This window comes from Oncorhynchus tshawytscha, linkage group LG25 (assembly GCF_018296145.1).
Source record: "Oncorhynchus tshawytscha isolate Ot180627B linkage group LG25, Otsh_v2.0, whole genome shotgun sequence".
NCBI classification, from domain to species: Eukaryota; Metazoa; Chordata; class Actinopteri; order Salmoniformes; family Salmonidae; genus Oncorhynchus; species Oncorhynchus tshawytscha.
In genome coordinates this window covers 4,238,071-4,526,428 of record NC_056453.1, presented here as the reverse complement: position 1 = coordinate 4,526,428, position 288,358 = coordinate 4,238,071, and the positions used below count along the sequence as shown (strand labels likewise).

Genomic DNA, 288,358 nt, shown 5'->3' with positions numbered 1-288,358 from the left:
GTTTTAATGTACGATTGCTACAAATCTACACATTTTGCCATGGGGCAGAAAGAAAATGTTGCAGTTTTAATGTACGATTGCTACATATATACACATTTAGCCACGGGGCAGAGAGAAAATCTTGCAGTTTTAATGTACGATTGCTGCAATTCTTCACATTTTGCCATGGGGCAGAGAGAAAATGTTGCGGTTTTAATGTACGATTGCTGCAATTCTTCACATTTTGCCATGGGGCAGAGAGAAAATGTTGCAGGGTTAATGTACAATTGCTGCAATTCATCACATTTTGCCATGGGGCAGAGAGAAAATGTTGCAGTTTTAATGTACGATTGCTACAAATCTACATATTTTGCCATGGGGCAGAGAGAAAAAGTTGCAGTTTTAATGTACGATTGCTACATATATACACATTTAGCCACGGGGCAGAGAGAAAATGTTGCAGTTTTAATGTACGATTGCTACAAATCTACACATTTAGTCACGGGGCAGAGAGAAAATGCTGCAGTTTTAATGTACGATTGCTGCAAATCTACACATTTAGCCACAGAGCAGAGAGAAAAAGTTGCAGTTTTAATGTACGATTGCTACAAATCTACACATTTTGCCATGGGGCAGAAAGAAAATGTTGCAGTTTTAATGTACGATTGCTACATATATACACATTTAGCCACGGGGCAGAGAGAAAATCTTGCAGTTTTAATGTACGATTGCTGCAATTCTTCACATTTTGCCATGGGGCAGAGAGAAAATGTTGCAGTTTTAATGTACGATTGCTACAAATCTACACATTTTGCCATGGGGCAGAGAGAAAATGTTGCAGTTTTAATGTACGATTGCTACAAATCTACACATTTAGCCACGGGGCAGAGAGAAAATGTTGCAGTTTTAATGTACGATTGCTACAAATCTACACATTTTGCCATGGGGCAGAGAGAAAATGTTGCAGTTTTAATGTACGATTGCTGCAATTCTTCACATTGAGCCATGGGCAGAGAGAAAATGCTGCAGTTTTAATGTACGATTGCTGCAAATCTACACATTTAGCCACAGAGCAGAGAGAAAAAGTTGCAGTTTTAATGTACGATTGCTACAAATCTACACATTTTGCCATGGGGCAGAAAGAAAATGTTGCAGTTTTAATGTACGATTGCTACATATATACACATTTAGCCACGGGGCAGAGAGAAAATCTTGCAGTTTTAATGTACGATTGCTGCAATTCTTCACATTTTGCCATGGGGCAGAGAGAAAATGTTGCAGTTTTAATGTACGATTGCTACAAATCTACACATTTAGTCACGGGGCAGAGAGAAAATGTTGCAGTTTTAATGTACGATTGCTACAAATCTACACATTTAGTCACGGGGCAGAGAGAAAATGTTGCAGTTTTAATGTACGATTGCTACAAATCTACACATTTAGCCACGGGGCAGAGAGAAAATGTTGCAGTTTTAATGTACGATTGCTACAAATCTACACATTTTGCCATGGGGAAGAGAGAAAATGTTGCAGTTTTAATGTACGATTGCTGCAATTCTTCACATTGAGCCATGGGCAGAGAGAAAATGTTGCAGTTTTAATGTACGATTGCTGCAATTCTTCACATTTTGCCATGGGGCAAAGAGAAAATGTTGCAGTTTTAATGTACGATTGCTACAAATATACACATTTAGCCACGGGGCAGAGAGAAAATGTTGCAGTTTTAATGTACGATTGCTACAAATCTACACATTTTGCCATGGGGAAGAGAGGAAATGTTGCAGTTTTAATGTACGATTGCTGCAATTCTTCACATTTTGAGCCATGGGCAGAGAGAAAATGCTGCAGTTTTAATGTACGATTGCTGCAAATCTACACATTTAGCCACAGAGCAGAGAGAAAAGTTGCAGTTTTAATGTACGATTGCTGCAAATTCTTCACATTTTGCCATGGGGCAGAGAGAAAATGTTGCAGTTTTAATGTACGATTGCTACAAATCTACACATTTTGCCATGGGGCAGAGAGAAAATGTTGCAGTTTTAATGTACGATTGCTGCAATTCTTCACATTTAGCCATGGGGCAGAGAGAAAATGTTGCAGTTTTAATGTACGATTGCTACAAATCTACACATTTTGCCATGGGGAAGAGAGAAAATGTTGCGGTTTTAATGTACGATTGCTGCAATTCTTCACATTTTGCTATGGGGCAGAGAGAAAATGTTGCAGTTTTAATCTACGATTGCTACAAATCTACACATTTTGCCATGGGGCAGAGAGAAAATGTTGCAGTTTTAATGTACGATTGCTGCAATTCTACACATTTAGCCTCAGGGCAGAGAGAAAATGTTGCAGTTTTAAATGTACGATTGCTGCAATTCTTCACATTTTGCCATGGGGCAGAGAGAAAATGTTGCAGGGTTAATGTACAATTGCTGCAATTCATCACATTTTGCCATGGGGCAGAGAGAAAACAGTTTTAATGTACGATTGCTACAAATCTACACATTTAGCCACGGGCAGAGAGAAAATGTTGCAGTTTTAATGTACGATTGCTACAAATCTACACATTTAGCCACGGGGCAGAGAGAAAACTTTGCAGTTTTAATGTACGATTGCTGCAATTCTTCTCATTTTGCCATGGGGCAGAGAGAAAATGCTGCAGTTTTAATGTACGATTGCTGCAAATCTACACATTTAGCCACAGAGCAGAGAGAAAAAGTTGCAGTTTTAATGTACGATTGCTACAAATCTACACATTTTGCCATGGGGCAGAAAGAAAATGTTCCAGTTTTAATGTACGATTGCTACAAATCTACACATTTTGCCATGGGGCAGAGAGAAAATGTTGCGGTTTTAATGTACGATTGCTGCAATGCTTCACATTTTGCCATGGGGCAGAGAGAAAATGTTGCAGTTTTAATGTACGATTGCTACAAATCTACACATTTAGCCACGGGGCAGAGAGAAAATGTTGTAGTTTTAATTTAAGTTTGTTTCAAATCTACAAATTTTCCATGGGGCAGAGAGAAAATGTTGCAGTTTTAATGTACGTTTGCTACAAATCTACACATTTTGCCATGGGGAAGAGAGGAAATGTTGCAGTTTTAATGTACGATTGCTGCAATTCTTCACATTGAGCCATGGGCAGAGAGAAAATGTTGCAGTTTTAATGTACGATTGCTGCAATTCTTCACATTTTGCCATGGGGCAAAGAGAAAATGTTGCAGTTTTAATGTACGATTGCTACAAATATACACATTTAGCCACGGGGCAGAGAGAAAATGTTGCAGTTTTAATGTACGATTGCTACAAATCTACACATTTTGCCATGGGGAAGAGAGGAAATGTTGCAGTTTTAATGTACGATTGCTGCAATTCTTCACATTGAGCCATGGGCAGAGAGAAAATGCTGCAGTTTTAATGTACGATTGCTGCAAATCTACACATTTAGCCACAGAGCAGAGAGAAAAAGTTGCAGTTTTAATGTACGATTGCTACAAATCTACACATTTTGCCATGGGGCAGAAAGAAAATGTTGCAGTTTTAATGTACGATTGCTACATATATACACATTTTGCCATGGGGCAGAGAGAAAATGTTGCGGTTTTAATGTACGATTGCTGCAATGCTTCACATTTTGCCATGGGGCAGAGAGAAAAATGTTGCAGTTTTAATGTACGATTGCTACAAATCTACACATTTTGCCATGGGGCAGAGAGAAAATGTTGCAGTTTTAATGTACGATTGCTGCAATTCTTCACATTTTGCTATGGGGCAGAGAGAAAATGTTGCAGTTTTAATCTACGATTGCTACAAATCTACACATTTTGCCATGGGGCAGAGAGAAAACGTTGCAGTTTTAATGTACGATTGCTGCAATTCTACACATTTAGCCTCAGGGCAGAGAGAAAATGTTGCAGTTTTAAATGTACGATTGCTGCAATTCTTCACATTTTGCCATGGGGCAAAGAGAAAATGTTGCAGGGTTAATGTACAATTGCTGCAATTCATCACATTTTGCCATGGGGCAGAGAGAAAATGTTGAAGTTTTAATGTACGATTGCTACAAATCTACACATTTAGCCACGGGCAGAGAGAAAATGTTGCAGTTTTAATGTACGATTGCTACAAATCTACACATTTAGTCACGGGGAAGAGAGAAAATGTTGCAGTTTTAATGTACGATTGCTGCAATTCTTCTCATTTTGCCATGGGGCAGAGAGAAAATGTTGCAGTTTTAATGTACGATTGCTACAAATCTACACATTTTGCCACAGGGCAGAGAGAAAATGTTGCAGTTTTAATGTACAATTGCTACAAATCTTCACATTTTGCCATGGGGCAGAGAGAAAAAGTTGCAGTTTTAATGTACGATTGCTACAAATCTACACATTTTGCCATGGGGCAGAGAGAAAATGTTGCGGTTTTAATGTACGATTGCTGCAATTCTTCACATTTTGCTATGGGGCAGAGAGAAAATGTTGCAGTTTTAATGTACGATTGACACGAATCTACACATTTTGCCATGGGGCAGAGAGAAAATGTTGAAGTTTTAATGTACGATTGCTACAAATCTACACATTTAGCCACGGGCAGAGAGAAAATGTTGCAGTTTTAATGTACGATTGCTGCAAATCTACACATTTTGCCATGGGGCAGAGAGAAAATGTTGCAGGTTTTAATGTACAATTGCTGCAATTCTTCACATTTTGCCATGGGGCAGAGAGAAAATGTTGCAGTTTTAATGTACGATTGCTACAAATCTACACATTTTGCCATGGGGCAGAGAGAAAATGTTGCAGTTTTAATGTACGATTGCTGCAATTCTACACATTTAGCCTCAGGGCAGAGAAAATGTTGCAGTTTTAATGAACGATTGCTGCAATTCTTCACATTTTGCCATGGGGCAGAGAGAAAATGTTGCAGTTTTAATGTACAGATTGCTGCAAATCTCACATTTTGCCCACAGGCAGAGAGAAAATGTTGCAGTTTTAATGTACGATTGCTACAAATCTACACATTTTGCCATGGGGCAGAGAGAAAATGTTGCAGTTTTAATGTACGATTGCTACAAATCTACACATTTTGCCATGGGGCAGAGAGAAAATTTGCAGTTTTAATGTACGATTGCTGCAATTCTTCTCATTTTGCCATGGGGCAGAGAGAAAATATTGCAGTTTTAATGTACGATTGCTGCAAATCTACACATTTAGCCAGAGCAGAGAGAAAATGTTGCAGTTTTAATTAAGTTTGTTTCAAATCTACACATTTTCCATGGGGCAGAGAGAAAATGTTGCAGTTTTAATGTACGATTGCTACAAATCTACATATTTTGCCATGGGGCAGAGAGAAAATGTTGCGGTTTTAATGTACGATTGCTGCAATTCTTCACATTTTGCTATGGGGCAGAGAGAAAATGTTGCAGTTTTAATGTACGTTTGCTACAAATCTACACATTTAGCCATGGGGCAGAGAGAAGATTTAGTCATTTTATAACACATTTAATGCAATTCTACACAATTCTACACAGCTTATCTTAATATGATATCTGATTGATAGTGACTAACAAAACCAATGGGGTAAATCAACCATTAATACTACAAGCTGGCTGCTAGACTAACTTACCAATATCTTTTTTTTCCTGACATGGCTAATTGAGTGACAGCCAGTGACTGACATAACAAGAGAAAAACTGCTGATGCACAACCAAATTGTGAAATTGCTAAATGATACTATACTATTCTAACTCGCAACAGTAAATGGAGACATCGACTAACATTTTTTTTAAATTGATCAGTGGGCCTACATAAGGGACCTCCAGTTGCCCATCCTTGCATTAGGCCGCACACTAGTAGTCCAAATGGCATAAAGCAGGGATCATTCAGCCATGGGACAATTTTTTCTTGAGCGGATGGGGCCGGAACATAATTATAAATTATTGTTAAACTGCAAATTGATTGCAAGAAGCCCAAACAGATATAACATTTGACTAAAACATACTCATTTCAAACCTTGCGTGGAAATACTTTGTAACAGATTTCCTAAATTAAAATCACTTGGAGCTGATTTGCTGGTGTTTTTACAGTCATGTCCAACAAACATTTTTTAATGAATTGACTCAACTTCCATTGATGTGACTCTGACCTAACATGGGCACCGTGCTAGTGGTCAATGAAGTACTAACTCCCTTCTCTTCATAAGAGGTCGGACAACTAAAAATGACAAAACACACAGAAGAAGTGATATTGTTCAGAATTCATTTCATTTTTGTGTTATAAAATCCACGCCGTAACTTAATGTATTATCATGTCATCAGAATATTACCTGGCTTAACTGATAAACTCAAGTGTTTTGGAGTATGTGGTGCTCAAGATGGGAAAACAAAAAACTAAATTGGAACTGTGTGTGTTGAACAGTTCTTAATGAGAAATATTCTTCACAGCTGGCAGAAAGTTAAGCCAAACTGGCATAGACAGCAACGTATAGTACCTCTCAGTCATTGTAAGACAATCATAGAAGTGTAAATACCATATGTATTGATGTGGCCAAAGTTGAATAGAAAAGTAGTACAATGTTTAAACCTCCTACTACACCATTTTGTATCCCTGGGTTTATGATTTCTAAGTGACATCAGATGACAGTACATTGATAATGACCATATCAATGATATTACACTTTAGATACAACCAACACTTGAATTCTTTTCAACAAATGAACACAAAAATGATGCTTTTATTATTTTGCATTGAAAGAAATCTATATGTTTGCTATAGCTTAACTTCATTTCTTTCACGTCATTAAAAAGCTTTCCAGAAAACATCATAGTTCAGTTTCCCGTTCTGTTTATCAAACGGAATCTCGTACCAAAAGGTCAGTTTGTGGTTTACAATACAGTATTCCATTACTGTGGGGGGGGGTGACAATGACAGACTCAGTATTCCATTACTGTGGGGGAGGGGGGTTGACAATGACAGACTCAGTATTCCATTACTGTGGGGTTGACAATGACAGACTCAGTATTCCATTACTGTGGGGGGTTGACAATGACAGACTCAGTATTCCATTACTGTGGGGGGGGTTGACAATGACAGACTCAGTATTCCATTACTGTGGGGGGTTGACAATGACAGACTCAGTATTCCATTACTGTGGGGGGGGTTGACAATGACAGACTCAGTATTCCATTACTGTGGGGGGTTGACAATGACAGACTCAGTATTCCATCTGTTGCAAGAGGCCATCATCATCTTCTTTTGTAATGTAGAGTAAAGATGACGTAGTTGTCAAAGTTCATGTGTTCTTTACTGGTGTTGTTACTCGGGCATGGTTTAGTAGTGACTGTATAGTAGTTCCTGTTGTGCATTTCTTCCATCATATTCCTGTTGGGTAGACATTTACTACACCATTCATTTCAGGGTGTAACAGGGTCCTTATAATAATAATGATAATAACAACAATAATACAAAATGTAGAAATAATAATATAGCTTAATAATAGACATAGTTTCTCCAATGGTATGAAAGTGACATGTCTACAATAGCGATGGTGATCATCAAACATTGGGCCAAATATTATAATTCCAAGATCTTGTTCTGTGGTTTACTCTCATGCAGCACACTCAGAGGTATTTAATATGCTCTTTGAAACCTGACAGGGCAGTTACCAAATGTAGCACATCACCAGTGCAGCCATATGTTGGAGTTTTTAGTCTTCATTTATATTCTAGTAGCGTCTCAGTAGGGAAACAGTTGAACCCTGCTCACAAAAAGTGTCTGCCGGACCACATTAGTAAAATACTATATCATTATTCTACTTCACGCTTTTTCAGAAGAAGTACCATAATTACTGAAACTGGGTGTAAAACGTAAAGGAAAAACTCCCTCATAGTTCCTTGGTTGGGCAACCTATAAACTGACCCGTTGTTGACTACAGTTTTGCATGTTGTTTTCATATACTAATCCTGATCAAACTAAATGAAAGCCCTATGTAAATGTCTAATACAACAGATATAATCATATGTTCTATCAGAATTGACCATATTATTATTCATGTTATCATTATTTCCCCAAAAACATGCGCCTTTGTTTCTCATTACGGGAGTAACCAGAAGAACCAACCATCCCCACTCACTCAAGGCACCAGCTCTGAAAATGTATGCAGCTCTGCGAGGAGAGAGGGGTGCAGCAAAAGGAAATGTTGAGTGGATAACAAATCACACAGAGCAGCATGTTGGTGCAAGATCACCTCCATATACAAAAATACTACTTGCTGTGTGTAGTATTACAGTTACACATACATCTAATCTCAACAATCGCTCTTTCACTTGAATATGGTTGGCGTGTTCAGTTTGCTCTCAATTGCAACAACCATTTTCAGATTTTCTTGAGGTTAAGAAGTGAAGCGGAAGCTTTTTCAGGAGACAAAGTGGATTCTGTGCCACTTTAAGCGTCCTTTTAATGCCAATGTAACTCTCTCATTAGAATGACTAAAAGCCTGTCACGAGATATTTAAGAACAGACATCATACTAGGATTACCAAGATGACTAATGGGTGAATCGTATACCATATAGGTTCAACCTATATTTAAAAATGTAGCCTACTGTATCACTCTTTATAGCTATTGTTTGTTTTCAATTGGTTTCCACTGACCTCCATGACCCCGATATATGATTTATTTATTTACGTGAATGATACATGGCTAGACAATTGTACACATTATATCAAACTAAACAAAAATAATTGAAGACAGTTTAAATGCACAAAGCTTTAAATGGTATCAACACATGAAAGGTACACTGTAAAAAGGTGGTTTGTCCAACTGTCACACAACCAAATACTATTATCATTCATTTCTGTTACACTAAACCAAATATGGTGGTTGAACCCACCGACTGAATGCGATGGCAAAGACAGGCATTTAATCACCCTGTTGACGGCATTATGTAGCATCAAAATGGTCACCATGAGAAAGGAGTTCATAACAAATTCCCCACTTCTAGCAAATATCTTGCCACTGATCTGTTGTTTTACACTTTGTCAACATTTCCATTGCCCATACAATTCTTTGCATGATATTAGCTCACTGTTTAGTTATTTCACCTGCATTTGCTGATGGCACATGCAGGCACCTGAAGCTCTCATTTGAATAATCAAGTAGCCTGCTGGAATATATGGAATATACTCTCAAGACAAACCAGAACAGAATTGTCCAGTTATCACAGACAAAAGCTTGTCTAACAGAACACTGGGGGACCTCTCCTACGATTTTACAATATTCATGGAAGCCAAATTCATAGCATCACAATGAGTGTTGCAATTGAGCCCTTCTGATTTGGATGAGTAGCCAAACTCAAAACATATGTAGTGTATAATTCAACCTTCACAATCACCACCCCCTGATAATTCACAAAACAAACTTTTACAGCTCATACATCCTCCAAAATATCTCTGCATTGGAATCTGCAATGTTACATACTCAAATGAAAATATACTTATAGAATTTGTGAATTTTCACAGTAATTTGTACTGTACTGTACCCTTTGTCCTTCCATTTATGCCTACCTACGGCCTCATGGGAGACTATTGAGTTCATACCAGAGTGTCTTTCACAAGTGTTTTCTGTAAAAGAGAAATGACTAGAAATGTCTAGTCCTGTTATGTCTCATAACTCAAACTTCAATGTGGTACGTGCTGTGCATGTCTTGACAGACTGGCCAACAATGACTTAGGGAATTGAGCCACAGTACTTTCTTCTATGTGAATACAACTCATAGAAACGGCAAGAAACATTTGCTTTGGCACAGATTTACATTGTAGCGATGTTCGATATTTAACTCCATTGCCGTGACCGTTACTACAAACACAAGTGGCCCATTGTGGTAATCCTTGGCTCAGTACACTGTCGCTGACCAGCCTATGCGTTTGTGTATTGCGGTGTCAGTCTATCCTCTCTCTTGGTGTAATGTCAATGCACTATAGTGTCTAATCATTCAGTGCGTAAACCAGCCATCAATCCCCTCTCTGTCGTTCCCTTGCACTCTCTCTCTTTCCTCACTCTTTGTTCTCAAATTTGAGTCTCTTGAACGTTTTCCTTTGAGTTTCCCTTGAACAGAAGAGGTTCCATTTGTGGGTTCTGGTTCTGGCCCATGAAACCCTTGATCGATCCATGCAATCCCATGGGGGGCATGGGGAGGGACATTGGCAGAGGTGGGGAAACAGAAAGAGGGTTGGTGTTGGTGCCATTTCCAGACATGGTCTGGAAAGTGGCGGAGGGGATTGGAACCTGTGTACAGGAGATTGGGATATCCTGGCCTTGCTGGTTAAGTGGAGATAGATTGCTCTTGTTGCTTAGAGTACCGACTCCTGCCCCAGTCCCAATGCTCAGACCCATCACATTGTTGTTGAAATGATTGGCCTTGTAGTAATGGTTAAGATGCTCTGATCGCCCAATGTTGGGAAGGTTGACTATTTCCGGGTGATGCATCCTCAATGTTCCGTCTCCTCCGCACCCAGATTGCATGGTCGATCCCCCTGAGATGCCGCTCCCGGCCCCGGCACCAATCTCGTCTTCCACGTTGATGATCTCAATAGCGCGGGTGGGGCCATGGTGCTTGTGCAGCTGGTGCTGCTTCCTCAGCTTGTAGAAGACCACAAGCATCACGGCTGCCATGAAGGTGATGGCCACAAAGCAGCCAATGATGATCTTGGTGGTCTTCATCACGTCGTCCAGGCCAGTCATGTTTGTGACATCCATTATTGACACTGTGACTGTATTTTCAGTGTTTCTGGTGGCACGCGGAGAGAAAGAGTGGAGAGAAGAGCGAGATGGAGATATGGTGAATCCAGCCCTGCCTTTACCCAGTACCCCTCCTGAAAAAGTGGGACCCAGGTAATCTGGTGGTACGTAGGTTTCGTTGATGTACTGCCTCCCAGCATCTTCACCATTGTTTGTTTCCACGGTTTCAACAGTGACGGTGGTGAAGAAGCTGTAGGGGTTGCTGGAGTCGGAGGAGGACACGTTGAGCACTGCAGTCGCCGTGGTGTTGCCTGCGGAGTTGGTCACCATGCAGGTGTATTGGCCCGTGTCCTGCACAGTAACGTTGGTGAAATTCAGGGTTCCGTCATGAAGGACTGAGATCCTGACGCGGTACGATCCATGGGTCATGAGGGTGCCATTTGGGGTGAGCCAGTTGACAGACGTCATGGAGGTGCCAGTGCGACACTTCAGCTCCGCGGCCATACCCTCTGTGACATTAAGGTCGGTGGGTGGCTCTACGATGACAGGAGCGTAGCATGTGAAGTGGCTCTGGTCCAGCTCACCGATGTAGCGGCCCTTCAGGACTGGGGGCGCGTGGCAACGGGCACAGCATGTGGTGTTACTGGGCACTGTCTCCTTGAGCCACCAACTGAGCCACAGGACATCGCAGTTGCACACCCAGGGGTTGTGGTTGAGGTGCACCCGCTCCAACTGGTGCAGCGGGGTGAAGAGGTCGTGGGGCAGTGAATGCAGAGAGTTGTGGGACAGGTTGAGCTCCTCCAGGTTCTTCAGGTCGTCGAAGGCATTGCGCTCAATGACCGTCACCTTGGAGTGCATGAGCCACAGCTTGCGCAGTGACACCAGGCCCTGGAAGGAGCCCGGCCTGACGATCCCCAGTTGGTTTCCTGACAGCTCCAGCTCCTCCAGTCTGACCAAGGGTGTGAGGTTGGGGATGTCCTTCAGGCCGCACATGCCCAGGTTCAGGAAGCGCAAGTTGACCAGGCCCTCAAAGGCGGCCTCAGAGATGTAGTCCAGCTTTCTGAGTTCGCCCAGGTCGAGCCGGCGCAGGGAGGGAACGCGGTGAAAGGCGTACGCTGGCAGTGTCTCGATGGGGTTGTTCCGTAGCCAGAGCTCCCGCAGCTTGCTGAGGTACTCAAAGGCCTGCGATGGTACCAGCGTGAGGCGATTGTCAAAGAGCTCAAGGGTGTTGAGGTTTGGCAGGCCATTGAACGCGCCCACCTCAATCTGTCGGATGTGATTCTTGGAGAGCTGCAGTATTTCCAAATGCCGCAGGTGCTTGAACGTGTCTGACTTTATCACCTGTTGAGAGATATAAAAACATGCTGGTACATTGTAGCCATATGAAACCTCTCTGCCGTAAAGCATACTTTGTTCATATGCGTACATGTATGAATTGTGGGTAAATGTAATGAAAGAAAGGCATATTTACCTGAATCGTGTTCTCTTGTAAGTTGAGGTATCTTGTGTTCACAGAAATACTGTCCGGTACGTCCTCTAAACTTTTCCTTGTACAGATGACGCGGCTTGCCTGATTGGAGCAGCTACAGGGGTTGGGACATGGGGGTACGGCCTCTGTCAGCTGAAGTCCATGGTGGTGAAGCCACAGCAAAAGCTGGACCAACCAGAGGAGGGAGGAGGGGGTGGAGGGGCTGGTCATCATGACAACATGCATGGAAAATTGGTCATGACCCACCCTTAGTTCTAATATGTTGATAAATCACCTCTGATACAAGACAATTAAGCGGTTCTCTTGATGTTCATTTTACCAGTACATTCTATTCTTCTCTTTCAAGTCGTTTTAAAACCATGAAGAACTGTTAGAAATTAAATGGTCTCTTGATTTATCATTTATATTTCCTCACTTGACTTTGTTCATGTCAGTTTAAAAATAGAATGCCGTCTATTTTTCAGCATATTTTTTTAGAGAATTAATAATTGTCCCATGACAATTATTCCAATAAAAAAAGGAGATGTTTGGTGAATCGGCTCTTGAAAGGGGTGTCTCTATGGATTGTAGATGCTCCTCACTGTAGGAGGGAGAGAGAGCGAAAAAGAAAGAAAGAAAGAAAGGGGATCAGACAACTGAACAAGGCATAAGTACTGACACATTAGTTCTGTAACTGTAGAAGCACTGTGAAATATTTAATCATGTGGTATGCAATTGCAAGATTGATGGTCAATAGATAAAATGCATTGAAAGCATGTAAACTTTAAGGTTTACACTAGAGCATTGGTTCTCACAAATTAGGCTCTAGAGCCTACTAGTGAGTCACCTATTATTTAATTCATAGGTCGAGGTAAAAATGTTGGTCGAGGCTTGATACTTTTTCAAAAGGTGGATCACAAAATTCTAAAGAGCTCACTTGAAAGCTAAGGTGTGTCACAACTCAAAGCACCACAGGCCTAGAGCAAAATAAATATTGGTCATGAAATAAATGTAGCGTTTGATTCATTACTCAATGATGAGAGTAAAAGAAACACCTTTGGTATTTATGAGCACAATCATACACACGGTAATGTGCGTGGAGAAAAGGTATTTGCAGAGATAAATAGACTTGATCACATACCAACATCACTTTAAAAGACAATAACAAGCAAGTACTGTACTGTCAGTTTGAAATGATATTTAATGAAGTATAACCCATTTTTAAAATCAATGTTACACAACTAATGCTACATGAGGGAACCAGCTAAAAGTTTCCCCACGTCCAATAAATGGTGACCTAGCCCTATTGTTCTGAAAGACAGATATTCATTGAATCACAATCGGTTGTACTGATTACTAAGAACTGGGGGGTCTGCTTCGTGGTACTGAGGGGCAGGGGCGGAACTTCGGTTTTAGATGTGGGGAGGGACATAATATACAGTGCCTTCGGAAGGTTTTCAGACCCCTCAACTTTTTCCACAATATGTTACATTACAGGCTAATTCTAAAATGGATTAAATCAAAACATTTCCTCAGCAATCTACACACACTACCCATAACGACAAAGCGAAAACAGGTTTTTAGACATTTTTGCAGATATATTACAAATATAAAACTGTAATACCTTATTTACATAAGTATTCAGACCCTTTGCTATGAGACTCAAAATTGAGCTCAGGTGCATCCTGTTTCCATTGATCATCCTTGAGATGTTTCTACAATTTATTTGGAGTCCACCTGAGGAAAGTTCAACTGATTGGACATGATTTGGAAAGGCACGCACCTGTCTACATAAGGTCCCACAGTTGACAGTGCATGCCAGAGCAAAAACCAAGCCATGAGGTCGAAGGAATTGTCCGTAGAGCTCAGATACAGGATTGTGTCGAGGCACAGATCTGGGGAAGGGCACCAAAACATTTCTGCAGCATTGAAGGTCCCCAAGAACACTGTGTCCTCCATGAATAAGTTTATATATGGTGCGTTCAGAAAGTATTCAGACCCCTTGAATTTTTCCACATTTTGTTACGTTACAGCCTTATCCTAAAATGGATTAAATTGTTTTTTCCCCCGATCAATACCACACAATACCCCATAATGACAAATCGCAAACATTTTTTAAACATTTTTTGCAAATTTATTAAAATAAAGTAATGAAATATCACATTTACATAAGTATTCAGACCCTTTACTCAGTACTTTGTTTAAGCACATTTGGCAGTGATTGCAGCCTCGAGTCTTAATGTGTATGACGTTACAAGCTTGGCACACCTGTCCTTGGACATTTTCTCCCATTCTTCTCTGCAGATTCTCTCAAGCTCTGTCAGGTTGGATGGGGAGCGTCGCTGAACAGCTATTTTCAGGTCTCTTCAGAGATGTTCGATCGGGTTCAAGTCCGGGCTCTGGCTGGGCAACTCAAGGACATTCAGAGACTTGTCCCGAAGCCACTCCTGCATTGTCTTGGCTATGTACTTAGGGTCATTGTCCTGTTGGAAGGTGAACCTTCACCCCAGTATGATGTTCACAGCACTCTAGAGCAAGTTTTCATCAAGGATCTCTCTGTACTTTTCTCCGTTCATCTTTCCCTCAATCCTGACCAGTCTCCCAGTCCCTGTCACTGAAAAACATCCCAACAGGATGCTAACACCATCATGCTTCACCGTAGGGATGTTGCAAGGTTTCCTCCAGATGTGACCCTTGGCATTCAGGCCAAAGAATACAATCTTGGTTTCATCAGACCAGATAATTTTGTTTCTCATGGTCTGAGAGTCTTTAGGTGCCTTTTGGAAAACTCCAAGCGGGCTTTGATGTGCCTTTTACTGAGGAGTAGCTTCCGCCTGGCCATGCTACTGTAAAGGCCTGATTGGTGGAGTGCTGCAGAGATGGTTGTCCTTCTGGAAGGTTCTCTCATCTCCACAGAGGAACTCTAGAGCTCTGTCTGAGTGACCATCGGATTCTTGGTCACCTCCCTGACCAACTTCTTCCATTTAAGAATGATGGAGGCCACTCTGTTTTTGAGATGTTTCTACAATTTGTTTGGAGTCCACCTGTGGTAAATTCAACTGATTGGACATGATTTGGAAAGGCACGCACCTGTCTGTATAAGGTCCCACAGTTGACAGTGCATGCCAGAGCAAAAACCAAGCCATGAGGTCGAAGGAATTGTCCGTAGAGCTCAGATACAGGATTGTGTCGAGGCACAGATCTGGGGAAGGGCACCAAATGCTGCAGAAATGTTTTGGTACCCTTCCCCAGATCTGTGCTATCGACACAATCCTGTCTCGGACTTCTACAGACAATTCCTTCGACCTAATGGCTTGGTTTTTACTCTGACATGCACTATTAATTGTGGGACCTTATATAGACAGGTGTGTGCCTTTACAAATCACGTCCATTGAATTGAATGTACCACAGGTGGACTCCATTGAAATCATCTCAAGGATGAATGGAAACAAGATGCATCTGAGCTCAATTTCAATTCTCACAGCAAAGGGTCTGAATATTTATGTAAATAAGGTATTTCTGTTTGAAACATTTCTAAAAACCTGTTTTCGCTTTGTCATTATGGGGTATTGTGTCTCGATTGATGGGGAATTTATTTGATTTGATCAATTTTAGAATAAGGCTGTAACGTAACAAAATTTGGAAAACGTCAAAGGGTCTGAAAACATTCCTGTACCTGTACATACATCTATATTTGTTTATCCAGTAGAATAAACACTCCTCACAGCCTACCTGACCACTCGGAGGCATCCATCCGCATGGTCCAAAACCACAACGTTGCCTCGTTTTGTATCACATTCCAACTATAAAACTGGTGGGGGGCGCATGTCCCCAGTGAAAGTTGCTGAGGTGTACTGCCACACCAAAGTGTAACTCAGTTATCTGCACCTCTCCTGACTGGTCTGCATCTACACCTCTCCTCCTGACTGGTCTGCATCTACACCTCTCCTGACTGGTCTGCATCTACACCTCTCCTGACTGGTCTGCATCTACACCTCTCCTGACTGGTCTGCATCTACACCTCTCCTGACTGGTCTGCATCTACACCTCTCCTGACTGGTCTGCATCTGCTCCTCTCCTGTCTGGTCTGCACCTCTCCTGACTGGTCTGTATCTACACCTCTCCTGACTGGTCTGCATCTGCACCTCTCCTGACTGGTCTGCATCCTCCAATAGGCCTATAGGGTTAGACTGGGGTGCAAGATCCTGAATTAAACGTGAGGGACCCCCTAGTATTGCTTCTACACTCCCCTCATATGTATTTAGGAATTTTTAATTTGGCTCTATACTCTAGCATTTTGGATTTGAGATCAAATGTTTAATATGAGACAACAATAAGGAATGCCACCCCTTATTTGAGGGTATTCTCATGCACATGATCTGTTTTACCATTTAGAAAGGAAAGCACTTCATGTAACTAGTCTAGTATTTGGTCCATATTCCTTGCACACATTGTATCTACATCAAGCTTGTGACTCTAAAAACTGGTTGGGAGCATTTGAAATTTGATTAGGTTGTGTTTTGCCCGATAGTAACTGAACGGTGAGTGATGACTGGAGTAATGTTATTTCTAAGTGAGTAGATTAGATGTTTCTGAACACTTCCAGATTAATCCTGATAATGCTATGATTAAGAAAAATCATGAATGAATCATGAATAATGATGAGCGAGATGCTGTTCAGAGGCTACAACAAAAGATGCTTATCTCTCACCGTTACCAATAACAGGGAGGTTAACATGTTTGGGGGGATATGATCTTTGTGATTATCCATAATAATATAAAATGGCACATTATTTACCATTCAGTTCCTATTAGGCAAAACCTAATTCAAAACAGAAACAAACCACAAATGCATCCAACAAGTTTGTAGAGTCACAAGCTTAATGTAGTCATTGTGTGCAAGGAATTTGGGAACAAATACTAAACAGTTGACTACTAATACACTATAAGTCAATGTCCAAATACTTATAACTTCTTCAAATGGGGGGACTAGATACATAAATCGCTTTCATTTCAAAACAGCAAAACAGATATGTATTAAAATACCCTAAGATTATTAATGTGACATTCTGTACCGTCGGCTAATATGAAACATTCTATTTCAAATCTAAAATGCTGGAGTAAAGAGCCAAATGAAACATTTACCCTCACTATCCAAATACATATGGAGGGGAGTGTAGTATCATTTCAGTAGTCCATTACACAGTGAACAGGTTTTTCTGTTAAGCAACTCAGCCCTGCACCTCTAGTGTGATACCATCAGGCTACTCAGGATGTACACATACTGCATTTTTTTAATGTAGACACAAACAAGTCATTTATAGGTTATTGATGTGTACCATTTAACTATATGATTTCTACCTGGTCATTTCTTCCACATAGAATACAGTGCTTCCACAATTTTGATTTAACCTTTATTTTTTAACGTAGGAAAGTCAGTTAATTAAGAACAAATTCTTATTTATAATGACGGCCTTCCCCGGCCAAACCCTAACCCAGACGACGCTGGGCCAATTGTGCGCAGGAATTTGGGTAGTAAAATAGCTAACATGGTCATCTTAGCATATATACAAACATGGGAATCCCATTCCATCCTCCTCCACACAAACTACCCTGTACTGTCCCTTTAAGACCGACAAAGATGGAGACCTTCAATAAAATAATGTATGTAGGTCAAGGCCCTGCTGTTCAAACAAAAGTTACTTTAGCTCAACTTATTGATATATCCATTCATCTCATACTTCTCTGGTGAATAGTCAGATTTGAACCCAGGTTTATAGTTAGCCCAAAACATCCTCTCTCCTATGCAGTGCCATGAATTCATGTGGTCCTAGAAACCTGGTTGCTATGGCACCGGACTCACACACCATCTTGTGTTTTACTGCCCAGTGCACTATCCTATTCCACTCTAGCACTGTGCAGTTAGCAGTTTGCTAGCAGATGTACTTCAGTCGTTTTCAACAAATCAGTGTCTCTCTTTTTGCTCAATTAACACGTAAGCCACAAGCTTTTAAGGTTCCGTAGGCTACTACATGGTCGAGTGACTGCATGTCAACAGCCCACACACTTGCTCAGTAGTCATAGTATATTTCCTTCTCTGACAAAGGGTTCATTAAGAAAGTCCTTTACAAGTGTTCAAAGAATTCACCCAAACCAATCTGAAGTACTGGGCTGGTGGATTACAGCTCAGTAATAGTAATAATTATTGAGTAGCCTCAGTGAGTCCAATATATTTTTAGAACAAACGTAACATATATACAGGGGAAAGAAAGAAACCGTCAATTGCACATACATCAACATGTCACAGTATCTGGTTCAGTGATGATCCCTCAAAACGTATGCATTGCACATGAAGGCCGACCCTTGCCTTTCACAATAACAGGAAACAAACTCTTCATGAATCCTAATCGGCATACAGTATAGGCAGCAGATTAGGTAAACATCAATCGCTTTTCAAATATTTCTTGTCTTAGCAGCCATTAAGAATATGCTAATTATAGGTCTACAGAAATGTTCTTTACCCACCCTCACACCAGCCAGTGGCGACCTGTCATTCAGGGCAGGTGGGGCAGAGGCCCACCTGTTTTGAGCACTACATTTCTAGAAAATAAAAAATAAAACGTTCTGGGTGCTTGCCTGTATTGCATGTTATTTAGGCATTAATACATGTCACATATCAGTTTGCAAACAATGTAAAACAAATAAAATACCAGTCAAAAGTTTGGAAACACCTACTCATTCCGGGATTTCTTTATTTAGACTATTTTGTACATTGTAGAATAATAGTGAAGACATCAAAACTATGAAATAACACATATGGAATCATGTAGTAAGCAAAAAAAGTGTTAAACAAATCAAAATATATTTTATATTTGAGATTATTCAAAGTAGCCACCCTTTGCCTTGATGACAGCTTTGCAACTTCTGGCATGCTCTCAACCAGGTTCATGAGGTAGTCACCGGGAATGCATTTCAATTAACAGGTGTGCCTTGTTAAAAGTTCATTTGTGGAATTTCTTTCCTTCTTAATGTGTATGAGCCAGGAAGGAGTGGCAAACAGAAGATAGCCCTATTTGGTAAAAGACCAAGTCCATATTATGGCATGAACAGCTCAAATAAGCAAAGAGACACAACTGTCCATATTTACTCTAAGACATGAAGGTCAGTCAACGCAGAAAATGTCAAGAACTTTGAAGGTTTCTTCAAGTGCAGTCACAAAAACCATAAAGCGCTATGATGAAACTGGCTCTGATGAGGATCGCCACAGGAAAGGAAGACCCAGAGTTACCTCTGCTGCAGATGATAAGTTCATTAGAGTTACCAGCCTCAGAAATTGCAGGCCAAATAAATCCGTTACAGAGTTCAAGTAACAGACACATCTCAACATCAACTGTCCAGAGGAGACTCCGTAAATCAGGCCTTCGTGGATGACTTGCTGCAAAGAAGCCACTTCTAAAGGACACCAATAAGAAGAAGAGACTTGCTTGGGCCAAGAAACACAAGCAATGGACATTAGACTGGGGAATTATGTCTTTCAGTCTGTTTTGAGATTTTTGTCCAAATTTGAGATTTTTGGTTCCAACTGCAGTGTCCTAGTGAGACGCAGAGTAGGTGAACGGATGATCTCTGCATGTGTGGTACACACTGTGACGCATAGAGGAGGAGATGTGATGGTGTGGGGGGTGCTTTGCTCGTGAAACTGTCTGTGATTTATTTAGAATTCAAGGCACACAGCATTCTGCAGCGATTCGCCATCGCATCTGGTTTGCACTTAGTTGGACTATCATTTGCTTTTCAACAATACAATGACCTAACACACCCTCCAGGCTGTGTAAGGGCTATTTGACCAAGAAGGAGAGTTATTGAATGATGCATCAGATGACCTGGCCTCCACAATCACTCAACCTCAACCCAATTGAGATGGTTTGGATGATTTGGACTGCAGAGTGAAGGAAAAGCAGCCAACAAGTGCTCAGCATATGTTGGAATTCCTTCAAGACTGTTGGAAAAGCATTCCAGGTGAAGCTGGTTGAGAGAATGCCAAGAGTGTGCAATGCTGTCATCAAGGCAAAGGGTGGCTGCAAAGGGTGGCTGCTATGAAGAATCTAAAATCTAAAATATATTTTGATTTGTTTAACACTTTTTTGGTTACTACATAATTCCATGTGTTATTTCATAGTTATGACGTCTTCACTATTACACTACAATGTAGGAAATAGTAAAAATAAAGAAAAACTCTTGAATGAGTAGGTGTGCCCAAACGTCTGACTGGTACTGTATATCAATGACTTAATAAAGCTGCATACAAGCATGGTCTCTTTTTTTGTTTTCTTGGGTAACGCAACTCCAAAATGCAGGTGTTTCAGCCTAGCTCAGTGCTTTCTAAGGTGATGGGGCAAGCCAGCAGAAAATACGGAGCGTTCCGCCGTGATTGGCTCAGTGTTCCGTCACTCATAGGGACACTACGTCACCGCCAAGTTTAAGGGTGGACCTTGAAAATTATAGCCCCTTGAGTGCTGCCATAGAGTTACATTAGAAGTGCAAATCACGTTATATCTACAGTAGCTTTGATTGGACTGATCATGTCAACATTATACTTTCAAAATCTTACCTAGCGGTCATCATCATGACTCAAGTCAACAATCTATTGGCAAATCCTTTTTAATCCTTGTCATATGAAGAGAAATAATGAAGATAAATTATAGATACAACGTATTGGTGCTCATTGGCCATTGGACATAAACATTACTCAACAAGTTGGAAATCGCAAATTCAACAATCAGTGGTTTGGAAGGAATCAGTGGCTAACTGCAAGCATTGCAAAGCAATCATTAGCCTGCTATTCAGTGGAGTGGCTGTGTGGTCCCAAGTCTAAGATTAAGGGTCTCTTTTCCTAGTTGAAAATAATAGACATTCAACATTGACCATGCTGTCAATGAAGCATGATATGTGCTGCACTCAAAACAACTGTTAACTCGGAAATGCAAAATCTGACTTTAGTGAGTTCAAGACAATTGGGAAGTTGGGAAAAATGAGCTACGACTGGGAAAATACGTTTTGAACTTTCATTGAACTCAGAACTTGGGACTCTTTCTAGAGCTACGACCTGAAGAGCACTGACGTCATCATGATTCAACCTTTTTTTCCCAAGTTCCCAGTTGTCTTGAAAGCACCATAAATCCAGAGAATGACAGACTTTGATGACAAAGTTTTATGACAACATTTACCCACGAAGGACCGCCGCACATCCTTCCTGTTCAAGTGAGCACAGCACAACCAAGGTGAGTCCAAAAATGTATTGTATGCTGCTTCATAAATGATGTAATATGCCAGGGAGATATGTATACTGTAGCTAATAAAGTAATACTAAGTGTATGTTGTGTAGTAAGCTGTTAGTAGCCCATGTGCCCCCCCCCCTCATAATTTGGTCTATTTTCAGCCCCTTAATTTCACCTACTGTTCTGACTTGGTGGTGCACATGTAGCCTATAACCTGTTTTTGAGAAATGTAATCATCAAATATTGCAAGAGCTTTCATTGTCTGCTTATATGCCCACTTTATTTATCCTACAGTTCTGACTTGGTGTACAGGGAGAACACTGTAAGAACAGCCCATTTTCTGAATTCTATCACCGTCGGTCTTAGCTCGCTCATTAATGTCTTAATCAAAATTATGGATTGCCTCTTATCCGCTCGTCGTCACCCTTATGCCATAGTTTGTACATCTTAATTGTCAGTAGAAACCACATTAGTTTAAGCAAGTCAGCCATATCAGCTATGTTTTTTTAAAGGCAGTAAATGAGGCTGAGTAAACTGTTTCGCTGCCAGACAAGGCTCCGCTGATAGCCAGGTGTAGCAGTGGTATAGTGTAATTAATGTATTGTTAACATTGTTAATGTTGTGTTGTGTAGTGGCTTAGGTGGCATGCATCCCACATGTTCTTTTCCCCCTACCAAGAGTTACATTCGAAAATCACCACTGAAACCAGCACACACACACACCAAAGTACAGTTTCAATCCATGATCCTCCACTATAATTGCAACAATTGAGACAAATTATTATTGTGTCAATGTGCATAACATAGCCTCCAGGTCTTTGCAACAGAGAGTAGAATTGGAGAAGGGGAATATATTCAATGTGTGTGGTGTCCGCTCACAATCTAAGTGGGGCCTACACTACAGGATGATGCCTCTGAGACAATGGGCCTGTCCATAATTGTGAAAATGTCCCATTTTATCGTGCCGATCTTGTTCAGGAAATTTCCATTTTCATTATATAAAAACTTTATGTTGGGCTTTACAAGACGACAGAGAGACAAACCAAAACAAGTTAATTAGCCAGACCCATGGCTTGATAAGGGAAAGATTGCTCTTCACTAAGGGCTCGATTCAATCCGTATTGCGGAAGAGCCGTGGTTTAGAGTGATTTAAATGTAAAGGTATTTTCCGATTGAGCCGATATATGCAGTGTTTACCGTGAATGCAGTCTCTGTGACAAAGGGGGAACATTGCCTTAAATGTTTACTGCTCTATCTTCAGCGATATGGACTGAATCGAGCCCTAAGACTCATTCCAAGGCCATCAAAAACATCTAACAGATCACATATTGTTGTCCATAGATGTATCCCTTTTTTTGAGGACACTTTCATACACTCTGTGCACTGTCGATGGTACAATGGTGCAATTCTATAGTGCATATTCTCTTATTAGGGTCAATTGGTTACATATCAGTGGAGGCTCCTCAGAGGAGGAAGGGGATGACCATCCCCCCTCAGTGAATTTCATTACAATACACATTTTAAAAGTTATGCTTTTTAGATAAAACTATACTTAATACAATCATGTCACCAAATAATTGATTAAAACACACGATTTTGCAAAGAAGGTCTACAGTAGCCTCAACAGCACTCTGTTGGGTAGCACCATGGTGTAGCTGGAGGACAGCTCAGGGTACATTGACTTCAATACACAAACTAGGAGGCTCATGGTTCTCAACCCCTTCCATAGACTTACACAGTAATTATGACAACTTCCAGAGGATGTCCTCCAAACTTTCAGAGCTCTCACAGTATGAACTGACATGTTGTCCACCCAATCAAATGATAGCTAGCACTGCAGTGCATAACATGTGGGGAGTAGTTGACTCAAAGAGAGAGAAAGACAGTAGTTGAATAGTTTTGAACAAATTAATTTCTCCCACACTTAAGGAGAAAGAGTGTCATTTTTTTCCACTTTCAGTTTCACTTACTTAGCTAGCAATTGCAGCTATCTAGTTTAGCCTACTGAAACACCCTACTCAAACAAAGGGATGCTATGTTAGCTAGCTAGCTATGACTTTCCAACACAACACATGGAACTCTTCCAAGTTAAGGTATACTTTTGGTTTGACTAATGTATTGCCACCGGGGCCCACCAGTGTAACTGCTTACTGACTGTACACTGTAACATTACTGCATGATTGTAGCGGGTTTACTAACACATTAGTTCTATTAGCTATGATGACTATGACGTCACTTTAGCTAATATGTGACAACGATGTAGGCTGTATGTAGCGGTTTGGCTTGGAAGGGTTTTTTCACCGGGTCACATACAGCTGATGTGTAGTGCATTGAACTCCACATGGGGGTGAGGAGGAGATCGCATAGATGCGAGAAGGAATACAACATGACTGCAATGAAAGTGAACTGTGTTTACTCGTGATCAGAGGTGTATTCATTCCGCCGATTCTGCTGAAAAACATTCTCTATATGGTGGCACCCATGTACTACTACACACAATCAGTCGTGGGAGAAGAAAGCATTCAATCGTGAAGAAACAAATGATCTGCAACCTGCTGACCAAATGTTTAACAAACACATGATTATTGTGTAATCACTATATTCTACCAATGCATTATTCTTTGGATCTGGTCACATGTTGAGGTGATTATTGTGGGGTGACACTTTACATAAATAGCCTTTGGTTATAATTTACTTCAAAAGCCTGCAACTATTATGTGCATTATTATGCAGTTATAATGCATTGTATAATGTATAATGTAGATGATTATAATAGTCTTATATTAATCATGACTAAATAACAGCCATTTTGGGTCAGTTGAAATGTTGATACATAACAGAGACATAGGCCTAATATAGCCTGTTATACAGCTTATTATGAGACAGTATAAAGGTTAATAGCCTATATGGGTATAACAAGTTATAAAGCATTACACAAGCAGTCTTTAAGTGTTAGCATTTGTGGCTTTGAATATTCTTAGGCTAAAGGCTACCTGAGCATTAAGAGAGATCCTGTATACCAGGCTCAATTAGGCCTAATATTTACAGCTGGTCTGAGGTTAACACAAAGCCACACAGGTGCAGCAGGCTAACATCATCTCCTGTAACTATGACAACACTAAATGGATTCGGAGTTGTTGAAGGTGGGAATCCGGTCAGGATGAGACTATTTAAACAATAGTTGAAATCAGTGTTTTATGGGGGAAATTATGTTACGGTTAAAATGGTGGCTTATACTTCATTTGCAGGGGATTTTTTAAAATCTTAATTTGGTCATTTTACAGCATAAAATGGAGAGTCTAAATCATTGGAATAAAAAGTCGAATTAGATCATTCCCATATCATTCAAATGAAAAATTGTTGTAATCTATCCTCAGTGTATGACCAAAGCACAATAAACCCTGGTGACTATAAATTATCATATAATTCCAATAATGCAGCTAGCCTCGCGCTACGGCGCACCTTTGGAACGCAATTGAAATTAGAATAGGCCTAATTCTGCATTACAAAATGGCTTGCATCGACTCTCCTTGACTAAACTAAACAAATGCAACAAAAATAATGTTTTTTAACATTAGGCAGGTATGTTACAAAATAATCTGATGTATGATTCCAGCACCTTTTCTATTTGAAATTATCTTAAGAATGGCTTACAACACATTAGCTTTGATTTCCAACATTTAAAATTGTAACCCGATGGTTTCCCCCGATATTCATTTATACTAAGCAATTTGAGCAAATAAAACGGTAATGTCTCCACCTGATATACGCAGAATCATACCAAAATAACAAATAGGTTGACTACGACGGCCATTTCACCTACGTCCAATAGACTCATACCTTTCTGTTTCAATTTCTGGGGTCGACGTTCTCTCTCCTTTCGTTCCCTCTCTTCTCGTCAGTTCCCCAACCCCTTAACTATCCCTCTTTTTCTCTTCTCTAAATTGATTAGCTCTCTTCCACGGATGTTAGCTCGGCTCTCTTGTATTCCGCAGCACCAACGCAACGAAGGGACTTCATACACCGATAGCACGTTCAACATAAGCAGAACCCACAAACTACACGAACAGGGTGCAGAAACGTATACATTAACATAGTTAAATCGTTAGTCAGTTCAAATAAGAACGAAATCCGTAATGGATGCATCCAAGCATCTTCTCATCCTTGGAGACGCGCGCAGGCAGCAAACGAGACGGCGCCCGTTTGGCATAGTATTTTCGCACTCCAGCATAAGCGACAGTTTACGCACATTCCGTTGGTCTGCAGCTGAATGCCACGAAGTCAGCGTAGACCACAACATGGACCACAGAAGACCAACCAACCATTGATTATGAACGGCCATGATCAAGAAACCCATTGTAAATAACAATTTGTTCTTAACTGACTTGCATAGTTAAATGAAGGTTAATATATATATATATATATATATATATATATATATATATATATATATATATATATATATATATATATATATATATATTCCAAGACATTTGTTCTTAACTGACTTGCTTAGTTAAATGAAGGTTAATATATATATATATTGGCTGTGATGCACTAATGTCATTATGGTCTGTAATGCCGGGTGAGTGGGCTATACTCAGGTCCAGTGGATTTGAGGGAACCTAGATACATCTATGGCCGGCCACGAACTGTAGTCACAGAGTGTAAAGTGTTTGATGTGACTAAGCACTCTATTGATCGATTCATTGATTGATTCTGCACATTTCAGGAAAAGTTGCACCGGATTTCTCTGCAGTGTGGTGGTCTTCAGATCAGGATATTGCTGGTTCACAATTGCATCTCACAGTTAGTGAGCATATTGCCACTGGGCCTTTTGGCAAAGAATGCTATTTCACTGCCCCCTGGACATTTTCAGTTGTACTATTGTGGCATAAACCTTACATATCAGACCAATCAAAATTGGTTTAATGCAGTATGAAAGTTTCCTAGACATACAACACATTGTCTTTTCAATTAGGGTTTTAAAGTTTGGTACTTTGTCTAAGGTTGTGGCATCATGGCATACGGCTTATTATGACAGATGGACAACAAATCGATTAAAAAAAACATGGACCATCTGAAAAGACATAACAGCAAATGGTTTTATGGGGACATAGCAGCCTTGGACAGCAATTATGTATATCGGGATGCCATGTGTGGCATGTGGTCCCATTAGTCTGTTCTTTGTCCTGTCTTTCTCATACTTTGGCTCCTAATCTAAAAGTAATGGAGTTACTTAGTGACACTACTCCACCTTGTGTATACTCTGCTCCTTGACTGTTGTTATGCCCCTTCACATCACTCAACTTCAGCAACCGGTTGTAAAATGCACTGGATCCTGTCACTCTGTTTCCATGCATACCATTAAGACGTGTGTTGAATTATAAAACACAATACTATAGCTATTCTCAGCAATAAACTGCATGTGGAATTTACTCTCAATCAATGTTCAAGCTGCACCCACATTAACCCATGTTAAGTTCAAATGTCGTAGCTTATACAACCACACCCCCAGCACCACTTCCCCTCACCTCCATCCCCCATCTATCTCCACAGTACAGGCTGTGGAGGTGAATATTCAAATGAAGAACCCCTCAGATATGTACCTCTCTCTCTTTCATTCGTTCACCCTCTCCCTCACTTTTCGACTCCTCCCCTTCCTCTCCCTGAATGCCGTAGTGAGCATAGTTCACAATTGATAGCTTTCGCTAAGAGCCGCACAGCAATGCGGTCTCTGTGCCTTTTGCCTCTCTCGTCCTCTCTCCCTCCCCCTCTCTCCATCTCTCTCTCCCCCTTTACCTCTCTCTCTCTATTAAATTTCCAGTCACACAGTGGTGCAGAGGATATTCCTCCTTTTCATTCTTTCTCCCTCTTCCTGTGCTTCCTTGCATTCCCCCAAGCTCCCTTGCATTCCCCCATGCTTCTTTGGAAATCTTAGTCCTCTCCCTCTCTGGCTCTCTTTCAATCCCTTCTCGCTCTCCTCTTCCTCCGTACATATTTTTCCCCTTACAATCCTAGCGCCATTTAAAATGATTCAACACACACCACCAAAGCCCAGCCCACCCCACTCCCTGCCTACCCTCTTGCCCCCCTCTCGCTACATTCTATCCTCACTGTGTCATTGCATGTGTGGCAGTGTGTGTGTGTGTGTGAGTTTGTTTGTTTGCGCATTTGCACGTGTGTGAGTGTGTGTGCATGTTGAATGAACAAACACTCATCGCTGTATTGCTTGTGTCATCAGTGCAGAGAGGCTCTCTGACAGAAATACAGTTGAGGAGACTAATTCTGCTATTGAGAGAGAGATGTGTATGAGCGCCATCTCCAATACAGCCAAACACATGAACTCTTAATGGTGTGTTAGGATCCACATGGTAGAGAGATAGAAAGATAGAGGGGGATGGATATTTGGCAGTGACATGCCATTGCAAGACACATGTAGCATGCTGATAGCTCTGGAAAGGTGAAGCTAGGACTGTGGAGACACACAGGAAGGTGCTGGTACATAATCATAATTTCCATGACACTTTGGATCAAGGATGTTGGATAGCTGTCTATGCCTTGTCTTTTCAGATATAGCCACACTAGTTGCATGCAATCAATCCTATTGTAGTGAACATTAGTTTACATGCATTGTTTGACAATGTGAGTAATTTAATATACTTTGAGATTCTACTAAACAAAATAACAGTCTGCTTGATAAGCATCTGATGTGAGCTTGCTAATGAAATGACATTTTGGTACTTTAGACTTCTGGATCTGTTCTATTTATAGAACTGTGACTGAAAAGACAGAACACTGTTCAACGTCATCTGTAATAGAGAAAGAAAGATACTGAGATAATTTAGTGCTATTCATGGTGACAACACTGTGTGCTGTGTAAGGGAGGGAGAGAGAGAGAGCAAGAGGAGAGATCCTAGTGTCACAGTATCTTAGCAACTGCCTCCATCTCCTTGGAGACAAGACCTGACATTATTTCCCGTTTGTGAAAAATCAGTTTGGTTTGTACACTATGTGTGTGTGTGTGTGTGTGTGTGTGTGTGTGTGTGTGTGTGTGTGTGTGTGTGTGTGTGTGTGTGTGTGTGTGTGTGTGTGTGTGTGTGTGTGTGTGTGTGTGTGTGTGTGTGTGTACGCAAACACTCGTGTTTTTGTGCAGATATGGGCATGTTGTGATTGCGAGCAGTATGTGCAGTGATGGGGTGGTGATGCATTCCAATGCAATATGGGTATATTAAAGAATTACTTTCAGAAAAGAGTTTAAAAAGAGTCTGTTAAAACAATATATTATGACAAATGTTACCAAAAATGCCTAACCTGAAAGTAATATTATGAATTATTTCTATCAAGTTAATTAACATAAACATATTTATTACAGGGAAAAATAAACAGAAAATGTTTCTGTACAGTTTATTAATTTTCCCAATCAACAAAAATACTAAGAGATAAAAGATTATTTTCTAATTTGGGTTAAACTTTATAAAAGCTGTCAATAATAAACATTATTAAAACTTGTATAAAATATCAATAAATATGTATTTCATAACTTTATAAAAATGTATTAGCGTTTATAAGCAATTACAAGTTTTTAAGTTTTTTTGTCACATGCACTAGTACAATGAAATGCCTTTCTTGCTCGTTCCCAACAGTGCAGTAATCAATATAAGTAGAACAAAAACATGAGAAATAGAAGCAACAGCCCCTTCAGAAAATATTCACACCCCTGAATTGAAAATGGATTAAATTGAGATTTTGTGTCACTGGCCTACACACAATACCCCATAATGTCAAAGTGTAATTGTGTTTTTCAACATTTTTACAAATGAATCAAATGTTATTTAAAAAAAATGTAACCTTTATTTAACTAGGCAAGTCCGTTAAGAACAAATTCTTATTTACAATGATGACCTACACCAGCCTAACATGAACGACGCTGGTCCAATTGTGCACCACCCTATGGGACTCCCAATCACGGCCAGTTGTGATACAGCCTGGATTCGAACTAGGGTGTCTGTAGTGACAGAATGCTGAAATGTCTTGAGTCAATCATTCTTAAGCCTAGGCGTCCCGCTAGTGGGACAACTTCCTGTGAAACTGGAGGGCGTGCAATTCAAATAAATAATCATAAAAATGATTAATTTGAAACATTTAGGTACATACAAGTGTCTTATATAGGTTGAAAGCTTAAATTCTTGTTCATCTAACTGCACTGTCCAATGTACAGTAGCTATTACAGCGAAAGTATGCCATGCGATTGTTTGAGGACGGCGCCCCACATCAAAATATTTTTCCACCGGCACAGGTTTCATAAATTCACAAATAGCAATTAAATATTCACTTACATTTTGAAAATCTTCCTCTGATATGTCATCCAAAGGGTCCCAGCTATAACATGTAGTGTCGTTTTGTTAGATAAAATCCTTCTTTATATCCCAAAAAGTCAGTTTAGTTGGCGCCATCGATTTGAATAATCCACTCTTTCAACATGCAGAGAAAGTCAAAATACGTTTCTATTTCCTCCTCAGATACCCTAAAATGTAGTCAAACTATAATATTTATTACGGAAAGAAGTATGTTCAATAGGAAACATGGACTAGTAGGTGCGTTCTGTCTTCATTGCGCGAGCAAACACCAATTTCCAAGACTGTGTCCCTGTACTAAAACGGATATTTCTTCTTCGTTTTGAAGTTATGAGCCTGAAACCTTCAACATAGACTACTGACACCCGTGTAAGCCATAGGAATGGCATTCAGCGAGTTAAGTTTCAGTATGCCCTAATACATTCTATTGTAAGAGCATAGGAATGGCATTCAGCGAGCTAAGTTTCAGTATGCCCTAATACATTCTATTGTAAGAGCATGGTCTCTCTCCAAAAAAACTCTGGTTGGTTTTTCTTTGCATTTTCTCCTACCATATCTATTGTGTTATATTCTCCTACATGATTTTAACATTTCTACAAACTTCAAAGTGTTTTCTTTCTTGTCATTCAGGTAGAAATTTAGAAAAAAGGGACCTAGCCCTAAGAAGTCAATAAGTATTCAACCTCTTTGTTATTGCAAGCCTAAATACGTTTAACGTAAAGTACTACTACCAAAATGTGGCAAAGCAATTCACTTTTTGTCCTGAATACAACGTGTTGTATTGGATTTGCAATAAAAACACAACACATTACCGTGTACCACTCTCCATATTTCCAAGCACAGGGTTTATGGATATGCTTGTAACTGTTAATTAAGGACTGGGGAGTTTTTCAGGAAAAAAAAAGAAACAGAATGGAGCTAAAGTCACAGACGAAAACCTGGTTCAGTCTGCTTTCCACCAGACACTGGGAGATTAATTCACCTTTCATCAGGACAATAACATAAAACACAAGGCCAAATCGACACTGGATATGCTTACCAAGAAGACAATGAATGTTTCTGAGTGGCCAAGCTACAGGTTTGACTTAAATCTGCTTGATATATATAGCACCAGCTGCAAATGATTAACTAGCAGTGATCAACAACCAATTTGACAGAACTTGAAGAATTTTGAAGACAATAATGGTGCACAATCCATGTGTGGAAAGCTCTTAGAGACTTACCCAGAAAGACTCACAGCTGTAATCGTTGCTAAAGGAGCTTCTACAAAGTATTGACTTAGGGGTGTGAATACTTACATAAATGAGATATTTCTGTACTTAGTTTTCAATACATTTGCAAACATTTCTAAAAACATGTTTTCACTTTGTCATTATGTACACCAGGTATTGTGTGTATTTGGATGAGAACATAAATATATACAATCCATTTTGAATTCAGGCTGTAACACAAACAAATGTGTAATAAGTCTATGGATATGAACACATTCTGAAGGCACTGTATATACAGAGTCAGTTTCAGGGTCAGTTCCATTACCATATTTACAATGTGCAGGGATACTGGAGTGGTAGGGTTAGATACCGTACAGGGGTAAGGTGACTAAAAATCAGGATATATGATAAAAAGAGTATATGATGATTGTATGTGTGTGTGTGTGTAGAGTCAGTATGGATGTGTGTGAGTGTTATGGGTGTATGAGAAAATTAAGTGTGTGTGTTGTGTGTAGAATGGGCATAGTGTGTGTGGGTGTATGTGCATAAAGACAGTGCAAAAAAAATAGAAGGGTCAATGCAGATAGTCCATGTAGCCATTTTGTTTTTAGCTATTCAGCAGTCTTATGGCTTGGGGGTAGAAGCTGTTCAGGAGCCTGTTGGTGACAGACTTGATGCTCTGGTACCTCTTTTTTCATGACTGTTTGTGTGTTGACCATCTGAAGTCCTTAGTGATTTGGACGCCGAGGAACTTAAAGCTCTGGACCCACTCCAATGCAGCCCCGTCGACGTGTAGTCCAGGATCAGCTCCTTGGTTTTACTGATATTGAGGGAAAGGTTGGTCACTGACCGCCAGGTCACTGACCGTCATCGTCACCGGCGATCAGGCCTACCACCATCATGTTGTCAGCAAAATTGATGATGGTGTTGGTGTCATGCGTGGCCACGCGGTCATGGGTGAACAGGTAGTACAGGAAGGGACTAAGCACAAATCCCTGTGGGGCGCCCGTGGTGAAGGTCAGCCTGGCAGAAGTAATGTTTCCTACGCTCACCGGCGGTCAGCCCGTCAGGAAATCCAGGATCCAGTTGCAGAGGGAGGTGTTCAGTCCCAGGATCCCAAGCTTGGTGATGAGATTGGACGGGACTATGCTGTTGAACGCTGAACTGTAGTCAATGAACAGCATTCTCACATGCTGTAGGTATTCCTCTAGGTGGGGTGAGGTCAGTCTGAAGTGCAATTGAGATTGCATCGTCTATGGATCTGTTGGGGTGATATGCAAATTAGAATGGGTCTAGGGTGTCTGGGATGATGGAGTTAATGCGTGCCATAATCTGCCATAACCTGCCTCACTTCATGATTACAGAAGTGAGTGCTACAGGGCGATAGTCATTGTGGCATGAAGCCTTAGAGTTATTGGGAACAGGAATGATGGTGGTCAGCTTGAAACATGTGGGGATTACGTGACCTGGAATACCGTCCGGCCCGTGGCCTTAAGAGTGTTGACCTGATTAAAAACCCTACTCACGATGGCCTTGGAGAGCGAAATCACCCAGTCCCCTGGTTTGGCGGGGGCCTCGTGCACGCTCGGTGTTATTTTTGTCGAAGCGTGCATAAAATGCATTGAGTTCGTATGGTAGAGAGGCATCGTAGGGTAGATCACGGCTGGGTCTTCCTTTGTAGCCCCTGCCACATATATCGGGCATCGGAGCCTGTGTTATAGGATTCCACCTTGTTCCTATATTGTCGTAGTTGTCACGACTTCCGCCGAAGTTGGTCACTCTCTTTGTTCGGGCGACATTCGGCGGTCGACGTCACAGGCTTTCTAGTCGTTACCGATCCATGTTTCATTTTCGTTTGGTTTTGTCTTCATTATACACACCTGATTTCTATTATATTCATTATGTTCCTTATTTAACCCCCTGGCCTCCCTCTCTGTTTTGTGCGTTATTGTTTGCCATGTGGGTTCATGTTCTTGTGCTTTGGATTTTTGTGTTTTCCGTGTTGGAATATTACTCTTCATTTCAGAGTAAACTGTCGGACTATACTCATCTCTGTGTCCTGCGCCTGATTCTACTTTTCTCCATTCACCAACACCCTCACAGTAGCGGGATTTCTTGTACTTGTTTGCGTACTTCTGATAATTTAAAATGCACATTAAAAGTATTCAGACCCCTTGATTTTTCCACATTTTGTTAGGTTACAGTCTTAATCTAAAATTCAAATATTATTTCTTCTCACAAATCTACACACAATAGCCCATAATGACAAAGCGAAAACAGTATAAAAAAATAATATTACAAATAAAAAACATAAATAACTTATTTACATAAGTATTCAGATCCTTTGCTATGAGACTCGAAATTGAGCTGACGTGCATCCTGTTTCCATTGATCATCCTTGAGATGTTTCTACTACTTGATTGGAGTCCACCTGTGGTAAATCCAATTTATTGGACATGATTTGGAAAGGCACACACCTGTCTATACAAACTGAGCAATCAGGGGAGAAGTGCCTTGGTCAGGGAGGTGACCCAGGACACGATGGTGACAGAGCTCCATAGTTCCTCTGGGGAGATGGGAGAACTTTCCAGAAGGACAACCATCTCTGCAGCACTCCACCAATCAGGCCTTTATGGTAGAGTGGCCAGACGGAAGCCACTCTTCAGTAAAAGGCACGTGACAGCCCAGTTTGGCAAAAGGCACCTAAAGACTCTCAGATCATGAGAAACAAGATTCTCTGGTCTGATGAATCAGACTGGGGCAAAGGTTCACCTTCCAGCAAGACAACGACCCTAAGCACACAGCCAAGACAACGCAGGAGTGTCTTAGGGACAAGTCTCTGAATGTCCTTCAGTAGCCCAGACAGAGATGTGTAGCGACACTCCCCATCCAACCTGACAGAGCTTGAGTGGATTTGCAGAGAATAATGGGAGAAACTTCCCAAATACAGGTGTGCCAAGCTTGTAGCATCATACCCAAGAAGACGCGAGGCTGTAATCGCTGCCAAAGGTGCTTCAACAAAGTACTGAGTAAAGGGTCTGAATACTTATGTAAATGTGATATTCCAGTTTTTTATTTTTAATACATTTGCAAAAACAATTCTAAAATTAGCTCTGTCATTATGGGGTATTGTTCGTAGATTGATAAGAGGGGAAAAAACAATTTCATCCATCTTAGAATAAGGCTGTAACGTAACAAAATGTGGAAACAGTCAAGGGGTCTGAGAACTTTCAGAATGCACCGTACGTATTTTTGACATGGAATTAAGCATAATGATTCTGGCTCTAGATTGCAGGAAAAGCCATTTCAGGTGTTTGAAAAATACAAATTCTATCCTAGCCCCCGTCTGGACCATCCCCCCGGCCATGTTCACGTACTTTGTGCCCCCTCAGATTTTGGGGGTGCATGACGCCCCTGCAGTCTTGTATTTTTGTGCCTTATTCCAAATAGGATGCATATTTCTATTCTGCTCATGCTTCCTTCTTTTCACTCTCGTGTATGTTAGTTTTGTGGAGTAAGTACAATGTTGTGTATCTATGTTCAGTTCTCTATTATCACAGCAATTCAACTCTGTAACTGTTTTAATTGGCCTCGTGGCCTCATGGTGAAATGCCTGAACGGTTTCCATTCTGAGGGGTTTCTTGTATCTTTGTAGTGACTAATAACTTTAACATGCTGAAAAGATATTCAGTGTCTGCTTTTTCGAGGCATTGGAAAACCTTGAAATGTACTACTCAACTGAGGGACCTTACAGATAATTGTATGTGTAGGGTACAGAGATGTGGTAGTCATTAAAAAAAACGTGCAACTTATTATGTGACTTGTTAAAACCTCTTAGGGAGGCAATATTGTACTCCTAAAGGTGTTTAGCGTTTACCAAAACAAACCGTTGAATACTTATTGATTCAAGACATTTCAGCTTTTCATTTGTTATTCATTTCTGTGAAGATCAGTGACATCTCAATATAATCCATTTCAATTCAGGCGGTAACACAACAACATGTGGAAAAAGTAACAGGGGTTGAATATATTCTGAAAGCACTGTATGTAAGAATTACATGTATTAGTTCAGAGTCACTCTATTGTAGAGATTCAATGTACAGGGGTAGTTAAAATGGCACTTCCTGTATGTGAATAGTTGGGTGGGACAATCATAAGAGTTATGATTATTATGATGTATTATTTCATTCAACTAGTGTTAACAATCATATTTTATCCCATCTGTAACTGTCACCTGGTTGAAGACTGTTATATCCGCAAGACGTTGTGTGTTTTTTATTCTTGCTTTGCATAAACAACAAAGTACAGTACTTCTTTAATTTTGGTTGCACAAAGGCTTTTTTGGCATTGTTCACTATGCCGCATCAACTTAGTTTTGTTCTATAGTACTTCATCCCATTGATCAAAGAGCACATCATGGATTAAAACGATAACCAAAGAATCTCTCCTCTCCTGTCTCTCGATCTTTAACGGCTTTTAGTAACAGACAGGTGAATAATATACAGTAAATATATATTTTTTTTTGTATATCTCTGTCATCCATAAAATGCATAGTGTATATTTTTATTTGATTTTAAACAAGCACACGGTGATTGTCATCTTCTTGTTGACTGGAAGCTGCAGAGTAGTCTAACCATATTTCTCCTGACCAGGAGGATTGCAGTACCTAAGTGCTGTGGGACACTCCTATACTGGCGATTTACTGCACTTTTAGAAGGTCACTCATTCAAAACATCTCAATGTTCCCAGACAGATATTCTTTTTCTAAGATTCATTTAAGTGAAACTCAGTATTGTTGTACTTTTCTCCTTTGTTCACTAGATGACAGCAAAGAACACTGGTTGTTCAGGGGAGTAAAGTAGCAGACACTCTTACTGTGTAAACCATCAAATGTATATAGTACATTAACTGTTAATAGTGAAATAAAAATACTAACTTAGCACAAGATCATTATAAATAATATGAACAAAGTCAAAAGTGTCATGCTTTTTTTTCAAATAAATGGTATTTATGGTCCCAGATTTTTGGTATCTGAGAAACATAGATATCTGTGGTAGCAAATTTGGTAAACTTCATTATAAATGTAATGAATAAGCCTTGTCAAGTCCTTAGTAAAATACAGTGCAGCCAGAAAGCATTCATACCCCTTGACCTTTTCCACATTTTGTTACTTTACAGCCTAATTCTAAAATAGATCAATTGTTTTTCACTGATCAATCTACACACAATTTTTTAATCTTTTAATTTAACCTTTATTTAACTAGACAAGTCAGTTAAGTGCAAATTCTTATTTAAAATGACGGCCTACAATACCTCATAATGACAAAGCGAAAACACTATACATGCTTGGCGCACCTGTAGTTGGGGAGTTTCTCCCATTCTTCTCTGCAGATCCTCGCAAGCTCTGTCAGGTTGGATGGGGAGTGTTACTGAACAGCTATTTTCAGGTCTCTCCAGAGATGTTTTATCGGATTCAAGTCCTGGCTCTAGCTGTGCCACTCAAGGACATTCAGAGACTTTTCCTGAAGCCACTCCTGCGTTGTCCTGGCTGTGTGCATAGGATTGTCGCGCCAGTCTGAGGTCCTGAGCGCTCTGGAACAGGTTTTCATCAAGGATCGCCCTGTACTTTTCTCCGTTCATCTTTCCCTTGATCCTGACTAGTCTCCCAGTCCTTGCTGCTGAAAAACATTCCCACAGCATTATGCTGCCACCACCATGCTTCAGCGTAGGGTTGGTGCCAGGTTTCCTCCAGATGTGACGCTTGGCATTCAGGCCAAAGCGTTCAATCTTGGTTTCATCAGACCAGAGAATCTTGTTTCTCATGGTCAGAGTCCTTTAGGTGCCTTTTGGCAAACTCCAAGTGGGCTGTCATGTGCCTTTTACTAAGGAGTGGCTTCTGTCTGGCCATAAAGGAGTGGCTTCTGTCTGGCCATACTCTACCATAAAGGCCTGATTGGTGGTGTGCTGCAGAGATGGTTGTCCTTCTGGAAGGTTCTCCCATCTCCACAGAGGAACTATGGAGCTCTGTCAGAGCGACCTTCGGGTTCTTGGTCACTTCCCTGACCAAGGCCCTTCTCCCCTGATTGCTCAGTTTGGCCGGGTTCCAAACTTCTTCCATTTAAGAATGATGTAGGTCACTGTGTTCTTGGGGACCTTCAATGCTGCAGAAAGGTTTTTGTGCCCGTCCCCAAATCTGTGCCTCGACACAATCCTGTCTCTGTGCTCTATGGACAATTCCTTCGACCTCATGGCTTGGTTTTTGTTCTGACATACACTGTCAACTGTGGGAACTTATATAGACAGGTATGTGCCTTTCAAAATCATGTACAATCAATTGAATTTACCACAGATGGACTCCAAGTTGTAGATACATCAAAGATGATCAACGGAAACAGGATGCACGTCAGCTCAATTTCAAGTCTCATAGCAAAGGGTCTGAATACTTGTGTGAATAAGCTATTTATTTGACATATTTTTTCAAACATTTCTAAAAACCTGTTTTCGCTTTATTATGGTGTATTGTGTGTAGACTGATGAGGTGCAAAAATAATTTAATCCATTTTATAAACAGGCTTTAATGTAACAAAATTGAAAAAAGTCCTAGGAGGTCTGAATACTTTCCGAATGCAGTGTATGTCGCTTTGGATAAAAGTGTCTACTAAATGTCATATTATTGTTATTTGTATTACATTATTAATAAAGTCATTCTGCAAAAAAAGTGGCAAAAAACTAACTTTTTGTCCTGAATACAAAGTCTTTATGTTTGGGGCAAATCCAACACAACACACCACTGAGTACCCCTCCTCCTATTTCCAAGCATGGTGGCGGCTGCATCATGTTATACAGTACAGTGTTTCCTCAATTAAAGGTTTTGAGATTATGCCGCGGGACTTAGAGGTAATTTGTGGTTTGGTACGTTATCCTGCGTCACTGCTTCATTGCTCCAGACCACCACAAGGGGGAGTTAGAGAACTGATTATGCTTTTGGAAGCTGTAAAAAAGAATAATTTATATTCCATGATATTCTTAAGATATCTGTGTTGACTGAATATAAGCAGCAAGTGATGTTTGCTCAATAATCAAGTTGATGGCGCAGTCAAATAGCCTCGGCACCTACATAAAGCTGAGTGACTCAGTCATATAGCCTCAGCACCTACATAAAGCCGAGTGACTCAGTCAAATAGCCTCGGCACCTACATAAAGCTGAGTGACTCAGTCATATAGCCTCAGCACCTACATAAAGCCGAGTGACTCAGTCATATAGCCTCGGCACCTACATAAAGCTGAGTGACTCAGTCATATAGCCGGCACCTAAACATAAAGCTGAGTGACTCAGTCATATAGCCCGGCACCTACATAAAGCTGAGTGACTCAGTCATATAGCTGAGTGACTCAGTCATATAGCCTCGGCACCTACATAAAGCTGAGTGACTCAGTCATATAGCCTCGGCACCTACATAAAGCTGAGTGACTCAGTCATATAGCCTCGGCACCCATAAACATAAAGCTGAGTGACTCAGTCATATAGCCTCGGCACCTACATAAAGCTGAGTGACTCAGTCATATAGCCTCGGCACCTACATAAAGCTGAGTGACTCAGTCATATAGCCTCGGCACCTGAGTGACTCACATCAAAGCTGAGTGACTCAGTCATATAGCCTCATAAAGCTGAGTGGCACCTACATAAAGCTGAGTGACTCAGTCATATAGCCTCGGCACCTACATAAAGCTGAGTGACTCAGTCATATAGCACCCATAAAGCTGAGTGCACCTCGGCACATAAAGCTGAGTGACTCAGTCATATAGCCTCGGCACCTACATAAAGCTGAGTGACTCAGTCATATAGCCTCGGCACCTACATAAAGCTGAGTGACTCAGTCATATAGCCTCGGCACCTACATAAAGCTGAGTGACTCAGTCATATAGCCCCTGAGTGGCACCTACATAAAGCTGAGTGACTCAGTCATATAGCCTCGGCACCTACATAAAGCTGAGTGACTCAGTCATATAGACTCAGTCCGGCACCTACATAAAGCTGAGTGACTCAGTCATATAGCCTCACCTACATAAAGCTGAGTGACTCAGTCGGCACCTACATAAAGCTGAGTGACCAGTCATATAGGCACCTACATAAAGCTGAGTGACTCAGTCATATAGCCTCGGCACCTGACATAAAGCTGAGTGACTCAGTCATGACTCAGCCCCGGCACCTACATAAAGCTGAGTGACTCAGTCATATAGCCTCGGCACCTACATAAAGCTGAGTGACTCAGTCATATAGCCGGCACCTACATAAAGCTGAGTGACTCAGTCATATAGCCTCGGCACCTACATAAAGCTGAGTGACTCAGTCGGCACCAACATATAGACTCCCGGCACCTACATAAAGCTGAGTGACTCACTCATTCATGGCTTTGGATCTAAATAAATAAGTACCAACATTCTTTCTGATAGTCTAGAAGTGAAAAATAGAAAACAGAAGTGATTATAAAAAGCTAGTTTTGGTCTCAAATAAGCACAGTCTGTGAAGAGCGTTTAACTAAAACAAGCAATGTTTGTTAAAAAACACCAGGAATATATAGACCTAGACCTATGAATACTTAAAAACGAGAGTCAGGGTTAGTGCTTTGTGTATATTATTGGTTATCCTGACCTGGGTGCCATGTATTATAGTCTCGAAAAGGAAAACTATTACCGTCTCTTGCCCATGTCATTTTCCTTTCATAATGCATCCCTTTAGAGAGATAATTTAATTAAACAGCGACCTGTTTTATTAATTATATGAACAAAAAATATTCAATTTTATTTGGAACAGCAAGCCAGACAACATCAAAATGACCTATTGTCTCACCCCATGTTCAAGAATTGCCTTTCACCCCTTTATTCAGATGACAACCACTCACTTTCAGTTATTTGAAAAATATATAATCTCCAAAACATCGTTTTGAACATGAGATTGTGAACTCTGCAAACAATGTTTCCAATCCAAGAATGAGAATGGTAAATGACTATAATTCATACATTCATTCAATACACTGGAATACCAAAATAATCCATCCATCCACCCATTAAGGTCTATTAGCAGGACAATAGACTCTTGCCACGGAGGGTAGGGGGAGAATTGTATCCTCAGTTTCTCAAGACAAAAGGTATCGATGGCCTTCACCAGTTCATATTTGCTTGTACTGTAGACTTGGCAGAGTTACAGATGAATGTTTTCAGTTGATGCCAAACAAGTTTGATCAGGTTTAAATCAGGAGACCTACATGTAGATATCCTGTAGGCCGACCGTAGGTGTTGTAGGTCTTATTTATTTATTTGTTTTGAACCTTTATTTTAATTCATAAAGGTCTACTTACTCTGCTGGCGTTCTGACCCAGTTTATGCCCTCTTTTGCAATGCAAACCCAGGCGGCAGTGTGTTTTGGTCCGAGCAGACCCTTCTCCGGCTTACAGGTTTTCATCAAGCCAGCTTCTTTCTGTGGTGCTACATGTACCCATTCCAGGGTTAGGACTGTAACCAACAGAGGACGCAAAGTTCTTTGTTTGTCAGACGAATCATTGGGTCGAAACTACAGAACACTACAAAACAAGTGAACACACGGTTAATGTTCTGAAAAATAATATATATATTGGTCATATTGGTCATGGCTCCCAAGTAGCGCAGCGGTCTAAGGCACTGCATCTCAGTGCAAGAGGCAACCCTATACAGTCCCTGGTTCAAATCCAGGCTGTATCACATCTGACTGTGATTGGGAGTCCCATAGGGTGGTGCACAATTGGCACAGCATCTTCTAGGCTTTTCCAGGGTTGGCCATCATTGTAAATAGGAATTTCTTCTTAACTGACTTGCCTAGTTAAATAAAATGAAATTCAAATATATATATAAATAATGTCTTACTGAGCCTTTCCATAAGCCCACTCATGTTTCTTCAACTGTCTTCTGACTGTGATTAGAGCGATGTTGATGTTTTGCTGTGATGCCAGGCTGCATTTGCCGATTGCCCATCATCTTCAACAATCAGTGAGTTTATGGCCTGAAACGTCCAGCTGGAAATTGAATACAATGTAGAAATGATGACCAGCATGGTCAAATAATAAACTCTGCAAAAAAATAAACGTCCTCTGACTGCCAACTGCGTTTATTTTCAGCAAACTTAACGTGTAAATATTTATATGAACATAACAAGATTCAACAGATATAAACTGAACAAGTTCCACAGACATGTGACTAACAGAAATGGAAAAATGTGTCCCTGAACAAAGGGGGGGTCAAAATCAAAAGTAACCACCAGCTGCATGAAGTACTGCAGTGCATCTCCTCCTCGTGGACTGCACCAGATTTGACAGTTCTTGCTGTGAGATGTTACCCCACTCTTCCACCAAGGCACCTGCAAGTTCCTGGACATTTCTGGGGGGAATGGCCCAAGCCCTTACCTTCCGATCTAGAGCACTTTTTGCCAGTCCTGTCTGGTGGTCCAGCGACGGTGGGTTTGTGCCCATAGGCAAAGTTGTTGCCGGTGATGTCTGGTGAGGACCTGCCTTACAACAGGCCTACAAGCCCTCAGTCCAGCCTCTCTAGCCTATTGCGGAGAGTCTGAGCACTGATGGAGGGATTGTGCGTTCCTGGTGTAACTCGGGCAGTGGTTGTTGCCATCCTGTACCTGTCCCGCTGGTGTGATGTCCGTCCTGTCTCCCTGTAGCGCTGTCTTATGCATCTCACAGTACGAACATTGCAATTTATTGCCCTGGCCACATCTGCATTCCTCATGTCTCCTTGCACCATGCCTAAGGCACGTTCACGCAGATGAGCAGGGACTCTGGGCATCTTTCTTTTGGTGTTTTTCAGTCAGTAGAAACACCTCTTTAGTGTCCTAAGTTTTCATAACTGTGACCTTAATTGCCTACCGTCTGTAAGCTGTTAGTGTCTAAACGACTGTTCCACAGGTGTATGTTTATACATTTTTAATTGTTCATCGAACAAGCATGGGAAATAGTGTTTAAACCCTTTACAATGAATACCTGTGAAGTTATTTGGATTTTTACTAATTATCTTTGAAAGACAGGGTCCTGAAAAAGGGACGTTTCTTTTTTTGCTGAGTTTATAAACAGTGGTTATAGAGGGTGCAACGGGCCAGCACCTTAGGAGTAAATGTCAGTTTGCTTTTCATAGCCGAGCATTCAGAGGTCAAGACAGAAAGTGTGTGTGTGAGTGAGTGAGTGAGTGAGTGAGTGAGTGAGTGAGTGAGGAAATATCGAAACACACACAGTAACGTGTGTTAATGAGTTCCGAGAGCCGATCTGTTGTCCAACGATTCGTTTAATAGCCCAGCTACTGTAGGTGTGAAAATACCCCCAACAACCAATAGCTGCGTGTGGCTTTTTTTTAATGAACCCTGCACTCTAATTCTACAAAAGCCCCTTAGATATTAATTTAGAATCCTCTAAATTTATTTCCATTTTCCATTTTGATTTGGGTAAAGAAATGTGTATGTAGAGGGGTAACTTCCTTCACCAGGTCTCTTACCATTTTGTACAGTTGTGTGATTAGTCTACCAGTTGGTGTAACTGTAACGTTAAATCTCTTGAGAGGAATTTTGTTCTTCACAATCTTAAAAACGTTCAAATGCATTCATGAATTAAATCTCTTTAGCCGACATGTTGCGGTTCATCTGATGAAGGATTGACTCAATCTATTAGCCCAGGACGATACTAAAATGGGCAATAAGATACACTACAAAAAAGGGAACACATACTGTATACAAATGGAGAAAATGGTTTCCGGCTGGAAGGCCATCTAACAAGTGCAGATCAGAAGGCCATCAAGCGAAACAGACCAATGAAGCACCGGTAAAGTATCTATGACTCTCTGAGGACTGGGGAGGGTACGGGGCCCACGCCCGCATCTCCCTTCCCTCGGCACGGGGTTCTGGGCCGGGAGGGTCAGGAGGGTGGCGTCGGCTCTCTTTCCTAAGCTCGGTTTCCTGCATCTCCATGTCGCCCCCGATCGGCTCCATCCCTGATTTCCCTGTTAGGCACGGCCGCATGGCGCACCCCCTTTCCCCGTTAGGCACGGCCGCATGGTGCACCCCCTTTCCCCGTTAGGCACGGCCGCATGGCGCACCCCTTTCCCGCATCAGGCACGGCCGCATGGTGCACCCCTTTCCCCTTAGGCACGGCCCATGGCGTTAGGCACGGCCGCATGGTGCACCCCCTTTCCCCGTTAGGCACGGCCGCATGGCGCACCCCCTTTCCCCGTTAGGCACGGCCGCATGGTGCACCCCCATTCCCCGTTAGGCACGGCCGCATGGCGCACCCCCTTTCCCCGTTAGGCACGGCCGCATGGCGCACCCCCTTTCCCCGTTAGGCACGGCCGCATGGCGCACCCCCTTTCCCCGTTAGGCACGGCCGCATGGCGCACCCCCTTCCCCGTTAGGCACGGCCGCATGGCGCACCCCCTTTCCCCGTTAGGCACGGCCGCATGGCGCACCCCCTTTCCCCGTTAGGCACGGCCGCATGGCGCACCCCATTTCCCCGTTAGGCACGGCCGCATGGTGCACCCCCTTTCCCCGTTAGGCACGGCCGCATGGTGCACCCCCTTTCCCCGTCAGGGGATCGGGGGTTGCTGGTGAACAGGGTCTTCCCACTTCCGTCTCCAATATCAAGGTGCACAAGCTAGACTAAATTAAACGGGCCAATTCATATAATGAAAATGAAATATGAGGGCAGAAATAATTAAATATTAAAGCATTAGACCTCTCACTAAAGGCGTCAGTCATACAAAAGTTATACTTGAATCTGAACTGGTTGGAGATTACATGGCCATAAAGGCTAGATCATTTTTCAAGCTGTTCAAAAATTCGTAAATGACCGACAGGGTCAAATAATATAAACAGTGGTTATAGAGGGTGCAACAGGTCAGCACCTTAGGAGTAAATGCCAGTTGGCTTTTCATAGCCAAGCATTCAGAGGTCAAGACAGCAAGTGTGTGTGCGTGCGTGTGCAAGAGAGAGAGAGAGAAAGGATCAAAGCACACACAGCAAGAGGATCGAAACACACACAGTAAGAATGTCAGTTTAATATGCAGTGCATATCACCTACTACAGTGCCTTGCGAAAGTATTCCGCCCCCTTGAACTTTACGACCTTTTGCCACATTTCAGGCTTCAAACATAAAGATATAAAACTGTATTTTTGTGAAGAATCAACAACAAGTGGGACACAATCATGAAGTGGAACGACATTTATTGGATATTTCAAACTTTTTTAACAAATCAAAAACTGAAAATTGGGCGTGCAAAATTATTCAGCCCCCTTAAATTAATACTTTGTAGCGCCACCTTTTGCTGCGATTACAGCTGTAAGTCGCTTGGGGTATGTCTCTATCAGTTTTGCACATCGAGAGACTGAAATTGTTTCCCATTCCTCCTTGCAAAACAGCTCGAGCTCAGTGAGGTTGGATGGAGAGCATTTGTGAACAGCAGTTTTCAGTTCTTTCCACAGATTCTCGATTGGATTCAGGTCTGGACCTTGACTTGGCCATTCTAACACCTGGATAACCCTGAGGGTTTCATTTTCCGTTTTTCTAAGAATAGAAACACCATAATATTAATCAAATTAATTAAGCTACATTTCTTAAAATCAATCCCATATACGTTCTCGCTTAAATTCTCTTGTACAGCCAATATTTTAAAAAGTCAAATGCTTCTCAAAGATGCCCTCTGGTGGTCAAACTAGCACTAACTAGCATTAATAGCAACAATGGCTGACACTTAAATAACGTGTCATAGAATTCTGCGGCAGCCCGCAAGGTGTGCTGCAGTATGATGCAGCTTTTACAGGAAGAACCACTGTAGGTATACTTCTCATCGATAAGGACTGGCAAGTATTTCAAGGTCAAATAAATGGAATAGAGCTAAGCACATGCAAAATCCTAGAGGACAACCTGGTTCAGTCTGCTTTCCAACAGACAGTTGGTGACAAATTCACCTTTCAACAGGACAATAAGCTAAAGCACAAGGACAAATATACACTGGAGTTGCTTATCAAGACGACATTAAATGTTCCTGGACAGTTACAGTTTAGAGATAAATTGGCTTGAAACTCTTTGGCAAGACTTGAAAATGGCTGTCTAGCAATGATCAACAACCAACTTGACAGAGTTTTAAAAAGAATAATGGGACAACATTGTACAATCCAGTTGTGCAAAGCTCTTAGAGACTTACCCAAAAAGACTCACAGCTGTAATCGCTGCCAAAGGTGATTCTAAGATTCTTCTAAGTATTGACCCAGGGTGTTGAATACAGATCTAACTCAAGGTAATTAGTGAAACATTTTTCATATACCTCTGTAAAATGTTAGAATTTTTCTTCCTCTTTTTGTACACAAAATTCTGACAATTAATACATTTTAATCCCACTTTGCAGTAGTACTATGAAATTCTCTAGTTGACGGTTCAGGTAATTTCCAAAATGTCTCCAGTTGAGTGTCTTTTTTCTTCAGTTGCTTCTCTCACTCTTGTCGGTGTTGGTCCCTCTCTTCTAGTTTTTGGTCTTTCTCTTCAAACAGGTTCTTTGCGTAGGGATAGAGTTCTACCAATAACCTTTTTTATCTGAAGAACCCTTTTTGGAAGACAAGGGTTCTTTGTAGAGCAAAGGGTTCGTCTAGAACCTTTAAAATCCTAAGAATGATTTTTGCAAGAAAGGGTACTTTGATGATTATTTGGGAGTCAAGAATGATTCTTTGGAAGGCAAGAAGGTTCCTACCTGGAATCCTTTTGATTCTGAAAAAGATTTTATTTATTTTTTAAAGCTGCAATATATCATTTTTTGGGCGACCTGACCAAATTCACATAAAAATGTCTGTTAATTAAAGATCTGTTATTCTCATTCAAAACATGTCTAAGAAGAGGTAGATTTGTTCTATGTGCACTATTTCTATGCTTTCCGTTGTTAAGTTTCGTTTTTGCGTCTTCAAAACAGCTTAAAATACAATATTTTTGGTTATGAAAAATATATTTCACAGAGGTTTAGAAGGTACAATGATTCTCTACAATGTATTTGCTTGTTTTGTCACATAAACTGAAATTAAGCAAACTATTAGATTTTAAGCAACCAGGAAATGGCAGAGCGATTTCTGCATAGTGCATCTTTAAATAGCACCTGAGCATTAGTGTTTACCTCAGTGTTCAAACTTTAATATCAGAGGGAATCCCGGGTGGCGCAGTGGTTAAGGGCGCTGTACTGCAGCGCCAGCTGCGCCACCAGAGACTCTGGGTTTGCGCCCAGGCTCTGTCGTAACCGGCCACGACCGGGAGGTCCGTGGGGCGACGCACAATTGGCCTAGCGTCGTCTGGGTTAGGGAGGGTTTGGCCGGTAGGGATATCTTTGTCTCATCGCACACCAGCGACTCCTGTGGCGGGCCGGGCACAGTGCGTGCTAACCAAGGTTGCCAGGTGCACAGTGTTTCCTCCGACACATTGGTGCGGCTGGCTTCCGGGTTGGATGCGCACTCTGTTAAGAAGCAGTGCAGCTTGGTTGGGTTGTGTATCGGAGGATGCATGACTTTCAACCTTCATCTCTCCCGAGCCCGTACGGGAGTTGTAGCGATGAGCCAAGATAGTAGCTACTAAAAAAAACTATTGGATACCACGAAATTGGGGTCAAAGGGGTTAAAAATAAAAATAAAACTTTAATATCAGGAGTATGAATAATTTGATACATTTAAAAAGATAGATGTGAGAATGTTATAAACGGTACCTATTTAGGAATATTTGTGCATGTGTATATTGTATTCCCTTCATCATACGTGACCCGTTTCAGGAAACTAAGCATATGTCACGGGTCACTACTTCACAAGAGAGCCATTTGAACGTAAACTTTTTATTTTTTATCGAAATGCATTTTGGGGCAGAAATACCTTCTTAATATGTAGACTTTCATGGGCCTTAATAACAAAGTTGTATGCCATCTTTAAATACAAAGAAAATTGTTAAAATTACGAGCAACCTTCCCGCTTGCCATCATTGGCTGAGATAATGAGTGGGCTGGACATGCCGAGAGATGAGTTTGGATTGGTCTGCCATATAGCACGCTCCTGTCTATTTGATCAGGACATTATGTGTAGGTAATCCTGTCTAACGCAGCTTTTTTATTTAAGAGTTGCTCTCCACTTTCTGGAGGACCGAGTTTTGAAATCAGTGGAATTTGAGTATGTTAGCTGAGGAGATGGAGAAAACACCTGTCTCCAGATTACATCTTCAAACAAAAGGCAACCGTGGCATCCGGGACAGGAGATGTATCCATTGATGATGTACACAGGTAAGGTAGCCTAGCTAGCTACATTTTCATATATTATACATTTCTGGTGCTTTCTAGCTAACATTACATGTATGATCTTATTATTAGTATCTCAAAAGCATTTGCTTGGCTAGTTATAGCCTAATGTTAGCTAGCTAACATTGAACCTGGTTGGTTAGCTACCTGCAGATTCATGCAGGTTAGTAACGTCATGAGTTGGGATTATGGTTCATTGTTTAGCTAGCTAGCTACATGTCTTAACAAAATACTCCACTATGGAAGTATCCATTTCAATAGATTGTCACTGCAACAACTGTTGATGGACATAACGTTAGCTGGTAAATTCGCTCTGGCTATCTACTCCGATTTCAGATAGTTTAGCCCGCTACATTTTGATATATTACATGTTTGTAATTTAATTTCAAGTTAAAGTGTACTGTTAGATAGCTAACATTAGCTGGCTGGCTCGCTAGCTAACGTTACGTGTATGATCTTCATGTCTTAACAAAAGACTCCACTCTGCAAATAACCATTTTGGGTGCATCTGAGTGTGCCAGAGCACAGAATAACTGATCAATTTACGATCGCGTCGGCAAAAAAGTGTAATTAAATTGTTGCCAGCAGCACAGTTATAGTCACCAACATTCTGGATAACATGACAGCAGCCTAACCAGCTCTGTTATTAAGGTACTCTGCAAGTAATCGAGACAAGAATGGGCAAAGCAGACCAGAAAACGTCTTGTAGAATTCAGTTGGAAAACCGTCCGGACCCGGTGATTTATCACTTTTCATTGCGGACAATGCTGTTGCAATCTCCTCAGGTGTAAATCCTTCTTCTCAACGGTCATGGGAGTCTGATTCAATTGAAGGCATATTCAAACCATTAAAGAATGAATCAATCAGCAAAAGGTCTTGAGGAGATTCAGAGGTAGAGTAAAATTGTATGAATTGATCATTGATCTCTTTACGTATAACTGTAGTGGCACCAGACAGGGTCCTTATTTGTGGGATTAAACGTGAGGCCTCAGATTTACAGATCTGATGTGCAAGGAGTTTACTGGTCTTGTCGCCTTGTTCATACACTCTGTATCGGACTCATAAGAGTAACTGTTCAGCTTGCCTTGTAGAAAGCTCATGAAATTCAGATTGGAGTAGTTGGCCCTCTTTATGTAGATCAGAGGAAGGATCTGTAGCATACTTCTCATCCAATGTGGCTATGGCTTCGCTGAGGTCCCAAAGTCGCTGAGAGCGAGCTTTGTTTTGGTTGGCTGTATAAGGAATCATTTGGCCACGTAGGTATGCTTTGAAAGACTCCCATATGGTAGAGCAGGACATACCTGGCGTTGAATTCATTTCTAGGAATAAGGTGATTTCAGAAGAAATGAAATTGACAAACTCCTTATCTGAGAGTAAAATGGGGTTAAGACGCCATTCATAACACCTTGGAGGTTGCTGGGGAAACTCTAGTTCAAGCACTAATGGTGTATGGTCAGAAATAACAATACTCTCATAAGTACACCGCCGAAGGTTAGGCAGAAGTTTTTTGTCCAAAAAGAAGTAATCAATGCGGGAGTATGTTTGATGAACATGAGAATAAAAGGAATACTGTCTATCTGTAGGGTGTAGGAAACACCAGCCCTCAAACATAGCATATTTCAGAAGAAAAGATTAAATAAGTAGGGCAGATGTAGATGTGCCTGTAGTTCTTCGTGAGGACTTGTCAAGAACTGGTGACATTGTACAGTTGAAATCCCCCCTAAAATCAACAAATGGGAATTTAAATTGGGTATAGCAGATAAAAAGGAAGAAATTAAACTTGTGTCATCCCAATTGGGAGCATAAACACAAAGAGGTAGAAAACAGTTTACTGGCTACTATGACGTGTCGTCCCTTAGGATCAGCAATAACCTCAGAAGCTACAAAGGGAGTAGATGTATCAACCAAAATGGCAGCACCTCTTGATTTACTATGAAAGTTAGAGTGGAACACTTGACCAACCCAGTCCTTACGCATCCTAAAATGCTCACCAGTCCTCAAGTGAGTGTCCTGTAGAAATGCAACATTAACATTCAAACCCTTTAAGTGTGTCAGCACCCTCTTACCCTTCACAGGGTTGTTAACCCCCTTGATGTTCCATGAAATGTACTTGATCGGAATTATTTCAGCCACCCTGAGCACTCCTGTTATACAACCCTGTCATTAGAGCATAGAGTGGAAAAGCAATTAATTCCCAAAAACCCGAGAATAACTTGTCTCAGAGTAATAATGTACGGTGTAAGATACTTGGAAAAAGTACAGGAAGAAAACAGAAGACAGAATAACATTAGAACTGAACAATTTAACCTCCTTCCTCCCCCCAACCACCTCTCCCCACCCCAGACAGTACCTCCCCAAACAAGGTACAAGCATAAATAGAACATGTTCTCTTCGCACAGTATCTGTGAGAGTGCTGTGTTAAACCCAAATCCACAGTCCCTTTCTTTAAAGTCGCGTTTTATGTTAGTGGATCAAGCAGCAAAAAGAGAGAGAAAAAATAAAAGTGAATCCTTGTGCAATTGAAATTACAAGAGCACCACATGTAGATGTATATAATTATATTCCCAGTCTTATAACAGGCATTGAGAGAGAAAATAAATCAAATGTATCAAGGCTCTCAACCAAAAACCTAATTTGAAGTAAGCAAATCGTAGTAAGACAATCAAAAAATACAAAGATTTTATTTTATAATTGTCTAGTTTGACGATAAGACAACTTACAGCCAAGACCAAAAAACTGTGTGTGTGCAACGTTGAAAGTTTGCTGGGCAGAAATTATGTTCTAAACCTTTCAAATTGAAGTGAAGACCCCCCAAAACATGTTGCCTCAGAAACATTTACTGTTTGCTGGGTCAATGCAAACGGATGCAGTAAACAAATAACCAAAAATATTTTGAGTCACTGAGACACAATGTAAACAAACTGAATAGGTGAACGAGACAGCCTGGAAACAAAGGAGTAAAACCTTAATACAATGAAATTAAAATGACTGAATGCTTGTAAGGCAAGCACACTAGATGATCAAAACAGTAGATCACATCATCAAATAAGCCTGAATGGGTTCGCCAACTCCCCAACTATACAAGAATAGTATGTTATAACTTAACATAATTGTACGACAGTTGGGCTATTTACTTACAATCCACAGTTCTCAAGCAACAGTTGCTGATCTATGGGCAAGTTCAAGACGTCTTGATGTGACGTTGAATGTGAGCCGTAGCCTCATCTGAAGAATCAAATATGTAGTCTTTACCATCGTGAGAAAGCCATAAATGGGCCGGGGCATCGCAGTCGGTACTTCACACCTGGATGGTCCCTTAGTAGTCTTTTGGCCTGCCCGAAAGAAGTGCGCTGCCTGGAAACAGTGGGGGAGTAGTCCTGTTAGACAGAGAAGTTCTGTCCTTGAAAGCTCAGAGTGGTATATTGCGGGCTCTTCTCATGGAAAAAGTGCACTCGAAGAATTATGTCACGTGGCCTCTCACCATCCCAGGGCTCTCCTGCACCTTTTTCAGATCCGCAGCCAGGCGTTTCAAGTCAGCCTCCAGGGAGGTAGTTAAGTCGGAGGCATTGGTAGCAGAGATCTCCAGTTCTGCAATCGTTGTAGTGTGCAACTCTGTTGTTTTTTTGAGTGATGTGATTGCTGGCACTGCAGGATGGTTAGATCTGCTTTTAAGGTATCAGAAACATCCTGTATTTGGGCCTCAATCATAGCAACTACCTCCATGAGCATAATAGTTTGATGGCTTCGAGAATGTTAATTTCAGCGCCGCCAGGCCAAGCTGTACCCCCGGGTAAAGTGTGAGTCCCCGGGTCCTCAGACTCAGGAGAGGACGGTGATAAGACTGGGTCTTGTAGGCCGGGTTTTCTCAAAGTCATGTTTTTGGCCTTATGTTTCGTCGACATGCTGACATTCGAAAGCAAAGTAGTCTTGGTTTTAACGGGAAGGGATCACCAAACTAATTTTTGAAAATAAATATGGTTCTGCTGCAAAACTCATATAAACTTTAAGAATACTGCTGGAGCAAACGGAAAACACGTCAGTCGCACATAGCGCGCCTCCAACCCCCCCTTGGGATTTGCCAACTTTTATCACAGTTTTATCCAGTGTTACAGCACTGTGGCTTCCCCCCTGTCTGCACTCACCTCTCCCAAGGTTCTGTTCATATGGTCCCCATCTGCTGTCCAGGCATTTCGAGACCTCAAGCACCGCTTCACCTAAGCTCCCATATTGGTTCATCCTGACCCGTCCCGTCAGTTCATGGTGGAGGTCGATGCTTCGGATGTCAGAGTGGGGGCTGTCCTGTCCCAGAATTCTGCCCTGGACCTCAAGCTACATCCCTGTGCCTTCTCTCAACGCCACAGAGAGGAATTACCATGTGGGAAATCGTGAGCTTCTCGCTGTGAAGTTGGCATTGGAGGAGTGGAGACACTGGTTGGAGGGGGTGGAAAATCAGTTAATTGTGTGGACAGATCACAAGATCCTGGAATATCTCCACACCGGCAAGCGTCTCAATTCCAGGCAAGCTACGTGGGCCCTGCTTTTCAGCCGGTTTAACTTCTCCCTCTCCTACCAGCCGGGATCCAAAAATATGAAGCCAGATGCACTGTCACACCGAAGCCAGCACCCAGGTCAACCAGCAGTTTTTCCCATGCACCTGTCGGTCTCTAGTTCCTGTTTTCTAGCTTTCCCAGTTTTTTACTGACCTATGCCTGCCTGCTGTTCTGTACCTTTCTGACTCTGCTCTGGACTACTGACCTCTGCCAGCCCTTGACCTGTCGTTTGCCTGCCAACCCTGTTTTTGTAAAACAAAATTGTTACTTCAAAACTGTCTGGGCCTTCTCCTGAGCCTTGACACTGTCACCCGAGTCTGATGTCTTGAGCACTCTGGAGCAGGTTTTCATCAAGGATCTCTCTGTACTTTACTCTGTTCATCTTTCCCGACAATCCTGACTGGTCCCCCAGTTCCTGCCAGTGAAACATGCCCACAGCATGATGCCGCCACCACCTTGCTTCACTGTAGGGATGGTGTCATGTTTCCTATGGACAGGCTAAAGAGTTTCAGCAGACCAGAGAATAGCGCAGTGTGTTAGGAGGCCGTAAAACGGCAGTCACTCATTCCCGTATCTATGTTGGTTGGTTGGAGATTGACACATCCTTGCACTTTGAAAAGCGACAATGTCAAGGTGAATGAAATAAGTCAACAGCAAATATGTTTGGTGTTGTCAATGTTTGATGCTGTGAAAATTTGGGGAATTGTTCAGATTAGCAAGTCCTTTAATGATCACTTAGTTGGTACAGGCAGCAAATCAGAGGTGGTGCTTTAAAGATTGCTCTCTGTCTCTCTCTGTTGCAGTGTTTAGCTGTATAGACAGCTATCAAGTTGTTTGTCTTCTTTCTACCAATGTAATTAATATTCTAACAGCCCAAGCTTATTTCTATAGCTAGCTAGCTAGCGTGACAAACCTCTTCAAGGTTAGGAAAGTTTGTCACAAATTAAGCGGGAGACCGTCACCAAAATCACCCCAGAATGAGAGTTATTTCCAACAGGACAGTACCTGTATGTTGGTTTAGCAGGGATTCGGTACACAAATTGGGTTCTCGGTAGGTCCAGGTCCAAATGCCAACAAGTCCAAACAGTCCAGGTCATATACGGTAAATCCAGCTGATATATATTGTATCATTCTCTATGGTTCACAGATCCCCCAGCCCCTTCCTCTCTCTTCCTGGTTTGAATTGACCTTTAAGTGTTCCCCGTGCTTCTGGGGATTGTAGTTTTTGGCCATTTTGTGATCTGTAGATCTAGTTGGGTGGCCATTTCAGTGAGAGGGCAGAGCCTGTTTATTACTTCTGCCCTCACATATCTGACATTTATCACTCGGCTTCCTTTGCCACACTAGTTAGTCTGTCAGGCAAGAAAAGTTCTGTGTAGCGGTAAATTCGTCATTGGAACCACTCAACATGATTGGCCATATAAAAACCTTGGTACCCAAATGCATAATAAGTGTTCTAACTCCCCCTTGCGGTGGTCTGGAGCAATGAAGCCGTGACGCTGGGTACACTCGTTACTTTTAAAGGAGGAACCCCGGTAGCTGGCAATTAACTTATCATCATGACAGCCTTCAAAAAAAGTATTTTACACACATCATATGTGTTCATTACAATCTATGCAAGAATCGGAATGCATGATTTTCTGTCATCAGTCCTAAAACGTGAATAAAACAGTAAATACATTATGCTCCATACATACATACGGTATGCTACAGTAGTTACATCCATACAGACGGTATGCTACAGTAGTTACATCCATACATACGGTATGCTACAGTAGAAACAACAACATGATATACAGAAACTATAATGATGACGTAATAAGACATTTACTTTGCTAGGAATGCACACGTCCAAAGTTATTAATAGTAAGGAAAACAACAATGAAGGCAATGTGGGCGCCAGCCGTAAAATGTGCCAGGGGGGAAAAAGTTGGTGCAAGTTCTGAAGTTCTGTTCTGACTGGAGATGCACAAATGTCTACATACTTGATCTGGGGAAACACTGGGGAAGAGTTTGGGCTGTCAATTGAAGAGAGAAGTTGGTCCGGTTCAGTAATGCCTCAGAAGAGAAACGGGCTACTTCTATGGGAATTAATGAGGAGGTGGAGCACACCTCAATTCAAATTGTTGTTCAAAATAACATTTGTTAGAAAATAAACCTTGTTAGACAATAATTTGAAATTGACAAGTTGAAACATAGTCTATAGATAATTAGCAGGCAGTGTGCCTTGATTTGAGGACAGCATAGATGAACTGTCCTGTTTCTTTAACAATCACATCTGGGAACAGTGAATGCATTTTGATATCACGTGCATAAAAAACTCATGCTGGGGTGACCTTTAGAGATATTTGGAACTCACACGTGAAAAGGTTAAAATTGTCTCTGAACAGTTGTTGTGTTTTGTATCTTCTCTGTTTATCTGTCTCTATCTAATACTTGTCATTCACTGAATTGTCAAAGCAGGTTGCTATTTCTACATTTTGTGTCAGGCCGGTTCTGTACTAAATCTTATTGAGAAAGGTTATCTACATTTTGAAATAGACTCTGATAGTTGTTTGCATTTTTACATTGTTACAAATGTAAAAATCGTTGTCAATCAAATAGCCTACTATGTGTGGGTTTTGAAATAATTTCAGAATACAGTCCTCTGGTCACATTTTGGAAATGTTTTAAACTTGGTACATTTTGAGCGAGTAATTTAGTCAAATGTACTACAATTTAAATACTCCAGGGTCTTTTGTTATGTTGAGTGTTAATCGTTTTTTTTTAAGTGAGTGTCTTGGATGACAAGATGAGTGTTATTCCTATTGACATGAATGTGGTGTCATTAAAGAAGAGGTTGTGCTCTTCGAAACAAAGTTTTAAAAATCCCAGTAATCTACAGCAGCATTCTAGAATTATTTTGGAGTCTAAAAGGGTTAACACGCCATGACTTATGACCATCATGACTCGATTACCCAAATTGCCATTCCAAACCAGACAGTCTTTGTTAGTGTGCCAGAAGGAACAATTGTTCACATAGATGATCTAGCTTTGTACCACCTCCCCGAGGACAGACTAGACACAGATCAAAATTCCTGATTCCTTTGCAAAATGCACTCATGTATTTTAACAACAAACTTGTAGGCCATCTGTAAATACGAATACAATTGTTAAATAATGAGCCTAGTTGGTTTAGCCACAGAAAAATACAGGTACCTTCCCGCTAGCAATGATTGGCTGAGATTATGAATGGGCTGGACATGCCCATTCGGATTGGTCTGCCATGTAGCATGTGACTGTCTATAACATGAGCTGCTAAGTATGTGTGGATAATCCTGTCTACCACAACTTTTTTTGAAAGATATTATGAAGACCTGAAAAAGTTTTGCAATTGCTCGCAACATTGCTGCCCTGGGGTGAATAGCACTATCAACAAAGCTCAGTGGGAAAACATTGTGATGGTCTACTTTCTGGAGGGTGATTGTGCCATGCTGACTCTGAAAATGAATCAGACAATGAGGAAATCCCTGCTTTAAATAAAACATTTTAATTGAACCAGACATTGTGGAGTCTTCTGATAGCAATGATGTGAAAGAAACGGTGTTGTTGTCACGGAAGAAGTTTACCAAGTTTTGAAATCAGTGTAATGCCCGGTGGAAGCAGAGAGATGACTGCCAAATGTGGAGAGAGTCCAAAAAGAGAACACATAAATAAGGCTGTTGTATGAAACAGCTGTCTCCGTATTACATCTTCCAACTAAGGGCATCCATGACAGAGGAAGAAGCCTTCATACATGTACACAGGTAACATTTCCAGATATTACACGTTCCACATGTTTTTCATTGCAAAACGTACTGTTAGCTAGCTAACGTTAGCTGGCTGGCTTGCTAGCTAACGTTAAGTGTATGATCTGTGTAGGAGTTCTAGAAAGAGGCCCGAGATCCTGAGTTGGAATTCCTCCATTTTTTTTCTTCGAGTTCCCAGTTGTTTTGAACGCGGCATTAGAGTTGGGATTAGGGTTCATTGTTTAGCTAGCTACATGTCAAAACAAAAGACTCCACTATGTAAGTTACCATTTCACTGTACCGTTTACACCTTCTGTATCCTGTGCATTTGACCAATAAGCATAGATGTTATTTGATATATTGTGTGTTTACCAGCAACAGTAAAGTGAAGCATGACCTGCACCAAAGTCAGATTAGGATATAAGCCAAGGACTAGATAAAGTTTATTTTTACTATAATTATTTGCTACTACTTTCCCCACTTTTACTCTTGAAATCTTTGGTTGTTCACACTGTGAATCCTTGAAGAGATGGGTGGGGCTAAGGCTTAAGAGGTTGTGAACGATGCTGAATGGGTGTAGACTAAGAAGAGCTCTCCAGTAGGTGTACCAAAACATTCACAAGCCATTTTCTCAAATGTGGGGTTGCAAGTTTATCAACTTTCAAAGCAGAATTACTTTCTCAATGTTCCAAAACTGCAGTGTATGTTGTACCATTTTCTAACTCAGATACTCTACTTTTATCCAATGTAAAATCCCAATTTCAAATTTTGCTTCATAAAACCGAATCCAGATGATGTGTCACAAATAAATAAATTCATTAAAGAATATTACTAGTGCAGAGAAATGTTTTGAACAATACACAATAAAGCAGTGTCCTGGGGACATGACTTCAAGTATCAGTAGTGCAGAGAAATGTTTTGAACAATACACAATAAAACAGTGTCCTGGGGACATGACTTCAAGTATCAGTAGTGCAGAGAAATGTTTTGAACAATACACAATAAAACAGTGTCCTGGGGACATGACTTCAAGTATCAGTAGTGCAGAGAATCTCTTTTTGCACCATGTTTTACATATGATAATATTTTTTACATTTATTACAAGAACATGGAAGAACATCTCAGACACACACAGTTAGCACCGTGTTCAGGGACATTCAGCCTGTGCCACTCCACAAAACAGTTCCTCTCTGCATTCCCGCAGAAAGGGAGCTGGCAGGACAGTAGAGCGACGTCTTCATACAGTCGAAGTCGGTAGTTTACATACACTTAGGTTGGAGTCATTAAAACTTGTTTTTCAACCACTCCACAAATTTCTTGTTAACAAACTATAGTTTTGGCAAGTCGATTAGGACAATTACTATGTGCATGACACAAGTAAGTTTTCCAATAATTGTTTACAGGCAGATTATTTCACTTAAAATTCACTGTATCGCAATTCCAGTTTGTCAGAAGTTTACATACACTAAGTTGACTGTGCCTTTAAACAGCTTGGAAAATTCCAGAAAATTATGTCATGGCTTTAGAAGCTTCTGATAGGCTAATTTACATAATTTGAGTCAATTGGAGGTGTACCTGTGGATGTATTTCAAGGCATACCTTCACACTCAGTGCCTATTTGCTTGACATCATGGGAAAATCAAAAGAAATCAGCCAAGACCTAAGAAACAAAAAATGGTAGACCTCCACAAGTCTGGTTCATCCTTGGGAGCAATTTGCAAATGCCTGAAGGTACCACGTTCATCTGTACAAACAATAGTGCACAAGTATAAACACCATGGGACCACGCAGCCGGCATACCGCTCAGGAAGCAGATGCATTCTGTCTCCTAGAGATGAACGTACTTTAGTGCGAAAAGTGCAAATCAATCCCAGAACAACAGCAAAGGACCCTGTGAAGATACCACAGTAAAACAAGTCCTATGTCAACATAACCAGAATGGCCGCTCAGCAAGGAAGAAGTCACTGCTCCAAAACCACCATAAAAAAAGCCAGACTAAGGTTTCCAATTGCACATGGGGACAAAGATCGTACTTTTTGGAGAAATATCCTCTTGTCTGATGAAACACAAATAGGACTGTTTGGCCATAATGACCATCGTTATGTTTGGAGGAAAAAGGGGGAGGCTTGCAAGCCAAAGAACACCATCCCAACCATGAAGCACGGGGGTGGCAGCATCAGGTGGTGGGGGTGCTTTGCTGCAGGAGGGACTGGTGCACTTCACAAAATAGATTGCATCACGAGGGAAGAAAATTATGTGGATATATTGAAGAAAAATCTCAAGACATCAGTCAGGAAGTTAAAGCTTGGTCGCAAAAGGGTCTTCCAAATGGACAATGACCGCAAGCATACTTCCAAAATTGTTGCAAAATGACTTAAGTACAACAAGGTCAAGGGATCGGAGTGGCCATCACAAGCCCTGACCTCAATTCAATAGAAAATATTTGGGCAGAACTGAAAAAGTGTGTGCGAGCAAGGAGGCCTACAAACCTGAATCAGTTACACCAGCTCTGTCAGGAGGAATGGGCCAAAATTCACTCAACTTACTGTAGGAAGCTTGTGGAATGCTACCTGAAACGTTTGACCCAAGTTAAACAATTTAAAGGCAATGCTACCAAATACTAATTGAGTGTATATAAACTTCTGACCCACGGGGAATGTGATGAAAGAAATAAAAGCTGAAATAAATCATTCTTTCTACTATTATTCTGACATTTCACATTCTTAAAATAAAGTGGTGATCTTAACTGACCTAAGACAGGGAACTTTTACTAGGATTAAATGTCAGGAATTGTGAAAACTGAGTTTAAATGTAATTTGCCTAAGGCGTATGTAAACTTCTAACTTCAGCTGTACGTGGTGACTCAACTTTCAGCCGTCGGATGCCTTCTTCCCCTTTGAGACATCCATACTGGCAAAGTAGTATTAGAAAGTATGGCAACCGTACACCAAAGCAGGGGTGGATGAAGTGGGCCTGGTGGTTGAGGGCCGAAGGAGGGGACTGGGGTTGACGATGAGGACTTAGAGGTCAAGAGCCGAGGGATGAAGGAGAAGGAAGTGGACCTGGAGGTTGAGAGTTGAGGGGTGGAGTCATCAAGCCCAGAGGGACGGGGACTGGAGGGTCCTGATGTGGCTTCTGCCCCCAAGTCAGCCTCAACGAGCCTCTCCCTGAATTTGAACTGGGTGAGGGTTATCAGCCCTTTTGCTCTATCTTTTGATTATTATTATATTTATTTTCCCCCCAATTTCATGGTATCCAATTGGTAGGTACAGTCTTGTCTCACCGCTGCAACTCCTATACGGACTCGGGAGAGGCGAAGGTCGAGGGCCATGCATCCTCCGAAACACTACCCAACCAAGCCGCACTTCTTCTTGACACAATGCCCGCTTAACCCAGAAGCCAGCCACACCAATGTGTCAGATGAAACACAGTACACCTGGCCCCCGTGTCAGCATGCATGCTCCTGCCACAGGAGTCGCTAGAGTGCGATGGGACAAGGACATCCCTGCCAACCAAACCCTCCCCTAACCCGGACGATGCTGGGCCAATTGTGCACCGCCCCATGGGTCTCCCGGTCGCATCTGGCTGCGACAGAGCCTGGACCTCTAGTGGCACAGCTAGCACTGCGTTGTAGTGCTTTAGATCACTGCACCACTCGGGAGCTTTTGCTCGATCTTGATGCTAGTTCAGGATGAAGGTATTGATGACCGCGATGTTCACTAAGTGGTAATAGTGGGTTTCATACCACTTAATTGTTTTCTTGAGCATGTTGTAGTACCCAATGAGCAGCTCTTCTTCTGTACCCATGTCCTTGACCCTCCGTTGGATGTGGTCCTCAGTGAAGGCCTCCCTGGTGATCATCCAATTGATGAAGAGACGGTCCCCCGGCCGGATCTAGCGAATAGTGCCCCTTGCCGTCCTCCTAGGCAGGTTGTTGGCTGTGACCTTAGGGAGCCTCACTATGATCTGCCTTACAGTGCTGCAGCCCCAGATCGTATTCACCAGCAAGGCCCTGAACAGAGTGACTAGTGTGGAAGCTGTACACATGCAACTTAAACCCAGTGCATCACCAAAAACAAAGCTGAGGCCATTGCCCGATAGCATGGAGGCCTTCCCCTCATACACAAAGAATTCCAGGTGTATGCACTGCAGGAATCAGCCAGGAGAAACAGCTTGTAGCCCCACCTGGTCAGGTTGTCTTTGATATACTGTTTCAAGCTGGTCCTGGCCTTGAATGACACCATATGCTCATCAATGCACATCTTCTGGGATGGCTGATAGTAAGCCTGGCACGCAGTGATTTATTTTATTTTTTTACCTTAAGAACAAATTCTTACTTTCAATGACAGCCTAGGAACAGTGGGTTAACTGCCTTGTTCAGGAGCAGAACGACAGATTTGTACCTTGTCAGCTCGGGGATTCAAACGTGTAACCTTTCGGTTACTAGCCCAACGCTCAAACCACTAGGCTACCCTGCCACCCAAAATGAGCTGGTGAAGGAGGGTTTTGATCTTGAAGATCCAGTCGTAGGCAGGGGTACCTTTCTTCTGATCCTTCTCTACGTCTTGCTGTGGGTTACTCATGCTCCACAGGATGTTTAGGAACCTGTACGAGGGCAAGATGGAGGGAGGGAACTGGAGGCAGTTAAACCGAGAGTCGAGAGGTGTTCTAAAACAGTCAGTATCTGGATAATATGTGTGAAATGATTCATAATGTATATGATAGAAAAGTATATTTTATGGGTGATTTAAATATTGACTGGCTATCATTAAGCTGCCCACTCAAGAAAAAACTTCAAACTATAACCAGTGCCTGCAACATGGTTCAGGTTGTCAGTCAACCTACCAGGGTAGTTACAAACAGCACAGGAATTAAATCATCAACATGTATTGATCACATCTTTACTAACGCTGCAGAAATGTGCTTTAAAGCAGTATCCACATCCATGTAGTGATCACAAAATAACAGCCATTTCTATTGGTCGGCAGGTAGCCTAGTGGTTAGAGCGTTGGCCTAGTAACTGAAAGGTTTTAAGATTGAATCCCCAAGCCAACAAGGTTAAAATCTGTCATTCTGCCCCTGGCAGTTAACCCACTGTTCCTAGGCCATCATTGAATATAAGAATTTGTTCTTAACTGACTTGCCTAGTTAAATAAAGGTACAAAAATCTAGGAAAATCAAAGTTCCAACGGCTGGGCCTAATATAGTGTACAAGAGGCCATAAAATAAGTTTTGTGGTGATTCCCATGTTAAATATGCAAAGAATATGGGCTGATCTGTCGTGTGTAATGAGGAGCAACCAAATGCTGCACTTCACACATTTAGGAAATAGCTTTTTCCCGTTACTAATAAGCACGCACCCATTAAGAAAATGACTGTAAAAACTGTTGAATCTCCTTGGATTGATGAGGAATTGAACAATTGTATGGTTGAGAGGGATGAGGCAAACGGTATGGCAAATCCGTCTGGCAGCCCAATTGATTGGTAAACGTACTGCAAATTAGAAATTATGTGACTAAACTAAATAAAAATAACCTATACTATTGTTGGGGTAGGTTCCATGTCATTCATTGGCTTATTGGTGAAATCAGAAATCAGACAATAACTTCTTTAACTTCTTGGTGACAGTATTGAGTAGCTTGGATGAATAAGGTGCCCAGAGTAAACTGCCTGCTACTCAGCCATAAAAGCTAGAATATGCATACAAATAGTAGATTTGGATAGAAAACACTGAAGTTTCAAAAAAACTGTTTGAATGATGTCTGTGAGTATAACATAACTCATATGCCTGGCGAAAACCTGAGAAAAAAAATCCAACCAGGAAGTGGGAAATCGGAGGTTGGTATTTTTTAAAACTCATTCCCTATTGAAGATACAGTGGGATATTGGTCATGTGGCACTTCTTAAGGCTTCCACTAGATATCAACAGTCTTTAAAAACATGTTTGAGGCTTCTACTGTAAAGGAGAGGCTCATACAGGCTCTTTGAGTCAGTGGTCTGGCAGAGTGCCACAGGCTCTTGACGCACGGTCATGAGAAAGTTAGCTCGCGTTCCATTGCTTTTCTACAGACAAAGGAATTCTCCGGTTGGGACATTATTGAAGATTTATGTTAAAAACATCCTAACGATTGATGCTATACATCGTTTGACAAGTTTCTACGGACTGTAACGGAACTTTTTGACATTTCGTCTGCTCCTAGTGAACGCGCTTCGTGGCTTTGGATTTGTTTACAAAAAGCGCTAACAAAAGTAGCTATTTGGACATATATGATGGACATTATTGAACAAATCAAACATTTATTGTGGAACTGGGATTCCTGGGAGTGTATTCTGATGATCATCATCAAAGGTAAGTGAATATTTATAATGCTATTTCTGACAAATGTTGACTGCACAACATGGCAGATATTTCTTTGGCTGGTTTGGGCTCTGAGCGCCGTACTCAGATTATTGCATGGTGTGCTTTTTCCGTAAAGTTTTTTAAAAATCTGACACAGCGATTGCATTAAGGAGACGTTTATCTAAAGTTCCATGTATAATAGTTGTATATTTTATCAATGTTTATTATGAGTATTTCTGTGAATTGATGTGGCTCTCTGCAAAATCACTGCATGTTTTGGAACTACTGAACATAACCCGCCAATGTAAAATGAGATTTTTGGATATAAATATGCACTTTATCGAACAAAACATACATGTATTGTGTAACATGAAGTCCAATGAGTGTCATCTGTTGAAGATCATCAAAGGTTAGTGATTAATTTTATCTATATTTATACTTTTTGTGACTCCTCTTTTGCTGGAAAAATGGCTGTGTTTTTCTGTGACTTGGTGGTGACCTAACAATCGTTTGTGGTGTTTTCGCTGTAAAGCCTTTTTGAAATCAGACACTGTGGCTGGATTAACGAGACTTTTATCTTTAGAATAGTGTAAAATACTCGTATGCTTGAGGAATTTTAATTATGAGATTTATGTTGTTTTGAATTTGGCGCCCTGCATTTTTATTGGCTGTTGACAGGGTGGGACGCTACCGTCCCGAATATCCCAGAGGGGTTTTAAGTAAATCAATCAAACCTTTACTAATGCGATTGCAGGCAGAAGTTGACAACGGAAACATCACGTATGTTTCAGAGTAAGTTCTGCAAAATAAACAGGTCAAAGTTGCTTTAATATACTTGCAGTCAACCCCTAGTGCTGTAACTGCCTACGTCAAAACCTTCTACTCATGAGACCAATCCCATGCATATACAGTTATACAAACTTGCAGGAGGAAACAGTAGTCCAGTGTTTTCTAAGGGCTCAGCAGTAATTTTCCATTCACGTGTGCCTTACAGTGGTGTGTCTGACTTGTCTCTCATCTATTTACTCCCCTGCAGGGGTCTGTATCTATTTTAGTCTTGAGGTGCTTTCTCACAGACACCCTGTTTTGACTGCAATGGCTCACACGTCGGCTCAGACCGTTTCTTATAAGAGGCAGAGACTAGAAAAGAACTGTGGAACAGTATTAAAACTGATAATGCATATTTTGCTATTCTGTGGTCCAGGACCCAAAATGTAGTGGGAGAGGGTCTTATAGCCCTTCCCCTTCTATTAATGCAACATAAACATAATCAATTATTATAATACATCAATCTTTTGGTGCCCTATCATGACCCCAAAGTGACCCCCATCATTCCCCCCTTTGAGACTATTTAGTCTCACAGTTTTAATCATAATATTCTCCTCTGAAATCAAACAGATTTGGCAAATACCCAGAATCCATTTGATCTACGGGATGGCCTGCTAAAGGGAGAAACAACTTCTGAGGTTCCTGGAATGCTGGTGGGGTGAGTCTGTCCATATTCCCATTCCTCCGGAGTCCTGGGAAGAACCTTACGAGTTGGATAGACAATGGGATTAAGAGAAACCAGAAATGTACCTGTCTCACCTTCAGCATGATTTGTATCAGCTTCCACCAACACCATCACTCCAGCATGTTCAAGAGCAGTTCATAAGTTTCTTACAAATAAACAGTAGCCAAAATCACCAAACCTCCTACAAGTATAGGAGTAAACAACAAAAACAAAATTAACATAACTTTCCCCATCATATTTCCAAATGTAGCATTAAACCAGTTATCAACTGTGTCAAATACAGATTTTTCAGATTTTGAGAGAGTTTTACTAAGATCAGCAATCTTGTCAATTATCACAGTCATATTCTCAGAGGAGTCAGGGAGGAGCATAATACAATTGTCAGGATCAACAATACCTAGTACGTTACAGTGTTCTCCTTCCTTCGCCAAAAGATAATCTAAAACCAGATTTTGGACATCTAATGAGAGTTGGCTAAATCCTTGGATCGTTAAATTCATATGGGCTTGTAAAGAGTAGGTTAAATTCTTTACCCACTTTCCCAGGATAGCCACACCCCAGGAGGGTATGACTGACATACCAAAAATCTCACCCGGGTGTAGGACATGACCATAGGCTTCCTGATTGTCTGGGATGAGTCGTTTGGCGAGCTTCAGTTCCCCAAATTTGGTTTGACCTGTCTCATGGAAAAGATCGGTGACCGGAATGACCAGAATTCTTAACATGTACATTCCCCCCCCCATTCATGAGGTAAAGTGAGGTACCCCTTGTCACTGCATGGAGAGGTTTACACCAGTCACCTGGTGCTGTAAGTCTAATACACTAAATTCCCCTTTAGCATAGTTTCTCCTATCACTATACTCTTCTCAGTTGACCCATATATACACACGACAAGCTCTAGTATCTCCCATATCTTCCTTCCCATCATTACAAAGACAAAGGGCAGGGGTTGACTTCGGGCTTAGGGAGATCAGTATGGGATTGATGCTCAAGCTCCATTTCCTAACAATTCTATCCATGGGTGCCTGCTGGGATAATTACACCGTACAGAATGGGTAGTTCTTACCGTGAAGAATGACTCACGGATAGCCTCAGTCAGTAATGGTTTTGTTTACATTCAGTATGCTTCTCCTGTTTTGTTTATCTGCTTATTCTCATGATTAAACTCACCTTCTGATTGTGCCCACATTTTTAGACAGGCGTAGACAATCAAAAGACACATTGTGATCAGATCATCCTGCCCACCTCCGGAGGAAGTCAGACATTGTGTCTGGATATCTTACAAGTGTAGACAGATCTGGACGTAGAAACCATTTGAACCATCATTATTCCGCCCTCTAAAATCATTGACTGATTACATCAATTTGTGTCGTACAATCTTTTCACAATGCAGACAGTGGATGAATAACAGACATTTAAATACCATGTGTAGACACATTTCTGTAAATATGGGCAAAATCAGTGGACAAAAATATGGACAAGCTCAGGACAAAGGACCCATGTTAGAAAGGGGCTGAAATGGAGCAAAAACTTGACCAGAAAAATATTATCTTTGGAAGGTAGTGGAGGATTAATAATAAGCACTTCACTTTGATTGACATCTCCAGATCTTTATTATTCCTATGATGTTCGCCCAGACACGCCCATGCCAGAAACTAATAGCCTCGCACTTTGCACACTTTGGCTGATGCAGCAATCTGGTGCGTTGCGCTGGTTTGCTGCCAGCCACCTGGGTCGAAGACGCATAATCAACCTCTTTGTCAATCACTTCTCAAACAACCTATAGACTAGAAGTGTCAGTGGGAGTAGGATAGACAAGTGTTGGCTGTATCTTGGACAGAAACACTTCACTGCCTTCTCACATCACACGGAGTTGCTTATTGACAAGGAAATGTAATTCAGTGAGTGGGTTGGGATTCATTGGACACTGCACAACAAAACAGAGGTCTTGTGCATTATGTAGGTTAAGCGTGGCTACTCATCTTGTGTAGGTATAAGTTAGCAATGGTTTTTAACATGCTCCACCATTTGTGGTTGGGGGTTGCAGCAGAGCTATGAGTAATCCATATGATAGGGTTCAAACAGGTAGTGACACAGTAGACAACATTGATGTACTCAATATGTAGAAAGATGACAACTTGGTGTACAGTAAGTGGGAAAACCAGACTGTCCTGGCTGGTACTCTAAATACCTAAATTATTTGTCACATGGTAACAATCCCAGACGGCTCCAGATACAGTATGTATCAGCAAACCTAATAATATGCATTTAACAAACTTCCGCAAGTCACTGGTTAGTCAGAAATGGGAATAGATGGGCCATGCCAGGCCAGTTGACTTGTCACTAAGGCCTATATGGGATGAAAGAAAAAAGAGACGTTGCATGTGCTGAACCTAACTGGGAATGCACTGAACATTGTTAGGAGCTATCCTTGGTCCTAATGCTGATATACTACTGCAGCTTCTTCAGGTGCTGAAGTTGTTTTCCGTCATTCATATTGCGTCAGCTAAAAAGCCACTCGAGCAGGTCTGCACTCGGGAAGAGGGATAAAGAAAAGAACAATGAAGAAGGACAAAGAAAAAGGAAGCATTTACAGAAAATGATTTGTAGTCCAAAGCTTCCATTTCCATCTTATAAAAAGGTCCTATTGTACCTGATGCAAGGCTGCTTCAGCATGTTGACGTGAGCTTCCGTGGCCCACGTCCCTGTGGTATAAGGATTGATACTAGCACAGAACTGCAGATGTACGGAAACAAAACTCTGATAAGACTTTCATTTTCTCAAAAGTACATTTGATCTTAGTTTCCCTCTGTCACTTCATTAAGAGTAACATTTGAAATATAGTATGTGTGTGCTGTATCATATACTGCTACACTGTTATGAACAATATCCTGTTGGCAGCAATGTACATTTTAAGCTTGATCAATGACCTAGACTTGAGGAAGAGGCCTGAGGAGAAATAGGAAGATAGAAGGCTTCCGGGATACATAGGACCAAATAAACCTTCACCCAAACTACAAATTCACCAGCATCCAAGCAGCCTCCTTCCAATCTCATGCCTTTCTCACCAGTGTGTGAAACGCATCTTGGTACAAGTGCGTAGGCGCTAATCAAGAGCCTCTCCCAGCACTAGCATTCTTTATTCCCCACCATATTAACGTTTCAGGAGTTATGTTCATCGAGTGTCTTAAAATGGCCTAACTCAGCAGTAGCATCAAGGACTAAAGTCAGCCCTAGGAGACACCTGCAGAAGATTGATCAATACAATTAGATTGCCTGCCTAGAATCGACGGGCCAATAACCCAGGAAAAGCAAAGCCCTACAGTAGACCTTAGACACACTAAACAGATGTTCCGAAGAGAGCATGTGGTTGTTCAGGTGTTACATCAAGAAAAGAGTTGACAACTCTTCCTCTTAAGTACCGTTATTAGGGTTCACTCAGATCTGACAACTGGCAACAAATTATGGATTCAGCAGTAGAAGAACTTGGCTACTGTTGGGCACTGATCATTGATTTGGCAACAGTACCGTGGCTACTTTGAAGAATCTCAAATGTAAAGTGTTTTTTCATTTGTGTAACACTTTCTTTGTCACTTCATGATTACATGCGTGTTATTTCATAGCTTTGACGTCTTCACTATTCTAAAATGTAGAAAATAGTCAAAATAAAGAAAAACCCTTGAATGAGTAGGTGTGTCCAATCTTTTGACTGGTACTTTATATCAGGTCACACAACTGACAGCGCATGTGAGAGCAAAAAACAAGCCCTGAGGTTGAAGGAATTTTCCGTAGAGCTCCGAGACAGGATTGTGTCAAGGCACAGATCTGGAGAAGGGTACCAATCAATGTTTGCAGCATTGAAGGTCCCCAAGAAAACATTCTTAAATGGAAGAAGTTTGGAACCACCAAGACACTTCCTAGAGCTGGCCGCCCGGCCAAACTGAGCAATCGGGGGAAAAGGTGAAGCATGGGTGGAGGCAGCATCATGCTGTGGGATGTTTTTCAGCGATGAAGATGAACAGAGCAAAGTACAGAGAGATCCTTGATGAAGTCCTGAGCACTCTGAAGCAGGTTCTCAGACTAGGATGAAGGTTCCCCTTCCAACAGCACGCAGCCAAGACAACGCAGGAGTGTCTTCGGGACAAGTCTCTGAATGTCCTTGAGTGGCCCAGCCAAAGCCCGGACTTGAACCCGATTGAACATTTCTGGAGAGACATAAAAATAGCTGTGCAGCAACGCTCCCAATCCAACTTGACAAGTGTTTGAGATGATCTGCAGAAAATGGGATAAACCCCCCAAAAACAGGTGTGCCAAGCTTGTAGCATCATACCCAAGAAGACTTGAGGCTGTAATCGCTGCCAAATGTGCTTTAACAAAGTACTGAGTAAAGGGTCTGAATACTTATGTACATTTTATGTTTCTGTTTTGTTTCTGTTTCTGCTTTGTCATTATGGGGTATTGTGTATAGATTGATGAGGGGGAAAAACAAATCAATTTTATAATAAGGCTGTAACGTAACAAAATGTGGAAAGAATTCAAAGGGTCTGAATACTTTCCAAATGCACTGTATTATTATTAGTGTATTGACATATACAATTCATCAACGTGTACCGATGAATATTCAATATTATAGAGCCATATTAACAAACTAGCCATGTGATCAATATATATTTTACATTGGGACCAATATCTTGGACTATATCAATAATGCCTTTGCGTCTCAGGTCTCTTTGAAATCTCAATACAACTATGAACCCCCTCCATAATGTTAAAATGTGTGCTTTGACTCATTGGGTTTTCATTCACTAATGTGCTTTCACGTTGAAGTGGGTATTCTATTTGTAACATACTGTAATGTGAAAAAGATACATCTTCCAATAGTTGAAATCAGAGATTCAATTTAATATAATCTATCACATATGACATATATCATATATTTTAACGGTTATTCCTTGGAAAGGGAGATTTTGAACAAGGCAACAGAAGGCAGTGTGGTTGCAGAGGTGCTGATTGAAAGGTACGGATCGATAAAGGGCATCCCTGTATCATCCCTAAAAAGATCACCATTTACTGTATCATGTCACAAAAACATCTGGGAGATTATAGCTAGACCCCGTATTTAGATAACAGGCTAATAAAGTATTCCACTGACAAACAGATTGTATATCGTCTTTGGACCAGTAAGAAATAGTATTTTTCAATGAATTAATCAAATAAACGAATTGGGGATACAGTCACTAAAACCATCTGTACCTACTCTCAAACGATGACAAAGTAATATTTCACAATAATACCAATTGATTTCTTAGATGTAGTTATTAGACGTTTGGCTGCAGAGGTCTATGGGGTAGATTGTCCCTTAAAAATAGTTTTGAATCAAACATGAGACAAATTAATACAACACAGAAATCATTCATGTGCAAGTGAGTTGATTTACTTTAAGAAGGTGAATGAGCAATAACTAACATTCATTTAAAAAAAACTATTCTTATACTCTGAAGAAAATGTGCAAACAAAGCATTAAAGGAAGCTTAATCATGCTCTCTGATGCTGGGAAAATATACAGTTCGAAATATATACACATCTAAAAGTAGCAGTATGACTTACTCAGTGTGGACATTAGCAAGTTGCTTGCATAATTTAGAGCACGCATAAGCAATTGCATGCAAAGACTACTGCTATACACTGCCTTGCGAAAGTATTCGGCCCCCTTGAACTTTGCGACCTTTTGCCACATTTCAGGCTTCAAACATAAAGATATAAAACTGTATTTTTTTGTGAAGAATCAACAACAAGTGGGACACAATCATGAAGTGGAACGACATTTATTGGATATTTCAAACTTTTTTTACAAATCAAAAACTGAAAAATTGGGCGTGCAAAATTACAGTTTTATATCTTTATGTTTGAAGCCTGAAATGTGGCAAAAGGTCGCAAAGTTCAAGGGGGCCGAATACTTTCGCAAGGCACTGTACATGTCATCATGGTGATCAATTTTCTGAATCTACGTCAGTGGGTTCAACGAAGAAACCTGCTTGGTAGAGCATAAGTCAAAATATGCACAGGCACAAGCTGTGATGTCACAGAGAAAAACAGAAGAGGATAGGATAGATCCAAACACACCATTTATGGTGCTCATATAAAGACGTCCCCATGTATTGTCTTTATTCATGTCTTTGATGTGTAGCTTTTCACATGGACCCTGTGTTTGTCTATAGGAATGTTTAGAGATGTTTGGCAGTCTGAATGTGGTCCCCCGTAAGGCCTTGACCATCCACAGTGACAGTGGTCACCAGCCGGAGATGAGGTGAGAGGGGTTGTTAGGACAATTTGGAGGCTATGTCATCACGCTATGCTGTCACTACTCTTCCAAAATCAGTACAACCAGAGGGAGAGCGGAGAATCACAGTCCCTACCTTCCAAAATCACTGGCCGATGTCACTTAATTTCTTGTATATTTCTAATGGGTCCCTTTAATGCTATTGGCAGGTATACACACACCTCTAATCCTGGATGCATATAAGGCTCTATTTTCGGCTGGCGCTAGACAAGTGTCAAACGCACGCTAGTTTGCAATTTCATCATGTAAAAACTGGCAAACTGGCATTTTCCAACCCTAACGCAAGGTTTACCTGTCTAACATCAGCTCGTTTGCGATGAGGTGGAAAAGTGTCAATTTCATGCAGCGCTAAGGGGAAGTTAAGACCCACAAAAAGCAGGTCTTAACGGTAACGCAGTTGATAATGGGATGCATTTTAAGAGAGGAAGCACAGCCTATCCAGCCATGCCACACAGTGAACATGGAAGGAGAGATCTGCCTTTTGTGCCAGTGAATCTCGCATTTAGTTTAATTTGTTATTTTAATGTTTTTATTAAAAACCAAGCATAGCCTACCCAAGGCTGGTTTAGCAGCATTGTATAGGTGTGTCTTTTTAGGCTGACCATTACCCAAAAGTAGCCTATATATAAAGGGGTTTTAAAAGTCTAGTAAGAGTGCTTGAAATATTTGAGGTTTTCGCACTATGGATTAACACATACGGAATCATGTAAAAAAAAAAGTGTTAATCAAATCTATATTTATTATTAAAATTCTTCAAATAGCCACCCTTTGCCTTGACAGCTTTGCACACTCTTGGCATTCTGTCAACCAGCTTCACGAGGTGTCACCTGGAATGCATTTAATTTAACAGGTGTGCCTTATTAAAAGTACATTTCTGGAATTTATTTCCTTCTTAATGCATTTGAGCAAATCAGTTATGTTGTGACAAGGTGGGTGGGGGGTGGTGTACAGAAGATAGCCCTATTTGGTAAAAGACCAAGTCCATATTGTGGCAAGAACAGCTCAAATAAGCAATGAGAAACGACAGTCCATCATTACTTTAAGACATTAAGTCTCTCATGAGGACTGCCACAGGAATGGAAGGCCCAGAGTTACCTCTGCTTAGAGTTGAACTCCTCTGAACTGCACCTCAGATTGCAGCTCAAATATATTCTTCACAGAGTTCAAGTAACAGACACATCTCAACATCAACTGTTCAGAGGAGACTGCGTGAATCAGTTCTTCGTGGTCAAATTGCTGCAAACAAATCACTACTAAAGGACACCAATCAGAAGAAGAGACTTGCTTGGGCCAAGAAACACGAGCAATGGACATTAGAGCAGTGGAAATCTGTCCTTTGGTGAATTTTTGGTTCCAACCACTGTGTCTTTGTGAGACGCGGTGTGGGTGAACAGATGATCTCTGCATGTGTATCTCGCATTGTAAAGCATAGAGGAAGAGATGTGATGGTGTGGGGAGTGCTTTGCTAATGACACTATCTGGGATGTATTTTGAATTCAAGGTACACAGCATTCTCCAGCGATACACCATTCCATCTGGTTTGGGCTTAGTGGGACTATCATTTGTTTTTCAACAGGACAATGACCCAACACACCTCCAGGCTGTGTAAGGGCTAGTTTACAAATGAGAGTGATGGAGTGATGCATCAGATGACCTGGAGTTCACTATCACCCGACCTCAACCCAATTGAGATGGTTTGGTATGAGTGCTCAACATATGTGGGAACCCCTTCAAGACTGTTGGAAAAGCATTCCAGGTGAAGCGGGTTGAGATAATTCCAAGAGTATGCAAAGCTGTCATCAAGGCAAAGGGTGGCTACTTTGAAGAATCTCAAATAAAATATATTTTGATTTGTTTAACACTTTTCTTGGTTACTACATGATTCCATATGTGTTATTTCATAGTTTTGATGTCTTAACTATTATTCTACAATGTAGAAAATAGTAAAAACAAAGAAAAACCTTTGAATGAGTAGGTCTACTAAAATATTTGACTGGTAGTGTATACTTGAAAAATGCTGTTACAAAATCACTATTGTTAAATTGGGATTGTTTTATCATAGTAAAAGTTTAAATACCATGACAACCAAGAGTTGTGAAATGGAATGGAATGGAATGATTAATGATGTAAATCTGTAAATGGAGCTGCTCTATTGAGATGATCAGTCCTGGACAACTAATACCAGTTCGGGATTATAACTCTCCCTGCACTGATAGCTCTCCTATATCTAATTAGGGATTATGATATGTACTGGTGTTTGTTTCATGTATTAAAATACTCTGTCTGGTGTGGAATGTTTTGAACTATTTGAAAGTGGACCCCTATACGGTAGTTCTGAAAGTAAGAAAATACTCTGCCTGGTGTGGAATGTTTTGAACTATTTGAAAGTGGACCCCTATACGGTAGTTCTGAAAGTAAGAAAATACTCTGCCTGGTGTGGAATGTTTTGAACTATTTGAAAGTGGACCCCTATACGGTAGTTCTGAAAGTAAGAAAATACTCTGCCTGGTGTGGAATGTTTTGAACTATTTGAAAGTGGACCCCTATACAGTAGTTCTGAAAGTAAGAAAATACTCTGTCTGGTGTGGAATGTTTTGAACTATTTGAAAGTGGACCCCTATACAGTAGTTCTGAAAGTAAGAAAATACTCTGCCTGGTGTGGAATGTTTTGAACTATTTGAAAGTGGACCCCTATACAGTAGTTCTGAAAGTAAGAAAATACTCTGCCTGGTGTGGAATGTTTTGAACTATTTGAAAGTGGACCCCTATACAGTAGTTCTGAAAGTAAGAAAATACTCTGCCTGGTGTGGAATGTTTTGAACTATTTGAAAGTGGACCCCTATACAGTAGTTCTGAAAGTAAGAAAATACTCTGCCTGGTGTGGAATGTTTTGAACTATTTGAAAGTGGACCCCTATACGGTAGTTCTGAAAGTAAGAAAATACTCTGCCTGGTGTGGAATGTTTTGAACTATTTGAAAGTGGACCCCTATACGGTAGTTCTGAAAGTAAGAAAATACTCTGCCTGGTGTGGAATGTTTTGAACTATTTGAAAGTGGACCCCTATACGGTAGTTCTGAAAGTAAGAAAATACTCTGCCTGGTGTGGAATGTTTTGAACTATTTGAAAGTGGACCCCTATACGGTAGTTCTGAAAGTAAGAAAATACTCTACCTGGTGTGGAATGTTTTGAACTATTTGAAAGTGGACCCCTATACAGTAGTTCTGAAAGTAAGAAAATACTCTGCCTGGTGTGGAATGTTTTGAACTATTTGAAAGTGGACCCCTATACAGTAGTTCTGAAAGTAAGAAAATACTCTGCCTGGTGTGGAATGTTTTGAACTATTTGAAAGTGGACCCCTATACGGTAGTTCTGAAAAGCACGTTAACTAGCTCTGGTTACTGAGTAATAATCCATGTTTGATCTAGTGTGTGATTCACAGGGTTTGTCATCATTACACTGCTTAACAAACGTACGTGCATCTAGCTACACAAGTTCATTTCAATGTCTGCCCAAGGCAAACTTCCTTAAAAGTATGCTACAGAACCAGGTAAAAATGCAATTACATGTGAAGTTCATAAATTTATATAATACTATATAATAATAATAATAATAATTTGATTAATATAATTTTTCAAAAAAATAATTGACAATGCAATATCCATACAAAGTGCTTTTCAATCCATTAAATAACTATGTAACAAAGTGGACAGTGACAGACTGTCAGATATGGCAGCTTGGGGCCAATGAAAAGCTAGAGGTGCTTTTCAAAAGTCTCTCCTGAAGAGGAGATCTAGTTCGATGTTTGAGACACCTTAGAGCTGCACTACAGAGAACATTTTTGGTTCCCCGAGGATATTTCACTTGGGTTTCTGGGGGGTTCGTGTCGAATTGATGGGGATCTTTCGGGATGGCAGCAACTTCTTTTCCGTAGGTTTTTTCCCATTGGCAGAGGCTCTCTCTTCTACGCCCATCTCCGATCCGGATGACTTGGACTTGGCGGAGGACAGTATTGAGTGCTTGGCTGGGGTCGACGTCTTGGAGGATTCCTTGTCTTTGGCTGTGGGCGTGTTCGTCTGGGCCTCTGGGTTCCCCTGCTGGGCCCTCTTGGCTGCTCCGTCCCCCGCCCCCTCTCCAGTCCCCCTCCCAGCCCCCTCCTCCAGGCTGCCTTTAGCCTCCCCTGTCCCTGCTTGGGCTGTTGTGGTGGGCTTCCCCCTGTCCGTGGACTTGCGTGTCTCTTTCTGCCTCAGGGCACTCTTGCAGAAGTTGACCCCCTTTTCCTCAGTCTTGCTGTTCCTTTGAGATCCCCTGGGGTGCCACGGCCAAACTGGACGATCGCAGGCTGGCCATGGAGGAGCTACTACTAGTGCTCCTCCTTCCAGCCCTGCACTCCAGCCCTCGCCCCGCCCTGCTTTCGCCCCGGCCAGCGACACCCCACTCCACGGGACACACTACTTGCTGTGGAGGAGGAACCGCCGTTGTTCAACCCTCTCTCTGACACTGAGGTGCTCCGTGAAGTCTCCCGGCTTGCGCTCCTCTCGGCTGCTCTGGTTCTCACTGATGCAGAGCTCCTCTCCGCCGTCCCTCTGGGCGACGTCTTCCTCGGGGTGTGTGCCGAGCAACTGTGGGACCCAGGGGAGCCGCCCTTCATTTGTTTTGCGGTTTCAGGGTGCAACGTCTCTGGGGTCTGCAAGGGCTCCTTTTTCGAGGGGGTGACTGTTTTGGCGGAGGAGGTCTTGCTGGTTTTGGTGACTGCATCCTCGCTTTTTTCTTTGAGGGCGGACGCTATGGCCGCCATGCTTTTGGCTTGGGTTCGAGAAGGCGAAGATACGTGGGTCGCAGAGGAGGTGTGGGATGGGGTAGGCGAGGGGGTGGAGGGGCGCTTCTTGGGGCTCTTCTCGGTTTCAACAGTTTTGGCCAAGCTTCTCCTGGCCCCAGCGCCCTCCCCTCCCCCCACTCCTCGTTGTTTGGGCTCCTTAGTGACCGTTCGTCGACCCGGGTTGCCTGGCTCCACGATCGTGGCCACGTTATTGTTACCTCCTGCCAGGCTGGAATTCCTCAGCTCATCCTGGGGAACAGGCTTGGAGAGCACCTGCTCCAGGAACCTTTTAGCCCCTGCATTACCCTCCACCACCAGCAGGGGTGTCTTACCTCCGACCTTTACCTCGGGTTTCGTAGAGCGGCTGAAGCAGGAGGTGGAGACCTTATCATCAGCTGCCTCGCCTATCCTCTCCAGGGTGGGCGAGGAGGAGTGAGACTCCAGGGAGAAGTGCGAGGGCGAGTTGGAATGCAGATGGAGCTTGGCTGAGAGGGACCAGGAAGGCTTGGAGCTGTTCTCACTGACGGCCAGAGGGTTGGCCATGTTGGAGCGCAAAGAGAAGGTCTGTCTCTGGATGCTCCGCATTGCCGGGCGGGTGGAGAAGCCTCCTCGACAGAAGAGGAAAGAGAGATAAAACTAAAGTGCTGGTACTAGACTGAGTGGACTCAGAACCTGCATGTTCATCACCTCTATCAGCAGGTTTTAAGCTAGTAAAGGCTGATATTAAAGAATTATAATAAAGATTTTTTTTATTTTTTATTCTGCTATACAAAATGACAAAGTAAGTTACTGTATAAACAGTGCATTCGGAAAGTATTCAGACCCCTTGACCTTTTCCACATTTTGATTTGTTACATCCTTATTCTAAAATTTATTAAATGAATTGTTTTAATCATCAATCAACACACGGTACTCCATAATTACCAAGCAAAAACAGGTTTGGGATTTTTTTTGCAAATGTATAAATAAATAAAATAATGAATACCTTATTTACGTTAGTATTCAGACCCTTTGCAATGATAATCTAAATTGAGCTCAGGTGCATCCTGTTTCATTGATCATCCAACTTGATTGGAGTCCACGTGGTAAATTCAATTTATTGAACATGATTGGAAAGGAACGCACCTGTCTATATAAGGTCCCACAGTTGACAGTGCATGTAAGAGCAAAAACCAAGCCATGAGGTCGAAGGAATTGCCCGTAGAGCTCCGATATAGGATTGTGTCGAGGCACAGATCTGGGGAAGGGTACCAAAAAATGTCTGCAGCATTGAAGGTCCCCAAGAACACAGTTGCCTGCATCATTCTTAAATGGAAGAAGTTTGGAACCACCCAGATTCTTCCTAGAGATGGCCGTCTGGCCAAACTGATTAATCGGGGAAGAGCCTTGGTCAGGGAGGTGACCAAGAACCAAGTGGTCACTCTGATAGAGCTCCAGAGTTCCTCTGTGGAGATGAGAGAATCTTCCAGAAGGACAACCATCTCTGCAGCACTCCACCAATCAGGCCTTTATGGTAGAGTGGCCAGACAGAAGCTACTCGTCAGTAAAAAGGCCCGCTTGAAGTTTGCCAAAAGGCAGCCAAAGACTCTCAGACCATGAGAAACAAGATTCTCTGGTCTGATGAAACCAAGATTGAACGCTTTGGCCTGAATGCCAACCATCCCTTCTGGAGGAAACCTGGCACCATCCCTACGCTGAAGCATGGTGGTGGCAGCATAAAGCTGTGGGAATGTTTTTCAGCAGCAAGGACTGGGAGACTAGTCAGGATCAAGGGAAAGATGAACAGGGCAAAGTACAGAGAGATCCTTGATGAAAACCTGCTCCAGAGCGCTCAGGACCTCAGACACGGGCGAAGGTTCACCTTCCAGCAGGACAACAACCCTAAGCACACAGCCAAGACAACGCAGGAGTGGCTTTGGGGCAAGTCTCAATGTCCTTGAGTGGCCCAGCCAGATCCTGGACTTCAACCTCTTCGAACATCTCTGGAGATACCTGACAATAGCTGTTCAGTGACACTCCATCCAAACTGACAGAGCTTGAGAGGATATGTAGAGAAGAATGGGAGAAACCCTCCAAATACAGGTGTGCCAAGCTTATAGTGCCAAACCCAAGAAGACTCGAGGCTGTAATCGCTGCCTAAAGCTTTGTCTGAATACTTATGTAAATGTGATATGTATATGTATGTATATATAAATTATATATACATATAAAAACCTGTTTTTGCTCTGTCATTATGGGGTATAAGACTGTAATGTAACAAAATGAGAAAAAAGTCAACGCGTCTGAATACTTTCTTAATGCACTGTGTTTTGTATCAATTTTACTGTGTTCGTGCAAACATATTTGGCATCACAGAAATGTAACATCTTGACAAATATGGATGAGTGGCTCTCTCTCACCTTCGTCTTCGCTGCGCTCTCCAGCGAGCTCAGTCGACTCGGAGAGGGAGGCCAGCGAGGTGTGTCTGGATGAGCCGGAAGAGGCCTGGCTGGGAGGACGACTCCCCATCAGCCTGCTGATCCAGTGTTCACACAGAGACGAGCTGGTTGAACCTGGAGGAGCCAACAAAGGGCATATATTTTTATCTGCATATATACACACTAGGGCTGCACAGTTAATCAAATTCACATCGAAATCGCAATATTGACATGCACAATATCCATATTGCAAGAGATCCGTATCGTATCCAATATTTTGAAATGCCAATCAGCCGCATGTCACGTCAGTTTTTATAATTTATTCCGTTTGTCATGTCTTACTCTTTCCTCTCGCTGCTACTTCCCATGCACAAAGCCCTACCCCCTGCCACTCAAGCATGGCAGTTCCTCCTCGTCGGTGTTAGATTCGCTATAAAGCTTGCATGCTTTTCTGTTAGATCAAATGCAGCTAACAGATTGTTCCAAACAAGGACAATGCTGATTTCCACTTTGCTTTCTTATTATAAGTCATTCTGTTTCTATGCTTTCAATCTTTTCACCTTCATCGCAAGTCAGATCACAATCGCAGTATTTGTTTCAAAAAAATACTATTCTATGTTTTGCCCATATCATGCAGTCCTAATATACACTATACAAATCATATGTGCACATACAGGTAACTACCAAAATAAAGGAAACACTATGCCAAGTTTCTTAATAGGCGTTGGGCCACCATGAGCTTCCAGAACAGCTCCAATGCACCTTGGCATAGATTCTACAAGTGTCTGGAACTCTATTGGAGGGATGCGATACCATTCTTCCACAAGGATTTCAATCATTTGGGGTTTTATTGACAGTGGTGGAGAACGCTGTCTCATGGCACCGCTCCAGAATCTCCCATGAGTGTTCAATTGGGTTGTGATCTGGTGACATACACACATTTTAAACCTCTTATGCTCCTTTGAGTCCCCTCTTACAAAGTCACTGAGCTCTCTTCTTCTAGCCATGGTAGCCAAAATAATGGGCAACTGGACATTTTATACATGACCCTAAGCATGTTGGGATGTATTAATTGTTTAACCCTCCTGTTGTGTTTGTTTCATGTTAATTAATTCTGTGTTCCCCGTCCAAAGTGACCACCCAATTATAGCTGATTATAAATACATATATTATCACCTAATGTTGTGTTAGATCTTTTTATTAACTTAAGTTCTTGAGAACATTACAAGTTTTGAACTTCTATTAGCTATTTATGGCCTGTAGGCCTCATTGACCTGAGCTCATACAACTCGTTTTTGAGATTTAAAAAAAGCATAATGTGGATTATTTTGACTATTTTGACTATTATTTTAACTATAACAAATACTCAGATAAAACATATTGTGCTATTTATCACAGACTACTTTGTGTCAAAGTTTATCAAGGACTCTCCTCCTCACCAGTGTCATGATCAAAGATATGATCAAGAGCTTCACATACAGTGTATCGTTTGGTCATTGTGCTGCCACAGAATGAATTGTGAGCAAGGCCTCAAAACAGCTTTAATATACCAGAGCTTTGAAAAAAGTTCTACATACTATTGAAACAACGTTGCGATTGTTTGTGAGGATGCCAACAGGTGTGGTTCCCGTGGGGGAAAGATTCACCTTAAGAGGGTGATTCTATTAGGGAAAGGTTCCTGTGGGGGTTGCCATGGAAGCCAAGAAGGGGAGTGAGGTGTGTGTATGTGCTCAAACACACATGCATGTGTGTTTCATCTGGGAGAGGAAGTGTGCCCATCTGATGATTGGGCATGTGCCTGAACTTATACACTAATTGTAGTCTCACCCATTCATTTCCAATGATCGGTCATTTTTGACCGGGAACACCACAGGTGCACAAAAGTTAAATAAAACACCCAAAATGTAATGAAAATCATCTAAATGTATTTTGTGTGTTCAGATGCCATGTGGACAAAGTCATGGAACCTTATGACAATCAGATGAAATGAACTACAGTTTTCAGCGATAACTTGTAAATCTGTCCAATTCGGCCGGAACACAGCAGGATTATTTTATATAGGTCTCGGCTACAAAGAAAGAGACTCCAATTAAGCCCTCTTGTTGTTTGTAAAGTCAAATTAAAATGAAAATGATTGTTGAAATGAATTGCTCGACTGGTGCACATCAATCTGTTGGTGTGCAACACTTGCAGAACAAGTTATCTATATTTTCAGCACCAGGCACTGTTCACCTCCTATTGATTACGCTGCGGTTTCCGCCAGTTGTTTTTTAAATTTAACCTTTACTAAGCAAGACAGGAAAGAACAGATTCTTATTTACAATCACGGCCTACCCCGGCCAAACCTGGATGATGCTGGGCCAATTGTGCACCGCCTTATGGCACTCCTAATCACGGCCGGATGTGATACAGCCTGTATTCGAACCAGGGACTATAGTAAAGTCTCTTGCACCGAGATGCAGTGTCTATATATATATATATATATATATATATATACTGCTCAAAAAAATAAAGGGAACACTTATTAAACAACACAATGTAACTCCAAGTCAATCACACTTCTGTGAAATCAAACTGTCCACTTAGGAAGCAACACTGATTGACAATAAATGTCACATGCTGTTGTGCAAATGGAATAGACAACAGGTGGAAATTATAGGCAAATAGCAAGACACCCCCAATAAAGGAGTGGTTCTGCAGGTGGTGACCACAGACCACTTCTCAGTTCCTATGTTTCCTGGCTGATGTTTTGGTCACTTTTGAATGCTGGCGGTGCTTTCACTCTAGTGGTAGCAGGAGACAGAGTCTACAACCCACACAAGTGGCTCAGGTAGCGCAGCTCATCCAGGATGGCACATCAATGCGAGCTGTGGCAAGAAGGTTTGCTGTGTCTGTCAGCGTAGTGTCCAGAGCATGGAGGCGCTACCAGGAGACAGGCCAGTACATCAGGAGATGTGGAGGAGGCCGTAGGAGGGCAACAACCCAGCAGCAGGACCGCTACCTCCGCCTTTGTGCAAGGAAGAGCAGGAGGAGCACTGCCAGAGCCCTGCAAAATGACCTCCAGCAGACCACAAATGTGCACGTGTCTGCTCAAACGGTCAGAAACAGACGCCGTGGAGAACGTTCTGCTGCCTGCAACATCCTCCAGCATGACCGGTTTGGCGGTGGGTCAGTCATGGTGTGGGGTGGCATTTCTTTGGGGGTCCGCACAGCCCTCCACGTGCTCGCCAGAGGTAGCCTGACTGCCATTAGGTACCGAGATGAGATCCTCAGACCCCTTGTGAGACCATATGCTGGTGCGGTTGGCCCTGGGTTCATCCTAATGCAAGACAATGCTAGACCTCATGTGGCTGGAGTGTGTCAGCAGTTCCTGCAAGAGGAAGGCATTGATGCTATGGACTGGCCCGCCCGTTCCCCAGACCTGAATCCAATTGAGCACATCTGGGACATCATGTCTCGCTCCATCCACCAACGCCACGTTGCACCACAGACTGTCCAGGAGTTGGCGGATGCTTTAGTCCAGGTCTGGGAGGAGATCCCTCAGGAGACCATCCGTCACCTCATCAGGGGCATGCCTAGGCATTGTAGGGAGGTCATACAGGCACGTGGAGGCCACACACACTACTGAGCCTCATTTTGACTTGTTTTAAGGACATTACATCAAAGTTGGATCAACCTGTAGTGTGGTTTTCCACTTTAATTTTGAGTGTGACTCCAAATCCAGACCTCCATGGGTTGATAAATTTGATTTCCATTGATCATTTTTGTGTGATTTTGTTGTCAGCACATTCAACTATGTAAAGAAAAAAGTATTTAATAAGAATATTTCATTCATTCAGATCTAGGATGTGTTATTTTAGTGTTCCCTTTATTTTTTTTGAGCAGTGTGTATATACAAACATTTTTTCAGAACATTAACCATGTGTAGGTAGATGTGGAAAGGTAGATACAAATGATTTGTTGCAAGTTGAGAGGTTCACACCTAGCTCGGCTATTAGACAATTCTTTAGTAAAGGTTGAACATTCTGTTGTTCAGCTAATAGCCCATCCCGCTACGCTTGTGAAAAACAAATGATAACTTTTTTCCCCCTTTCCACATGTTAAAGATTCCAATTGATAAAGTGTTTTTAGCTACAAATGGCCCCAGGCCCAATCAATACATTTCGGCACAGGCGATAGATTAGATTAAATTAACTACATTTTTCAGCGATAACTTGTAAATCTGTCCAATTCAACCGGAACACAGCAGGACGGGTAATCATTGAAAATAAGAATTTGTTCTTAACTGACTTGCCTAGTTAAATAAAGGTAAAATAAATTTTTACAAATAAAAAAATTAGGCAGTTACCTCTATGTACTGTATATGTCTATGGTTTTAACTCATGTGTCTCAGTCAGGGAGGACATGAATTCTACAGCGAGATTGGATGTGGGACGAAAACCAAATGAGAGATATTCTACTACAGGGCTCCAGACTGCAACCATTTAGTCTCATTTTACGACACTGACTTGGCTGTGCTCGTTTTTCAGTAGTGTATTACACTTCTTAATAAAGCACTGTGAATTACCATATGTGAATCGTTTCAGGAAACTAGGTGCATGTCACACATCACTACTTCACAGGAGAGGCATTGGAACGTAAACATGTATTTTTTATCAAAAAGTGTTTATGGCAGAAACGCTTCCTGGAATGGAACATGTGAATTTCATGTGCCTTAATAACAAACGTGTATTCCATCCATAAATGTAAAAAAAATAAAAAATAATGAGCCTAGTTGGTCTAGCCACGGAAAAAGTCAGCAACCTTCCCACTAGCCATAATTGGCTGAGATAATGGATGGGCTGGACATGCCGGGAGATGAGTTCGGATTGGTCTGCCATGTAGTATGCTTCTGTCCATAATGTGAGCTGTTCAGTATGTGTGGATAGTCCTTTCTACAGTGTCGTTTTTGAAAGATATAACGTTAGCCAGAACTACAAACGTTTTGCAACTTTTCTCGGCTACTTTCTGCATACGCCACGGTCAGGGTGAACCGGAGTGACTTGACACAACGCTGTCCAAACAAGATGCAGCTACAAACAAAGCTGAGTTAAATGGTTCCAGTCTGCCGTAAAGTGTTCATCCAAGTATACGGGTAAGAGTCTAGCTACATTTTCAGATATAAGTCTCTAATTTGGTCAGAAAGTCATTTTTATTGCAAGTTAAAGCATACTGTTAGTTAGCTAGCAAATGTTAGCTTGCTGGCTCGCTAGCTAACGTCATGTGTACGATCTGTGTAGTAATATTATTCGAATCAGAAATCCATTTGCACTGCTAGCTAACATTGAACCTAGTTTGTTAGCTTTAGCTTCCTGCAGATTCATACTACAGCTGACAATGTTTGTATTGGTAGTAGTATGAGTTGTGATTATGCCGGTTCATTGTTTAACTAGCTAGCTAAATGTCTAAACAATAGACTCCACTTTGACAGATGATTACATGAACATGTGTACATGTCTCAACAATAGAGACGCATCCACTTTGCTAGATGTGGCTGGTGGGTGGTTATAGCATTTCCTTCACATGACCCATGAATTTAGACAAGTGTGTCTGCTAAGCATCTAATAATTATAAAATATTTAAACAATGTTTTTATTTGGACACTTTCTGTTTTTGATATTGCTACTATACAATTAACCATTTCAGTGTACCGTTAACACCTTCTGTATCTTGTGCATGTGACAAATAAACGTAGATATAATTTGATATAGCGTGTGTTTAGCACATGGCCTCACATGTGAATTCTTAAAGAGATGGGAGGGGCTAAGCCTTAAGAGGGTGTGAACGATCCTGGATGGTTGTAGAGAAAGAAAAGCTCTCCGGTAGGTGTACCAAAACATTCATGGGCCATTTTCTCAGAAGTGAGGTTACAAGTTTATCAATTTTCAAAGCAGAATTTACTCTCCCATTGTTCCTCAACTGCAGTGTCTGATTTACCATTTTCTAGCTCGAAGTCTTTACTTTTATCCAATGTAAAAAATAAAAAATAAAAATTTCAAAGTTTGCTACATGAGACTGAATCGAGGATGCTTACAAATGTTTTCTATTGCGTGATGCCATATTTTTGGGAGGGTTCGACCATATCATGGGCTGTTGCCACCAGGGAAAAAGTTAGTCTGGGGCCATGTACAATCTATGACAATGTTGCATCTTGTTGTTTGTAAAACTTTGCAATCAATAGAATTGTGAATTCAATTGTTTTTTAACAAATGCATATTCTTACCTGCAACAGAGCTGTTAGCAGAGCATGAAGGGATGGTGGCCCGTTTTTGATAAAACAGATATGGCTTGGACATCGCTGTCGTCAAAGCAGTACCATATTCCATCGATGGAGTTTTTACAGTGAGCTGCAGAATAAGGATAGGATAAAGAGGTCATTGATCATGTCACCTAGATAATTCAGTGGATTTGAATGATTTAAGTTTCTAAAAGGAGCAGGGGATATGGATTCCAATCACCTCCCTAATGCGTTTTTTTTAAATGAAAAAGCACACGCATTGCTTCCATTTTTTTATGTATGGTGGACTGTATATTTAGCAATATGTGGAGAAAGTGACTTCCTCAAGGGCACAACAGCATTGTAACTAGGGGATTGACATGGACCACACGATATGATATTATCAGGATACTTAGGTGCCGATACGATATGTACTGTGATTCTCACAATTCTAAATGTATTGCGAATCAATATCAATCAATGAATCGATACATTTAGAATTGCAATTTGATGTTCCAAGCGCTCACTATAGGCTGCAGAGAGAGATGAGAGAGCAGGAGAAAATGACTTGATCAGTCAGGGAAAGAAAAGTGCTGAAAACATGTCGGCTCACTATTTAAAAAGAAAATGGAGAACAAGCTATAGGATGATTACAGATCGATATAACTGTATTGTGCTATTGACTGTACGTTTGTTTATCCCATGTGTAGCTCTGTGTTGTTGTTTTTGTCGCACTGCTTTGCTTTATCTTGGCCAGGTCGCAGTTGTAAATGAGAACTTGTTCTCAACCGGCCTACCTGGTTAAATAAAGGTGAATTTTTATTTTATATAACATTGTCAAATATTATATTGCGATGTGTAACTGTATACATTTTTTTCCCCATCACAATGTTTTTATTTGACAAGGTAAGTTGACTGAGAACACATTCTCATTTACAGCAACAACCTGGGGAATAGATACAGGGGACATGAATGAGCCAACTGGAAGCTGGGGATGATTAGGTGGCCGTGATGGTATGATGGAATTTAGCCAGAACAGCAGGGTTAACACCAGGGTTAACACCAGGGTTAACACCAGGGTTAACACCAGGGTTAACACCAGGGTTAACACCAGGGTTAACACCAGGGTTAACACCAGGGTTAACACCAGGGTTAACACCAGGGTTAACACCAGGGTTAACACCAGGGTTAACACCAGGGTTAACACCAGAGTTACACTATGCTGACAATAAGTGCCATGGGATCTTTAGCGACCACAGAGAGTCAGGACACCCATTTAACATCCCATCCGAAAGACAGCGCCATACACAGGGAAATGTCCCCAATCACTGCCCTGTGGAATTGGGATATCATTATTTTTGGGGGGGGACCAGGGAAGAGTGCCTCCAACTGACCCTCCAATACCACTGCCAGCAGCATCTGGTCTCCCATCCAGGGACCAACCAGGACCAACCCTGCTTAGTTTCAGAGGCAAGCCAGTAGTGGGATGCAGGGTGGTATGCTGCTGGCTCCCCTAATCCCATTGGGATTTGAGTCAGCAACCCTGTGAACTGCTATCCCTACTGCTGCCGGAACATACTAGAGTGTGTGTGCATATGTGTGTGTTGTTAGCTAACCTGTGTAATGACCTCCCGCAATTGTCCCGTGGTGATTACACAAGGCATACAGGTCATACAGGTAGTCCTCTGGGTCGCGGCCCATCCCGTAAGGTCGTCTCCATGGCGACCAGTGCGAGGGCAGGCTCCAGCTGCTCTGGCTCCGCTTAACCATATGGAGCGCCATGTCCATCCCGATCACAGGGAACTTCACCATGTTCTGCATCTTCATCCTCCAGTCTCCGTCCTGAGAGGACACCATACACACACACACACACACACACCAAATTGGATTATATTGGTTGAGTGTGGAATGCTAACTATGCTAATGCAGATTGGTTGAGTTTGCAATGCTGACTGATCTTGTAAGAATTAACAAATATTAGTGTTGACATACACTAGTAATAGGATTTATACAAGTGTACTTTGAATTAAAAACTGTTTTTACTTGACTCCTAAGGGAATATAATGCTAACTGCACTTATACTATACACTTTGATTAGGGCAGATTGACATTTACTAGGGGGTAGGAGCTGGTCCAACTCAAGGTGCCCCCCTCCCCAAAGTTACAAATATTTACACATGACCCTCCCCTTGTTCTGTAAAATAAATTGAACACCCTCCCCCCTCATAGAATGAACTCAAAATAATGTTTATGACAACAAATAACAATAGCTGTAGCAACCCTGTGTTTATAAATGTGGATATTGACTTTGCCACTTGGCTTTTGTGGCACAGTCGATACCACGCAGGGCTATGGGCCAGAAGGTTGAGGGTTCACAGACAAGCTCACTCCCCCTGCCTATTTCATTATACAATGATCAGAGCCGGCTGCAGACAATGATCAGCTAGTGGGAAATCTGATTTTCAACATTTTGATGCCATATTTATGATTCTATAAAATACATGCAATGAATTTTCTCCCAGAGAATTCTGTGTCAAAGCACCACAAAACCAATTTAAAAAAGCATACCGACTTCGGGCACTTCAATATCATGGTTTGCGTTTTCAACACCACAATAAATAGAAAATACATCCCTCCCTACCTTGTAGGCTTACCCAGTAACGAAGGCAATCTCTGAACGTCATTAAACTTTTTTGTAACAGATATCACTTTCCATTCATGAATTGGCCGCTGCACAGTTTGGATAGATTGATTGATTTTCAGTTAAAAATTAACATATATAGTCACAAATATTTTTGTTAAGTGGTGGGGTTGCACACTATAGTCAAGGACTTATTTCCATTGTTGTCCCTATTTTTGTTTTTTTTACATAAATACATACATAAATACACAATTACATAGATACATTACAGAGAGATGAAATGTTTTCTCAACCTCCTGATGCCTATGAGGAGAGAGTTTAAGTACAATTATTACAAGCTTGTTTGGCTGGTAGTTTACTCTTTTAGATGTTTGGGGCTGATGGTGAACCATGATGTGCAGCATAATCAAAGTGACACTGGACTAGGGCCAGAGTCTTAAGGGTGTCTATAGCTAGGTTTCGATCCAATTGGCGACAGATTTTCATGTGAAAATTCTAAAATGTTCATAAAAACATTAAGCCATTTCACCAGACACAATGACAGGGAAGATTACAATTTTTAAAAGGTATATAGAGTTAGGTGTCCACCGTATGATATTCATATTTTAATAAATATACATTACCAGTCAAAAGTTTTAGAACACCTATTCAAAGGTTTTTAGTTATTTTACTATTTTCTACATGGTAGAATAAAATTGAAGACATCAAAACTATGAAATAACACAAATGGAATTATGTAGTAACCGCAAAAATATAATTTATATTTGAGATTCTTCAAATAGCCACTCTTTGCCTTGATGACAGCTTTGCACACTCTTGGCATTCTCTCAACCAGCTTCATGAGATAGTCACCTGGAATGCATTTCAATTAACAGGTGTGCCTTCTTAAAAGTTCATTTGTGGAATTTCTTTCCTTCTTAATGCATTTGAGCAAATCAGTTGTGTTGTGATAAGGTAGGGGTGATATACAGAAGATAGCCCTATTTAGTAAAATACCAAGTTCATAGTATGGCTCAAATAAGCAATGAGAAACAACAGTCCATCACTCCTTTAAGACATGAAGGTCAGTCTATATGGAACATTTCAAGAGCTTTGAAAGTTCTTCAAGTGCAGTCGCAAAAACCATTAAGTGCTATGATGAAACTGGCTCTCATGGGGACCGCCACAGGAATGGAAGACCCAGAGTTACCTGTGCTGCAGAGGATAAGTTCATTAGAGTTACCAGCCTCAGAAATTGCAGCCCAAATATATGCTTCACAGACTTCAAGTAACAGACACATCTCAGCATCAACTGTTCAGAGGAGATTGTGAATCTGGCCTTCATTGTCATATTGCTGCAAAGAAACCACTACAAAAGGACACCAATAAAAAGAAGAGACTTGCTTTGGCCAAGAAATACGAACAATGGACCGGTGGAAATTTGTCCTTTGGTCTGGAGTCCAAATTGAGATTTTTGGTTCCAACCACCATGTCTTTGTGAGACACAGTGTGGGTGAACAGATGATCTCGACATGTGTGGTTCCCACCGTAAAGTATGGAGGAGGAGGTGTGATGGTGCTTTGCTGGTGACACTGTCTGGGATTTATTTAGAATTCAAGGCACACTTAACCAGCATTCTGCAGCGATACACCATCCCATCTGGTTTGGGCTTAGTGGGACTATTATTTGTTTTTCAACAGGGCAATGACCCAACACACCTCCAGGCTGTGTAAGGGCTATTTGACCAAGAAGGGGAGTGATGGAGTGCTGCATCAGATGACCTGGCTTCCACAATCCCCGACCTAAACCAAATTGAGATGGTTTGGGATGAGTCGGACTGCAGAGCGAAGGAAAAGCAGCCAACAAGAGCTCAGCCTATGTCAAATCAAAATCAAATCAAATTTTAGTTGTCACATGTGCCTTACCGTGAAATGCTTACATACTTAACCAAGTTCAAGAAGTTAAAATATTTACCAAATAAACTAAAGTAAAAAATAATAAAAATAGCACAATAAAATAACGAGGCTATATACAGGAGGTAGCGGTACCGAGTCAATGTCCGGGGGTACAGGCTAGTGAAGGTAATTTCTACATGTATGTAAGGGTGAAGTGTGACCATGCATAGATAGTAAACAGCGAGTAGCAACAGTGTACAAAACAAATGGGGGGGTCAATGTAAATAGTCCGGTGGCCATTTGATTAATTGTTCAGCAGTCTTATGGCTTGGGGGTAGAAGCTGTTAAGGAGCCTTTTGGTCCTAGTCTTGGCGCTCTGGTACCGCTTACCGTGTGGTAGCAGAGAGAACAGTCTATGACTTGGGTGACTGGAGTGTCAGACCATTTTTGGACCTTTCCTCTGACACCGCCTATTATATAGGTCCTGGATGGCAGAAAGCTTGGCACCAGTGATGTACTGGGCCGTTCTCACTACCCTCTGTAGGGCCTTCCTCTGACACTGCCTGGTATAGAGGTCCTGGATGGCAGAAAGCTTGGCCCCAGTGATGTACTGGGCCGTTCTCACTACCCTCTGTAGGGCCTTCCTCTGACACTGCCTGGTATAGAGGTCCTGGATGGCAGAAAGCTTGGCCCCAGTGATGTACTGGGCCGTTCTCACTACCCTCTGTAGGGCCTTCCTCTGGCACCGCCTGGTATTGAGGTCCTGGATGGCAGAAAGCTTGGCCCCAGTGATGTACTGGGCCGTTCTCACTACCCTCTGTAGTGACTTACGGTCAGATGCCGAGCAGTTGCCATACCAGGCAGTGATGCAACCGGTCAGGATGTTCTCGATGGTGCAGCTGTAGAACTTTTTGAGGATCTGGGGACCCATGCAAAATCTTTTCAGTCTCCTGAGGGTGAAAAGGTGTTGTCGTGTCCTCTTCACGGCTGTCTTCATTGATGTGGACACATGTCAACTTGAAACTCTCAACCTGCTCCACTACAGCAGTGTCAATGTTCGGCCTGCCTTTTCCTGTAGTCCACGCTCAGCTCCTTTGTCTTGCTCACATTGAGGGAGAGGTTGTTGTCCTGGACCCACACTGCCAGGTCTCTGACCTCCTCCCTGTAGGCTCCTCCCTGTACGTTGTGTCATTAGGAAACTTAATGACGGTGTTGGAGTCGTGTTTCACCATGCAGTCGTGGGTGAACAGGGAGTACAGTAGGTGACTAAGTACACACCCCTGAGGGGCACCTGTATTGAGGATCAGTGTGGCAGACGTGTTGTTACCTACCCTTACCACCTGGGGGTGGCCCTTCAGGAAGTCCAGGATCCAGTTTCAGAGGGAGGTGTTTAGTCCCAGGGTCCTTAGCTTAGTGATGAACTTGGTGAGCACTATGGTGTTGAACGCTGAGCTGTAGTCAATGAACAGCATTCTCACATAGGTGTTCCTTTTGTCCAGGTGGGAAAGGGCAATTTGGAGTACGATTGAGATTGCATCATCTGTGGATCTGTTGGGACAGTATGCAAATTGGAGTGGGTCTAGGATATCCGGGAGGATGCTGTTGATGTGAGCCATGACCAGCCTTTCAAAGCACTTCATGGCTACCGACGTGAGTGCTACGGGGCGGTAATAATTCTAGGCAGGTTACCTTCGCTTCCTTGGGCACAGGGACTATGGTGGTCTGCTTGAAACATGTAGGTATTACAGACAGGTATTACAGGTCAGTGAGAGGTTGAAAATGTCAGTGTAGACACTTGCCATTTGGTACGCGCATGCCTTGAGTACACGTCCTGGTAAGCCGTCTGGACCCGCAGCTTTGTGAATTTTGACCTGTTTAAAAGGTCTTGCTCACATCGGCTACCGAGAGAGTTATCACAAAGTCGTCCAGAACAACTGGTAGTCTCGTGCATGCTTCAGTGTTGCTTGCCTCGAAGCGAGCATTAAAGGCATTTAGCTTGTCTGGTAGACTCACATCACTGGGCAGCTCGAATCTGGGATGTGTGTGGAGTAAAAGTGGTCTAGAGTTTTTTTTCCTCTGGTTGCACATGTGAAATGCTGGTAAAAATTGGGTAAAACTGAATTTAAGTGTGCCTGCATTAAAGTCCCCGGCCACTAGGAGCACCGCTTCTGGATGAGCATTTTCTTGTTTGCTTATGGCCTTATAGAGTTGGTTGAGTGAGCTCTTAGTGCCAGCATCGGTCTGTGGTGGTAAATAGATGGCTTCGAACAATATAGATGAGAACTCTCTTGGTAGTTAGTGTGGTCTATAGCTTATCATAAAGTACAATACCTCAGGTGAGCAATACCTCGAGACTTCTTTAATATTAGACATCGTCCACCAGCTGATATTGACAAATACATACACACCCCCACCCCTCATCTTACCAGATGTAGCTTCTCTGTTCTGCCAGTGCATGGAAAATCCCGCCAGGTCTGTATTATCTGTGTCATTGTTTAGCCATGACTCGGTGAAACATAAGATATTACAGTTTTTAATGTCCTGTTGGTATGATAATCTTGATCGTAGGTCATCGATTTTATTTTCCAATGATTGCACGTTAGCCAATAGAACGGATGGAAGTGGAACTCGCCCGCCTACGAATTCTCAGAAGGCAGCCCGACCTCCACCCCCCTTTTCTACATATTTTCATCACGCAAATGACAGGGATTTGGGCCTGTTACTGGGAAAGCAGTATATCCTTCCCGTTAGACTTGTTAAAGAAAAATTATTCTTCCAGGTCAAGCTAAGTAATCGCTGTTCTGATGTCCAGAAGTTACTTTCGGTCATAAGAGATGGTAGATGCAACATTATGTACAAAATACGTTTTTAAAAAGTAGGTTACAAACAACGCGAAAGAATGAACAAAATAGCAGTTGGTTAGGAGCAAGTAAAACGTCCCCTCCGGCGCCATTATACGAAAAGCCTCCTTCAAGACGAATGGAAAAGCATTCCAGGTGAAGCCTGTTGAGAGAATGCAAAGCTGTCATCAAGGCAAAGGGTGGCTACTTGAAGAATATAAAATATATTTTGATTTGTTTAACATTTTTTGGTTACTATTTCATAGTTTTGATGTCTTCACTATTATTCAAAAATGTAGAAAATAGTAAAAATAAAGAAAAACCCTTGAATGAGTAGGTGTTCTAAAACCTTTGACCGGTAATGTATATGTTTAAAGGAAGAGAAGCTTGTTAGAGATCTACTGTGTCTGCTACAGAGGTTTATACAACGGGTGAGTCTAATCATGAATGATAATTGGTTTAAACTGCATTCCAGCAGTGTCTATTCCACAAGTTACCACCGGCTAAATCAATGATGTTAAAATGCCTATTTACTCTGTTCCATCTGACTGCGCAATCCACTGTCTCATCTCCCCAGCCAGGCAATTTATAAATTGATCTCCACTATAAAAAGTGTCTTGACATTATCGCATATTTCTTTTAGACTAACATTTAATTTAATTTTCAGCGGAGATTGTATAATCCTTGCTGTCTATCTCGCCGACATTTGCAACATTGTTTCAATATTCAAATTCGATCTCCAGATGTCCAATAGTAATGAATGTCTCGGTGCTTTTCCCGGCCAGTCAAAATCATGAATCAGCATAATTTGTATGGATATATACAAAGAACTATCAATAGAAAACAGGTAAAACTAAACAAAGTGCAGATAGTTTGCAGTCTTTCCAGCTTCAGTTTGAAGTGATTGTGTTAGCTGTGTTGTTGGCTAGCTCCTCTGAAACAGTGTCCTGACGAGTGAGCACATTTTCTACGCCAGACGAAATCGCTCATCATTAGCTCATTGTTATGGGTGTATTCAAATAAATGTCCCGAGAAAACAACTTAAACAAACGCAAACGCAGCTGCACTGTTTGACGTGACTGTAAGTTAGCCGTAGTTGGCTAGCTAGCAAGCAAGGGATAAGAACGTTGCCATCCAGTATGGCTATGGAACGTTTAGAACGAACGATTGGGTCGTGTCCATAGATACAGAACAAAAAGACTGAACGACTGGATCTCTGGCAACTCAACCAATAGAACGAATTACCATTTTGTGGAAGGATGAATTAGTATGAATTCATCAAAATAACGTTTTAAATGAAAATATGTAAATCAATATTTGAATATTTTGGTAACCCGTTGTGCAATAATGCCCTCGAAGCCGGTGTTTGGAGGATATATTGGCACCGTTTGACAACACCAATATATCTTCCAAACACCAGCTTCTCTGGCATTATCACATAATTAGACGTACAAAAGTAGGATTATTCGTAAATTTTCGACCTATATTTTGAATAAAGAGAAGCATTATATTGTTAGACTACAGGAATAACTCTGGTAGGCCTGAAACATTCTTCCATTCTCAAGTTCAACTGTCGGAGTCAGTTGGAGAGCCGTGGCTCACTGCCTTCCTATCATTAGGCCTGCAGTAGCAAAAGCTTAATAACGGTCATACCATACCAAACCTTCACAAACGTTTCTAAACCTAATTAGTGTACTATCCAAAGGAAGTCAAGCCATTGTTTATAGGGAAAATACGAGCAGTAGTTGTATGAATGATGTTGATGTATAGTGCAGTGCCCTGTACCTGTTTGAAGCGTTTGAGGTGGAGTATGAGGATGTCAGGCAGGGTCCAGAGGCTCAACTTGATGCTGCCCTGCTGTAGCTGCTTGCAGTGTGGACAGCGCCCAGGCATCATCTGGAGCTAGCTGAAACACACAGAGTAGAGCTCTCAAACACACACACATAAATTAATGCACGCACACACACACACCTGTTCCTCTCTGGTGTAGAGCTAAAAGCACTGGGCGAGGGAGCATGACTGAGGCTGCAGGTGTCCGTCTTTCTGTTGGCGTACACTCTCAGCATCTGGGATGTACTCATCCTCAGTGCACTTGAACAGACTGTAGTCAGACACAGCAAATAAACAGCACAAGTCAACACAGAGGTCACACAAGACGCTTCAAAGGAAACCATGAAAGTCATTAAATTGTGTTGACAAACAGAAACAAGGAAAACTTCTGAGACCTGAATCACAACAATGGCTTTGAATTTACATTCTCGTCAAACAGCAAAATATTTTTTCTTTAAGTATGAATGTCTGCTAGTCATTGCTGAATGTGTGCACTGTATCAAGATGAAAGAGGTGAGCATCTTTCCCTCTCAGCATAGTGGGTTTTGCCCAGGGGTTGGAACCGGTTCAGGGAAGAGAACTGAGAACCGAAAAATATAGACATTTTTGGAAGAACAGAAACAGAACCTGGAACGAAAGTGATCTATACTGTTCCAGAGCAGAGAAGAATGGATTAACTTTTCCAATGCTCGTTAAAGATACTATCGGATGGCAGTATCACATTTCACATTGGATTTATTAACTACAAAAAGGTAAGAAGTATTTTAAATGTTTTGTAAAAAAAAAAGGTTTCAACAAAAGGATAAACACACTGAATGTTTGACCACAAGGCTAACGGTAACATTTGCTAATAGTCCTCTATCTGTGAGAGACAAGGTCCCTCTGGTGGCATTGGGTGACATTACCTCTCCACAGAGGGGTGGCATAGTGGTTGATCCTCTTGAGGTAAGAGATAAGTTATTCCAACCACCCCCACTACACGCAAGCTGAAGGGCCCAACCTGAAGGATGGCAATAAGTTTAGTTACACCTTTACATGTGTGTTGTGTTATGTCTGTGTGTGTCAAATGAGTGTGTGTGTGGATAGCCTGCACCTACAGTGAGGGAAAAAAGTATTTGATCCTCTGCTGATTCTGTACGTTTGCCCACTGACATAGAAATGATCAGTCTATAATTTTAATGGTAGGTTTATTTGAACAGTGAGAGACAGAATAACAACAAAAAAATCCAGAAAAACTATCAAAAATGTTTTTATTTGCATTTTTGGAAATTATTTGTCCCTCTGCAAAACATGACTTAGTACTTGCAAGATCTTGGCAATCCAGATGTTTCATTAAGGTTTGCACACATCGAGATTTTGACAGATCTTCTCCAAGTCATTAAGGTTTCGAGACTCGTAACCATCAGCTCCCTCCACAGATTTTCTATGGGATTAAGGTCTGGAGACTGGCTAGGCCACTCCAGGACCTTAATGTTCTTCTTCTTGAGCCACTCCTTTGTTGCCTTGGCCATGTGTTTTGGGTCATTGTCATGCTAGAATACCCATCCACGACCAATTTTCAATGCCCTGGCTGAGGGAAGGAGGTTCTCACCCAAGATTTGACGGTACATGGCCCCGTCCATCATCCCTTTGATGTGGTGAAGTTGTCCTGTCCCCTTAGCAGAAAAACACCCCCAAAGCATAATGTTTCCACCTCCATGTTTGACGGTGGGGATGGTGCTCTTGGCGTCATAGGCAGCATTCCTCCTCCTCCAAACACGGCGAGTTGAGTTGATGCCATAGAGCTCCATTTTGGTCTCATCTGACCACAACACCTTCACCCAGTTGTCCTCTGAATCATTCAGATGTTCATTGGCAAACATCAGACGGGCATGTATATGTGCTTTCTTGAGCAGGGGGACCTTGGGGGCGCTGCAGGATTTCAGTCCTTCACGGCGTAGTGTGTTACCAATTGTTTTCTTGGTGACTATGGTCCCAGCTGCCTTGAGATCATTGACAAGATCCTCCCATGTAGTTCTGGGCTGATTCCTCACCGTTCTCATGATTATTGCAACTCCACGAGGTGAGATCTTGCATGGAGCCCCAGGCCGAGGGAGATTGACAGTTCTTTTGTGTTTCTTCCATTTCCGAATAATCACACCAACTGTTGTCACCTTCTCACCAAGCTGCTTGGTGATGGTCTTGTAGCCCATTCCAGCCTTGTGTAGGTCTACAATCTTGTCCCTGACATCCTTGGAGAGCTCTTTGGTCTTGGCCATGGTGGAGAGTTTGGAATCTGATTGATTGATTGCTTCTGTGGACAGGTGTCTTTTATACAGGTAACAAACTGAGATTAGGAGTACTCCCTTTAATTTAAGAGTGTGCTCCTAATCTCAGCTCGTTACCTGTATAAAAGACACCAGAAATCTTTCTGACTGAGAGGGGGTCAAATACTTATTTCCCTCATTAAAATACAAAAAAATTGATAACATTTTTGACATGCGTTTTTCTGGATTTTGTTTTTGTTATTCTGTCTCTCACTGTTCAAATAAACCTACCATTAAAATTATACTGATCATTTCTTTGTCAGTGGGCAAACTAACAATCTAACATAACTATATCAAATTAGTTTTAATCTACACTATATGAACATGCTCCGGAGATCTTATCATCCTGGTGCTATTTTTGAATGTTGAATTTTGAAATCTTGAGGAGTTGTTTCGTGTACCTGCGTCCCTGCTGTCCAGCGCAAGCTCTATTACACACAAGCAAAATGATCTCGTCATCCCCGCTGTTCTTATTGGGGCTCGGAGGGGGAATCCTGTTGTTGTCTGTCCCATACTTTATGTTGTTCTGGTTCAGATTAGCATGGGGACTTCCTGAAACACGTTACAGTATATAAATGTATACACAGCACTAGATGAACAAACTTTGAGTTCTATATCGAACATATCTAAGCCTGGGTTAAAGTCATTAAAAGATACAAATTTGCAGTTAATCATTGCAATATGTCAGATTTTGGAATACGGACGCATATCCATATACCCATTGAACATTTTCCAAAAGACACTGCATACGAATCAGTGAGGGTGAACATTATATTTACAAAAGTATGTGGACACCCCTTCAAATGAGTGAATTTGGCTATTTCAGCCACAGCCGTTGCTGACAGGTGTATAAAATAGAGCACACAGCCATGCAATCTCCATAGACAAACATTGGCAGTAGAATGGCCTTACTGAAGAGCTCAGTGACTTTCAACGTGTCACCATCATAGGAGGCCACCTTTCCAACAAGTCAGTTCTTCAAATTTCTGCCCTGCTAGAGCTGCCCCAGTCAACTGTAAGCAACAACGTCTCAGCCGCGAAGTGGTAGGCCACACAAGCTCACAGAACAGGACCGCAGAGTGCTGAAATGCATAGTGCGTAAAAATCTGTCCTCGGTTTCAACACTCACTACCAAGTTTCAAACTGCCTCTGGAAGCAACGTCCGCACAAGAACGGTTAGTCGGGAGCTTCATGAAATGGGTTTCCATGGCCGAGCAGCCACTCACAAGCCTAAGATCACCATGCGCAATGCCAATCATCGATTCGAGTGGTGCTTGCCTTAAAGCTTGCCGTCATTGGACTCTGGAGCAGTGGAAAAGCGTTCTCTGGAGTGATGAATCACACTTCACCATCTGGCAGTCCGACAGAAGAATCTGGCTTTGGCAGACGCCTAGAGAACGCTATCTGCCCGAATGCATAGTGCCAACTGTAAAGTTTGGTGGATGAATGATCCGGTGACGTTTTTCATGGTTTGGGCTAGGCCCCTTAATTTCAGTGAAGGGGAATTTTAATGCTACAGCATACAATGACATTCTGGATGATTCTGAGCTTCCAACTTTGTGGCAACAATTTGGGGAAGTCCCTTTCCTGTTTCAGCATGAACGTGCACAAAGCGAGGTCCATACAGAAATGGTTTGTCGAGATCTGTGTGGAAGAACATGACTGGCCTGCACAGAGCCCTGACCTCAACCCCATCAAACACCTTTGGGATGAATTGTAATGCTGACTGCGAGCCAGGCCTAATTGCCCAACATCAGTGCCCTACCTCAATAATGCTCTCGTGGCTGAATGGAAGCAAGACCCCGCAGGTTCCAACATCTAGTGGAAAGCCTTCCCAGAAGAGTGGAGGCTGTTATAGCAGTAAAGGGGAACCAACTCCATATTAATGACCATGATTTGGAATTAGATGTTCAACGAGCAGGTGTCCACATATTTTTGGTGATGTAGTACAGGTAATGACATCCGGATTAGACATGATTTCCAATTAACTCCTATGTTAATCTATTTGTAATCTAATCTACACTCTTAATACGGCCTAGAGCTAATACAACACACAGCTAAACTGATTTACGTGGAATCAAAACCTGAAGTCATACCTCGCTTTGAGCGGATCGGCTCTGGTCTAAAGAGCTCAGGTGTTTCAAAGGCAAATATGGAGTCACTCTCTTGAATGATCTCAAGGTCGTCATCGTCATCACAAAAGGAGCGGTGAAAGCCATCTGAGTACATTTCAGTAAGGACAATCTGCACACACATATGGATCATTAACAGGGATCTTATTCAATTCTATACATACTTGGGCCTCTAGTAACTATGTGAATAAATGTTTTGTTTGTTTGCTGTATTTTGCACACATGGCCACTAAAACTGAATTGTGCATACAGAAGCACATCAAACTACAACATATACGAAACAGCAACATTTTAACACAGTATGGAAGTTAGGGAATGGAAAGATGCATGATGGATCAAGGATAGAAGCAGTTATGATGGCACTGAAAGCGGAGGAACTTCAGGCATAGATGGTCACAGAGCAGGGAGCCAATCAGAGTCAGACAGTCAGGTCAGAGGCCTCAGCAGCGCACCTCGCTGTCTCCAACGTCTGTGCTCCGGACTTTTTTGACATGAGGTGTGTGTGGATGACGCATATTAAATTCATACACATTGAAAAGTAAAAGGTTATTACACAGTAACTCAGGATCTGTACACAGTAGTGGACCATATAAAATAGGATGAGCAAACAATATCACATGATCTGAGCCTCCCATGACACTGGAGGACACCTCAAACACAAACAGGGAATTGTTTAAAACTGAGACAATCGATCTCTCTGTAATGACAAGGGCCTTTAGTCCCATCATTGGCTGAACTTGCTTCAAAAACAAACACACATCCTACTTCAATAATGCATGAACATGACTACAACTTCAATTACTCAAGTTCGGAATTGAATAGTTTTGACATTTTATGTTTCAGTCTGAATAGGGGTGAAGGTTGCTTTTTAGAAGGGTGGGCATTTTCATTCATTGCAGACTTGTTTCCGATCAGTTTAAAAAATATATATTTTAACCTTTATTTAACTAGCAAGTCAGTTAAGAACAAGTTCTTATTTTCAATGACGGCCTAGGAACAGTGGGTTAACTGCCTGTTCAGGGGCAGAACGACAGATTTTTACCATGTCAGCTCGGGGGTTTGAACTTGCAACCTTCCAGTTACTAGTCCACCGCTCTAACCACTAGGCTACGCTGCCGCCCCAAGTTAATCTGTATACAAAACATATAAACAGTTTGAGCCTCAATTTCGAGGATATTGGACTTGGTACCTGTTCAGAGGGTATTTTGGTCTCCTGGGCCACAGCCTTTCTCAGTCTGGACACAGTGCTGGAGAGAGGCACCGCCACACCCACTCTCATACAGCGGGAACACTTCCCCTGGTACACCACCGTCACATACAGGGGCCTGGGAGGGACACACAGAACAATTGAGTGGTCTTCCTCAGGCTTTGAGGAACAACCATCTCATCCTGCATCTACATTTTTTTGCGGTTTGTCTGCGGCATCCTTCTGTCTATCACTGCCATGTTTGACACTCTTGTAAGTTGAGGTGAAATACAGCAGAACAAGATCCGGTCTTTCTCCAATTTGTATTGGGGTATACCGCTCTCTGTGTATAAGACATGGCCTTACCAAGATATTAGATATCTTCTTACCGAGTGTTTGGTACAGGGATGGGCAGTGAGATGCAGAGGAAAGGGTCAAAGGTGTTGCTCTGTTTCTGGCAGTGAGGGCAAGTCAGTGAGGATCTGTTTGTGTGGAGACAAGTCACTTTTAACTTCAAACCGCATTTGACAACCGCATTGTCTCAATGTAAAAGCTATATCAACAACAAGTCCAACGTTAGTGGTCAAATTAGCATTAGAAAATTGTCTAGCTCACTTGCAGTCTACTGTACGGGTCTATCTATAGTAACTGTATTCTGTAAGAGTGCAGTGGGGTGTCAATCAGAAGATCATTTTGGAGAGTCACCTGTATTGAGCCTGAAATAGCTCTTGTACGAAGGAGCCAGCAACTGGTAATGAGGATCCTTCGGGGACATTTTCATCCTCCAACAGAGGCTACAGAAACAGCAAGCCGACAGATGACACAGTCAGGAGAGACACAACATACAGTAACGCCAAAGTTAGTCAAGAGATAAATACCTAAGAGGCCACATTAACACCCAAACAGAGTAACTGGGGTGTAAACAATACAACAAAGTAAACACAATCAGGTAATTGACAGTAAAGGGCGATACAGCCCAGACAACACAGCTGTCTGTTCAGAACAAACAGGTACCAATCCACAGTCCACACTCTTGGTAAAAAAAAAGGGGTTATCGAAAACCTAAAATGGGTCTTCGGCTGTCCCCATAGGAGAACCCTTGAAGAATCATTTTTGGTTCTAGGTAGAACCCTTTTGGTTCCAAGTATAATCCTTTTGGGTTCCACGAAGGACCCTTTCCACAGAGGGTTATACCTGGAACAAAAAGAGTTGTCCTATGGTGACAGATGAAGAATCCTTTTGGAACCCTTTTTTCAAAGAGTAGAAGCTTCATAACCAAAACAGTCAGGACATGAAGTGCAATTGGCAGCGATGCTACCAGACATGGCAATAGGCTATATCTAATATCATTCAACTGTCTGAGATAAAATCCCCAGCTTGTAACTGATGGAATGAACAAGTGTGCCCCAACCAAATTTGAGTTACCTTCCTGGGTGGTCTGCTGCTGGGCAGGACGATGTTGTAGAGGTCCTCGTGAACTCTGTCCAGCAGCCACAGGAGGAACCCGGAACTGCAGGGCCCTCTTCGACACGACATTCTGGAGCACAAAACTTAAATGGTAAGAGTTAAGGGTTATAAGTTAATATCAGACAAAATCATTTTAGGTGGATTTCTTTTTTTAAGTCTTCAAATTGATACATTTATTTTATTTAACTAGGCAAGTCAGTTAAGAACAAATTCTTATTTACAATGACGGCCTACCAAAAGGCCTCCTGCTGGGACGTGGGCTGGGATTAAAAATAAAAAGCACAATATAAATATAGGACAAAACACATCACAACACAGCAAGGCAGCAACACATGACAACACAGCATGGTAGCAACACAACATGGTAGAAGCACAAAACAAGATACAAACATTATTGGGCACAGATAACAGCACAAAGGGCAAGAAGGTAGAGACAACAATACATCACACAAAGCCGCCACAACTGTCAGTAAGAGTGTCCATGACTGAATCTTTGAATGAAGAGATTGAGATAAAACTGTCCAGTTTGAGTGTTTGTTGTAGCTCGTTCCAGTCGCTGGCTGCAGTGAACTGAAAAGAGGAGCGACCCAGAGATGTGTGTGCTTTGGGGACCTTTAACAGAATGTGACTAGCAGAACGGGCGTTGTATGTGGAGGATGAGGGCTGCAGTAGATATCTCAGATGGGGAGGAGTGAGGAGTGAGCATCAACCAGTGAGTCTTGCGATGGGTATACAGAGATGACCAGTTCACAGAGGAGTATAGAGTTCAGTGATGTGTCCTTATAAGGTGCATTGGTGGCAAATCTGATGGCCGAATGGTAAAGAGGCACCCTTGGCACCCTTACCTGCCGATAAATGATGTCTCCGTAATCTAGCATGGGTAGGATGGTCATCTGAATCAGGGTTAGTCTGGCAGCTGGGGTGAAAGAGGAGTGATTACAATAGAGGAAACCACTAGATTTAACTTTAGCCTGCAGCTTTGATATGTGCTGAGAGAAGTACAGTGCACTGTCGAGCCATACTCCCAAGTACTTGTATGAGGTGACTACCTCAATCTCTAAACCCTCAGAGGTAGTAATAAACACATGTGGGAGGAGGGGCATTCTTCTTACCAAACCACATTACTTTTCTTTTGGAGGTGTTCAGAACAAGGTTAAGGGTAGAGAAAGCTTGTTCGACAGTAAGAAATCTTTGTTGTAAAGCATTTAACACAAAATCAGGGGAGGGACCAGCTTAGTATAAGACTGTATCATCTGCATATTGATGAGAGGGCTTCCTACTGCCTGAGCTATGTTGTTGATATAAATTGAGAAGAGCGTGGGGCCTGGGATCGAGCTTTGGTGTACTCCCTTGGTGGCAGGCAGTGGCGGAGATAGCAGATGTTCGGATACACTGTATTCTTTGATAGAAATGGTTAGCAAACCAGCCCAAAGACCCCTCAGAGACACAATACTGCCTATCCGGCCCACAAGAATGGAATGGTCTACTGTATCAAAAGCTTTGGCCATGTCAATAAAAATAGCTGTACAATATTGCTTAAAATCAAGGGCAATGGTGACATCATTGAAGACCTTTAAGGTTGCAGTGAACACATCCTTAACCTGAGCGAAAACCATATTGCATACCCAAGAGAATACTATAGACATCAAGAAAGCCAGTCAGTTGATTATTGACAAGTTATTCCAACACTTTTGATAAACAGGGCAAAATAGAAATAGGCCTATAACAGTTAGGATCAGCTTGATCTCCCCCTTTAAATAAAGGGTGAACCGTGGCTGCCTTCCAAGCAATGGGAACCTCCTCAGAGAGTAGAGACAGGTTGAAAAGGTCAGAGATAGGCTTGGCGATGATAGGGGCAGCAAACTTAAAGAAGAAAGGATCTGAACCATCTGACCCAGATGTTTTGTTGGGGTCAAGTTTAAGGAGCTCCTTTAGCACCTCAGACTCAGTGACCACCTGCAGGGAGAAACTTTATAGCGGGGCAAGGGAAAAAGAAGGAGAAGCATCGGGGATAGTCGCATTAGAAGGGGTTGTAGATGAGGAAATGTTGGATGGGCAAGGAGCCATGGCTGAGTCAAATAGGAATCCTGACTTAATGAAGTGGTGATTAAAGAGCTCAGCCATGTGCTTCTTGTCAGTAACAACCATATTATCAACTTTAAGGGACATCGGCAGCTGTGAGGAGGAGGGTTTATTCTCCAGGTCTTTAACCATTTTCCAGAACTTCTTGGGGTTAGACCCACATAGAGAACTGCTCCTTAAAGTAACTACCTTTGGCCTTCCGGATAACCTGAGTGCACTTATTTCTCATTTGCCTGAACGAGAGCCAGTCTGCCTGAGTATGCGTGTGCCGAGCCTTTCGCCAAATGCAATTCTTGAGGTGGAGTAACTCTGCAAGATCACGGTCGAACCAGGGGCTGAACCGGTTTTTAATTCTCACTTTCTTGATTGTTTATTAACAATACCACTGAAAATATTTAAAAAATAAGGTCCAAACGTCTTCGACAGAGGGGATCAAGCTGATTCTATACCATTTTACAGAGGCCAGTTCAAGAAGGAAGGCTTGCTCATTAAAGTTTTTTTGCAAGCGTCCTTGACAAATCAGGACAGGTCGTTTCACTGAGCAGCCATTATGAACACAGGCTGTAAAACAGTGATCACTAAGGTCATTACAGAAAACACCAGACTGATACCTATCAGGATATCAGTCTTTTCTAGGTGTTTGGAGTCAAACCTTGTGGGATTGGTAATAATCTGAGAAAGATTTAGGGAGTCCCATTGCATGTCCCTGTTTAGATCACCTAGCAGGACAAATTCAGATTTAGTGTAAGGGTCCAGGACAGAGCTGAGGACAGGTAGGGTACAGGCCGGTGCTGATGGAGGACGATAACACCCAGCAACCGTCAACAAAGAGCTATTTGAAAGTTTAAATGCTTAAAACCAGCAAAGAATTGGGGCTAGCAACAGTAGGCGGCCAGGGTGTACATGCACATTTCCAGATATCATTAGCAGTAATACAATCAGGGCAAAGCATAGGACAGTGCTGTGCTGATTTATGACATCTGAATGTGCATCAGATGGCAAATAGATCATATTGTACAGCAATTTCATCAGGTAACATGAATACAAAGCCGGCAAGAGGTGGTTAGAATAGGATGGGAGGCCAAAAGTCTGTGTAACCAATAGAGAGTCAGAGTCAGGAGTGTGGGAACAAACATAGCCTGTCCCACGGTTGGGTAAAGAATGTTTGTAGTCAACAAAATATGTAGGAGTCATGAGGCAAATGGCAAAATGCACAAGAAAAAATGTAACATATAATGACTTGGGGCTCACCATTGTAAGTTCAGAGTCACTAGCCCCAACAGTGCATGTGTGCTGGAGGCGAGCGAATGCTCGGGAAAGGGGGGGATGTGGGGGGGGTACCTGTACCAGACAGGGGGAGACAGACCAGGGTAGACGGTGAACAGATCGCCAGGTGGAATCCAAGCAGCAGTGCAGCAGGCAATGGCAGTAGGTGTCACACCCACTTGGGAGAAGCCTTTATTTCTGGAGGCAGATTTCCTGTAGAAAATGCCAGTGGATGGTCTTTGAACAGCTGGAGGGGGCTTCAAAGACTCCTGCCACTTGTTGGGCCCAAAGGCCTCGACACATTACTCTACACCTTAGTGCTAATTGAATTTGTATCTGGTCTGTCCTTGCAAGCCTGGGAGCCTTAACTAAGCATTCAGTCCCCATAAAATGAATCATTGTAATGTACTTTATTTTTGTATTTTTATTCTTGGCTTTCAAAATAGTATCAGATCAAACACTACTCACTCAGTTCCAGGTTGGATGGTGTCCTCAGGTCTCTGCTGTTTGTTTGCTAGAGCGCCCCCTGTATAGCTTGGAACAATAAAACCTTGGAAGTAGTAATCTCTCCAGTTATTGCTGTAGAGTTGAAGCAAACCAAAATGCTGGTTGGAAAAGGCAGTATCGCAACATTGTGACGAGAGAAAAAAAGAACTCTGAAAAGACATTCAGAAAATGACACTTTAATAGCTGGGTGAGTGACAGGTTTAGTCATTGGAGGACACCCCAGTGCGTAGTGACAAAGCCATCATTCCAGGCCAGCTGTAGTCACTAGCTATCAAATGTGACACAAGGTCAATGATGCAACCAGAAGACTGAGCACTGTTCCTCCCAGTAAATCCCAGGGGGAAACTCTTCTCATGTTCAAACCATTAGCACTGTTCCTCCCAGTAAATCCCAGGGGGAAACTCTTCTCATGTTCAAACCATTAGCACTGTTCCTCCCAGTAAATCCCAGGGGGAAACTCTTCTCATGTTCAAACCATTAGCACTGTTCCTCCCAGTAAATCCCAGGGGGAAACTCTTCTCATGTTCAAACCATTAGCACTGGAGCCCCCAGCAGTGAAATGCAATAAAAGAGCAAGCAGTCAACCCAAAGCCTCTGTGTGCATATTAAAGGGGAAATGTACAGTAGGTCTAAGATATGCACTGTATCATTGTATGCCACAGTAAATATTTATTCAGAAAAATAACTTAAGTAAAATGGAGGTTGAGTGCCATTGAGTTCTGGGTAAGCTTGTTTAACACATCTGCATAATCTGCCTAAGGTATTTAAGTGTAGTGCAGTATAATACAGCCAGGGAAACTACTGATATGTAAATACACAATTACATTTGTATAAATGGGCCAAATTAGTAAATGACAGTGGTAGTTAGACAATGTATTACTCAATCCTGTCATGGAGATGCAGGGCGTCAGGAAGCAGGTGCAGTTGGTGAGTTTAAAAGGAACAAACATGGAGTAAATACAAAAAACAAGAGTATCGTCTAAATATGAAAATAACACTACCTAAATGGGTTATACAATGGAGAGCTAGATAAAGGGGAAGTAATCAGGGAGTGATGAAGTCCAGGTGTGCCTCATGATGGGACACAGGTGTGTGTAATAATGATTGCCAGGATTGGTGGTTAGTAGACCGGCGACGTCGAGCGCCAGTAGACGTGACAGTAACCCCCCCCTGGGAACTGACAGCATAGGCGGGGCTTCCCTCGATGTCCAGGGGAGTTGGAGGTGTGTCGTGGGGGACAACATCAGCCAGGGGACCAGGAACCACCGGCCTGAGGATGGAAACTTGTAAATGGGGTGAGATCCGGTAGTTAGTGGGAAGCTGTAGTCAGTATGTTATCACATTGACCCTCCTGAGGACTTTGAATGGCCCCACAAACCGGGGGCTCAGATTTCGGCAGGACAGGCTGAGCGGAAGGTTCCTGGTGGAGAGGCAGATGCGATCACCAGGATGGAACACAGGAGCCTCCCTGGCGGCGGGACAGCACATTGGAGCCTCATGTGGGCAACATTCCAAACCTTCTCTGCGTGACGGAACCACTCATCCACCGCATGGGCTTCGGTCTGGCTTGAGGTCCAGGGGGCCAGGGCCGGCTGGTACCCCAGGACACACTGGAAGGGAGACAGCCCGGTGGAGGAGAGATTAAGTGAATTCTGGGCGTACTCCGCTTACTTCCTGCCGGCCTTGACAGTGACTCCTCAGAAACCTCCCCAGCTCCTGGTTGGTCCTCTCCACCTGCCCGTTGGACTGAAGCCAGTACCAGATGTGAGGCTGACCGTGACCCCCAGCTTCTCCATACCCGGGATGTGAATTGGGTCGGAGACGATGTCCTTCAGAAGGCCATTGTTCCGGAAGATCTGCTGGAACAGTGCCTCAGTGACCTGGTGAGCAGTAGAGAGACCAGAGAGAGGAATAAAATGGCAGGATTTGGAGAATCCAGAATCTATGGACAGTTGGGTCCAAGGCTGATGAGGCACAGGAAGGGGAAGGAGTTTCCCTGCTGGAGCGTGCCAGGAAGATTTGGTTTGGGCACAAATAGAGCAGGAATTGACGTAGCGTGCGACCTCCTGCGCCATGGTGGGCCACCAGTACTTAACGGAAATGGATTGAGTGGTGTGGGTGATACCTGGGTGTCCAGCGTCAAGGGATGGGTGAGCCCAGGTCAATAGCCGATCCCCAAAATCTGTGGGAAAATAGGTGCACTCGAGAAGACAGGTAGCAGGCATGGGTTTCCTCTCCAGAGCCTAGCAGATGTCCACGTCTATGTCCCAAAGCACGGGGGCAACGATTCAGGAGGGCGGTATGACGGTCGGGAACCTCTCCCGAATCGTGGAGATACCTGTGTCCCTCCAGACAGTTTTTTAGAGTAGTATGCACATGGATACAATTTATCATGACATTGTGACAGGACGGCCCCCACGCCCACTTCTGAGGCGTCCACCTCCACCACGAAGGGCAGCGTAGGATCTGGGTGTTTCAGCAATGGGGCGGAAGAAAAACGCCCCTTCAGTAGGCGGAAGGCCTCATCGACTGCAGGACTCCTCACCAACTTACATGGACCACCTTTGAGGAGAGAGGTGAGAGGAAAGGCGATGGAGATTAACTTCGATATAGGGGGCGCTCTTTTAATTTTTGGATAAAAAAACGTTCCCGTTTTAAACAAGATATTTTGTCACGAAAAGATGCTCGACTATGCATGTAATTGACAGCTTGGGAAAGAAAACACCTGACGTTTCCAAAACTGCAAAGATATTGTCTGTGAGTGCCACAGAACTAATGCTACAGGCGAAAGCAAGATGACATTTCATACAGGAAGTGCCCCAGATTTTGAATGCGCTGTGTTCCAATGTCTCCTTATATGGCTGTGAATGCGCCAGGAATGAGCCTACACTTTCTGTCGTTTCCCCAAGGTGTCTGCAGCATTGTGACGTATTTGTAGGCATATCATTGGAAGATTGACCATAAGAGACTACATTTACCAGGTGCCCGCTTGGTGTCCTCCGTCGAAATTATTGCGTAATCTCCAGCTGCGTGCATTTTTCCATTTGGTTCAGAGGAGAAACCAAACTGCCACGAATGACTTATCATCGAATAGGAATGTGAAAAACACCTTGAGGATTGATTCTAAACAATGTTTGCCATGTTTCTGTCGATATTATGGAGTTAATTTGGAAAAAAGTTTGGCGTTGTAATGACTGAATTTTCAGATTTTTTTCTTAGCCAAACGTGATGAACAAAACGGAGCGATTTCTCCTACACAAATAATCTTTTTGGAAAAACTGAACATTTGCTCTCTAACTGAGAGTCTCCTCATTGAAAACATCCGAAGTTCTTCAAAGGTAAATGATTTTATTTGAATGCTTTTCTTGTTTTTGTGAAAATGTTGCCTGCTGAATGCTAGGCTTAATGCTATGCTAGCTATCAATACTCTTACACAAATGCTTGTGTAGCTATGGTTGAAAAGCATATTTTGAAAATCTGAGATGACAGTGTTTTTAACAAAAGGCTAAGCTTGTGAGTCAATATAAATATATTGGCTCAAAATATAAATATATTGGCTCACAAGCTTAGCCTTTTGTTAAAAACACATTCATTTGCGATTTTCATGAATAGTTAACGTTGCGTTATGGTAATGAGCTTGAGGCTATGATTACGCTCCCGGATACGGGATTGCTCGACGCAAGAAGTAAAGTTCTTGATGAAGCGGAGGTAGAAGTTGGCAAACGCCAAAAAGTAGTCCCTTTACGGTGGTAGGGACTGGCCATGACCTGACTGCATCTACCTTCCTCTCCTCCATAACCACTCCCTGCGGGCTGATCCGATATCCCAAGAAGGAGACGGTGGCCTGATGGAGCACATATAGATGGTTCTCCAGGAGGCGTCCCAGGATTACCCGGATGTGGCGAGTTAATACACGACCACCTGACGCCCAGGCATGTCCTGGATCACCTCATTCATGAGTACCTGGAACACCGACGGAGCACTGGCTAATCCAAAAGGCATCCCCAAGGACTCGTGGTGCCCAGACATCGTGATGAAGGCCGTGTTCCATTCACCTCCCTTCTGGATCAAATTGTAGGCACTCCACAGGTCCAGCTTAGTTAAAAAAAAACGTGCCCCACGGAACTGTTCGATGGCTGCCGGCACCAACGGGAGGGCGTAGCGGTACACGGTGGCGATGGCATTGAGACCTCTGTTGTCAAAACACAGACAAAGACCCCCCTCCTTCTTGGCCATGAAGAAGAAACCTGCAGACACATGGGAGGTGGTTGGGCAGATAAAACCCTGTTCGAGAGCCTCCTGGATGTACTCCTCCATACCCACCGACAGGGGATAGATGCGGCCGCACGGAGGCGCCGACTCTGTAAGCAGGTCGATATCACAGTCCCAGGGGCGATGAGGAGGGAGACAGGTGGCGCGTGTGTCTTGGAGAAAACCTCCCGGAGATTCTGGTAGTCCTCCGGGATGCCGACCTGGAGGGAAACCACAGGACTCTCACCCGATGTGGAACCACAAGGTAAGGGAAAGTCGGTGTTCCGACATCCGGGTGCCCAGGCAGTGTTGTCTATCCTTGACCAGCAGATGGTGGTGTCATGGTGTTGGAGCCACGGGAGGCCGAGGATGACTTTGTGTACAGATGCCTGGATGATGTGTGTGTGATTGTCCCAGATCCCAGTGGTCGGTTGTCCAGCGCTTGAACCAGAAATGGAGAGGAGAGCGGGTATGATGTTCAGGGAGGCGGCAAGGCACTGGTCAATAGAATTCCCCGCTGCATCGGAGTCCACTAGTGTTGTAGATATAACACAAGGGACAGCCAGCAAGTGAAATCGGTACTAAAAAGGGTTTGGTGTAGAGTGATGGAGTACTCACACCTAATCCAGGAGATGGATGATCATATTGCCTTCCCTCTGCTCTAGTGGCTCCTGGGTTGGGACATAGCGGACACCGCTGGATGCTGCCACTGTACGGAAGGTGAGGGTGTATTCAGCAGCGGTCTGGTCCTCCTGCCTTAGTTGAAGTAGGCGCTCAACCCCCTCTCTGCCCTCCGGTGGATGATCGAAGACTCCTCTGAACAGAGCCATGAACCTACCATAGGAACCCAGCTCCTCCCCTCTCCCAGATGGCCGTTGCCCATTCCAACGCCAACCCGGTCAGCAGGGAAATAACTGTGGCAACCTTGGACCTGTTGGTGGTGGGGGCTCCCATCTGATGAGTAAAATAGAGGGAGCACTGGAGGAGGAAGCTACGGCATTTGTCTGGGACGGAAAATGGGTGGACTGCAGACCTGGGTGGACTGCTGAATAGGCTGTGGTGGTAGCTCACTGGGTTGACTCATGGTAGAGGATTCTCCGCTCATTGGCGGTGACGCTCCTTGAAGAAGATCTAGACATTGAAACACCTCATCCATCGCCGTCCCCAGTTGCGCCAGCTGGTCATGGCGTTGGCCAAGTAGGTCTCTCTGTTCGTAGTCCATCTGGAAGATGTCTCGGTTGGCCGCTGCTTCCATTTTATGAATAGGTAGTATTCTGTAACGGCGACGCAGGGAGTCAGGAAGCAGGTGTAGTCGGTGAGTTTAACAGGAGTAAAAACAAAAACAGGAGTAGCATTTAAACATGAAAACAATACTATCTAATGGGTGATAAAATGGAGTGCTAGATAAAGGGGAAGTAATCAGGGAGCAATGAAGTCCAGGTGTGCCTCATGATGGGGCGCAGGTGTGTTGAATGATGGGTTGCCAGGATTGGTGGTTAAGTAGACCAGCGACGTCGGGCGCTGGTGCGGGGGAGCGGGAGTCGATGTGACAGATCAAGTAATCGCTGTAGTGGAAAATAGATAGGGTTATCCCCTTGTGTATCTACTGTATTGTTAATGTCTCGTTAATGAGTTGTAAGTGATCTCAAGTTTGGTTCTCAGGGGTGTGGCCTCAGACAGTAACTATATCCTGTCTGACTCATATTCAACTTAGCTGTGATATGAAAAGGGTGTATACTCTATACCTTCTTCTGTCAATGGTGGGAACTCAAGTTAGCTCCAATACAATATGGCTATAGACTACCAGGCAATTTGATGATGCAACCTGGGAAAAGCATGAAGAAAATAGGTGTAAGAGTAGCCTAAACACGATATACTTTACATTTTAGCCCAGCTCAGAGATATTGTGACAAGGCCAGCCGTCACCTTGTGCACTTAAAGGCTTAAAAGGTACACTGAGAATAAAACTGTATATAATAATTAATTTATTGTGCGAAATAAGTAAGAATCTGGTTTTTCACTTTAAAGTGTATCCCAAACCAAAAACTTTGATTTCAGTCTAACAAACCAAAAAAACTCTATGCACACTGACTACTTTTAACAATTTACACAGAAAATGTAGCAAAAACACATTTACTGGAAGAACTGCGCAGATGCAAAGTTGGGAAACAGAATTTTGGTAAAATCTCCCTACGTTTTTTGTGTGACTACATTTTCCAAAAACTCTTAAATACCTGCTCCAAATTTAAACTCAAAGATATCTGCAGAAAGACTAGGGTGTCATCTATGATTTAAAATGGTTCTTGAACTCTAGTAAGTGAAGTGGATTTACAACCAGTAACACATTTACAGTAATGTAATTACATCACAAGCTAAAACACTTGTCTCCCTCTACATCGGTCAGCTACATTGGTAACCAGGGTGGGATCCTTTCGATTTCCCTATGGGGCCTGGTCACACGAATGGTCATATAGAGAAGGGTGAATACTGAAGCATGCATTGATACCAGTTCTACAGTCTCTGTCAGAGGACCAGGCTTTTGGCATATATACTAAAGCTCTCATTTCTGGACTGCAACATGGTAAGATTGTGCCCTCCCGGCACTTGATATACATTGATTGGTAGGTTACACTATATTTAGATACCTAAAATCATAACAGGACGAAATAGGGTTTTTCTTTATATTTGACAATTTTCTACATTGTAGAATAATAGTGAAGACATAAAAACTATGAAATAACATATGGAATCATGTGGTAACCAAAAAAAGTGTAAAATAAATTATTCAAAGTAGCCACCCTTTGCCTTGATGACAGCTTTGCACAGGAGATTAGCTTAAATGGTCGACTTCGGGCACAAAAATGGTCGAACTGTTCCTCTTTCTCAATTTTAAACAGAAATGTCTTTAGTGGTTCATCTGTGTGTCATTCTGGTCATGCACGCTGCAACTGACAAAGCTAGTTGTTAGCTAAGCTAGCTACTGTAACTAGCCAGTATGTGTTGACGTCATTTTTGGAATGAAGCTGTAGAGATCGGTAAGAAACTTCTGTAGCCAGATATCTTATTCATCCATTTTATTTTGTTTTTAAGCATTACAGTGCGTTCGGAAAGTATTCAGACCCCTTGACTTTTCCACATTGTGTTACGTAACAACAATATTCAAAAATGTATTAAATTCATATTTTTCCTCATCAGTCTACACACACAATGACACCCATAATGACAAAGTGAAAACAGGTATTTAGAAATGTTTGCAAATGTATTACAAATAAAAAAGAAATATATTTACATAAGTATTCAGACCCTTTTCTATGAGACTCAAATTTTAGATCACGTGCATCCTGTTTCCATTGATCATCCTTGAGATGTTTCTACAACTTGATTGGAGTCCACCTGTGGTAAATTCACCTGATTGGACATGATTTGGAAAGGTTCACACCTGTCTGTATAAGGTCCCACAGTTGACAGTGCATGTCAGAGCAAAAACCAAGCCATGAGGTCGAAGGAATTGTCCGTAAAGCTCCGAGACAGCATTGTGTTGAGACACAGATCTGGGGAAGGGTACCAAAACATTTATGCAGCATTGAAGGTCCCCGAGAACAGTGGCCTCAATCATTCTTAAATGAAAGAATTTTGGAACCACCGAGACTCTTCCTAGAGCTGGCCACCCAGACAAACCGAGCAAAAAACCTGGCACCATCCCAAGTTGAAGCATGGTGGTAGCAGCATCATGCTGTGGGGAAGTTTTTCAGTGGCAGGGACCGAGAGACTAGTCAGGATTGGCGGAAAGATGAACAGAGCAAAGTACAGAGAGATCTTTAACCTCTCTAGGCTAGGGGGCGGTATTTTCACGTCCGGATGAAAAGCTTGCCCAAAGTAAACTGCCTGCTACTCAGGCCCTAAAGCTAGGATATGCATAGTATTAGTATATTTGGATAGAAACCACTCGGAAGTTTCTGAAACTGTTTGAATGATGTCTGTGTATAACAGTACTTATTTGGCAGGTGAAACCCAGAAGACAATTTTTTATTTTTTGAGGTCACTCTCTTTTCAATGCGATTTCTATGTGGATCTAGATTTCTAAGGCACTTGCTTGCAATTCCCATCGCTTCCACTGGATGTCGACAGTCTTCAGAAATTGGTTGATATTTTTCCTATGAGAAATTAAGAAGTAGGGCTGTTCAGAACGAGGGTCGAGTCTAGTGTTCTGTTGTGGTTGGGGTGCACGACCTGAAAGCTTGTTCCACTTTGTTTTAATCCGCTATTGAACGCAGTTTATCCCGTCTTAAATTTGATCAATTATTTACGTAAAAAAAATAGCTAAAGTTGTATAAGGAAAGTTGTTTGAAATGTTTGGACAAAGATTACAGGTAATTTATTCGATAATTCATGTTGCGCGAGTTTTCTGAATTAAACGCGTCAAATAAATTGACATTTTGGAGATATAACGACGTAATTAATCTAACAAAAGGACCATTTGTGATGTTTATGGGACATACTGGAGTGCCAACAGAAGAAGCTCTTCAAAGGTAAGACATGAATTGTATCGTTATTTCTGAGTTTTGTGTCACGCCTGGCGGGATGAAATATGATTGTCTGTGTTTGTTTGATGGGGTGCTGTCCTCAGATAATCGCATGGTTTGATTTCGCCGTAAAGTGTTTTTGAAATCTAACACCGTGGCTGGATTAACAAGAAGTTAAGCTTTATTCTGACATATTGCATGTGTATTTTCAATAATGTTAAATATTTACAATTCTGTAGTTTGAATTTGGCGCCCTGCACTTTAACTGGATGTTGGTCAGGTGGGACGGTAGTGTCCCATCTAGCCTAGAGAGGTTAATGAAAACCTGCTCCAGAGTGCTCAGGACCTCAGACTGGGACAAAGGTTCACCTTCCAACAGAACAACAACCCTAAGCACACAGCCAAGACAACGCAGGAGTGGCTTTGGGACAAGTCTCTGGATGTCCCTGAGTGGCCCAGCCAGAGCCCGGACTTGAACCTGATCAAACATCTCTGGAGAGACCTGAAAATATCTGTGCAGCGACGCTCCCCATCCAACCTGACAGAGTTTGAGAGGATCTGCAGAGAATAATGGGAGAAACTCCTCAATTACAGATGTTCCAAGTGTAGCGTGGTTCGTTCTGCATTGTGTAATTTAATGAGGACACTAGCACAACTGGAGGTCTCCTTGTTGGATTTTTACTTTCCCTGCACACGAAGAGACAACACACAATATGTTAGCCCTTGGTGCAGTCACATCTCTCAGGCACCTTGCTAGCTGAAGGTCAGGCAAGAGAGAACAATAGGAGGGTACAGAAATACAGATAACCCTCAATGGACCAAACCAAAATATACAAAACTTTTACAATCAAGTGCATTTACAATATAGGTATGAAAAAGTGTTTGTACACCAAAATAACATTAGCTATGCAGCTGTAATTAAATTTAAAAAACACACTGAATTATTATTATTATTATTATTAACATTCCCTCTTGACCTGGCCTATTTGAACTGGTCCTTGTGTGCAACTTGGTGCATAATCTAGGGGAACAACATCACACTGTTTCACAAGCTTGTAGCGTCATACCCAAGAAGACTCGAGGCCGTTATCGCTGCCAAAGGTGATTCAACAAAGTCCTGAGTAAAGGGTCTTGTCAATATAATATACCATTGGCAGTTCAAAGGTGCTAAAAACAACCTCTCACATGACATGGCTCTCAAACATTCTGAACACCTGTTTTATACTGTGGCTTAAGCAATTAACTAATCAGGTAGACCTGTGAAGTGACCTGCGATGCAAAACTGGCAATAATTGGAAATATCAATGATGACAAGATAAAATGTTATGGAGATAAAATGTCAATCAATCAATCAATACAAAACATATAAACATGCTTGCTTTTCATAAATAGCTTCCATATTTTAAAAGAGTCCAATGTCTCTAGTGAAGGAGCCTCTCCTTCACAGATATGACCATGCCCCCACACTCCAGAGTGAATCAAGATTGAATAAGACAATTTCTTCTCTGGCTGGCAACCAAGGGAGAAAAATTTACAGAAATTGAAAGTGTCAGGAATAAGCGGTGTGCTGCTGGATGGGCCTGTTCAAATCAATTCCCCTCCAATGTTTACTTTGAACCGGTAAAGCAGGACATGTAGTTATAAGACAGAAATAGACAAAAAAAAGAACATCCCTGGTGCAAAGAAATAGAGGTTCACAGAGAAATCTTTAGTTGTGTGACTGACAGGCATGGTGGTGTAGAAAGCTGACCAGGCTAGCTGCTGGGACACAATCTGGTAGGTTCAGATGCTTCTACACCTTTCAATGTACATCGAACACTCTAAAGGAATACAATCTCTTTGCTTTTCAGAAAGTCAGAAAACTGAAGAAGCTTGACTTGACTGGGCGTGTTACCTTGGTTTGCTACCTTGTTCCAAACCTGCTGTTTGTTCACTTTGAAACTTTAATTGCCTGACTATGAAAAGCCAGCTGACATTGACTCCTGAGATGCTGAACTGTTGCCCCCTTCATAGCAACCATGGTTATTATTTGACCCTACATCTATGAACGTCTGAAGTCTTGAAAGCCACGTGTACTCTTAAATCTCCACCCGTTACAGCCAGAAGAGGACTGGCCACCCCTCGGAGCCTGGCTCCTCTCTAGGGGAGTTTTTCCTAGCCACTGTGCTTCTGCATCTGTATTTCCTGCTCTTTGGGGTTTTAGGCTGGGTATGTAATATTTACATTTGACTGATTGATTGAGTGGCAAAAGTGTGTGTCATTCTCAACTGAACTCTGTAAGTCTGTCTGATTAAAGAGATCCAACAGAGAGGCAAGAGAGATTCAGATCGGAGATTCATCACTGCTGCTGAATCCATTCATCAAATCTGCCACTGCTAGGCTACTTGGTGGTTATTGCACATTTATTTGATTAATCAAGATAATGGTACATTAGGCTTTAATTAAACATTGACCTGACACAATTACACTTTTTAAAATGTTTTAATTATTGGAGTTATATAGATATCTGCAAACATAATCATAACTTTGATATAGGCTTACATGTATCTATTGATGAATCATATTTTGGGTGGATTTTTCCTCTTTCATTCATCTTGTTGGTTAGGCCCTGTGGCTCTGATGGGACATGTATCTACTTGACTCCTGAGTGGTTGGATACACTATGTCAGGACTGCCCTGAATGTGTGCTCTCAATTAGAGCATTCAGATAGCCAGTAGAAGGAAATCGTGTGTATATCTCCTGAACTGCACAGCACTCAAGGCCAAGCACTAAATCAGGATTGGCCAACCACGTGCAACCATTTTTTTCTCCCGCCCTGCTCTAACACACCTACTTGCAGTTGCTATTATGTTTCTAATAATGTCACTTTGATGCATTCGATGGTAGACCTACAGTAGTTTTGTTGGCACATTCAATCCCCACAGACACCCAATAGGGCTGGGCCTACAGTAAACTGGCAGTAAAACCGTGAAACTGACACATCAGTTGCTGTTTTGCGGTTATATTGTAATGGTTGGCAGGTGCATATTATTCACGTGGATGCATTGCAACAACCCATGCATGACAACTCTGATTGACTTTCCAGTGTGAGCTCTTTGCGGAGTTTATAATCATGTCTGTGTTCATAATCCTGTCGGAGTTCATTCTTAATCCCATTTCTATCAACAGGAAACGACCAAAAACAATGCAAACGATTCATAGTTGGCCGCGCATGTATCCACATACCTTGAATTCTTGACTGTGTTGTGGGGTGTACTCGAACGTCCACAGAGCACGGACGAGACCAGTTGCTCTGTGACTTCAGACTCCTGCTGGTGTCCCTTTATTTGTATACAAACACAGTTTGCTGAATTCGGTTTATTCGATTCAGTCGATTTGTCATTGGTGCTATGACAGCTGTCCTCTCCACGGTATTGTTCCAATGCTAGATATTCAGCAAAGAGTTCCGTGTTGCTCAGACATTGCAAGATAGCGTTCATGAAACAGGTGTTGCCATGGTTCTTGAGTCCGGCAACTCCGGGGACCTTGTCCCCAAATAGGAACCCGCCACATTCACTGCCGTCGGAGGGAACAGAGCCGCATGTAGTAGCCTGGATGAAACTTGCACCGTTCTTCTCTTCATCTCCATGCTCCTCGTTGCTGAAATGGGACAGAGTAGACAGAGTCCTGAGAACTCTGTTCATAAAGCTCCCCACAGAGCCCCTTCGGAAGAGCTTCTTGCTGAAGGATTTCTTCTCTTTAGTGTTAGCTTTCGACATGGTTGAAGGGCTGGTGTTTCTCAATATTTAAATCATATTAGAAAGAGAGAGCATCTGGACAACAATTGGATCAATCTGTCGATTCCATTGACAAAAGCCAAACACAGTGATAATTTGTGTTCCTCACTGATGACAGGCTATAAAAAGTGGCGCATTTGGGGGTCTTATCACCAGTAGCCTATAGCCAAAATAAAAAGACCCGTGACATCACACTTAAAACACTGCGTCGGTTTGCATAAATATTATCCATAGGAAGATGCTATCATGCCTAATGCCACTTTAAATAAAGGTAGCCTAGAGAAGGTCTCCATGCACGAGTTAGTTTTCATAATCTCGTAGGCTATCAATTTTGTGTCATGTCATGCAGGTGTAACATTTTGGATGCCCCGAATGATGCGCGTCATTAGAGCATCAGCGGGTCATGATCCTCGAACATCAACAGCAATAAATCAACCCATAATTTGGGACCACAGTGTACCGAGCGGTGCTCCTCGTTTTTTATTAAATAAACCGCAGCTCCACCCATATAGCATTGTCCTATTCTCGCATCTTCATATATAAAATATTCCCCGATATTGCTGATGTTTATAGACCCCTGGATGTCCAACATATCGCCCGTACCATGGAAGCGTTTACAGAAGCTCTCGCAAACTGAGAAGCCCCCAGAAAGAAGCCCGAAGGGAAGTATAGTCCGCCGCCCCCTCCAGTCAGGATAATACTATCCATCGTATATACGCCGTAAAATGAACACATCCTGTGATGTCTTATTTTTCTCCTAATTCATCGCAAGGCCGCTTCTCCTGTCTTCATCATGTGGAGTCATCGATACTGCAGGCAGAGCGGTGACGACCGATGTCACTGCCAAACACTGATCCATGTTGGAGGAGAGGAGAGCATGTGACGCTGGCGAATTCTACTCACTGGGTGAGACACCCGGCTCTCCTGCTGTAGGCCAGAATGTTCCGCTAAAAATCAAGGGGATATCTAGTGAGTTGTGCACAAAAATGCACAAAAATCTTATTTCGCTCAAATTTTGTGCACAAATTTGTTTACATCCCCGTTAGTGAGCATTTCTCCTTTGTCAAGATAACCTATCCACCCGACAGGTGTGGCATATCAAAAAGCTGATTAAACAGCATGATCATCACACAGGTGCACCTTGTGCTGGGTAAAAAAGGCCACTCTAAAATGTGCAGTTCTGTCACACAACACAATGCCACATATGTCTCACCTGTTGAGGGAGAGTGCAATTGGCATGCTGACTGCAGGAATGTTCACCAGAGCTGTTGCCAGAGAATTGTATGTTTATTTCTTGACCATAAGCCGAGGCTTAGAGAATTTGGCAGTACATCCAACGGGCCTCACAACCACAGACCACGTGTAACCATGCCAGCCCAGGACCTCCACATCTGGATTTTTCACCTGGATGATCATCCGAAACTAGCCACCCGGATAGCTGATGAAACTGGGTTTGCACAACTGAAGAATTACTGCTGTCAGAAGCTCATCTGTGTGCACGTCATGATAATGCATGATAATGCACGGCCCGTGTCGCAAGAACTGTACACAATTCCTGGAAGCTGAAAATGTCCCAGTTCTTCCATGGCCTGCATACTCACCAGCAATGTCACCCATTGAGCCAGTTTGGGATGCTCTGTATCAAGATGTACAACAGCGTGTTCCAGTTCACGCCAATATCCAGCAACTTCACACAGCCATTGAAGAGGAGTGGGACAACATTCCACAATCAACAGCCTGATCAACTCTATGCGAAGGAGATGTCGGCTGCATGAGGCAAATGGTGGTCACACCAGATACTGACTATTTTTCTGATCCCCCGTTTTGAGTACATTGCTGGAAAGGACAAAAGCAAATGTATTGTAGTGTCAGAAGATAACGTGTGGAAAACCCAACCAACCTCAACGTTCATCTGAACAGAGCCCACCATACAAACAATTGCAGGATAAAGACAAGGTGAGACAGCCAACCAGTATTAGTAGCTGCATGTCAACGGCAACCAGTAGCTTCAAGTCAGGACAACCAACTTTAGCAGTTTGCATGAAAAGAGCAGAAACATGAAAAACTCATTTGAATGAGGTTATCAAGAGAAGAAGCACTGGTAAATTCATTCATCCAGTTTGGCAAGTCCACGAGACTGCGCTGAGCCAGTCTTCAGAAAATTCAACCGAACTCTTGATCCCAAATGTAAAACTCCTGGCTATGCTAGAGTACAATAGTTGACTGCTTTGCAAATGGATAAAGCAACCCAGAAAGTTAAGGAGATTCTGAGAGGCATGGAAAATAATCCTGTTTGTTTACGGATGGATTGACTGCTTCATTTATGGAGATATCCGCTTGGTTCTATCACCCCCTCCTCCAGCAAGGTGCAGCATGCGTTGCTCAACCTCCATCCGGTTAAGCGTCCACACACCATAGAGGTAATTGACCACACATTGGACGCATGGGATATACCATGGAAACAATCCTACTCTTCGTAACTGGCAACAGGGCGAACATTGTCAAGACTATCAACCTATTACAGTACAAGGATGAGAATACCTGTGATCAACAACTACGAGAACTGGCCATTGCTTTGATCTGCGTGGAATTAATGTCTGAATCTGAGTCGACACCGACAATGAACTTTTCAGATTCATGTCACATTAAGATTAATTTATAACTTAAACCGAACCAAATCTATTACCTGACCCATCACCTTATGTATTACTCCCGTGCATAAGACTACTTTCTGTCCCTAACACAAACGAAAACAGAAAGTAAATAATATAAAAACGAAATAGAAATTATTTGACAAAACTCAAACTTGAAAACTAGCTGAAAATAAATGTCAAAATAAAATCTAAAAAGTAATAGAAATAAAAACGAGTAGAAAATCACAAAACTATAACCTTGCATAGGCCTAATTTAAACGTTTCTTACTGAAGAAATATGAAAAGCGTATGCTGAACAATGGTAGCAATTGAAAGAGAACAGTTTGTAGATAATGGAAAAAGTATTAGTCAAAGGTGAATATTCAACAGGTTACCTGACAAGACTGAAACCAAACATTACACTATTGATGTTATGTGCATTTTACATTTACTGTACTTTTTGCCACATTTGTTGATAACGAAATCTGAAAATAGTGTGCATGCATTCAGTAACATAAGACTATTCCTGGAAAATGTGGTGTAGGTACAACGTAAGACAAAAAAAGAAAAGACAATTGCAAGGGATTGAGTGAGAGGACTAAGCAATTTCAATACACTTTTATGAAGAAAAACATTTTCCATTATAAATCACAATCTGGGTCAGGTGGTTATGATTTGAAAGCTTGTTCTATTGCCAACATGACTAGCAGTTATAAAATACGACATTACAGTGTTAGGCTTTCACAAGGCAATTCATAGAAACAGATCGTAATTTTGGTGCACGTAGAAAGGAGTCATGAGTGCATTCAGGTGCCTGTGCCACGGCAGACTTTCTTCACAATAAACAAACATAAGGTCGTTCTGTGCTGAACAACCTAGGGTATGACACCACATAATCGTGTAACTGTACATCAAACATAGTGATCATAAACGTTGACACTGTATATGATATGAGTTGTATGAATTGGAAATGTGAAGTACAGATTTGTACTCAGGGTTGTTTGGCTTGCTTTTATGACTTTAGCACCGCACATTTTTTGTTGCCTGAGTGAGGGAAATGCTGTAAATTAATAAGCCTCAGTGTATTTTGAAAGATGAGTATGGAGCGATTTCAGTGTCAACATCAATTGTATTGACCCTGGGTTTATAAGTGCGGATATCGACTCTGCCGCTTGAGCACGCTTTTGCGGCACAGTCGATAGTGCGAGGGATTTCGGGCTAGAAGGTGGGATCGGACCTTGCATCCACGACAGTGCGTGTGGTTGGCCGGTGAGCGCGTTCCTATAAGAGTCGTAAGCTATCGCGAGGACGCGCTCTTTGAATGGAGGGGTAGTGTAACTAACGACCATTGGTTTATAACCGCGGATATCAACTCCTCCGCTTTGAGCATGCTTTTGCGGCACAGTCGATAGCGCCCTAGAAATCGGACTGGAAGGTCGAGGGTTCGAGACCTGCTCCCTGACTGTTTCATTACAGTATTTTATCTTTTTGAATGTAATATTTTTCAAGGTTTAATGCACACATTGAATCATTAAATTCATAAATTGAACTGAATGAATGTTGCATTCACTTTTAATAAAACAATTTAAATTTACTTGAATATTCAAATTCAATATTTATATAATCCGTTTCAATAGGGTAGGTATTGCATTTATCCTGTGGGATCAAAGTTATCACTTCAAGTTAATCAAAGTTTCATATATTAATTTCTCAGATAGATTCAGTTCTCTAAATTCCAGATTAAAAACCAGAGACAACATCCTGGTAGTGTTAGCTTTCAGGAATGGGGTCATAAAAAGTCATAGCCAAAACGATTCAACTGCTAGAGCCAAATGCATGGGAAGAACATATATTCAACATGGTTTGAGAAACCGGCAGAAGTTTCGATTTACCACAGTGAGCATTGGATTTTAGCTGTTTTCTTCTACCTTTCCTGGCTGGCAAAGTACCAGGATGTTATCTCTGGTTTTGAATCTGAATTTAGAGAATTTAATTTGAAAACTGAATCTGTCTGAGAAGTTTAATATATTAAACTTTGATTAACTTGAAGTGATAGTTTGTAAACGTTGATACATAGACAGACGCAATATCTACCATATTGAAACTGAATATATAAAATCAAATGTTATTTGTCACATGCGCCGAATACAACAGGTGTACGTACACCTTACAGTGAAATGCTGACTTACAAGCCCTTAACCAAAAATGTAGTTTTAAGAAAATTCCCCCCCCGAAAAAAGTAAGAAATAAGAATAACAAAAAATTAAAGAGCAGCAGTAAATAACAATAGCGGGGCTATATGCAGGGGGTACCGGTACAGAGGAAATGTGCGGGGACACCAGTGTCGAGGTAATATGTACTTGTAGGTAGAGTTAAAGTGAATACACATAGATAATAACAGAGAGTAGCAGCAGCATTCCGGAGGGGGGGGGGCAATGCAAATAGTCTGGGTAGCCTTTTGATTAGCTGTTCAGGAGTCTTATGGCTTAGAAGCTATTTAGGAGCCTTTTGGACCTAGACTTGGCGCTCCGGTACTGCTTGCCATGCAGTAGCAGAGAGAATAGTCTATGACTAGAGTGGCTGGAGTCTTTGACCATTTTTAGGGCCTTCCTCTGACACCGCCTGGTTTAGAGGTCCTGGATGGCTGGAAGCTTGCCCCCGGTGATGTACTGGGCCGTACGCGCTACCCTCTGTAGTGCCTTGCGGTCGGAGTACGAGTAGTTGCCATACCAGGCAGTGATGCAACCCGTTAAGATGCTCTCGATGGTGCAGCTGTAAAACCTTTTGAGGATGTGAGGACCCATGCCAAATCTTTTCAGTCTCCTGAGGGGGAATAGGTTTTGTCATGCCCTCTCCACAGCTGTCACGGTGTGCTTGGACCATGTTAGTTTGTTGGTGATGTGGACACCAAGGGACTTGAAGCTCTCAACCTGCTCCACTACAGCCCCGTCGATGAGAATGGGGGCGTGCTCGGCCCTCCTGTTCCTGTAGTCCACAATCATCTCCTTTGTCTTGATCACATTGAGGGAGAGGTTGTTGTCCATGCACCACACGGTCAGGTCTCTGACCTCCTCCCTAGAGGCCGTCTCATCGTTGTCGTTGATCAGGCCTACCACCGTTGTCGTCAGCAAACTTAATGATGGTGTTGGGAGTCGTGCTTGGCCATGCAGTCGTGGATGAACAGGGAGTACAGGAGGTGACTAAGCACGCACCCGAGGGATCAGCGTGGCAGATGGAGGTGTTTAGTCCCAGGGTCCTTAGCTTAGTGATGAGCTTTGTGGGCACTATGGTGTTGAACGCTGAGCTTCAGTCAATGAACAGCATTCTCACATAGGTGTTCCTTTTGTCTATGTGGGAAAGGGCAGTGTGGAGTGAGTTTGAGATCTTCGGATCTGTTGGGGTGGTATGCGAATTGGAGCGAGTCTAGCGTTTCCGGGATGATGTTATTGCTGTGAGCCATGACCAGCCTTTCAAAGCACTTCGAGTGCTATGGGGCGGTAGTCATTTAAGCAGGTTATCTTCGCTTTCTTGGGCACAGGGACTATGGTTGTCTCCTTGAAACATGTTGGTATTACAGACTCGGTCAGGGAGAAGTTGAAAATGTCAGTGAATACACTTGCCAGTTGGTCTGCGCATGCTCCGAGTACACGTCCCGGTAATCCGTCTGGCCCCGCGGCCTTGTGAATGTCACATTGGCTACAGAGTGCGAGATCACAGTCATCCAGAACAGCTGGTGCTCTCATGCATGTTTCAGTGTTGCTTGCCTCAAAGCGAGCATAAAAGGCATTTAGTCGGTCTGGTAGGCTTGCGTCACTGGGCAGCTCATGGCTTTCCCTTTGTAGTCCGTAATAGTTTTGAAGCCTGCCACTTGCGATGAGCGTCACAGCTGGTGACTGTCACTCAGTAAAATCTTTGAAATTGTTGCATGTTGCATTTATATTTTTGTTCAGTATACTTTGTACCTCTTATTTACTCAAGTGTTTCCTTCACATTGGAATGGACAGAGGTATTGCTCGAGTCGCAAAAAAAGTGAATATAATGTTGTGGATAAAGTTCGGAATAACAGTTTCATGTGTACAACATCTAACAACCTGCATCACTAAACAGAGCTTTGCCGTTTCGAAAAGGATTGGGGTCTTTTGTTGTTGCCTTTGTTCATGTTTTTTCAAGGCTACACAAGTTAAATCACAAAAGAGGTGTTTGAACCATTCTACAACATTACATTTACATCACACAGAGATTTGGTTCTAAAAATAAAATGTCTCCTTTAAAATCAGACATTTAATTTGAATCTTCAATTAACTTCATTATAAAAGAGTTGAAGACAGACGCCAGATGTATATTAAATTAGTGGACAGATTTCAGTACATTACAAATAAGCAAAACCATTTCTACCCTGATTTCCAGAAATGAGCCATAATAAATATAAAAAAAGACGACATAAAGAGTACGATGCCAAAGCAGTTTAAATATTTGATAACCAGACGTTGCTTATAGCCATTTCATGATGGGAATATCCCTAAATGGAGACTTCAGGTTTCTGCCACATCAGGGGTCCAGACTCCAGTTATCATATCTACAGAAAGGGAAACAGATTGTTTATGTGATTCTTACATTACATAAATCCATATTTATACATCGTACGTTTGTCATTTGATTGTTTTTCATCTACATTCTTTGACACAGGATTCGTTTTTTTAGTCAGGTGTAAACACAAGATACGTCTGAAACAATGTATTTGTGTTAGGGTGAGAGAACTCTGGGCCTGATATTTCTAATGTTTGACTTATGGGACAGGGACATTTCACATTAAATCAACATTTCAGTGTTCATATAAAATGTCAATGTGCCAGAGTTAGCAAAAGAGCTCATTTTTGTCCATAGTCCATTACCTGTTTAGAGTGCGACCGTGGTCAGTGGTCCAGCCCCCTCAGGGCAGCGATGGTGGACACCAGTCTACGGGGTAGCAGTTTGGCTGTTAGTCTGTACTCCTCTGGCTTGGCCCTCAGCAGGGTCACTATCTGCTGCAGGGTCCTGGAGGGCTGCAAGCCCAAAGCATCCATCACATTGCTCAGATAGTCTGTGGGGAGTTAGAAAACCAACACTGTTACAGACACACTGAAAACACAGTATGGACATACTAGTGCCTTCAGAAAGTATTAATAGAAACTGTAGTGTAGATTTGGCCTTGTGTTTTAGGTGTCCTGTTGAAAGGTGAATTCATCGCCGAGTGTCTGGTGGAAAACAAACTGAACCAGGTTCTCTTCTAGGATTTTGCCTGTGCTTAGTGCCATTCCCTTTCTTTTTTATACTGAAAAACTCCTCAGTCCTTAACGATTACAAGCAAACCCATAACATGATGCAACCACCATTATGCTTGAAAATAAGTTGAGTGGTACACAGTAATGTGTTTTATTGGGTTTGCCCCAAACAATTGTATTCAGGACAAAAATGTTTAGGTTTCACTTTAATGCCTTGTTGCAAACAGGATGCATGTTTTTGAATATTTGTATTCTGTACAGGCTTCCTTATTTTCACTCTTGTCAATTAGATTAGTATTTTGGTGTAACTACAAAGTTGTTGACCCATCCTCAGTTTCCTCTCATCACAGCCATTAAACTAACTATTCTAAAGTCAGCATTGGCCTCATTAGGTGCCCTTCTTTGTGAAGCATTGGAAAACCTCCCTGGTCTTTGGGGTTGAATCTGTGTTTGAAATTCTCTGCATGACTGAGGAACTTTACATACCTTGTGTGGGGTACAGGAAAAAATTATGTTAATCACTATGATCGCACAAAAAAATGAGTCCATGCAATTTATGTGACTTGTTAAAAAGATCGGACCCTTTTTTTCCAATTTCACCTAAAATGACATGCCCAAATCTAACTGCCTGTAGCTCAGGACCTGAGGCAAAGGATATGCATATTCTTGATACCATTTAAAAGAAAACACTTTGAAGTTTGTGGAAATGCGAAATGAATGTACATTAGGTAAAAGAAAATACAATTTTTTTTGTTTTACTTTATCATCTTATAGGACTTAGGAATCTAGGTGCAATTTATATTTTGGCCACCAGATGGAAGCAGTGTATGTGCAAAGTTTTAGACTGCATTTATGTTCAAAATGTATCAAGACTGCCCAAATGTGCCTAATTGGTTTATTAATACATTTTCAAGTTCATAACTGTGCACTCTCCTCAAACAACAGCATCGTATTCCTTCACTGTAATAGCTACTGTTCTCAGAAAGCTAATTGAAGCTTTCTGAGAATATCAGATATGTCATTGTCCTGGGAAATGTTCTTGTTACTTACAACCTCACACACCGATCTTAAGCATATTTTTACTCCTGTCCTTATTTAGGTTTGCATAACAAAGGGGTTGAATTCTTATTGATTCAAGACATTTCAGATTGTAATTTTTAATTGTGTGTAGGCCACTGACAAACAAAATCTCAAATTAATCCATTTTAAAATTCAGGCTGTAACACAACAAAATGTGGAAAAAATAAAGGTGTGACCACTTTGAAGGCACTATATTATTACCTATTAATTACTACATTACTACTATATATTTACCAATTCATCTCTTGTGGAGACATAACATAAATGGTATTGTAGCGTCTGTCAACAGATGATTGTGGGATGTGACGACAACGAGGAACGGTTTGCAGATTTTTTTTCCGGAGCTCGCATCTTTCGAATTTCTGAAAGGGAGGGGGAACATCCTATAGACTTGAAGGGGGGGTGGAGACTTCACAAGTCACATTTGTACCTTTCTCTAACATCTCCCCCCTGAACTTAATCGAGCATACGATGCAATTACGCAACATTTTAGTTGTGAGTTTCCGAGATTACAAATAGATGTAGAGTGTACCAGCAAAGCAAATGCTTTGGCAAGTAGGACTTTGGAATACTTGACCATGCTATATTACTAGCAACATCAATGTAGTTACAAATAACTTCATACTTACAACCAATGTGTGTATAAGTATGTATTGCTTCTTGGTTTATGTTAAATCGTCTGAAAATGTTATGAGTCTGTAGATAAAAACCCACAGTAGATTTAGATTTTTTTCTGAACAACCAACTCCAGATAATCAAAACGGCACACAGGAAGCAATGACTTATAAACATGTTTCATGTCCAACATAGTTCCCTAGGTCTAGATCTATCAAGCACATTTTGTAGGTAAGTGATGGTGGTCAGGTACCAATGTCGGTGGCCAGCTGTTTGGTAGAGTGGGCCGTGAGCTCTGGGATGAGCAGGATAGCGTCACAGTACGTCTGCATCGTCGCCCTGGCGATAGAGCCCAGCCAGTAGTCTGCCGTGTTGTCCAGCTCCGGAAGGTCATCACCTCAAATAAAATGTTATTTGTCACTTGAGTCGAATACAACAGGTTTACAGTGAAATGCTTACTGGAGGATCAAGTTTTGAAATCAGTGGAATTTGAGTATGATAGCTAAAGAGATTGAGAAAACACCCGTCTCCGGATTACATATTCAAACTAAGGGCAACCGTGGTATGGCATTCCTGACAGGGAGACACGTCCATCATGATTGATGATGTATACAGGTAAGATAGCTAGCTACAGATGTTATACGTTTCTATTTTGACAGAAAGTGGTTTTTATTTCAAGCTGAAGTGTACTGTTAGCTAGCTAGTGTTGGCTGGCTGGCTCCCTAGCTGACGTTAATTATTCGTATCCCAGAGCCGTTTACTTTTCTAGTTAGAGCCTAATGTTAGTTTGCTGACATTGAACAGCTAGCTTCCAGCAGTGTGGCATTGTTGGCACTGTGTTCATTGTTGTTTCAATAGCTAACATTAGCTGGCTGGCTCGTTATGTGATGTGTACAGCACCCGTTGAATATGGCCGGTGTCAGTAAACGTCTGCAAAAAAGCAGAATTAAATTGTTGCCAGCGGAGCTGATTAGGCTCTTTTCATATGTTATCCATAGGTAAACAAATAATCGTCCAGAGCGTCAAGTGTGCGCTCTGAACGCTCCGAGAGCAAAACAAGATGGGCGGGGCTAAAGCTTAAGAAGGTGTGAACGATGCTGAATGGGTGTAGACAAAGAAGAGACTCTTCACTAGATACCAAAACATTCAAAAAGGCCATTTTCTCAAAAGTGAGTTTACAAGTTGATCAACTTTCAAAGAAGAGTTACTTTCCTGATTTCAAGGTTTTACTGCTAACCTACAAAGCATTACATGGGCTTGCTCCTACCCATCTCTCTGATTTGGTCCTGCCGTACATACCTACACGTACGCTACCGTCACAAGACGCAGGCCTCCTAATTGTCCCTAGAATTTCTAAGCAAACAGCTGGAGGCAGGGCTTTCTCCTATAGAGCTCCATTTTTATGGAACGGTCTGCCTACCCATGTCAGAGACACAAACTCGGTCTCAACCTTTAAGTCTTTACTGAAGACTCATCTCTTCAGTGGGTCATATGATTGAGTGTAGTCTGGCCCAGGAGTGTGAAGGTGAACGGAAAGGCTCTGGAGCAACGAACCGCCCTTGCTGTCTCTGCCTGGCCGGTTCCCCTCTTTCCACTTGGATTCTCTGCCTCTAACCCTATTACAGGGGCTGAGTCACTGGCTTACTGGTGCTCTTTCATGCCGTCCCTGGGAGGGGTGCGTCACTTGAGTGGGTTGAGTCACTGATGTGATTTTCCTGTCTGGCTTGGCGCCCCCCCTTGGGTTGTGCCGTGGAAGAGATCTTCGTGGGCTATACTTGGCCTTGTCTCGGGATGGTAAGTTGGTGGTTGAAGATATCCCTCTAGTGGTGTGGGGGCTGTGCTTTGGCAAAGTGGGTGGGGTTATATCCTTCCTGTTTGGCCCTGTCCGGGGTTGTCCTCGGATGGGGCCACAGTGTCTCCTGACCCCTCCTGTCTCAACCTCCAGTATTTATGCTGCAGTAGTTTGTGTCGGGGGGCTAGGGTCAGTTTGTTATATCTGGAGTATTTCTCCTGTCCTGTCCAGTGTCCTGTGTGAATTTAAGTATGCTCTCTCTAATTCTCTCTTTCTTTCTCTCTCTCAGAGGACCTGAGCACTAGGACCATGCCTCAGGACTACCTAGCATGATGACTCCTTGCTGTCCCCAGTCCACCTGGCCGTGCTGCTGCTCCAGTTTCAACTGTTCTGCCTGTGATTATTATTATATGAACATTTGAACATCTTGGCCATGTTCTGTTATAATCTCCACCCGGCACAGCCAGAAGAGGACTGGCCATCCCTCATAGCCTGGTTCCTCTCTAGGTTTCGTCCTTTCTAGGGATGGGCTGGGTTTCTGTACAGCACTTTGAGATATCAGCTGATGTACGAAGGGCTATATAAATACATTTGATTTGACTTTCCCCATTGTTCCTCAAATGCAGTGTATGATTTGCCATTTCGTAGCTCTGAGTTTCTACTTTTATCCAATGTAAAAAACAACATTTCAAAGACAGATGGAGGGAGAGACAGAAAGAGAGCGGGGAGAGAAGAGGAGAGACAGTCACCTTGCTCAGGAGGGAAGGGAAGTTTGCCTGCATGCAGAGCCAATTCCAGTGCCGGGTCCTCTTGCGTCACAAAGGGCTCCAAGTGGAGCGGCAGAGACATGATGTACTGTCCTATCTGTCAGGGAGAAACACAGGCAGTTAGCCACCTTAACACACTCATGTCTGCTAGCCTGAACATTCATGGTACTATAGTAACACTAACTGTAAACATTTCCAATAGAAAACCCCACTATTGTTTTCTAAAGACAGGCTATGTATTACATAATACTGTCGTGGCATGACGATCATTAATCGGATTACTTATTTATTGTATCAACTAACTATGTTTAATTGTTACTCGATTAAATTAATCATGTAACAATTAACTCATGAGGAATTTGGGGAACGACGGGAAAAGTTGTTTAATGAGTTACTATCTCCTGACTTAAACTAAAAATGTATAGATATCTTTTACATCAATAACAGTCACTTATTAATCATTATTACATCAGTCTCGTTCTGAACAGCGCATAATCCTTGGATCCGCAAGAACCCTAGCCCTTCTGAATATCCAGTACTACACATTGATTTAATCATTTATTTATTAACTAACCAAATAACAGAATACACATACACACTTACATGAGATAAAAGTCCCTAGTGGACTGACAAGATATGACGACTTGTTACACATATGGAGAGGGAGGGGTACAACACTTGGATACATTTGGAAGCTATACTCACGGAAATATTTATACTTAGCACCCTAACCACCGCTCATTTGGATTAGAAATGCAATATATATTTACACATAGCTGTCCCTGATCGTCATCTATCCACTGAAACCAATCAATCCGTCTATGGGTAATGGCTATATGTAAGGCTATGGTGGTCCACCAGAGGTCACAATGTCCATCTTTGTAGAGCTTCTCTGGTAGTGGAGTGGATGTTAGACAGATACTTCAGATGTACCAATGGTCTGTGGGGGTTCTCCTTCCCAACTTGTGTCTTTAGTCAAAGTTCTTGGAACACTTTTACATGCACAGCTGCAGACTGTGAATGTTTCTGGTCTCCTAGGTGAGGTTATCTTCTCTTCTAGTGTTGAAGTTGAGAGCTCCAGATTCTCACCATTTCATCTTGTAGACTAACGTCTCACGTCTTTTGGTATCAATGGTTGATTATTCAGGGTACAGCGCCCAACCACTTTACACGGCAGTAGTAAGCCTGCAATGTACGGGTCTCACCATTTTCAGCCGTGTAGCCACCGCTCAACACGGTCTGGTCTTGTAGTTTTAACCATTAGTAACACGCAGCTCACGCTCTGTCAGGCTGGTCTCCTAGTGGTCTCAAGGTTGATTATTCAGGTTCAGGCTCCCAACCACTTTACACGTCAGCAGCAACCCGGCATGTTTTGGTCTGATATGTTAATTCTTAGTGAGTCCTTTTAATCACTCTGGTCGGAAAGGCGGTTCATTCACACTGACATGCTCTTCTGACCTCATTAGGGGCATGGCTTAGTGTGCAACGGACATGAAAACCATTATCTCATTAGAAGTTTAAAATCACATGTCTATCTTCTCAAAAATAGTTTTATCGTTCTTCATTTTGTATTAACAGCCTATTGGATGGAAACTTTACAACTAGAATGTGTTTACTTCCCAATTACAGTATTTCCGTTATATAGTTTTTAATGACATCACAAAAGGAGAAGCAACATGACAGGATTATTCTTTAAATCCCCACAGACCATTCTTAATATTCATATCTTATGAATATTGTTCCAAAGTACATTCTCTTGGAGAAAAAAGGTTTTGGTGGCAAAAGTCTCTGGAACAAAGAGATTTTTGCCTTCCCATACTAGAGAGCCAGAGGGCGAGTTTGTGCCAACTATTTATGACTGGCTATTAAGTCATAAAACTGGCTCAACTCCCCCCTCTACTATCCTGTGGGAGAGGGGGGGGGGGGTCTAGCTATCTGTCAGCCATGTGCAAGGCTGATCTGGCACCTGTGATCCTCATAAAGGCTAGAGAGTCATGACAATACATATAAAACATAATATTTTTACTCTTTGATTTGAATTAGCCTGTAGATGTTGAGCTCATAGCAGGAAACACTTACATTGGTGATGTACTCCTGTGGGGACAAGCTGAAGGTAGGCAGGTCTTCAGCATAGCTCTCTCCAAAACCTCCTGCATCTCGGCTCTGATAACAGCCATGGTACAATATGGAACATACAGTGGCAAGAAAAAGTATGTGAACCCTAGAGTTCTGCACAAATTTTATCTGATCTTCATCTAAGTCACAACAATAGACAAACAGTGTGCTTAAACTAATAACACACAAATGATTGTATTTTTCTTGACTATAATGAATACATCATTTAAACACACAGTTTAGGTTGGAATGAACCCCTAAGCTAATCATTTCTCCAAAAGATAATTGGAGTCAGGAGTCAACTAACCTGGAGTCTAATCAATGAGACGAGATTGGAGATGTTGGTTAGAGCTGCCCTGCCCCATAAAAAACACTCACAAAATTTGAGTTTGCTATTCACAAGAAGCATTGCCTGATGTGAACGCCTCGCCTCGAACAAAAGATCTCAGAAGACCTAAGGTTAAGAATGGTTGCCTTGCATGAAGCTGGAAAGGGTAACTAAAAGTATCTCTAAAAGTCAGCTCATGGTAAGACAAATTGTCCATAAATGGAGAAATTTCAGCACTGTTGCTACTCTCCCTAGGAGTGGTCTCCCTATGACTGCTCAATGAGGTTACGAAGAATCCTAGAGTGTCAGCTAAAGATGTACAGAAATCTCTGGAACAAGCTAACATCTGTTGACAAATCTACAATACGTAAAACACTACACAAGAATGGTGTTCATGGGAGGACACCATGGAAGAAGACACTGCTGTCCAAAAAAACAAACAAACATGGCAAGTCTGAAGTTTGCAAAAGAGCACCTGGATGTTCCAAAATATTCTGTGGATAGATGAAACTAAAGTTGTGTTGTTTGGAAGGTACACAGAACACTGTGTGTGGAGAAGGCACAACACACCAACATCAAAACCTCATCCCAAATGTAAACTATGGTGGAGGGAGCACCATGGTTTAGGGATGCTTTGCTGCCTCAGGGCCTAGACAGCTTGCGATGGAAAAATGAATTGCCAAGTTTATCACAACATTTTGCAGGAGAATGTAAGGCTGTCTGCCAATTGAAACACAACAGAAGTTGGGTGATGCAACAGGACAACGACCCAAAACACAGAAGTAACTCAACAACAGAATGGCTTGAACAGAAGAAAATACATTTTCTGGTCCAGTCAGTCCTGACCTCAACCTGATTGAGATGATGTGGCATGACTTCGAGCGGTTCACACCAGACATCCCAAGAATATTGTGGAACTGAAACAGTTTTGTAAAGAGGAATGGTCCAAAATTCCTCCTGACCGTTGTGCAGGTCTGATCTGCAACTACAGAAAACATTTGGTTGAGGTTATTGCTGCCAAAGGAGGGTCAATTGCTGCCAAAGGAGGGTCAACCTGTTATTAAATCCAAGGGTTCCCATACCTTTTCCAACTTTTCACTGTGAATGTTTACACGGTGTGTTCAATAAAGACATGAACAATTATAATTGTTTGTGTGTTATTAGTTTAAGCAGACTGTGTTTGTCTATTGCTGTGACTTCGATGAAGATCAGATAAAATGTTATGACCAATTTCTGCAGAAATCCAAGTCATTCTAAAGGGTTCACATACTTTTTCTTCCAAACGTTTACATACAGAAACACTGTCACTGTTGCGCACATTAGTACACACTAGAGAACGACCAATAATCGTCTGAGCCGATTCTAGCTTTGCCGATAGTCCCTCTACATAGCAAAGCTGCTGCTGCTATGCCAGCCACCACTCATTGCTTGAGCCACAAGCACTGCACAATGCCAAGGAAAATCAGCAACGGTAAGCTAGCTCATTCTCCAACAGAAAGATGCAGTATTGAGAAATGGATGAATTGACCAAAATCAAACTCCTGTTGCAAATATTAGTTTAGTTATTTCACTAATAATAAGGCTTGTGTCGATGTGCACGGAAATGCATGCAATAAGCAAGCTAGCTAAGCAGATAGTTTTGGTAAAGTAGTATAGCTATGTGGACACCTGCTGGTTGAACATCTCATTCCAAAATCATGGGCATTAATATGGAGTTACACACCCCCCCCCCTTTGCAGCAACAACAGCCTCCACTCTTCTGGGATGCCTTTCCACTAGCTGTTGGAACACTGCTGCAGTGACTTGCGTCCAGTTAGCCATGAGAGCATTATTGACGCACTGATGTTGGGTGATTAGGCCTGGCTCGCAGTCGGCGTACCAATTCATCCCAAAGGTGTTCCATGGGGTTTAGGTCAGGGATCTGTGCAGGCCAGTCAAGTTCTTCCATATTGATCTCAACAAACACTTTCTGTATGGACCTCGCTTTGTGCATGGGGGCATTGTCATGCTGAAAAAGAGCCTTCCCCCAAACTGTTGCCACAAAGTTGGAAGCACAGAATTGTCTCGAATGTCATGCTGTAGCATTAAGATTTCCCGTCACTGAAACGAAGGGGCCTAGCCCGAACCATGAAAAAACAGCGCCAGACCATTATTCCTCCCCTAACAAATTTTGCAGTTGGCACTTTTAGGGCTGTGGCGGTCACGAAATTGTCAGCCGGTGATTGTCAAGCAAATAACTGCCGAACACATTTAGCATCTCCTGGCTTCCACACATAGCCTACAAGCCATTTAAAAATAAATCCATGTAATATAGCCTACACCATAATAAATAAATACATTATATATTTTAGACAGGTCTAAAGAAGCATGATATGAAGAAAATGTAGTCTATTTCAGAAGAACAGAAAAGCACACTCAGTTGTGCTTATGTTAGGTCCTGATGTGGCTATGCCAAATGGCTGTCGGATATACTAGTTTATTTAGCAGACAAGATTTGCTTATAATTCCGTGGCATTATTTTATAGTATGAAGAATTCAAATGAACAAAGCCGAGTAAAATATTTTTTGAAATTCTTCAAACGATTGGAGGGAGGGCGCACGTGTGTCTCTACTCGGTGTTGAGCGGTTAAAAAGAAATAGGTACTGCTTATGCTTATTTAGAGTTATTAATGTAACTTTAGTTGTTCTACAAACATTGGGCTATATGTTTTGAGATTTAATACATTGTAAGGCTGCATGATGAGACTAATGAGGATTTGAAAAAAAGTTGCATGAAAAGGCATGAGCTCTGCTTAGTTTTTTTTTCGCAGGCTGTACACACTTTATCAGTCTCTCATTCACAATTTGACAAGCACTTGATAATGCCTCGAATTTCACTGCGGCATCCCCTTTGTGGCTATAATACACCCTAAAAAAATCCATGCCTTTTGTGGCCCGGAGTTCTGCGTTGTGCCCTTCTCTATGAGTGTGCTGCGCAATCTGAATCGTCTCGGCTCTGTCACTGGTCGGGTCTTTCTCACAGGCTACAAGTTAAGACAGACACATCCGTGATGCAACTGCACGTGTCCTTATCCAATTCCGAGGTGCATATTGAAGATATGCACCTCGGATGGGGCGGCAGGGTAGCCTAGTGGTTAGAGCGTTGGACTAGTAACTGGAAGGTTGCAAGTTCAAACCCCCGAGCTGACAAGGTACAAATCTGTCGTTCTGCCCCTGAACAGGCAGTTAACCCACTGTTCCTAGGCCGTCATTGAAAATAAGAATTTGTTCTTAACTGACTTGCCTGGTTAAATAAAGGTAAAATTAAATTAAATCTATAAGTCTTTGCTAGGTAAAGCTCTGCCTTATCTCAGCTCACTGGTCACCATAACAACACCCACCCGTAGAATGCGCTCCAGCAGGTATATCTCACTGGTCATCCCCAAAGCCAACACCTCATTTGGCCGCCTTTCCTTCCAGTTCTCTGCTGCCAATGACTTGAACAAATTGCAAAAATCACTCAAATAGGAGACTTAACTCCCTCACTAATGTTAAGCATCAGCTATCTGAGCAGCTTACCAATAGCTGCAGCTGTACACAGCCCAACTGTAAATAGTCCATCCAACACTTACATCATTCCCATATTGTTTTTAATTTACTTTTTTTGCTCTTTTGCACACCCGTATCTCTTCTTGCACATCATCTGCACATCTATCACTCGTGTTAATTTGCTAAATTGTAATTACATCGCTACTATGGCCTATTTATTGCCTTAACGCCTAAATCCATTTGCACACACTGTATATATATTTTTTATATTGTGTTATTGACTGTACTTTTGTTCATCCCATGTGTAACTCTGTGTTGCTTTTTGTTGCACTGCTTTGCTTTATCTTGGCCAGGTCGCAGTTGTAAATGAGAATTTGTTCTCAACTGGCCTACCTGGTTAAATAAAGGTGAAATAATAAATATTGGAAGAACTGCCCACATTTACTTTTCATCAGCCAACAAGATGAGTAGGCCTAACAAACAGCAAAAGCACTAGCCTATGTCAATCTACTATCCTCCATAGTACAAAAGTCGACCTATTCTATTCTGTGCAATAATTAAATATTCCAAACATAGATCCCAAATTAATACAACCACTAGCACAAAAAACTTTTTATGCAATGTGGCTGACACAACAGATCAGAATGTTTAGCTTAAAATGTTGATTAGGCTATTTCTTCACATTAAAAGTACATCAGTGCACACATGGTAGTCAGTAGGTTATAAGCGCCAATGTTCCATTAGTAGGAAACACCATTATCAAAAGTGACTGCAAATGCAATTATGCATGTAATGCTTTTATTCTAAAAGGTGCATTTTAAATGGTGAAAATTAATCTTCCCCGAACTTGAATCTCACATGCTGCTTATATATGCCAGCTACATGCAGACCAGACCGCCCCTGCGCACGTTGATTTTGTCCACCCATACCAGACGTGATCAGGACATGCAGGTTCAAATATAAAAACGAACTCTGAACCAACTATATCACAGGTCGAAAAGCATTAAACATTTGTGGCAATTTAGCTAGCTAGCTTTCTGTTGCGAGCTAATTTGTCCTGGGATACAAACATTGAGTTGTTATTTTACCTGAAATGCACAAGGTCCTCTAGTCCGACAATGAATCCACAGATAAAAGGGTAAACCGAGTTTGTTTCTAGTAATCTCTCCTCCTTCTTCTTTGGACTTTATATGGCGCTTGGCTACCAACTTCAAGGTGCATTATCACTACCAACTGGACTGGAGTGTGGACCTCAGTTCACCTTTCAATCACTTACATGGTTATATGCTCCTACAAACCAATGAGGAGATGGGAGAGGCGGGACTTGCAGCACGTCAAGCGTCACAAATAGAACCAATTTCTATTTTAGCACCTGGCTACACAGACGCTGGTTGACGCGCGCGAGCAGAGTGTGTGCAATGATTGAATAACATGTATGTGTACATTTATTTAGCGATGCGAGCGGATTATGCACATGTTGATTTTGTCCCCCCACACCAGACGTGATCAGGACAGGCAGGTTGTAATATCAAAACGAACTGTGAACCAAATATATTCATTTGGGAACAGGTCGATAAGTAAACATTTATGGCAATTTAGCTAGCTAGCTTGCTGTTGATAGCTAATGTGTCCTAGGATATAAACATTGGGTTGTTATTTTACCTGAAATGCACAAGGTCCTCTCTGTGTACATTTATTTTGCAACGCACGCGTCGTGAGAAATGTGGTCAGCATGTTCGGCTCTACACCCCTTGTAAAGCGGATTAATGTGCTTAATTTTAAGAAGTTATTTGGCCACTTTAGTTGTGATACAAACCTTATTAAAACATATAGGCCTATGGGCTAGGCAACATGAGGTGTGCGACTATGATTCAAACAAGTCGCAAAAAAAGGCATTGTTTATTATGCTGGCCATCATTCACAAGTGATAGGCTACTATTGTCACCCATTAGACTTTACATATACTACTAAATAATATGCATGTGTGAAATTCGTTTAGATTTAGAATGGACCATTATCATGCACCTGTATTGAAACAGAGGCAATGTTATCTATGCACTTGAATAGTGAATGGAGAACACTTTTTCCGGTGGTTTATTTTCATGCCAGCCAGATAGGCTATTCTCCTGTTGTAAACATATATTTTTTGCCATCCCTCTCTCTCCTTGTTAGATATTAAAACACATTTATGGCTTGGTAGCAAATGTCATGGCCATTGAGCTAGTTCTCATAGTAGCAGTAAACAGGACAAAGTGAATTGAGTGATGGAGAGAGATGTGAGGAGAAGTTAAGGCCTCGCACCATCCAATCGTAGCAGTAGAAACAAGTTACAACCCGCCCATTTGTTGACATAGTTGAACTAGCCAATTGAGTTGTTTAAAATGTAGTCCTGGCAGCGGAGTTGTTTAGACAGCTGAAAAAAAATATTTTCCAAATCACGGAAAATAAAAAAGTCTCATAAGCATCCGTGATCACAAATCATGACGTTACGTTGGGCCCATTTGCATTGAATAGATGTTATTTCATATTGTCAAACTAACAGCAGTGCATATATGATGTCCTTCCCTACAGGCGTGACATGCTGGAGTGATCAGTAGGCCAATATAAGCCCCAAGTGGAAGGCAAACACATCGTCTGTCATCTGTAGCACCATAGACTTCACTGATCAGCCAAAACAAGCTCAATAACTCAATGCATGCACACACTCCTATTGAATATGCATTCATCTGTATTGTGAATAGTCCTATGCAATCTTAATTTACCTAGTTGATAAAGCGATTTACCATTCAAATACAATTACTACCATTATATTGTTATGTAGTTAGATTGGTAAAAACAGTCACATTTATAGTTTGATTTAAAAAAAATGTATGCATTAATGCATCTCATGGAAATTTGTCCAACATTTTTTCAAATGTAATGATATTGAATATCAGCCATCGGCCTCCTTGACCCCCAAAGATTGGCATCGGCCCTAAAGAAATTCCACTGGTCATTCTTTAATAAACACACACACGCACACACACTCACCTCCATTGTGGAGACCAGGCAGAGTTGATGTTTGATCTGCAGGAAGACCGAGTCGAAAGCCAGCTGATTGGCCTGCTGGTTGAGACGGGTCAGAGCCACTCGGGGCTCAGCCAGAAGACTGGAGTTACCTGTCCCCTTCTCCTACAACGCAATGGCAACTTGATCATGCCAGACCGCACAACAGACCTAACTCCCTAAAAATATACTCACACTTAATTGCATTACAAGGCTTTAATGAAGCAAAAATGACAAAGTCATTCATCTCAATACTATATTTTCTCCCTGATTGTACCCAATTCTAAAAAACTAAACGCAGACACAAATGAAAGTTAACAGTGCCAAGTCATCTCCATTTTCCGTCAGCATCACCATCCATACCTTAAGGGAGTAGAGGACCTCCATCAGGCTGTTGTACTCTGCCATGTTGCCCCGCTGCAGGTAGTTGTACTCCTGCCAGGGGTTCCTGCCACTGGTCTTCCTCTCCGTGGAGCTGGCCTCCTGGATGCCCGCCAGGCTCAGAGGGCTGTATGACTCAGACAGGTACTTCCCTGCCGTGGCCAGGATCCTATAGGATCATAATGTAAGGTGTGTTGAGACCCATGTACTATATAATGCACTTTAGTAAACCTATAAGGATGGATATCAGTCAGGGAGTCAGGTAGCTACGGAGTAGGGGCTGGGGCTGGGGGTTGATTTGGAATTCAGCTATTGTCATGGTGTTGGTCTTACTTGTTTGACAGCTGCTGCTCATAGGCACCACATTGTCTCAGCAACTCCCCACAGGTGGCCATGATTCTGCAATGCAGAGGAAACACAGGGAATAAAAAAAAGTTAAATACAGTTCATGCACAACTATATCCTTTTCATACTACTGAGCCAAGCCCAGCCGAGCTGTACTGCACTGGCCTGGTTACGCATTAACCATGGTTGTTGGAACCGTTCTGAAATTACAGTGGGCAAAGGAAAATATCAGAGCCAGCAGAGCTTGGTTTCGGTTTGCACAAAACCAACCTGACAGAGTTCTGGAAGGCTGTCCAATCCTCTTGGAACAGAGCAGCACTGGGCGTGTCCTCCAACCTGCACTTCTTCCTGATTGACTGCAGAGTGGTGGAGAAGTCTGACACATACCTGTGGAAAATATGGCCAAGACACATAAGTGAGGGCAATGGGCAAAAGTTAACAGGAATATTCACATCTACTATGTAGTATATACAGTGGGATCCGAAATTATTAACACAGTTGATAAAGACGAGCAATAATGACTGAATAAAACAAATAATATAAATGAGTTATTCTATGCAAAACATTTTTGTGGGGGAATAATATTATTTCATACTAATACAATTGATCACCTTTACTCCAAACACAGAAACGCATACAATACGCTCCCTCACCCTCCCTTTGACCATAACTCTACCCTCCTGATTCCTGCTGACTAGCAAAAATTCAAAACAGGAAGTACCAGTGTAAGGGAAATGTGTGCTTTTCTTAAACTAATTTCTGTGTTCTAGTCATGTGCTGTTCTATAAAACAATTGCTGTGTTCATGCAAGTGGTTGACTGAACAAATCCTCTTCTTATCAGTAGCTGCAATTTGGCAGTATGCCCAGACCTTGTTTTGAGAACAAACTAAATATATATCTCAGTTGCAAGGTCTCAGCTTAGAGAGGAGAAGCCTTGTGAGGTGTTGGTCTGTCACGTTATGAAACAGTATTGGTCGGTCACATGAATGAAACAAAAACAGTAATGATGAATGAATCATGCTAAATCTCGCAAATATAATCTGTCTGTGTATAGCCGTATATAAGACAACTGCTGGGACTGCCCAGAGAGCTCCTGATTGATGTGTACTATGGTGCATTGAGTTGGTTGGAACCTCTCCAGCTCGCTGACAATAAACAATGATTCATTTAAGATTGACTGAGTGTCCCTGTGTAAGAATTTCCACGACAATTTGGCATCAACGAACAGCATGATTGATTCTGCCTGGGGGAGCTTTCCAGTGGGGGTCTGTGAGGAAAACCGGTGGCGCATTTTATGAAGTGTGAGGGAAATTCCCGTCTGACCAAAACACGATGAGGACCCGCCCCGACCAGACCCTTACAGTGAGCTGCCCAGGAGGAGACACATCATCCATGAACAATTGAGTGACAGCAACTGATTTCAGTAAGTCAATTTAAATGAATCTGTATAAAAATATATATTTTTAATAAAAACACCAGCGCGCTGACAATAAACAATGATTCATTAAGATTGACTTTGAGTGTCCGTGTGTAAACATTTCCACGACACGCTCAAATAGGAAGTGGTCTAATGAAGCAGATGCTAAGCTCCCGGACTGTTTCGTTAGCACATACTGGAATATGTTCCGGGATTAATCTGATAACATACACTACATGGCCATGCAATCTCCACAGACAAACAATTCCAGTAGAACATTCTTACTGAAAAGTTCCGTGACTTTCAACGTGGCACCGCCATAGGATGCCACCTTTCCAACAAGTCAGTTGGTCAAATTTCCTTCCTGCTAGAGCTGCCATGCTCAACTGTAAGTGTTGCTATTGAGAAGTGGCAACAACGGCTCAGACACAAAGCTAACAGAACGTGAGCGCCAAGTGCTGAAGCGTGTAACTCTTTAAAAAAATGGTCTGTCCTCAGTTGCAACTCACTGCCGAGTTCCAAACTGCCTCTGAAAGCAATGTCCGCACAATAACTGTTTGTCGGTAGCTTCATGAAATGGGTTTCCAGGGCCAAGCCTAAGAACACCATGCGCTAGGAGTGGTGTAAAGCTCACCGCCATTGGACTCTGGCAGTCCACCCTTACCACCTGGGGGCAGCCCAACAGGAAGTCCAGGATCCAGTTGCATCACACACTTACTGTTGTTCTTTACGCAATCCAGAAACGGTCCATTATAAATCACAATCTGGGTCAGGTGGGTATGATTTGAAAGCTTATTATACTGCCAACATAACTAGCTAAGTTTTAAAATACAATCTTACAGTGTTAGGCTTTGACAAGGCAATTCATACAGCGCTGTGCAGAGCATGTCTGTCGTCATGTATAGCATGCAACTGTACAGCCACTGCTTTATAATTTAGACATTTATCAGTGTCCAAATCTGCCATTTTCAACTCATGTGTATGAGTGTAAAACAAAATATCTTTCACTGAGCAATTGTATTAGTATGAAATCATTTCTGAATTTGTTAAAGCATACAACAAAAGCTCAGTAATTAAATTGTTGGTTATACAGTCATTATTACTCATCTTTATCAAGGTGTCAATAACTCGGACTGTAAGTGTTTGTACTTTGTAGCTGTGTAATTACTTGGTGAAGAGGGCTTTGAGGGCCTTGAGGAGGCCACACACGGCCAGGCCGTCGGTCAATTTGGCACAGCGGTCCACAGCAACACTGGCCAGGCCAAACAGCTTCCCCACTGAGTGACTCAGCTCCTCCACACAGTCTATCACCTCCCCACGTTCCTGAAAGAGGGAGGGTGATAAGGAGAGAAAGTGTAGTGAAGAGAGAAGGAAAGAGGTACACAGTCAAACGGTCACATGGTCCTTTCCACCTGCCTACCCAGGTATGACACTAAAATATGAAATTACCATTGTATCAGGGTTGGGGTGTGTGTGTGTGTAGGTTTGGGCGGTATCCAGATTTTCATACCACCCTTGTACCATACCGGGGTATATGGTATTACCAGCACTACACACAAAAAAATCCTAATGAACATTATCAGAATGCAAACAAAACACTAACAAGTACATGCATCACCGCCTGGTATGGCAAGAACACTAGGCCCCAACTCATACACTGTTGTCTCTGCTGTCCTGGAGCGCCAAGTCTAGGACCAAAAGGCTCCTTAACAGCTTCTACCCCCAAGCCATAAGACTGCTAAACAATTATTTGCATTGACCCCCCCCTCCCTTTGTTTTTACACTGCTGCTACTCGCTATTTAATAGTCACTTTACCCCTTCCTAAATTACCTTGACTAACCTGTACCCCTGCACACAGTATATAGCCTCATTATTATGTTTAAAAAAAAAATATATATATATATATATATAATTACTTTTGTTTATTTTGTAAATATTTTCTTAACTCTATTTTCTTAAAAACTGGATTGTTGGTTAAGGGCTTGAAAGCAAGCATTTCACGGTAAGGTCTATACCGGTTGTATTCGGCAAATGTGACAAATAATATTTGATTTGAAATTCCAATTGCGGTTGCTAGCTAAATGCTAACGAGCGAAAGCAAACTAATTCATTGCAAGGACAGACAACTCAGCTCATAAAGTAATACCTCAAAAGTCTAAAAGCAGTTTGCTGCACACACAAAGCAAATATTAAACACCAGGGTCTTGATCCAGGAGGGGATTCTCTGCTGAGATAACTAGCAAGTTAGCAAAGAATACACAACTGGAGAGTATTAAGCACATCTAACTTATTAATATAAGATACTGTATCTAGCTGGGAAACATTTACTAGTGTGTAAACTTGATCACCTCCACCATGCTTCACAGTAACTCTCGTTGTGCACTAGCTGTAAAAAACACATTTGTTTTGGGAAATTACCAGCAAAATTATGTTACAGGTGAAATGAAGAACGCAATCTTCTTTATCTTGTAACCTAATGCACAAGTTGACTGCAGGTATTTACTTAAAGTCTAAATAAAAAATGTAATGTAATAAAAAAAACAGTTAAGAAAATATGTTTCTACGGTATTGAAAATCATACCGTGGGTATTTCAAAATACCATAGCATACGGTAGATACCGTCCAACCCTATGTTCGTATGTACAGTAAGGTCCCAAATTATTGGCACCCTTGATAAATACTGCATAAAACCTAGGTGGGACCAAGTCACCATTATTTGAGTCACAAGCATGTTTCTGGAAATCAGCTCTCCCTGTTCGCTAGCTCACCCGACCTGTGCTGATTGGCAGCTTGCTAGTCCAATCAGAGGGCCGAGTGTGCGTTTCACTAGCCAATCTGTTCCACTGTTTATTTTTTTGCAAGTGCGATGCCTAAAATATGGTAGTGAATCTTTGATGTTACGGGGCTTTTATGCATCCACTGGACCTGGGGCCCTTATTAAGGTCAACGGCATCATGAACTTGACCCAGTACCAGGACATTTTAGATAAAAACCTGGTTGCCTCTGCCAGGAGGCTGAAACTTGGCCGCAAGATAATAACCTCAAGCACAAAATACAAAGAAATATTTAATTAACTACAAAATAAACAGTTCGCAATGGCCATCTCAATTTCCGGACTTGAACCCTATTAAAAAAACGTGTGGTTTGAATTGAAGAGGGCAGTCCATAAGCGCAGACGAAGGATATCAAGGATCTGGAAAGATTCTGTATGGAGGAAATGTCTAAGATTCCTCCCAATGGGTTCTCCAATCTCATAAAACATTTTACAAAAAGGCTCAGTGCCATTATCCTGCCAAGGTGAGGTATTGAAAACAAGGGGGCCAATAATTTGATCCCCATCTTTTTGAAGGAAAAAAATATATTACTTGTTAAACAAAATATATTTTTTTTCAATTGTATCAGTATAAAATACAAATGTTCAAATTGTTTTGAGCATACAATATATCTCATTAATTGTATTATTTATTTTATAGGTATTTTTTGCTCATCTTTATCAAGGGTGCCAATTATTTTGGACCTGACTGTACGTGTGTCTCTCACCAGGGGCATGGCGCTGATCTGGATTAGGAGGTGGGACTTCTCCAGGTCTCCATACTGCAGCTGGTAGGGTTTGTAGGGGTCGTACAGGGAACTGACCAGCTCATTCACCTTCAGCAAGTTGTTCTCACCTGAGAGGTACAACCACAACGTAAGTCTACAGTACCTTGAGGTCTGAACAGTGAGCACTGAACTTACCCCCCCAAATCGCTCCTTTAACATCAATCCTAAGGAAAAGTTTGAATTTCGTGGGTGGAGCTAAAGTCAGGATTCATCCTTATACATCACTACAATTTATTAGTCATTATACACATGTAATGAGCAGATCTTGCAAATACTTGAGCTGCATTTACTTTAGTTTCCCTACTATAATTATCTTACCTATGGAATAGTCCCAAAAGTGCAAACGTCAAGCCAAATCAAGGGCACCTTAAATACTTTCAAGTATTTGACATGTATTTAACCCAGGTCTTATATCAATACAATATTAACATCTATATCATCACTCTCACTGTTGACAACTGATTAAGGATGAAAATAAGCTGTCTAGCTAAATCCAGCACTATTTCACACCTCAGCATTGACTGACTTGTTGATGAATAAGCACTGTCCCTATTACATACAAATGATAGGCCTAAAACTACATAGGAGTGGTAGCAGGTGAACAGACCCAGGTGTGGCAGCATAGCTTGCTCCAGGCTCCTGCCGAAGGTGGCAGCGGTGTGGTGGAGCTCCAGCAAGGTGTCCATCCTCTGCTCCTGGGGGGTGAGCTCCATGGCTGTGCTCAGACACACAGGGATGGAGGGCACCAGGGCCCCCAGGGTCTGGATCAGCAGCACCGTCACCACCTCGTACGGGTTCTTAAATACCTGGTGGGGGAGAGGGCAGATGATAGTCAGGGACATGGGGTTAGGCTGTAGAATGCAAAATATACGTGGAAGATAGTGTATCCTTGAAGCTCTGCAGACATGTTCTTTAAAGCAAAAGGCAAATGTGTGTTATTGTACAGCCTACCAGCGGAAATTATGCTATGAAAATAGTGTGTCATTTATGGTATGAGTGTGTGAGGATACCTAGGGTGTATGTTGCTGTACTTAGTGCGAGGATACTTAGCTGTGTTTTACAGTGAGACGAAGTGTGAAAAAGATGCCTAGTTGTGCGCGTTGCGGTATGAACCAGGGTGTGTGAAAGATGCCTAGTTGTGCGCGTTACAGTATGAGCCAGCTTGTGTGTGAAAGATGCCTAGTTGTGCGCCTTACGGTATGAACCAGGGTGTGTGAAAGATGCCTAGTTGTGCGCGTTACAGTATGAGCCAGCTTGTGTGTGAAAGATGCCTAGTTGTGTGCGTACGGTATGAGCCAAAGATGCCTAGTTGTGCGCGTTAAGGTATGAGCCAGCGTGTGTGTGAAAGATGCCTAGTTGTGTTACAGTGAGCCAGCTTGTGTGTGAAAGATGCCTAGTTGTGCGGTATGAGCCAGCTTGTGTGTGTGTGTGAAAGATGCCTAGTTGTGAGCCAGCGTGTGTGTGTGAAAGATGCCTAGTTGTGAGCCAGCGTGTGTGTTGAAAGATGCCTAGTTGTGCGCGTTACGGTATGAGCCAGCTTGTGTGTGAAAGATGCCTAGTTGTGTGCGTTACGGTATGAGCCAGCGTGTGTGTGTGTGTGAAAGATGCCTAGTGTGTGCGTGTGTGTGAAAGATGCCTACAGTATGAGCCAGCGTGTGTGTGAAAGATGCCTAGTTGTGCGCGTTGCGGTATGAGCCAGCGTGTGTGTGAAAGATGCCTAGTTGTGCGCGTTGCGGTATGAGCCAGCGTGTGTGTGAGTATACCTGGCTGCTCCACTGTAGCTGTGAGTGCCAGGTGGAGAGTAGGGTGTCGTAGAGTTCAGCCAGCTGCTGGTTCAGACTCAGCTCACTCTGAGACAGATCCTGCCACACACTCACCAGCTGACCCTGGAAACAAACACACACTCCTACAGATAAACCCTGTAAGACCCTAGCAATTACAGTCCCTCCAGGATTACGCAATCGTATAATTCATGCAAAAACCAACCAAACCGTGCAAAATATGAAAGAGCTCGTAGTTTTGACCAATCACGCACTTTTACCGCATAAAAGGTCCAATCAAAAGAGTTTGCGATTTTGACCACTGTTAGCGCAGAAAACAGCCCAATCAAAAGCACTCCTCACTTTTTTCCCTGCCAGTGTGTGAATCTGATAGCTGATAACTGACAGATTATGACTGACAGAACTGACATGAACAGGAATCCATTTCATTTATCAACAAAAGTCACAGCTAAAGTGGGGGCAAATTGTTTTGCACTCCATGCAACGTTGTGTTGGAACACAAGAGAAAGTCATGCAAAGCATGTGAAAACTACGTCCGAACAGCCACCACAGCAGCGGCAGATCACCATGACTGATACCAGAGACATTTCTGACAGTGAATTGCAGCTTGCGATTTATTCATTATTTTTGAATGACCCGTTTTACTGACTCGAGAATCATTATTCGTTTTGTTTGTACTGCTGGCCGCAACGAAGGATGGATTGATTTACGCTCCTCCGGCTCAGCGGCTCCAGAACTGTCTATCATGTGTTCACGCAAGAAAATAGATCATGCAGCAGGCAGCATAGAGACGGAGACTATTCAGCTTAAAATACTACAACTGAGCACATACGACTTATTAATTGATTTATATGAAATGAACATGATCAAAACAAAAATCTGTAAAGCCGATGTAAAAGTAAGCATTTTTGGCCGCAGATATCACAACAACAACATTGAGAAGTCTTGGGGGGGCTGATTAAATGAATCAGTGATACATGCAATACATACCTTATGACACTTGAAGTAGTAGGCAAGGAGCTGTGGCATTCTGTCTATCTCTGTGAAGACATTCACAAACAGCTTGGCTTGGTCTACAGGGAAGAAAACCATGAAGAGGAGAAATAGGAGTTTAGAAATAATATAAATACTGGATTCAAGTTAAGGCAAACACTTAATTTCAACAGTATTCAGGCAAGAGTTTAATCAGCAATTACTTAGGAGACCAATGTATATGAAAATAACCATAGACCTTGGCATGGTCTGAACCGGATGTCTAAACTAAAGCGGATTCAATATTCAAACTCTCAATCCCATCCTTTACAAAACAGTATCTTACCTACAGACATGGAATTGAAGGTGGCTACTATCTGTGGGCTGGCCAGGGCCTCCAACCTGTTCTTTAGAGCCTCCAGGTAGACACATTTCTCAGAGAAGTCTGGCGTATCTACCAGCATACCTAGGCTGTTCTGCATGGCGGTGAGCTTAGAGGAGATCACTGTCAAATCCTGGAGAACGAGGGAGCGCTGGAGGTTTAGGTTCAAACAAAATGGAGGTTTGGTTGAACCAAAATGACTAAGCACACGCACAAGATCACACAAAGTCTACAAAACATTAAGAACACCTTACTAATAGTGTCGTTCCCCCCTCCCTCAGAATCAGAACAGCCTCAATTTGTCAGGGCATGTACTCTACAAGGTGTGGAAAGCGTTCCATAGGGATGCTGGCCCATGTTGACTCAAATGCTTCACACAGTTGTGTCAAGTTGGCTGGATGTTCTTTGGGTAGTGGACCATTCTTGATACACACGGGAAACTGTTGAGCATGAAGAATCCAGCAGCATTGCAGTTCGAGACACAAACCGGTGCGCCTGGCACCTACTACCACTTCCCTCATTCAAAGGCACTTAAATCTTTTGTCTTGCCCATTCACCATGTGAACAGCACACATACACAAGCCACGTCTCAATTGCCTCAAGGCTTAAAAATCCTTATTTAACCCATATCCTCTGCTTCATCTACACAGATTGAAGTGGATTTAACGAGTGACATCAATAAGGGATCATAGCTTTTACCTGGATCCACCTGGTCAGTCTATGTCATGGAAAGAGCAGATGTCCCTTACACACACACACTTCACTGACACAAAACCCAGTTCCATTCACATACGCACGCACATAACACACACGACAGCACAAACACATGCATACCGACACAAGTCCACACCCACTATTCGGTACATTGCGACAAATACCATTTTATTTTATTTGAAATTAAAATCAATAGACCCTATGGCTTCCCATAAATGTGGGCTCTCTACCCTGACTCTATACCTCAAACATAAATATGTAGTTCTGCCTTTTGAGGAGTTAGAATTTTGGGTCTCTCAATACTATTAAAGAACACCAAAAAGGCAGGATGTGTAGTGCTCTTTGTAGAACAAGAATAATATTGTCATAAATAAAATGTGCCCAATAAAATAATTTGGAATCCTAAATGTATAAAATCTGTACAAAAAGTGAATCGCCAGCGTTCCATATCACAGGATAGGAGCGCAAACGTTTTAGAGGTAGATTGACGCCACCTGTGTCTTGAAGGTCTCCTCAATGTCTGCACTGAGCGTGCTCCATTTGTCTGCTTCCCGTAGCGCATCGGCAGCCAGGTGCATGCGAGACTTGACCTGATCAAGCTCCACCAAGACCTGCAGCACAGAATCAAGAACAGGTAAACATACAATTCATATTTGGCACATTGTGAGCTTGTTGTACTATTTGGATAGTATGATATCCTGTCCAGGTGCTAGATCGTAGAGTAGTATGCGCCTGTGTATGTGACCATGAACGGACTGTGCTGCATCTGTGTTATGGGTCTTTGCTTAGTACAAGTCACTTCACTCAGTCTGTCTGTGTAATATACAGGGGGAAGGAAAAGTATGTGAACCCTTTAGAATACTACTATAGAATACTATATTACTTGGATTTCTGCATAAATTGGTCATAACATTTTCTCTGGTCACAACAATAGACAAACACAGTCTGCTTAAACTAATAACACACAAACAATTATAATGTTGCATGTCTTTATTGAACACACCGTGCAAACATTCACAGTGCAGATTGGAAAGTACGTGAACCCTTGGATTTAATAACAGGTTGACCCTCCTTTGGCAGCAATAACCTCAACCAAATGTTTTCTGTAGTTGCAGATCAGACCTGCACAACGGTCAGGAGGAATTTTGGACCATTCCTCTTTACAAAACTGTTTCAGTTCCACAATATTCTTGGGATGTCTGGTGTGAACCGCTCGAAGTCATGCCACATCATCTCAATCAGGTTGAGGTCAGGACTGACTGGACCAGAAAATGTATTTTCTTCTGTTCAAGCCATTCTGTTGTTGAGTTACTTCTGTGTTTTGGGTCATTGTCCTGTTGCATCACCCAACTTCTGCAGACAGCCTTACATTCTCCTGCAAAATGTTGTGATTAAACTTGGCAATTCATTTTTCCGTCGATGATAGCAAGCTGTCCAGGCCCTGAGGCAGCAAAGCAGCCCTAAACCATGATGGTCTCTCCACCATAGTTTACAGTGGGATTTTATTTTATATTTTACCTTTATTTAACTAGGCCAGTCACTTAAGAACAAATTCTTATTTTCTATGACGGCCTAGGAACAGTGGGTTAACTGCCTTGTTCAGGGGCAGAGCGACAGATTTTTACCTTGTCAGCTCGAGGATTCGATCTTGCAACCATCCGGTTACTAGTCCAACACTCTAACCACTAGGCTACCGGGATGAGGTTTTGATGCTGGTGTGCTGTGCCTTTTTTTCCCTCCACAGTGTTGCGCTGTGTGTTCCTTCCAAACTCCACAACTTTAGGTTCATCTGTCCACAGAATATTTTGCCAGTAGCGCTGTGTAACATCCAGGTGCTCCTTTGTTTGGACAGCTGTGGCTTCTTCCGTGGTGTCCTCCCATGAACACCATTCTTGTTCAGTGTTTTACGTATTGTAGATTCGTCAACAGATGTTAGCTTGTTCCAGAGATTTCTGTACATCTTTAGCTGACACTCTAGGATTCTTCGTAACCTCATTGAGCAGTCATCTTTGCAGGATGGCCACTCCTAGGGAGAGTAGCAACAGTGCTGAAATTTCTCCATTTATAGACAATTTCTCTTACCGTGAGCTGACTTTTAGAGATACTTTTGTAACCCTTTCCAGCTTCATGCAAGGTAACAACTCTTAATCTTAGGTCTTCTGAGATCCCTTTTGTTCAAGGCATGGTTCACATCAGGCAATGCTTCTTGTGAATAGCAAACTCAAATTTTGTGAGTGTTTTTATGGGGCAGGGCAGCTCTAACCAACATCTCCAATCTTGTCTCATTGATTCGACTGCAGGTTAGTTGACTCCTGACTCCAATTACCTTTTGGAGAAGTCATTAGCCTAGGGGTCCACATACTTTTTTCAACCTACACTGTGAATGTTTAAATTATGTATTTTTCTTGTCTATATTGAATACAATCATTTGTGTGTTATTAGTTTAACCACATTGCGTTTGTCTATTGTTGTGACATAAATGAAGATCAGATCAAATTTCAGCAGAACTCCAGGTAATTCCAAAGGGTTCACATATTTTTTCTTGCCACTGTAAATAACCTCTGTACCTGCATGGACTGTACAGTGTCCTGCTCAAACTTCCTAATGTCCTCCTTGACCAGGACCATCTGCTCCTTCAGGAACGACGCCTCCTGCTTCAGAGCCTCCACATCCCGCAGCACTCTGGGCATGTTCTGCAGGGCCTGGTTACTGCTATCTGAAATAGAATTCAAAAACTAAATTAATATGTGCTACGGACTGGGCCCTGGTCAAATGTTTCTGTTGTGTCCGTAAATAGTCAGAAGCTGGCGACATGGCATTGGTACCACAACACAACTGCCAGTGCCAACTCAGATGGAAGAGGTAGATCTGCTCTGACTGCGATACAGGAATTACATTTAATTAGTTAGGAATATGTATCCTATGACTCTTGGTTCTTCCAGTTCAGTTAACAATTGAACCTGGACTACTTTGCTTCCTTTGTGGAACAGGCAGCAATATAATAACACAAAACACAAGAATTAGAGTATGTCTAGGCAGGGCCAACATGTTTTGGTGATATCTAGTATGTCATCAAAATAAATCAATCACTGCACGTTTTTGGACTCACACAGCAGTTTTTACCTGATGAAGTACAATACCATTGGAAATGAATGTTGAAAGTTCCATTTCAATTCCTAAAGCTTAAGTTGAAAATGGTGTTGCTGCTTCCTGTTGACAAGACACACTAAAAAAATAGCCCAGTCATAGTTTTAAAATGTCCAAATCAATATGTAAAAACAGTTTGTGATATTGAAAACCTAAAAATAAAATGTACTATCTAGACACACACAACCGTTCAAAAGTTTGGGGCCACCATCCTGTTCAAAAGAAGGCCAGCATCCCGGAGTCACCTCTTCACTGTTGATGTTGAGACTGGTGTTTTGCAGGTACTATTTAATGAAGCTTGAAAATAAAATGAGAGCCGCACACTCTAGGACCTCAGATGCAAACATTTAATTACCAACGTTTCGACAGGCAAGCGGTCTTCATCAGGGTATAATCACAAACACTGCGGGATGACTCGTTTATATAGTGTCAAAAGACACAGGTGTCTGTAATCATGGCCAAGAGTGGCCTAATATCATTGGTTAATTATCAAATATTAAAATGTCATACAAAGAACAGCCTACAAACAACACATGGATAGCATACGATCATAGATTAATTTGACTAAACAAGCTTACAAACAATTACAATGGCAAAATCACAATAATCACAAGAATGGCTTCAGATCAAAGTCTACGTTGAGACCGAAGGGCGCAAGGGTCTTTAAGTTACAGATCCAGGCAGCCTCTCGTTTTAACAATAAATTATCATGGTCACCCCCTCTCCTAGGGAGGGTGACATGTTCGATGCCAATATAACGCAGAGACGAAATCGAGTGGCCTGCCTTCAAGAAGTGGGCTGCAACTGGATAAGTAAAGTTTTTACACCTAATGGTGCTACGATGCTCTGAGATACGTACTTTTAATTCGCGCTGTTTTACATCATTTTTACCACAAGGACAAGTTATAAGATAAATAACTGCCTTAGTGGAGCACGTGATAACACCTTTGATTGGGATCGATTTCCCTGTTTGTGGGTGTTTGAAGGATCTACATTTATAAGTGCCATTGCATTGAGCACAGCCATTACACTTCCATCCAGTAGGGGCACAAATAGACGTTGTGCAGGGATATCTTGGGGTGGTAAATCAGTGTACCAATTGGTCTGAGATTTCTGCCCCGCGAGAATACGACCAAGGGAAGATCCGAAAACACATTACCGAGACGATCATCGGATTTTAGGATGTGCCAATGTTTGTGAACAATTCCCTTCATTTGTTCAGAGCACTTTGAATAGCAGGTAGTTAGAACACAAGAATGCGTCTTTTTGCAAGACTGACCTTGAAAAAGGTCATGTCTCGTTTTGTTTTGAATGTTCTCAATGGCAATATTAATCTGATCATTCTTGCAGCCCCTCTCCTTGAACTTTCTTTGCATCTCAGCCATATTTCTGTCGAAATCTGATTGTTTTTTGCATATTCTTTTGATTCAACAGAATTGGCTGTAGGGCAAACTATTTTTCAAGGGAAGCGGGTGACAACTATCAGCCCTCAACAAACTGTTACGATCAGTAGGCTTCCTGTTACGATCAGTGTATAGAACATTATCTTCACACAAGATCAGAAGATCAAGAAAACTAATTTGACATGTATCAGATTGCATAGTAAATCTCAGATGCTCAGAACAGGAGTTAAGAAAAGCATGGAACGCCTGGAGCTGTTTTGCATCACCCCTCCATAGAACAAAAATATCATCAATATACCGTTTCCAAATAATGATGCGAGGCAAGAAAACATTTGAGAGGATTGAAAATAGACTGTTTCTCCATGTAACCCACATACAAATTAGAATAGTTAGGAGCCATGGGGGATCCCATAGCAGTACCTTTCGTCTGAATAAAGAAATAATTTAGAAACATTAAATGGTTTTGCGTGAGTCCTATTTCAGCCAATGTTATAATGCATGCACTGGAAGGTAGTTCATTAGGGTCAGGTTGCAGAAGAAAATGTTCCACAGCTACAATACCGCCCTCATGTGGAATATTAGTGTATTACGACTCAACGTCAAAAGTAAATAACAAGGTATTCTCAGGGAGAGGATCAAGAGATTCAATGAGAGATCATACTGCTGGTGTCCTTTACAAAAAGGAGGGGAGCTGTTCTGTGAGTGGTCTAATAAAATAAAAAAAAGTAAACAAAAGTAGATAGAGGGGCCATTACTGCATCAATGTCCGCTACAATAGGGCGCCCTGGAGGTTGTGTAACATTGTGTAATTTCGGCAAAGTGTAGAAAGTGGCAATTTTAGGGTGTTGAATAACCAAAAAATAACATGATTTTTGGGCTCTGACCAGAACTTAAATACCCATCTAGGACAGTAAAGATAGTATTCTGAAATTGGGAAGTATGGTCACTTCTAACTATTTAATGAAGCTGCCAGTTGAGGACTTGTGAGGTGTCGGTTTCTCAAACCGGGGCCTCCCACTCCTCTTTCTATTCTGGTTAGAGCCACAAGGTTCAGAAGGAAGTTCTTTGTGTCTGGCCATTTTGAGCCTGTAATCAGACCCACAAATGCTGATGCTCCAGATACTCAACTAGCCTAAAGAAGGCCAGTTTTATTGCTTCTTTAATCAGAACAACTGTTTTCAGCTGTGCTAACATAATTGCAAATGGGTTTTCTAATGATCAATTAGCCTTTTAAAATTATAAACTTGAATTAGCTAACACAACGTGTCATTGGAACACAGGAGTGATGGTTGCTGATAATGGGCCTCTGTACGCCTATGCAGATATTCCATTTTTAAAAATCTGCCGTTTCCAACTAGAATAGTTATTTACAACATTAACAATGTCTGCACTGTATTTATGATCAATTGATGTTATTTTAAATGGACAAACATTTCTAAGCGACCCCAAACTTTTGAATGGTAGTGTACATGCGCAACAACAGTAATCATATTACTTTAATGTCAGCGCCTTAAACTGATCATGCACAAATGGCAATAAATCACACAATCAGTTGGGGTGATATGCACTGTTGAAACTACCACAACTCAAAAAACACATAGCAAGTGGAGATATTTTCACAACACTGGTTAGAGGACAACCTGCAGGACACAGTCAGCTCCATTTTGGAATGTGGATTTTGATATGTGAGAAACACAACACTTTTGTAAACCAGTCATTGATTGTCACATTGAAATCAATTGCGCGAGAGGGGGAGATCAGGGTGCACGTCCTGTTAAAACTAACACAGCTCAAAAACCATCTGGGAGTAATGTGTGCACCACTGATTAGATAACAATTTGTAGAAGACAGCTGTCAACATGTTGAAGTGTTGCATTTTGATTTAAGTGGGTTGCTAACATAACGTAAGTGTAACGCAACACTTTTAGTGTTATATCACGCTGAAATCAATAGAACAGGGAGGTAAACGATTGAACAGTGCTACACCCAAAAGGCCACATGGAAGAACCTCTACATGGTTAGATGAATGGCAGATGTTGATTTCAGAAGGCTGCCACCACGGAAAAGGTAAGAAACCACTTTCAGTAAGTTATCCTCAACGAATCACGACCCGCCAAAAGATATCAACAGTGACAACAGCTGCCTGCTATTTAAGTCATAGTTGACTGTCAAATCAGTTTATTGGTGTGGCCAGTGACTTTTTACAGAGAGACCATCCTGAATTATCCATGCCATTTCAGAAAGAAAACTATACCTGCGTTCTAAGTCCTGCGACCCCAGCGCGTATGACAAAAATCAAGAGTACAAAAGATATTGATCGGTTTTAAGCAACCGATTGTGTAATTTTGTCTTTTAAAACATCACCAATCTGAGGTAAAAACTACGTACAATTCTCCCCAATTTGATGTGGGGAAAACATCTGCTTGTGATGTTACCGAGTTACAGTTCATATAAGGAAATCAGTCAATTGAAATAAATGAATTAGGCCCTAATCTATGGATTTCACATGACTGGGAATACAGATACCTTAAAAAAAGGTTGGGGCGTGGATCAAAAAACCAGTCAGTATCTGGTGTGACCACCATTTGCCTCATGCAGCGCGACATATCTCTGTTGCATAGAGTTGATCAGGCTGTTGATTGTGGCCTGTGGAATGTTGTCCCACTCCCCTTCAATGGCTGTGTGAAGTTGCTGGATATTGGCGGGAACTGGAACACGCTGTTGTACAAGTTGATCCAGTTCATCCCAAACAGGCTCAATGGGTGACAAATCTCTGTGCATTCAAATTGCCATTGATAAAATGCAATCGTGCTCGTTGTCTGTAGCTTATGCCTGCCCATACCATAACCCAGGGATGTAAACAAATGTGTGCACAACATTTGAGAGAAATAAGATTTACATGTAGCTTTATTAATTTTGTTCAGTATACACAGGGCCGGTCCCGGCCGACATAGGAGAGACAAAAATTGCCGCCCCCGGCAAATTTAGAATGTCAGACCAAAAAGGAATGTCCATGGATATGGAAATGAAGGCTGGGCCGAACTACATCAAACAATCAAAAAGACATCCAAAAAGGAATGTCCATGGATGTGGAAATGAAGGCTGGTCCGAACTACATCAAACAATCAAAAAGACATCCAAAAAGGAATGTCCATGGATGTGGAAATGAAGGCTGGTCCGAACTACATCAAACAATCAAAAAGACATCCAAAAAGGAATGTCCATGGATGTGGAAATGAAGGCTGGTCCGAACTACATCAAACAATCAATGAAGGCTGGTCCGAACTACATCAAACAATCAAAAAGACATCCAAAAAGGAATGTCCATGGATGTGGAAATGAAGGCTGGGCCGAACTACATCAAACAATCAAAAAGACATCCAAAAAGGAATGTCCATGGATGTGGAAATGAAGGCTGGTCCGAACTACATCAAACAATCAAAAAGACATCCAAAAAGGAATGTCCATGGATGTGGAAATGAAGGCTGGTCCGAACTACATCAAACAATCAAAAAGACATCCAAAAAGGAATGTCCATGGATGTGGAAATGAAGGCTGGTCCGAACTACATCAAACAATCAAAAAGACATCCAAAAAGGAATGTCCATGGATGTGGAAATGAAGGCTGGGCCGAACTACATCAAACAATCAAAAAGACATCCAAAAAGGAATGTCCATGGATGTGGAAATGAAGGCTGGTCCGAACTACATCAAACAATCAAAAAGACATCCAAAAAGGTGTCAGTACGTGCTTACTAAGATACAGTGTCAGACGAAATTACATTTTAGGAATGACTATCTATGTGGTAGGCCTACCGTTTGTAAAACACCCCAAAATAGGCAGGTCCAGACAGAACAACAAAAAAACACGTCAGCCCGTGCTTACTGGGATGTAGCCTACCATGTCTGCCTGCAATATCCTTTTTTGAATGCCCATCCATGTGGTAGGCTCACTGTTTGTAAAGCAGGCCGTTGCATTGGCTTTACTAGTCCTGATTCCTGTGACTAATCAATGTGGCTTTATAAGATCTGAATATCTGCTACCCAACTTTATCAGGAGTTATCCTGAGCCTATTTCCAATGTGTTTACACAGTGGGAAATGCAGAAGTATTCTCTTATTCGCTATGATCAGCTCGTAAAAAAATTATTGATACAAACTTGAAACTACTGATCATGACAATTAATCCACGGGATGAATCTCCTGGACAGCAGTTGTGAGTAGCCTGATTGTACATTTTACTTGTTTATTAACATGTCAGCACATTTTTGATTTGACTGGACACCATTTAGGTTAGGCTATTCGATCTGATTAATCAACATGATGTAAAAAGTATCCATCTCATTACATTCTATACAGAAAAGGCCACATACTCTTTCTACCATATGCTATATCAGCTACATGATTTATGTTAGATGTCTGTTTCCCTGCCTTTGGGCTCTAGTTATCACATGGCGGTATCAGCGCTCACCAAAAATGTGCAAATGCCACTGGTTGAGAGAAATTGTCCTTGTTTTTGGGCAGAATTATGAGAGGTTGCATGTGTTGTTGGAGGTGCATCTTGTTCAGTTTCTCTGCCGCCCTCATCAATCTGCTGCCATAGATGGCCGCCTAATCCTGCCTAATGAGCGGTCCAACCCAGAGTATATGTCCGGTCACGGTGTGAAACACTAACGAAAATGCATCGTTAACCTGCTACGAAAATCACTTCCGGTCGTAGATGTTTCGAAGTGGCATGAATGGAGTATGTCCCATGTCACAGTTAACCCATAGGTTAAAGTTAGTTAAACAAATCTTTGGTTACCCTCGATTGCATTGTTGACTTCCTGGATGAACACCTGCAGTTTCATGACCAGCGTTGCCGCGTGCGCATCTGCCTTCCCAGGCGCATCCTTCTGCATCTTGAAGGCCCCGTTCACCCAGTCCTTCACATCGAAATCATCGTCCAGAAATTTGGAGAAGTCCATTTTGCTGTCCGAAAAAACTTCAGATTGCTGGTGAATGCAGGTCAAGAGAACCCAACGCTCTGTGTGTGGATTAAAACAAATTGGACACCGACAGCTTCGATAAATACCAATAACATTAACTATATGGCTCATATATTTATCAAATAGTAGCTACATGTATATTACAAGTAACACTCACCCTTTCACTTCTGAATCTGACATGCACAAATACTTCAAATGCAGGTTAACGTTAGCCAAGTCCGGGTGATGTAGATCTGCTTCTTTTCATTTGGAACAATCTAATATCTCCCCATTACAGGTTTAGAAACGAACAGAAAATAAACAGCCCATGAGAAGGAAATGACCATAATAACTAAATAGAGTTCGAGCAAAGCAACTGCCTCCTCCAGAGTTAATTTGAATGGACTAAAACATCAAAAAAATAAATCGGAGTTTCAGTTTCGAACAGTAAATTCCGGTTTGAGCTCACTCGATGACCTTCCCCTAGAAGCAAAAGAGGATAAATGGTTCCTATACCGCGTCCCCATTGCAATTATCCCTGCTCGACAATGTATCAAGATTATATAAAATATTTTATTAAATATTAATTCAAAGCATCCATGAGGTTAACCTTCACCATCAATTATAACATGTGTAGATAAACAAACAAAATACTGAGGAACGAATTTATTTCTGTTACACTCAAAGTCCCTTAAAAACCTAATCCTGCTTCGTGGTGGCCTTTTTTGATGAGGTTAAAAGGCAGCCGCCATCAAACTAGACTGGAGTATAATTCCCTTATACTTTGCTCGAAAAAAGGAAAATAAATAAACAAATACCCTACCATTTTACCCTAAATGTGTTAAAAACACACCACCCTACTCTAATATTTAAACCTGTCTTGTCCTACTTCAGGCCAAAAGCCTGAAAGGACGTGACACCATCACTCAAGACACCCTGTAACTCTTCTGATGTCAAATATTGTACACCCAAATACTTATCTGCAGCTGCCACCACAACCTCTATTTTCTGCAACTTACGTTCCATCCCTGCAGATAACCATTGCAAATGAATGGTAAAAGTCCAATATGACTGAAGCACATATCACTCGTTGGCCTATCCCTCTGTGTTGATACAGATCTACTACTCACACGTATCCTCTCAGGATCCCTCCACCATGGTGCCGGAGGGGATGGCTGCCGTTTTTCGGGCTCCTAACCAATTGTGCTATTTAGTGTGTTTTTTCGCATTGTTTGTAATACATTTTTTCCATAATGTTGATTCTACCGTCTCTTATGACCAAAAAGAGCTTCTGGATATCAGAACTGCGATTACTCACCTCGAACTGGACAAACATTTTTTCTTTGAGTCGAACACAAAGGATATAATGTTGCTCCCAGACAAGGCCCAAATCCCCGTCATTCACATTAAGAAAATAAGGAAATACAGGGGGCGGAGATCGGGGTGACTTGTGAGAATTTGTTGGCGATTGGGTAACCCGCCTCTACCATCCGTTTTATTAGCCAACGTACAATCACTGGAGAAAAAACTGGAAGAGCTTTGTTTGAGACTATCCTGCAAATTTGACATAAAAAACAGTAATATCTTATGTTTCACCGAGTCTTGGCTGAACGACGACACTGATAATGTACAGATGGCTCGGATTTCCATGCATCGGCAGGATAGATCAGCTACATCTGGTAAAAAGAGGAGTGTGTGTCTGTTTGCCAATAACAGCTGTTGCGCTATGTCTAAAATTAAGGTAGTCACGAGGTATTGCTTGCCCGAAGTAGAGTTCCTCATGATAAGCTGTGGACCACACTTTCTACCAAGATATTTACTACCACAAACCGACGCTGGCACTAAGACTGCGCTCAACTAGCTATAAGCAAACAAGAAAATGCTCATCCAGAAGTGGCGCTCCTAGTGGTCGGAGACTTTAATGCAGGCAAACTTAAACCCATTTTACCTAATTTCTACCAGCATGTCACATGTGCAACTTGAGACCACCTTTACTCCACATACAGAGATGAATACCAAGCTCTCCCTCACCCTCCATTTGGCAAATCTGACAATACTCCTGTCCTCCTGATTTCTGATTACAAGCACAAATTAAAGCAGGAAGTACCAGTTACTCACTCAATACGGAAGTGGACAGATGGCACGGATCCCACGCTACAGGACTGTTTTGCTAGAACAGACTGGAATATGTTCCGGGATTAATCCAATGGCATTGAGGAGTATACCACCTCAGTCACCGGTTTCATCAATAAGTGCATCGGTGACGTTGTCCCCACAGAGACCATACGTACATATCCCAACCAGAAGCCAAGGATTACAGGCAACATCCGCACTGAGCTAAAGGCTGGAGCTGCTGCTTTCACGGAGCAGGATACTAATCAGTACTCTTATAAGAAATCTATGCCCTCAGATGAACCATCAAACAGGCAAAGCGTCAATACAGGAAGGACTAAGGAAGGACTAGAATGTGCGTTGAAGATGTCGTTCCCATAGCAACGATTAAAACATTCCCTAACCAGAAACCGTGGATTGATGGCAGCATTCGTGTGAAACTGAAAGCGCGAACCACTGCTTTTAATCAGGGCAAGGTGTCTGGTGACATGACTGAATACAAACAGTGCAGCTATTCCCTCCGCAAGGCTATTAAACAAGCTAAGCGTCAGTACAGAGACAAAGTAGAATCTCAATTCAACGGCTCAGACACAAGAGGCATGTGGCAGGGTCTACAGTCAATCACGGACTACAGGAAGAAATCCAGCCCAGTCACGGACCAGGATGTCTTGCTCCCAGGCAGACTAAATAACTTTTTGCCCGCTTTGAGGACAATACAGTGCCACTGACACGGCCTGCAATGAAAACATGCAGTCTCTCCTTCACTGCAGCCGAGGTGAGTAAGACATTTAAACGTGTTAACCCTCGCAAGGCTGCAGGCCCAGACGGAATCCCCAGCCGCGCCCTCAGAGCATGCGCAGACCAGCTGGCCGGTGTGTTTACGGACATATTCAATCAATCCCTATACCAGTCTGCTGTTCCCACATGCTTCAAGAGGACCACCATTGTTCCTGTTCCCAAGAAAGCTAAGGTAACTGAGCTAAACGACTACCGCCCCGTAGCACTCACATCCGTCATCATGAAGTGCTTTGAGAGACTAGTCAAGGACCATATCACCTCCACCCTACCTGACACCCTAGACCCACTCCAATTTGCTTACCGCCCAAATAGGTCCACAGACGATGCAATCTCAACCACAATGCACACTGCCCTAACCCATCTGGACAAGAGGAATACCTATGTGAGAATGCTGTTCATCGACTACAGCTCGGCATTCAACACCATAGTACCCTCCAAGCTCATCATCAAGCTCGAGACCCTGGGTCTCGACCCCGCCCTGTGCAACTGGGTACTGGACTTCCTGACGGGCCGCCCCCAGGTGGTGAGGGTAGGCAACAACATCTCCTCCCCGCTGATCCTCAACACTGGGGCCCCACAAGGGTGCGTTCTGAGCCCTCTCCTGTACTCCCTGTTCACCCACGACTGCGTGGCCACGCACGCCTCCAACTCAATCATCAAGTTTGCGGACGACACAACAGTGGTAGGCTTGATTACCAACAACGACGAGACGGCCTACAGGGAGGAGGTGAGGGCCCTCGGAGTGTGGTGTCAGGAAAATAACCTCACACTCAACATCAACAAAACTAAGGAGATGATTGTGGACTTCAGGAAACAGCAGAGGGAACACCCCCCTATCCACATCGATGGAACAGTAGTGGAGAGGGTAGCAAGTTTTAAGTTCCTCGGCATACACATCACAGACAAACTGAATTGGTCCACTCACACAGACAGCATCGTGAAGAAGGCGCAGCAGCGCCTCTTCAACCTCAGGAGGCTGAAGAAATTCGGCTTGTCACCAAAAGCACTCACAAACTTCTACAGATGCACAATCGAGAGCATCCTGGCGGGCTGTATCGCCGCCTGGTACGGCAACTGCTCCGCCCTCAACCGTAAGGCCCTCCAGAGGGTAGTGAGGTCTGCACAACGCATCACCGGGGGCAAACTACCTGCCCTCCAGGACACCTACACCACCCGATGTTACAGGAAGGCCATAAAGATCATCAAGGACATCAACCACCCGAGCCACTGCCTGTTCACCCCGCTATCATCCAGAAGGCGAGGTCAGTACAGGTGCATCAAAGCTGGGACCGAGAGACTGAAAAACAGCTTCTATCTCAAGGCCATCAGACTGTTAAACAGCCACCACTAACATTGAGTGGCTGCTGCCAACACACTGACACTGACTCAACTCCAGCCACTTTAATAATGGGAATTGATGGGAAATTATGTAAATATATCACTAGCCACTTTAAACAATGCTACCCTATATAATGTTACTTACCCTACATTATTCATCTCATATGCATACGTATATACTGTACTCTATATCATCGACTGTATACTTATGTAATACATGTATCACTAGCCACTTTAACTATGCCACTTTGTTTACATTCTCATCTCATATGTATATGCTGTACTCGATACCATCTACTGTATCTTGCCTATGCTGCTCTGTACCATCACTCATTCATATATCCTTATGTACATATTCTTTATCCCCTTACACTGTGTATAAGACAGTAGTTTTGGAATTGTTAGTTAGATTACTTGTTGGTTATTACTGCATTGTCGGAACTAGAAGCACAAGCATTTCGCTACACTCGCATTAACATCTGCTAACCATGTGTATGTGACAAATAAAATTTGATTTGATTTGAAGATTGAATCCTACTACACCGGCTCTGATGCTCGTCGGATGTGGCAGGGCTTGCAAACTATTACGGACTACAAAGTGAATCCCAGTTGCGAGCTGCTCAGTGACGCGAGCCTACCAGACGGGCTAAATGCCTTTTATGCTTGTTTCAAGACAAGCAACACTGAAACATGCATGAGAGTTCCAGCTGTTCTGGACAACTGTGTGATCATGCTCTCCGTAGCCGATGGGAGCAAGACCATTAAACAGGTAAATCATCTCAAGGCTGCGGGGCCAGACGGATGACCAGGACGTGTACTCAGAGCATGCAGGGACCAGCTGGCAAGTGTCTTCACTGACATTTTTAACATCTGCCTAACCAAATCTGTAATACCTACATGTTTCAAGCAGACCACCATAGTCCCTGTCCCCAAGAAAGCGAAGGTAACTTGCTTAAATGACTAGCACTCACGTCGGTAGCCATGAAGTGCTTTGTAAGGCTGGTCTTTGCTCACATCAACACCATCATCCTGTAAACCCTAGACCCACTCCAATTTGCATACCGCCCCAACAGATCCACAGATGACGCAATCTCCATCGCACTCCCCAACTGACTGCCCGCGGGCCAAATCTGGCACGCCAGCAATATTATTTTGCCACTCAAAGCCCCCAAAATAAATTATGAATATTTTTGTTCATCCCCCCCCAAAAAATGTATATATATATATATATGTATATATATAATGTTTTATCTTGGACCTGAGATGCAAAACGTCCCAAATGCAATATCCCAAGAGGGAAGTGACCCTACCTAAATAATGCAAAAGTTACAATTGCACTATATTCATGAGGAGAGAGAATGCAGGAGACTGTCAACTAATAAAGCAGGCAGCGGACCATTTTTTTTAGGTGCTGAAATGTAAAGCTGCAACCGCAGCACAATCAAAAGAAGGTGAACAGCACCCGGTGCTGAAAATATAGCTAACTTATTATGCAAGTGGTGCCAAGCAACAGATGGAGAAAAACTACACCAGTCTATTAATTCATTTCAACAATAATCTTCATTTTAATTTGAGTTTACAAACAACAAGAGGGCTTAATTGAAGTCCATTTTTTCAGAGCGAAGGCCCATATAAAATAACTTAACTGGCTGAGGTAAGCTATGTGGCTAACAGCATCTTTCACAAGAAAAACAAATTGGTCTAATAGAAGAGTCTTGGGACAACCTGCTCCTGTAACGATGAAACAAACAGAAAATACTGTCAACATGAGACCTAAAATAGCCATGGATACGCACTAATAATAATAATCATCACAATAATGTTATTAGCCTATTTGACTATTTCTTAAATACTAAGTTACTTACTTAATGGGAAACATTGTATTTCCCCTGGACACAATCTTGTGGATTTCGGGTGGCTGTTCTAGCTTGTATGGCTCCCTGGGCGAACCCCACCTTCAGTGACCCCCCACCCCAAAAAAGCACCATTCTGCACTATCTGACATTTGGAGCAACACAAATAAATAATCAATCATTACATTTAAAACTATATAAACAAATACAAAAATAAGACTCATAGATATCAAAAAGTAATAACAAAGACAAAGAAACAAATTGTAGTATACAAATAAAATAGAATAGAATTATTACACTATTACCCGATTGCTAACAAAAAACACAAATTTTACAAATCCTTTACCACACAAATAGAATAACACACTTGTAAAGAGGAGAACCTGATTATTACACTATTTCACTTCAAACAAGAAACACACAAACTAAAGTGCACAACTAATTGCCTTACTAATTGCATTGGTACTGTACAAAGTTAGAGGTGTGCTATTTGAAAGATTCCCCCACTCCGCCTACCTCAGACATCTGAGTGGGAGACCATCCCAAGCAGTAGGTTAATTGAACCACAGTCCCACGCGGTGACATGATATCATTGACGCGACGTGTAAATTAGTGATAGAAAACCGATCGCACAAATGTCACCATTTGGAATATTATTATATTTATTTTTTTATGTTTGTCAGTTTTTTTATTTTTTTATGTTTATGTAAATATTATATATTTTTTTACGTTTATGTAAGAATTATATTTTTACGTAATATTTTTTATATTTTTTATGTTTATGTTTATGTAATTATTTCATTTTTATGTAATTATTCATATTTTTTATTTTTATGTAAAAATTATATTTTTACGTAATATTTTTTTTATTTTTATGTTTGTAATTATTACGTTTTTATGTCATTAATATTTGTTATGTTTATGTAAAAAAAATCTGTTTATGTAATTTTTTAATTTTTTTAATGTAATTATATATATTTTTTTTTATGTAATTATTATTATTTTTTAATGTAATTATTATAATTTTTTTATGTTTATGATGTTATTATTTTATGTTTGTAAAAATAAATGTTTTTTATGCTTATGTAATATTTTTATTTTTACGTTTATGTAATTACTATTATTTTTTGTGTGGGCGCCTCATGTCGCCCTCGGCAAGATGCCGCACTGGGCGGCTGCCCATGTCGCCTATGCCTAAATCCGCCACTGGGTGAGAGGGATGGGATTTTGATGCACAGGCAGGATTGGATTTTGATGCACATGACTTATGTAGAAGCCAGTTCCTGTTGTGAGTCTTCATTGCATTCACAGAGGAGGACTCGCAGGTGTAAGTCGATCCAAACTTTGTTAGCACGTTAATTTCGCTCTGGAATTCAATCAGCTCAGTTTGAATTGCTGCCTCATCCAGCAAGGGTATCGTTGTCTTAGCGAGGGAGGAGAATTCCTCACCTGGGCGGACTGTAAGAGGATCACGTACAAACTCATTGATATCCTTGGGCATGCTGTAGTCTTCTAATCTGGTGCAGAAGTTGTCCCTCAGCTGCTTGATGAAATCTTCCATCACCTCGGTGACAATGCTGCGGCCTGGTCCCTCTGCCTGTCATTTCTTCAGTGTGCTGAAGTTCAGTAGGCTTCCAGAGGACAAGTACAAATCGAACAACTCAAGTTTCCTAGTAAAGCTTTTTCCACCATGTCCACGACTGGTTTCCCTCTTCCTTGTAACTGCAGATTTAACCCGTTTAAGTTACAGAATATGTCAGCCAAGAAAGCTACATTAGAGAGGAATTCCTCAATTTCCAGAATACGAAGGTGGTCAGCTGCTGCCCTCATTTTGCTTTTTCTGACAAAATCCACAACCTGGTCATGCAGCTCACAGAATCGCTCTAGAGTTTTTCCTTTACTCAGCCAGCACATGTTGTTGTGAAGCAGGAGCTCATGGTGGATAGCCTCCTCTGATTCTGTCACAAGCTTACGGAAAAGACGGTGCCGTGTGCTTGATGTCCCCCTGACAAGTTTGATTATGCGCACTAGTTTATCCATCACATCTTTCAGCTCACCGTTTAGTCTGGCACACAGCACACTCTGATGGATGAGACAATGCACGCCATTCATTTGTGGGGCGATTTCCTTCATCCTGCTGACAAGGCCCCTGTGTCTGCCCACCAAAGCAGGAGCCCTGTCGGTGACCACAAAGTTGACTTTTCGAATGATAAGCCATGCTGCGTAAACAATTCTTCCAGCTTTGTGAATAGGATGTCCCCGGTGGTGTGTCCTTCGAGGGGAATATGTGCCAATAGCTCTTCTTTAAAGACATTTCCATGAATATAACAGACATATACTGTACACACAACAGTGCTACATCGGTGTTGTCAGTACTCTCGTCAATAGCCTGGAAAAATTGCTCAGTCTGACTGAGCCTCTCCAGAACAACCCTATGGACTATTTAAATACCTCCGCGTCTGTGAAGGGCATGCTGTGTTTGGTTAGAACCCAGGACGCTTTTAGGGAGGCACTTGTGACTTTCTGTTGTTGGGTCAGGCCACAAAGGAGGATTCTGCTGCTGTGTTGTAGCAGAAAAATATACTTTAATATTGATAACCATCTAGATGTCACCTTGACACATACATGTTGCCTACTGCTCAATGGGGAGGGCACTTTCTACACACCCACTCCTTTCCACTTGCCTACTACTTTCCTTTCTACACACCCACTCCTTTCCACATGCCTACTACTTTCCTTTCTACACACCCACTCCTTTCCACATGCCTACTACTTTCCTTTCTACACACCCACTCCTTTCCACATGCCTACTACTTTCCTTTCTACACACCCACTCCTTTCCACATGCCTACTACTTTCCTTTCTACACACCCACTCCTTTCCACATGCCTACTACTTTCCTTTTGACAAACCTACTACTATCCTTTTGACACACCCACTCACCCTTAGTCTGGTCGCCATAGTGGGATGCAGCTAACCCCTATTTCACAACTAGCAATATAGAATTCTACAAACAAGGTGACAGTAAACATGTGGTCCCCAACGAATGATGCAATTGGGCCAATTATTCAAATGTATGTTGCGTGGATTAATGAGAGAGAAAAAAAACAACCAAGTATTTTTTCCCCTCACTGGAAATCTAAACTGAATAGCTCACAATGGACAGGAAGTCAGAACTGACTCCACTGCTTCATAGGGAGATGCAGTTACGTTTTACTATAGCACCCCCTTTGGGCCAATCAGTATAATTTTGTAAATATCTAATCTCCATGGCAAGATGTATCATTGACCCAAGTTTCATAAAAAATAGGACCAGTGGTGTCTGAGATATTGCGCGCGTCACACATACTTACGGAAACATAATCATAGTCCCCCTCCCCCCCATTTCATTGTGGGAGAAAATAAATGTGATTATTCCTCTTTTTTTAAATAATATATAGTACGGTCATCTCTAGGAGACAGAACACATCTCCTTACTGAGTGGTATGACGGCTGCATGGTCCTATGGTGTTTATACTTGCGTACTATTGTTTGTACAGATAAACGTGGTACCGTCAGCCGTTTGTAAATTGCTTGTGTCATGCACAAAGTAGATGTCCTAACCGACTTGCCAAAACTATAGTTTGTTAACAAAGAATTTGTAGTGGTTGAAAAACTAGTTTTAATGACTCCAACCTAAGTGCATGTAAACTTCCGACTTCATCTGTATATTCTGTATTCCACTCTATTTTAGTCAATGCCACTCCGACATTGCTCATCCTAGCATTTATATATTTCTTAATTCCATTATTTTAGATTTGTGCATATTGTTGTGAATTGTTAGATACTACTACACTGTTGGAGTAAGGAACACAAGCATTTCGCTACACTCGCAATTACATCTGCTAAATATGTGTATGTGACCAATAACATTTGATTTGGTACAGTTCTACTACTCACACCACTCCTCTCAGGATCCCTCCCCCTTGACCCATCTACTTTCTTCACTGCCTCAGCATACAACAGCCTCTGCTCTACTCTAACCCTGGTAACATCAAACTGCCTCTCTCTCACTGGACATTTCTGATCCCCAGCCCCATGGGAACTTTTACAATTAACACATACCGCTTCTTTCCCCAATACTAAACATAACTTTGTCTCATGCCCTACTGTATACTTCTCACACCTAGGAATCTCCCTCCTACACACTGCTGATACATGCCAATAAGCTTGACATCTGTAACACCGTAATGTATTTGGTGCAAAAGCTTGCACCGAAAAACGGATATATCTTAACATCACTTTGTCGGGCATAGACTCAACATCAAATCTCAAATGAACTCACAAGGACTCTGCTGTTTCTCCACTCACATAACCCTGTCTGTGTCGCACCAAACGACAAGCATCACAGACACCGGGAATCTTCCCCTTCATTTGGTCCACTTTCACATGTACCGCTACCCCAGTAATCACTCCTTTCAATTGGGCCCTTTTCTTGAGAGCAAAACAATTCACATCTCGTTCTCAGTCGTTTGACGCAGAGCGCCTGCTCCTTCTGACCAACAGAAACACAAACCATTATCACAAGGCCACTTCGGGTTACCTTCAACGATTCCACAGCACTTAACTCTGTTTTCACCCATCCTGAAATCACAAATGGATCAGCGGAAAGTCAAGGGTCCAAGGGTCTTCTACTGTCACAGACTCATCTTTATCCTAACCCTCTGTGCAAGCCTCTGGCTCTGAGAACTTCCCACCTACCACCTCCGATACATCGCCCTCATTCACATTGATTTCTCCTCCTGTCTTTAATCTGGTGTAGAGCTCACTCTGCTTAAACTTTCTACCATTCTTCTTCATCAAACCATCTCCCTTTTTTCCTCCATTTTGAACCAATTCAAGCTCACCCTCTTCCAACCTCTCTCTCTTCGACCACCTCTCCCTCTCTTTTCCCTCCATTCCTCCTCCGTAATCCAAGTATACGTCTGCTTACGATACTACTGCACTTCTTCTTACATACATCTCATCCTTGCCCTGTCAAGGTACACCATTCCCCACTCGCTCCCACCCAAACACTATTTGCCTCCAGCTGCTGTCGCAGTTGGCTACATAAAACAATGATATAAAATAATCACAAATGTTTGAGGTGAAAAAGTACACATTTCCTGACTCATAGCCGATTAGTACTTTTGACAAAAGCCCATTCGGCCGTACACTTTCAATAAAACAACGAATTTGTCCACACTTTGCGGATTTCTGAATCCTGAATCATCAAAGGAGCAGCACGAGGCCTGCATCTAGCAACTTCACATGACCCATTTTTGCAGGGGTTTCAACACACCACTACAGGGAGAGAGAGGGAGAAAGGGCAAATTCCACTGAACTTGTTTTATTGTATGGAACCACTTGGAAGTTTATGGATTTTGGGTAAACTTCTCCTTTAATAGATCCGAGGCAAATCTTAGAGCTCTAGAGGGTTACAGTCATGAAATTGCCTCTTGCTTTAAGTATCAAATATCTAAATACGCACATCCTCTGTGCAAGTTAATCTACCCAATCAAAAGTCATTAGCAACAAACCCTATGAGTGCATCATGAGAGATCCGCACGGCTCAGAAACAATCGCTAGCCCCTAACCACACAATTGTATAGAGCTGAAGGGATAAGATAAATAAATGATTATGGCTGTTGCTCCTCCTTGCCCTCTGATAGACTTGCCATATTGCTTGATCCTATCCAATCCTTTCAGATCTACCCATTCCTGCGGGGCACTTTGAATCATGCCATTGTGACAATGTTTCACATGGTTCCCTATTTTGTGAGTTTCCACTATTCATAAAACAGATGCACAGTGGAGGTCCATGGCTTTTCTCTGATTAACCTCTACTGTCAAGAGACCGTGGCTTGATCGGTGAACATGGATCCACCTATCTTAACATTAACCAAGACACGTATATATGACATCATGTGACAAAATGTTCAGGCAGGGAGCCTGCTGAGTATGCGTCACAGGATATTGTGATCATGAGAGCCTCCTATCTATTGTGGCAGATTAATCCCAAATTGCCTCCTCAAACATCACAGTAATAAAATTACTGGATCAATAGCCATTCAGCCACCATAGAGAAAGAACCAGAGCACAAATGATCTCCATTCAACTGTGACTTTTATATCCATATTACAAAATCATGTATTTAATTATCATTGTGAGTGTCAAATTTGGCAGGTAGAAGGGCCTATGGAACGCTAGCTAAGGAAAAGGTAGACTACTAAATTACCTGTGATTACATCACGGATGAAGGGGCTTTGCCGTGGCGTGGTTGGGGTTCGCTCTCACCGCCTGCCTGCTTATAAAAAGATGTAGAGGGGGAGGGTGGAGAAAGGAGGGGTGGGAGTACTCTGCACAATCTCTCTCTGGCTCACACACTCATCGTTACTCACATACTGTCCCTGGCTCTTTGAGCCACCGCTTGCTGGGAGCGATACAGTGGGGATTCTCGGCTCCTCGACCACACAATCACTCACGCTCCACTGCTGCATATCACATTTTACTGTAAATTACCCTCTCATGCATGGTATCCCAGTGCCAAATGCAGAAATCAATTTGAATGATTTCATAACGGCATTGTACAGTTTAGCCACTCAATGGGGAATTTAGTCACTGAATGCCTAGCTAGATTTCAAAGGGAAACCCTGCAGCGGAGCACACCAAAATAGACTACAATAGGGGATTACCTTAAAAAAGAATGGACATAATCTAAAAATAAAGCATTTACTTTGGATGGGTTAAATCAGAAATATATAAAATTGTTTATTTGTCATTTAAATCCAATTTGATGTGCTGCAGTAAATCATTATTAGAGGTACTTGTGAGCGCCTCCCCTACATATAGTAGTTGAAGGGGTTTGGCCAGTCAGGTGATATTTTCCACTTCACCATTTTGTGCTGCTGCTCCGCCGTGTATTTAGCAGAAGATTCGTGACTAGTCCAATTACATCTCTAGTTGGCTACATAGGTTTCCCAGTTTACATTTAAAGAGCGTGTGGCCTTCGATAGGTGTAGTCGGTAAGCCATCAAGGGGAACCGCAATATCCGTTTGGTATTCCGTGTTGTTTTAAACAGAGAATGTCGTCCGAAAGCCCCGAATACTCTCCGTTCTTCGCGGTGATGGGTGCCTCTGCAGCTATGGTTTTCAGCGGTAATTATCACACAATTCAATTACTATCTTTACCATAGCTACATTTAAATTGGTATGTGTCCATTCAAACCGCATCTCTAATGCCTGAAACCAGCACAGAAGCGGTTAGCTACGTAGCAAGCTAACCCAGTTGACTAGCTGCATAGCTAACTTAGCGTATACGCATTTGAGTCATGTATCTGCGTAGTGAATGTAAGTTAGCTTTTATCGAAACTCGTTCTCATAACTACCCAGTTCAGTAAAAATACTGCCTTGCTATCTAATACATATCCTAGTTAGCCAGGTAAAGCTAACGTTAGTCGGACAGGTAACCAAGGGATGGAGTTGGACGAGAGTCCATGAATTGTCATTGGCGTATGTCACGTTAGTAGGCCGGACAATAGGAGTCTAAATTCACCCAAGGCTGGACATGTCAGAAGGTTGTCTGAGCTGGAACACTAGCCCGATCCCATAGCAAATTACCTCCGCAGAGCCTGTTACCTGGAGTGATGCTTACGGTTCAATTGAGCCTTAATGGCACCCAAAGATGTATCCCTGTATTTTACCATTACAATATGTTCTTAGGACGAAACGGAAAAATAACAACTCGTGTAGAAAGTTTTAACATCCCCACCTCAATGGTGCCAAGTGTGCTTATGTCTGCATAAAGAGCAAACATTTGCTGTTTCTGATTTAGCGATCGACGAAAGCAGAGTACGCTGCCCACCCTTATGTAATTAGAAAGAGGATATTATCCTGATTAAAATGGTGTCCGATTTGACAAAGTAGATATTTGGCGAAATGTACCAGCATGCCTCTCCATAGGAAAACAGTGGGGGGGGGGGCTCAGCGTTACAAGGACAAAAGGTATTTTGGGGCTAGCAATTGATGACAGAGTATGCTGCCCAGCCTTATATCATTAGAAAGATAAGATATACAAATTGCGAGGTATTTGGCTAAATAGACAGACCTACCTTTTTCCCTATAGTAAACAATGGGATGACCTCAGTTCCACAAGTAGTTTTATGTTAACATTTTAAATACCAGCAACGTGGGCAGGTGTCATTTCCAACAATAACAAAGCAGGTAGAACAAACTGGGACTAGGTGAAAAATGCCCTTAAATAAGACAACTAGCTAATCAAGTTGCCCAGTATTTTGTTAAACTGTGTCTTTACCAGTAACCACACCTCCAAAATAATGTTTGATAAATGTGCGTCGATAGGTCATTTCTCAATTGTTTGTGACATACCACAATTCAATCAGCTTGTTTACAGCTGCACTAGGGTCAAACAACATTCCTTTGACACCCAAGGAGCTGGCAAGAGATATGGCCCTGAAACTGTACCTCAATCCAGGGATGTACTCTGATTTTATCCCAACTTTTTACCTTAGCTGTCCCTTATGAAGAGCATAAGCCACAGCATCCATTTTGGGTTGGCAGTGTCAGCCAATCAGCTATTTTGTTGCTCAACACAACGTGGGCTGTTGCTACTGCTAGCTAGCATGAAGACAAACTGCAGTTTAAGTAAACTTTCAATGTCTTTCAATGTTCTTGGTGTATCAGTTTGGGGTACACACCTTAATTGAGGTATGTTTTCTGAGCCATATCCACGGTGTCGTAATATACACAGGAATGCTGTCTGACTTTAGTGCAGCTGTTAGCAAGCGGGTTGGATCTGCTGGCTACACCAGCTTTGTGCATAGTGCTACTAGTTGTACAACTGAATGCCTTCAACTGAAATGTGTCTTCTGCATTTAACCCAGAGAGGTGCGGGGGCTGCGTTAATAGACATGCACTGCGCCCGGGGAACAGTGGGTTAACTGCCTTGCTCAGGGGCAGTACGACAGATTTTTACCTTGTCAGCTCGGCGATTAGATCTCATTTGGGTCCCAGGCTGAAAAAGTTTAAGAACACCTGTTCTAGACGATTCTGTGCTTCCGACTTTGTGGCAACAGTTTGGAGAACTGTTTCCGCATGATAATGCCCCCGTGCACAAGGTGAGAGACGAACCATTTCGGTGTGGAAGAACTTGACTCGCCTGTACAGAGCCCTGACCTCAACCACATCAAACACCTTTGGGAGGAATTAGAACGCAGACAGCGAGCCAGGCCTAATCACCCAACATCAGTAGCTGACCTGTCTAATGCTCTTGTGGCTGAATGGAAGCAAGTCTCTGCAGCAATATTTCAGCATCTAGTGGAAAGCCTTCCCAGAAGAGTGGAGGCTATTATAGCAGCAATGGGGGGGACCAACTCCATTTTAATACTCATGACTTTAAAATGAGATGTTCCACGAGCAGGTGTCTACCTACTTTTGGATATGTAGTGTAAATCAGATTGAGCCCAAACTGTACCATGTAGTAGGGAGTTGTAATTTCCAACAACCAATATTCTACATAGTTTAACTCAGAAAACATAATTAACTACAATGACCAGCATCCATTGCGCACCTACTTGTCCAGACTGAGACGAGACGGTAGACCGTGATCGGGAGAGAGCGAGCAGTTTTGATTTATTTTCAGGTAGCGATACCTCAAAGATTGATAGTTGGTGTTCAGCAGTCAAAAGTATACCTTACTTTGAAGAACTACTAAAATAGTGTTTGTCAGACCGCATAGGCAGCAGCTCTATAGTGATGAGCTGATGACTTGGACTGAAAGAAATAGTTGTCAAATAAGCCTAAAACAAATGTAATATACACAAGTGAAATGTTTTATCGGCGTAATGTGATGGTTAAGTGATGAGCAGTTGCTAACATCCGTAGGACTTGAATTGTTTTCTGTTACAGCATTCAAACATTATAAAAAAAAATTTTTAAGATTGCAATAATATATTTAAATAATCAAACTCGAAACAACCTCCAAGCACCAATCGCTCAGCACTACCAGTAAGTGATGAGACAAGACATTTAGGAATTGCCATCGTTTGAGCCACGTTGTTTGCGTTTTCAGTTGACATAATGTCAGTGTATTTATTTGATCGCTTGCTCATATCCTGGATGGCCTCAGGGACAAGTGAGGGTATAGAAACTGTCTAGTAATCTTGTGACAAACAAGGACAATAAGTATTGTCTTAGATTATTTTTTTTATCCTGTTAGATCTGATGCATTCACTCAAAGCATTTAACAATATGCTACCTCACAGCATCAAATTACCAATCAACTGTGCCTTTGATTGCAAGAGTCATGTTTTGGACCATCACTAGGCTGGAATTGATTCCTTATGGTTAATTTGACATTTTTGTACTGAGTACTGTTTTGCTTTATTTAATTGTTGAAGTGGCTTTTATCAATAGCCCCCGTAGTATAGCTTAGGCTACATGTGGCAAAGCTGGTTGTGTGATGCAGCATGTAGTAGGAAATTGACATGCTACTAAGTTATGTTATAGAGCAGGATTTCCCAAACAGTCCGAAGGCCTCTCCCTGGATGTACGCGTTTTGGTTTTTGCCGTAGCGCTACACAGCTGATTACATTTATCAAAGCTTCATGATGAGTTGGTTAACTCATCATGAAGCTTTGATGAATTGAATCTGCAGTGTACGCCTAGGGCAGAAACCCAAAACATGCAACCCTAATATAGAGGGCTTGACCTACTGGGGATATTGAATCGTGCAGCTACTGCTAGGAGCTGGAGGGTGACACTATTTTCTCCTTTACTGTGCTGTGTGGTGGCGGCATGCCGCCTGTCTATTGTAGTTAATTCAACTCTGTAATGACTTGTGGTGGAAGGGTGATCCCAGTTGTCCGTTTGCGTTAAGTATTCCCAAATTTACTCCTCTTCAAAGCTGTTGCTGGGTGTGTGACCCTCTCACCTAGAGGTTCCTGTCAGGTGAAATTATTGCAAGTAATATGAGGAAACTATTGATTGCACTAAAATGCATTCATCATTTATACCCAATGTGTAGTTACTGTATGTATGTAGGAAACATACTAGCAAGAGGCTAACCTAGCATGAGCCCTATGTGTTTAGTGCTGACCCAGAGCTCCTATGGGTAGCGATAGCACAGGCCAGCGTGGGTAGAGCCTGTGGCTGGGAGTAATCTGGAGGGGGGACACCAGTGATTTCAGGCCCAGGAGCATGAAGTTTCCTTACAGGAAACGTGAGCCTGCCATCATGCGACGTCACTACAACACCACCACTACCATGATTGAGAAACAAACTGGTAATTTACACTATCTACTGATTTGTGTATGCATTTGTAAATCATTGCTGCTTCATGATAATTTAAAAGGTAATAATTGTAGACAGGAGTTGATTTTTCTTTGAGAACGTGGTTAAGCACACCCACTGAAACATATGTGAACTGTGCATTATACAGCAGTCTGTGAAGACAGTCTCACACTAATTTCATATTACTGCAGTTCCTAGTTAATTATAGTCTCATGTCTTGACTCGAAGTGGGAGGTATCAACTCTTGCAAGGTGGAGGCACCGTAATGGAATCACAAATGTTGGTTAGTCTCTTGTAGTAGAGGCATCATGAATAGCCTTGGAACTAGGGCAGTCCCTGACAATAAATAAAATACAAATCTTGGTCGACCGGGAGTAGTCTGTTCTTTCGACCAACTGTCTACATTTTACAATGTGTTTAAATAACTATATGTAGGCTACTTAGCTTGTCTGATGCTTTAAGCACTGATTAAATACACAAATTTTTGACCGATATCGTCCTTGCCAAAACAATACCGATATAAACATTTTTACTGGCCTTTTAAGGGTTCTAGTACAGTTAAATAGTTAACCACACTGACAGTTTTGTTGACGTTTACATATGTCCCCATTACCAGTAAAACAATCAACCTATTTTTTTCACGTACTTGCTGTTTTGGTCAGTCGTTTCATTCTCGACCAGGATTTATATGGAATGCCGTTTTGGTTCTTTGTGTCAAAAGAAATATGTCAAATAACACGACATAATGTCTCAGTAGCTATAGTTAACTATATAGCTAGGTGTCATCTAAAATAACCCTACTTTATAAAACAGTTATTTGATTCATGGTTAGACCCATCTATGTGAAGCAAGCCACAATAGTTAGCCTTCAAAATAAAAGTAATCATATTTGTTTTCATTTGCATCACTGTCAATGACATACTTTTATTTTGAAGGCAAACTGCAAATTCTACTTGTGCCTAATCCTTAGTGTGGCTAGCTTCACAACCCGGTCCGGTCGAGCATCACTAGCTAGCTGAAGTTCAATTTCAATAGGTGAACAACAAGTGGCAACCTAGCTAATACCTACTCACAAGGTTTCTTAAATCCTTGCTAAGAATAATGAAAATTACTGCAGTTTCAACTGGTCATTGTTTTCAGGCTGGTTGTGTTGGTGCTAGCTACCCCAGTTGTTGTGGTCGAACAAATGAGTGCTTTATTACCAATGCTGTATTGTAAACGCATCGTTCGTGGCCAGCATTTGCTTGTTTGCAGACTTTTTTTTTTTTGGTCCAGCTTTGACAGTGCTACTCAATCTTTTGATTGCAAAGACCCAAACGGCGTTCCATAGTGTGTATGTGGTGAAGCTAATAGCAGTGACACTATTACTGTGTGACTGAAATCTGAAAAATAGCTCACTTGGTAGTGTGTACTGGTGCTCGACCAGTTGGCGAAAGCAAACATTACCCACGACAGAGACCGGTTGATTGTCAAGGGCAATGAATTCCATTAGCTTGGCTTTAATGGATTTCGCCTTTGCTTTGTCTCACTGAAATTCTGTGTTGTCTGTAGGAACTGTATTGTCATTCTCAATGGATGTACAAACAGACTTTGTTTACTTGCTGTTTTGAGGTGAAGAAAATGTTTATTTGAGAAGCTCAACAATGGTGGTGAAGACAATCAGAAATATTATCAGACCCCCCCCCAAATTTATAGGCCTACATTTGCACGCAGGCCAGGTAGCCTTGGTCTACTTCTATGCATAATCAGGTGCGCGTCCTTACTCAACATTGATTGACATGAGTGCTACAAACAAAAGACTTGTAAATGGAATGAAATAAGCTAAAATGTGTTCCTCACAAGCGTAGCCTAGGTTGTGCGGCCAGCAAAAAACTTGTCTACTCCGACAATGAGAACAGTAAAAGACTGAAATAATATATTGAATGCATTAACAAATGATCCTAACCAAACTAACATTGTAGATTAGAATAGTAAATGTACTATTGGTGATACTGGTGTGCCATCCCTGCGGCTTACGCAATGGATTAGTCCACTGAGACAGGTGTGAGTCAGACGGGTGTCTCCTGTGCCAAACAATATATGTATGAGACCAAACAGTCGACTAAATGGGGTCAGCCCTACTTGGAATACTACCATGGGTTTTAATTTAGCTTTAAAGCAAAATCAATGACCTAATCATTTGATAACAGGTTAGATATCATTGGGCGCGGTGGCGATGGCTGCTCCGAGTTGTTGGTCATCAGTTGAGCCTGCGTCGTATCGACAGGGTAGTGGCCTGTTATGTCTGCAGCCTCATCTGCGTCAGGCCCCTGCTCTTGGTTGGTAGTCGATCCGAGCACAGTCGAATCTCTAACCCTGGCAATTTGACTGGTAAACTCATGGGTACACTCTCAAAGGCTGCCTGGAATTGCGATGCAATTTCCATAGTAATGTGACTCATGCATGCAATGGAATGTAATTTTTTGCAGTCAGTTGAATCAACCAATCACTGCACATATTGATGTACACGCTTCCTGCTTTCCTCCTATGGGCATCAAATGTTATGTCAGATGCGTTGGAAACAACCGGTGTAGACTAACGGTGAAATGCTTCTTTACGTGCCATTTCCAAAAACGCAGAGGAGGAATTAATACACTGAGTAATGATAGACAACTATTTCCATTGAGCGGTAATTCCCCATTGACCTCTTATCTGTTGTGTATTATCTTAAAGTATTCTTACAGTAGCTTGGTTATGTTCCAGTGTGGAGTTCAATAGAGATTGCATCATGTCTGGATCTGTTGGGGCAGTATGCGAATTAGAGTGGGTCCAGGGTTTCTGGGATGATGGTGTTGTGAGCCATGACCACCCTTTTAAAGCATTTCATGGCTACAGATATGAGTGTTATGGGGCAATAGTCATTTAGAAGGGTTATGTTGGTGTTCTTGGGCACAGGGACTATGGTGGTCTGCTTGAAGCATGTAGGTATTAGACTGGGAGAGGTTCAAAATGTCAGTGAAGACTCTTGCCAACTGGTCAGCGCATGTACGTATCCTGGTAATCCGTCTGGTCACGTGGTCTTGAGAATGTTAACCTGTTTAACTTCTTACTTCCGTCGGCTACGGAGAGCAAGATCACACAGTCGTCGGTACTGCAGGTGCTGTCCCGCATGGATCAGTGTTTCTTGCCTCAAAGCGAGCCCTGCAACATCTTGGAAAACGTACTGTTTGAACAGTTATTATGAAGAGACTGGTCATTTGGCTGTCCAATTAATCATCCAAAATTCCGTGACCATCACAGCCCTACTGCACATTTATATCCGTGTTGCCCATCCAATCCCTCCTTGATCAACTACTATAAATGCAACTGGAGGAGATGCTTGACTTGATTGTACATTGTAAGGGCATAAGCATACTTTTTTTGTTTGCAGCCATATTATTTATTTTAATTTGACCTTTTATTTAACTAGGCAAGTCTGTTAACCTGTCTAGGACTAGCGGAACCCCTCGCCAACAGCCAATGAAATTGCAGGGCGCCAAATACAAATCAACAGAAATCTCAACTCACATTTCTCAAACATACAAGTATTAGGCACCATTTTAAAGATAAAATTCTTGTTAATCCAGCCACGGTGTCCGATTTCAAATATGCTTTACAGCGAAAGCTCCACAAACTGTTAGGTTACCACCAACTCACAGAGAAACCCAGCCATTTTTCCAGCCAAAGAGGAGTCACAAAAAGCACAAATAGAGAATTAATCACAAACCTTTGATCTTCATCAGATGACACTCCTAGGACATCATGTTACACAATACATGTATGTTTTGTTCGGTAAAGTTCATATTTGTATCCAAATATTATTTTACATTGCCATGTTACGTTCAGTAGTTCCAAAACATGCAGTGATATTGCAGAGAGCCATATGAATTAACAGAAATACTCATAAATGTTGATGAAAATTTAAGTGTTATGCATGGAACTTTAGATACACTTCTCCTTAATGCAAACACTGCCAGATTTCCAAAAAACTTTACGGAAAAAGCATAATCTGAGAACGGCGCTCAGAGCCCAAACCAGCCAGAGGAATATCCGCCGTGTTGGGTAGTCAACATGGGTCAAAAATAGCTTTTATAAAGCATTCACTTTGCTCTTCATCAGAATGCACTCCCAGGAATCGCAGTTCCACAATAAATGCTTGTTTTGTTCGATAATGTTCATTTCTGTCAAATGGCTCCCCGTCATGTGATCTGGTTTTTCTTAAAGGCTACAAGTGAAGACCGACATCAGGGACGCAAACGCGCAGGTTCTTGTCCTATTCCGAGGTGCATATTGACGATATTGGAAGAACTGTCCATATTTATTTTGTCAGCCAACAAGATGAGTAGGCCTAATGATCAGCAAAAGCACTAGCATATGTCAATTTACTATTCCCCCATGGTACAAAAGTTGACCTATTCTGTGCAAGAGTAATATTCCAAACATAGTCTGGGACAGTTGTGGGATGGAATATATATATATATATATATAGGTTTATGAGCTAGGCTGTGTGTGTGTGACTGATTTGAAGAAGGCATGCGTTTCTTGCCTTACTGCACACACGCTGGGCATCATTCATAGGCTAATATTGTCACCATCACACTATTCTTGATTTAAATCCTGTCTTTACATATACTAAATAATATGTGTGAAATTTGTTTTGATTTTTAATTAACTATCATGCACCAGTCGGGGAAGAAAACATGTGTTTTCTATGCACTTAGCGAATGGAGGATGATTTTCCAGGTCATTTTTATGCCAGCCAGGTAGGCTATACTCCTCTTGTAAAGAGGGGAAATGTGTTTTAATATTAGGAAAGTTGAGAAATAAATATAGTACGCCTAGCCTATAGGGAGCTGATGTGCTCCTATTTTTAATACAGGCCATCACTCTGTTTTTTCACAATTGCACAGCCTATAGAAATGTTGCTCAACATGGGCTCTCATGTAGTGTTGGGATTACATTCACATTGATGTCAGAGCGATTGGCGGGACAGTGCTGAGTACCAGTTAGCAAGTTTGGTTTCTAATGACCATCCACAGCATCAGCGCTTGGAGAAGCCTAATTACCATGACTAAACGGTCACGTGGAATTTGTCTGCCATCATGACTTGTGACCACTGGTGTTGCCGTAGTATGGTCACAGTAACGGCCCTAGTTGTAACATCATCCCTTCTGTGGATAGACTTCTCTACCATGAGGGATTGAGAAAGGTGCTAGGCTATTACACCAGTCTTCAGTAAATGCATCAGGTCTAAATAGGGATATATTCCAACTTCATTCATCTCCTCACCAACCAACATCAACATATGTGAACATAGAAATGTGCTATGTTTTGTAGTAAAAAAGAGGAATTTAAGTGTTTACAATTACATTAGTAGACTATTGTTAGGCAATGCCTACTCATAATTGGTTAAAATTGCACTCTGATGTCATTGGAAACAACTTCATGTTTATGTGAAAGAGGTAAGTTTTATTTAATGCCTCATTTGATATTACTTTGTCTTAAATGCACTAGTGTGTGACACTGCCTCACTTAAAATGTGTGAATCTGTTAAATGGTCTGACAAGGTTGGAGCAGAATAACTTAACCTTGCATAGATGGCATCAGTCTTGTGACAAATAAGTCTGTGTAGGGGTCTGGCGGGTGGCTGGCTGCGATGTGCATATTTTAAGGATTTGCCAGCCACTACCTCTAGTCTAGAGCCACCATTACACAAAGCTCCGGAGACACTGCCTTGTTTCAGGCTTCCTTGACAGTACATGGAGCTCTCTGGATACCTGTATGAAATGTCTTGAGGCTACATGCCACGGGATGTGTCCTGAAGCATGTTCAAGGGCTGACATAACTAAAATGTTCTTGTTGACTTTACTGTTAACCAAGTAGTCAGTTGGACTGCTTTTGTTGTTGGGTTGGATGCAACATAGCTAGATTGGTGGGAATCCCTACTTTTAAGAGATGGATGGTTTTATTGATTCAAATTTTATTAGCCACCCACTGAAAGGACATATTTGCATTCTTCCATGTGAAGTATCTGCAAACTCGTGAAGAACCATGTTGAAATATGCTATTCTCTTTCACTCTGGCTGCTGTGCCAATGCTAGGGCCCTATAACATCTGCGTTGCAGACGGAATCCAGACAAAATGCAATTCCGTGATTCCAGCCATATAAAAAAAAAACGTATTGAACTTTGTAGGAAATTCCCTAAATGTATTGAACTTACAACGTTCTTTAGTTTGCCCAAGAACGTGAACAAAAAGCATCAGTGATTCGTATTTTCCTTAAACTTTCTGAATAGGCAACAACAAAGGAATGCCCCTGTCTGTGTGCGTGATTGTCTACCTCTTTGTGTAGCCATTAACGATGATTCTAATGTAATGACAACCATATTCTGGTAAATGGAAAGCCTTTCCCAAAAACCTCAATTATATGTTAGCCACCTACAAAGTTGCCTATGCTAGAGGTCTTCACGGATCCACCTGTACCTGAGCCCCGATCAAGGACCCTAGCGGGGTCTGGAACCAGAATTCTAAATGTCATGGGTCTGGGTCAGATCTGATATGATTGTCTCGGGTATGTGTACTTTTAACTGACTTCATCAAAGCAGCAATAAGCTACAGTCATAGAGCCTCTGTCTGTGTGTGTGTGGCATGTTGGGACATCTTCTCCTTTAACTGTCAATTCCACCAATTTATTAGGATAGGCTACAACTACCAAGAGCCTACAGGTAGGCTGATGCGTAATATTCTGAATGGAGTGATTTGTAACTGTAGGATGAGTGCATGCACTGCAGCCTCAACTAACATTTGCTAGCTGAACTAGTATTTCCTGGTTTGATGCAGTCAAGACTTACTATGTAATCATATTAGATAAATAACCTAGAAATGGTAGCTATTAGTTTACTATAGCGCGAGTCTGCTTAGTTAGTTGCTGTCTCTACCTCCCTTGTCACTTACCCACAAGCACGGCCCCCTACCCTGTCTGCTAGAGCGACACCTTTCTCTCCCTCCTTTCGCGCTTTATCTGCTCCGGTTAATAAAGTAGCTTAAATGACATTTCTGCTGCTTCCATCACTGTACAGACGGTCTAGATTCGACCATGTCGATATGAGTCTGGTTTCCTCGGGTCTGTTCAGAATGGGTCTCTATTTAAATGTATTTATGTCCATTCCGGAACTGGGTCCAACTCTTTGGACCTGTGAATACCTCTAGTCTTTGCCTAACTTGCAAATAATCATTATCATTCTGCATCAATCCAGTGGCCATTTTGTTTTGCTAACTCTGCAACCAAATGAGTGCTACTGAAATATCGCAATCCAGGCAACCGTCTCTGGCTGGTGCACAATTTAATTAAAGGGCAACTACACCTGAAATTCTACATTTTGTAGATTTTCCACAGACCTCAAGTGGTCGCCTGGTGTGGTTTAAGCATTGTGGACATTTCTTTTTGTTTCACTTGTCTTTTTTCCCCTGTTTTTTTAAAGAGTGAGTACCTAGAAAAACAAAATGGGATAAAGCAAAAAAAAAAATCAGACCCTGTCCTATTCATTCTGCACACACAAGGACTCACTCATAGAGAGAGCATAGTCTAAGATGAATCCAATGTTCCCTTTAGTACTCATGGAGGCTGACCATAGACATTCACAAAGGAGCATCATTGATTCACCACCCATTCCATATTCCCTGGGTTTTGTGGTCAGTCTGCAGTGCAAGAGACCTGTTTAGAGAGATTTAAAGGTCTAGGGAGTCAAACTCTGTTTTAATATTTACACAGTGAATGCAAATCTCCACATGTAACACAGCGGACTGGATAATTCAATCCTTTTGGGCATAATTTCTCCTAGGCTATTTGAAGTCACATTCACATACTGTTATATCCTGGAGCTTCTTAGCACTCCTTGCTGGGTTGAGGCAAACATAATATGTATCTTGTCCAGTGTCGTCCTTCTTGCACAATGCTAAGGGAAGAGTGGCTCAGGCAGTAGCTGCAACTTAGGTTGCATATTAGACGCTCTGGTCAGTCGTAGCCACCTCAGGGCTTTCAGTTTAGTGTGATCTCACTGCGGGTGATGCATGGCTGACGTGGGAGAAATCTCGTCAGCCCATTCTGCATGATTCACGACCACGGCGGCCTGTCACCCCCCCCCGACCGAGCACATCCATTTTTAGAGGCCCATGAGGGTATTGATTTTTATCACAACGCTGTTCTGCCTCTCCTGCAGATGTTGGCACTCTGGCTGTCTGCATCCTGGTCTGTTGTTTTGAGACTCCTGTCGGCGTGCTGACTCTGCATTCTGCTGGGCCTCAATTACATTAGTGCCCTGCTGCTTGTTATGTAAAAATGTTCCCAACTAAAAGTGTTCCCAATTAAATGTCCTATTAATTTTCACGGTCGATTGTTCTCGGTTCTGACTTCAGATGAAGCTTGTGGGCATAGAGCAAAGTGGACAATGCTTTTGTGAGTCTCAGCTTTTTAAACCTGGCTCCAAATAGTTTAATGTTTCAGGTGTTAGACCTTTTCGTGAGTAAAAAATGTTTTGGCACGCCGAGGGGTCTGACTTCAGACTAGTCCACTGAATTTTGTGGGTGTTGTAGCGCAAAAAGGGAAACCCGTTCATGTTTGAGTCTCAGCTTTTTAGAACTGGGTCCAATACTTTCTAGCTCAAACGGTTTTGATGTCGCATACGTTTTCAAGTTGGGAATGTTTTTACACGACACAGGTAACGCTGTCTTAGAAATGTAATCTATTTTATTGAGTGCTGCCAATGTGACATCAGATTGTTTCTGTGGCGACTGGTGCTGGTTTGTGTCCTTTCTGAGCTTCTGCAGGGATGTGACATTCTGCTGGTCTGAAGTCAGCAGCTTCCTGTATGGAGAACCTAATGAGTCTATTCTTCAGGCAGTCAGGGAGGTGGAGTGATTTAGATTTCTGCCGCTCTTGCACAGGATGAAAGCCTTTAAAAAAATAATAATTTAAAGCCATTGAATGGACAGGGTTAACCTCAGCTCTCCGTTCCCTGATGGTATCTATGGGTTGAGGTGGAGAGAATTTGCCCTGAACCGTAACTGTTAAATGGAGTGACGGATTTGAGATCTGCAGTCAAGCTCATTTTCAGTGTGGGAGAACATGATGCTGGTCATTTCCTCATACACAAGAATTTCCCAGCTGTAGCTACGTTGCCCTTGTACAGGGAACATAAACTATGGAGTTGTGAATTTGTTACCTAATCGATTTCAGTTCCTCCATATTGCTCAACTCTGTATTCTACTCTATTTGTACATTTCTCTAATCACAGAATTAAATAGTAGATAATTATATCATGGTATTGTTGCGTACTCCCGATTGGCTTGAAGGGCATTCTAGAGCGTGCATTATTTCCCTATAATTTACGGTATATTTGCACGGTAGAATTCAATGGCTATAGTACTTTTTTTTTGTTTTGTTTGAGCTGCTTTTTAAAGCAAAAGTCTAATTGAAAACAGTGTTGGTATTGTTGAATTCAATTTTCATAATTCGATGGGGTTGAGGTCAGTGCTCAGTGCATGCCAGTCAAGTTCTTCCACAGATCTCGACAAACTATTTTTTTTAATGTATGCGCGCACATTTTTAGCAGATGTTATTGTGGGTGTAGCGAAATGCTTGTGCTTCTAGTTCTGACAGTGCAGCAATAGATAACAATTTCTCACAACATACTCTACACACAAATCCAAGTAAAGAAATGGAATTAAGAATATATAAATATGGATGAGTAGTATAGAATACAGTATAAACATATGAGGTGAGTAATGCAAGATATGTTAACATTATTAGCGTCCAATGACTTCAAGTCTGTGTATATAGGCTTCTGCCTATCTGTGCTAGCGATGGCTATTTAAGCCTGATGTACTTGAGAGAAGCTATTTTTCAGTCTCTCGGTCCCAGCTTTGATGCACCTGTACTGACCTCTCCTTCTGGATAATAGCGGGGTGACCAGGCAGTAGCTTGGGTGGTTGTTGTCCTTGATGGTCTTTTTGACCTTCCTGTGACATTGGGTGCTGTAGGTGTCCTGGAGGGCATGTAGTTTGCCCCCAGTGATGCCTTGTGCCACCCTCTGGAGAGCCATGAGGTTGTGGGCCATGCAGTTGCCGTACCAGGTGGTGATACAGCCAGCCCGACAGGATGCTCTCAATTGTGCGTCTGTAAAAGTTTTAGGTGAAAAGACATTTCTTCAGCCACGTGAGGTTGAAGAGGTGCTATTGCGCCTTCACCACACTGCCTGTGTGGGTGGACCGTTTCAGTGATGTGTACGCAGAGGAACTTAACTTTCTACCTTATCCACATTGATGGGACAGCAGTGGAGAGGGGGGTACTCCCTCTGCTGTTTCCCGAAGTCCACGATCACCTTTGTTTTGAGTGAGACTGACACCACACTCCGAGGGCCCTCACCACCTCCCTATAGGCTGTCTCATCGTTGTTGGTAAGCAAGCCTACTACTGTTGTCTGCAAACTTGATTGAGTTGGAAGCATGCTTGGCCACGCAGTCATGGGGTGTACAATGAGGGGGCTGAGCACTCAGACCAAGGGCCTTGAGCTTAATGATGAGCTTGGAGGGTACTATGGTGTTGAATGCTGAGCTATAGTCAATGAACAGGATTCTTACATGGGTATTCCTCTTGTCCAGATGGGATGGTGAAGGTGATTGCATGTGAACCTTTTGGGATGGTAAGCAAATTGAAGTTTGTTTAGGGTGACGGGTAAGGTGGAGGTGATAATGAGCCTTTACTTGTCTCTCAAAGCACTTCATGATGACAGAAGTGAGTGCTACAGAGTGATAGTAATTTAGTTCAGTTATCTTTGCATTCTTGGGTAAAGGAACAATGGTGGCCATCTTCAAGCATGTGGGGACAGCAGACTGGGATAGGGAAAGATTGAATATGTCTGGGATGTTGTCTGGGCCGGCAGCCTTGCGAGGGTTAACACGTTTAAATGTCTTACTCATGTCGGCTATGGATAAGGAGAGCCCACAGTCCTTGGTAGCGGGCAGCGTCGGTGAAACTGTTATCCTCAAAGCAGAAGGTGTTTAGTTTGTCCGGAAGCAAGATGTCAGTGTCCGCAACGTGGCTGGTTTTCCTTTTGTAGTCTTGATTGTCTGTAGACCCTGCCACACACACACGTCTCTTGTCTGAGCCGTTCAATTGCAACTCTACTTTCTCTATACTGATGTTTTGATTGCCTTGCGGAGGGAATGGGTACTGCCATATTCCCAGTTGCCTTGCCATCCATCGTTAAATGGGGTGGTTCACACTTTCAGTTTTGCTTGAATGCTGCCATCTATACACAGTTTCTGGTTAGGATCGGTTTTAATTGTCGCAGTGGGTACAACATCTATACACGTTCTGAAAACTCAGTCACCGTCTATGTATTCGTCAATATTTATTTCTTAAGCTACCCAGAACATGTCCCAGTTCGCGTGATCAAAACAATCTTGACGTGTGGATTCCGATTGGTCAGACCAGCATTGAATAGTCCTTAGCAAGGGTACTCCCTGTTTGAGTTTCTGCCATAGGAAGGGAGGAGCAAAATTGAGTCATGGTTTGATTTGCCTAAAGGAGGGCGAGGGAGGGCCTTGTATGCATCCCGGAAGTTGGAGTAACAGTGATCAACTGTTTTTCCATCGCGAGCACTAGATTCAATATGCTGATAGAATTTAGGCAGCCTTTTCCTCAAATTTGCTTTGTTAAAATCTCCAGCTACAATAAATGCAGCCTCAGGATTAGAGGTCGACCGATTAATCAGAATGGCGGATTTTTAATTAGGGCGGATTTGAAGTTTTCATAACAATTGGTAATCTGCATTTATGGCCGATTTACATTGCACTCCATGAGACTGCATGGCAGGCTGACTACCTCTTATGCGAGTGCGGCAAGGAGCCAAGGTAAGGTGCTAGCATTAAACTTATCTTATAAAAACAAAAATCAATTTTAACAATCACTAGTTAACTACACATGGTTGAGGATATTACTAGTTTATCTAGCTTGTCCTGCGTTGCATATAATCGATGCAGTGCCTGTTAATTTATCATTGAATCACAGCCTACTTCACCAAACGGGTGATTTAACAAGCGCATTTGTGAAAAAAAGCATAATCGTTGCACGAATGTACCTAACCATAAACATCAATGCCTTTCTTAAAATAAGTACACAGAAGTATATATCTTTTAAACCTGCATATTTAGTTAAAAGAAATTCATGTTAGCAGGCAATATTATTAACTTCTGGATCAGTGGGATGCGAGCGTCCGGTGAAATTGCAGAGCGCCAAATTAAATGACTAAATATTTAACTCATGAAATCACAAGTGCAATACATCAAAATAAATCTTAACTTGTTGTTAATCCAGCTGCCGTGTCAGATTTCAAAAAGGCTTTATGGCGAAAGCAAACCATGCGATTATCTGAGGACAGCGCTCAGCACACAACATTACAAACCGTAACCAGCCAAGTAGATTAGTCACACAAGTCAGAAATAGTAATAAAATTAATCACTTACCTTTGATCTTCATATGGTTGCACTCCCAGTTACACAAATCTTTGTTCGATAAAGTCCCTCTTTATTTCCGAAAACCTCCATTTTGTTGGTGCATTTTGTACAGTAATCCAATGGCTGAAATGCAGACAAATTCCAAATAATATCTCTAAAGATTGTAGAAACATTTCAAACAATGTTTATAATCAATGCTCAGGTTTAGTCTAAACAAAGACGCGCTCTCGGGATTGCGCACCAAACAGGTTGAGGGTTTTCCATTGGCCTCTCATTGAAACTGCTCATTCTTCAGAATAAAGACCTGAAACAATGTCTAAAGACTGTTCACAGCTAGTGGAAGCCATAGGGTACAGAATCTGGGTTCTATCTCTTTAAATGGTGGATAGTCTTTCAATGGAGAAACACTCAAATCAAAATAATAGCACTTCCTGGATGGATTTTCCTCAGTTTTTCGCCTGCCATTTTTGCCTGCCAGTTCTGTTATACTCGGACATTATTTTAACAGTTTTGGAAACGTTTGAATTTTCTATCCAAATCTACCAATTATATGCATATCCTTGCTTCTGGGCCTGAGTAGCAGGCAGTTTACTTTGGACATACTTTTCATCCAAAATTCCAAATGCTAGGCAAATTGTTTCTTCTCGAGTTCATTGCACGCAGAGTCCGGGAATATGCAACAATTTGGGCTGCCTGGCTCGTTGCAAACTAATTTGCCAGAATTGTACATAATTATGACAACGTTGAAGGTTGTGCAATGTAACAGCAATATTTAGACTTATGGATGCCACGTGTTAAATAAAATACGGAACGGTTCTGTATTTCACTGCAAGAATAAACATTTTGTTTTTGAAATGATAGTTTCCGGATTTGACCATATTAATGACCCACGGCTTGTATTTCTGTGTTATTATATGATAATTAAGTCTGATTTGATAGTGCAGTCTGACTGAGCGGTGGTAGGCAGCAGCAGGCTCGTAAGCATTCATTCAAACAGCACTTTCCTGCATTTGCCAGCAGGTCTTCGCTGTGCTTCAAGCATTGCACTGTTTGACTTCAGCCTATTATCTCCTGAGATACGTGTTTAAATATTTACTATGGTATTATATCAATGGATCTAATTTTCTCTTTCCCCCCCCCAGCCTTGGGAGCAGCCTATGGCACGGCTAAGAGTGGAACAGGGATTGCTGCCATGTCAGTGATGAGGCCAGAGCTCATCATGAAGTCCATCATTCCAGTGGTCATGGCGGGTATTATAGCCATCTACGGCCTGGTGGTAGCGGTGCTCATCGCCAACAACATCTCTGAGAAGGTCACCCTCTACAAGTCAGTCTGACATCTCCCACCTCCATTTATTTCTACAAAGTCTCCATTTGCATTTCCCCTCAATTCCTAATACTTCTAACAGGCAACTGGTCCATCAATCCATTACACCTGACATTAATATTAAATCTATATACCATAAAAAAATAGTTTTGTTGCCTAATATTTTGTTGGTCTTTAATTGAAAACATCTCATCTTACTATTGTGATTTGTTCATTCGGTATCACATAGTAACCCTATCCACTGTATTGATACTATGGTAATCCCCTGTCCCTCTCTGTTGTAGGAGTTTCCTTCATCTTGGTGCTGGGCTGAGTGTGGGCTTGAGCGGGTTGGCAGCTGGCTTTGCAATTGGTATTGTAGGTGATGCTGGGGTTCGGGGCACGGCGCAGCAGCCCCGGCTCTTCGTGGGCATGATCCTCATCTTAATCTTTGCCGAGGTCCTCGGGCTCTACGGTCTCATCGTGGCCCTCATCCTGTCCACGAAATAAACCACCAACCTCTCCACCAATCTGTCTTATGTTGCTGAAGGAGGAAAAAAAATAACGGAATACTGGATAAAAAATTAAATGAATGACAAAATAATGATATAATAAAAAATGGCTCCATAAATATGGTCTTATCTCTACAATGTGTACAGTCGTCCCAATTTGATAGTCAAATGCAATGTAGTGATTTGTCGGTCCTGTGTGTTGCAAAATGTATGAAGATCCCCCCACTGGTTTACAGCCTCCATGCTTGCCAGGTTTCTTGCTGATTTCTGCCTCTGGTCTTAGAGCTGACCAAAGGGCCCCACTGCTTTTTCTCCTCCTGCATTGATCTGGCTGTTTACATGATTTCTGCATTTAATGTCTGAGGATCTATTTGTAAAGGAAAATATGTATGGACTTAACGTTTTTGTTTTCTGTTTTATTTATAAATGTTTAAATGGGGCAAACATCTTTAATTCTATAGATTTAATGCACTGTGGTTAACTGTGATGTGGTTGGAGTTCCTCTGGATGTATTATTTGGGTAAAGATTGCCTTTAGTGTGTTGCTGGTGGAGTGGGCATTGTGTAACTGTATTTCAATCGGGATGGAAACATTGCAGTGTTTCGAATGTGTTCATGTAGTACCGCTGTTTGATTGCATTAAAGGTTGTTGCCCAGTGTTGGGTCTCACAAGTGTAATTTTCAAAACATCTCTCCAGCTACTTCATCCCTGCTCGTCTGTAGATTGTTCACCACACCGCTTCCAGTAAACATGCGTGGAGTTAGATTTTGGTTAAATTCCTTGTACTGTGCCATACTTACTGTACCATAGTGTAATTCAAATGGGTAGCCAGGTGATGTTTTGGTGTAGGCATATTACCTGTGAAACATTCCTAAGATATGGGTTATTTTCAAGGTGATGTTGGTAGAAAAAAGGGTACCATTTAGCTCAATTCATTGTTTTAGAAATCTTCAATTTTTATTAAATAACCTTTTCAAATTAATTACATCTCACATTGTGATCACTTTTAGGTAAAACAATCCATTAAAGGATGTGGCGGTTTTATTGTACTTTAGTTATAAATCCTGCATAACGTTCAGCATCCAGAGAAAGTCATTCTTCATACAGTGGCTAATGCCTCTGTCATCAAATATTCACCTCTAGAGAGGACACCAGAGCAGCTGAGAACTTTTTAACGGCGGGTGGCCGTCCTCTTGCCTCTGACCACAAGTTCAGTGGTCACTTTCAAATCATTTCCCAACGATTCTACATGTTGAAACGCCACCGATCGACATAACGAATATTGGATGTGAGTAATTATTTGGTGGCTCACCTGCTCAACTGGGTGAAATCAAATCGGAATTCTAAAGTGGAATGTGGAATTGTAAAATGATTTGCAGCTGTATAGATACTGTTCATACAATGGGTGTCAGTCATTCCAGGGAGTCTAGTGCCAGCTGGTTTTTCCTTTCAACTAACATCTAGACGACCAGGTGAGGGGAGTTTCTTAATCTATCACGTTTAAGGGAGTGAAAAGCCACAGAAACTCGGCCCTCCATAGAATGAGTTTTACACATGGTTTATACATTAACATAATCTAAATGTGCTGGCAGTTGGATTGTACTGACAGTTCTGCTCTCGCAAGACACATTTCTTCAGCCTCCTGAGGTTAAAGAGGCGCTGCTGCGCCTTCTTCACAACGCTGTCTGTGTGGGTGGACCATTTCAGTTTGTCTGTGATGTGTACTCCGAGGAACTTAACTTACTACCCTCTCCACTACTGTCCTTTGAGTGTAAGGTTATTTTCCTGACACCACACTCCGAGGGCCCTCACCTCCTCCCTGTAGGCCGTCTCGTCGTTGTTGGTAATCAAGCCTACCACTGTAGTGTCGTCCGCAAACTTGATGATTGAGTTGGAGGCATGTATGGCCACGCAGTCGTGGGTGAACAGGGAGTACAGGAAAGGGCTCAGAATGCACCCTTGTGGGGCCCCAGTGTTGAAGATCAGCGGGGTGAAGATGTTACCTACCCTCACCACCTGGGGGGGCGGCCCGTCAGGAAGTCCAGTACCCAGTTGCATAGGGCGGGGTCGAGCCCCAGGGTCTCGAGCTTGATGACGAGTTTGGAGGGTACTATGGTGTTAAATGCTGAGCTGTAGTCGATGAACAGCATTCTCACATAAGTAATCCTCTTGTCCAGATGGGTTAGGGCAGTGTGCAGTGTGGTTGTGATTGCGTCGTCTGTGGACCTATTGGGGCGGAAGAAAATTGGAGTGGGTCTAGGGTGTCAGGTAGGGTGGAGGTGATATGGTCCCTGACTAGTCTCTCAAAGCACTTCATGATGACGGAAGTGAGTGCTACGGGGCGGTAGTCTTTTAGCTCAGTTACCTTAGCTTTCTTGGGAACAGGAACAATGGTGGTCCTCTTGAAGCATGTGGGAACAGCAGACTGGGATAAGGATTGATTGAATATGTCCGTAAACACACCAGCCAGCTGGCCTGCGCATGCTCTGCGCAGCAAAAAAAGAAACGTCCCCTTTTCAGGACCCTGTCTTTCAAATATAATTTGTAAAAATCCAAATAACTTCACAGATCTTCATTGTAAAGGGTTTAAACACTGTTCCCCATGCTTGTGCAATGACCCATGAACAATTAATGAACATGCACCTGTGGAACGGTCGTTAAGACACTAACAGCTTACAGACGGTAGGCAATTAAGGACACACTTATGAAAACTTAGGATACTAAAGAGGCCTTTCTACTGACTCTGTAAAACACCAAAAGAAAGATTCCCAGGGTCCCTGCTCATCAGCGTGAACATGACTTAGGCAGGACTGCAGATGTGGCCTGGGCAATAAATTGTAATGTCCGTACTGTGAGACGCCTAAGACAGTGCTACAGGGAGACAGGACAGACAGCTGATCATCCTCGCAGTGGCAGACCACGTGTAACAACACCTGCACAGGATCGGTACGTCCGAACATCACACCTGCGGGACAGGTACAGGATGGCAACAACCACTGCCCGAGTTACACCAGGAACGCACAATCACTCCATCAGTGCTCAGACTGTCCACAATAGGCTGAGAGAGGCTGGACTGGGGGCTTGTAGGCCTGTTGTAAGGCAGATCTTCACCAGACATTACCGGCATCAACGTCACCTATGGGCACAAACCCACTGTCGCTGGACCAGACAGGACTGGCAAAAAGTGCTCTTCACTGAAGAGTCATGGTTTTGTCTCATCAGGGATGATGGTCCGATTTGCGTTTATCGTCAAAGGAATGAGCGTTACACCTAGGCCTGTACTCAAGAGCGGGATCGATTTGGAGGTGGAGGGTTCGTCATGGTCTGGGTCGGTGTGTCACAGCATCATCGGACTGAGCTTGTTGTCATTGCAGGCAATCTCAAAGCTGTGCGTTACAGGGAAGAACACATCCTCCTCCCTCATGTGGTACCCTTCCTGCAGGCTGATCCTGACATGACCCTCCAGAATGACAATGCCACCAGCCATACTGCTCGTTCTGTGCGTGGTTTCCTGCAAGACAGGAATGTCAGTGTTCTGCCATGGCCAGCGAAGAGCCCGGATCTCAATCCCATTGAGCACGTCTGGGACCTGTTGGATCAGAGGGTGAGGGCTAGGGCCATTACCCCAGAAATGTCCGGAACTTGTAAGTGTCTTGGTGGAAGAGTGGGGTAACATCTCACAGCAAGAACTAGCAAATCTGCTACAGTCCATGAGGAGGAGATGCACAACACCGGATCATCTTCCTGGTACTCTGCTACCGTTTTCTCAACTACCCCAAAAAACTCCAAAGCAGCTGCCGTTAAACCTTCATTTATAAACACACGCAACAACTGTAGTTTAGACATTTCCGGTCGCATAGGCTACCATGATCTAATTCCAGTTTTGAATAGCAGATAAGTAAACCAAGATGTCATACCCTCTAAGTTTTTGTTGTTAGATAGGTAGAAGCAGTTCCTGTTCTGATTTCAGATTTGAAAAGCAGAGAAGTAGAGTAAAATTTCACACGCTCTAAGCTTCTGTCTAACTGGCTGGGAAAGTGGTCAAAGTAGCTAGCTGATTTGTATCAAAAGTTACACTGTTAACAGCGAATAGGATGTTGGAAGTCATGTCTCAATGGGCCCTTTAGAATGTTGAGGAAATGCCTCAAAATGGATGGAGGACAAAAAGTGTAATAGTTTAAAAAGTACAAATAGTACAGTTAAAATGTGAATTGACCAGATTATTGACTTTCTCCCTCTTGAAAAGCTCACTTATGACCTCCACAAGAGACAGCCCAAGTTTGATAGACTCTGGTCTCCACTATTCAACTATATTTCAAACTGGACAGAGTGAACGGGGTGACTAGGGAAATGTGCAGATACATGTTGTGTAAGGTGCTGTAAAATCTAAAAATGAATTATTGGCTCGTCGTCTCAGCGAAGGCTAGAAATAGCTGATAAGAACCTTGATAGTGCTGCTGCAAGTGTTATATATGTTTTTTGTGTGTTTAAAAAAATATATTTGTGAGTACGTGTAAGTATGTAGGATATGGGTGTGAATGTATGTATGTATATGTGTACGTATGTGTATGTAATGTATGTATGTATGTATGTATGTATATATATATATATATATATATATATATATATATATATATATATATATATATATATATATATATACATACACACCAAAAAAAAAAAAACTTTTTTATTTTTCTTAATCTTTTATTTGAATTGTAATTTTTTAAAATATTTATTATTATTATATATTCTAACTTTTCTTCTCTCTTTTTTTTAAGCCTGTCACATCTGTGAATGTGGAATGTGTTTTGTTGGTTGATTGTCAAACAAAACTTAATAAAACTTTAAATTGAAAAAAAAGAAGGTACAAATAGTATAAAAAAGTCCAAATAAAAATTATATGGTAACTTTACAAGAAGTAAAATTGCGGGCCTTGCTTTAGCTCTTTAAAAGTATTTTTCAGGTAGTGGAAGAAGTTTAAAACTTCTTCAGTCTAGGGTCTATTTTTCTCTATTTCCGCCTGAATGATGTGCCCAAAGTAAACTGCCTTGTTGCTCAGGCCCTGAAGCCAGGATATGCATATAATTGGTACCATTGGAAGGAAAACACTCTGAAGTTTGTGGAAATGTTAAACTAATGTGGGAGAATACAACACAATAGATATGGTAGGAGAAAATCCAAAGAAAAACCAACAAGATTTTTTCTTTTGAGAGCCCATGCTCTTCCATTAGAACGTATACGGAAAGAAAAAAAATAATTCAGCTCCCAGGATGCAATTCCTATGGCTTCCACTGGATGTCAGGAGTCTATGTTCAAGGTTTCAGGCTTGTTTCTCCAAACGTGGAAGAATGATGAGTTTTAGTACTGTCTACAGCACTAGTCTACAGAAGTCTACAGACTTGGAAATTAGTCTATGTGCACATGACGAAGAGGACACACACCTGCTAATATTGTTTTCCTATTGAACATACTTCTTTCCGTATGAAATATTATAGTTTAATTACATTTCATGGTACCTGCGGATTAAATAGAAACATATTTAGACTTGTTTTAACAAAGTTTAGCGGTAGCTTTTTGGATTCCTTTCTCTGCATGTTGAATGAGTGGATTGCTCAAATCGATGGCGTCAACTAACCTGACTTTTTGGGATATAAAGGATTTTATCTCACAAAATGACACTACATGTCGTAGCTGGGACCCTTTGGATGACAAATCAGAGGAAGAGTTTCAAAAAGTAAGTGAATATTTAATCGCTATTTGTGAATTTATGAAACCTGTGCTGGTGGAAAAATATTTTGATGTGGGGCGCCGTCCTCAAACAATTGCATGGCATGCTTTCGCTGTAAAGCCTACTGTAAATCGGACAGTGCAGTTAGATTAACAAGAATTTAAGCTTTCAACCGATATAAGACACTTGTATGTTCCTGAATGTTTAATATCCATAATTTGTATGATTATTTATTTGAATTGTATGCCCTCCAGTTTCACCGGAAGTTGTCTAGCTAGCGGGACGCCTAGCCTGAAGAAGTTTTCTAACTTTATTATTTAAAGGAAAGCAGTTACACATAGTCAATTCAATTTGGTAATATAATTGGTCTGATTACTTTGGATTGTGGGGCAGTTGGATCACAAAAATGCCAACTACAGTTGTTGCGTGTGAAAACTTTAATAAAAAAGACAGTACAAAGTGAACTTCTGGAAGTTAGGAAGCAAAGCAGCTCTGAATCATTCATGCTGAATGAATAAGGAAACAGAACTCATTAGGGTAATTTTTCGGGAAAATAAATATGATTGTGCATCTAGTGATGACAGCTCTTTAAAATATTTTTGTGGTAGTTGAGGTTCAAAAGGTTCAGAGCCCTTCCCTTTTTCCACATTTTGTTACGTTGCAGCCTTATTCTAAAATGTATTAAATTATTATTTTTCCTGATCAATCTACACACAATACCCCATAATGGCAAAGCGAAAAAAGTTTTTTAGAAATTTTATCAAATATATTAAATATAAGTATTCAAACTAATTTCATGGATCATCCTTGAGATGTTTCTACAACTTGGAGTCCACCTGTGGTAAATTCAATTGATTGGAAATTATTTGGAAAAGCACACACCTGTCTATATAAGGTCATACAGTTGACAGTGCATATCAGAGCAAAAACCAAGCCATGAGGTCGAAGGAATTGTCCTTGGAGCTCCGAGAGGATTGTGTCGAGGCACAGATCTGGGGAAGGGTACCAAACATTTCTGCAGCATTGAAGGTCCCCAAGAACAGTGGTCTCCATCATTCTTAAATGGAAGAAGTTTGGAACCACCTAGATTCTTCCTAGATCTAGGCTCCCAGCCCAACGGAGCAATTGGGGGAGAAGGGCGTTGTTCAAGGAGGTGACCAAGAACCCGATGGTAACTCTGACAGAGCTCTAGATTTCCTAAGTGGAGATGGGAGAAACTTCCAGAAGGACAACCATCTCTGCAGTACTCCACCAACCAGGCATTATGGTAAAGTTGCCAGACGGAAGCCACTCCTCAGTAAAAGGTACGACAGCCCACTTGGAGTTTGCCAAAAGGCACCTAAAGACTCTCAGACCATGAGAAACAAGATTCTCTGGTCTGATGAAACCAAGATTGAACTCTTTGGCCTGAATGCCAAGTGTCACATCTGGAGGAAATCTGGCACCATCCTTATGGTGAAGTATGGTGGAGGCAGCATCATGCTCTGGGGATGTTTTTCAGAGGCAGGGACTGGGAGACTAGACAGGATTGAGGCAAAGATGAACTGAGCAAAGTACAGAGATTCTTGATGAAAACCTGCTCCAAAGCACTCAGGACCTCGGAAGGAGAACCTTCGCCCCAGTCTAACAGGACAACGGCCCTAAGCACACAGCCAAGACAACGCAGGAGTGGCTTCGGGACAAGTCTGAATGTCCTTGAGTGGCCCAGCCAGAGCCCAGACTTGAACACGATCGAACATCTCTGGAGAGACCTGAAAATAGCTGTGCAGTGACGCTCCCCATCCAACCTGACAGAGGTTGAGAGGATCTGCCGAGAATGGGAGAACCTCCCCAAACACGTGTGCCAAACTCGTAGTCATACCCAAGAAGACTTGAGGCTGTAATCACTGCGAAAGGTGCTTCAACAGAGTACTGAGTAAAGGGTCTTATGTAAATATGATACGTTTTTTATTTGTAATAGATTTGCAAAAATTGTCACTTTTTAAAATCAATTTTATATAAGGCTGTAACGTAACAAAATGTGGAAAAGTCAAGGGATCCAAAGTTAATATTGAAATATCTGGTCTGAATACTTTGATAGACTATTTTATAAACATTATTTTGGATTATGGGGCAGTCAGATCACACATTTCATCAGAAATAACTACACTCAGACTACACTTTTATTCATTCTCCTACTAGTATACCACAGTATTTGTCAGTCAGATCACACATTTCATCAGAAATAACTACTCAGACTACACTTTCATTCATTCTCCTCCTAGTATACCACAGTATTTGGAACATGTAATAATAGAGTACAGAAGACAACGAGGCATGGTGAAGTTAATACATTTCAAAAACAAATTGATCACAACAGTTTGGATGACAGCAGGATTTTCTTGTCCTCTCTGGGCTGGAAGGGGATCAGTGGAAGAGGGACCCACTGGCAGGAGGGGTACCCCTTCACAGCCCCCAGCGAGTTGAATTTGAATCTACTAAAAGTTAAATATAGAAAATGTATTGAATTTTCTGGAAATGTTCATGACATGATTTTATCTGATTTACGTAATCGGACAGGGACACAGAAGATGTGGATTGTCCTTCAGACTTGTTAGGGAAGAAAAGCGTGTGTGTGTGTGTGTGTGTGTGTGTGTGTATACGTGTGTGTCAGACCAATGTTCAAATACTGTACATTTAGCGTTTCTCAAGTCAACCTGAAGTGTCAGATGGGTGGGGTTTGCAATTCTGGGACAATTCCATTGGTCCATTTGGCCAGGCAAGCTCAATCAAGCAAAGTTAAGTGTGCGTGGGGAGGGGGGTAAATGGAGCCCCGAAGCCCTGGGCTAACGGACAAACGCAACACGCAACCAATGACAAGTTAGAAATACAGTAACTTCCTCTGTTAGTATCCATAGCTGATTGTCCCTCGCTCCCTTCACTGACCCATGTGCTCTTCTGCGTGCGAGAATCCATAGCTCAGTTTGGGCTGTTCAATGACGAGACATGAGCGAGCTGTTAGCTGACGTTAGAGCTAGCTACTTTTCCTCACTATAAACTGACAAACAGCTGTAACTTCTGATCAAAATATCAGTTGTTAGTAAAAGTCAAGACTAAAACAGCTGTCATTTTTGCAGATAATTCTGTTGATTCCAGACTTGAATAGCAGAGAAGTAGACCAAGATGTCCTACCCTCTAACTTTTCATTGGTACCAGAAAAGTAGAGGAAGATTACATATGCACACATTTTTTGTATAAGTTGTTGGGAAAGTGGTCGAAATTTCAGTTATTTATAAAAAAGTTTGACATATCCTCTATGACACAGTTAATAATACAGCTATTGTTTGAAAGGTAGAATATATTTTTGTTAAGATTGTAAAAGATTTGTTAAAGCAGCTGATGTGTCAAGTTGCATTAACAGTGAATGGAATGTTGGAAGTGATGTCACAATGTGACCTTTAGACTGTTGAGGAAATCCCATCAGTGGATGGAGAACAAAAAGCTTAATAGTTCATTTAAAAAAGTTGTATGTTAGCAACTCAATTCAGACCAGTCTACACAAAGTTTGAACAGCATTTCTATCTTAAACGGTGTAAGCGGAGTAGTGTGCAAAATAATTATAAAAAGTATGTCAAAGATTTAAAGTGGGGACTTCATTAGCACCATTAACTTTAAGTAAAAAATGTGGATTTAAAAAAGTGGCTGTTTTCATAAGCCACATTAATAACAACATTTATATCCAGAAATCAGTAGATAATATGCAACAAATCATGTGAGAGGAAAGCTGAAACGCTGGACTTGGTCACTTAATCACTTGGATAGATGATCTACCTTTGCAGACTATTTAATTGGTTTTTCACATACCAGTATCTCTTATCTTGCCATCAGTATATTAACAAGTTGATTTCAAATTGTATTTTTTGCTAGAGGTTACATTTACATAGCTATGCTTACCAAGCCAACTAGGCAAGTGTCCTGGATATGGTATGAGAATAGTAAGACGGGATAATAGATTCTGGGTCAATTGATTGCGAAAGGCATCTGACAAGTTTATTTATGTGACAGGGTTCAAGAAACTACTCCCCTCCTTTCACCCCATAGTCAGAGTAAGAACAGTAGGGTTGGTGGGGGCACATATGTAAGCAAAGCTAGCAAAACAACAAATTATTGAACAATAAAACATGACAGACAAATGTCACTTGTTTAAAAAGTGTATTACTTTCACATGTACAGTTGAATTTGGAAGATTACACACTTAGGTTGGAGTCATTAAAACTCGTTTTTCAACCACTCCACACATTTCTTGTTAACAAACTATAGTTTTGGCAAGTCGGTTAGGACATCTACTTTATGCATGATGAGTAATTTTTCCAACAATTGTTTAGATTTTTTCACTTATAATTCACTATCACAATTCCAGTGGGTCAGAAGTTTATATACACTAAGTTGACTGTGCCTTTAAACAGCTTGGAAAATTCAAAAAATGATGTCAATTAGCCTATCAGAAGCTTCTAAAGCCATGACATCATTTGAGTCAATTGGAGGCGTACCTGTGGATGCATTTCAAGGCATACCTTCAAACTCAATGCCTCTTTGCTTGACATCAAGGAAAAATGAAAGAAATCAGCCAAAACCGTAGAAAAAAAAATTGTAGACCTCCACAAGTCTGGTTCATCCTTGGGAGCAATTTCCAAACGCCTGAAGGTACCACGTTCATCTGTACAAACTATAGTAAGCAAGTATAAACACCATGGGACCACGCAGCCGTCATACCGCTCAAGGAGGAGACGAGTTCTGTCTCCTAGAGATGAACGTACTTTGGTGCGAAAAGTGCAAATCAATCCCAGAACAACAGCAAAGGACCTTGTGAAGATGCTGGAGGAAACAGGTACAAAAGTATCTATATCCACAGTAAAACGAGTCCTATATCGACATAAACTGAAAGTTCGCTCAGCAGAAGCCACTGCTCCAAAACCGCCATAAAAAAGCCAGACTATGGTTTGCAACTGCACATGGATTAATGTCCTCTGGTCTGATGAAACAAAAATAGAACTGTTTGGCCATAATCACCATCGTTATGTTTGGAGGAAAATGGGGGAGGCTTGCAAGCCCAAGAACACCATCCCAACCGATAAGCACGGGGGTGGCAGCATCATGTTGTGGGGGTGCTTTGCTGCAGGAGGGACTGGTGCACTTCACAAAATAGATATCATGAGGGACAATTATGTGGATATATTGAAGCAACATCTCAAGACGTCAGTCAGGAAATTAAAGCCTGGTCGCAAATGGGTCTTCCAAATGGACAATGACCCCAAGCATACTTCTAAAGTTGTGGCAAAATGGCTTAAGGACAACAAAGTCAAGGTATTGGAGTGGCCATCACAAAGCCCTGACCTCAATCCTATAGAAAATGTGTGGGCAGAACTGAAATTGTGTGCGAGCAAGGAGGCCTAGAAACCTGACTCAGTTACACCAGCTTTGTCAGGAGGAATGGGCCAAAATTTAAAAAAAAAAACTTGTAGAAGGCTACCCAAAATATTTGACCCAAGTTAAACAATTGAAAGGGAATGCTACCAAATACTAATTGAGTGTATGTAAACTTCTGACCAACTGGGAATGTGATGAAAAAAATAAAAGCTGAAATAAATAATTCTCTACTATTATTCTTAAAATAAAGTGGTGATCCTAACTGACCTAAGACAGGGACTATTTACTCAGATGAAATGTCAGGAATTGTGAAATTGAGTTTAAATGCATTTGGCTAAGGTGCATGTAAACTTCCGACTTCAACTGTATAATGATCTGTAATTTTTCAATCAATACTTCACTGGGGCACTTTCTTCAATACAACACAGATATTCAATGATATACAGTTGAGTCTCTGCACAAGAACGTACATATTCTGCAATTTTTTGGATGATATTGTTTGTAGGACGGATAGAGAAAGAGAGACATGAATACTGCATTACTTACACAGATTGTGCACCTAAATGCTGAGGGACGTGGATATGGTCTTCATCTCACCTAATATCCCTTTCACACTATCAATAAAACACAAAGAACAATATTCACACACTTTACAAAGGGGCCTCTAATGTACTGCTGTGCTCAGAGCTAAGACATCTGGTGAGAATATGGCCGCACAACAGCCATACTTCAGCAGTTCTGACAGCTGGGTAGACTGCCTGTCGATATAGTGAATACAGGCCTTATAGGCCTGCTTACCACCATTTTGCCAGTTGGTTTGGTGCATAACCAGATTGCACAAATTAAGGAGTGGGTATAAAGTGAACACAGAAATGACGTTACTTGAGTGTGTAAAATGATGACATTTGATCATTCCAGACAACAGAGCTGCTTTTCGCCATCAAACCCCTCAATGAGAGTCAACAAAAATAGTAATACAATGTAATATAACATCTGTAAAAAAAGAATCACAAATAAAAACACTTTCAGAATATGATACTTGTTTTACATGAATAAATACAAATATTTCACATTTATGTAGAGTTCATAAATTAATTTGCTGGACGGAAAGGGGTTTGTTCTGATACTGCAGGTAGCTTCCTCAGGCCCTTGGTGGGATGTGTGTGTCTATCTATCTATCTATCTGAGGCCATGGTGTCCTTGAAGCCCCACACCTCCAGCAGGGCCACCTGGAAGCTCTCGGTGGAGCAGAGCGGTGGGTTGTCAAAGGTGGTGCAGCGGGCTGTGTGTCCGTGGTTTAGCTCACTGTCGATGTACAGCGCGTTGCCCTCGCCTCCCCCTGGCAGGAGACAGAACAGCAGTTAAGACAGGAAAATGATCTTATCGCGGTAAGTGAACTGAACAATCGGATTTATCAATTAAGGAAGAGAGACGCTGGGTGAGAAGAAGAAGAGAGGCACAGGCAAGGGCCACAAGGATTTTCAGTTTAATTGTGGCACTGTCCTTATCAATGACTGATATAGACCTGAGAACATCTTACTCACTCTGGCTAGTTTGATCGATTAAGAACAAGGACTCCACTCACCCACTATGATGGAGTCAAAGTTGCCCGCCATGAACATGGAGGTGTTCCTGGAGTTGAGATGGAAGTGTCGGGCTGAGAGGAAGGGCGACAGGCGATCAGATGGGTCAGCGGCTGGCCTCTCCATGGGAAGGCGGTTGCCGTCCGAGTTCTGCTTGTCGGGGGGAGCCTCGTCCTCGGCAGGGACCTCACTGCTCTGGGCCTTGATGGTGGAGGCTAGCTCCGGGTGACGGATCACCACCCACTCATACCTCTCCATATCCGGCTTCAGCTACACCGACAAAAAACCGGGAGGGATGCTCACGTTTGTGGGTTGATGTTCATCATTAAAATATAATTACTTGAACAGGAATACTCTTTCAAGTCAATGTTGTGTGATGGGTGGAGTGACTGGTGGCCATATTCATTACATCTCTATGATCTTCATACTGGAGGGGTTACCTTGAATCTTTCAGACACAAGCTGGACACTGAATACACTGCTTTTTCATTCCCTTGATCCCTCCCCAGCCTCTCTCTCTCCATGCATGTCTGATAGAACTCGATCCTTATCTTATTGTATGTGGTGTCAGGTGAGGGCCGTATCAGGTGGCATTGTACTGTTAGGCTCCAGTTCCAGAACTTTCCGTTGAGAGTGTGTGTGTGTGTGTGTGTGTGTGTGTGTGTGTGTGGCCACAGGCAGACCAACAGGGCACACAGCTGCACATCATCCACACCACAACAGTTTAATAATTCACGCTAGGACTTGAAGCTATTTCTAGCTCAGGTACACTCAGCAAAACCTCTAAAGTTTACATAACATTTTGTTATATCACTCATTTTGGATCTGATATGCTTTTCTGTTCAGTGGGTGGAGGCCAGACTTGTGATAAGGAGACTAATTATTGTGACGGGCTGAAAACAACTATTTGTAAGTCTTGCCCCCTGGTTCCCACTCTTAGTCACTTCTTTGACAATTCTGAGGATAAATTACACTGAACAAAAATATAAAACATAACATGTAAAGTTTCATGTTTCATAGGCACAAAATGCTTCTCTCTCTCTCTCAGATGTGAACAAATTTGTTTACATCCCTGTTTAGTGAGCATTTCTCCTTTTCCAATATAATCCATCCACCTGACAGGTCCGGCATATCAAGAAGCTGATTAAACAGCATGATCATTACACAGGTGCACCTTGTGCTGGGGACCATAAAGAGGCCACTCTAAAATGTGCAGTTTCGTCACACAACACAATGCCACATATGTCTTACGTTTTGAAGGAGCATGCAATTGGCATGTTCACTGCAGGAATGTCCACCAGAGCTGTTGCCAGAGAATGTAATGTTAATTTCTCTACCATAAGCTGCCTCCAACGTTGTTTTAAAGAATTTGGCTGTACATCCAACTGGCCTCACAACCGCCGTCGTCTGGGCTAGCGGTTTTCTGATGTAAACTTTGAGCAGAGTGCCCCATGGTGGCAGTGGGGTTATGGTATGGGCAGACATAAGCTACTGACAATGAACACAATTGTATTTTAATCGATTGCAATTTGAATGCACAAAAACACCAAGTGATCCTGAGGCCCATTGTCAGGTCCATTTTCTTTAAGGTATCTGTGACCAACAGATGCATATCTGTATTCTCAGTCATATGAAATCCATAGATTAAGGCCTAATGAATTGATTTCTTCATATGAACTGTAACTCAGTAAAATCAATGAAATTGTTGTGTTTATATTTTTGTTCAGTATATGGGACGCACCCAAAATAATTCCCAAAACATGCTACACCTCTAAAATAATACATAAAAGCAAAGAATGGTGGGTTCACATAGCCTAGTTGGATGAGAAAATGAAAGCGGATAGGGAAATAGACAACTCACCCTGAAGATGAAACATTCTCCGGTCCCAAAGAATGGTGGGTTCACATAGCCTAGTTGGATGAGAAAATGAAAGCGAATAGGGAAATAGACAACTCACCCTGAAGATGAAACATTCTCCGGTCCCAAAGAATGGTGGGTTCACATAGCCTAGTTGGATGAGAAAATGAAAGCGGATAGGGAAATAGACAACTCACCCTGAAGATGAAACATTCTCCGGTCCCAAAGAATGGTGGGTTCACATAGCCTAGTTGGATGAGAAAATGAAAGCGGATAGGGAAATAGACAACTCACCCTGAAGATGAAACATTCTCCGGTCCCAAAGAATGGTGGGTTCACATAGCCTAGTTGGATGAGAAAATGAAAGCGGATAGGGAAATAGACAACTCACCCTGAAGATGAAACATTCTCCGGTCCCAAAGAATGGTGGGTTCACATAGCCTAATTGGATGAGAAAATGAAAGCGGATAGGGAAATAGACAACTCACCCTGAAGATGAAACATTCTCCGGTCCCAAAGAATGGTGGGTTCACGTAGCCTAGTTGGATGAGAAAATGAAAGCGGATAGGGAAATAGACAACTCACCCTGAAGATGAAACATTCTCCGGTCCCAAAGAAGCTGAGTTTGTTCCCGCCTCGCTTGCGCTCCTCCCAATCTGTAGAGAGGAAGGCTCCACATACCTGGACAGACAATGCAGGGTATGGTGACAGGGTGTATTACAGTAGCATCAATGGGAGAAGTGGGATAGAAAATAAAAGGAATGTTAGAAGGCATAGGAGAATAGGAAAAAAGGGATAGGACAGTTTGAGACAGGGTTGCACCCAAAAACGTGTTTTATTCAGTCACAAAATGGTTATTATTAGAAGTAGATAATGCATACTGTACATGTATCCATATATCATTAAATTATAGGTCTTTACCATATCAATATGATTGAAAAACTGACTCAACTGTAGATTTAAAACACTTGATCCTCCATGCCATAATCCTGTGAGCTCGATAGTTACTTGTCTATTGCTGTGGATGTCATTATGTTGCTACATGAGGGGGTAAGGGCACACACAAGTCGTAAGTGTGTGTAAGGTCCCTACGTCAGATTCACAGGTCCGGATGAGTAGCAGAGTGGGCTCATAGCCTTCGACATGAGCGTAGAACCTGGGACATAAGGAATGGACAACCACGATTACACATCACATCACTTACAGTCTGGCCATGCCTGCAAGTATCTCTATGAAAAACACAAGCTACCCGTTATCAATCATGTTGTATCTTAAAGATGAGAAAGAAAAAAGGGGGACCATTTCAACTGAAAATGCAACAAAATTACATTTAGCCTACAGCATGATACATTCCATAAGTGTTTTAAAGTCAGATTTAAATGATTTGTCAGATTTGTCTTATAATCATCCTGCAGTGACTCTTTGGTTAATTATTTCTATGTAGCATTACTCAGAAAGTTAAACCATTCCCTATTGAAAAACCAAATGTGTCAATCTGATTCTGAAAGATCAGCATTTTTCACTAGCTAGTCTTTATAGCCACTAGTGATGTACTTTGGATAGCTCTGACCGACTATACAAGGATAAGGGCATTGCTGATTCATAACTGAACATTGCCTAATAAATCAGACTTTGATACCAATTCTTGCTAAACAATCTGAAAACAAAAAAGCACTGCAAAATCATGGACATTTTCCTTACAAGACATTCAAATTACAATTGAACTTACTCTACTGGTTGTCTGTGCGGTTGGTCCTTCAGCTGCTCATAATTTGAGTGAAACTATCCACAGGGAAATCTTGTTTACCCAAAGCGCCGGCACTGAAGATAACATTTCTATCAACTGGCACAAAACCATGTGAACATCAGTTAGTATACATGCATCGCGACCATGTACCTCCGTCTGTTTAATAATACTGTGGATATTTTGTCTCAACTTTCAACTAGCTGAAGCACCAAGACCACAGATAATCTGCAGAGTAAGTTCAAATATATTTAACAATGGCAGGAAAATTAAACCAATGCATGGATTGCTGTCATACCTTGTCCATAGACTGCTTACTGGGTAAGGAAACCAATTTGTCATTTGGGTGAACTATCACTATAAAGTCCCAAAATGGATGTAGCCTACCAATTGCAGATTGCCCCTTTATGGTAAGGTAGCCGAGACTGTGGGGAAAGGTACAGAGTAAGATAAGTATGGTAAACTAGGTAAAGTAGGAAGTGAACCAATGGGTCGGGCTTGGCGACATTACAGCATAGCGACGATAATATTGCATATCTGCGGTGATATAGCCTATAGGTGATATGAAAATGTTGCTATAATCATGAAAATGTACCATGGCTTTATTAAAAAATAAATAAAGTAACCTTTTTAACTAGGCACGTCAGTTAAGAACAAATTCTTATTTACAATGACAGCCTACACCGGCCAAACCCAGACAACGCTGGGCCAATTGTGCGCCGCCCTATTGGACTCCCAATCACGACCGGTTGTGATACAACCTGGATTCGAACCAGGGTGTCTGTAGTGACGCCTCTAGCACTGAGATGCAGTGCCTTAGACCGCTGCGCCACTCAGGAGCTTTAGCCTTGAAGTATGATGGTACTACCAGGGTACTGCAGTTGTACCAAAATATTACCATGGAATTGCACCATTTATACCACGGTATAGATCGGATACATGGAAATACCTTGGTTTTAACCTGCATTATACACTGAGTGTACATAACATTAAGAACACCCCCAACCCCCTTTGCCCTCAGAACAGCCTCAATTTGTCAGGGCATGGACTCTACAAGGTGTTGAAAGCGTTCCACAGGGATGCTGACCCATGTTGACTCCAACCCCCCTTTGCCCTTAGAGTAGCCTCAATATGTCAGGGCATGGACTCTACAAGGTGTTGAAAGCGTTCCACAAGGATGCTGGCCCATGTTGACTCCAATGCTTCCCACAGTGGATGGATGTCCTTTGGTTGGTGGACCATACGTGATACACACAGGAAACTGTTGATCATGAAAAACCCAGCAGCGTTGCAGTACTTGACACAAAGCAGTACGTCTGGCACTAACTACCATACCTTGTTCAAAGGCACTTAAATCATATTTTGCCCATTCACCCTCTGAATGGCACACATACACAATCCATGTCTCAACTGTCTCAAGGCTTAAAAATCCTTATTTAACCCGTCTCCTCCCCTTCATCTACACTGAAGTGCATTTATCAAGCGACATCAATAAGGGATCACAGATTTCACCTGGTCAGTCTGTCATGGAGAGAGCTGGTGTTCCTAATGTTTTGTATACTCAGTGTACATTCTACCATGGTAACACACAATTATGATAAATAGTACAATTATCATATGGCACCATCTTTATTAATTGTGTTACCATGGTATAATGGAAGTATAATGCATTAAATAAATACCCCCCCTCCCCCCCAAAAGGTGGTTGATCCTGCCAGTAGCATATGCTTGTCTCAAAGATTAAGCCATGCAAGTCTAAGTACACACGGCCAGGACAGTGAAACTGCGAATGGCTCATTAAATCAGCGATTTATTATATTGCTGCATTTATATACCAGTTATATACTCTTTCTGATAAAGAGGCATTCGTCTAATAGTGTTGGTCCTAGTTTGTCTAAAATCAAAGAAAAAAGGAAATATTTGCTGTCAAAAAGGGGTAAAACTTTCTGTGTTAATAGTACAGTTTCTTACTGATGTTTGGGTTCCCTATGAGATATATGGCAGCCTAATCTTTGGCCTTTTGTAATCATTTATTTATAGTCAAGGGGTGTTATGCATGTTTCGGTCCGCAGAGGGAGCCGCTCACTCTAGTGGTTGCTTCACGCACTCTCACTCTGTGGCTTTCGCGCTTGCCTGCCTTGTCAGTGAGTCAGTTAAATGAGAGACAATTGAAAACTGGAGAGAAGCATCAGATAAACAAATTATTTTAAACCTTATTTTCACAGTGAGTGAGTTATAAAGCATAGGATATGAAACACCAAGTTAAGTGGAGTGTAATGATATTATTGTTATATTTTGACTACGTTCTGATAGCTTATGAGTACTGCCTTTTATAACTTAAACTAATGTCGGCTAACATTAGCTCCAGTCAAGCTAGCGTGTTGTAGTCATGGTGACAGAGGGCTCCAACGAACGTTCACAGTGTAAAACAAAACATTTCAACAGAAGTTATACATTTAACTATGGTTCTACGAATACCTGGAAGACCGTCAATACGGTCCAAAGTATGGATTATATTCCTCGCGCTCCGTGCAGGTCGAGTATTAATAACAACAGTCACGCCGTTGACATGATAGCGTGGGAGGGCGTGCCTCGCGGTTCATATAAAACCTGTTCTTAAAGAACAGGTTAACAGCCATCTGTCGCTTATGGGTGATCAAGCTCTAGCCTAGCTAAGGCCGCACGCAAGACAGTGAGTAGTGAGGCACAGCTTTCTTCTGAGTCAATGTGATCAGAGCCTTGGAATGAGTTGACGCTGAATGGGTCTACAACATTGGTAGGCACTTCCCTCGCCATGTTGGGCGTGTCATCATCCTGTTCATTAAACTGCTGGGTGGATGCCCGAGTGAAGAGCAGGTCATCATCACGGCTAAGCCGGCCAGGACCAAGCCTGATGAGGAGTGATGGACTCCATCCTCGCTGGAGGGGTGCTCTCATCTTATCTATGAACAAAGACAGGGCTCTAACTCCTCTAGATCCACGATGAGATAGCCAGCCTGCCAGCTTAGCACAGTCAGTCTAGTCAGCTCAGCCATCCCCATTGAAACCTTGTCTGTTTGGGCAAAACTAAATATGCCGGTGTTCACCTTAGCAATCTCACTGGAAAGACCTCCTCCATTCCTGCCATTATTGAAAGAGATCGTGATACCTCACATCTCAAAATAGGGCTACTTAATGTTAGATCCCTCACTTCCAAGGCAGTTAGAGTTAATGTAATAATCACTGATCATAATCTTGATGTGATTGGCCTGACTGATACATGGCTTAAGCCTGATGAATTCACTGTTAAATGAGGCCTCTCCTCCTGGTTACACTAGTGACCATATCCCCCGTGCATCCCGCAAAGGCGGACGTGTTGCTAACATTTACAATACCAAATTTCAATTTACAAACAAGAAAAATGACTGCGTTTTCATCTTTTGAGTTTCTAGTCATGAAGTCTTTGCAGCCTACTCACTTTTTATAGCTACTGTTTACAGGCCTCCTGGGCCATATACAGCGTTCCTCACTGAGTTCCCTGAATTCCTATCGGACCTTGTGTAGTCATGGCAGATATTCCGATTTTTGGTGACTTTAATATTCACATGGAAAAGTCAACAGACTAACTCCAAGAGGCTATTGGAGCCGTCATCGACTCAGTGGGTTTTGTCCAACATGTCTCCGGACCTACTCACTGCCACAGTCATACTCTGGACCTAGTTTTGTCCCGTGGAATAAATATTGTGGATCTCAATGTTTTTCCTCATAATCCTGGACTATCGGACCACCATTTTATTTCATTTGCAATCGCAACAAATAATCTGCTCAGAACCCAACCAAGGATCATCAAAAGTCGTGCTATAAATTCTCAGACAAGCCAAAGATTGCTAGATGCCCTTCCAGACTACCTCCACCTACCCAAGGACGTCAGAGTACAACAAATCGGTTAACCACCTAACCTTGCGTAATATCCTCGATGCAGTCGCACCCCTAAAAACAAAAAACATTTGTCATAAGAAACTAGCTCCCTGGTATACAGAAAATACTCGAGCCCTGAAGCAAGCTCCCAGAAAATTGGAACAAAAATGGTGCCACACCAAACTGGAAGTCTTCCGACTAGCTTGAAAAGACAGTACCGTGCAGTATCGAAGAGCCTTCACTGCTGCTCGAGCATCCTATTTTTCCAACTTAATTGAGGAAAATAAGAACAATCCTAAATGTATTTTTGATACTGTCACTAAACTTCTTTGACGAAAAGATTTTGATCATTAGAAAGCAGATTACGGACTCCTCTTTAGATCTGCATATTTTTCCAAAGCTCAGTTGTCCTGAGTCTGCACAACACTGACAGGACCTAGGATAAAAGGAGACTCAAGTTTTTTAATACAATATCTCTTGACACATTGATGAAAATAGTCATGGCCTCTAAACCTTCAAGCTGCATACTGGACCCTATTCCAATTAAACTACTGAAAGAGCTGCTTTCTGTGCTTGGCCCCCCTGTTGAACATAATAAACGGCTCCCTATCCACCGGATGTGTACCAAACTCACTAAAAGTGGCAGTAATAAAGTCTCTTGAAAAAGCCAAACTTTGACCCAGAAAATATATAAAACTATATCGGCCCTTGCCAAATCTCCCATTCATCTCAAATATTTTAGAAAAAGCTGTTGCGCAGTAAACTTACTGCCTTCCCGAAGACAAAATGTATACGAAACGCTTCGTCTGGTTTTAGACCTCATCATAGTACTGAGACTGCACTCATGAAAGTGGTAAATTACCTTTTAATGGCGTCAGACCAAGGCTCTGCATCTGTCCTCGTGCTCCTAGACCTTAGTGCTGCTTTTGATGTCATCGATCACCACATTCTTTTGAAGAGATTGGAAACCCAAATTGGTCTACACGGACAAGTTCTGGCCTGGTTTAGATCTTATCTGTCGGAAAGATATCAGCTTGTCTCTGTGGATGGTTCGTCCTCTGACAAATCAACTGTACATTTCAGTGATCCTCAAGGTTCTGTTTTAGGATATCTGCCAACAGACATACTAGCTGTTGGGCTAAGTCAGCACAAGACAAGGACGCCTGATATACTCTAGGTAGGGATAGGTAGGGGAGAGCTGTCACAGCCTTGGAGGGTGAGTTTTGCGCTAAATATTACTAATGGCCATTACAGCGAGTTCTTTTTGCACGCGGGACCAGCATTCTATGCTGCTGTTCTAGAATTTGATTGTTGCAGTTTGCCACGATTCTCTACATTCCTCTTTGTATCAATACCGCAATGTTTGTTTCATAAAATGTTCTTCCGATAGTAGTAGCAGTATGTATAGTATTATTGATAATTGTATAATTAGTATTATCATCTAGATTACATCTATTATTATCTGAAAGAGGCTTTGGTATTAGCCTGTCTGAGCGGCTGTGCATGTGAGATAGGGCCGGAAACCTGAGGCGCTAAATCTGGTGTATTTGATATACAATAGTTGCATACAAAAAGTGAGAGCCGGGTATGAGCAAATATTACATATGTCGACCATGGCTAAGCCCGAGAACGGCTGGCATCCTAAACACTTTTTCTTAATTAAAAAAAATGTAATTTATCACCACTACACATGTAGCCTACAGAGCCCTGCCTCGTCACCAAGCGAGGAAGATTTCACATCAATTGCAGTGAGTATTATGGCTTGGATAGGTTTTAGCCTGGTCGAGGCTGAGGATAATGAGAACAGAGTGGTGGACAAAGTCATGTTAGCAACAAAGTGAGGTACTTTGTGCGTGCAATCAGCTATATTGTATGCAGACCTTGGCATGAGTGAAGCGAGGCTGTAGATACAGTTGAAATCGGAAGTTTACATACACCTTAGCCAAATACATTTAAACTCAGTTTCACAATTCCTGACATTTAATCCTAATAAACACTCCCTGTCTTAGGATCACCACTTTATTTTAAGAATGTGAAATGTCAGAATAATACTAGAGAGAAAAAAAAAAGTTCTGCTTTTTCTTTCTATCATCACATTCCCAGGTGGTCAGAAGTTTACATACACTCGATTAGTATTTGGTACCATTGCCTTTAAATTGTTTAACTTGGGTCAAATGTTTTGGGTAGCCTTCCACAAGCTTCCCACAATAAGTTGGGTGAATTTTGGCCCATTCCTCCTGACAGAGCTGGTGGAACTGAGTCAGGTTTGTAGGCCTCCTAGCTCGCACACGCTTTTTCAGTTCTGCCAACAAACTTTCTATAGGATAGAGGTCAGGGCTTTGTGATGGCCACTCCAATACCTTGACTTTGTTGTCCTTAAGCCATTTTGCCACAACTTTGGAAGTATGCTTGGGGTTTTTAATACTATATCTCTTGACAAATGGATCTTCCATTTGCGACCACGCTTTAACTTCCTGACTGATGTCTTGAGATGTTGCTTCAATATATCCACATAAATTGTCCCCCCTCATGATGCCATCTATTTTGTGAAGTGCACCGGTCCCTTCTTCCTTACTGAATAGCCTTTCAGGTTATGTCAATATAGGACTCGTTTTACTGTGGATATAGATACTTTTGTACTGGTTTCCTCCAGCATCTTCACAAGGTTCTTTGCTGCTGTTCTGGGATTGATTTGCACTTTTCGCACCAAAGTTAATCTCTAGGAGACAGAACGCGTTTCCTGCCTGAGCGGTATGACGGCTGCATGGTCCCATGGTGTTTATAATTGCGTACTATTGTTTGTACAGATGAACGTGGTACCTTCAGGCGTTTGGAAATTGCTCCCAAGGATGAACCAGACTTGTGGAGGTCTACAATTTTTATTCTGAGGTCTTGGCTGATTTTTTGATTGACTCAAATGATGTCAATTAGCCAATCAGAAGCTTCTAAAGCCATGACATCATTTTCTGGAATTTTCCAAGCTGTTTAAAAGGCACAGTCAACTTAGTGAATGTAAACTTCTGACCCACTGGGATTCTGATACCGTGAATTATAAGTGAAATAATCTGTCTGTAAACAATTGTTGGAAAAATTACTTGTGTCATGCACAAAGTAGATGTCCTAACCGACTTGAAGAAATTTGTGGAGTGGTTGAAAAACAAGTTTTAACTCCAACCTAAGTGTATGTAAACTTCCGACTTCAACTGTATAATGGGTTATCATAAACTATGGAGCTAGACAGGATCATCTAGGTTTATGCCTTGGTGCCATCTACGGACTACTAACTATAAAATATATTCCTAGGAGAAGTCGATGTAATGGAACAACCCAAATCATGGTCTTTAGTTTACAGTAGTCTACAGATTTGGTTAAAGGTTGTTGGCTAGGGCTATTGAAATAATCAAATCATATTTTCTCTAGCCAACAACCATTTGGTCAAATGATAAAACATAATTGTGAGAATGCATTACAAATCAAGGAATAACAAAAATTGATTAAACTTTTTTTTTCTGTTTCATTTCAGAAACGGAGCCCAGGAGTCCATTTCCAGGTTTTTAATTTTTTTTTAGTCAGTTTATAAACCCCACTAAAATGGTTTCATCCATTTCTGGCAACCCTATTCGCACTACGGCTAGGCAGTAGGCTTGTATTTGGCTGATGATCTGTGAGGTGAAAGGATTTTATTTGCTTTGTGATTGGTCAAAAACTGTAAACAATTTATCAAGTCATGTGGTCCGGTTCTTGTAAACACTGTAACAAGCACATGCAGATTTGTTATAAACTGAAAGGTGGCCAAACTAAGTTGATATTTTCCCAGACAGCCATCTTTGACTTGGTTTATTTGCGTCTTTTGCCATGATCAAAACAACTAGGAACTCTGAAAAATACAAAGTAAAATCATGACATCAGTGATCTTCAGGTCGGAGCTCTAGAAAGAGGCGCAGAGTTGGAATTCCGAGTCGGAGCAATCCCCCCCCCTCCCCGAGTTCCCGGTTGTTTTGAAATCATTGAAGTCTGAGAATTCCAAGGTCCAAGTTGTTTTGAATTCGGCATTATAGTTAATGGCATTCTGGGATTAGGGAGTTTTCACTTATCTGTCAAACAAACACGGCTGCCATCAAAAATAATTTAGTTGCTGTTCTTTTCTAAGCAACATTATATTAGTCCCTTGTGCTCACCAGAGATGTGGTACATTGTAAACAAGTCTAGCTGTTAGGTCACTTACATCATAATTTGCAAATAAATTCATAAAAAATCCTACAATGTGATTTTCTGGATTTTTTTTCTCATTTTGTCTGTCATAGTTGAAGTGTACCTATGATAAAAATGACAGGCCTTTCTCATCTTTTTAAGTGGGAGAACTTGCACAATTGGTGGCTGACTAAATACTTTTTTGCCCCACTGTATTTCAGATCTTACGCTGCAGGATCCACTCAACAATGATCACAAATATGTGATCGTTCTCATCAAAGGGTTAAGAGGGTTCCCTAGACCTACGCTTTGCTATTGCAGAGCAAGTAGTCAATATTACATTATGTGAGTACCATACATGACTATGTTTTTGGTCACTTTACCCCAAAAATGGTTTGACACAAACCATCATGAACAACTACCATGCTTTCACGTTTCACTATATGCTACTAGTAGAAAACCATAGTAGTTTTTTCACTGTACTACCATGGTGCATCTTTGTACCATGGTAGTACAATGAAAATATGATGTTATTTTTGTTACTACCATGGCAGAAAAATACCTTGGTATAGTACCATGGTATTTTTTGCCATGGTAGTGACAAAAAAAACGTGATAGTGCTCGTATTTTCCCCATTGTACTACCATGGTCCATTTTTGTCAGGTTAGCTTTTGTTTCCGTGCAAGCTGAATAGTCTGTATAGAAATGTAGGTCCATTATTTCTACAGTTTTCATTTGGTTTTAGTCATTTCAAAGTAGATTGAGACCTTTTCCCCACTAGGAAAACACCTGTGGGCCACATTGGATCGTTACTTGACACCCTTGGTCTAGTGTTTAGCCTCGGCTGCAGGATAAAGTGGCTACAATGAGACTGGTAAAGTGGGCAGAAAGTACCTGTTGAGGCTGCAGCCATGGGTTGAGGTGGTGAAGAGGAGCTGCGGTTCGCATAGGGCGAAGCGCTCGGGGATCCACGACCAGATGTCCTTCATCTCCTTGGCGCTGACTACCTCCGAGGAGAAGGTGTCCGGGTTCAGAGCCAGCTGCACGGTCCGCCTATCGCCATGGTAACCGGGCAGGAAGGAGAAGACTACTTTGTTAGTAACACAAACTCCTGATTGGAGAGTCAAAGAAATGTTTGTACAGTATGTAGGGCCATGACGTTGTGGTAATGGAAGGTTCATATGGTATTTTCCAAGCTTGTCTGGGCACATCATGGTTGTTGTTGGAAATGTACAACTCTTCACCTAAAAAAGGCCACAGCGTGAGCTGGAAATGATCCAACAGCACCTAATTCAAACCTCTCAAACAAGGTGATTGGACCAGCTAATCAGTCAGGGACTTTAATTAGGCCTACTCAATTGAGTGTTGAGGAGAAGCAAAAGCCTGCAGAGTTAAGGTTTGACTATGGTACAGCGTATTATGTCCAAATCTTGTTTCCTGGTCACTTAGATTAGGATACATTACAGAGAATATGGCCAAGGTTCCTAATACAATTTTTCACTAATGAGGGAGGTCAGCTCAAGTGTTAACAGGTAATGAGAGAGAGTGGAAAGAGAGAGACGGAGGAGACACCTACCTCAGGCTAAAAGAGCCCAGTTCATGGGAGAATGGAGGAGCATGAGCAGTAGACGACACATGGACACAAGAGTAAAGGTGCAAATGGAAGAAGACGGTGGAAGGCAAAAAAATTAACAGCAAAGGAAAAAAGAGAACAAAAAAGGTGCACAGAAACTATGAATAGAAAGGTGAGAAATTAATCAATGACAAAAAGCAAGCCAGAGCCACAACAGGAAAAAGAGCAAGCAAACTAAAAACAGAGAATCAATTAGACAATCCAAATGCTTTTAGCAGCAAGTCGTACCAGCTTTATATAGCCAGGAACAATGGCCACCTCTCACTGGTGGCTAATGAGGTCATGCACAGTTTTGCAAGTGCATGCCTCTCATCCTGATTTGGTTTATGGCTTGTTGCCCTTAGAACCATGTCTAATGTTTATTTACGCTGCCATTAGCTAAGGCGCTACCATGGCATTAGCAGAAGCACTAGCATCCATTGCTTCTGACTTCCATTAATTTGAGTTGTAAACTATTATTTTTTTAATATGTAAATTAGACCCAATTAGAACTGATGCTGTCACTAGCCCTGCTTACTCACCTCTTCTGTTTGACAGTGATGCCCTTCTGCTGCAGCGATTTCTCGTTGGTGAGCTGCAGGAGAGTGATCTCTTTGCGACTGAACAAGCGGATAGAGAAGGCCTTCTCCAGCAGCTTGTCCGGGGTGATGTAGGAACCGATGGCCTTGACGAAAGCCTGGATCTCTGCCTTGACCCCCACAGAGTCCTGTTTTTGGCCCTCTGATTGCTGTGTTCCATCCCCGGCCTTCTGCTTGCGGTAGAACTTGAGCAGGGCCAGGGCAACGCGGTACAACACCTTGTATCCTTCCACCAGGAAGACGTCTAGGACCCTTGCCACGTGGCTGAAGGGCAGGTCACCTAGCACCCAGCGCTGCCAGTCCGAGTACACCGCCACCACGTCCTGCGCTGTAGCCACTATGAGCTTGTGAGCTGCCGGGCAGTACTTGTTGGCCAGGTTGCCAAAGGTCATGAAGCTGGACTCATAGGCCAGGAAGGTCTGGTCTACAAAGCGTTGGCCCGGCTCATTGCAGGCCAGCAGACGGCTGACGTGCTCGAAGCACTGCGCCTCGTTGGCACTGAAGTGCAGCAGGAGGGCTGTCATCGCGGGCAGCGCCGGGCAGTGCGAGATGTCCGGGAACTGTCCCTCCAGACAGAAGATGACCCGGTGGACGGCGGTCACTGCGTCTGCCATGAGGCAGTAATGCGGCACAGCGCTGCCGTCCACAAAGTCTGGCAGTGGGGTGGAGGACAAGGCTTTTTTACCTGTGTCGTCGCCCATGAGGTCACGGTAGACCTCAGCGTCGGGTGTCACGGTTCGACAGGGGATTGCCTTAATGAGTTGCTGGTAGACCTGGGCACGGAGCTTGTGGTTCTTGGACCAGTAACCCTGCCTGGCCAGCTTTTTGAGCTCCACGTGGTCCTTAACGTCCAATTTGGAGGTGCCACTGCTCTTGGCCATGTCCCCCATTTGGGTCCAGTCCACAAAGCAGCCATAGTCCTCCTCAGCCATGGCTGCATTAGCTTCTGGACTGCGGCTGAGGGGTCTGGTCTGGAATATAGCCTAGTCTAACTAGCCTTCTGTGCTCCTCACTAAAGAGAAGTCAAGGATGTGTTTCTCAACCGCCCATGATGTTCACTGTATATGAGGGGTAGAGAGGAGGAAAGAATGAGTTTCTGTAAAAATAACATTGTTTTGCTTGACATTTATCTCACTGCTAAAGCACCTGCAACGACCGTGCAGTACAAGGCTAACGGCTCCTTTGAGTGTACCCATGTCTCTCCCCTCTGACATGACTGACTCAGTAACTCTACCCACTGCCTAAGACCATGAGTCAGACAGCTTACATGTTTGGTTGTCAGTGGTTATATGCACAAAGGAGTGTTTAAAATCCGGTGGCAGTAAAGAGGAAAGGGGCAACTCAAAAGCAAACTGAAGGAGTGCAAGGCAGCATACAGAAACAAGTTAGAAAACCTGTTTAACAAGGCAAAGCCTGGCAAGGGCTACAAACCATCACAGGCTACAAACCAGAGACATTGTATTGTAGGTTTGATGTGTGATTTTACATCACTGCAGAAAGTGGCCTTGGACAGTATAGACAGCATACCAGCTGTTGGTATACAGATCTCTGTGAATGGCATCAAGCAATACGTTCAACGTGTCAACTCACAAAAACCTTATGGTCCAGACGGCGTCAGCAGCAAGGCACTTCAGGCATGCGCAGACCAGCTCACAATACCGTTCCAGAAGCTGTTCCAGCAGTCAATGAACACTGGGATAATTCCAGACTTATGGAAGAAGTCACTGATTGTCCCAATACCTAAAAAAAAACAGGCCAAAAGAAAATAAATGATTTACGCCCTGTAATCTGTACCTATGTTTTGAAAAAAGGATTCAAAAACTAAATTCTTTCTGGTCTCTCATCCCAATTAGACTTAAACCAATTCGCCTACCATGCCTCCAGGAGTGTTGATGATAAGTTACTGGTCATGCTGAACAATATCTACAAACATATAGAAAAGGCAAATAGCCTCGTGAAAATTGTATTCATTGACTTCAGTAGTGCGTTTAACACCATTCAACCCCACCTACTGGTGATAAGCTGGTGAATGTGTGTGTCAACGCTCTATTGATCATGTGGATTAATAGGTTCCTTTGTGAACCGTACTCAACAAGTGAAGTTTTAACTCCGCCATCTCTACATCTAGAACGGTGAATATGGGAGCCCCTCAAAGTTGCCTACTGTCACTTATATTGTACACAAACAATTGTCAAGCCTCTGATGCAAGCCATACTTTTTTATATGTAGATGACACCACTGTTGTGTGTTTCCTCCACCCAGACCAAGCCTCTCTTCAAGGTTTTGACAGAGAGACAGAAAAATTTGTCCAGTGGTGTCAACCCAGGAAAATCATATGGTCCGGACGGCGTCAGCAGCAAAGCACTTTAGGCAAGCTGTTCCAGCTGTCACTGAACAGTGGGAAAATTCCAGACTTATTGAAGAAATTCAATGACTGTGCCTTTGGAAAAATAAAGAAATTGCAACAGAATTTTTACGCAAACTGAACCATTTGAATGTTGACCGCCATATCTTAAAAATGTTCTATAAATGAAACACTTATTTTAACTAAATATAATACATAAATAAAAACAATTTAGTAATCAAATAAATAATGAAACATGTTAATTTTTTTTCAAATAATGCAAAAACACAGTGTTGGAGAAGAAACTAAAAGTGCAATATGTGCCATGTAAAAAGCTAACATTTAAGTTCCTTGCTCAGAACATGAGAACATATGAAAGCTGGTGGTTCCTTTAAACATGAGTCTTTTTTTATTCCCAGGTAAGACGTTTTAGGTTGTAGTTATTATAGGAATATTTCTCTCTTATACCATTTGTATTTCATATACCTTTGACTATTGGATGTTCTTATAGGCACTATAGTATTGCCAGCCTAATCTCGGGAGTTGATAGGCTTGAAGTCATAAACAGCGCTGTGCTTCAAGCATTGCGAAGAGCTGCTGGCAAACACAGGAAAGTCCTGTTTGAATGAATGCTTATGAGCCTGCTGCAGCCTTTGATATTTGATAGACTGCTCTATCAAATATCAAATCATAGACTTAATTATAATAAACACACAGAAATACGAGCCTTAGGTCATTCATATGGTCAAATCCGGAAACTATCATTTCGAAAACAAACAGTCTATTCTTTCAGTGAAATACGGAACCGTTCCGTATTTTAGCGAACGGGTGGCAACCCTAAGTCTAAATATTGCTGTTACATTGCACAACTTTCAATGTTATGTCATAATTATGTCAAATTCTGGCAAATTAATTACGGTCTTTGTTAGGGAAGAAATGGTCTTCACACAGTTTGCAACGAGCCAGGCGGCCCAAACTGCTGCATATACACTGACTCTGCTTGCACAGAACGCAAGAGAAGTGACAATTTCCCTGGTTAATATTGCCTGCTAACATTAATTTATTTTAACTAAATATGCAGGTTAAAAATATATATACTTGTGTATTGATTTTAAGAAAGGCATTGATGTTTATGGTTAGGTACATTGGTGCAACGATTGTGCTTTTTTTCGCGAATGCGCTTGTTAAATCAACCGTTTGGCGAGGTAGGCTACAATACGATGATAAGTTAACAGGCACTGCATTGATTATATGCAACACAGGACAAGCTAGATAAACTAGTAATATCATCAACCATGTGTAGTTAACTAGTGATTATGTTAAGATTGATTGTTTTTTATAAGATAAGTTTAATGCTAGCTCGCAACTTTACTCACCCCCTTCACTCAAAATCCATAGATATGGGGACTCTTTTACTCCAACAGCCATTAGGCTGTATAATAGTCTGTTGGTCCCTCGAGTATACAGCATATTGCACTTGTTTAAAAGTTTATGGTTCCAAGCAGAAAAATATATATTGTATGCCAGATGATTAACACTGGCCAATGGCCATTTTTGACAGAAACGGATACAATTGTTGAACTGAAAAACACTAGCTATTGCTAATATGGGATCATATTGGCTCAGATGCAGATGAGCACCAGCTAAAAATAAATTGGCTATATTCTGCTATATTGTAGAAATGCATAGCCTTGCAATGTCTTGCAGAACCCATGAAAACAGCCATATTTCAGCACACCTTTCTGTATGGGGAGCTTGTAGGGTCAGCCAGCAAGGGACTGATGATACCCATGACCTTAATGCGATCACGCCAGCTAGTTGACGTTATCTGGCGATTTAATGTGACAGGCGAGTGTGGAATGTACTGCAAGCTCAATGGCACGACACCACACTTCTGCATAGCAACCTGGCTATGTGGCTGGGTAAGCGATTGCCAAGTACCTTAACTCCACGTTGAGGTACTTGGAAATCATAGTGGAGTTAAATTCGCTTATTTGGCCAGCTAGGACCTGCGGACGCCGTGAAAGCTGGTAAATGGTAGCTGTCACCTTTGCAATGGGGACAGGTTTCTTTCATTCCCGGTTTTAGCCATTGCATTGGTCCGTTGTCTTGTCAGTGTTTTCACCAGGTCAAGACATAACATTAGCTAGCATAGCTAGCTATATCACGTCAAAGAATTAGCTACGACCATGCATAGTTTTTGCTTTGCAAACCGCAAAGCTTTTCCTTCAGAGGGAGAGATAGTTTGCTGACACCTAGCTAACTGACGAGGTTGAGACCAATTCTACTTCTCACTCTATCAAAATTGGTTGCTGTTGAGCGTTAAACTTGCATTACGGGCCAACTAGCAAATAATATCATGGTACATAAAGGCAAGATGACTGCCAATTTGTGTTAATAACCGCTAAAGAAACATCAAGACATGAAAAATACCTGTCAAGATATGAAGTACTCCTACCTGGTTTGTTCGTACGTTGGAGCAGCGTTCATATTTGGCAGTTTCGGACATGCGCAGTGTCCCTGCGCACGAGTGTCACGATCCATCTGGCGGAGAGTGAAGAATGTTGTGTATGCCTTTTTCTCTTTAGGCTTTGTTACATATATGAAAGTGCACTGACATCTGCTGTAACTGGGGAGAAAGCTTTATATATATTTTTGTTGTTATAATAACTCTATTATAATGTGGAAGGATAGTAAAACCACCATTAGCCTAAAATGTAAATCTGATTACCAAAAATAATAGTGCAAAAAATGTCATAGGATTTTGAAAAACAAGATGCACCACTGCCGTTCCAGGCACCCCCAGAGTTACTGTGAGGGAGCCAGTTGGGAGTGGTGGAATAGAGGCAATATCATCTGATTCATCAAGCCTTGTTTACAGGCCTGGATGGCTGACAAAGTAGTTAAGTGCACTGGAAAAGGACAGGAAGCCACGCAGGCAACTTTAACAACACCATGCTTTGTCCTTCTACTCAAAGCACCCGCCCAAAAATCCCAGCCTAGCACATGACAGTTATTACAGATAACTCAATTAGGCCATCATTACCTCTCCAATATGATTCAGGCCTTTTTACTTCGTGTTCCATTTCCTGTTCTATGTAGTTCATGTCTTCATTTGGTGTTCTTGCAGCAACAAGCTGACCCATAGGCCTATATGTGTGGGGAGACTTTAAAACAAATAGCCAAATGTCCATGCCATAAAAAGAGACTCCATCATGTGTGTTTGCCTGTCTTTTCAGGTCTACCCTGTCCTGTCTGTCTCAAAACCAGACCTACTATGGCCATGGATTTGTTTAATGAAGCCTTTGTTACATGTCAGCTGCTGGCATCAGTCCGACAGACATGACTGTAGGCGTGGACAGCATTCATATCATGTGAGGTACACTAATCCATAGGACACTGGTTATATGGCGCTCCGGGTACATTTAGTGCTGTATACAGTGCCTTGCTAAAGTAATCATCCCCCTGGGTGTTGTTCCTATTTTGTTGCATTACAACCTGTAATTTAAATAGATTTGTATTTTATGTAATGGTCAAACACAAAATAGTCCAAATTGGTGAAGTGAAATAATAACTTGTTTCAAAAAACAGAAAACTGGCACGTGCATATCTATTCACCATCTTTACTATGAAGCCCTTAAATACGATCTGGTGTAACCAATTACCTTCAGAAGTCACATCATTAGTTAAATCAAGTCCACCTGTGTGTTTTCTAAGTGTCACATGATCTCAGTATATAGACACCTGTTCTGAAAGACCCCAGAGTCTACAAAACCACTAAGGGGCACCACCAAGCAAGCGGCACCATGAAGACCAAAGAGCTCTCCAAACAGTTCCGGGACAAAGTTGCGGGGAAGTACAGATCAGGCTTGGGTTATTAAAAAATATCAGAAACTTTGAACATCCCACAGAGCACCATTAAATCCATTATTAAAAAAATGGAAAGAATATGGCACCACAACAAACCTGCCAAGAGAGGGCCACCCACCAAAACTCACAGACCAGGCAAGGAGGGCATTAATCAGAGAGGCAACAAAGAGCCCAAGGAGAACCCTGAAGGAGCTGCAAAGCTCCACAGTGGAGATTGGAGTGTCTGTCCATAGGACCACTTTAAGCCGTACACTCCACAGAGCTGGGCTTTATGGAAGAGTGTCCAGAAAAAAGCCATTGCTTAAAGAAAAAAATAAGCAAACACATTTGGTGTTTGCCAAAAGGCATGTGGGAGACTCCCCAAATATGGAAGAAGGTACTCTGGTCAGAGGAGACTAATATTAAGCTTTTTGGCCATCAAGGAAAACGCTATGTCTGGCGCAAACCAAACACCTCTCATCACCCTGAGAATACCATCGGCAGGGACTGGGAAACTGGTCAGAATTGAAGGAATGATGGATGGCGCTAAATACAGGGAAATTCTTGAGGGGAAACCTGTTTTAGTCTTCCAGAGATTAGAGACTGGGACGGAGGTTCACCTTCCAGCAGGACAATGACCCTAAGCATACTGCTAAAGCAACACTTGAGTGGTTTAAGGGGAAACATTTAACATTTAATTTGTCTTGGAATGGCCTAGTCAAAGCCCAGACCATCTGTGGTATGACTTAAAGATGGTTGTACACCAGCTGAACCCATCCAACTTGAAGGAGCTAGAGCAGTTTTGCCTTGAAGAATAGGATTTTTGCCCAGTAGCTAGATGTAACAAGCTTATAGAGACTTAACCCAAGAGACTTGCAGCTGTAATTGCTGCAAAAGGTGGCTCTACAAAGTATTGACTTTCGGGTGTGGGGGGTGAATAGTTATGCACGCTCAAGTTTGTCTTATTTCTTGTTTGTTTCACAATAAAAATAAATATTTTGCATCAAAGTGGTAGGCATGTTGTGTAAATTAAATTATACAAACCTCCCAAAAATCCATTTTAATTCCAGGTTGTAAGGCAACAAAATAGAAAAAATACCAGGGGATGTGAATACTTTCACAAGACACTGTACTAGAACAACAAACACTGAGCCTCAGCCTGTAGCATGTTCTAACCTCTGCGCTATTTGATTGGAAAGAGAATACCACTGGTTGGTGAGATATTTTAGTAGAGGCAGAGCTGTTCCTGGCCGTTCTGCCGCCCCTACTAGAATCTTCACAGTAAGCAAAATTATGTTGAAAAGACGTCTAAAATATATTTGAAAAAATTAGACGTTGAAATCGGGTTCAATTTTGCTTCTCAATTAAAATTGAAAAGACATCATTAATAGATGTCTATGTTTGGGCCAAGTCAAGGCCGGTCCAGACTGGACAAAAATCTTAACCAAACATAGACGTCTTTGATTGGTTCAGATTTGGTCCGGGCGGGACCAAAAACCAACATATGTGGACGTGGAAATCAAGGCCGCTCCAGACAGGACCAACAAAAGACATCCAAAAGGCGCCAGCGTTGGTCCATGCGTACAGAGGTATAGCCTACAGTGCCGCCTGAAATTTAATTTTAGGAATGCCCATCTATGTGGTAGACCTACCATTTGTAAAACAAACAAAAAAAGACGGCATTGCCTTTATTAGTCCTGATTCCTGATTTGACCGGGCAATGGCTGGTCTGGAGTTCATCTAAAATGTACCATTATATTTCACACTACTGTCATGACTTTTTACAAACAATGTATGTACACAGATAAGAGACAATTACCTTCAAGTAGATCGTTTTGGTTTTATTCACCTCATCCTCTCTTGCTCATGTGGGCAGCTACTTCCTGAGTTTGGATTGATGGAACAATTCAGCCAATAGTTAGGCAGCTGTGGTTTTGGTCAAGAGTTAAAGGTCCTGCCCCCATAGCAGCTCAAATTGAATTTTTACGTGACAACAGTGACAGAATTCTGAGTGTGTGCAAATTCAAAATCTGCAAGTGTATTTTGGATTCACAGCAGAATATTCATAGTCGTAAATAGAATTGAAATAATTCTGAAAATAAATGATCCTTACAAATCTTATTGAATGTATTCAGATGTGAAGTTACAAGTTTGCGACAGCTGTTGAATCTTTCACACATGATACAAGCTTGCAAAATTAAATGACGCATTTGCAAATCGTACTTGCAACCACAAATCTCAATGTGCGACCACAAAATTCAAAATACAAACTCATGTTGTAACGGTTTTCTTGACTTGAAGGAGAGGCGGACCAAAGCGCAGCGTGGTTATTTCGATTCATGTTTAATAAAGCACTTCACATGAACAAACTAACAAGAACCGTGAAAACCCAAACAGTCCTATCTGGTGCAAACACAGAGACAGGAACAATCACCCACAAACACACTGTGAAACCCAGGCTACCTAAGTATGATTCTCAATCAGAGACAACTAATGACACCTGCCTCTGATTGAGAACCATACTAGGCCGAAACATAGAAATACCCAAATCATAGCAAAACAATACTAAATACCATACTAAATAATGACAAAACAAAGGAAATAAAGGTCAGAACGTGACACACGTAGTTCTGGCAAAATGTGTACAATTGCAGGAAATTAGCTTTTAGAACTGCAAAGAAATCTCCCAACCCCATGCCAAAATATGTAAAACTGCAAAGAAATCTCCCAACCCCATGCCAAAATATGTAAAACTGCAAAGAAATCTCCCAACCCCATGCCAAAATATGTAAAACTGCAAAGAAATCTCCCAACCCCATGCCAAAATATGTAAAACTGCAAAGAAATCTCCCAACCCCATGCCAAAATATGTAAAACTGCAACAACAAAAAAGTTATGTAAAGCAAACGTATTTCTTTACCTTAATTTTTTTTTCTGCGAACAGATCCCCCTGTACGTTAATGTGAGGTAATGTGTAGCAGTTAATTGTATTAATGTGTAGCAGTTAATTGTTAATTGTATAGCTAATAGGCTAATATGTGTTTGTTGGTCACTGAGGTGAATGAAGCTACAGCAACCAATGTGATAATGGCAGGGGTCATTTTTGCATGTTTTTGCAGTTCTCCAAATATAATTCAGAGTTTTTAAATTGTATAGAAATACATTAGATGAGCTTCAACTTTCTTCAATTGTTTTGAATAAAAATTGTGTGTGTGTGTGTTATTTATTAGGATCTCCATTAGCTGACACCAATAGCAACACCTAGTCTTACTGGGGTCCAACACATAACTAAAAAGACATTACAGACAAAAGACAATTTACATACATTTAAAAACGTTAACATGTAGTGTATGTATCAGTTCCACATACATGTCAGTACGTACACACAACAAGTAAGTCACATGGGGGAGAGGCAATGGGACATGAGGTGTTGCTTTATTTGTTGATTGAAACCAGGTTTGCTGTTCACTTGGACTATATGAGATGTAAGGGAGTTCCATGCAATCATGGCTCTGTGTAATACTGTACGTTTCCTTGAATTTGTTCTGGACCAGGGGACTGTGAAAAGACCCCTGGTGGCATGGTAGGGTAAGTGTGTGTGTCAGGGCTGTGTGTAAGTTGACTATGCAAACAATTTGGAAATTCCAACACATTAATGTCTCTTATGAAACAAGAAGTGATGAAGTCAGTCTGTCCTCAACTCTTAGCCAAGAGAGACTGGCATGCATAGTATTCATATTAGCCCTCTGATTACATTGAAGAGCTAGACGTGCTGCGCTGTTCTGGGCCAGCTGCAGCTTAACTAGGTCTTTCTTTACAGCAGTTGACCATATGATTGGACAATAATCAAGATTAGATAAAACTAGAATCTGCAGAACTTGCTTTGTGGAGTGTGGTGTCAAAAAAGCAGAGCATGTATCTTTATTACAGACAGGCCTCTTCCCATCTTTACAACCATTGAATCTATATGTTTTGACCTTGACAGTTTAAAATCTAGGGTAACACCAAGTAATTTAATCTCCTCAACTTGTTCAACAGCCACCCCATTCATTACCAAATTCAGCTGCGATTCTGAATTTAGGGAATTAATTAGTTTTAGAGATGTTCAGGACCAGTTTATTACTGGCCACCCATTCCAAAACAGAATGCAAATCTTTGTTAAGGGTTTAAGTGACTTCCTTAGCTGTGGATGCTGATGCGAATATGGTTGAATCATCAGCATACAAGGACAAAATAGCAAAGAGTAGAGGGCCTAGAGAGCTGCCCGGGGGTACACCACACTTTACATGTTTGACATTAGAGAAGCTTCTATTTAAAAAAAACTGAGTTCAATTAGATAGCTCTAAATCCACGATATGTCAGAGGTTGAAAAGCCATAACGCATACATTTTCTCAACAACAGGTTATGGTCAATGATATCAAAGGTGGCACTGAAATCTAACAGTACAGCTCCCACAATCTTCTTATTATACATTGCTTTCAGTCAATCATAAGTCAAATGATTTCCCTATTGAGTACACCTGGCTGTTCAAATGGCTTTATAACCTTTTTAATACAACACTTAATAGGAGTCTACACAGAGTAACAAAACAAAAAGACTAAAGGATGGGGAGAAAGGGACTGGAATATTGCCGGAGTTTGTTACCTTTATCAGTCTCATTAACTTTCAATAGGAAACACAAAGCCATATGTTGAACCATTTTACGCCTTGTTAAAATTGTGACTATGAATATGGAAGAAGGTCAACATTTTCCCATCAGTGTAAATGGAAAGTATGATCAAACTATCCATGATGTTGTGTTTTGGACTGAGTGGTGACAAAGTTCTGGTGGGCTTGTACACAAGGAAAACAATTATTTGAACCTATCTAATTTTCACTTTTGAAAACAGTGAAGAAAAACAATTACTAGACGTAAAATCTCTTTGCGTTTCTTTCCCCCAATTATTGCACTATTGACTGATAATAACTCTTATTTATTCAATTGTACGTTCTCCTGTTTTGACAGTCAGGCTCACCTCTTGACCCTGTACGATGGGGTTTGCACTGCGACCCTGGAGGTAAGGGCTAACAATTGATCCCAAAAGCCGAACAACTGATTAAGACTATATATCCTGTGTAGGACTACGGTTGACTTCTTATAAGTGCACCTGATAAGTGTATTCTCTGTGTAAGTGCATTGTACCTCTGGATATCTGCATCTGTTTATTGCATGTTTGTCATGCCAGTTACATTTATCAGGGGTTGACTGAATGTACAGTATATCCTCCACTGAATGTACAATACATACATTTACATTTTAATCATTTAGCCGATGCTCTTTTCCAGAGCGACTTACAGAAGCAATTAGGGTTGTGTGCCTTGCTCAAGGTCCAAACAACAGATTTTTCAGCTAGTTGGCTCAGGATTCAAACCAGCGACATTCGGTTACTGAACCAACGCTCCTAACCACTACCTGCCATCCTATGAATGGACTATGATGTGGACTGACTGGTGTACCCAACACCTGTGGACTACGTGTTCTATCACGTGGTCTCAAACTCTTTGTCGCTGACAGCCCTATAGTGGATGTTGTTTCTCAAAGACCGGGCTAGTCGTTGAGTGTTCTTTGACTGATGTTTCTGTACGGAGGCCTTAATTCATCAATCAAGTACAAGGGAGGCGCGAAAACCCTCAGACACTCGGCCCTCCGTGGAATGAGTTTGACACCTATGTTGTATAGGATGTAGGTGTGTACCCTGAGAGGAAATGCTTGTAAAAGGAAGTAGTTATAGTTTATTCAATATAGTTCTTTGGGTGTTTTTGCTAAATCGCCTATTAATTGTGCCATAACAAATAGTTTATTTACTTTCTCTCAGTCTTTATTTATTTTCTCTAAACTCTATTTACTCTATGTTGGGTGTATAAGTCCTCCACAAATCAATTTGATCCAGCCGAGAACACCATAGTTTCATACAAGGTATCACTATTGGGGCCACGTAATGTGTTTTGGCATACACTAGAGCATTGTATCCCAACCCTGGTCCTCGTGTACCCCTAACAGTACATATTTCTATTGTTGCCCTGGACAAACACACCTCATTCAGCTCATTGAGGGCTTGATGATTAGCTGACAAGTTGAATCAGGTGTGCTTGCCCAGGGCTACAATACAAACCGTGTACTGTTGGGGGGTACTCGAGGACCAGGGATACACTGCACTAGAGCACAGTGTACAAAGAGTGAAGCACTACACATGATGATGTCTTACAGTAAAAGTTGTCCCTCTGACTAATATGAAAGGGCAGTGTTAGGGAGAGAATGTTGAAATCTGACCTCAATATGACTTTAGAACTGGAGGTGATGTCATCAAGTTTAGTCAAGGGCCAGCGTTGCCTGTTATGGCGTCTGTGTAAACATTCACGTATGTCTAGGATTGTGTGCGTTTCTGTCTATCTGTGTGTTTGTGAGCATGTGTTAGTCCTGCATGTGTATGTGTGTGTGCGCGTGTCAGTCCTGCATGTGTGTGTGTGTGGGACCTTTCTGAATCCACAAAGCCACGTGAGGATATCGTAATCACGTGAAAATCTCCAGTTACCACTCCAACAATATTTGAATGTCAGGAATTATGACTCATTGCCATCACTATCTGTCCTAAAATAGGCATGTTGGACATTTCAGTTCCACTGTCAAATGATTATTCCTCACACTAGGTGCATGTTTAAATGAATGACCATAATCACTCTAGCCAACTAGAATAGATGTCATTACATAACCTGTGTATGATGCAATCTGGTATTTTATCCTAGGACATGGTCTAATTGGCTATGCCTTTTACAATATGATGTGTGTACAGGTGATCCATACAGGGGTCTTTGTTTGGAATGTTTGCTGGATGACATTATGGAGTCATGTCTCAGAATTCAGTGTATTTCTCACTGTGCCATATAACATATACTGCATGGACTGTGAAAAAGGACATGAATATTATAATTCAAAGGATATGCACTACTTTACTGTGCAATACAATATGTTACCAGAACATGGCCGGGATTTCCCCCTGACCATATGACATGACCAAAAAAACAGAGACTCAGGTCACATGGTAACGGAATACACCTTGACTCTATCCCCCAGGTAACCATGGTCACAGCGTGTGCAGACTGGCTCTATGTTTGGAGGCTCTGAGGCTCTGAGCTCTCAGGTGCAGTGGCTAACGAGGGAGTGAGACGCTCCCCAACCTGCTAAAGAGGCTCTCACCATCCTTCTGCAGAAGTACACCTACACTCCTAAAAGAGGGTTTCAGTGTGGCTGTGTGACAAACTAGTTCAAATAATCTTATTTGATATAATAATTTCACACAGTTGGTGCGGTCCGTGGAGAGAGAGATACAAAGAATGGCCCAGAAACAGCCTCGGTCATCAGCCCCACACACTGTGAGCACAAGAGGACCACAAACAGGTAGGACAGCAAGGACCACAACCAGGCCTCTCTCTATCTAACAATAATACAATATGGTTGTTTAGAACACACATTTAGTATCAAAAGCAACTTACAGTACATGCAGGAATCAAACCCCAAACTTGGAACCACATTGGAACTACAAAAGTTTTAGAACACCTACTCATTCAAGAGTTTCTTTATTTTGACTATTTTCTACATTGTAGAATAATAGTGAATGCATCAAGACGATGAAATAACACATGGAATCACATAGTAAGCAAAAAAGATTTAAACATTCTTCAAATAGCTTCCCTATGCCTTGATGACAGCTCTGCACACTCTTAGCATTCTCTCAACCAACTTCATGAGGTAGTCACTTGGAATGCATTTCAATTAACAGGTGTGTCACGTTCTGACCTTTATTTCCTTTGTTTTGTCATTATTTAGTATGGTCAGGGCGTGAGTTGGGGTGGGCAGTCTGTTTGTTTTTCTATGATTTGGGGATTTCTATGTTTCGGCCTAGTATGGTTCTCAATCAGAGGCAGGTGTCATTAGTTGTCTCTGATTGAGAATCATACTTAGGTAGCCTGGGTTTCACTGTGTGTTTGTGGGTGTTTGTTTCCGTGTCTGTGTTTTTTCACCACACGGTACTGTTTTGGGTTTCGTTCATTCCACGTTTATTGTTTTTGTATTCAGTTGTTAATTTGTACTATTTCGTATTAAAAGAACCATGGACACTTACCACGCCGCATATTGGTCCTCCGATCCTTCTCGCCTCTCCTCTTCGGAAGAAGAGGAGGAAATCCCTTACAAAGTGAGCCTTCTTAAAAGTTAATCTGTGGAATTTCTTTCCTTCCTTATGCGTTTGAGCCAATCAGTTGTGTTGTGACAAGGTAGGGGGGTATACAGAAGATGGCCCTATTGAGACCAAGTCCATATTATGGCAAGAAAAGCTCAAATAAGCAAAGAGAAACGACAGTCCATCATTACTTTAAGACATGAAGGTCAGTCAATATGGAACATTTCAAGAACTTTGAAAGTTTAAGTGCACGCGCAAAAATCATCAAGCGCTATGATGAAACTGGCTCTCATGAGGACCTCCACAGGAATGGAAGGCCCAGAGTTACCTCTGCTGCAGAGGATAAGTTCATTAGCGTTACCAGCCTCAGAAAGTGCAGCCCAAATAAATGCCGTAACAGACACATCTCAACATCAACTGTTCAGAGGAGACTGTGTGAATCAGGCCTTCATGGTCGAATTGCTGCAAAGAAACCACTACTAAAGGACACCAATAAGAAGAAGAGACCTGCCTGGGCCAAACATGCTCAGCATGTGTGGGAACTCCTTCAATACTGTGGGAAAAGCTGTCATTAAGGCAAAGGCTTGCTATTTTAAGAATCTCAAATATAAAATATATTGTAATTTGTTAAACACTTCTTTGGTTACTACATGATTCTATATGTGTTATTTAATTTTTTTGATGTCTTCACTATTATTCTACAATGTAGAAAATAGTAAAGAAAAATAAAGAAAAACCTTTGAATGAGTAGTTGTTCTAAAACTTTTGACTGGTAGTGTACATCATATAGCTACCGCATCATGTAGCTACAGAGGCCTATAGTTACAGTCAGATCCTGTGTTCCTCAGTTGGTAGAGCATGGCGCTTGCAACACCAAGGGTTACCCATATACAGTTGAAGTACACCTTAGCCAAATACATTTAAACTCCGTTTTTCACAATTCCTGACATTTAATCCTAGTAAACATTCCCTGTCTTCGGTCAGTTAGGATCATCACTTTATTTTAAGAATGTGAAATGTCAGAATAATAGCAGAGAGAGTGATTTATTTCAGCTTTTTCTTTCTATCATCACATTCCCAGTTGGTCAGAAGTTTACATACACTCGATTCATATTTGGTAGCATTGCCACTAAAATTGTTTAACTTGGGTCAAATGTTTCGGGTAGCCTTCCACAAGCTTCCCACAATAAGTTGGGTGAATGTTGGCCCATTCCTCCTGACAGAGCTTTTTCAGTTCTTCCCACAAATTTTCTATTGGATTGAGGTCAGGGCTTTGTGATGGCCTCTCCAATACCTTGACGTTGTTGTCCTTAAGCCATTTTGCTTGGGGTCGTTGTCCATTTGGAAGACTCATTTGCAACCAAGCTTTAACTTCCTGACTGATGTCTAGAGATGTTGCTTCAATATATCCCCATAATTTTCCTCCTCATGAAGCCATCTATTTTGTGAAGTGCACCAGTCCCTCCTGCAGCTAAGCACCCCCACAACCGTGCTTCACGGTTGGGATGGTGTTCTTCGGCTTGCAAGCATCCCCCTTTTTCCTCCAAACATAACGATGGTCATTATGGCCAAACAGTTCTATTTTTGTTTCATCAGACCAGAGGACATTTCTCCAAAAAGTATGATCTTTGTCCCCATGGTAGTTGCAAACCGTAGTCTGGCTTTTTTATGGCGGTTTTGAGCCATTTTGAGCAATGGCTTCTTCCTTGCTGAGCGGCCTTTCAGGTTATGTCGATATAGGACTCGTTTTACTGTTGATATAGATACTTTTGTACCTGTTTCCTCCAGCATCTTCACAAGGTCCTTTGCTGTTGTTCTGGGATTGATTTGCACTTTACGCACCAAAGTACGTTAATCTCTAGGAGACAGAACGCGTCTCCTTCCTGAGCAGTATGGCGGCTGCGTGGTCCCATGGTGTTTATACCTGCGTACTATTGTTTGTACAGATGAAAGTGGTACCTTCAGGCGTTTGGAAATTGCTCCCAAGGATGAACCAGACTTGTGGAGGTCTACAATTTTTTTCTGAGGTCTTGGCTGATGTCAAGCAAAGAGGCATTGAGTTTGAAGGTAGGCCTTGAAATACATCCACAGGTACAATTGACTCAAATTATGTAAATTAGCCTATCAGAAGCTTCTAAAGCCATAACATCATGTTCTGGAATTTTCCAAGCTGTTTAAAGGCACAGTAAACGTATTGTATGTAAACTTCTGACCCACTGGAATTGTGATACAGTGAAATAATCTGCCTGTAACAAATTGTTGGAAAGATTACTTGTCATGCACAAAGTAGATGTCCTAACCGACTTGTCAAAACTATAGTTTGTTAACAAGAAATTTGTGGAGTGGTTGAAAAATGAGTTTTAATGACTCCAACCTAAGTGTATGTAACTTCCAACTGTATAAAATGTATGCACCTATGACTAAGTTGTGTTTGTGTTATGTAATGTCATATAATGCTATATAATATCATAGATTATTGTACTATAGTAACATATAGTATATCATATGATATGATATTCGTTACACATTAGTAGATATGCAATGACTACATACTTTTGTTGGAGTTGGCACCTGATATGGCCATTAAGTCAATGCAGCCAGTCTCCCCATTATACCCCAATAAAAGCATTGGTCTACTCTAGTGTTTTAGTGACAGGCTGAAGCTGCTTTGATACTCTTACTCGAGGCCACAGTTCAGGGCTGTGTAATAGTTTAAGTTCAAGGGTTAATAACACAGTGAAGTTAACAACCTGGGATTCTAGAAGGGGTGACCATGGGCCAGTGAGAGTCAGGTGAGAAACTACAGGTGAATATGAGGGAGGGGGTCCTTAAGGCTGATAAATGAGGGGTTAAACGAGTCCCAGAAAGCTACCTATCCTGGCAGAGTGTGTGTGTGTGTGGCGCAGCCGCCAGGAGGAAAAGCTTTACGTCTCCCCTAACAACCCCCCAAAGAGGTGTCAGGTGTGAGTCAGGCTACAGGGAAGAGAAGGAGGGAGGGTGTGGGGAACAGAGGGAGGGAGAAAGAAAGCAAGAACGCTCACAACCCCTGAAGAATTTGATTAATACAATGCTGGGCACACAGACAACCCATCCCCCACACATACGCTTCTCATCACAAGCAGCTCATCCTCCCTCTCTCACCGGCCTGTCGACTCATACACGTGTTTTCTCAGATGCAGGGTTTTTTCCCACCTTCTCATTGCCATTTTTGTGCTTCGCACCTCGTCTGTGACTGAGAGTTCCTCTCTCCTGCCCGTTTTACAAGGCTGTTTTACACAGCTTGTGTGTTTTGGCACGGTCTGCATTGTAAAGGAGAATGTTTGGGGCGGGGGAGGCAGGTGGGTCAGGTGTGTGTGTGTATTTGATTAACACCAGGGGGAAGTGCTTACAGGAAGGGGCCTCTTTGGGCACACAATGGGGATCCTCTCATGCTATAGAATGCTAGGAATAGAGTGCTCATTCAAGTTTATTTTGTAATATGCTTTTTTAAACCTGGTATTTACTATACAAATCATATGGTGATAATGATCACACTATATCATTTATTACTCTGAGCAGCACAGAAGACCGTTGTGACAAAATAATTGCCAAGGTTGTTAATAAAATAAAGTAATTGTTTGAGCTGTCAGAGTTAATCAGTTAACTTCAAGTTTTTAATTTCAGTGCACTAATTAGTTTTTATCGTGATTAATCGCATTGTCTGAAAGTGTTCAAAATATACTGAAAATATCCCTTCCCTTTTTCCACATTTTGTTACATTACAGCCTTATTCTAAAATGGATGGTGGTGACAGCATCATGCTGTGGTATGTTTTTAATAGGCAGGGACTGGGAGACTAGTCAGGATCAAGGGAAAGATGAACAGAGCAAAGTACAGAGAGATCCTTGATGAAAACCTGCTCTAGAGGGCTCAGGACCTCAGACTGGGGGCGAAGGTTCACCTTCCAACAGGACAGCGACCCTAAGCACACAGCCAAGACAACACAGGGCTGGCTTTGAATGTCCTTGAGTGGCCCAGCCAAAGCCCGGACTTGAACCCGATCGACCATCTCTGGAGAGACCTGAAAATAGCTGTGCAGTGACGCTCACCATCCAACCTGACAAGGCTTGTGAGGATCTTCAGAGAAGAATGGGAGAAACTCCCCAAATACAGGTGTGCCAAGCTTGTAGCGTCATACCCAAGAAGACTCGAGGCTGTAATCACTGCCAAAAGTGCTTCAAAAAACTATTGAGTAAAGGGTTTGAATACTTATGTAAATGTTATATTTCATACATTTTTTCATTTGATTTTTGCCAAAATTCTAAAAACCTGTTTTTGCTTGTCATTATGAGGTATTGTGTGTAGATTGAGGAGGGGAAAAAAAACGAAATATTACATTTTAAAATAAAGCTGTAACGTAACAAAATGTGGAAAAAGTAAAGGGGTCTGAATACTTTCCGAATGCTCTGTATACAGCTAAAAACAACAATGCCATGTAAAAACAAGTTGACATTGAGGTTAAAGAAAGTGTGCTTTTTTAATTTACGAAATGTTTCTAACCGTTACTTTAGACAAAATCCATACGTAAATATTATTGTAATGTTTTTTGTAAGACAAATCTTCAATTACAGAAAATCCTGCAATTAACTCAATACATTTATTATTTTCATGGTTGATCTCTTTTGTCACGTCTCCATGAGGTGTGTGAGTTACCAGAGGACCCTGTGTCTCCCCACTGTGCTGAGGAACTTGAAGTGAGTCACAACACGGTTGCCAATAGAGCATGTAAATGCTTAATCTGTTTTTGTTATTGGGCCCATGTCACAAATCTACTTTACTCTCTCTCTCTCTCTCTCTCTCTTTCTCTCTGAAATACACACACAATCACTTTTCGTTTAATGTCCCCAGATCCTGCAAGCTCGTTGGGACCCGCACCCCTGCTATGCCTTCTATGGCGTGGACGGTACCACCTGAGTGAGAGAGAACACTTCTGAACTGGTTTTGACCTTTTGCCTGTTCACGACTATTTTCTTGCCTACCCTTTTTTTGATAAATAAACATTGTAAGACTCCAACCATCTGCCTTCTGTGTCTGCATCTGAGTCTCGCCTTGTGCCTTGATACCACCATGGCACTAGCCACCATGCACCCACACAGAGAAGGTCGCTTGATAACATGTTAAATGTCACTTGTCCTAGGTATTATGACTATCAAAATCTGTCCTGGCAAAACAATGTTTATGGACTTCACTGAACATTTGCTGACGGTTTTAGTAGCCTTTTGTCAAGACTTTTATGATGCCTGTATCTAATTCTAACTTGTATGCATTACTTTCATGCTACTATCATATTATTGTTCAATAGTTCCAATTTATTTCACACAGGCAGAGATACGGATGACTCTGAATCTGTTGTATGAGGTGTTTGGTGTAACCTCCTGCGGTCCAGAGGGAGAGGCTGTCTGTTTGCTGGATGGACAGGACACAGGATGGGAGAGAGAACATCACTAAAGCCCTTTGCAGACTGTACGTCGGATTCAGTCTTTTACAATTATCACATCAAACTGTTCGATGTTAGCAAATGAAAATCTTGATATCAACCTGGCCAGATTGTACGATTTGCTTAAATTGTGTCGTCACATTCTGCCATTGTTTGCGAGGCTACGTCAGCCAATGTAGGCTGTGTCCACCGAGGCGGTGTATCTGATCTGCGAGCACCAGCAGCGCAAAACTCACTCTGTGTTTATGCGCAGTGAACGTTTATGGAACGTTTATTTTGAATGCTGATTTGTACATTTATCAAAATCCCATCAGGTAGCCTAATGTCAGATGTGTCAAGTACAAGATTATTAGGGAAATCATTCTTCTTGCACAGCATGTAAACTTCTAGATCAAACAATTATATTAATCTATTATATTATTCTGACTATTCAGCATACTAAATTCCGGCCATGTTCCTATTGGTCATTCACCGGGAGAGGGCTCATAATGTAACGGATGTGAAACGCTAGCTTAGTTAGCGGTGGTGCACGCTAAATAGTGTTTCAATCGGTGATGTCTCTTGCTCTGAGACCTTGAAGTAGTAGTTGGGCCGCGGCTTTTGTGGGGCGATGGGTAACGATGCTTCGTGGGTGACTGTTGATGTGTGCAAGGGTCCCTGGTTCGCGCCCGGGTATGGGCGAGGGGACGGTCTAAAGTTATACTGTTACAATAACGCCAGCCACACTACAGAGTAAAGGCAAAATAATTGCCAGGATTTTGTCGGAGCCTAGTGGTACTTAATTGGCAGACCTAGACCCTGTTACACTGAATGAGCAAAGATTTCCGACAATCGTTTACGACCTAAGAATTTGCCTACGATGTGGACATTTTGTCTGGGACTGCATAAGATGGCTAAAATCGTACAGTATGCAAAGGCCTTAAGATGGACTCACTGCAGAAGATAGTGGAACAACAGAATCGGCGGAATGAATGCACCCTTGATCACACACAAGCACAGTTCATTTTCATAGCAGCCACATACAAACAGCATAATCTGCTCGTTGTATAATTCCTTCTCGCATCTACGCTTTTTCCCTTCACTTATAGACTTCAGTGCTCAACACATCAGCTGTATGTGACCAGGCGAAAACAATACTCCAAGCCAAACTTTGATATCTTAAACACTAACTGCTACACATAGCCTACATCGTTGTCACCATATTAGCCAACGTTATAGTCAACATAGCTACTAGAACTACCGCATCAGTAAACCTGCTTAAATAATGCAGTACAGTAGCAAGCAGTTTGGCAGTTACACCGTTGGGCCTGGGTGGCAAGAAATTAATAAAACCAAAAGCTTACCTTGACTTGGAAGAGTTGCAGTGTTGGATAGCCATAACCAGCTAACTAACATAGCATCCCTCTCTGTTTGAGCTGGGTGTTGGAGTTGGCTAAACTAGCTAGCTGCATTCACTATCGAAATAAGTGAAAGTGATAAAAATACAAAGAAATATAGCTAGCTCTCTCTCCATTTTTTAGGAAATTAATTTGCTCAAAACTGTTAAACTATTATTAAAATGTGGTGAGTAGCTGACTCAAAGAGAGATAACTACTCCCCACATGTTATGCACTGCAGTGTTAGGTCACTGTAGCTTATGCTTTCAGTACTAGATTCATTCTCTGATCCTTTGATTGGGTGGACAACTTATACTGAAAGAGCTCTGATAGGTTGGAGGACGTCCTCCAGGGTGAGAACCATGATCCTCATAGATTTAGTTTTGAAGTCAATGTAGCCAAAGGAGGATGGAAACTAGCTGTCATCCAGCTACACCATGGTGCTAACCTACAGAGTGCTGTTGAGGCTACTGTAGACCTTTATTGCAAAACAGTGTGTTTTAATAAATTATTTGGTGATATGTGAATATATTTAGTATAGTTTATCTAAAAGGATAACTTTTTTAATGTTTTGCTATTATTATTATTTTTAATTCACTGAGGATGGTCCTCCCCTTACTCCTCTGAGGAGCCTCCACTGGAACATACTTTAAAGATATCCAACTTCTGCATACTTCGTCTATATTTATAATCCACCTCTTTCCTGCTGTGATATATTTTCATATGTCTTGAGTTACTATTCCTTAGGTTAGACACAGTGCACTGATATGTTGGTGGGATGATTTGTGAATGTGTAATACTGAAGTGTAAAACCTGTCTATAACCTCAAATAAGGATGTGGTTTAAAAGCTCTCTCTGTATGTGCCCCCGGGTGCTAGAAATATTTCTAATACCTTAATAGCCAACAACGTTGTGGCTTTGCGTATCCATTTCAATGTATTGAAGAATGATCTACACCATGAATACAATCATGAATAATCATCGTACTCCACGTCCATGTGTTCCTCCTCTCTAGGTCTTTCTGTAACCAGGGGTCCTCTCTGAGGTTGCGGGTCCACAGTGGGGCCACTGGGGGAGCTGGTGCAGTGGGCTGACCTCAGTGCCTCTCTCCACATCCTGAGCCACAATCTGATCTTCACCACCTCCCAGAACCACCTGCACAGGTAGCATTCTATAAAAATAGAATTACTAACATGTGAATTCCCATTCAAAAATCAATGTTTTGTGTCAGCGGCCATATTATGTGCACCCATAACCAGGAAGTCAAGCAGAAGTACAGGATTCAATTTGTGCTTTACACACCTCTTTACACAAAGTTGCCAATGTTTTTACTCAAAGTTTTATCATTTTTATCCTTGAAAGAAGTTATTTGATATCTTAAAGCTCTCACAACATTGTAATTTTGAGTTCTATCTCACTGTGACCGAGTGTTTGTTTGTGTTTGGTGGAGCAGTGTGATAGGTGCAGGAAGCAGTGTGATAGGTGCAGGAAGCTGCCCCATCCAGTGGCCCCTGACCTTTCATCTCATCTATAAAGACTACCACAGCCCCCCCTCCCCATATCTAGGGAGACATGGAGCTAGCTTTCCAACACTACCAGTAACAACCATTTCTATTGGTTACTTTTGTTAATATGTTGCATTACATGGGCCTTACTCCATACTACTGTAACAATATATACATTATGTATACCATTACCATGTAATTACCATTAAAGCAACTCATAAGTGCTGGATTCAAGTTAAATATAAATTCAACACAATGAAGAGAGAGACCTCTGCCATCTCTCTGAGATTGAAACATGCATCATTCAACATGATGTTTATTTATTTCTCCGCCTGTCTCTCTCCAGATGCGGTTTCCGAAATACTTGACTCTTTTGGTACGGAACTGGCCTTCAACCTAGGGACATATGCCCGTAGCCACAGTTACGACACGCTATGGGAAAGCTGGGGACTACAGACACTGCAGTACATTACCATGTTCCATGAGTATACTGTGTGTGTGTGTGTGTGTGTGTGTGTGTGTGTGTGTGTGTGTGGGGGGCACTCTGTGGGAGTGTTATTAAACATAACAGTGCTGATGTATGAGAGAGATGATTAAGAACAGGTTTGATGAGCCCCTTCCCAAAACCTTTTGAAACCCTTCCTAGCTCTCCGACGAGACGGAGACAAGCTGGAGTGTAACGAACGCTCTGCACCCATCCAACTGGCTGGAATGCTGGTGTTTATTTGTGCTGCTTACGTGGCTAGAGGGATGGTTACCTGTGGCGATGGCAGCTCAGAGAGGAAGAGATGGAGAGACAGAGGGAGAGAGGGGATTAGAGGTGGTGTTGATAGTGCTTTGAAGAGTGAGAAAGGATCTGTTTAGTGTCAGGGTTTATGGGAAGGCATTGGCTCTAATGTGTGTGTGTGTGTGTGTGTGTGTGTGTGTGTGTGTGTGTGTGTGTGTGTGTGTGTGTGTGTGTGTGTGTGTGTGTGTGTGTGTGTGTGTGTGTGTAAGTTTAAGGCAATGGTTATATCCATATCTCTAGCCCCCATTCCCCCCTATTGACACAATTTTCCATTTTGATCATGATTCATGTCAGTGTGTTGGTTTGAGCCCACTAGGCTGGTTTTAAGCGTCTGGTGTGTGTGTGTGAAGGGGTGTTGGAGATGAGCTAGGACAAATTAGCCTGAGTCACCCAGAGAGGACATTCTTCACAGATTTGGAGAAAGAGAGTTAGGAGACAGGAAAGAATTATTTGGCAGGGACTTTAAAACATCCGTAGACAGGACAGACGGACTGACACACATGTGGACTAATACACACATGCACGTGCACACACACACACACATTTGCAGAAACATTCTGGTATTTCTTAAATAAATATCCATCTCACACACCTCTCTCTCTATGTTCTGTTAGGATGTTCTGAGAGGCTGTGGGAAGTTAAAGTTTAGGGGCCAATTCAAACACACTGACACTAACCCCTAAGAACAGTTTTTATATCCATCATCATGCGATTTATGTCTGTTTCTCTTCTTCCACGTCGGCCCATCGAGACGCTCCAAATGTTATTGTTCAACTGTCACTACCTGCATTTTTGGTCCCTTATGTCGATATCGCCTGTCAAAAATAGCCTTTTTATTATCCTTCTATTTTTTTCTTGTCTTCAAAGATGAAGAGTACAAATGCTGTCTGTTATAGGTTCATCTGTCTCCTCCTTTTTTCTTCATGTCTGATAACTATTGGCATCTCCAGGTGCACATACAGTGAGCTCCAAAAGTAATTGGGACAGTGACTTATTTTTTATTGTTTTGTCTATGCACCCCAGCACTTTGGATTTGAAATGATACGGACTATTAGGTTAAAGTGCAGTGTCAGGCTGTGGGTAACTGGTGCATAGAATCAGGCGCGGGAGAGCAGAGATGAGTGTACAAGATCATTTATTCCACGAACTGCACCAGTATAAAACAAATACTAAAGGTGCGTGAAAATACCGGTCACTCGTAAATAACGGGCGTAATAACGAACCCGGCAAACAATACCAGCCAACAAGTAACGACCTGAACATTATATACAAACACGCACACCAGCTTGGGGGAAACAGAGGGTTAAATAATGAACATGTAATTGGGGAATAGAAACCAGGTGTGTAGAAAACAAAGACAAAACAAATGGAAAATGAAAAGTGGATCGGCGATGGCTAGAAAGCCGGTGACATCGACCTCCGAACGCCGCCAGAACAAGGAGAGGGACTGACTTCGGCGGAAGTCGTGACAGTACCCCCCCTCCCTTGACGCGCGTCTCCAGCAGTGCGCAGACACCGACCTCAGGGATGACCCGGAGGATGAGGCACAGGGCGATCCGGATAGAGACGCCGACGCCCCCTCGATGTCCAGAGGGGGTGGAGGAACCTCCCCCACATCAGACTCCTGGAGTGGACCAGCCACCACCGGCCTGAGGAGAGACACATGGAATGAGGGGATAATATGGTAATCTGTTTGAAGCTGTAACCTGTAGCAAACCTCGTTCAGTCTCCTCAGGACTTTGAATAGCCCCACAAACCGCGGGTCCAGCTTCCGGCAGGGCAGGCGGAGGGGCAGGTTTCGGGTCGAGAGCCAGACCCAGTCCCCCAGTACAAACACTGGGGCCTCACTGTGGTGGCGGTCTGTGCTCGCTTTCTGACGCCTCACGGCCTGCTGAAGGTGCACATGAGCGGTGTCCCATGTCTCCTCCGAGCGCCTAAACCAGTCGTCCCCCGCAGGAACCTCGATCTGGCTCTGATGCCACGGCTCCAGAACCGGCTGGTACCCCAGTACGCACTGGAAGGGGGAGAGGTTAGTAGAAGAGTGGCGGAGAGAGTTCTGGGCCATCTCTGCCCAGGGTATGAACGCCACCCACTCTCCCGGCCGGTCCTGGCAATATGACCGCAGAAACCTACCCACATTCTGGTTCACTCTCTAAAACCTGCCCGTTACTCTCAGGGTGAAAACTTGAGGTAAGGCTGACCGAGACCCCCAGACATTCCATGAACACCCTCCACCCTTGACGTGAACTGGGGACCTCGATCAGATACTATATCGTCAGGCACCCCGTAGCGCTGAGCTTTTTCGAAAAGAATGCACAGGGGCGGAGCTTTGGTGACGTACCCGAGCGCTGAGAGAGCACGGCTTCTATCCCAGCCTCGGACGCGTCCACATCCACTATGAACGCCAAATAGGGATGAGCCAGCACCGGAGCCGAGGTAAACAGAGCCCTCAGGTGACCACTGCAAATGCACCGGTCCCCCCTTCAGGAGTGAGGTAATGGGAGCCGCTACCTGACCAAACCCCCGGATAAACCTCCGATAGTAGTTGGCAAACCCTAGAAACCGCTGCATTTCCTTTACCGTGGTGGGAGTCGGCCAATCATGCATGGCTGAAATGCGGTCACTCTCCATCTCCACCCCTGATGTGGAAATGCGATACCCTAGGAAGGAGATGACCTGCTGAAAGAACAGGTATTTCTCGGCCTTGACGTACAGGTCATGCTCCAACAGTCGTCCAAGTACCTTGTGTACCAAGGACACATGGTCTGCACATATCAGAATGTCATCGATATACACCACTACACCCTGCCCGTGCAGGTACCTGAAAATGTCGTCTACAAAGGATTGGAAAACTGATGGAGCATTCATCAACCCGTACGACATGACTAAATATTCATAATGCCCTGAGGTGGTACTAAATGCTGTCTTCCACTAGTCTCCCTCCCGGATACGCACCAGATTATACGCACTCCTGAGATCCAGTTTCGTGAAGAAGCACGCCCCATGCATTGACTCAATCGCCATGGCGATAAGAGGTAGCGGGTAACTGTACCCCACCATGATTTGATTGAGACCTCTATAGTCAATGCACGGGCATAGACCTCCATCCTTCTTCTTCACAATAAAGAAACTTGAGGAGGCGGGTGAAGTGGAGGACCGAATGTACCCCTGATGCAGGGATTAGGAGACATATGTCTCCATAGCCACCATCTCCGCTTGCAACAGGGGATACACGTGACTCCTGGGAAGCGCAGCGTCTGCCAGGACATTTATCGCACAATCCCCCCGTCGATGAGGTGGTAATTGAGTCGCCTTTTTACAGAATGCGAGAGCCAAATCAGCATATTCTGGGGAAATGCGCACGGTGGAGACCTAGTCTGGACTTTCCACCGTGCTAGCACCAACAGAATCCCCTACACACCTCCCCGAGCACTCTCGCGACCACCCCGTGAGAGCCCTCTGTTTCCAGGAAATAGTGGGGTTATGACGAGCCAACCAGGGAAGGCCTAGCACCACGGGAAACGCAGGACAGTCAATGAGGAAAAGACTGATTTTCGCCTCGTGACCCCCCTGCGTCACAAGGAGAATGGTCGACTATCCAGAGCATGAACTGGGAAAGGTCTAACTAATAGTGGGGATCCCTAAACTAAGGACTAACGCTCTGTCAATAAAATTTCCAGCTGTGCCTGAATCGACGAGCGCCTTATGCGGGGGGAAAATCAGGGAAACAAACAGATACAAACCGGTGGTCAACAGAGGACTCTGGATGAGTGCGGTGCGAACTCACCTGGGGTGACGCCAGAGTGCCCTGCCTGTTGCCTCGACTCCCAGAGGAACCGACACGGCACCGACCGGCAGTGTGCCCTCTGCGGCCACAGATGGTGCACGTGATGGCTCCTCCTCCAGTCTCCCTACGCGCAGCCCCTCCCAACTCCATGGGCACCGGAGCAGGTGTGCTGGAAGAGGGCACCGACAGAGCCCCCTCTGGACGTCCGAGGGTGACCAGCAGGTTATCCAACCGGATGGAGAAATCCACCAGTTGGTCAAAGGAGATGGTGGCATCGCTGTAGGCCAGCTTACGTCGGACGTCCTCATGCAGGCTGCACCGATAGTGGTCGATGAGGGCCCTGTAGTTCCAGCCTGCTCCAGCGGCCAAGGTCTGGAATTCCAGAGCAAATTCCTGGGCGCTCCTCGTCCCCTGCCTCAAATGGAAGAGCCGTTCCCCCGCCGCTCTACCTTCGGGCGGATGGTCGAAGACGGTACGGAAGCGACGGGTGAACTCCTCGAAGTGGTCCATGCCGCATTTCCTTCTCCCCACATGCCGCCGTCCCATCATACTCCCTGGGAAGGGAGAGGCGCATCCCACTGGGACTGGCTCCAGACGGGACGGGTAGAAGTAACCCCGGTTGCGCTGGTCGAGGCACTGGGGAGACTTCCTGTCTCTCCCAGGGGTCCATAGTCTGGATAATGCGATCCATCATGGCACCAAGATGATGTAACATAGCGGAATGTTCCTGGCCGCGCTCCTCGACTCCTCTAACCTGTGTACCTGCTCCTGCAGACTCCATAGTATGTTGTGTCTCTTAAGGCTGTGTAAGGGAGGCGACGTAATGTGCAGGAGAGCAGAGTAGAGTAAACAGGCACACTTTTATTCCGTTCAAAAAATAGGCACAAAATGACATCTTAAGTGCCCAAAAACATGGAACAATAAACAAAAGTATAGCGCGTGAACATACACCATTAACAACAAACAATTACACAAAGACATGAAGGGGAACAGAGGACTAAATACATGCAGTGTGATTGGGGAATGAAAACCAGGTGTGTATGAAACAAGACAAAACAAATGGATATATGAGAAATGGAGCTGCGATGCCTAGAAAGCCGGTGACGTCTGTTACGTTCCCCAGATTATGTGTTGTAGTTTGTGTATTTGCATGTGTTTATTTCAGGAAATGGCTTCCTGAAATCCCTCAAGCAGCTGATTGGTCGACTCCAGGGCTAATTGGAGAGCTGACCCCGCCCCCTCGTCAAGACACAGCTGTCTCCAATTCCCCATTCCTTCAGAAGCTATATAAAAGCCAGTGTTCTGTTCAGGAGATCTTTTTTTTTTTTTTCTTTTTGTAGAGGATTTTGCTGGAGGTAGATTTGTTAGAGATTTGTTAGAGATTTGTTAGAGATTTGTTAGAGATTTGTTAGAGATTTGTTAGAGATCTTTTTGGAGGTAGAGATTTTGCTGGAGGTAGGGATTGCTGAGATTGATTGTGATAGAGGTTGATTTTGCTGGAAAGTGGTATGTTCTGTGAGTTTGTTGCTCAGATAGAGCTTATTTGACATCCTTTTGTTTCTTAGTTTGTTTGAAATTGTTTAATATTCTGTTTCATTTGTTCCCAGGGGGGGAAGGGGAAGGCACCTAGGGAGTGCTTAGGCAAGAGGCCCGCGGGCATACATATACCCGTAGCATATTCGCTGTCTAGACACACTAGGTAAGACCTGGGCGGACCACCCCTTGTATTTTGGTTAGGGCACCAGGTGGTGCTAAATTAGGTAAGTAGTGGGTAGGCAGGTTATATAGGAGAGGGGAGGGCTTTGAGATTTACTTTCTTTGCTTTGGTTCCGTCCAGCCCCTTTTCCCCATATTACCGTGTAAAGGAATAAAGTCCTTGTAAACGGTACCACATTCTGCCTGTTGTCATTCTTACTTGCACCTACAGTCCATACCTTTTTCGCTTCACGGAGAGTTTAGTTGTAGCAGGGTGTTGCGTTCCCTCTTCATAGAGGCGTGCGTAACAACGTCGATCGCCGAAGGCCGCACGAACAAGGAGAGGAGCCTACTTCGTAAGTCGTGACGCAGTGCTGTTTACCTGAGATGCCATCATCACACAGTCCTTCTTCGTAGGTGTCCGCTGACTTCCATTCTTTCGGAAAAAGGTTGCTTTCAGAACAATTATTTTTGATTGAAAATAAAAAAGTTTTGCTCTCAACAAAAAGACACAAATGTACCTACACAGCATATAACAATTTGTCTGTGATTAACCACACCTTCTTAGAAATGTGCTACTGTATGCAGAATTATTGATGCACAACCGAAAATGCTACCATATCATGCCAGCATGCCCACAAGCGAGCCACTCAGGCGCAGAATGATGATGCGAGGAAGAGGGAAAGGAACAAGATGGGAATAACAACCATTTGTTGCAAGTTGGGGAGGGGTGCTAATAGCTGAACAATAGACTATTCAATTTTTACTAAAGAAGTCTAATAGCCGAGCTAAGTTTGAAACCCACCCCCCTCCTATCACAGACCAGATTTGCCCTAATGAAGGGGTAGCTTGCTACTAACAACTTTTCAAGTATGTTACCTTACACATTATGTTGGCTGATCATTTGTTAGCTAAGCTGTCCTTACGAACCACATAGCATATCATTACAGCAGTATGTATGTTAGCTAGCTACTTAAACAAAGGTTAGCTAAGGCATCCACCAAGAAATATTTGGTGGATTGTTTACCACTGGTGTTAATGAAAATGTGCAGTAGTGTTATTAAAGGCCTGGGGTGTACACCACATGGAATGTTGACAGGAAGATCCATGACTGACAGACAAATAGACCTCACTCTAGCTGAAATAGAACACTTGGAGTACATGAAAGAGCTAACTACTATTGTCAGATCTCTCCACTCTCACACTAGGGAAGCTCAGGAGGAGGTACCAGGTTGGAGACTGGGTCAAAATCCGGATCCACAAGAGAAAATAGAACCAGCCAAGATGGATGGGGCCATTCAAAGTAACCATGGCAACACCAACAGCGGTCAGAGTTCAGGAAAGGTCCGGCTGGCCTCACCTGTCCCACTGCCAGAAGGTGTTCAGCCCACTGGAGATGATGGAGCCAGACACAGCCTGAAACAAGAGGCAGAAGAAAATATGAGTCGAGACCAAAGAATTAAAAAAGATGAAGGGCAAGACCAAAGCCCTGAAGAACCAACTGGTTCACATGATCAGCAAGGTTATTTGGTAAATAAACAAACCCTTAGGGGGTATAAGAGAGGGTACATGACAGAATGTGGTCGTTGGTGGTTGACTGTGTTGGCTCTATCCACACTACTTGTTTGTGTGGGTGAAGCCGGCCCCGTCAACACTTGGGTAAAGTTTGTTCGAGACTTAGTTAGAAAAGTGTCCCCAAACGGGACTGCGGTGTTAATTTTGTCTAAACCCAAATTCATGAGAGAGTTGTTTGGTTCAATGAGTAGACCAATGGCAAAGACAGATCAAGCCTGTGGAATGTTGATATTTTATGAGGAGGGCAAAAGACAAGCAGAGCCAGCGTAATTGTACCTTAGGACTCTTTTATGGACATGAGCTAATTGATCAGGGTAATAAGGACGTATCAAAAGGGACTGGGGGATACAAGATCTTTCTTTTGACAAATGGGATTCCAGAAGCTGTGGATAAAATAGGGACTGTAACTCGTGGGTTTTGGCCACGGCATAATCCCCGGGATGATGATAGTTAGGAAAAGGCTTATGTGTAGTGGAAACCTGGGTACCACTGTGGCTGAACCAATTTTAGAGAATCTGAAAGAAGAACGTGTCTTTACGTATCTGTAACAGTGGCAGGAAGATGGGTGCCAAGAGTGTGGCACCAGGGCGTGTGGAGCGAGATGTAACTAATTTGAAAGCAGGTGAAGTTTGAAGGGTGCAAGAGCGGTTGGGTGTTGTGCATCCGGAGTGGATGAAGGACAAAGAGTGGGATATGTTTGGATACCTCGTTTGGGTGCTCTGTGTTCTGTGCCTTTTTGGCATGAACAGCCATTATTGATAAATCTACAGTATATCTTGTTTTTTTGCATATTGTATTAAACTGAAACATGTTTTTTGTATTTGCATCTATTTTTAATAAACCCTGATTGATTGATAAGCATCATGTCTGGTAAGACTTGCCAAACTATTGCTGATGAGCTTTGTTACTATTTCATTGTCACAATTTATTGAATTTATGGGTAAATAATCACAATTAAGCAAACCAGACCACTTGATTTTTCGTTTTTTTAAATATACGGACAGCCAGGGGCACAGTTCAACACTCAGACTTAATAGTAAAAGTTGTCAAGAATATAAATAAACAAAAAAGAAACGTCCTCTCACTGTCAACTGCGTTTATTTTCAGCAAACCTACCGGGTAAATATTTGTATGAACACAACAAGATTCAACAACTGAGACATAAACTGAAGAAGTTCCACAGACAAAAAGAAACAGTCAGTATCTGGTGTGGCCACCAGCTGCAGTGCATCTCCTCATGGACTGCACCAGATGTGCTTGTTCTTGCTGTGAGATGTTACCCCACTCTTCCACCAAGGCGCCTGCAAGTTCCCGGACATTTCTGGGGGGAATGGCCCTAGCCCTCACCCTCTGATCCAACAGGTCCCAGGTCCAACAGGCTCAATGGGATTGAGATCCGGGCTCTTCGCTGGCCATGGCAGAACACTGACATTTCTGTCTTGCAGGAAATCATGCACAGAACGAGCAGTATGGCTGGTGGCATTGTCATGCTGGAGTGTCATGTCAGGATGAGCCTGCAGGAAGGGTACCACATGAGGGAGGAGGATGTCTTCCCTGTAACGCACAGCGTTGAGATAGCTTGTTGTCATTGCAGGCACAGTCAGATGATGCTCTGACACACCGCCCCAGACCGTGACGGAACTTCCACCTCCAAATCGATCCCGCTCCTGTGTACAGGCCTCGGTGTAACGATCATTCCTTTGACGTTAAACGCGAATCCGACCGTCACCCCTGGTGAGATAAAACCGTGACTCGTCATTGAAGAGCACTTTTTGCCAGTCCTGTCTGGTCCAGCGATGGTGGGTTTGTGCCCATAGGCAACGTTATTGCTGGTGATGTCTTGTGAGGACCTGCCTTACAACAGGCCTACAAGCCCTCAGTCCAGCCTCTCTCAGCCTATTACGGACAGTCTGAGCACTGATGGGGGGATTGTGCGATCCGGGGGTAACTCGGGCAGTTGTTGCCAGACAGTACCTGTTCCACAGGTGTGATGTTCGGATGTACCGATCCTGTGCAGGGGTTTTTACACGTGGTCTGCCACTGCGAGGACGATCAGCTGTCCGTCCTGTCTCTCCGTAGCGCTGTCTTAGGCTTCTCACAGTACGGACATTGCAATTTATTGCCCTGGCCACATCTGCAGTCCTCATGCCTCCTTGCAGCATGCCTAAGGCACGTTTACGTAGATGAGTAGGGACACTGGGCATCTTTCTTTCGGTGTTTTTCAGAGTCAGTAGAAAGGCCTCTTTAGTGTCCTAATTCTTTATAACTGTGACCTTAATTGCCTACTGTCTTTAAGGTGTTAGTGACTTAACGACCGGTCCACGGGTGCATGTTCATTAAATGTTAATGGTTCATTGAACAAGCATGGGAAACAGTGTTTAAACCCTTTACAAGGAAGATCTGTGAAGTTATTTGGATTTTTATGAATTATCTTTGAAAGACAGGGTCCTGAAAAAGGGACATTTCTTTTTTTTGCTTGGTTTAGTAAAGTAAAATTATAAACTTGTATTAGCTAACACCATGAGCCATTGGAACACAGGAGTGATGGTTGCTCATAATGGGCCTCTGTATGTCTACGTAGATATTCCATTAAAAATCAGCTGTTTCCAGCTACAATAGTCATTTACAACATTAACAATGTCTACACTGTATTTCTGATCAATTTGATGTTATTTTAATGGGCAAAAAACCTTTCTAAGTGACCCCAGACTTTTGAATGGTAGTGTATATCGGGGATCGGCTTTTCTCTGTCTTCTATGTCTACATTTGTAACAGTAAAGGTTTAAAAAAATATATTTATGTATTTAATACATTTCGGGACCAGAAGATACTCGCTCTTCATTCTTTAAATTTTGTCGCTAAGTGTATTTTCTATTGGTTTAATAAAACATGATACCGGAGAATGATCCAATAGCACTATAGCATACATTTTTTTTATCGAGTAAATTAAGTGCATAATTATTTTATTCTTGAATAGCTTTTGTTACATTGAGAAAAATAGGAATAGTATTTTGCAGTTGGGAATAATAATCTGCGGTCCGCTAACCGTTAGCTGTTTTATCGGCTGCTATCTGAATAGACCTATCGGACAATTTATTATTATTATTTTTATTTTGTATTTTTTTGGGCCTCTATAACTATATCTATTTTTTTTTTTGCGAATTGGATTCATCCCCTCTACCACACGGAACCCCACTAATCCTACCGACGGAAACGCATGAGGTGGCTAATAACAGACCTCCATCCTATGCTAGCTTGCTACCGATGGCCCGGCTAGCTGTCTAAATCGCTGTGACCCCAACCAACCTCACTACTCACTGGACCCTTTTGATCACTTGACTAAGCATGCCTCTCCTTAATCTAGTCTCTATGGGGGTGCCACAGGGTTCAATTCTTGGACCGACTCTCTTCTCTGTATACATCAATGATGTCTCTCTTGCTGCTGGTGAGTCTCTGATCCACCTCTACGCAGACGACACCATTCTGTATACTTCTGGCCCTTCTTTGGACACTGTGTTAACAACCCTCCAGGCAAGCTTCAATGCCATACAACTCTCCTTCCGTGGCCTCCAATTGCTCTTAAATACAAGTAAAACTAAATGCATGCTCTTCAACCGATCGCTGCCTGCACCTGCCCGCCTGTCCAACATCACTACTCTGGACGGCTCTTACTTAGAATACGTGGACAACTACAAATACCTAGGTGTCTGGTTAGACTGTAAACTCTCCTTCCAGACCCACATCAAACATCTCCAAAGTTAAATCTAGAATTGGCTTCCTATTTCACAACAAAGCATCCTTCACTCATGCTGCCAAACATACCCTTGTAAAACTGACCATCCTACCAATCCTCGACTTCGGCGATGTCATTTACAAAATAGCCTCCAATACCCAACTCAACAAATTGGATGCAGTCTATCACAGTGCAATCTGTTTTGTCACCAAAGCCCCATATACTACCCACCATTGCGACCTGTACGCTCTCGTTGGCTGGCCCTCGCTTCATACTCGTCGCAAACCCACTGGCTCCATGTCATCTACAAGACCCTGCGAGGTAAAGTCCCCCCTTATCTCATCTCGCTGGTCACCATAGCATCACCCACCTGTAGCACACGCTCCAGCAGGTATATCTCTCTGGTCACCCCCAAAACCAATTATTTCTTTGGCCGCCTCTCTTCCAGTTCTCTGCTGCCAATGACCGGAACGAACTACAAAAATCTCTGAAACTGGAAACACTTATCTCCCTCACTAGCTTTAAGCACCAACTGTCAGAGCAGCTCACAGATTACTGCACCTGCACCTGCTCACCTATAATTTAGCCCAAACAACTACCTCTTTCCCTACTGTATTTATTTATGTTATTTATTTATTTTGCTCCTTTGCACCCCATAATTTTTATTTCTACTTTGCACATTCTTCCACTGCAAATCTACCATTCCAGTGTTTTACTTGCTATATTGTATTTATTTTGCCACCATGGCCTTTTTTTGCCTTTACCTCCCTTATCTCACATCATTTGCTCACATCGTATATAGACTTGTTTATACTGTATTATTGACTGTATGTTTGCTTTACTCCATGTGTAACTCTGTGCCGTTGTATGTGTCGTACTGCTTTGCTTTATCTTGGCCAGGTGGCAATTGTAAATGAGAACTTGTTCTCCACTTGCCTACCTAGTTAAATAAAGGTGAAATAAAAAATAAAATAAATAAATGTCCAGGTGTCCCGTAAATCATTTGTAGAGATGAACATTTTCAGCCTCTGGAGGCTTCCTAAATTTGCCTTTTTTATTACTATGTCTCTCAATATTATCGAATGTATTATTTAGGTCACCTAAAATAATAGTTATAAAAACACAAGATTTTCCTCTGGTGGGATATACAATAAAATCAGTGTGTTTTTTTCATTTCAACATGAGAAAATTGTCTTCTTGGTCAATGTGCTAGGATATTGTCACGGTGTGACTAGTGTGGGCATACTATGTTCTTTTTTCTTTTTTTTGTATTTCTTTGTTTTTGGCCTGGTATGGTTCTCAATCAGGGACAGCTGTCTATCGTTGTCTCTGATTAGGAACCATACTTAGGTAGCTCTTTCCCACATGGGTTTTGTGGGTAGTTGTTTTCTGTATTGTTAGTTTCCTTACAGAACTGTTCGTTTTCCTCTTTGTTATTTTTTGTTCTAGTGTTCTGATTTTAATAAAATATGAACACGTCTCACGCTGCGCTTTGGTCCAGTCATTCACAGGAAGAGGATCGTTACAGATAAGGGAAAATTGTGTATTCTTATTTGTCAGGAGACCTACACTTATGCTACACATTCTTTCCCAAAGACGTCTGGACATTTCAAGAAGAATATGACAACCTTATCCTACATCCAATGCTATAGTGTCATCGGTTTGGAACCAGATCATTGGAGGAAAATCAGACAAATGTATGAAAGAAACACATTTGACTTATAAAATCATGTGGCCATGTTGATTAATTCTCTCTCTCTCACACACACTTGCTCCCTCAATAAGAATAACTTTGAATGATAGTTAAAATTGTCATGCGGTGGGACTCCCACGGTGCACAGTTTAGATTCTGATGTTCTCTCAATAAGACTGTTTATGTTGGACACTCAGTCAGAAGTGTTTCCCACTTGTGGCAACCACCCAGTCAATTTCTGGCACAGACTACGGGAATAAGTCTTTCTTCTTTTCTCTCTCCTTTCCATTTTATCTGCTGTCTCCTACTCACTCACTGTTATCTCTCTCGCTGTATCTCATTTCCTCATTCCACTCTTTCTTTCCATTTTCCAGCATCCCTCTGTGTCACTACATCTCTTTCGATCTCTGATCCTGCACTGACACAGTTTTTCCCATAGGGGGCAGTGTGGTCTTGCTAACCAGACAATTCTACCCCTGAACCGTCTTGCTCCCTCTAAACTCAGCAAAAAAAGAAACGTCCTTTTTTCAGGACCCGGTCTTTCAAAGATAATTAGTACAAATCCAAATAACTTCACAGATCTTCATTGTAAAGGGTTTAAACACTGTTTCCTGTGCTTGTTCAATGACCCATAAACAATGAATGAACATGCACCTGTGGAATGGTCGTTAAGACACTAACAGCTTACATACGGTAGGCAATTAAGGTCACAGTTATGAAAACTTAGGACACTAAAGAGGCCTTTCTATTGACTCTGAAAAGCACCAAAAGAAAGAGTAGGGTCCCTACTCATCTGAGCGAACGTGCCTTAGGCATGCTGCAAGGAGGCATGAGGACTGCAGATGTGGCCAGGAAAATACATAGCAATGTCTGTACTGTGAGATGCCGATGACAGAGATACAGGGAGATAGGATGGACAGCTGATCGTCCCCGCAGTGGCAGACCACGTGTAAAAACCCCTGCACAGGATCGGTACATCCGAACATAACATCTGTGGGACAGGTACTGTATGGCAACATCAACTGCCCAAGTTACACCAGGAACTCACAATCCCTCCATCAGTGCTCAGACTAGGTTGATAGGCTGAGAGAGGCTGGACTGAGGGCTTGTAGGCCTGTTGTAAGGCAGGTCCTCACCAGACATCAACGTCAACAATGATGCCTATGGGCACAAACCTACCGTAGCTGGACCAGACAGGACTGTCAAGAAGTGCTCTTCAATGATGAGGTGCGGTTTTGTATCACCAGGGGTGATGGTCGGATTCACGTGTATCGTTGAAGGAATGAAGGATACATCAAGGCCTGTACTCTGGAGCGGGATCGATTTGGAGGTGGAGGGTCAGTCATGGTCTGGGGCGGTGTGTCACAGCATCATCGGACTGAGCTTGTTGTCATTGCAGGCAGTCTCAAAGCTGTGCGTTACAGGGAAGACATCCTCCTCCCTCATGTGGTACCCTTCCTGCAGGCTCATCCTGACATGACCCTCCAGTATGACAATGCCACCAGCCATACTGTTCGATCTGTGTGTGATTTCCTGTAAGACCATGGCCAGCGAAGAGCCCGGATCTCAAACCCATTGTGCACGTCTGGGACCTGTTGGATTGGAGGGTGAGGGCTAGGGCCATTCCCCCCAGAAATGTCTGGGAACTTGCAGGTGTCTTGGTGGAAAAGTGGGGTAACATCTCACAGCAAGAACAGGCACATCTGGTGCAGTCCATGAGGAGGAGATGCACTGTAGTACTTAATGCAGCTGGTGGCCACACCAGATACCGACTGTTTCTTTTGATTTTGACCCCCCCCCCTTTGTTCAGGGACACATTATTCCATTTCTGTTAGTCACATGTCTGTGGAACTTATTCAGCATAGGTCTCAGTTGTTGAATCTTTTTATGTTCATACAAATATTTACACATGTTAAGTTTGCTGAAAATAAACGCAGTTGACAGTGAGAGGACCTTTCTTTTTTTGAGTTTACAAGGCAAGGCATTACAACAACAACAAAAATATGCTGCATTCCAGTAAAATTCTCATATGTGGATGTTGCTTCCAGCTTAGAGATCCAAGCCTATTCCCCACATTCTGGAGAAAGAGGGGGTAGAGAAGAAATGCTTTACTACCTCCTTGACGCTGCCTATCCCGTTAGCGGGATAATTGTCATCAACAACCGCTGAATTCAAATAATATTACTAAAATATTACTAAAAATATTATATTTTTAATATTACTAAAAATATTTATATTCATGAACTCACAAGTGCAATATAGCAAAACACAGTTTAGCATTATGTTAATCTAGCTATCGTTTCAGATTTTGAAAATATGCTTTACAGCAAAAGCAAATCAAGCGTTTGTGTAAGTTTGTCGATCACTAGACAAAACATTATGAACACCTAGCATCAAAGTAGCTTGGTCACGAAAATCAGAAAAGCAATAAAATGAATTGCTTACCTTTGATGATCTTCTGATGTTTTCACTCAGGAGACTCCCAGTTACACAATAAATGTTCCTTTTGTTCCATAAAGATTCTTTTTATATCCAAAATACCTTTGTTTGGCGCGTTACGTTCAGAAATCCACAGGCTCGAGCGGTCACGGCAACGCAGACAAAAATTCCAAATAGTATCCGTAATGTCCACAGAAACATGTCAAACGTTTTTTTATAATCAATCCTCAGGTTGTTTTTAAAATATATAATCAATAATATATCAACTGGCACTGTCTTTTTCAGTAGGAGAGGGAGAGACGATGGCTGCCCAAGCTCTGTTGCGCAAGCAAAACTCATGCGAACACCTGACGTGATGTTATCCTTCTCGCTCATTTTTCAAAATAAAAGCCTGAAACTATGTCTAAAGACTGTTGACACCTTGAGGAAGCGATAGGAAAAGGAATCTGGTTGATATCCCTTTAAATGGAGCGAAGGCAGGCTATGGAACATGGAGCTTTCAAAATAGAAGCCACTTCCTGGTTTGATTTTCCTCAGGTTTCACCTGCAATATCAGTTATGTTATACTCACAAACAATATTTTGACAGTTTTGGAAACTTTACAGTGTTTTCTATCCTAATCTGTCAATTATATGCATATTCTAGCATATGGGCCTGAGAAATAGGCCGTTTACATTGGGAACGTTATTTTTCCAAACATAAAAATAGTGCCCCCTAGCTGAAAGAGGATAACAAAGCTCTGCTTTTACACTAAACAACAGCCCCCCCCTTCGACCAAATAAAATTCCTACAACAAACACTTGGCTTGCCTACAACGCTTAGAAAAGCCTCAGAGGTTGTTCCTAATGATATTTGGTAACCATTTCGGACGATGACATTAAGAAAAGAAAGAGTCAAATAATGATATGCTTGAAAGTTGCTTGAAATAGTTGAGTCATTGTGGGGTAACCTCAAGGCAACGGTGTGTTCTGTGCAAGAGTGTGGCTACCTTGTGTAATAGTGCAACTGTGTGCTATTACTTCCCTCCGCAAAACACACTGGCTCCATATATTGTGTATGCTTGCCTGCTCGTAATATGCCAAAGAAATTCCCAGTTGTCCTGCATCAGTGTTCCAGGGACTCTTTCTGGCCAAGCATCCCTGGATGTTATCCGGAGGCTGACATGATCCGGTTCACTTCTCCCACGAGAGTGTGCATTTCCAAATAACTCCCCAACCCTTTGTTTCTATGCATTTGTTTATCTGGAACGTTCCGCTCAGCGTTCAAAACCACAATGCCCTCCAAGCTCATCACTAAGCTGAGAATCCTGGGACTGAACACCTCCCTCTGCAACTGCATCCTGGACTTCTGACGATGAGACAGCCTATGGGAGGTCAGTGACTTGACAGTGTGGTGCCAGGAAAACAACATTTCCCTCACTGCAAGCAAGACTACAGGAAACGGAGGGCCGATCACATCCACATCGACGGAGCTGTAGTGGAGTGGGTCGAGAGCTTCAAGTTCCTCGGTGTTCACATCACAAGGAATTAACATGATCCACATAACAACACAGTCATGGCGAAGTCATGACAATGCCACTTCCCCCTCAGGAGTTTGAAAAGAATGGGCATGGGCCCTCAGATCCTCAAAAAGTTATACAGCTGCACCATTGAGAGTATCTGGACTGCCTGCATCACCGCTTGGTATGGCAACTGCCATGCAGGACCTCTATACCAGGTGATGTCAGAAGGCCCTAAAAATTGTCAAAGACTGGTGCATCGGCAAGCGGTACCGATGCACCAAGTGTGGAACCAACAGGACCCTGAACAGCTTCTAAATCTCAGTTTACATTGGCGCCTTACGTGCAGTAATGTTTTGATTCCAAAACATCCGGTGATTTTGCAGAAATACTCATAATTAACATTGATAAAAGATACAACTGTTATTCACAGAATTAAAGATAGACTTCTCCTTAATGCATCCGCTGTGTCAGATTTCAAAAAAACTTAACGGAAAAAGCATAATCTGAGAACGGCGCTCAGAGCCCAAACCAGCCAGAGAAATATCCGACATTTTGGAGTCAACAGATGTTAGAAACAACACCATAAATATTCACTTACCTTTGATGATCTTCATCAGAAGGCACTCCCAGGAATCCCAGTTCGACAATAAATGATTGATTTGTTCCATAAAGTTCCATAAAGTCCATCATTTATGTCCAAATAGCCACTTGTTGTTAACGTGTTCAGCCCAGTAATCCATCTTCATGGGGCGCAGGCACTTCATCCAGACAAAATCTCAAAAAGTTCCGTTACAGTCCTTTAGAAACATGTCAAACGATGTATGGAATCAATCTTTAGGATGTTTTTAACATAAAACATCAATAATGTTCCAACCGGAGAATTCCTATGTCTTCAGAAAAGCAATGGAACGCGAGCTACCTCTCATGTGAATGCGCGTGACCAGCTCGTGGCACTCTGTCAGACCACTGACTCAAGAGCCCTTATGAGCCCCTCCTTTATAGTAGAAGTCTCAAACACGTTTCTAATGACTTGACATCTAGTGGAAGCCTTAGGAAGTGCAAAATTAGACACTGTGTAGACACTGTGTATTCGATAGGCCAAGAGTTCAAAAACTACAAACCTCAGATTCCCCACTTCCTGGTTGGATTTTTTCTCAGGTTTTTGCCTGCCATATGAGTTCTGTTATACTCACGTACATCATTCAAACAGTTGTAGAAACTTCAAAGTGTTTTCTATCCAATAATATGCATATATTAGCAACAGGGACTGAGTAGCAGGCAGTTTACTCTGGGCACGCTTTTTCATCCAAACGTGAAAATGCTGCCCCCTAGCCATAAGAAGTTTTAACCAACAATGCAGTTGTTCGAAAACACACAAAAAAAGTATATAACAATATATAACAGTATATAACAATATCGGGGCCATATACAAGGGGTACTGGTACAGAGTCAATGTGCTGGGGCCCTGGTGTTGAGCTATTTGAGGTAATATGTACATGTAGGTAGAGTTATTAAAGTGGCTATGCATAGATAATAACAGAGAGTAGCAGCAGCGTTCCTGGGGGAGGGGGGCAATGCAAATAGTCTGGGTAGCCATTTGATTAGCTGTTCAGTCTTATGGATTGGGGGTAGAAGCTATTTAAATCCTCTGGCGATGGTGGATCCATGATGGAGCTCACCAATGAAGCAACCAAAAAAATCTCCTACGATCACAAATACGACCACAAAGTAAAATACATTGATACTGTATTGATACTACACCTTGACTTTGACATTGGCACGTTTCTGATGTGAAGGAATGTTTCTGACTCTGTGGGAGGGAGTAAGGAAGGGAAGGAGGGATGAGGTGAAAGAGGGAGACAGAAGAGAAGAATTGTGGGTGGCTGGGTGCGCTATGGCACTGAAAATGGGGGGGTAATTCTTCCTACAACATTGGTCTCGCTTCACGGAGAAAGAAAATGAGGGAGGGGGTTAAAAAATTGATTTCATGGCCTGAGTCAGACAGAGCATGAGGTAGGAATAGTTGGTCTGTATGTGTGTGTGTGTCTCTGTGAGTGAGTGTGTGTGCAAGTTTTGAAGGCTTCACAATGGCAGAGGTTGAGGGGGGGGGGCTTATGGTATCAGAGTCTGAAATCTGCATGTGAAAAAAAGAGACCCCTCTTCAACTGTGTTGATTGTAGTCTATCAACATCATTAGCAGCAAAGAAATGACAAAAAATGAGTATTTCCAAATCATGTTGCTGTTTGTTCTAAACCATGTCAATTTAAGAGGATCCTTAATGTTGCCCAGTGTCTTTACGGGCCACAATCAGGCTAGGAATAAAGTACATTGATGCATTTATTTTCCCAATTGGTAAATAGTTGAAGTAGAGGTGGGGAAATAGCAGGTAAATGGTAGAAATGTATTAATCTGAAAACTGGTTAAAATCTCAATGATAACATTATATGGTCATTCCTATGCCACAGAGAGTGAAGACTATCAAACTAGGTGGTTAAAGCTAACTTCGATCAGACTATCATCACACATAATGTGATGAAGTAGAATTCCATAGAGAAATGTTGTCAGTTCTTACGATATATCATCAATTTGCATTTGTGGCGACTCCCCCTTTTAGTGCTCACCCGATTAGCACACCCACCAAACTGCACGCTTTCTCTACCACACACACCCACCAAACTGCACGCTTTCTCTACCACACACACGCACCAAAATCATTTTAAGTATCTGGAGTGTGTTTGGTCTCCTCCATACTCAGACCTCTCTCATTGTTTCCTTTATTCACACTCATTACCATCCAACTTGTCGTCAACCACTCTCTTCTGCTCCCTCTCTCGCTGACCCGCCCTCTCTTTCTTTCTCTGCCCCACCCCCTCTCTCCTCCTCTTTCGTGTTTTGTCCTCAGCCAGTTGCTCTCCCTTCTCCTCGCCCTCTCACTTTCACTCCATCTTTTCTCCCTGTCTCCCTCCTCTCTGTCGCTCTCTTTAGGAGCCCTTTTTGTCATCTGTGGCAGCACCTCTTTCAAGAGAACTGTCAGCCTCTCTCAAAGGCTTTTGTGTTCTGCCTTTCTTTCCCTAATTTGGTTTGCCCAAAACCCTTTCCCATAGCATGGCTGTCTCACCCCTTTCTCCCACCTACCCCTCTCCTCTCTCTTTTTCCCTCTGCCCGTCCTCAATAAACTATTCCAGGGGGAACACTATGGAAACAAACCTACAGTGTATTCAGACCCCTTGTCTTTTTCCACATTTTGTTATGTTGCAGCCTTATTTTAAAATGGATTAAATAAAACAATTCCCTCATCAATCTACATCGATTAGGTTTTATGATTTGTTTGCAAATTCATAAAAAAACAAAACAGAAACCTTATTTAAATAAGTATTCAGACACTTTGCTATGAGACTCGAAATTGAGCTCAGGTGAATCCTATTTCCATTGATCACCCTTGAGATGTTTCTACACCTTGATTGGAGTCCACCTGTGGTATATTCAATTGATTGGACATTATTTTGAAAAGGCACACACCAGTCTATATAAGGTCCCACAGTTGACAGTGCATGTCAGAGCAAAAACCAAGCCACAAGTCAAATTAATTGTCTGTAGAGCTCCAAGACAGGATTGTGTTGAGGCACAGATCTGGGGAAGGGTTTCAAAACATTTCTGTAGAATTGAAGGTCCCCAAGAGCACAGTGGCCTCCATTATTCTTAAATGGAAGAAGGTTGGAACCACCAAGACTCTTCCTAGAGCTAGCCGCCCAGTCTAACTGAGACATCGGGGGAGAAGGGCCTTGGTCAGGGAGGTGACAATGAACCAGATGGTCACTCTGACAGAGCTCCAGAGCTTGTCTGAGGAGATTGGAGAACCTTCCAGAAGGACAAACATCTCTGCGAGAATTCCACTCCAGACCAGATGGAAGCCACTCCTCAGTAAGGCACATGGCAGCCCACTGGGAGTTCGCCAAAAGACACCTAAACGACTCTCAAATCAAGAGAAACAAGATTCTCCGGTCTGATGAAACCAAGATTGAACTCTTTGCCTTAATGCCTAGCGTCACGTCTGTAGGAAACCTGGAACCATCCCTATGGTAAGCGTGGTGGTGGCAGTGTCATGCTGTGGGGAATTCTTTCAGCTGCAGGGACTGGGAGAATCGAGGGAAAGATGAATGTAGAAAAGTACAGTGAGATATTTTATGAAATCCTGCTCCAGAGCGCTCAGGACCTCAGACTGGGGGGCGAATATTCACCTTCCAACAGGACAGAGCTTGAGAGGATCTCCAGAGAAGAATGGGAGAAACTTCCCAAATACAGGTGGGCCAAGCTTGTAGCATCATGCTCAAGAAGACTCAAGACTGTAATCGCTGCCAAAGGTGCTTCAACAAAGTAAAGGGTCTGAAAACATATGTAAATGTGATATTTCTGGGGGTTTTCAAAACCAAACCTCTTTTTGCTTTGTCATTATGGGGTATTGTGTGTAGATTGATGAGGAAAAACAACCATGTAATCCATTTCAAAATAAGGCTGTAACGTAACTGTATGAACCGATGCTGGAGATGAGAAGCAGGTACGGAGAGTTGAACATTTCATTTAGCACAGATATGGAACAGGACAGGAACAGTGTCAGAACCGGTAAACAAAGACATGAACATTAATGCTGAAGCGGAGGGACAACCTCGGGAACAGACAGGGAGGAAATAAACACAGGTGAGTGAGTTCAGGTGAGTGTAATGAATCGCTGATGCTCGTGACGAGGGGAGCAGATGTGCGTAATGATGGTGGCAGGAGTGCATAATGCAGGGCAGTCTGGCGCCCTTGAGCGCCATGGAGGGAGCAGGCGTGCCAGAAACAAAATGTGGGAAAAGTCAAGGGGTCTGAATACTTTCCGAATGTACCGTAGATGTTGTGAAAACTCATAGTAGGTGTGGTGCTGTTGTATGAGGTCATAATTATATACAAACAAATCATGTTATTATTGTGGTGCCATGACAATTTTTTACTCAAATTCTCTTTTTTATTTGGACAGAACAGTCATTAAGTATCTGAGTGCATTTAGTGTCATAATAAACTAAAACTGAAGTACCCTTTTATTTTTACTCCTTAACACCGACCAGGCTCTCCGGTGTGCCCAGGGGATCCGGTTTCCCATTACTTCACTAAACGCATAGGTTACTTCAGGGAGCCACTTCTCATGGCAAAGCCTTCCAGTCTTCCAAAGCATTGTTTCGTGAGAGATGTGATGGAAGACGACTCGGGGGAAAAAAAGTTGAAAAGGAAAGAAGGGGTTGGTGTAGTCGCGGAGGAGAGGGCGAACACAGTGGATATCACACAAAGTTTTGCGACCTGTGATAAGTCAGTGCTGAACATTTTAAATTAACATGCTGAAATTCGTTGTGTTCGCTTGCCTCTCATCTCAGGTGGACACGTGGTTTCAATCAGACGTTCGCCAGACCCCTTCACTCGCTTTCTCTCTCTCTTTCTTTCTTCCTTCCACCTCTATCCCCTTCTCATTATCCCCCTATACAGTACTACCCTTTACTCTCTTCCAATCAATCATCCTATTTCTTCTCCCACTCCTTCCCCTTCTGTCTCTTTCCCAACACTCTCCTCGGCCCATCTCTCAGTTGTCACCTCACTCTCCTCCCTCCGACTCTCTCCGCCTTCCTCATGCCTCACATTTAATGTTGCGAAAGAGAAGAAAGAAAGAGATATGTGGGAAGGAGAGGGAGAGAGAGAGAGAGCGGGAGATAACAGGCCAATGAAGAGGTAAGGAAAAGTGACTCTTCATGGGCCCATTATCTCCCCCCCTCTCTCTCTCTCCCTTTCCTTCCACATATCTCTTTCTTTCTTCTCTTTCGCAACATTAAATGTGACTCACCACCTGGATTCGGTATTATGTAGCAAAATGTGAAATGGTGTTTTCTACATTGGATAAAAGTAGAGACTCAGAGCTACAAAATGGTATATCACACTGCAGTTGAGGAATAATGGGAAAGTAATTCTGCCTTGAAAGTTGATCAATTTGTAAACTCACTTTTGAGAAAATCGCCTTTGAATGTTTTGGTATCTAGTGAAGAGCACTTCTATATCTACACCCATTCTGCATCGTTCACACCATCTTAAGCATTAGCCCTACGTTCAAATGGTTCTCCTGTGAAGTCACGACTTGCGACATACGCCTAGTTTCCTGAATCGGGTCACAAATGTGTGTGCTGTCAATACAGCGTGTGTTGCTTTTAGTACCATGCCCCACCATCCCACCACTTTGAGAAACCCTTGGATTTTGGCCTAACCGGGTACAATGTCTACTGCCACACTCCCAGCCCTATTCCTGGAGAAGTGGAGCAATGTGCGGAAGAGGAGCTTTTCGGATTCTGGTTCCCAGCCCTAGTTCCGTGTCCCAGCTGTGAGGGGTTTGACGGTTGGCTGAGTTCAGTCTGCAATAACAACCTCTCCCCTTCACTGCTGGATTGGGGGTACTGGGAATCAAAGGGGAGGACAGCCGATGTGGAGAGAACAGGGGACTAATGTTCTATCATTGATTTTCTGTCAGAGTCAAACCCAACTCCGCCCACCCCCAAGGGGGGATGAAAGTGAAGTGGTGTATAACTACTTTACCATTTTGCAGTATACTATAGAACTATACTACACATTGTAGCATCCCTCAATTATGTAATGCTTACTTTAGAATTGTTTAGTATACTGTGGAATACTATAGTACACACTGTAATATCCCCTCGATCATGTAATGCTTACTTTAGAATTGTTTAGTATACTGTGGAATACTATAGTACACACTGTAATATCCCCTCGATCATGTAATGCTTACTTTAGAATTGTTTAGTATACTGTGGAATACTATAGTACACACTGTAATATCCCCTCGATCATGTGGTGCTTACTTTAGAATTGTTTAGTATACTGTGGAATACTATAGTACACACTGTAATATCCCCTCGATCATGTAATGCTTACTTTAGAATTGTTTAGTATACTGTGGAATACTATAGTACACACTGTAATATCCCCTCGATCATGTGGTGCTTACTTTAGAATTGTTTAGTATACTGTGGAATACTATAGTACACACTGTAATATCCCCTCGATCATGTGGTGCTTACTTTAGAATTGTTTAGTATACTGTGGAATACTATAGTACACACTGTAATATCCCCTCGATCATGTGGTGCTTACTTTAGAATTGTTTAGTATACTGTGGAATACTATAGTACACACTGTAATATCCCCTCGATCATGTGGTGCTTACTTTAGAATTGTTTAGTATACTGTGGAATACTATAGTACACACTGTAATATCCCCTCGATCATGTAATGCTTACTTTAGAATTGTTTAGTATACTGTGGAATACTATAGTACACACTGTAATATCCCCTCGATCATGTGGTGCTTACTTTAGAATTGTTTAGTATACTGTGGAATACTATAGTACACACTGTAATATCCCCTCGATCATGTAATGCTTACTTTAGAATTGTTTAGTATACTGTGGAATACTATAGTACACACTGTAATATCCCCTCGATCATGTAATGCTTACTTTAGAATTGTTTAGTATACTGTGGAATACTATAGTACACACTGTAATATCCCCTCGATCATGTGGTGCTTAAAATAAAATGTTGTGGTATACTATACTACACACTGTAGTATCTCTTGATCATGTAGGGCCCAATTCTGACTTAGGAAATGTATGCCTTTCTTATGCAAGTGTAACTGTATAGACTTTACGTCCGTCCCCTCATTGAATGAAAACGCGAACCAGGGACGCTCTGCACATGTCAACAGTCACCCTCGGAAGCATCGTTACCAAGGGGAACTACTACTTCAAGGTCTCAGAGCAAGTGATGTCACCGATTGAAACGCCACTAGCGCGCACCACCGCTAACTCGCTAGCCATTTCACATCGGCTACACAAGCCTTTCCTATGCACATCTCAATATTCGGTATTCAGAATGACCTTATGCTGGTGCATAATGAGCTTTGCAGGTGTGGTTCCGTTGCATGCGTTTTCATTCAATGGGGTTTTCAGTACATTTATCTTACCTTTTAATTCGAATGGGTTCAGAATATAGGCATCAATGTAAGAAAGCCATCTAAATATATGCATGTTCGTCTCCATTTCAGCACCAACTGGTAGATTTAAAAGTACTCTGATCTTGTAGATTATTAAGGCACATTTTTGGGTTCAGAAAGCATACATCAATCTTTTTTGTTTTTTTGTTTGGAGAGCCCTTACACGCAAATATCTCGATGAATCAAAAATACAGTGACTTGATTCCTTCTGAAAGTTGTCATATTCAAGTTCCATCCATAAATGTTGTAAGGTGGAAACAAGTGCATAATAAGGATGGAACAGTAGTCCTATAAATCTACCCAAATCTTCACTAATCATGGAATTGTATGACACTGGTCCAGTCATTGTGAACCGTGTGCCAGGCTTCAGGTTTAACCTGCTACGTGCGGTCTGTGTTTTATAAAGATACAAATGCATGTCCCAAATTACTGCACTACGTTAGCCTAATATCATCCACTAATGCTAGTGACCCTCAGGAACAACTACACAGACGTGACAGACGAAAGAAAGGTAAACAGAATGATGCAAAATGGAAGCTACAAATGGAATAAAACAAACACCAAAGTGACAGTTATACATGTATGTGGGTATTACTAATGGCGGCTCCTGATAGAGGATTTTTTTTTACATGATACAAATTGTAAAATGAAATAGAGAACGTACGTACATCAACTTGGCAGGTTCAGCCCTACCTAAGCCAATAGCTTGGGTCTCCAAATTTCCTCCACGTAAAATATGAGGGCAAACAAGAAAAATTCAGAATAACGTCATGTTGACATGATTTTCAGTTTGCTTCCATATGACTGGTTTCACATTCATCTCCAGTGATCATAAGGTAAAATCATAAACCATTTCTATGTGTATTTACAATCCCTTTCTCCAAACGGATAACAAAAAAAAGTTTTATTGTCACACACAGAATAAATGCAGTGAAATGTGATGTTTTACAGGGTCAGCCATAGTAATACGGCAACCCTGGAGCAAATTAGGTTTAAGTGCCTTGCTCAAGGGCACATCGACAGATTTTTCACCTTGTCGGCTCAGGTATTTGAACAAGTGACCTTTTGGTTACTGGCTCAACACTCAAACCTCTAGGCAACCTGCCACCCCAATTATTAATTAACCAAGCTCTTATCAATTTATAGATTACATTGTTGGAGATTTCTGTTATTTCCATCGAAAAAAAGAAAGTATATGTGTAATGATGAGAAGCAGAAGCAGGTGAAACGTTTTACAACAAAACCAAGAACACGACACTAACATAAGGCAGTACGCCGATACACAAGAACTACCAATTGGTGAGTGAACCTGGGAGAGTGACATATAAAGGGGAAGAAATGATGAAGGTAAAGGAGTCCAGGTGTGAATCATAATGATTCACACCTGGAATCATAATGATTCACAGGTGCACGTAATGATGAGTACCAGGTGTGCGTAATGATGAATCCTAGGACCGGTGGTTAGTACTCTGGCGACATCGTACGCCGGAGGGGAGGAGCAGGAGCAGACGTGACAATATGCTTTTTCCACTTGGAACTGGCAGGTTTGCTCTACCTTATTCATGGTTTCCTCACGTGTAAAGGTGGAATTATGAGGGAATTAAATCAAGGTCAGAATACGGCGTGTCTGTAGACACAACCCCGCCACATTTCTTAGATGTCCACCCCGAATGAATAGCAGGTGAATAACATGCTATTCTCATGCTTAAGTTCAAAGTCAGGGAGAAAAGTGCATTAAAAGGGAATTACGTTCCATTTACACGTGCTTACACTACCATTCAAAAGTTTGGGGTCACTTAGAAATGTCCTTCTTTTTGAAAGGAAACCACATTTTTGGTCCATTAAAATAACATCAAATTGATCAGAAATACAGTGTAGACATTGTTAATGTCTACACAGACGCAAAGTTCCTCTGTCCAGTGTCTGTGTTCTTTGCCTATCTTAATCTTTTGTTGGCCAGTCTGAGATATGTCTTTTCTTTGCAACTCTGCCTAGAAGACCAGCATCCCAGAGTCGACTCTTCACTGTTGACGTTGATACTGGTGTTTTGCTGGTACTATTTAATGAAGCTGCCAGTTGAGGACTTGTGAGACATCTTTTTCTCAAACTAGACACTAATGTACTTGTCCCCTTGCTCAGTTGGGCCTCCCACTCCTCTTTCTATTCTGGTTAGAGCCAGTTTCCACTGTTCTGTGAAGGGAGTACTACACCGCGTTGTATGAGATTTTCAGTTTCTTGGCAATTTCTCGCATGGAATATCCTTAATTTCTCAGAATGCTGAATAGACTGACGAGTTTCAGAAGAAAGTCATTTGTTTCTGGCCATTTTGAGCCTGTAATCGAACCCACAAATGCTGATTCTTCAGATACTCAACTAGTCTAAATAAGGCCAGAAGGCCATCCCCTTCCACAGGATGGTTGAGCTAATGCAGGCTTATGCGATTAGCATGAGGTTGTAAGTAACAAGAACATTTCCCAGGATATAGACATATCTGATATTGGTAGAAAGCTTAAATTCTTGTCAATCTAACTGCACTGTCCAATTTACAGTAGCTATTACAGTGAAATAATACCATGCTATTGTTTGAGGAGAGTGCACGATTTCGAACATGAAAAGTTATTAATTAGCAAATTAGGCACATTTGGGCAGTCCTGATACAAAATTTTGAACAGCAATGGTTCATTGGATCAGTCTAAAACTTTGCACATGCACTGATGCCATCTAGTGGCCAAAATCTAAATTGTACCTGGGCTGGAATAATGCATCATGGCCTTTCTCTTGCATTTCAAAGATGATAATACAAAATAAAGTACAATTTTATTTTTTTTATGATCTTTTACCAGATCTATTGTTATATTCTCCTACATTCCTTTCACATTTCCGCAAACTTCAGAGTGTTTCCTTTCAAACGATATCAAGAATATGCATATTCTTACTTCTGGGCCTGAGCTACAGAGAGTTAGATTTGGGTATGTTATTTTAGGCGAAACTTGAAAAAAAGGGGCGGTTCCTTAAGAGGTTTAAAACTTCTTAGGGCTAGGCCCTTTTTTCTCCTTTTCTGCCTGAATGATGTGCCCAAAGTAAACTGCCTGTTGCTCAGGCCCTGAATGCACATATGCATATAATTGGTACCATTGGAAAGAAAACACTTTGAAGATTGTAGAAATGTTGAAATGATGTAGGAGAATATAACACAATGGATATATGGTAGGAGAAAATCCAAAGAAAAACCAACCGGAATTATTTTTCTTTTGAGAGACCATGCTTTAATATGGCAAGTATAAGGGCATACTGGAAATTAGATCCTTGAATGCAATTCCTATATGGCTTCCACAGGGTGTCAACAGTCTATGTTCAAGGGTTCAGGCTCATAACTTCAAAAACAAAGACGAAATATCAGTTTTAGTACAGGGACACAGTCTTTGATATTTGTGTTTACGCACGCTATGAAGACAGGACGCGCCTGCTAAAATTGGTTTCCTTTTGAACATACTTCTTTCCGTAAGAAATATTATAGTTTGATTACATTTCAGGGTATCTGAGGAGTAAATAGAAACATAATTTGACTTGTTGAAACAAAGTTTAGGGGTACATTTTTGGATTCCTTTCTCTGAACGCTGAACGAGCGGATTACTCAAATCGATGGCGCCAAATGACCTTTTGGGATATAAAGAAGGATTGTATTTCACAAAATGACACTACATGTTATAGCTGGGACCCTTTGGATGACAAAACAGAGGAAGATTTTCAAAAAGTAAGTGAATCGCTATTTGTGAATTTATGAAACCTGTGCTGGTGGAAAAATATTTTGATGTGGGCGTTGTCCTCAAACAAACGCATGCCATGCTTTCGCTGTAATAGCTACTGGAAATTGGACAGTGCAGTTAGATTAACAAGAATGTAAGCTTTCAAACGATATAAGACACATATATGTACCTAAATGTTTAATTTCCATCATTTTTATTATTATTTATTTAAATTGCGTGCCCTCCAGTTCCACCGGATGTTGTCGACAAATTGAGGCTTTCTGAGGGTAATGTGTGGTAATATTTATCATATATGCATATTATCTACAAACCTCACATGCGATCTGTAATAAGACTAAGCTATTTGCCTATTAAAATGTTTATCTGACTCCATAAAGATAATGAATATATACAAGCAAGTATTTGGCAATACTGACATTAACAAAGCATTATTCTAAGCATGATCAAAGAGAGAAAGAGAGAGAGAGAGAAAGAAACCATGGCTTTTGCCATGGCCTATAGCTCATGGGAGTGGGAGAGAAAAATAAAAAGTAAGTATCTCACCAGCCCAGGTCAGGAACATAAAAGAAAGAGACAATGAATCGAAGACTCTTTATGATATCTGTTGTTTGGATTCAAAATCAAAGTTATTGACCAATAGAATTACTGTAATCAGATATCAAACCTACAGACCTGTAAAGACAACAGAGCCTCTGCTTCTCAGAGGTGTGACTGAATGAGAGAGTGGAGAGATAATACTCAATATTAAGAAGGTGCACACTGTATGCAATAACAATAGCCCACAAAGATCTCCGCCACGGCACAACCCAAGGGGGGGGGGCAACCCAGACAGGATGATCACATCAGTGACTCAACCCACTCAGGTGACGCACCCCTCCCAGGGACGGTATGAGAGAGCCTCAGTAAGCCAGTGACTCAGCCCCTGTAATAGGGTTAGAGGCAGAGAATCCCAGTGGAAAGAGGGGAACCGTCCAGGCAGAGACAGCAAGGGCGGTTCGTTGCTCCAGAGCCTTTCCGTTCACCTTCCCACTCCTGGGTCAGACTACACTCAATCATATGACCCACTGAAGAGATGAGTCTTCAGTAAAGACAAAGGTTAAGACCGAGTTTGCGTCTCTGACATGGGTAGGCAGACCGTTCCATAAAAATTGAGCTCTATAGGAGAAAGCCCTGCCTCTAGCTGTTTAAAGTGTAAAGGGATAAAGAATATGTACATAAAGATATATGAATGAGTGATGGTACAGAGCGGCATAGGCAAGATGCAGTAGATGGTATCGAGTACAGTATATACATATGAGATGAGTATGTAAACAAAGTGGCATAGTTTAAAGTGGCTAGTGATACATGTATTACATAAAGATGCAGTAGACGATATAGAGTACAGTATATACGTATACATATGAGATAAATAATGTAGGGTATGTAAACATTATATTAAGTAGCATTGTTTAAAGTGTCTAGTGATATATTTTACATCAATTCCCATCAATTCCCATTATTAAAGTGGCTGGAGTTGAGTCAGTGTGTTGGCAGCAGCCACTCAATGTTAGTGGTGGCTGTTTAACAGTCTGATGGCCTTGAGATAGAAGCTGTTTTTCAGTATCTCGGTCCCAGCTCTGATGCACCTGTACTGACCTCGCCTAGTACTCTAAGCTCCCAAGTGGAATCTGCTATGCAGCAGAATACCATTATTAGGTACCAACTGGAGGAATTCCTGAACAGTCACGCGCTACAGAGTGACTACCCAACAAAGCAACCAAACTCACAACCAGAGCTTGGTACAAAAAGGAGGGAAGAGGACAAAAGTTCAGACTTTTCCTCTGTCAGGTGTCCCTCAGTCTTCTTCTCTTGACCATTCGGCACGGGATAATATGGCGATGCCTTGCCAACTAAATCAAAGCTTGGCTTCTCCTCTTGGTCTTTTGGCCCACAATTCCCCACAGGATGAAGCCAACCCTCTCCGGGCACTTGGCACGGAACGCCTTGACATAATCATCAAAAACCTCTGCACCTTTGACCCAGATCCAGGGAAGCCAAACGACACTGAGACGTTCTTAGCAGACATAGAAGACGCCTTGGATGGCGTCCTGAACGCTACGGGTACTGAGAGGCTTTACCTGTTGAAGCGAATGTCGAAAAGACATGTGGCAAAGTTCATCCGTCTACAACATGAACACGTGCACAACGACTGCGCAAAACTTGCCACGGCTTTGAAAATACAATTCAATGGCTCTGCGACTCACAAACATGACAGCTTGCTGGCTAGCACTGTCAAACAAGCTCAGAATGAACTCCCACAAGCATACTGTAATAGGCTTCGTTCAGCTTACTTTGGCCAACTCACTAAACAGGAATGGAAGAGATATTGCCATTCAAACAGATGTTTCTGTCAAACACGTATCCCTGCTTATCTCTCAAACATTGTTCAATGATCTCAAAAGGGCTTTGAACCCAGCTAAATGTTGGTTAAAAACGGAACGATGCGACACTGAACTCAGACTGCCTCGCCTCTCACAATGTGACTCATGCTGAAACTACACTTCTAAGACGTATTGCTTGTTCACCCTGTATATATTACCAGCCTCAAAACTGAACATCTGCTACTCGGAGCAGACTTAACGGATCGTTTGGTCCCACTGATGGATTGGAAAAACAACCAATTGTGGTCACAGGTAACCATGCCCGTCTCCACTGACCACACTGTCTTCTCCTAACGCTGGATGCAACACCGTCATCCGTAAGGAGTATCCATCAAAAGAACTCTTGGGAAAAAGACGTTTCGACACCTCTTGGTGCAGAATCTGACTCAAGCAGATAATACGATATCTCGCCACATTCAATCAGCAAACCTGACTGACTATTCTTTTCACGATTTCGAGGCCAGCAGTCTCTGTGAGTGAGCAATTTTCCTCCTCCTTGGAGTCATGCGATACGGTAGCTAAGATTAAATTCTCTTGTCCTTCGGATACTTCAACAAGCACTGCGGCCATCTCAGGAAACATAGCATCAATGTGCAGAGTGGACTCTGCTTCCAATTATACAGTTTCCACATTGAGAGGGACTGAAACCCCTTTCTATGAAACCTAATGGTGTCAGTCCTGCCACTGACCCTTTGATCCCAACTGGAGAAAAGCTGTGGATTATCGCAGAAAGACATCCTCGTCTCGGTTCGAAATGTACTGGAACGGTTTCCACATTCAACACTGTAATGACTGGCAGGTCACGACAGCCACTGAGCGTTTTAAAGCACAAACACCAGGAGATTTGGTTGAAAGGTTACAGTCAATCTACTAACAATGCGGCTGCTGACGACTCATACAAAGGTTCCAACCTTTTCGTTTGTGCCTCGGAAACCAACACCAACCAATGTTTTTGCTCCTAGACATTTCCACTTCACATTAATGGCACTTACAGTTGACCAGGATAGCTCTAGCAGGGCAGAAATTTGACGAACTGACTTGTTGGATAGGTGGCATCCTATGACGGTGCCACGTTGAAAGTCAGTGAGCTCTTCAGTAGGCCAAATAGCGAAATCCACTAATTTGAAGGGGTCTCCACATACTTTTGTATATATAGAGTGTGTTATAGGCCAACCAGTGTTAATGCTATATTTAGCCTACTGGAGGACAAATAAAAAAATGTTTATTACATCATCATTTTTAAATGAACGTTAGTAGGATACCAACATGTAGGCCGATTGTATAATATAATTTTAGAATACAGACTTACATAAAATTCCTCATCAAATTGCACAATTGCCTATGCCTACACATAGGCCTAGTGGCTCAAAGAAAATGTTATTTTTTTATAATCCTAAAATGCCAAATTAGGACTAACTTAATATAATTTAGACCATCATTATTAGGACATTATTATAAATGAGGTCAATCGTGAATGATAATTATTTACGTTTTACTGGATCTGCAACTGCATGCCAACCATTTGCATGCCAACCATCTGATCCCAATCTGTTTGGGAATATGCATTTTGATCTTCTTGAATAATATAAGTAGCCTAACTAATGTTTAAATGATTTTTACAGCAGATGGAGTTAAACACAGCCACCTTTATTTTGTTTCAATCAAAGCATATTTAGCCTATGGTGTTGAGTTCTGGCTGCATTCCATGGTGTTTTCTGTCTAAGAGTAGCCTAACGTTATCTATGTACAACATTCGGTTTGTTATATAGAACACTAATTCATCATTTTGTGATCTTGTGAGACAAAACACCATTCTGAGAAGTTGCGAAGAGTCGCTCTGCTATGCTCCGCCAGCACCACACCCTTGATTATAACGGTTGAATGACTTCGGGAGTTTCATATAACCACGGCTCTATGAACTAAGCAGTGCATTCAATTGACCTTTTATTTTTTACACCGTCCCAGCAGTGCAAAATAATTGTGGGCTGACCCAAAATCATTCGGGGCTAAAACCCCCGAAAGCCAGGTCCTGATGATGTCCCTGCACTAATCAACATGTCATCCCAGAGGGTGTGGTTGTTTATGAGGAGAATCTTGAATGTCTGGAGAACGTTTGGGATGTACAACGCTTTACACCCCTTTACTTTTTTGTTGTTGTGTTACATCCTTAATTTAAAACTGACAAAATGTAGATTTTTTTTCTCACTGACCTACACACAATCCCCCATAATGTGGAAATATATTTGTCGAAATAAATTTAAAAATGAAAAGCTGAGTGAATAAGTATTCAACCACTTTGTTATGGCAAGCCTAAATAAGTTCAGGAGTAAAAATGTTCTTATCAAGTAACATAATAAGTTGCATGGACTTACTCAGTGTGCAATAATAGTCTCTGTACCCCACACATATAATAATCTATCTATCTGCAAGGTCCTGCAGTTGAGCAGTGAATTTCAAAAACAGATTCAACCACAAAGACCAGGGAGGTTTTCCAATGCCTCGCAAAGAAGGACACTGTCACGACTTCTACCGAAGGTAACTCCTCTCCCTGTTCGGACGGTTGGCATCGCCGGTTTACTAGCCGCCACCGATCCCTTTTTCCTTCTGTTTGTTTTGTCTGATTCTTTTCACACCTGGTTTCATGTGCGTTTATTTCTGTGTGTATATAGGGTACCTGTTGCCTGCCTTAGTTCGTGCGGGATTAGACTTGTGTGTATTGCGCTCGATTGTATTTGATGTTTGTTGTGCGTTTGTTGAGAGTTTCTGAGTATCGAGAGCGTAGTTTTTGGATTTTCGTCTGTGCCATATTTGTATTGGTGGACTATATGATTAAACACGCTTCTCAGACTTCCCTGCTCTCCTGCGCCTGACTCCTACATCTCTCACCGAGACGCACGTTATCACAGACACCTGTTGGTAGATAAAAAAAGCAGACATTGAATATCCCTTTGAGCATGTTTAAGTTATTAATTCCACTTTGGATGATGTACTAATAAACCGAGTCACTACAAAGATACAGGCGTACTTCCTAACTTAGTTGCTGGAGAGGTACGGAACTGCTCAGGGTGGCAGGTAGCCTAGTGGTTAGAGCATTGCACTAGTAACCGGAACGTTGCAAGATCAAAAAATAAGAAAATAAGAATTTGTTCTTAATTAACTGACTAGCCTAGTTAAATAAAGATACAGTTTTTAAAATATCACCACCAAGCCAATGGTGACTTTTGAGCAGTTGTAGAGTTTAATGGCTGTGATAAGAGAACTGAGGATGGATCAACAACATTGTAGTTACTCCACAATACTAACCTAATTGACAGAGTGAAAAGAAGGAAGCCTGTACAGAATAAACATTTTCCAGAACATGCATCCTGTTTGCAAAAGGCACTAAAGTAATACTGCAATTGTAACGGTTCTCTTGTGGTGAAAGAGAGTCGGACCAAAATGCGGCGTGTAGATTGTGATCCATGTTTATTAAACTGAAGTAACACGAATCTAAATACAAACACTACAAAACAATAAACGTAACGAAAACCGAAACAGCCTAATACTGGTGCACATACACACAGAACAAGGACATCAAGACACTAAGGACAATCACCCATGACACTCAAAGAATATGGCTGCCTAAATATGGTTCCCAATCAGAGACAACGATAAACACCTGCCTGATTGAGAACCACTTCAGACAGCCATAGACTTAACTAGAACACCCCACTAAGCTACAATCCCAATACATACACACCACATACAAAAACCCATGCCACACCCTGGCCTGACCAAATAAATGAAGATAAACACAAAATACTTCGACCAGGGCGTGACAGAACCCCCCCCTAAGGTGCGGACTCCCGAACGCACCTCAAAACAATAGGGAGGGTCTGGGTGGGCGTCTGTCCATGGTGGCGGCTCCGGCGCGGGACGTGGACCCCACTCAATCAATGTCTTAGTCCCCTCTCCTCGCGTCCCTGGATAGTCCACCCTCGCCGCGACCATGGCCTAGTAGTCCTCACCCAGAACCCCACTGGACTGAGGGGCAGCTCGGGACTGAGGGGAAGCTCAGGAGTGAGAGGAAGCTCAGGAGTGAGAGGAAGCTCAGGAGTGAGAGGAAGCTCAGGCAGGTTGATGGATCTACCAGATCCTGGCTGGCTGGTGGTTTCGGCAGATTCTGGCCGACTGGCAGATCCTGGCCGACTGGCAGATCCTGGCCGACTGGCAGATCCTGGCCGACTGGCAGATCTGGAAGAGTCAGGTTGACTGGCGGATCTGGAAGAGTCAGGTTGACTGGCAGATCTGGAAGAGTCTGGTTGACTGGCGGATCTGGAAGAGTCTGGTTGACTGGCGGATCTGGAAGAGTCTGGTTGACTGGCGGATCTGGAAGAGTCTGGTTGACTGGCGGATCTGGAAGAGTCTGGTTGACTGGCGGATCTGGAAGAGTCTGGTTGACTGGCAGATCTGGAAGAGTCTGGTTGACTGGCAGAGTCTGGTTGACTGGCAGATCTGGAAGAGTCTGGTTGACTGGCGGATCTGGAAGAGTCTGGTTGACTGGCGGATCTGGAAGAGTCTGGTTGACTGGCGGATCTGGAAGAGTCTGCTTGACTGGCGGATCTGGAAGAGTCTGGTTGACTGGCGGATCTGGAAGAGTCTGGTTGACTGGCAGATCTGGAAGAGTCTGGTTGACTGGCAGAGTCTGGTTGACTGGCAGATCTGGAAGAGTCTGGTTGACTGGCGGATCTGGAAGAGTCTGGTTGACTGGCGGATCTGGAAGAGTCTGGTTGACTGGCGGATCTGGAAGAGTCTGGTTGACTGGCGGATCTGGAAGAGTCTGGTTGACTGGCGGATCTGGAAGAGTCTGGTTGACTGGCGGATCTGGAAGAGTCTGGTTGACTGGCAGATCTGGAAGAGTCTGGTTGACTGGCAGAGTCTGGTTGACTGGCAGATCTGGAAGAGTCTGGTTGACTGGCGGATCTGGAAGAGTCTGGTTGACTGGCGGATCTGGAAGAGTCTGGTTGACTGGCGGATCTGGAAGAGTCTGTTGACTGGCGGATCTGGAAGAGTCTGGTTGACTGGCGGATCTGGAAGAGTCTGGTTGACTGGCGGATCTGGAAGAGTCTGGTTGACTGGCGGATCTGGAAGAGTCTGGTTGACTGGCAGATCTGGAAGAGTCTGGTTGACTGGCAGATCTGGAAGAGTCTGGTTGACTGGCAGATCTGGAAGAGTCTGGTTGACTGGCAGATCTGGAAGAGTCTGGTTGACTGGCAGAGTCTGGTTGACTGGCAGATCTGGAAGAGTCTGGTTGACTGGCGGATCTGGAAGAGTCTGGTTGACTGGCAGATCTGGAAGAGTCTGGTTGACTGGCGGATCTGGAAGAGTCTGGTTGACTGGCGGATCTGGAAGAGTCTGGTTGACTGGCGGATCTGGAAGAGTCTGGTTGACTGGCAGATCTGGAAGAGTCTGGTTGACTGGCAGATCTGGAAGAGTCTGGTTGACTGGCAGATCTGGAAGAGTCTGGTTGACTGGCAGATCTGGAAGAGTCTGGTTGACTGGCAGATCTCGAAGAGTCTGGTTGACTGGCAGATCTGGAAGAGTCTGGCTGACTGGCAGATCTGGAAGAGTCTGGCTGACTGGCAGATCTGGAAGAGTCTGGCTGACTGGCAGATCTGGAAGAGTCTGGCTGACTGCCAGATCTGGAAGAGTCTGGCTGACTGGCAGATCTGGAAGAGTCTGGCTGACTGGCGGATCCTGGCAGACTGACGGATCTGGCTGCTCCATGCTGACTGGCGGCTCTGGCTGCTCCACGCTGACTGGCGGCTCTGGCTGCTCCATATAGGCTGACAGCTCTGGCGGCTTCTTACAGACTGGCAGCTCTGGCGGCTCCGTGCAGACTGGCAGCTCCTTGCAGACTGGCAGCTCCGTGCAGACTGGCAGCTCCGTGCAGACTGGCAGCTCCTTGCAGACTGGCAGCTCCTTGCAGACTGGCAGCTCCTTGCAGACTGGCAGCTCCTTGCAGACTGACAGCTCTGGCTGCTCCATGCAGACTGACAGCTCTGGCTGCTTCATGCAGACTGACAGCTCTGGCTGCTCCATGCAGACTGGCAGCTCTGGCTGCGCTGAACAGGCAGGAGACTCCAGCAGCGCTGTAGAGGAGGAAGGCTCTAGCTGCGCTGAACAGGCGGGAGACTCCGGCTGCGCTGGAGATGAGGAAAGCTCTGACAGCGCTAGATAGGCGGGAGACTCCGGCAGCGCTGGAGAGGCGAGGCGCACTGTAGGCCTGATGCGTGGTGCTGGCACTGGTGGTACTGGACCGAGGACACGCACAGGAAGCCTGGTGCGGGGAGCTGCTACCGGAGGGCTGGGGTGTGGAGGTGGTACTGGATAGACCGGACCGTGCAGGCGCACTGGAGCTCTTGAGCACCGAGCCTGCCCAACCTTACCTGGTTGAATACTCCCGGTCGCTCTACCAGTGCGGCGAGGTGGAATAGCCTGCAATGGGCTATGTAGGCGAACCGGGGACACAGTGCGCAAGGCTGGTGCCATGTAAGCCGGCCCAAGGAGACGCACTGGGGACCAGATGCGTAGAGCCGGCTTCATGGCATTTGGCTCGACGCTCAATCTAGCCCGGCCGATACGCAGAGCTGGAATATACCGCACCGGGCTATGCACCCGCACTGGGGACACCGTGCGCACCACTGCATAACACGGTGCCTGCCCGGTCTCTCTAGCCCCCCGGTAACCACAGGAAGTTTGCGCAGGTCTCCTACCTGGCATAGCCATACTCCCTGTGAGCCCCCCCCCAAGAAATTTTTGGGGCTGACTCTCGGGCTTCCGTCCGCGCCGCCGTGCTTGCTTCGCCAACCTCATTCTCCGATAACCTTCCGCGCACTGCTCCATCGAATCCCAGGCGGGCTCCGGCACTCTCCCTGGGTCGACCGCCCACCTGTCTATCTCCTCCCAAGAAGTATAGTCCATACTGTACTCCTCTTTGGGCTGCTCCTGTTGCCTCCTCTCCTGCTGCACCTGTTGCCTCTCCTGCTGCTCCTGCCTGTTGACACGCTGCTTGGTCCGGTTGTGGTGGGTGATTCTGTAACGGTTCTCTTGTGGTGAAGGAGAGTCGGACCAAAATGCGGCGTGTAGATTGCGATCCATGTTTATTAAACTGAAGTAACACGAATCTAAATACAAACAATACAAAACAATAAACGTAACGAAAACCGAAACAGCCTAATACTGGTGCACATACACACAGAACAAGGACATCAAGACACTAAGGACAATCACCCACGACACACTCAAAGAATATGGCTGCCTAAATATGGTTCCCAATCAGAGACAACGATAAACACCTGCCTCTGATTGAGAACCACTTCAGACAGCCATAGACTTAACTAGAACACCCCACTAAGCTACAATCCCAATACATACACACCACATACAAAAACCCATGCCACACCCTGGCCTGACCAAATAAATGAAGATAAACACAAAATACTTCGACCAGGGCGTGACAGCAATAACCCAAATCTACACTTGAGTTGCTTTTCCAAGAAAACAGTGAATGTTCCTGAGTGGCCGAGTTAATGTTTTGACTAAATATGCTTGAATATATATGGCAAGGCTTGAAAATGGTTGTCTAGCAATGATCAACAAGCAATTTGACAGAGATGGAAGAATTTTTTAAAGAATCATGGGCAAATATTGTACAATCCAGGTGTGCAACGCTCTTTAAGACTTACCCAGAAAGACTCAGATGTAATAACTGCCAAGGGGATTTTAATATGTGTTGACTGAGAGGTGTGAATACTTACACTACCGTTCAAAAGTTTGGGATCACTTAGAAATGTCCTTGTTTTTGAAAGAAAAACAAACATTTTGTCCATTAAAATAACATCAAATTGATCCGAAATACAGTGTAGACATTGTTAATGTTGTAAATTACTATTGAAGCTGGAAACGTCCGATTTTTATATGGAATATCTCCATAGGCATAGAGGTCCATTATCAGCAACCATCACTCCTGTGTTCCAATGGCACGTTGTGTCAGCTAATTCAAGTTTATAATTTTAAAAGTCTAATCTTTCATTAGAAAACCCTTTTGTAATTATGTTAGCACAGCTGAAAACTGTTGTTTTGATTAAATAAGTGCAGTTTTATTGCTTATTTAGACTAGTTGAGTATCTGGAGAATCAGCATTTGTGGGTTCGATTACAGTCTCAAAATGGCCAGAAACAAAGACTTTCTTCTGAAACTCGGCAGTCTATTCTTGTTCTGAGAAATTAATGCTATTCCATTCGAGAAATTGCAAAGAAACTAAAGATCTCGTACAACGCTGTGTACTACTCCCTTCACAGAACAGCGCAAAATGGCTCTAACCAGAATAGAAAGAGGAGTGAGAGGCCCCGGTGCACAACTGAGAAAGAGGACAAGTACATTAGAGTGTCTAGTTTGGGAAACAGATGCCTAACAAGTCCTCACCTGGCAGCTTTATTTAATAGTACCTGCAAATCACCATCTCAACGCCAGTGAAGAGGCGACTCCGGGATGCCAAATCAAATAGCTTTTTTGTCCTGAAGGGGAACTTCTTGTGTGGTTCATACAACATGATACAGGCAAGAGAGGACAGGACATATATTACAAAACAAAACTTCATAAGTGCAGAACTCACACCCCGGTACGTAATAATACTGACTTTTTCAACAACATCCCCCTAACTTCTTTTCAAGTGTGTGTAGTGATATTCTATTCATACGAAGATGGTAGATTCCTATTGCCCAGTTTTGTGATATTATCCTATAAACATACCACTTAATTGGCATGGATGATGATTTTGCACATTGTAACAAACATGGAGCAAATACTGTAAATGAGATTTAAATTAAGCTTGAGGAATATTTTGGCAGCGTGGAAGTTTTATTCTCCCGAAGACAAATCCAAAGTAATGTCCATAAAACCCTGTCACGGTGTTAGATTTACAACCAGACATTTCAAATTGATAACAATCATGAAGATTGATGTGTGTTTGAAGAGTGGAATGTTAGCTTGGCATATTGTTGTCAATGGGTCAGTGGAATATTGATTCATATTCCCCAGATAACTCTCGGCAAAAGGAAAGACAACATTTTTCTCACATGAGGTATTGAGAGACCACCACATGTTTCCAGGTGTCTCGTTTTGGAGAGAGACCGGCCGAGAGCTCTTTGAAAACACTTCCCGTCCTTGTCATTATTTTTCAATCTGCACCTATTTATAGTGTAAGAATGTGGTACTTACAAAAGCCAGGATGGGTAGTAACTTACACATTGGGGTTTTTGTGGCTTGTAAAAATGGGCATTCATCCCGTTTGGTCCATGGTACTGTACCACCTGTGTGTGCTGGTTTTTGTTCCAGTCTGACTTAGTTCAGTATATTATTCAGTTGCTGGAATTATTGTGGTGCCAGATGGATTGTTAAGTTTTCGCATGGTGCGAGCCATATCAGAGGTGTGGGATCGATTCCCACATCAGACATATACTATGTGAGTGTTAATAATACATTGATTTATTTTGTATAGAAGGGTCCAATGATGGTGTTATAACTAGAGGTTCATTTAGGACTTGAACTTGGTCCTGAACTTGGTACCTTGGTTTGTTTTCCATGCAGAACCCTCTGTGGAAAGGGATCTACATGGAACCCAAAACGGTTCTATCTGGAACCAACAAGGGTTTTTGAAAGGGTTATCCTATGGGGACAGCCGAAGAACCATTTTAGGTTCTAGGTAGCACCTTTTTTCCCCAGTGTGTATTATAGGACAGCTGATAGCAGGTGGTGGAACCCATAGGGTTAATCCCATGCTCCATTGGGTTGGGTGTGACCTTGTTGGACAGAGCCAGTGATATGGAACAAGATCAACCCTCCCTGGCTGCCTGATAAGTAGAACAAGTGGAGGGTGATCCTGGTGCAGCTGGGAAAGGCACTTGTAACCCCACACATTGAATGAAGGGAGCGCCTCTCCCACACAGCAGACTCTGCAGCGCTTGTGAAAGCTGTTCTGGGGGCTGAATCTGATTAAATGCAGTCTTTCTAAATTGTGAAGAGGTTGTGATGAATGACAGGTTGTTTCTTCATGCAAAAATATATTTGGTGTTTAAAATTGGTGTTTAAAATTCAATTAAGCTATGACACCACATCAAACCTGCCAATAGAGGGCCAACCACCAAAACTCACGGACCAGGCAAGGAGGGCATTAATCAGATAACCCTGAAGGAGTTGCAAAGCCCCACAGCGGAGAATGGAGTATCTGTCCATAGGACCACTTTAAGCCTTACACTCCACAGAGCTGGGCTTTATGAAAGAGTGGCCAGAAAAAAGCCATTGCTTAAAGATAAAATAAGCAAACAAATTTGGTGGTCGCCAAAAGGCATGTGGGAGACTCCCCAAACATATGTAGGAGGTACTCTGGTCAGATGAGACAAAAAACAAGCTTTTTGGCCATCAAGGAAAATGTCTGGGGCAAACCCAACACCTGTCATCACCCCAAGAACATCATCCCCACAGTGAAGCATGGTGGTGAAGCATAATGCTATGGGAATGTTTTTCATTGGCAGGGACTGGGAAACTGACCAGAAGTGAAGGAATGATGAAGGCAACTAATTACAGGGAAATTCTTGAGGGAAAACTGTTTCAGTCTTCCAGAGATTTGAGACTGGGATGGAGGTTCACCTTCCAGGAGGAAAATAACCCTAAGCATACTTCTAAAGCAACACTCGAGTAGTTTAAGGGGAAACATGTAAATGTCCTAGTCAAAGCCCAGACCTCAATCCAATTGAGAATCTGTGGTACCACGTAAAGATTGCTGTACACCAGTGGAACCCATCCAACTTAAAGGAGCTTGAGCAGTTTTGCCTTAAAGAATAGGCAAAAATCCCAGTGGCTGTATGTGCCAAGCTTATAGAGACATACCCGAAGAGACTTGCAGCTGTAATTGCTGCAAAAGGCGGCTCTACAAATAATTGACTTTAGGGGGGGTGAATAGTTATGCACGCTCAAGTTTTCTGTTTTTTTGTCTTATTTCTTGTTTGTATCACAATAAAAAATATTTTGCATATTCAAAGTGGTAGGCATGTTGTGTAAATCACATGATACAACCCCCCCCAAAATGTATTTTAATTCCAGGTTTTAAGGTAACAAAATTGGAAAAATGCCAAGGGGGTGAATACTTTCAAAGCCACTGTATATGTATCTGTGGATTCTAGATTAGCCCTCTTCTGAAGGAAGCTGATTAATGGGATAGTAATTAAATAGTAACCAAATAAACTCATGAAGAATGAGGAAACCATAGCATAGCAGGGTGTTATATGGACACGCGGGGTGTACACCCACAAAGCTCTGATTGGCCAGTTAGGCCTGATTGAATAAGGCTTCAACCAGTGCCCCATAGTGAGATGTCGACTGAAAGAGAACCGAATGCTACATCAGTTCCACATTGGAGGGAAAGTATATTCCGATAGATTGGAGAGTACTTTTTCATTCAAAGCATTCCCAAAAAGTACTGGAGGCCAAGTGAAACTGAACTTAATTCACTGGAGTGCCGCTTTCGCCTAGATATGGTGAAAAAGAGAGCCTTATTGGGAAATTAGGAAATTTGCCTGGAGTTCTCAGGTAGGAGTAGTTAAAAGAAAACTGGGAGAGCTCCCACTTCCCACTAAACACCCAGTTCATTACCACTGACTGACACAGGTAGTGTCCCAAATAGCACCATATTTCCTTAGGGCTCTGTAGTAGTGCATTATGATGGGATTAGGGTGCCAATTGGAACGCAAACAAAGTTATCCAACCCCAGGAGCACATACCTTACCTGGTTAAATAAGGGTTAAAATACACAAATTAAAATAAATATATAAATGAAACTTATTTTTGGAGACACCCCTGGGAGGAGTGTGTGTGTGTATGTGTGTGTGTGTGTGTATGTATACTGTATATACACCGAACAAAAATATAAACGCAACCTGTAACAATTTCAAAGACTTTATTGAGTTATAGTTCACAAAAATAAATCAGTCAATTTAAATAAATTCATTAGGTCCGAATCTGTGGATTTGACATGACTGGGAATGCATATATGCATATGTTGGTCTCAGATACCTTTCAAAAAAGGTAGTGGCATGGATCAGAAAACCAGTTAGTATTTGTTGTGACCACCATTTGCCTCATGCAGCGTGACACATCTCCTTCGCATAGAGTTGATCAGGCTGTTGATTGTGGCCTGTAGAATGTTGTCCCACTCCTCTTCAATGGCTGTGCGAAGTTGCTGCATATTTGCAGGAACTGGAACATGCTGTCGTACACGTTGATCCAGAGCATCCCAAACATGCTCAATTTGTGACATGTTTGGTGAGTATGCAGGCCAGAAGAACTGGAAAATGTTCAGCTTCCAGGAATTGTGTACAGATCCTTGCGATATGTGGCAGTGCATTATCACAATGGGCCTCAGAAGCTCATCACGGTATCTCATTATGGTATCTCTGTGCCATAGATCAAATGCCTGCACATACCATAGGGCACTCTGTTCACAACATTGACATCCGGAAACCGCTCACCCACACGATGCCATACACGCTGTCTGCCATCTGCCATCTGCCAGCTACAGCTGAAACCAGGATTCATCCGTGAAGAGCACACCTCTCCAGCATGCCCGTGGCCATCGAAGGTGAGTATTTTGCCACTGACGTCAGTTAGGACGCAGAACTGCAGTCAGGTCAAGACCCTGGAGAAGACGACGAGCACGCAAATGAGCTTTCCTGTGTCACGACCTTAGTTCCTTTTTGATGTCTCTGTTTTAGTTTGGTCAGGGGGTGAGTTGGGGTGGGCATTCTGTGTTTTTGTTCTATGTTTTGTATTTCTGTTTTTGGCCTGGTATGGTTCCCAATCAGAGGCAGCTGTCAATCGTTGTCTCTGATTGAGAACCATACTTAGGTAGCCTGTGTTCCCACTATGATTTGTGGGTAGTTGTTTTCTGTTGTGGGTCTGCACCAGCCAGAACTGTTTCGGTCGTTCTCTTTGTTATTTTTGTTATTGCTGTGTTCATTAAATAAATATGGACACATACCACTGTGCACCTTGTTCCTCTCCTTCCAACAGCCGTTACATCCTGAGACAGTTTCTCACAGTTTGTGCAGATGTTCTTTGTTTGTACAAACCCATCAGATATCTGGGTGGCTGGTCTCAGATGATTCCGCAGGTGACGAGGCCGGATGTGGATGCCGTGGGCTGGTGTGGTGACACGTGGTCTGCGGTTGTGAGGCCGGTACAGCCAAATTCTCTAAAACTACATTGGAGGCAGCTTATGGTAGAGAAATTAACATTCAATTCTCTGGCAACAGCTCTGTTGGACATTTCTGCAGTCAGTATGCCAATTGCAAGCTCCCTCTAAACTTGAGACATATGTGGCATTGTGTGACAAAACTGTACATTTTAGCGTGGCCTTTTATTGTCTCCAGCACAAGGTGCATCTTTGCAATGATCATGCTGTTTAATCAGCTTTTTGATATTCCACAACTGTCAGATGGATGGATTATCTTGGCAAAGGATGATGTAAACAAAAATGCGTACATACTGTATCTTGTTTTTCAGCTCATGAATCATGGGACCAACACTTTACATGTTGCATTTATATTTTTGTTCATTATAAATTAAGGCGGGCAGAGAGGGCTACTTAGACAGAAACATGTAGAAATTTGGGGGAAGGGAAAGGAGTAGATAATGAAGGGTTTGGAAGAGAGAGAGACAAAGTGGTGTGTGTGTACGATTTGGGAAGAGAGTAGGTGACCTAAAGACAGAGCTCACGAAGGTGGGACAATAAGGGAGTGGCGCAGTGAATAGGGGGAGATATGTACATGATGGACACATGGTCATAGACACAGGGTCATCCATGGAGCGCGAGCCAATGAGATAAACTGAGGTAGACTGAGGGGAGAGAGGGGAGTGAGATGGGGGAAAGGTAACCGTGGGGAGGGGGGCAGTAGGGTAACCGGTAGAGGACGGCAAAAGGCCAGTGGCTGCAGACAGAGCCAGCTGCATGGGCCCTTTCCAACCAGGGTTTTTATGAGCTCAGATGTGCCTCTCTTAAGGCTCTTTACAGGTCTGAAGATGCATTTAATGAGTCTGGCTGCCCACCATCTCCCCATTTGGGGGTGAGGAGGAAAGGGATGGGGAGGTAGAGGTTCTGGGAGATAGAACATAAAGTGTGCAGTGACATTGCAAAATGGGCCAAAAATATCAAAAGGAAAGAAAATGATGGATACCTCAATAGATGTGGTCATAGCCTCTGTACTAAACTGTGCATAGCTCAACAAGTCATTGACTTACCACGTGGATAATACTCTTCAGTCTTCTTGTTTAATAAAGTAATGAATATAATGTTATAATGTTACTGTGGCCAAGTCACTCAGGACTTTCACTAAGATTTATTTAGAGCAGATTGCACAAACGGAGATTCATTTTGATCTGTTACTAGTGAGAATGTGTGTTTGTGTGAGAGTGTCTAGACTTGACAGTTTTTGTATTTTGATCATGTAATTCTGAACACGTCATGCATCTGCACCTACATTTAAATGTGTCGACTTTAACCTAGGCAAGTCAGTTAAGAAGAAATTCTCATTTACAATAACAGCCTACCAGGGAACAGTGGGTTAACTACCTTGTTCAGAACGATGCATTTTTACCTTGTCAGCTTGGGGATTCAATCCAGCAACATTTCGGTTACTTACCACTAGGCTACCTGCCTTTATGCATTCTGCAAACAGTGTAACAGGCTAAGTCTGATGATAACACAACAACTTGATGGCAGTAGCCAACTACTATAGTGTAGCTAACTAGCCCAGCTAACCTCTGTAACTAGCCAGTAAGCTAGTTAGCAAAGCTAAAGGGATTGCAAACAGTTTAGCATAACCCTAACAAATGTTTTTCTAAATAATCTAGCTGGCTAGGATTTATGAAGTCACCAAACACTTTCTTCACACACTAGGAATGTATTTCAATGTGAAAAAAGAATGAAAAAATGAAATGAAAAAAGGTGCCTCTCGCTCCCTTGTGGGCGGAGTGCTGTGGGCAGAGTGCTGATGATGTCACCTACTATATGCACTTATGGTAGCTTGATTGCATCCAGACTGAAGAGAAATCTGCACACAATACGTTCCTGACCCCCACCTGAAGTGGTCAGCCAGATCTGAACACAATCTGACCACAATGCGACTTTTGTGCGTCTAAACCCGTCTTTTCAATCGGATCTTTGTATTTGTACAGCAGAAGTAACATGTAAGTGTGTCTTTCAAGTTTCAAGTTTTATTGTCATGTGCACAAGTACAGTGAAATGCTTTTCTTGAAAGCTCTTTCCCATCAATGCAGTAATCAATATAAGTAGTCATATAAAAAAAGTAGTTGAAAAAAACACACACAATGAAATAGAAATAAGAAGAACATGATAAAGTATATATATATATATATAAGTATATAAGCCACATACAGGGTTAGTTCCAGGGTCAGTGCCAATACCATTATTTACAATGTCAAATCAAACTTTATTTGTCACATGCGCCGAACACAACACACATAGACCTTAACGTGAAGTACTTACATACAGGCCCTTAACCAACAATGCATTTCAAGAAAGAGTTAAGAAAATATTTACCAAATAAACGAGAGCATCCAGACAGGTTGCATCACTGCCTGGTATGGCAACTATTCAGCCTCCGACCGCAAGGCCCTACAGAGGGTAGTGTGTACGGCCCAATACATCACTGGGGCCAAGCCTCCTGCCATCCAGGACCTTTGTACCAGGTGGTGTCAGAAGAAGGCCAAATTGTCAAAGACTCCAGCCACCCTAGTCATAGACTGTTCTCTCTGCTACTGCATGGCAAGCGCGAGCACCAAGTCTAGGTCCAAAAGGCTCCTAACAGCTTTTACCCCCAAGCCATAAGACTCCTGAATAGCTACTCAAATGGCTACCCAAACTATTTGCATTGCCCATCCACCCCTTCTTTTACGCTGCTGCTACTCTCTGTTTATTATTTACGCATAGTCACTTTAATGACTCTACCTACATGTACATATTACCTCTATTACCTCAAATAACCCGGTGCCCCGCACATTGACTCTGTACCGGTACCCCCTGTATATAGCCTTACTACTGTTATTTTACTGCTGCTCTTTAATTACTTGTGTTACTTTTATTTTAATTTTTTTTAACTTAACACTTATTTTTCTTACAACTGTTAACTGTTGGTTAAGGGTTTGTAAATAAGCATTTAACTGTAAGGTCTACACCTGTTGTATTCGGCACGTGACAAATAAAGTGTGATTATGTTATCCAGAGCGTTGGTGACTGCCACTGTGCTATCAGATTGTCCGTTGGTAAATTCTGAGCGTTTCGCGTACAGAGCGCACACTGGAAACTCTGGCCGATGAGTTTACTGACATTTACTGACACCTTTCGTAAATTCATCAGTTATTCTGTGCTCTCTGGCTTGGTCGCAAATGGGTCTTCCAAATGGACAATGACCCCAAGCATACTTCCAAAGTTGTGGAAAATAGCTTATGGACAACAATGTCAAGGTATTGGAGTGGCCATCGCAAAGCTCTGTTCTCATCCTATAGAAGATTTGTGGGCAGAACTGAATAAGTGTGTGAGAGCAAAGAGGCCTACAAACCTGACTTAGTTACACCAGCTCTGTCAGGAGGAATGGACCAAAATTCACCCAACGTATTGTGGGAAGCTTGTGGAAGGCTAACAGAATGTTTGACCCAAGTTAAACAATTTAAAAGCAATGCTACCAAATACTAATTGAGTGTATGTAAACTTCTGACCCACTGGGAATGTGATGAAAGAAATAAAACCTGAAATAAATCATTCCCTCTACTATTATTCTGACATTTCACATTCTTAAAATAAAGTGGAGAATGACCTAAAACAGGGAATTTTTACTAGGATTAAATGTCAGGAATTGTGAAAACTGAATTTAAATTTATTTGGCTCATCTGTATGTAACCTTCTGACTTCAACTTGTAGTTACATATTGAACTTCCATCCTCTCAGGCCAGAGACAAAATGTATGAATTTATGGTTGGATCAGAGTCGCTGTTATAATCATTGGCCAGTATGGAGAATTAAATAAAAACTCCAAATCCCTATCTCCATCCATGGCTATTTTTGGAAAGGGACAATTATAGCTAGCTAGCTAGCTAGCTAGCCACTGGAGGAAACAACACAACGAGATGCAACAATATAATTATCTCAATGACCTTTGGCTTCTGATGTGATTGGTGTAAAGCCAAATCCAAATGGGCTTCTCTTGACACTTTTTTTTGGTGCGCCAGGACCATTAACTGTTGAGCTCACTCAGTTTAACTCTGTGCTGATTGGCTATTATTGTATAAAAAAAATTTGGCAAGGAAGGCCAAAATCGCACTGCCTTCCCTTGCATTCAATGATACGGGCGGCAACAATATCATACTCTTTTTGACCAGACAGCATCAGATAGATGGGCTACACATACAGAGTCAAAGGGGGCTCCGTTTCACTCGCTTGAATGCTTTCTCCGTTGAGATACATTCAGCCTCTTGCAAATGGAAGGAAAATTATGAATCACACAGAGAGAGGAAAAGGTCCCACCATGTCGAAAGGACTGTATATTGTTGGCATTTATACAGTTTTCCAGAAACGTCTTGATTCCATCATAGCCGTGGTGATTTTTTAAATGATGTATGACTTTACTCGCATTAAAACTGTGGATGGAAATGCAGAACATGGAACTTTTTTGCAGTCGAATTGACCTACTCTGTCACCTAATGTTTTAGATACATTCCCCACCCCCTGCCCCCCCAAGTCAAACAAAATCACTCCAAGCCAATCACTTTCAATCCCTATCTCACTATCCATCTCTCTCTTTCTCTCTCTCCCTTTTTCTTCTTCCAAGTCTCTCTTACTCTCTCTCTGGAGTCCCAGGCCCCATCAAATGTCTGTCCTTCTTAGGGAGAGGTTACCTCTCAGGTATAAAATGGTGTGTGCACGCTCTTGTAACTTTCCATCTTTTTGGGTCTGTCGGCAGAGAACCAGATGACCCTGTAATTTAACTGCCGCCACATGCTTTAAAGATATGAGTGGAGAAAAATGTAAAAATGCATGCAGTACGTCAAGAAGAGAAGTAAAAATAGTCTGCCAACGTAGGCATGTGATTATATCATCTATAATTTCTTGTTTTCGGGGCATTAGCAATACACATCAATAATGGCAAGTATACACAAACAAGGATCAAAGGAACAGATGAGGAGAAACTGAGAAATGGTTGGAATCCACATTTTTTGGGCTCCTGAGATGTCTCACTGATTTGCGTTATTGGTAAAGGGATGTAATGTAGTAAAATAATAACCAGTCATTAAAGCCCCCATGCATTTTTTGTCATTTTCTTTTTAAATCATCACTGTATGTCTAATAAATCAATGTCTATGTTCATTTAATTAAAATAACTCCAAAATATATTTTTATAATTTATTTCCCTGAGCTACTTTTGGCCCTTGAAAAGCTCAGCCTGTTGTTGGCGTTAGGAAACAAATCGAAAGATATTTACATACACAGCCCAGATTGGCTGATAGGATGGTCGAGAGCACATCCCCTTTCAACCCAGTTGAACAGTCATTGGTCTATTATAATCAGATCACATTGTGATGTCGTAACGTGGGCCAAAAGTTACATCAGCTCTTACACAAAAAAGGGTATTATCGTCATTTTCACAATATCAGGGTTATTTCGACCTCATAGTGAGGAAATATCGTAGAAACAATAGGGAAATCATGTTTTTAACTGGACTGCCCTTATAAAAGACAGGAATACGGTTTGAGGAAAGGGGTTTTTGTACACTTATTGCTCGATAAAAATGACTGCTTACTATTAATATAGTCTAGTGGGCCTGCACTGAATGTTAGATACCTCCACCTAATATTGTTACTGTTCATTCTTTGACAACTGCTAATTTACAATGCAAGAATAATCCGAATTTGACACAAAAACATGTTTTAAAACATGAAAAGAAAAGCTGCTAGGTAAACATAGTAGTTGAAACACTACATTCACTGGCAGAGGACCCTCTGCTAAGAGTGAATTTGGCACTGCCCTCAGTTCAGTAGATCTGTTTTCACATCGCAATGATCACTACAACCGTTGCATTTTTAAGAGGTGAAGTAGTTGTGACCTTTAAAAAAAGGGGGTAAACAATAATGTCCCCATCTATTTCACTCTCTCTCATTTATATTTCTATTTTTGTATATACTTTTTCTTCTAAACCCTGGTTTTTGAGAAGCGGTCACATTCCACAAGGATTACAAAGCTCGTCTCACCTGGTTGTTATTACACCTGCCCTCTTCACACACACACACG

At 42.2% G+C, this 288,358-nt stretch overlaps 4 protein-coding genes and 1 pseudogene across 7 annotated transcripts; 1 reads left to right on the top strand and 4 right to left on the bottom strand.

Annotated features, from left to right (window-relative positions):
• Window positions 1-8,635: 8,635 nt before the first annotated feature.
• Window positions 8,636-25,672, bottom strand: LOC112224083 (leucine-rich repeat-containing protein 4B). Its single transcript, XM_024387379.2, has 3 exons — window positions 25,300-25,672; window positions 12,186-12,783; window positions 8,636-12,055 (listed from the first exon to the last, which is right to left on the bottom strand). Exons 2-3 carry the CDS (start codon window positions 12,426-12,428, stop codon window positions 10,043-10,045), a joined length of 2,256 nt encoding a protein of 751 aa, XP_024243147.1. The 5' UTR covers window positions 12,429-12,783; window positions 25,300-25,672; the 3' UTR covers window positions 8,636-10,042.
• Window positions 25,673-74,101: 48,429 nt separating this feature from the next.
• Window positions 74,102-116,274, bottom strand: LOC112224734 (annotated as a pseudogene).
• A 6,661-nt stretch (window positions 116,275-122,935) lies between these two features.
• On the bottom strand, window positions 122,936-169,013 carry LOC112224081 (conserved oligomeric Golgi complex subunit 7). 4 transcript variants are annotated; one of them, XM_024387376.1, is made up of 19 exons: window positions 156,494-156,808; window positions 156,153-156,374; window positions 149,367-149,515; window positions 147,294-147,410; window positions 146,050-146,236; window positions 145,722-145,804; window positions 144,714-144,836; window positions 143,558-143,756; window positions 142,891-143,018; window positions 140,518-140,672; window positions 138,202-138,318; window positions 137,920-137,985; window positions 137,569-137,755; window positions 137,191-137,331; window positions 130,269-130,352; window positions 128,172-128,286; window positions 125,884-126,027; window positions 123,567-123,754; window positions 122,936-123,250 (listed from the first exon to the last, which is right to left on the bottom strand). In XM_024387376.1, exons 2-18 carry the CDS (start codon window positions 156,313-156,315, stop codon window positions 123,588-123,590), a joined length of 2,325 nt encoding a protein of 774 aa, XP_024243144.1. In that variant the 5' UTR covers window positions 156,316-156,374; window positions 156,494-156,808; the 3' UTR covers window positions 122,936-123,250; window positions 123,567-123,587. The 4 variants fall into 4 exon arrangements, with proteins under 4 accessions (XP_024243144.1, XP_024243145.1, XP_042161821.1 ...); XM_024387377.1 differs by having other exon boundaries at window positions 146,050-146,218; XM_042305887.1 differs by lacking the exons at window positions 156,153-156,374; window positions 156,494-156,808 and adding an exon at window positions 168,673-169,013.
• A 293-nt stretch (window positions 169,014-169,306) lies between these two features.
• Window positions 169,307-188,752, top strand: LOC112224080 (V-type proton ATPase 16 kDa proteolipid subunit). The gene is made up of 3 exons (XM_024387375.2): window positions 169,307-169,592; window positions 187,420-187,603; window positions 187,888-188,752. The coding sequence occupies exons 1-3, from the start codon at window positions 169,520-169,522 to the stop codon at window positions 188,090-188,092; spliced, it is 462 nt and encodes a 153-aa protein (XP_024243143.1). The 5' UTR covers window positions 169,307-169,519; the 3' UTR covers window positions 188,093-188,752.
• Window positions 188,753-200,406: 11,654 nt separating this feature from the next.
• Window positions 200,407-219,998, bottom strand: LOC112224079 (TBC1 domain family member 24-like). The gene is made up of 10 exons (XM_024387374.2): window positions 219,517-219,998; window positions 216,930-217,154; window positions 216,588-216,637; window positions 216,305-216,454; window positions 214,658-215,772; window positions 213,398-213,556; window positions 203,764-203,827; window positions 203,257-203,352; window positions 200,817-201,084; window positions 200,407-200,570 (listed from the first exon to the last, which is right to left on the bottom strand). The coding sequence occupies exons 5-10, from the start codon at window positions 215,644-215,646 to the stop codon at window positions 200,407-200,409; spliced, it is 1,740 nt and encodes a 579-aa protein (XP_024243142.1). The 5' UTR covers window positions 215,647-215,772; window positions 216,305-216,454; window positions 216,588-216,637; window positions 216,930-217,154; window positions 219,517-219,998.
• Between the last annotated feature and the right edge of the window lie 68,360 nt (window positions 219,999-288,358).

Excerpts from the sequence above, each read along its gene's own strand:
- LOC112224083 (XM_024387379.2), bottom strand. The coding sequence starts at position 12,428 with ATGCATGTTGTCATGATGACCAGCCCCTCCACCCCCTCCTCCCTCCTC. Across the intron at positions 12,056-12,185 it reads TACAAGAGAACACGATTCAG|GTGATAAAGTCAGACACGTT; the intron begins GTAAATATGCCT and ends ATCTCTCAACAG.
- LOC112224081 (XM_024387376.1), bottom strand. The coding sequence starts at position 156,315 with ATGGACTTCTCCAAATTTCTGGACGATGATTTCGATGTGAAGGACTGG. Across the intron at positions 140,673-142,890 it reads AGATCAGCGCCATGCCCCTG|GAACGTGGGGAGGTGATAGA; the intron begins GTGAGAGACACA and ends TCCCTCTTTCAG. Across the intron at positions 138,319-140,517 it reads CTCAAAGCCCTCTTCACCAA|GTATGTGTCAGACTTCTCCA; the intron begins GTAATTACACAG and ends TATTTTCCACAG.
- LOC112224080 (XM_024387375.2), top strand. The coding sequence starts at position 169,520 with ATGTCGTCCGAAAGCCCCGAATACTCTCCGTTCTTCGCGGTGATGGGT. Across the intron at positions 169,593-187,419 it reads TGCAGCTATGGTTTTCAGCG|CCTTGGGAGCAGCCTATGGC; the intron begins GTAATTATCACA and ends TCCCCCCCCCAG. Across the intron at positions 187,604-187,887 it reads GAGAAGGTCACCCTCTACAA|GAGTTTCCTTCATCTTGGTG; the intron begins GTCAGTCTGACA and ends TCTCTGTTGTAG.
- LOC112224079 (XM_024387374.2), bottom strand. The coding sequence starts at position 215,646 with ATGGCTGAGGAGGACTATGGCTGCTTTGTGGACTGGACCCAAATGGGG. Across the intron at positions 203,353-203,763 it reads TCCGGACCTGTGAATCTGAC|GTATGTGGAGCCTTCCTCTC; the intron begins GTAGGGACCTTA and ends TTGTCTGTCCAG. Across the intron at positions 200,571-200,816 it reads CTTTGACTCCATCATAGTGG|GGGGAGGCGAGGGCAACGCG; the intron begins GTGAGTGGAGTC and ends GTCTCCTGCCAG.